The 288,358-nt window shown below is 40.7% G+C and overlaps 2 protein-coding genes across 13 annotated transcripts; both read left to right on the top strand.

Annotated features, from left to right (window-relative positions):
• Nucleotides 1-8,683: 8,683 nt before the first annotated feature.
• On the top strand, nt 8,684-43,119 carry CAV1 (caveolin 1). Of its 3 annotated transcripts, none has more exons than XM_036328909.1 (3): nt 8,684-8,831; nt 10,139-10,303; nt 40,906-43,119. In XM_036328909.1, exons 1-3 carry the CDS (start codon nt 8,802-8,804, stop codon nt 41,245-41,247), a joined length of 537 nt encoding a protein of 178 aa, XP_036184802.1. In that variant the 5' UTR covers nt 8,684-8,801; the 3' UTR covers nt 41,248-43,119. The 3 variants fall into 3 exon arrangements, with proteins under 3 accessions (XP_036184802.1, XP_036184804.1, XP_036184803.1); XM_036328911.1 differs by lacking the exon at nt 40,906-43,119 and adding an exon at nt 24,096-24,655; XM_036328910.1 differs by lacking the exon at nt 8,684-8,831 and adding an exon at nt 9,289-9,468.
• Nucleotides 43,120-141,296: 98,177 nt separating this feature from the next.
• MET (MET proto-oncogene, receptor tyrosine kinase) lies at nt 141,297-285,617 on the top strand. 10 transcript variants are annotated; one of them, XM_036328903.1, is made up of 21 exons: nt 141,297-141,530; nt 184,541-185,754; nt 218,729-218,920; nt 233,970-234,104; nt 234,840-235,013; nt 240,622-240,782; nt 242,231-242,333; nt 242,443-242,579; nt 243,281-243,442; nt 245,100-245,199; nt 251,568-251,786; nt 258,686-258,832; nt 260,755-260,911; nt 261,110-261,250; nt 263,435-263,665; nt 266,119-266,199; nt 268,286-268,467; nt 272,206-272,315; nt 273,494-273,659; nt 277,749-277,794; nt 283,229-283,366. In XM_036328903.1, the coding sequence occupies exons 2-20, from the start codon at nt 184,552-184,554 to the stop codon at nt 277,770-277,772; spliced, it is 3,825 nt and encodes a 1,274-aa protein (XP_036184796.1). In that variant the 5' UTR covers nt 141,297-141,530; nt 184,541-184,551; the 3' UTR covers nt 277,773-277,794; nt 283,229-283,366. The 10 variants fall into 10 exon arrangements, with proteins under 10 accessions (XP_036184796.1, XP_036184794.1, XP_036184795.1 ...); XM_036328898.1 differs by lacking the exon at nt 277,749-277,794 and adding an exon at nt 283,474-285,617 and having other exon boundaries at nt 141,298-141,530; nt 283,229-283,365; XM_036328899.1 differs by lacking the exons at nt 141,297-141,530; nt 277,749-277,794 and adding exons at nt 184,187-184,206; nt 283,474-285,617 and having other exon boundaries at nt 283,229-283,365.
• Nucleotides 285,618-288,358: the final 2,741 nt, after the last annotated feature.

Here is a 288,358-nt window from a genome sequence, read left to right as displayed (position 1 = left end):
CATAGACCCCTGGGTCTCCTCTGAGGGGGAGGTGATGTTCAGATTTCAGGGAAAGTGACTGGGTGTGTTTCCCCATCCCAGAGCTACTCCTCTGAGAGTGTTCCAGAATATATCCCTGCCCTCAGCTTGGCTGAGATCCCGGTATGCAGTCTAGTGGGATCAGCTGGATACTGGGAGATTCTATCAGCTCTCCAGCCAAGTTCTCTGGATAGAGGGGTGGACAGCACCACCCCCAGTCCAGTCACTGACGCTCCCTGAGACTGTTTAAACCTGTAGGCTTGGCCTCTGCTGCTGTCTCCTTTGTAAAGGTCATGTTGCATGGTGTGGCAGGTGGGGCTCCGGAGGATGGGTCAGGCTATATCACCTAGAGTGGATTTTTTTTCCTTTTCCTGAGATATGGCTTCTGGGAAGGGCCAGTGCCTCAGGAAAAATGGCCATTTGGTTTGCAGGGTGCGACTAAATGCAGTTCTCCTGGCCACCTCTTTTCCATGTCTCCCCCAAATGCTTCCTACCCCAGCTTCTCCTTAGGCATCTTCAGTCCATACCGCTCTCCCACCACTGGAGCCTTGGGTGAGTAGCTGCAAACAAAAATCCTGTGCTCTGGATTTAAAAACAAACAACAACAACAACAGAAAAAACAAACAAACAAAAAAACACTACAGTGGGGCCTTGACTTACGAGTGTCCCGACTAGCAAGTGTTTTGAGATACCAGCTGTCTCTTGGCTGATTTTTTGCACTGAGTTGATAGAGTAATTTGAGTTAACGAGCTCCTTAACGAGCTCGGTCTCCGAACGAATTAAACTCGTAAGTCAAGGCCCCACTGTATCTTTATCTCTGACAACCTCCCGTCTCCTCAGAGGCCAGAAGCCCTGCTGTCTTTCATGGCCGGATGTTACGTAGGCCCCCTTTCTCAGCTGTGTTGCTCTAGGAGGTGGAGCCCAGCCTGGGTTCCAGGCCACAATCTTCTCAGGGAAAAGACCCTCTGGTAGCAGAGAGATCCCTCTTCATGCTCAGCCTGCTCCATGTGGAAGGTGTGTGAGCAGCCCCTCTCAAGACCTCACCCTTCCTACCAGTCTCCAGGTGTTTTCTGTCCTTCCTTGATAACAGGTCTCCTCAGCTGGAATGCAGTTGGTAATTCCATGTGAATGTTCCCCAATTTAGTTTTTTGTTGTTGTTGTTTGTTATTTTATTTTTTTATTTTTAAAATACTTATTGTTGAGAGTATTAGAGATATCGCTCATTTTTCACCCCATTGTCCCCCTCCAGCCAGTTCCCACCCCACCCCAGGCTTTTGTAACCCTATTGTCTGTGTCCATAGTTAATGTATATATGCATATAAGATCTTTGTTTAATCTCTTCCCACCCCTTCACCTCTTTCCCTCTGAGAATCATCAGTCTGTTCCATTTCCATTCCGCTGATTCTATTTTTTTTAATGTATTTTTATTGATTTCAGAGAGGAAGGGAGAGGGAGAGAGAGATAGAAACATCAATGATGAGTGAGAATCATTGATTGGCTGCCTCCTGCATGTCCCGCACTGAGGATTGAGCCCGCAACCTGGGCATGTGCCCTTGACTGGAATCGAACCCAGGATCCTTCAGTCTGCATGCTGATGCACCATCCACTGAGCCAAACCAGCCAGGACTCTGATTCGATTTTATTCACCAGTTTATTCTGTTCGTTAGATTTCTTATTCATTTATTTTGATTTTTAGATTCAATTGTTGATAGATGTGTACTTATTGTCATTTTATTATTCTTATTCTCCTTCTTCTTCTCCTTCCTCCTCTTCTTCTCCTTCCTCCTCCTCTTCTCCTTCTTCTTCTTCTTCTTCTTCTTCTTCTTCTTCTTCTTCTTCTTCTTCTTCTTCTTCTTCTTCTTCTTCTCCTCCTCCTTCTCCTTCTCCTTCTCCTTCTCCTTCTCCTTCTCCTTCTCCTTCTTCTTCTTCTTCTTTTCTGCTTCTTCCTCTTCATAAAGAATACCCTTCAACATTTCATGTAATACTCGTTTAGTGGTGATGAACTTCTTTAGTTTTTTATTGTCTATGAAGCTCTTTATCTGACCTTCAATTTTAAGTGATAGCTTTGCTGGGTAGAGTAATCTTGGTTTTAGGTCCTTGCTATTCATCACTTTGAATATTTCTTGCCACTCCCTTCTGGCTTGCAAATTTGCTGTTGAGAAATCAGCTGAAAGTTGTATGGGCACTCCCTTGTAGGTCTAACTGCTTTTCTCTTGCTGCTTTTAAGATTCTCTCGTTGTCTTTAGCCCTTGGCATTTTACTTATGATGTGTCTTGGTGTGGGTCTCTTTGGATTCCTCTTGTTTGGAACTCTCTGTGCTTCCTGGACTTGTAAATCTATTTCTTTCACTAGGTAGGGGAATTTTTCTGTCATTATTTATTCAAATAGGTTTTCAATATCTTGCGCACTCTCTTCTCCTTCTGGCACCCCCATAATTCGAATGTTGGTACACTTGAAGTTGTCCCAGAGGCTCCTTACACTATCTTCATATTTTTGGATTCTTTTGTCTTTTTGCTCTTCGGATTGGGTGTTTTTTGCTTTCTCATATTTCAAGTCATTTATTTGATTCTCAGAATCCTCTCTACTGTTGAATGCCTGTAAATTATTATTTATTTCAGTTGGTGTATGTTTAATTTCTGACTGGTCCTGCTCAAGGGAGAAGAAATTGGGAAAATAAGCAAAGTAATTTTTGACATACCTGTGTCCCTAGCACAGGCTGAGATAAGTTGGAAGAATCTAAGAACAGAGATATTTGTGCCTCCTCCTGATGGGTAGAGCCCATGGAGGTAGCCACCTCCTGGAGTTTCTTGGCACCATGGCCCGGTGTTTGTTCTGTTCTCTACACTGCATTCACATGAGAGGCTCCATGATGCTGTGCCCTGCCTACCCACTCAGATTCATCAGACTTGCATAGAGTCCAAGAGAAGGACAGAAGTAGCAAAAGTTTCTCCAGCTCTAAGGGTCCTATGGAATAAGTAGCAGTGTTGTGAATGAACCAATGACCAAGGACAGAATTCTGTACCTATCAGCAGATCCAAGATATACAATCAAAAAAGAGTCTATCCTGCACAGACCAATTCTGAGATTCCTTGGCAATTTGGAGTCTCTGGCATGTAGAGATGCAACCTCAACAAAATGGAAGAAACTAGGAATTGCCTGAGAGGAAGGTTCTGCCACCTGAAGGAATGCAAGGTTGCGAAAGAAATTAAATTCAGTTACAGAAAAAGAGAAAGTTGCATCCCACAAGGAACATCAATAGTATCTATGATGTTTTCCACCTTAAAAATAATCTGAAACAAATAAAGCAAATTTATTATTTGATCAGGCTTGATGGCAGGTGTTCTTTACACTATTTGCTCTCTTAGATGGTGAACTATATTACAATAAAAATACTTTAAGGTAAAATATATATATTCTAATACTGAATCTGTGAACTGAAATTTGTACCCTTAATTCTTATCTGTTATGAACTAGGCAGTATCTTTAGTGCTTTAAAGCATCCCTCTTGGGTAGATGTAAATTATATTTTTCACTTTACAAATTTATAAAGTAGAGCTAACTTTAAAAAAAACTAGTATGAAAAGACTACTTTCTTAGCCACCTTGATCAGAAAGATTTTTAAAATATAGAAATTGTTGTTTATTTTTTTAGGAAAATACTTTTTTAAAAAATCATTTCAAATACTCAAAATGGAAAGGCTCAAACCAAGGAAGATTTCAGTGGGGCATTCAAGCCAAGACAGGAATAGGAAGGGATCAGGTGATCAAGCAAGTCTTAATCTAGAAAGCAGTATCTTTTCATGTATAAAGTGGAAAATACGGAAGAATTATGGGAAGTATGGGAAGGAAGATGGAATGGAAGTGAATAGGGGTGACTAACGGAAGGTATGTGAGGTGATGATGGTGGTAATTAGGGTAAATATTCAGCTGAACACACAGATTGTAAAAATATTGACATTTGTGTACTTTCATGCAAACAGTCACTCTCTGACATACTCCCCACCTCCTCCTCTCTCACCCTTCCCCAAAGGGCCCCCACCCTCCCAATGAGCCAGCAACGAGCCAGTAAGACTTTAAGGCTCAGCTCCAGAGCTGGGGCCCAAGTCTGGAATGACTGTGGGTGTCTCTGCCAGACTGGTCATTAGCTTTTTATATTATACACTAGAGGCCCGGTGCATGAAATTCATGCACGGGGGTTGGGAGGGGTATCCCTCACCCTGCACCCTCTCCAATCTGGGACATCCCTCTCGCAATCCAGGACTGCTGGCTCCCAACTGCTCGCCTGCCTGCCTACCTGATTGCCGCTAACTGCTTCTGCCTACCAGCCTGATCACCCCCTAACTGGTCCCCTGCTGGCTCTATCACCCCTAACTGCCCTCCCCTGCAGGCCTGGTCACCCCCAACTGCCCTCCCCTGCTGGACCGGTCACTCCTAACTTCCCTCCTTTGCCAGCCCGGTCACCCCTAACTGCCCTCTCCTGCTGGCCTGGTTGCCCACAACTGCCCTCCCCTGCAAGCCTGATCGCCCCCAACTGCCCTCCCCTGCAGGGCTGGTTGCTCTCAACTGCCCTCCCTTTCAGGCCTGGTCCCTCCCAACTGCCCTCCTCTGCTGGCCATCTTGTGTCCACATGGGGGTGGCCATCTTTGACCACATGGGGGCAGCCATCTTGTGTGTTGGAGTGACGGTCAATTTGCATATTACTCTTTTATTAGATAGAATAGTAATAACCTTATTGATAATCCAAACTCTACTCACTTTTCTGAACTCGTTAACAAAGGCACATTTGGGCAGCCTCAGACTTTTGAGTGCCAGGAAGTGTTGGAAGAATACCTACTTCTTAAAACCTGGATACCATTCTAAGTGACCAAACATTAGGTTCCTAATCCTAAAGTGGGAATTAGATGGAGCCACCTAAAAGTATGAAGAGGACCTAGATGGTAGGAACTGGAAAAGCAAGCTGTGCCATGTGCCTTGAGAAGATGAGAACACAAAAGGCAAACAACTTCACAATCTCACTAGACTACATACGAATCCGAATTCCATGTCCTGTAAATTGTTAACAGGTGCTAGTATTTATCAGCTTTAAAATGTTCCATTACCCCCAGTTAACGTAAAAACATTCAAACCTGTAAAGAATTTTTGTGAGTTTATTTGAGCCAAGTTGTCGACAATTGCCAGGAAGCAGAATCTCAACAGATTGGGATAATGCTGTGGAGAATGGCAGTTCTTCACCTTGTTTTATACATTACAATCAAAAAAGGAGACATAAGTGGGTTACAGGAAATCCATTGGTAATAGATTAGGGAGGCCAGAGAAAGCAAGGGGGGGACTTCTGGGATTGGATAAAATGTAAAATGATAGACACATACTTCTTTTATGTAGGTGGGTGCAGAATCGTTAACAGTAAACAATTAACATGACAACAATAACAATGACGGCATTTATGATCTCCTTCCTGGCGCCCAGGCGCATTTGGTTATGCCCTGAGGGGTCCTGAAAAAGGTAAATTACAAGTTACCCTGACATTTCATAGGTGTGTTATCTTAGATGCAAAAAGATGATAGACTCAGTTAACGTAAAGATTGACCTTGTCAGGGAAGATACTAGCCTAGGACATGATACCCACTATAAACTGCTTTTAGTTAAAGTTTTAATTTCAGACCATCCTTTGTGGTTACCTTAGGCCTTTGAGTTTGCAAGACTTCCCTGAACTTGTCAGGTTAGCATGTGGGGCCCCTTTTGTTGTCCACATCCCACAAAACTCTTTAAGACTCTTATATAATAAAGAGGTAATGTTCAAATTAACCTTCACGCCCTCACAAGATAGCTAAGACCAGGCTGGCAGGGGGGTTAGTGAGGAACAACCAAACGACTGAACAGCAGACTGTGTGGGGTGACCAGGCTGGCGGGGGGAGGGAGCAGTTGGGGGCAACCAGGTCAGCAAGGGGGGCAGTAAGAGGCGACCAGGCCAATAGGGGGAGCAGTTGGGGGCGATTAGGCTGGCAGGGGAGGCAGTGAGGGGCAACTAGGCCGGGAGGGGGGGGGGGGCAGTTAGGGGCGACCAGGCTGACAGGGGGGACAGTAAGGGGTGACCAGGCTGGCAGGGCGTGGCAGTTGGGTGCGACCAGGCCAGCAGTGGGGGCAGTTAGGGGTGATCAGGCTGGTATGCAGAGGCAGTGAGGGGTGATCAGGCTGGCAGGGGAAGGGGCAATTAGGGGCGACCAGGCCAGCAGGGGGAGCAGTTAGGGGTGACCAGGCCAGCGGCAGGGGGGCAGTAAGGGGTGACCAGGCAGACAGGCAGGTGAGTGATTAGGAGACAGCGGTCCAGGATTGTGAGAGGGATATCCAACTGCCAGTTTAGGCCTGGATCGGACCTAAACTGGCAGTTGGACATCCCCCAAGGGGTCCTGGATTGGAAAGGGTGCAGGCTGGGCTCAGGGGACACCCCCCTCCCCCGTACCAGGCCTCTAGTAAATAATATTTATGTATTTAAACTCCAGTTTTCTCATCTCTAAGATGGCTGGTTTGCACAATCTGTGTCCCTTTATATTTTTAGTAACATATAATACATGGGCTAACTTCTGAGACTGCTTCTTTAAAAACAATAGAGGGCAAATGATTGCCATTCACCCATGTTTTAGTAAATGATTTGGAGAAAGTTATTAACTTGCCTCCAAGCCTAACATTATCTATCTGGGAATCAAAGAAAAAATATTTTGTTTTGTTTTCACATCATCTATTCATTTCAATTCTAGTACTATGCTAACAATGTTCTTCTTCATCTTTTTTTATTTCTCATAAAGTTGGAGCCTATTCTCAAACTCAACTATTATAACCACAAAAGGATCTGTTTCTCTTTTGTGCCAGCTTCTTGTTGAGGCAGGTTAATGAAGGTTTGTGGTTTTCCCTCTCATTAGGAATTCATTTTGGCATTGACAACGCTTCACTGATCATTACGATTCTGTGTGCTGCTGCTGATTCTGCTTAGATGTAGACTTCCCCGTCAGGCTGCTTTCCCTCCTTTTAGTACTAGTTAAGCATTCACCCACAGGCCTCCCCAGAAAGTCTATCTCTTGCTGGAATGCAGGACATGCTCTCTCCCTGTTCCTGTTGATGTTTTCCACAGTCAAGATTACTCATCACAGCTGAAGACTGAATAACAATAGATGGGACCGGTTTCCACATTTTTCCATAGAAGTTAACCCCAACTGCTTTGCAGCTAACATTTATGAAGGAAGACATAGATGAAGAGACTGGGCGCTACACAGGACACGGAACCTGACAAGACCCTTTTCTAGCATAGCATTATTGTTAACACACAATTTATTCAAAGAATTTAGAAATGAAATTTGGTAGAAATAGCATTTTAAGAAAAAAACAACTTTTGGAAGATCTTTAGTATTCTAATGATGATTAGCTGGCACAATTAAAGTCATGCCAATATTTGTGACATTCCCCCCACCACATGGTTTAAAACTCTTGTTTTTAAAAGTTGTATTGCCTTTTGCTATCAACAATAGGCAGTCTTTTGTAGTTCTACTTTACAGATAATCAACTAGGTAATCAACTCAAAGAGTTCCATCCTCTATTTTCCCTTTTCTCCTCTTTTTGTGCCCTCCCCATAGTCCCTTTTCTAGACTGTCAGCTCTTTTAATGTAACATGTGCCCTTTCGGGTGTATTTCCAACTATTTTTTATTTCAAGTCATAATTTGACTTTTGATTGCATGTGGAAACTTAGGTTTAAAAAAATCCTTTCCATTCTTGGATAGTAAATTTCCTAAAGTAAAAATAACTGATCATTGTTTAATTCATCTTGTGCTACTTTATAATAAGGTAAAGAGAGAAGCCCCAAATTCAGGAACAGATAACATATTTTAATTACTAAAACTTTCAAATATTTTATACCTATGGCATAACCAGTTGGCATAAATTCCCTTTAGAAAAGATTCGTAGTAAATTTATAGCAAAGGTTAATATTTCATTTCTTATTTCACATTATTTGGAAGCCATTCCAGAAGCGATTGGGAAACATTCAATTATTCTGCATGCGTTTATCCACGTTTCCATCCACAGCAACTACTAGTAGATGTAGACCAGTGACACTAAAGCACACCACACACGCACCGCCCAGATTCCTGCCTTGTGTTTAGATGTGAACGGCACCTAAAGGTTCCGAGCCATTTTTTTTTTTTAAATCCCTTCCTCTGTGAAACAAGGAGATGGTAGTGTCTTAGACCACGATGGAACATGGACGACGAGAAGAAATGGCTTAGAAAGGGCAGAATCCTTTTAAAGCTCTGGCTTCCTTACTGGGCATCTATCTTGCAGGCGTGTGGGTAGTCTCCACTCTCCACGCCTGCTGCGATGATGCACCGAGCAAACATTCGCTCTCCTCGGGACGCCTCTCAGTGGTTCCCAGCTGGGAAGATGTTGCCCCGGGTTTAAAATATCTGCCCCAGCAGCCCAGCGTGGGTGCAGCGCTTCCTCACTGCTCTGTGCTCCCTGCGGGCGCTCCCCGCCCTCCGCATCGGGAACTTTGGGGATGTGCCTAGACCCGGCGCAGCGCAGGTCCTGACCAACCCTGAGCAGAACAAACCCTTGGCGGGCGGCCAGGAGGCTCCCTTCCAGCCACCGCCCGCCGCCCCCTCCGCCCCCCCCCCCCCGCCCTCCGCCAGCTCCATCCTCCCCCCTCACCCCCTCACAATACAAGATCTTTCTTCCTCTGTTCCCTTAAATCACAGCCCGGGGAAATCTCAAGAGCCTTCATCCAGCTACGGGCCAGCATGTCTGGGGGCAAATACGTGGACTCCGAGGTAGGCTTGGGGGTGCGCGCCCGCCGGGCGCGGGGGTGCCTGCCTGTGCTATCTCCCTCTCCAAGCGTCCGGCGGCTCCTCCGGCCCCAGCCCTCTCTCTACTTTGGAGAACTCTCGCGCCGAGCGGCTGCGGAATGGGCCTGGGCGGGGAGGTGAAGAGGGGGCAGGAATATTTCAAGTTTTCCTCCTGGGAAGGACCGGGGGCCCTGAGCTAGAGGCGCCCGGAGAAGGTGGTCGGGGTTGAGGTTGGGTCTCCCTGACGGAGGACGAGTTTCTCCACGGGTCCCGGTGCCACCTGATGGCGGGACCCCCCTGGCCGGCTGGGAGGCGGGAGCTGGAGCGCGGGGTGGGAGCCCGCTCACCCGCCGTCCCGTCCGGGGGACAGTCCCGGCGACTCCCCGCCGGGCGCCTGGCCCTCCGGGCGGTGCGCGCCGTGTTTGCCCTTTGCAAAGCTCTCAGGCCGCCTCAAGGGCTCCTCCTGCACCTCGGCGCCAGGCAGGGGTGTTTGAAGAGGGACGCACCTCCCTCCCCGCACCTACCACCACCCCTTCCACCACCCTCCAGCCTGGGTGTGGAGCCTTCGTTCCCCCAAACGTAGCGGCCGTGGCGCCAAGGGTGGGTCGGAGCCGTGGTGCAGGTGAGAGATACCAGGGAGGTTAGGGGGCTGACACCGCTCCGCCCTGAGGTTGGAGGGTGCGGAGCTGGGGGGAGGGGGGTTAGGGGGAGAAGCAAAGGGCAGAAGGAAGGTGGAGGGCGCGGGCAGGTGCCCAGGAAACGCTGCCGGGAAGCCACGAAATGGGGGCATTCCACGAGTCCGGGGGTTCAAGTTGAATCTCAAGGATGCAACTGGAATTGTGGAGAGAGGGGGAATAGGCAGGGGCCGGGGACGAGAAAGCTGAACAGGTGAAGCGCTCGGGGTATGAAAGAGGGGGGCTGCAGGGGAGTCAGGGGTCGGTCCCATCGCCGCCCGGGTCTAGGCGGGGTCCCTGGAGCCAGGCGCGCCAGGGCGGGGGCCGGGCGGTGCGCGGAGGGGGTTGCCCTGACCCCTGGCGGCGGGCGCGGGAGGCTGGCGCTCCCTGCCGGGTGAGGAGGGGTGTGGTGTCTTCTCCCCGGTCCTCTTAAAAAGCTGGCGGCGCCGAGGAGTTGCCTGCGTGCGCCGCCGCTGCGGGAGCGGTTTGTTCGATTTTGAGCCTGGAGGTTTGCCCCGCCGCCAGGCTGACTTCTGATCGCTTGTTTTTCTTTGGGAAAATTTCTTCCAACTGCTGGTGCCCTTCTCTCTCTCTCTCGTGGCCGCCCGCCCTCTGCAGGGACATCTCTACACTGTTCCCACCCGGGAACAGGGCAACATCTACAAGCCCCACAACAAGGACATGGCAGACGAAATGAACGAGAGGCAAGTGTACGACGCTCATACCAAGGAGATCGACCTGGTTAACCGTGACCCCAAGCATCTCAACGACCACGTGGTCAAGGTAAGGGGAGGTCTGTCCCGGACGGGATGCTGTCAGGGCCCGGACAGCTCTCTTCTGGCCAGCAGCCTGTGCATCCTTTTCTGCCTTTACCGCGCGCGCACACACCCCGTTTTCTGGGCTTGGTCTCCCCTCCCCCAGCCTGCTGTTTAGTTCAGGTGGAATTTAGCTGACTTGGGCTTTGTAGGCGGTCATATAACTGCACTCTTCTGGCAAATGAAGCTCCTGATCGCAGCGACAGACCCCACTGCTTGAAAGGGTGAAATGGTTGCGCAACAGGTCACCCCCTCCATTCCCAGGTTGAAAGTCTAGTGAAGGGTGGTGCCCGCTGCACAAGTAATTGACATTGACGTAGTCAGGTCATTTCTGAGGTCAGGTGCCAAAGGTGAAAGCTGGACCACGGGGGGGGGGGGGGGGGGGGGCATGTTCTCCTCAACAAAAATCAAGTAACTGAAGTGATTTTCTTAAACACAATCAAGTGGGTAGAAGTGCTTTCATCTAAAGATTATGCAAATATAATCATAGATACTCATATAGATCCATATATGAAGAGTGTTTTAACTGGAAAAAAACATGGCACTTGTGCACAACTGAACAAAACTACAAAATCACAAATAATGCACAGCTCTGGGTTTCTCCCTTAGAAACCTCTAGTTAGATGTGGAAAGTTGCTTCTTAGTGACTACCTGGGTCAGCTTTCGCTGAGCTAAAAGGACATTCCCGTTGCAATTCCCTTTTATACTTTTAGGATGTACTTGGTGAGATTAAACATAGGTTAACTGAACAGGTTATTGGCCAAACTTAGATCTGACTTGGGGATCAGTTTTTTATTTCATGATGTTATTTAACTTTGACCCTTTCAGAGGAATTTATTGTCTGCACCCATCTGGATTGTGAAATCATGGGCGTGAGCCATCCTTGGCAGAGGGTTTTCTTTGAGGGACCAGGAGGGCCAAGAAAAGTCCTGGCCTGGGAGATAGGGTGTGAAGACCCAGTTCTGTACCATCCCAGAGCAGCCAGTGGGGTGAATGAACCACTTCGCCCACTGGGCCTCCCATCCATGGATGGAAGAAGCTATAGTTGAGACTATTCACATTCATGAATAATAGATTTCAAAAAGGGGAACAATTTAAGCTGTAACTAGAAGGAAAATGTAACTGTCAGAATGGACTCTCTTGGCTTGCTGGTGGAGGGAAAGAGGAAATTTGGAGCCTTCGCAGGTTTTTCTACTAGCCAGGTCATGGGATATTTAAAGGTAGCAGCAATAACCAGAGTAGCTTATAAACTGAAAATGGGAATTGCTATAAACTGTTTACTAAAAACATTACCTTAAAAGGGGTAAGGGCATTTTTTGCTTTTTCCCCTTCTCCTGTAGCTTTGGGCGAGAAGGAGAGATGCCAGGAAAAGAGGCAGAAGTCAGGAAGGGCTGGCTGCGCTGGAGCCTCCCTGTTGTTCCACCACAGTGTGAGTGGGGTTCCTGGAGCGAGCAAACCTCCCTGATGAGTCAGAGAGGCCAGGAGTGTGGATGTGGCTCTCCACACATAGCATGACTAAGCTGAGAAAGAAGAGCCCGCTGGGAAAAGAGACTTCAATGCGGATGGAAAAAGGGCATAACAGGCCTAGAGGAAATAGCAGTTTACAAAGTAGCATTTCAGAGAGCAAGTGTGGGGATCCTCATATTAGAGAAATTAAAAGGGAGGGCTAGGGCAAGCTCCTGCTGGCTTCGAGAAAGCAAACCCCACCCACTTGCTCATAGAACTGTGAGCAAAGCAAGACAGACAGAAAAGATCTGCCTTGAGAAGAATTGGGGAGGCCCACTTACTCAGATGCCCCACTTAGAGAGGACTTCAGGATGCCCTGCAGAGAGGGAGGGAGACCCAAGAGTGCCCCGTGCCAGAAGGCGGAGGAAGGGGGCTTTCGCCTTACAGAGCCTCCTAGTCCTTTTCTTTGAGTACATGCATAAACACAACGACAGAAACAGGGGTGATCCTCCTTATGTTACCATGACAATAAATAATGAATTTCCCTAAATTTTATTTTGATGGCACAGATTTCTTAAGATAATAAAGACATCCAAAGCCTCACTGTTAATGCATGGTAGCTTAAAACTTCACATGATAATAAACAGCAGTCAACTGAATCTGTGATTAAAGGTACCAAATCAGGTAAGGAAAGGTCTGTTCTGAAGGCAGGCAGCTCTGTAAAAGCAGCTCTGTCCAATTCTGCAGCCGCTTAGCCACTTGAAATTTAAGCGTAAGTAATTTACATAAAATAAAATTTAAAACTCAGTTCCTCCGTCACTCCAGCCACGAAGAGTTCCCAGCACATGAGACTAGGGGCTACCACAGGAGACAGCATAGTAGATGTAGAGCATTTGGACAGCACCAGACGTGAGTGTTCCCTGCATTTTACAAAAGGTTCCTATGCCAAATTTAGAATAATAACTCTGGATGTAGAAGAAATTAAACCCTGATGTACAGTGAGAAGAACAGCATAGTATTATCTACAGCAAGCATGTCAAACTCACGGCCCGCGGGCCACATGTGGTCCACAAGGGATATTTTTGTGGCCCGGCCAATATAATGGTATATAAGAAACGTTTTAATAAAAATTTAATAATTTAATTTTTATGATAGCCTGTTATAGGATATTGTACAACGTTCACTAATGACTGATTACTATAATCGAGTTGCATTCATTTCCCTTACCCACCTTACCCACAGGCGCACCATTTTAGCAGCCGATTGCCACGTCATTAGTCTTGTACTGACGTGTTTGGTGTGCGCAATAGGAAGTATTTCGCTTTCAGAGAACAAGAAAAATAGGTTTATTTGCATCACGCTTATTAATCTGTGCAGTTATTCAGTGTCTGGTAAGTTAATGTTCAAGAAAAAATATTAGTTTTTATTAAAATGTTCTATTATTTTATGTTAACGATTACTCATTCATTTCAGCCCTTTGTATTCAGCATGTCTCCATAGAAATAAACCTACGTTTCTATGAAAATTGAAGCTTTTGGGTTTTTTTGCCACCACATAAACTTAAACCTTGTTTATTTGGCCTGTGTTGCCTTTGAGTTTGACATGCTTGCTCTACAGTATCCTCTACATCCCACAAAACAGCTATGTAGGGAGGGGAAGAAAACTCAGAATTGGCTGTGTCATGAATTTATATTTCAAAAAGGTGTTTTACCACCTATTCCACTGGCTTTAATGGCATAAAGTAGTCTATACCATTTAGTTCCACTGAATTTGTTTCTTATATTACTAAAGGTTTGCTGCTCTATATTATGAGATATCTGTATTGATATTTATCTAAAAGGAGTGGGCTATGAATGCCTCTTAAAATTTCCTCTAATTAAAGTGATCACAACTTCAGACCCTTCTCCCTCCAAGATTTCTATGTCTTCTTCTTAAGTTCCCATTTTCATCTATATGTTTATTATTATGTACATATTTGGAATTTCTAGATAAATAAAATGGCTTCAAATTTATAATTCTGATATCACATTAGCCATCAATTAATTCACTTATTCAAGTCTTCTATGCTGAACTAAACACATACTACAAAGGGTAATCCCTAAAATAATATCTAGAAATTGCAAAGATTAGAATTATGCGACAAGATACATACAGATGAAAAGTTTAAAAAAAAATACACACGTACAATATCACATCAGTAAGTCACTGCCACATGGTAACTAAGGGGTTCTTTTTTGGTTGGACTGCCAGGAAACATATAACTAGATTTTAAGCTTTATTGACCCATGTTATTTATTCTCTCCCACATAAGGATTTTAATTTTCACTTTCATTTCCAATGGGCATGCTGTTTTATGCAGTTGCTATAGTGAGCTCTCTCATCATCATTTTGGAAATAGACCAAATATATATTACAATAAATCAAAAATAAGTGATAGTGACTATTGTATAATAAGGTTTTTAAAAAGTACATGATATCAATTATCTTGATTTTGGTAATCATCCTACAATGTAGATGTATTTCAAATGATCATATTGTATACTTTAAATATATACAATTATATTTGTTGATCATTCCTCAATAAAGTTTAAGGGAATGGTATTAAGTGTTAGGGAGGCCCTACTTTGGAGAGGGCATTAGGGAGAGAGAAGAGGGATGCACTAGAGAAAGGTTAATGAAGAAGAGCATGAAGGAGATGCAGTCTGAGTTGGGTCACACAGGACAGATGGAATGCAAATATCTGAGAGAAGCACAGGGGGACATTCTAAATGAGCAAAGCATGGGAGTGAGAATGTCTCTCCGAGGTCATGAGCCTGCAATGCCTCCTAGCCCATTTTTTATTGGAAGAGACTTTAGTGACAGAGTGGCCGGTCATAAGATGAAAAAATTCATCATGGCCAGGTGGCGGAGTCCTGAACCCAGTACACATGATAAGTGTCGACTCTATCGGGTCAGCAGTGCAGTCAGGAGCACTTCAAGCACAAGGATGAATGCTGAAGGGAGGCATTTTGGAAGATGCCTGGTTAGGGCACAGGATGTAATAAAACATAGCTGGTCTGGATGAGCAGAGGACAGTTACACTATAATTGCACTAAATGGGGAGGGCAGTATGTGATAGCATTGGGAATAAAATCATATAAGCACAAAATGACGGAATTTTAGGATTAGAAGGGATTGGAATGGTTATAAGAGACTAACTTCCACTTCCTCTTTTTTAACATTAGCAGGAATTAGGGCTAAAGAAGTTTAAAATGTTACCCATGTTTTCACTTGGCTACTGTCTGAAAAGATATTTTGAAATGTATCACAAGGGAAGGAAAGACAAGATTATGTGATTCCCCTGGACGATTGTCATGAGGAGAGAAATTAGTTGAGATAATTCTGATGTTAGTTCTGAGACAAATCGAGACATCTGAGAGGAGATCCTTGCTGGGAAATACAAATATGCGTTTGTAATTTTCTTTTCCAAAGCTTGATTCTCAAATAGACATGAAATTTTTTTAGTAGTCAGCAAAAGGCATGCACATGGTAATCCCTGTGTTGGTTTCAAAATAACAGCCTCTGTGATTCCTTTCAACTTGAAATCATTCTAAGGTGATTGATGATTAATATCAGTATAATAGTAATTTTTAAGTTTATTCGATATAGCTATAATCAAAGTATAAGGTTTAAAACAGCGGTTCTCAACCTGTGGGTCACGACCCCTTTGCGGGTCTAACGACCCTTTCACAGGGGTCGCCTAAGACCATCGGAAAACACATATATAATTACTTATTGTTTTTGTGATTAATCACTATGCTTTAATTATGTTCAATTTGTAACAATGAAAATACATCCTGCATATCAGATATTTACATTACGATTCATAACAGTAGCAAAATTACAGTTATGAAGTAGCAACGAAAATAATTTTATGGTTGGGGGTCACCACAACATGAGGAACTGTATTAAAGGGTCGCGGCATTAGGAAGGTTGAGAACCACTGGTTTAAAAGATCAGATTATCTCAAAGAACTCAGCACGTTGGTAATATTATCTTCTGTTGGGACTATTGTTTGTGTGTTTGTTTTGGGAGATGGTGATTAATATTCTGTCACACATGAGATTTTGCATGGAATTCAGAGTCCCCAGCTTATAAAAGAGCATTATAATCATCTTATGTGGAAAACTATCCTCACATCACTGAGCAAAGAACTATACTAAAATGGGGGATATTATTCATTCATAAGAATTTGAAACACTTTCAAGTTCAGCCAACAGTGATATACATTTTAAATGCTTATGGAAAGTCTTTTTTATGTTCTCTACCTCCTAGTTGTGGTAAAAAAAAAAAAAAAAAAAAAAAAATTGAAGAGTTAGCTTCATTTTGGTTCTAGAATAGAATGTCATATTATTTAAGACAAGCTACACCAAATACCCTTGAACTGTAAAAAAGTTTGTAATGTGGGTAATTCTCCCAATTAATAACAGTGTTGGCTACATTTTAAAGGGGCTTAGCCCTGGCCAGTGTTGCTTAGTGATTAGAACTTGGGCCCTGAGTTGGATTCATAGTCAAGGACGTGTACTTGGGTTGCAGGTTCCATCCCCCACCTCAGTAGGGGCGGGAGTAGGAGGCAACCAATCAATGTGTCTCTCTCACTCTCCCTCCCTCCCTTCCACTCTCTCTCTAAAAATCAATGGGAAAAAAATGTCCTCAGGTGAGGATTAACATAAATAAGTAAATGCATACATACATACATACATACATATATGCATAAATGGGCTTAAAGTACGAACAGCTGCAATAGTAAGCAGCATTAGAAGTCCAGTATGCAGCCTGCCCACTCAAGTCCATAGAAACAACAGACACTTGCATATTTCAAGCGAAACTGCTTTTGAGTTTGCCCTAGTTTCAACATAAGTTCTCTGTGATGAAATGGTCAGAGAACTGGTCCCCAGGAGACCTGGGCTGTGTGCACCTGGGGGGTTCAGGGCCTTTTCATGACTCAGCTGGCTGGGCTTGCAGTGGGGAAAGGGCAGGGCTGCTATTTTCATACAAAGATGGTTTATGCCAAGAAACGCACTCTTCCAATTTCTGGACCTTGTGGTGTGTGTGTGTGTGTGTGTGTGTGTATGTATATATATATATATATATATATATATATATATATTATCTTCATTAATGTCCATAGAGCTCCTAAAGAATAAATTTGCATGCTGTATTTCTTTTTAAAGAAGTTCCTAAAAAATAAGCCTTCGGTCCCTAGAAATATTCTAACACATAGGTACTCAAAGGCACCCTGACAGAGTGGAAAGAGTATTGTGCCAGAATAAGAAAAGATATTTTTGCAACTTTTTTTTTCTTTCTAAAACTTGAGTGTGATAATATGCAGGCACAAAATTCTTTTTCTCTAACACAGCAGTTCTCAACCTGTGGGTCGCAGCCCCTTTGGCGGTAGAACAACCCTTTCACAGGGGTCGCCTAAGACCATCCTGCATATCAGATATTTATATTACGATTTATAACAGTAGCAACATTACAGTTATGAAGTAGCAACGGAAATAATTTTATGGCTGGGTCACAACATGAGGAACTGTATTTAAAGGGCCAGAAGGTTGAGAACCACTGCTCTAACAGTCAGGAAAATGCATGCATTTATTAATCGGATCAGTTGGTTTCAATATAAGGGCCTAATGCGTTTGTGGCCTCTTTCAGCTAGAAAGCTTAGAGCAGGGGTCCTCAAACTTTTTAAACAGGGGGCCAGTTCACTGTCCCTCAGACCACTGGAGGGCCGGACTATAGTTTAAAAAAAAACTATGAGCAAATTCCTATGCACATTGCACATATCTTATTTTGAAGTAAAAAAACAAAACGGGAACAAATACAATATCTGTATTTGCAAGTGGCCCGCGGGCCGTAGTTTGAGGACCCCTGGTTTAAAGTCCCAGTAGTGTGTACTGCACACCATGGAAGGACTACAGTAAGGGGTAAGATAGATAGGAGCACCATCCAGAGTTTATGGCTATCTTCTTGCCTCCCTTCATGCAGTTTCCTTTGAAAACTTTTGCTGAAATTCCTTTACCAAATTTTGCTGTCTGTTAAAACCTTATAACTTTCAGGGTTTAGTTCAAAAATACCTCACCTCTCATGCCTCCAGTTGTTCCTGAGCCAGTAAACAAGGCTTGGGCAAAATAAGAGGCATATTTTTTATACAAGCTGCCCCTGTTTGAGCCCTATAAAAAGTGCAATTAAATTATGGACCATATTCCAGTTCTCTAAAACTCTCTCTTCCCACATTGGTGCTCAATTTCTAATCTTCTTATTGAAAATTTGACATTTGCAGCCTTTTCAAAACCTCCTAGCATCTTTACAAATCCAAATTTGGCTGAGCAGCTGACTCACCAAAATAATTTTTAAAAATACTGATGCCTGGGCCCATTACAGATCTACTGAATTAGCACGTCTAGAGATGGGGCCTAAGAGTCTTTGTTTTTCAAAGCTCACCAATGATTACATTTGTGAGGTCAGGTTTAGAAGTAATTGTACCCAAGGTTGGCTTAAAGATATACACCTTAGATGGTTTCACCCAAAGATAACAGATGAGTCACCCTGTATAGTAGCTCCAGATGTTCTTCCTGCCAGGAAAATACTTGGGAGTCAGGCCATTTAAACCGGAGAGTTTTGAAACACCATAGCAGCGGTTCTCAACCTGGGGGTCGAGACTCCTTTGGGGGTCGAACTACCCTTTCACAGGGGTCACCTAAGACCATCAGAAAACACATAGATAATTACATATTTTTGTGATTAATCACTATGCTTTAATTATGTTCAATTTGTAACAATGAAATTGGGGGTCACCACAACATGAGGAACTGTATTAAAGGGCCATGGCATTAGGAAGGTTGAGAACCACTGCCATAGAGGGTTCCCAAACCAAGCATGCTCAATGGTCCTCCATCCCTTGAGGCCACTTGGGCTTCCAGCCAACTGCAAGCCCAGAGCCGCATGGTGACATAGGAGGGGCGTGTTCATGTGTCCTAGGTTGTCCCGCATAAACCAGTTACTACTGGCCAGCCCTGAGTAACTAACTATTAGTAGTGTCCCCATTCATGCCTAGAAGTGCCCAAGTTTGGAAGAAAAACGATATGGTCACAAATGGGTTGGCAATGACCTGCCACTGACTCCTATACCTGGAATCACTGGAAGCCCCTACATACACTATTTTTTAGCTGAATGAGCAAAATTTCCACACTCCAGACATGTTTTCTCTCCTCTCCACTCTCCAGTGTTACCTCTCTCCTGCCCTTCATCACAGCCCTCACGCTGCGCTAAAATGCGGAGGAGGAGCCCTTAACCGCCAATCTAACCTCACCCTTTAGCTTCTTTCCTGGCAACCCAAGTTTAATAAAACTGACATCCTTTCATCATATATTTTGTCAACTACTCAATCAAAGATTAAAATGTCTAAAATAGTTTAAACTCTTTTTCAATGAGTTCAGGAAACAACAAAAAAAAATGGCATGCTTTCATATGAACCATTGTTTAGGGTGGAGGAAATGTTTTTTAATTTTGTCTTAAAGGAAATCTGCATGACCCATGTACTGTGCAAATACCCAGGGAATTAACTGGTAGAACAGATTGACACCTGCACAAAATACATACTTCCTGCCTCTCACGGGAACATGTTGATGGTTCAGATATAAAACACATCTTGTTTTCTTTATCGAAACTTGCGAAGATGTCTCTTATTGGTCACTGTGTCAAAGCAGAGGAAGTGCATATTCCTAAAAACACAACTGAGCTGCCCCTTCGCCACTGTGAGCTGTTTAGGTCGTTAAGAGACAGGCATTTTGATGATGTATCTATGTGCTTAATCTCAGAGTAGGAATTTAACAGTCACATTTTAAAAAGATGCATTCAGTGTATAAACCTTTCCTGAGCCCAGCAATGACATTACGATACAAATGGACATCGATAGATTCTATATAAAAAGGTAAATTGTGTCTGGAGATTGCACTGGGCCATCTCACGTATGTTGCGGGTGTCAAACACAATTACATTTTCTCATTTACAATGATGAACTGGAAAATATGCTGACTTCTGGACCCAAGCCATGAAACAAGGAGATTGAGGGGAAAGGAAGCAAAGATAAAGAAAAATCCACAAGGCCCTTCTCCCTGTCCTGCCACCGGCTCTGTGCGGGATGGGACATTTCACATGCGAGGATATGATCAGGCGCAGGCGCAGGCACTGACTGAGTATTAACTCACTGCTCCTTCCCCCAAGGGGTTTAGAGTTTATCTGGGAAACACACATGTAAACACATCCAAGTGAGGTCGTGTGACTAAGGGGCAGGCCAGAATTGGGCAGAAAGCAGAGGATTTTCAGCAGTCTCCAAAGTCGAAACACATGTTCACCAGGCACTGGAGGCAGTAAACGGGTCCCTGTTTGATCCAAAAGAGGGAACAGCAGGAGAAAAAGACCCAGAGACCTGAGGACACTTGGCATGTTCTGGGCACCAGTGGCAAGTCAGCGTGGCCAGAGCAAAGGGACACTAGCAGGAGGCAGGTCAACAGGGCCTTTGTGCGCCACCAAGGCATTTGTCCCCTTGCAGGCCACAGCAACTCAGTTCCTTTTAGACCAGGAGGGACCTGGTGAGCGACAGCCGATGCTAATTACAAAGCCTAACTCCAGGGCAGCGGGGCAAACCACGCGGTGCTAAATGTGCAGGTGGAAGTGAGACAGGAGAGGGCTGCTCCCGCCAGCTCTCCCGAAGGCCAGCTCGGTGGCACAGTTACTGACTCCTCCACTGGTTCTTTGAGGAGGCTGCTACTGTTATTACCCACCATCCTCTTCATTTTGCAGGTAAGGAAGCTCAGGCTTAGCCATTTGCTCAGGGTTACACAGGTAGGAGGTGGCAGGGTCAAACTCTGAGTCAGGGTTGGAATCCAGACGATGCGCCCTCCAGGCTCAGGGCCTTAAGCATGTGCTATGGTGCCGCTCTTTAAAACTGGCCGTGATCCAAGCAGGCAGTGATGGAGAAAAATGACGGTTTTCTTGCAGTGGGTGGGCAGCATTTAGCCAGGGGAATTCCAGAAGCCATCTGTTTGGGGAGTGACAGGCCTGCACTTCCAAGGCCAGACTCTGGATCCTGGCAGGTGGGCTGGGAAGGAGTAAAAGACCAATGTAAAGACGAAGGTAAAACACCAAACCTCAAGAAATGCAGATGCGGGGTGAATTCCCAACAAGGCAAGGAAGGTCGATTCCCAAAGACCGGAAGTGGGGTACAGAGTGTGGTCTGAGGGATTAGAAGTGGAGCCCATGCTCAGAACCAGACAAGCTACCGAGCTACAATCCTAGCTTGTGTTGACTTGTCTGAGTCTTTTATTTTACTTTTATTTCAGTCCTCGCCGAGGATATGTTTTTTAAATTGATTTTGAAAGAGAGAGAGAGAGAGAGAGAGAGAGAGAGAGAGAGAGAGAGAGAGAGAGAGAGAGAGAGAAACACATCGATGTTAAGAGAGAAACTTCACTTGGTTGCTTCCCATACGTGCTCGGAATGGGATGGAACCTGCAGCCTACGCATGTGCCCTTATGGGAATCGAACCACAACCTTTTTTGGTGTAAGGGAAGTTGCTCCAACCAACTGAGCCACCTGGCAGAGGCTGGATCACCTGAGTCTTTTAAAGCACCCCGATTGCCTAGGGTGGCCAGCACCTGGGGCACTGATCCTATGTGAGTGTGGGTAGGTGCCAGAGAATGAAGCAGGTCCTGACGGGCACTGGAAGAACAGCTTCTCAGTTTGCCTGCTGGGTTTCTACAGGAACCTGTGCCATTATAGCAATATGTTGTGAAAACAGGGAACAATTGAGAAAAACCTTAGTTTTATGCTAGTGGGAGAAATGTGTATGTAATTCTGAAAGTAGTTTCTCCCTAGTTGTTACATATTTGTTCTCAAAAACAAATGCCAGACGTAAGGGAGAGACTTAATAGTGCATTTTACACTAAAGTGAATCTTTCAGAACAGTTAAAATGTCCTGTCAATCATGGCTCACTATTTTCCTTTTTATTATTATTATTTTATTGATTTCAGAGAGGAAGGGAGAGAGAAGAGAGATAGAAACATCAACGATGAGAGAGAATCATTGACCGGCTGCCTCCTGCACGCCCCCTGCTGGGGATCAAACCCGCAGCCCAGGCATGTGCCTTTGAGAGGAACTGAACCCAGGACCCTTCAGTCCACAGGCCAATGCTCTACCCATTGAGCCAAACCAGCTAGGGCTGCCTTTTCTATATTATTAGCAGTAATAATAAAAGCTGGAAATGGCATACCAAAATATGTCAAGAAAATGGAATTGCATTCACTGGATTTCATCACCAGTTATTTTGCTTAGGTCAACTGATCTCTCTTCCTTGCTTGTCCCTGAGCACCAGGGTTTGTAGTAGGGAGAGAAATTGTTCACTCAACTATTTTGGGTAAGTGCCTCTACCTACTCTAGTTATAAAGGTAGGAATGAGAGTCATTCCCAGATCATGGGCTTCCCAGAAAGGCCATTCAACAAATACAGGTGTCCCCAAAAATGCCTCTCCTGCCTCCATGGCAGCACTAAGGATGTCCGACTGACAGCTTAGGCCCGGGGAGCAGTCCTAAGCTGTCAGTTGGACATCCCCCTAGGGCTCCAGGACTGTGAGAGGGCACAGGCTGGGCTGAGGGACCCTCCAAATGCGTGAATTTTGTGCACTGGGCCTCTAGTGAAAAATAAAAAAATACGAGAAGAGGGTTGTCATTTCTGTAGGAGCTTTTGATGTGGAAAACCAAGATGCTTCGTGAGCATAATGGATATGGAAAGCCCTTGTAATAATTCCACAGCTTCCAAGACACCAAGATCTCCAAAGTGAAAATCACTATTTTAAATTCATCCTTAAATGAATCCACCACACTTCATACCCCTGGGGCAATAGAGAACCCACACTAAGTGTATTGATTGTTCCTGACCATTAAACATCTAAAGAAGTTAATGATATTTTAAAGGAAGTCTTAATGAATGGGATCAAAAGGACAATGTGATCAAAAGAAGTGTCATATACAAGATTCTCTACTTTACTAGTATTTGCTGTTGGTTCGACATTAAAAATGGATTCCTGATTTGATCTTATGAGGGACATAGAGATGCTGGAAAGAGCAAAAGGAAGGAGATAAGGGATGGAGAGAAACCCCCAGCTGGGGCTGGGGCAGGACTTTTTTGTCTGAATGATTTGTTAGAAGAGTTGGAAGGGAGCATGGAATGACAACTGCTTATGGTTATTGCCAGGTTATTATGGGACAAGAAAAATACTGCTCAGACACAATCACCATTCAGACAAGGGAAAAGGGAGGAAGGGGCGTACCCTTGTTTAAAGTGTTAATTTACATGGGAAAAGGGATTCCAGGTAAGGACTGGGTCACAGGAGGTTATTTTGTAATAGTTGTGTATTAAAATCCTTTCCTTGTCTGTGTAACTTCTCAAATCTTACCTCTACAATTACAATTTGGTGTATAACAACACTGACACACGGCCTCATCATTAAACCTAGGCACAGGTATGAACACTTCCCCCTCTTTCCTCGAGATACCTGGTGTGTTTGGGGCCAAGGGGGGTTTATGTGGCAACGCAGCTGTGGCTGAGAATGCAAGTGGTAAACATCTGAAAGCAGAACACTGCACTGCAGGCGCCGAAAGGTCAGCATGAAACGCTGTCTTTATGGCCAGCGTGCCCGTCCACTCCTACACGCTGCACATGCAGAGTTTGCAGCTTGCATAAACCCCTATTGTGATTTAAACTCATGAGAGAGTGCGCTTTCTGCCGAGGTGGCTGTTTTGTGACTTTAGACCAGCGGGCCTTTACTCTGGCTGCAGGTCATCGGGGCAATGTTTATGTGTAATGCTGTAGATGCTCTCTCCCTAGAAATTCCGATGGCATTGACCTATGGTGGGGCCCATGCCTATGTATTCTCTCTTTTTTTTTTTTTTTTTTTGTTTTGAAAGCTTCCCAGATGAGGCTAATGTACAGCCAGAATGGAGTCTGTTTCAGACTCTCGGAATAAAGAAAACCATGTGCCATGATAAAACTTTCAGGACCATAAAGGCCACAGTGAGGAAATTATTACTTCTCATTTCGGACCTTAAAAAGGTCTGGCTAGCATTTTTATTGGACTATTGTATTTGTCATTCAAATTCCCATAACAACAACAAAAAGATACTTTCTGGAACTCTGTTGTATGTGAGGTAAACCTCATGTCCCTTGTATAATCTAGTCCTGTTGTTTTTCCCTTTTCTCATCCTTTCTGTTCCCAAAGAGGAAGATCGGATGGCTAGAGTGTCAGCATGCCATCTCTGTGCCCCTTTCCTACCTCAGTCCATGGCTCAGGCATCCTAAGAAGGGAGCTCACAGCATGCACTGGTTGTTTTTCCTAATGGTGCGTCAACGCTCCTGTGCTGCCAGTGGCGACGCGAAGTTTCCCTGGACCTGGGCACAAGCAAGTGTCCTTCGTGTCTCCAGTGCCTGGCACAGAGAAGAGACCCCAAGTCACTGAGAAGTGCTTTCCTGATGCCAGTCCCTCATCAGAGCAGATGGGTGAACTACGCCTCCGAGGAAGTTTCCGGGGCCCTGACACCGAAGGTTACGTGGGCCTTGGAAGAGTCACTGGGCCCTCCAGACAGCAGGCTCCTCATCTAGAGCCATGACGAAGCTGAGCCTAAAGATCTCTAGGTCACTTTCATTTCTAAAATCTTTGGTTCTGATTGACTAGTATTCAGAAAAGAATGGAAGGCTGTAAAAGACCTTCTTCTTAGACTTTACCACTTGCCATTCTCAAACTTCATATTGGGCTTAATTAAATCGTCTTTGAAATACTGAGCTACCAATGCATGCTGACTGCAGATATCACACAGACAAGCGTTTGGTACTGAAGAAGGTCAAGAGCTGGGGTTCTCGTCCTCTTCTCATCTGGGCTCAGAACTCTGAGGTCTTCCCTTTTATTGTCCTTAACTCCAAGTTGGCTGCTTGTGTTCCAAGATGCGTCAGAAAGTCAGTATCGAAGTTGGTTACAAACTGTCAGTAAATTTTCTGTAACCAGACATTCTTAGTTTATTTAACAGAGAAGTGCATCATTACTTGCAACTTTAGTTAGAGCGATGGTCTTAAAAAGGTCTGGCTAGCCAGAAAATGCTCAGACTTTATAAATGCTGACAGTTGTCAAATTCACCTAGTTCATGGGGCCACCCATTTCTGAAGTCCTTTTTTTATTTTTTTAAATCCTCACCGGAGGATGTGTTTATTGATTTTTATTATTTTTATTTTTAAATATATTTTATTGATTTTTTTACAGAGAGGAAGGGAGAGAGATAGAGAGTTAGAAACATCGATGAGAGAGAAACATCGACCAGCCGCCTCCTGCACATCTCCTACAGGGGATGTGCCCGCAACCCAGGTACATGCCCTTGACCGGAATCGAACCTGGGACCTTTCAGTCCGCAGGCTGATGCTCTGTCCACTGAGCCAAACTGGTTTCAGCTGTTTATTGATTTTTAGAGAGAAAGGAGGGGAGAGAGATTGACAGAGAAACAGAGAGAGAGAGAAAGAGAGGGAGAGAAACATTGATGTAAGAGGGAAACACCAATTGGTTGCCTCCCATACGTGCCCGGGTCGAACCCGAAACCTAGGTATGTTCCTTGACCTGGAATCAAACCTGCAACCCTTTCTGGGACGATGCTCCAACCATTGACCCACACCAGCTGGGCTGAAGTTCTTTTAAAGGCCATCTGTGAGCAATAGGATCAAATGACTAAGCACTACAGGGCAGAAACACTATTACTTTGAGCAGATTTTCCTATTACCCGGCTGTGAAGAGTTTGCTTTTCTCTGACTTATATAGAGTTTAGCGTTGAGGATCCTGTATGATTTTAATCCCATCACTTGGCACCCCAGCTGTATGATTCTGTAAACATAAAGTTGTTTGAGTTCCAGACCACCTAAACATTCTTAGGGAACTCATCAGCTCCCTAAGCAAAGCTATGTCAAAATCTATAGGTTTGAATCCAAATTTCATGATAAGCAAAAACCGAATTGATTTGTCGTCCATTTTATCAGTCATCTTTTGTCCACTCTTTTACCAAAATTACTGTGACTGGGTTAAAATAAGTGAATGCAATCAATGCATGCAATTACTAACCCTTCAGCTACATATTAACATTCAGAGCTTTCTTTTCTAAAGGAGATTTATCAGGCTTCTGCTCTTGGTAATAGAACAGGGAAATATAACTTAGCAAAAGGTAACATTCACTAATTCATTCATTTGGTCAACAAATACTAACTTAGTACCTACTACATTCCAAGGAGCTTACAGTCTAATAGCAGGAAACACACCCACACACACACACCCCCACACACATCACATTAATATGTGTGTCATAGGCTGGATGAAAAAAAAAAGTTCAGGTGAGAAAAGGGGTGGGGACCAGAAAGAAGTCTTTGAAAAAACATTTAGGTTAAGACATTACAAACAACTCAGACAAGTGAAACATGATGGAAGGAGTGATCCTTGTAAAACCAACAGCAAGTGGGGAGGGCCTGAAGTAAGAAAGTTCTTGGGGCCATTGTCCCGGGAGACATTATTCAAGATTCCAGTCTAAATTTAAGAGGCCAGTGACGTGGGCAGGTGCAAGAAAGTGACTTCCTCTATGACCTTAAAAGTAAGGGAGTGCAGCAGGGAAGGCATTGCCCCTCTCCCCTCTGGTCGTGATTCCTGGGTGAGCCGCAGCAGCCAGAGGCTGTCGCCATGTGATTGGCACTGTCCCCTTTCCGGTGACATGTAGCCAGTCCATCAACCTTGTCCTGGCTCTGTTTTTTCATTTCACTATTTCATCCTCTAAAAATAGGTGCTTCATAAATACTAAATGAATGAATGAATTTACAAGGCCACGTACTAAAAACAAAAAATTTCTGCAATAAACAAGCAAGCATTCTAGGCTATAAATATTTCTACACTTCAGGTCCTGTCTCATTGCATCATATTCTCATTTTCTAGAGCAGTTTTCCAATCTGGGATAATTACCTCCCATTCCCTCTTAGGGAACATTTGGCAAAATCGGGAGAAAATTTAGGTGTTTCTACTGGCTTCTAGTGAGTAGAGGACAGGAATGCTACAGCACACAGGACAGCACCCCAACCCTCACCCTGATGACAAAAGGCCAGTGGAGCTCAGAGGAAGAAACTTGCGGCAGAGGTTGTGGGCTGTGATTGTCTTTGCTTAGACCTTACAAGAACCTTGGTGTAGATCCTTTTCCTCACTTGCAAAGCAGTGTTCAAACCTGCAGAGATTTATATCACTCACTTTCTATCTGTTTAATAAACAAACTCAAAGCACTGAAGGGAACAATATTCCAGTAGTGACGTAAGACAAAAGCTACTAGTAACTCTGCTTTGACTTAACTGAATGGTAGGAAACCACCTCTGCCCTCAGGAAGTGAACTGTAGAAACTGAAAAGAAATGAAAAGTGTTAAAGAGCTCCGGTTCAAACAAATGTCTGTGCAGACCAATTGGTAGCCTGAAGATGGGGGAGACATGTCATTTCTTGTGTCTTTTGATAGACTGGAAAGAGCTTTTATTATCTTTAGTGCGGCAATCATTCATATTTGTCCCATGACACACCCAGAAGTTTAAAGAATAACAAACTCTCAAGTATAAACACAGAATTTTGTGAGCTCGTGAGGCCTCCAGATGAATCCTTATAATTGTATGTTTGGATAAAATAAGATTTCTGTGCATTAAACAATGTGGCTGCCTAGGGCTTCAGGGAAAGGGGGGCTGACTGGGAGTGACTGATAATGTGTATAGAGTTTCTTTTGGGGGTGTTGAAGTTCTAAAATTAGGTTGTGGCAATGGTTACACAACTGTGAATATATTTAAAAACACTTTAAATGGATGAAAAAAAATACAGGACTTTTCCATTTGGAAAGATAATTCTCAAAACTTTGAAGGACTGTAGTTATTTCTCCTCAGGGATAGCAACATAAATGCTCCCCAAAGTATCCCTCCTCCCTGTTCAAATTCAATGCTGCTATCACTGGCTTTTGTGTGGCCTATTTTTGCACTGTTCACAGTTCCATGTCAATTGTTTGGTGACACTCAACCTCAACAAGTGCCACCGAATTGATACCAGAAGACTGAAGATTAAAAAGGGGATCAAAAGGTATGCAGCCTGCTTTGTACTGAGCCATCTGCTTCTATTTTCTTTTTTAAGAATAATTTTTTTGATTTTTAGAGAGAGAGGATGGGAGGAGAGAGAAACATCGATGTGAGAGCATAACATCGATCAGCTGCCTCCTCCACGCCCCCTCCTGGGGATCCAGCCCACAACCCAGGCATGATCCCTGGCTGGGAATTGAACCAGCAGCCTCTCTGTGCACAGGATGACGCCCAACCAACTGAGCCACGCCAGCCAGGGCACCATCCACTTTTTGTGATAATAAAAATGTGAGACTGTGTGGACAGGAGAGATGGTTCCGGGCTCTTGACGAAGGCCCATGGCCAGCTGATCTGAAGTACTCCAAATGTGGCTTTAGGTTCCCGCCTAGGATCCCCATAGAAAAGGTGGGCAGCCTATTCAAGGAGCAGAAACCCTCATACCATTGTGCCATGGAGGATGGTTTTTAGCTGTTTCAAAGGGATGCGCACGTATTCATTACCCAGGATTACCTTCAAAAGGAGCACATACTGGGTCACTTAAAACAACAGAAATGTACAGGCTCCCTATTCTAGAGGCTAAAAGTCAAAAATCAATGCCATGCTCCCTCTGAAAGCTGTCGGGGAATCCTTTCCTCGTCTCTTCCCTGCTCCTGGTGCTTTGCTGGCAATCTTTGATGCCCCTCGGCTTGTAGCAGTATGAATCCAATTACATGGCCTTCTCCCTGTGTCTTCACACTGCCATCTTCCTCTCAGGATGCCAGCCACACTGGATGGGGGGCCCTCCCTACACCCGTGTGACCTCTTCCTAATTCTGGGGCGCTGAGGATTGGGATGAGGCCTGCAGCGTATCTTTTAGAAGGGGACCCATTCAATGCATGACTAGATGTAAACTAGGAGTGTATATCAATTTTAACTTAAATTTTTGAGGTATAATACAAACACTAGGGCAGTGGTTCTCAACCTTCCTATTGCCGTGACCCTTTAATACAGTTCCTCATGTTGTGGTGACCCCCAATTTCATTGTTACAAATTGAACATAATTAAAGCATAGTGATTAATCACAAAAGCAAAATGTAAATATATATGTGTTTTCTGATGGTGTTAGGCGACCCCTGTGAATGGGTCATTAGACCCCCAAAGAAGTCGCAACCCACAGGTTGAGAACCGCTGCCCTAGGGGAATTCCTACTCCTTTCCAGGAACAAATGATGGAGAAACCTAGTAGTTACCTTCAAACAAAAGGAAAGGAAAAAATAAAGCAAAAAGGAATTAATCCAAAGCAAATAGAGCCCCATCTAGTTGGTGCGGGTGCCGCTTTCTGGCATGTCCAGGTGCACGGTCAGCTGGGGCGTCCTCTGCCCCGGGGCACATTTGGTCGCCTTGTGCCTCCTGTTTGTAATACACTCCGGAAGGCTGACCCACATGCGAGAGATGAGCTCATCCTTCTTGCTCACTTAAAGGCAGGATGAAAAGTAAACAGCCACCTCCACGAAACCATTTCAGGAATGCCAAGAGGTTCTCCTTTTCAAAACATCTCCTCTGTCCTCCAAATGCTGTTCCTGAAATCTCTGACATGTTGCCACTTCTGGTCCAGGCACCTCGGCCAAAAGCTTCTGATGTAGCACTACCCACTGTCCCAGGCACTGCCCTCAACATTTTGTATAAGTTATGTAAGACCCAGAACAACCCTATGAAGTAGGTACTCTTATACCTGCACTTTACAGGCGAGAAACTGAGGGAAGAGAGGTTTAGTAGCATCTGTAAGATAACACCGCAGAGCTGGGATTCAAACCCAGCCCGCCTGCTATCAAGCAGGTCAACATACTGCTTTTCAAAAGTAGCAAGTAAGTCCCTGGCTGGTGTGGCTCAGTGGTTGAGCGTCAACCCATTAACCAGGAAGTCATGGTTTGATTCCCAGTCAGGGCACATGCCTGGGTTGCAGGCTCGATCCCAGTGGGGGGCATGCAAAAGGCAGCTAATCAATGATTCTTCTCACCACTGATGCTTCTATTTCTCCCTTCCTCTCTCTGAAATCAATAAAAACATCTTTTTTTAAAAAGTAGGAAGCAACACAGTAACTAACCTAGTATCATGTCCATCAGATTTTCACATCTAGCAGAGAATGAAGCCTGAGGCAACTTTTTGTTTCTCAAAGTGTCCTCCCCAGACCAGCTGAATCAAAAGGGGAGGGACAGGGAGAAGGTACAGATAACTGGACTCTTCCCTTAGAACACAATACAGGACCCCAGGAATCTTCATTGTAACAAACATTCCCCAGAAAATTCTTGAATATATGAATGTTCCAGAACGACTGGCCCTGAAGGAATGGAAGAAGGAAAGGGTACAATATTATGATAAACTTGGAAAAACCAGGGAAGGATGAAAGGCAATGGGGACCCTGGTCAGTGAAGCGAACCAGGAGTCCTGGCCAGAGAGGAGCATCTTTGCGGGGAGGGAGAATAATGATGAACAGGGAGGTTTGACGGTAGAAGAAAGCAAGCTGCATCCTCTTGCTTGGATCACACACCCTTTCCTGGTAGAAACGGTTATTTGCTGAGACAGGGAAGGCATTTTCTATTGGTTTGGATGGGAAGCTTGGGTGCAGGCAAGGGAGAGCACGTGGATTCAGAAACCCCTACGTGAGGTTTGTATGAGCAGGGTTGCAGAAACAGAATAAGGTGCGGCATTAAGAAAGGTGGTGTGGCCCTAACAGGTTTGGCTCAGTGGATAGAGCATCGGCCTGCAGACTGAAGGGTCCCAGGTTCGATTCCGATCAAGGGCATGTACTTGGTTGCAGGCACATTCCCAGTAGGGGATGTGCAGGAGGTAGCTGATCGATGTTTCTCTCTCATCGATGTTTCTAACTCTCTATTCCTCTCCCTTCCTCTTTGTAAAAAATCAATAAAACATATTTAAAAAAAATTTTTTTTTTTTTTTAAAAAAGAAGGGTGGTGTGATGGCAGGAGAACTAAACGAAGAGCTAAGAGCCCTAAGTCCTGTTTGATCCAGTCACTGTCTACAGCCTCTCAGAGCCTCAGTCTCCTAGTCTGTAAACTGGAGGAAATAACACCTGCCTTCCAAGTCCTCACATACAAGATGTGATGTGAACTCCAGAAAGCATCCAGGGCCTATAATATAAATGGTTGCGAGTCTATACCAAGATGGGTACAAGTGCATAGACGCGCCCTAAGTTCTGGTTTAGTCCAGCCCTTTATTAGTTAAGAAAATCTTTCCTTAGTGGGAAAATAAAAGACTATTTTTCATTCTTATTGTGAAAATAACCTAGAACTTCTCAAGCTTGAAGAGAAGCAGATGAGTGGGCACTATAAATGTAAACCATCATTTATTAGGCTTCATGCTAAAGCCTCTGTTATGTCTGGAAAGCAACAAGAGGGAGGCCAGTCCAAAGGGCGAGACTCGATGCTTCCAGCTGGAGACCCAGGCGGGGACTGCAGATCCCTGGGCACCACTCCTCCTGCACCCAAACCTCTGCTCTTGCTCACAGAGGGAGATACATGCCTACATTTCACCCTCTCCTGCTTGAAACCCAGCCCTCCTCCTTCCTCCTCAAGCGACAGCCCTGCGCTCTTGTGCAAGGCCAGTTGCCTAGCACCTGCCACCCCAGGCAGCCCACGACTATGCCAGCGCTGCCACCCAGGGTTCCATGTTTCCTAAGGCTGCCTGTGGGTCCTCTGGGAATCCAGGCAACACGGGCAATAACAACACAATTCAGGCTGCCTGTTTCCAGCCAGGGCTGTGGGCACACTGCAGCCTTTTCCCCAGCGGTGCCAGTTGGGCCCAGTAAACACATGGGTATTTGCCCTTGTCCCCGACAAAACACATGGGCATTAGAGCAAAGTTTCTGTGTTCTGGAAGCATTTAATTGTGCTAGTACACCCCCCACACACACACATTTATTCCATGGACTTCAAAGGCTGCTCCACATGTTGGAAATATGCGTGGAATCAGCGAGGGAGGTTTGAAATGTCTAACCCCTCCTTCTGTGTGACTGGGTTTGGTACACACATACCTCGGGATTGTAGAAGTGCGTATTGGATTTTTTTAAAAACATGCATATTGTCTATATGGGGTTCAGAATGATGAAAATGAATCAGGATTTCTATTGCCAGTTTGTGTTTCTCATAATAAATAGTAGTCATTCATCCTTTTCCAATGATACATCTTCATAGGCTTAAATTAGGAAAAGCTTTTCAAAGGGAATGTCCATTCATTATTCACCAACTTCCAGATGCCACCCAGCACCCGAGGAGCTCCCAGAAAGAAGCAGGAAGCAAACCTGCTTGGAGGCATAGAGGAGGGAGCAGCGTAGACCAAAATAAGAGTTGTTGCTAAATGGAAAGGAGCTTGGCATACTTTTGACTTTTGCATGAAAAAAAAGGAGAAATTTTGTTAAAAATATAGACACCCCCCCCCTCCAGATAATCTGATCTGAATCTGAAATGGGGCTTAAGAATCTGCATTTTAACAGGCTCCGCCCACTCACACCCACAGTTGATCCTTTGCCACACTGTCCCTGCTGAGAGACTGAGAGACGCTGGGAGCCAAGAGCCCTGTGCCAGTGCATTACAGCCAGAAGACCATGTTCATGATGGATTTTCTAGAAGGAGCTGGCTCCTACTCTTTGGTGCATATCTCGGGATACAACCAAGCCACTTCAGGCGTATGAACTAATTGCACGACCAATGGCCTAAAATTTTTCTAATATTCTGTTTGATGTGAATGGTAGAAAGCTGAAAATGATGTGTTTCCTCCTCATATATTTCTGTACTTTGCCCCAGAAACAAATTCCTGGGTATTTAGGCACATTCATTGTATGCATTTTTCTATACGCATGAAAATCGAATCCACTAGTAGAAAAAGAGCAAGAACATAGAAAACAAGAAATGATTCTAAGAATAAAAGTGGTTGCTCTGCTAACTGTATTAGTTTTCTATAGCTGCGTAACAAATTACCCTAAAATGTAATGACTTAAACAAACAAACATTTATCACCTGACAGTGCGTCAGGAACCCAGGTGTCACGCGACTGAGTGGTCAGGCTCAGGGCCTCTCGCAGGCTGCAATCCAGGGGTCAGGGCTGGACACAGCCCATGGCCAGCGGGGAGAGGCTGTTGGACTGAGGGTCTCAGCTTCTCAGTGGTTGGATTTTGGCCAGAGCCCTCCCTCGGTCCCTCCATTCCTCCCACACAGACCTTTCTATAGGACAACTCGCCAGGTGGCAGCTGGCTTCTAACCGAGCAAGGTCCCTAGAGAGCAAGGAGGGACGCAAGATGGGTGCACGGACTTTTATAACCTGACTTTGGAAGTGACATCCCACCAGCCCACACTCAAAGGGGTGCATTACACCGGTCATGAATACCGGGAAGTGGAGGAGGGGAAAACCATTGGGAGCCATCTTAGATGCTGTTATAGAATACATTCATTTGTTTCTTTCATAGTGAATTTGTCATTCTATTTATTTTTTGCTAAAACTAAATGTTAATGTAAAGGAAACATTTTTTCATACAAATGTTTGAAAAACATATTCTGGAAGCATATTCTGGAAGAAAGTCTAGTATAGTGATTTTTAACCGGTGTGCCCCAAGAATTTTTAAAACATGCAATACCTGACTATTTAGTCAGGGACACTGACCTCTTTTCCCTTAGATTGTCTAATTTTAAAAAATGGCAATGATCAATGCTACAATGAGTGTGAATGCATCAAAATTAAACCTAATTATTTTTCTGATTGGCAAAAAAATATATTTTTGGTGTGCCACAGAATTTTAGTAATTAGTTTATGTGTGCCATGAGATGAAAAGGGTTGAAAATCACTGGTCTGGTAGGGTTGAAAAGATTCATTGAGGTTAGACATTGAACTAGGGTTTCTAAATGAGATGTACACTTTCTATGCCAACCAACAGGAACGAGTGCTACTGTACCACGTGGAAATGCTTTCTGTTATAGGTAACTAAAAATCTGAATAGCTAAGGCTTAAAACTAAGTGTGTGTGTGTGTGTGTGTGTGTGTGTGTGTGTGTGTATATATATATATATATATATATATATATATATATATATATATCACATGAGGAAAAACCTAGAGATGAATAGGTACTGGCATTGTTTTTACATCTTGATAATGGCAAAGGTAGCACCTTTTATTCTCTTGGCCTTTTAATCGGGCTTGTCACCACGAAGTCACAAGATGACTTCTGTACATTAAGGCTCTACATCATATTCTAAGCAGGATTAAAGAAGCAAAGGTCCACACTATATGTTTCTGTCTCTTTTCATAAGGAAGATAAAGCTTTGTTTGAAATCCCATCCAACAGACATCCACTTAGATCTTATTGGCCAGAAGTAGGTCACATGCCTACCATAAACCAATCACTCACGAGGGAGACTAACATTACTATAGCAATCTAACCCAACTATGACTTATCTGGGAAATCAGAGAATTATTGCTATCACTTGGATAATGAAGATTCTGGGCAAAGAAGTAGAACTGTGGATGTTGGACAGACAACACCCCAGTCTTTGGTAAACATCTTGTGTGTTGTTATTTATATGTTCCATATAGCCAATACAATCACAATTTCCACTGAAAGTCTAAAAAGGTATCTTCCCATAGAAACAGAATTTGCAAGCATCATTGCTAATGAGATTCTTGATGTACTTAAAGTTTCCTTCTTAAAAATATTCCTTATTCAGAAATAAAGTGTCTAGATTTTTTAGACAAAAAAATGACCCCATGTTTTTATAATATTGTGTTTATATATAAAATATTTTTTAAATATTGCCATCAGATATGTTTAACAAGATGAAATCTTCTGAGATTTACTGTATTAGCCCAGTATTATCAAAACACAACAAGAAAGATTGCTTTTCCTGACGTCTGCTGCTAGGTTTTTGTTAACTTATGTTTCTGAAATTGTAACATCATAAGTCAATGTTGCACAAAGGTATTTAATGTCATTTATAAAAATCTAGTAATATAAACTGTTGACTCCTTATAAAGCATCTATTAAGACACAGGCATATCACTAAAGCCACGTTTATGCCTTTGATCCTGAGCTACATAATGATTCTTGCCAGAAGGACAACTTGTTCCATAGACTTCAGGACAGAAAATCAGTTCTTGGACCAGTAGCTCAACATCATCTGAGGGATCCCATTCTAAGAAACTAAATGGCACATGCACTTTTGTGTTTTTGTTTGTTTGTTTGGGGGTGTTTTGTGTTTTGTTTTAAAGCAAATCTCTAATTCCTGTTCTCCAAATCTAAGCAGGTAAAGTTCAGGTCCAGCAAAAACCTGCCTTCCTGTAAAGTATAAGAGGAGTGAGTCCCTGAGTAAATGGAACTCCGGAGTGATAGTTTTGTGATGAGGAATAAATCACACCAATGATGCATGGGAGCCATGAGCTCCCTGGGGATTGTCAGAGAAAGAGACACTATCATCTATTCAACAATAGACCTGCAGGACCCCTGGAGAACAAGATGGTGTCCAAGTTCAGAGGCAAGCTAGCCTCGCTGCCTTTTGCATTGGCTATGGAATGTAACTGATTGAAGATGCACGGTGGTAGCGAGGCAGGAGTGGAAGAACCCGGGACCGTTCCTTAGCTGAATTCCAATCCTGGGTCTGCCGTCACATGGGAAGGTATCCTTAATCCAGTCACCTGATAGCATTGGCCATCAATGTTTCTATCTCAAATGAGACTTCATTTCTTTAAGGATCCCTTCAGCTTTAAATATCTGTAAATCTATTGCTGCCACTATACTCAGATTGCTGTGGAATGATGAACTGCCTTTACCTGGAATGACTGGTCACTAGCAGAACTTAGTTGGGTTCAGTACATTATCAACATATGTCAAAAGATACAATGAAGATATTTTATTATATAACTAGAGGTCCAGTGCACAAAATTCGTGCCTGGGGGTGGGTCCCTCAGCCCAGCCTGCACCCTCTCCAATCCAGGACCCCTCGGAGGATGTCCGACAACCAGCAGTCAGACATCCTTCTCGAAATTTTGGACCACTGGCTCCTAACTGCTCACCTGCCTGCCTGATTGCCCCTAACCACCTCTGCCTGCCAGCCTGATCACCCCCTAACTGCCTTCTCCTGCCAGCCTGATTGCCCCTAACTGCCCTTCTCTGCTGGCCTGACCGCCTCCTAACTGCTCCCCACTGCTGGCCTGATTGCCCCCTAATTGTTCCCCCTGGCCTGATCTCCCCTAACCACCTCTGCCTAAGCCCCTGCCACAGTGGCTTTGTCTAGAAGGACATCCAGAAGATGTCCAGTTTAATTAGCATATTACCCTTTTATTAGTATAGATTCCCGCCCGTTTTATTTGCCTTGAATAAATGTATGGAAACGTCCCTATTCATGTTGTGAAAGGGAAATTTCTCCTCACTTCACACAAAGGTATCTTTCACATCAGGGTCTCCTAGAAAGCAATGAGAGACTTAGATGAGACCTGGAGATATGAATGGGGTAGGTGGAGAAGGGATGTGGGAGAGAGATGTAAGTTTCTGGGGAATTGTGAGGAGCAGACCTGGGAGTCAGGAAGTTAGAAGTCTAATTTCAGCTTTTCCACTGATTCACTTGGGACCTTGAGAATGTCAGGTCCATTTTAATTGTTCTGTGCCTCAGTTTCCTTACCTGCTAATTAGAGTGAGAGTCCTTGGCTGGGTGCCCAAGATTGTGAGAACATGCTGTGCAGGGCCATGAAAATACAACCAGTCCCAAGAATGGAAAACATCCTAGTTACCAGATGTCCTGACTTAAAATGGAAATGTCAACAAGGCTAATTCCTTTAATAACCAAAATGTGAATGTTTTAAGAAGTATGTCTATCTGGGTGAAAATTAAGCAAATACCTCTAGCATGAGGGCTTGTCACCCCAGGAATGCATAAGTAAAAAGACATCAGGCTTGTGTGACCTTGAGTAATTTTTTAACCTCCCGCTCTTTTGTCACCTGTATAATGGGGATAATGGCATTCATTTCAGAGGGTTGTGGTCAAGATGATTACAATTGCAAGTTAATTCTTCTGAGCCACTGGCGGGGTTTGAATTCACAGCCACTATGTACTTTGCAGCTGGTCGTTTCTCTTATTACAATTGTCGCCCAGACGAGCTTAGTCACCCAGAAGGAATTTTTAATGTTACTATATATTCAGCATTTACTATATAGCAGTGTTCTAACCCCATGCTAAGCACTTTACATAAATGATCTCATGTGCTCCTCACAAAAACCTGTTACTGTGCCTGTTGCAGAAATGGAAGTAGAGAGAAGCTAAACTTTATTTCTGGCTCCTCTGTGTTTTCTTTACCGGCCTTGCTTTCTTTTTTTCAGCTGTTCTTTCTAATTGGCTGTTCATGTTCTCTTAAGCCACCTTCAAGACTAAAGCAACAGCTAACTGAATACATTTATATAACATGTTAATTCTGTCATGTTGCTCTCTACCCTTGGAGATCTGCTCTAAATTCACTTGGGTATTTGAGGATAAATCATGCTCACCGGCAGTTTCTGGAAAGCACGGGAAAAACAGCCACCCTGAAATTTTCTAAGCAACTAAGAGCTTATGAATTTCCATTATGTTCATTGAAAACAGCATTTATACTTACGCTTAGAAAAACAGAGTTATTATCAAGAACTCTTATACAGAGGCATATGCTTGTAGATCGTCACTAATAATCAACTGTGTATACGATGTATATGACCTTGTCATGATGCTGTCCTCAAATGCCCTGCTGCGGAATTCTAAGTTACCAGGAGGGTTAAATTCAGCAAACTTTTTGTTAATGTGCCTTTTAATTGTGAAATACTATAATTGCCTTAGAGAAACTTTTAAAAGTATATATTTTTTTAAATATATTTTATTGATTTTTTTACAGAGAGGAAGGGAGAGAGATAGAGAGTTAGAAACATCGATGAGAGAGAAACATCGATCAGCTGCCTCTTGCACACCTCCTACTGGGGATGTGCCCGCAACCCAGGTACATGCCCTTGACCGGAATCGAACCTGGGACCTTTCAGTCCGCAAGCCGACACTCTATCCACTGAGCCAAAAAGGTTTCGGCTAAAAGTATTTTTTTTAAAGCAATGTGGTATTAGAGGAAGGATTGCTTTTTTCAGACCAGATTCAACACTCAAATCTACTCCTTATTTATTGGCACAATTGAACATTTTGAACCTCCCATTTTTCTATAAAATGGAAATGCTATATTACCAAGTTTCTGTGCGTTAAATGAGAACAGCGTCTGATCATAATAGCCAGTCAGCAAATGTTAGTAATTTCTCTTCCCTTGGAAAAGAATCTCAAGGCAGATGTGCTTCAAGTCTGTCCTGTAAAGAGCAAGGAATCCTCTGCTTCAGTAAAGTCCCGCCCAAACTCCATTGGTAATAGACTCGTTATTTTCAAACAAATGTATTGTACTTTTGTACATTGTACCCTCAAAACATGTATACCCATTTCAGAGGATCCATGGACCACCATTGCCCATTCTTTGATCCAAATTAAGAATGCCTGCTCTGATGTATTAACTCTGACTTCACCAAATCCTCTTACAAAACAAGGTTATCTTTTAAAAATAAAATTCTTTTGGTATCTTGAAGTTCCATGAAGGAAAACTGAAGGCCTTTATTTTTATTATGTTTTTAAATAAAATTTTATTTTAAAATATATTTTTTCTTGATTTCAGAGAAGAAGGGAGAGGGACAGAGAAATAGAAATATCAATGATGAGAGAGAATCATTGATTGGCTGCCTCCTGCATGCCCCACACTGGTGACTGAGCCCACAATCCTGGCATGTGCCCTGACTGGGAATCGAACCGCGACCTCCTGGTTCCTAGGTCGATGCTCAACCACTGAGCCACACCAGCCAGGCCAGGCCTTTATATTTAATAGCTTTGGAAAAATGCCGCATTAGAACAAAACCCCGAAGTAGACAATTAAGTAAATTTGCACAGAAACTTCATTGAAGGATTGATCTGACTTGCCACATATTTTGTACAACCTTTTAAAACACACAAGTTAATGCTTACTGCTGAACCTAGCTCTGAATGAGCAAAGAAAAAATTATAATGATGATAAATCTATAAGTTCATTTACATAATTGTGGACATACCATTTTTACATATTATATCATTAGGACATTGGACAATAGATCAAGGAACAGGATGTTGTAGAAAACATACTTTATAGGTAAGTATCATGCACTTCTTTCAAAAGTGTTGACTTCAAGGTGGTTCCTTGGCACGGAGAGCTCCGTGGAATCACCTACCTAATCCTGAGCTTGGCTGTATTGCTGCTAGTGGTAATCAACTTGTTTGGGGACCTGCTTTAGATTTCTTTACACATCTGCCAACACCAAACAGTTGAGCTGGCTCTGTCCCACTCTTTGGGGAGTAATTTTTCCCCAATGCTTCAGTTGTTGTTTATATAAATCCTTCCAGAAGTATAAAAGCTCTTGAGAATTCATTGCTTATGTGAACATGTGCCGTGGGAGACAATGCTGTTGGGAAACGGGCCACGTTTGCTTTCTGGCCCCACTTTTGTGATATGACAACCTACCTCTCCACATGGGTTTGAAACACCAGATCACGTGGAAACAATGAATGGAGTTGCTACTCGGTAATGGTTGAGTGCCATGTGACTGCGAACTCATTTGATTACTACCTGGTGGCCACCGAAAGGACTACTACAGGATCCATCCGGTGTGGACCACTGATATTTGCATCTGTCCTTAAACTTTACTGTTTCCTTATCTGCCAAATAACGTACATATAGTTCAAAAGTGAAGCTCCCTCTTAACATTTTTAACTGCCTTCCTTTCTTGCTTTCTTTTTTATGTTAATGTCACCTCTGTTCTCCCTAGAAGGCAAATTGCAAGTTCAGAGCTCACTTTAGGCTTTTCTCTCTCCCAGCCTTGAGGTAACCAAGTCCTGTGCATTCTTCCTTTTACATTCCTAAAATTCATTATTTCTTTCTTTTTTCTTTTCTCCATGGCCGCTATTCCAGTTGGGGCCTACCACCTCAAACTTGGGACACAGCAACAATCTCTCTGCCTTGAGTCTCTTTTCCCTTTTGCCCAGCCTCCACACTACTATCAATTCAATCTTGATAAATGACCACTGGTTATGGCTGCAGGCTACATTCTCCCACCTCAACATCTTCAATAGATTTCCCACCCCACACTGTAAGTAAAAAATATTGCATCTAGCCTCAACATGCCTTCCCAGCCGTGGGCACACAGGTTTCTCTGTTTGTGACACTCACTGTACTATCCTTCCTCATTCCTGTGTTCTTGCTCACACTATTTCCAAGGCCCCTGCTTCCTTCCTCTCCAAATCACACCCCATTTTCCAAGCCCAGCTCAAGACCCACCACCCCATGAAGATTTCTTGGGTCCTCACTGTTCACCATGATCTCATGTATCAAAGAAATTCTAACAGTGGAGTGTTGAAAAAGTTAATAATCAATTAACTAACTCCCCCTTGATATTTTGTGTATAGTTGTCTCAGAATAAGGTTAACTTAAATAGTATTGTTTATTGAGTGTCTTGCATATTTATCCATGTTGCTAGGTTTTACTTGAAGGCAGGAATTGTGTAATATCCATTTGGTTTCCCCTAGAGCAGTGGTTCTCAACCTTTCACCTGGTATAGAAACATCTGGAGAACACATTAAAAATCCTCCTGGATTCCACCCCCAGAGGTGCAGTAAGATCTGAGTAGGACCCAAGTATCTGTTTTTCCAAGAAGTTCGAAGTGCTGCTGCTGCTGCTGCAATAGCTGGGTGCTTTCAAGCATCTCACGCTGTACATAAAAACTAATCTGTACTTACGGATACTCAGTAGTGAGGTTTTTCTCTTTTCTCCCATTTCAACTTCACATTCTGTCACTTCTTCTTCCTTTTAGATTGATTTTGAAGATGTGATTGCCGAACCAGAAGGAATACACAGTTTCGACGGCATCTGGAAGGCCAGCTTCACCACCTTCACTGTGACGAAATACTGGTTTTACCGCTTGCTGTCGGCCATCGTGGGCATCCCCCTGGCACTTCTCTGGGGCATTTACTTCGCCATTGTTTCTTTCGTGCACATCTGGGTAGTTGTGCCATACATTAAGAGTTTCCTGATTGAGATTCAGTGCTTCAGCCGTATCTATTCCATCTGCATCCACACCCTCTGTGACCCACTGTTTGAGGCTACTGGCAAAATATTCAGCAATGTCCGCATAAGTGTACAGAAAGAAATATAAATGACATTTCAAGGATAGAAGTATTCCTGATTCTTTTTTTTTTTCCCTTTGAATGTTCTTGGTGCCGATATCAAGTTTTAAGTTGCTAGTACAGCAACAATATATGAGTGAATTTTCTTGGTTCATAACAAAGAAATCACTCTCTTAGTTTTCATAACGATTATGTGTCTCTTCTGAGCTATTTCATCTAATTTTTTTTTTGGTCTAAATTTTTAAACCCACTTAAAATGTTTTCTTTGCATTTTTATTTGCATGTGGGGTCATTATTTTATTGCCTGAGATATGAACGAGAGAAATATGAAGAACCAGTGACCTCAACTGCCTATTCTAAAATGTTGACCATTTTATGGTAAGGGAAGAATTCCGGGCTATGGCCATTTGTTGCACAAATATGTGGCTGGTTTTAAGCAAATTCTTCCCTTACCATCTGCAGTGTTAGTGGACTGCTGTCACTCATTTTAATGATCCAATGGGATCAATGATATTTATCAAATTAGAAAACCTACTCTGCATTCACACAGTCTGACTTACCCTTCTTAAAATGTGATACTCTTTGTCCTGAATATTTGTTACATAGATAATGAGACTTAAGTGCCTTCCTGTTCATCATACTTTCCTTCTCAAATGGGGGTCTCGCTGGTCAGTTTTCATTAAGTCAGCAACCTCTCTGGAGACCAAAATTAGAGAATCCATTACCTAGTTCTCCACACTTGTTTCTGACTCTGAGAACGGAGTCGGATGAAGTTCCCGTCTGCACCTGCTCACACACCGTCTTTATCTATATCGAGTATGGTCCATCTCAGCCAATGAGATGAATTAAGGAGGACCAATGGGGCCGAGTCCTCTCTGGACTGGCAGGCGTGGAAGCCAGCTTTCCTGCCTCTCTTCAGCTGAATGAGGCCAGCATGTCTATTCAGCTTCATTTATTTCCAAGAATAATCACACTTTCCTGACTCCAAACTAATCCATCACCGGGTGTTTTAGTGGCCGAACATTGTGTTCCCTTTTCAGCTGACCGGTGGGCCTCCGGGGAGAGGCTCATAAAATGGAGGCCATTGTGTGAGCCTGTCAGAGTTGTCGCACATGTGACCCCTTCAAAGTAAAGCACTGGCAGCCGCCTGTTATGCTGTGACACGTGGCCCCGCTACCTGCCAGGAGCTTTGGACCTAATCCACGCATCACTCTGCGCAGAGAGAAGATGGGGGAGGAGGCGGTCATACAAGATTGGGATCGTTTTGCTGGAATAAATTCAAATTCTTCTAAACTCAAACTGAGGAATGTTACCTGTAAACCTGAGTCACACAGAAAGCGGCCTGGTACACCCAAAAGCTTTTTATTCCGCCTGCTCATAGTAAGATTCTGCCCTTGGGGAATTGATGTTTAACCTTCAGGTATGCTTTCACTTTTAGTTTCATACACTTGTTGGAATTCTGCTTGATGGGTTTTTTATTTGTTGTTGGGGTTTTTTTGGGTTTATTTTTGCCTCTTCCAGTTTTTCTGACACTTTACTTACCAACTTGTTACCGACTTTGATGCTTTGCATTTAAAACAGACACTGGCATGGACATAGTTCTACTTTTAATCTGTGTACATACTGAAAATGTACTACACCGCATACTTTTTTAAATGTAAAGATATGCTTCTCTCTATGTGAGGAAGATCACTTGGGAAATGGCTTTGTGATTCAACCTGTAAGCTGTGCATCCCAAGGCATGTCTGTTCTACATATATGCTTAGTTTCCTGTGCAAATCAAATGCTGGCCCGAAAGAGTGCTGAAATTTTATATGCTTACTGATATATTTTACACTTTTTTATCCTGCATGGCCTGTAAAGGTTATAAGTCTACACAATAAAAATGTTTAACAGTTCTACAGTCAGCTTTATTATTTCCCCCCCAAAACAAATACATACATGTCAGGGCCTGTGTGCGTGTCTGTGTAGTACATAGTGTGTGTACATGTTTGTAGGGCGTTTGTGGGAGGGTGTAGTCTTCCACTTTTCAGATATTGTAGTCATTTAAGTGGGATCGTTCTCCTAAGGCCATTGCCTGTCATGAGTTACTTTAGAGAAAAGTTATAATTCATAAGAAAGATTTGTTTAGCAGTTTACCCAGTGCTTTATTATATGTCATCTAATTTGAGCCCCTAATAACTTTGTGTGCTGGATATTAATATTCTCGTTTAGTAAATGACGCATTCAGGGAGTATGCCTTGAATTTTGCCCTGTCGTAACTAGAATTTCTTTAAAAGGCATATTTTACAAACAATTTATTTTTTGGCCTGGGGTTAGATTGAGTAAGTTTAAAAACAGAGTTTCTGTATTGGTCAAAGTTCTCCAGAGAAATAGAACCAATCAAAATGTATGTATATAAAATATATATGAATATGTAAGGAATAGTATGTATTTAAAGAGGTTTATTATAAGAAATTGGTTTGCACAATTTATAGAGGTGAAGAAGCCTCAACGTCTGCAGGATGAGTCAACACAAAAAAAACCAACACAAAACAAACAAACAAACAAACAAAAACTCACAATGTTCCAGTTCAAAGTAAGTCAGACAGGAAGAATTTATCTTACTTAGAAAAAGATCAGCCTTTCTGTACTATTCAGTCCTTCAACTGATTGAATGAGGCCCACCCACACTAAGGAGAGAAATCTGCTTTACTCAGTCTACTGATTTAAAAGTTAATCTCACCCAGAAACACCCAGAATAATGTTTGGCCGGATATCTTGGCATCCTAGTCGACGTGCATAATTAATCATCACAGTTTCCAAACACAATTTTGCAAAGGTGATCTAATTTCTCTCACCCTGAAATCCCTTTCATGCGGTCCCCTCTCTTCACTGGGCTATCAAGAAAGCACTAAGTCTGCTTATTTAGTAACCCTGTCTGGCATTTCTGTTAAAAATCCATTTCTAGTCTGCAGCGTGGAGCTTCTGACTCAGACCTTCTCTGATGCAGGTGCTGATATTTAAATGTCTGGCTTATAATTATAATTCATATTTATAAAATTGGGAGTGGAGGGGAGAGGTAGAGAAAGACACTTAACGTAACACAAAAGAGTGAATGGCAATCATGAAAAAAATGTATTAGAATGAAATAATAAAAATCAAAGCCATGAGATATAATTTTGCTTAAGGTTGCAGTGAACAAAAAAATAAATAAATAATACCCAGATTGGTGAGGGTTCAGGGAAGCAAGCGCATTCATCAGTGCTTTGGTGAGTGCAGTTGGTACAAGTCTTCTGGGGAACAATTAAATGTACACATGATGGATCCAACAATGTCACTTAATAAAAACAACAGAGGCATACCAAGGTTCATCATCAGGGGTGCTCATTAGTTGATTGTCAATACTAGAAAATATTGGAAACAACATATTTAGAAATATGGAAACAGTTAAATAAAGGATGGTATATACATTTAATAGGCTACTAAATAGGCTTTTAAATATTTTTATGTAGTAGAACATTTAATGACATAGGAATATGTTTACTTTTTACATTTTTAAAAATTTTATCTTTATTGTTGAAAGTATTATAGATGTCCCTTTTGTTTGTTTATTTCCCATTGATCCTTTCCACCCCACGCCTGTCCCTACCAGGCCTTCACCACTGTATTGTCTGTGCCCATGGGTTTATGTTATAATATTAATTTTAAAAGTAAAGTTAAAAACTGTATGTGAAATATGCTGCTACTTTTTTGTTTAAAAACAAATGGTGGGGGGGGAGGAATCATTATATCATTTCCAAGAGCCCAACAGGCACTTTCCAGGCGGTATGTCATTTATACAAGGTTTCAAACTGGAATTGCTGCCCTAATTTCACAAATGAGATATAGGCTTAGAGATCACCAATTACATACCATAAGCATTGGAGCTCTTATTTAATCCTGTGAGTCTGAGACCAAAGCCCTGACCCTCCCTCTTCTTAATCCTCCTGCTCTGTGTGATTTCTGAGCCCTAAGCTTGCCTCCTCTTCTGAAGGCTTCCTTTTCCTGCTGGCTTGTGGAATCATAATCAGCAAGTAATGTGAGCAGAATTGGAGTAAACTTTAGCAATAGTTACATAATAGTAGTTAAAACGGAATAATCTCTGCATGCCAAGCATTATTCTATATACTTTAATATATTTGTTCATTTCATCTTCCCAATAACCCTAGATAGCATGTATTATCATTATCATCTCAACTGTATGGATAAGACATTTAGGCACAGAGAAGTCAAATAATTTGCCCAAGGTCACACAGTCAGTAATTGACATGGAGACTGGCTCAGAGTCTGGAATCAGAACCACAGCAATCAACAACAGAATTACTGTTAATGCCAACAACCAGAAAGCAAGTTGTGTCTCTACTGAGAACAACTAATGCAAATGAAAACATTTTACATTTAAAATATTTTTAAAAATCAAATTTCTCTCACAGATTACCCCAAATTTTGATGTAAAGATTTAAATATATATAAAATGTGTTTTTGTAATAGTGTACATTCAATCACATTTTGGTTTAATGACTTTTGGGACAATAGGATGACCAAGTGACAACAATGTACAGACTCCAGGACAGACATTTCAATTGTGGAAAGAAACAAACCTTTGAAAGTAATAAGATGGCAGGATGGCAGCTGAGTGGGTGGATATTACACTCACCTCTTCCCAGGACAAAACTAGAATTACAATGGAAACACAGAGCAAGCAAACTAAATAACAAACTGAAGACTAGCTGAAAAGAAGCTTTATAACCAAGGATTCATAAAAGAAAACACATCAAAACTGATAGGACAGGTGGAGATGGGAAAGGGGCTGGCCCTTCTCCCACGGGTCGGGGAGGTGGGGGGGTGGAAGGGCTGGGGACAAGGGGCTGAGATTCTGGAGGGATATCTCAGCTGTGTGTGTGTGTGTGTGTGTCGGGGCGGGGGGGTGCTCCCACCAAGCCAGGCTCCCCAACCCAAAGCACCAGAGATAGAAAAAAGCACCCACATAACACCTGGCTATGAAAATCAGCAGGGAGCCTGTCTGCAGAGAGAGCAGGAATTCTGCTGGAGACACAGGCCCCCTACAGAAGAGCCAGCACACAAAACCTCATTTGAAGCCACTCGCCCTGAGCTCCAGGGAAGGAGGGCAGAGTGGACTACAGTTGCGTGAGGAAAGTTGAAAAAATAAAATTGTTGGATGGTTAGATGGACAGATGAATGGTTTGATGCTAAGACTATACTAGAGACTATGAAGGCATGAAGTGACAAATTTCTGCTTTAGCACTAAGAGAGTCATGAAGAAAGTCACCTAACCCATTCTGAAATAAATCACAGCATTATCAACAACATACATGCCATTTTTTTCCCACTTCACCTTATTTTTCCATGAAGTTTTTCCCCCATCAAAACTTTCTGTAAGGTACCCATTTGAACATTTTTATATGTCAAAACATTAGTTTCCCCAATGAAAACTTTAGCAAAGACTACCATGGATATTGGACATATATTTTTTTTTTATTTGAATGATAGCAAACACATGTTAATGCAGTTATTAAGAGGGAAAATGATTTCCCAGCAGCTGCTGATTTCACCAGTTCCACTATGTGATGAGTCATTCAAACTTCCACAGAGTTAAAAGTTACAAGTGAGGAAGAAGGAGGTTTTTTTATTGTGATGAGAGAGGAGTGGGAAGAATTAGACCTGGCAAAGTGAATAAAATCAACTGAAATGAGAATTTGATGCTATAGAAAGTTAAATAATTTGTATGTCAAATGAAAAAACAAACAAACAAAAAAATCACTGTACACCTTCCTAGTATTTTAACAGAACAGCTGGGAACAAACAAGCTAACATGTGAAAAGTGGCATAGAGGGTGGGGCGTTTGCAACAGGAAGAACGCAGTCATTTTTGTTGTTGTTTTTTAATAAAAAAGGCAGCAGCTGCCAGTCCGAGCTACTCTATGAATGGGTAACAAAGAAACCTCCTGGCCTTCATTTTTACTAATATGATGCCAACTATTAATGAGATGATCACTGTCCCAAGGCATTAGAACCCTTTTTGAAAGTCTGTTTCTTAAATCCTTCATCACATTGCACAACCTCTTAGGAAAGGTCAGATGTAGTTACCTGCCAACTCCAAAACAGGAAGTTCTGTCCACTGCATGGCACTGGGGAGAGCCCTGTGAGATGCACAGCGCAGTGTTCACATTGACGGCTAGAATTTGGGTTGACACTGACTACATTTTCACCATGATTATGTTATTTGCTCCATTGCATTCATGTTGCCCTCAAAATAAAAATAGCTTTAATTTACTAAGCACATACCATATGCCAAGCAGTGTGCTAAGCATCTTACAGATAATACTCCTAACAACAGCCCTATGACTTACATATAATTATCTAAATCAAATGAACACCATTATTCTGTTTTCAGGTCAGAAAATAGAAGCTTAGAGGAGTTAAGTCATTTACCTAAGATTAACTAGCAAGTTTAACAACCATGACTATTAACTCCAAAGCTCTTGTTTACGAAGAAACTCCCTACGCTCTTGAGAGAAATTGAAAATGCGGAACGCCATTTCGAAAGGATTACAATAGCCCTGTGTGTCATCCCGGAGAAAAAAACACCCAGTAAATGGTAAAAAGTCACGTATGCAAATAATTTATTCCTTATCCAAGGTTCTTTTCACAGAGTTGTTCACTTTATTCCTTCAACAAACTTTTATGGAGCAACTATTTGGCATAGTAGAGAAAAGAAAGATACGTAAGACAAAGATGGGTAAGACAAAGGCCTTTGTCTTCAAGAAGCTCCCTGAAGCATCAATGAAGGCAACTCCAGGATAGAGTTAATACTTTTCTATTCTTCTGCTGAGAAAATAGCTTTTAGTAAATAAAAACTATTGACAATAAATGTTATGGTTTAATGCTGCAGCTTTAAAACTATGTCCTATAGAAACTAAAAGTAGCCCTGGCTGGTGTAGCTCAGTTGGCTGGGCATAGTCCCATGCACCTAAAGGATGTTGGTTCAACTCCCAGTCAGGGCACGTGCCTGGGTTGAGGGTTCAATCCCCAGTTAAGGGATGTGCAGGAAGCAACCGGTCAACATCACCAGGATTCTCTCTCTCTCTCTCTCTCTCTCTCTCTCTCTCTCTCTCTCCCCCCCTCTCCCTTCTTCTTTCTGTAAAAGTCAATAAAAAATATTTAAAACAAAAAAAGAAACCCAAAAGTAATAACTAACTCCCCTAAAAAACAGAGATGGGCTAGGGGTAGAGATGAAAAAAATAGCATCTACCACTTTCCTTCAAATAGACAAGCCCCATTTTAATTGCTTTTCATATTAATTTTCAGCATCATATTGTCTTTGACTATATAGTTCCATCATTAAGAAAATTGATTTAAAACCATTGATTGATAAAATAAAAAAAAACATTGATTAAATTGGTGAAATAAATGCACATTTTATACCAACTTAGATCTTAAATAAAATGTCAGTGCTTGTTTTTGTGATTGTCACTCAAATATGTTCCAACAATGTTTTGGAAGATGCATTCTCAACTGAGATAACCAAACAGAAAATATCTATAAAAACCATGAATAAATATCAATTAAAATATATAATAGCTTTGCAAAATCAAGCTTCAGTTCTAACAGTAATGAGTAATAATTTGAGTGGAATGAGTAGGAAAAAATTAGTAATGTCATTTTTATTCCTGTGGAGGGAATAATTTACCAGTGAAGTTTTGGGCATTAGGAAAAATATCCAGATGATGTCAAATATTGCTCAAGACAATTTACAAATAGAATATAAGCCTTCAATACCTACATTGGACTAGAACAATTTCTTTAGATCTTTCACCCTCAATCTTAAACAATAATAAATGTAAATAACAAGTCATCCTATAGCAAATATAAATTTTTTTAGCTTAGAAGCAGGAACCTATAATTAAGTCCTCAGCCAAACTCAGAACCATCTGTGTAACCTTGGATAAGTCTCAAAACGACATGCATTCACTTAAACTGGCTACCATAATGCCTCCTGCCTCATTAGATTGTGGTTCAAGTGAAAATGCCTAAAACAGAGCCACATCTCATGGGAATTATAGGGGGGATAGATGGTGATGGAAGGAGATTTGAATTGTAGGGGGTAAACACACAACAGAATGTGTAGATGGTGGATTATAAAACACCTGAAACCTATGTAATTTTATTAACCAATGTCACCCCAATAAATTCAATAAAAAAGAAAAAATCTATAATAATAAAAGTGTAATATGCTAATTAAACCGGACGTCCTTCCGGACTAACTTCCAGACGAAGCTGGGGCTGCAAGGGAAGCCCGGGTCCCAGGTGCCAGAGGGAAGCTGGTGCCAGCAGCTGGGGGAAGGAAGGCCTACTCTTGCATGAATTTCGTGCATTGGGCCTCTAGTTAATTAATAACACACAATAATCTTAAAAAATAAAGTTACAGACAGCCCCTTACTTCATCACCCTGTCATTCTCTCTAGTGCCTCTGGGTTACTGTCCTGCTCTTCATAACACATTTAAGCCATTCTCTAGTGTGTCTTCATAGACCACATTTCTACTCATGCTCATCCATGTGGACTAAGTCAAAATGCCAGGACATTTGTCCCAGACCCTGAGCACCTACCTAGAGCTCAGGCGACATCTTCTCCTAATTTGTTGTATTGGCCAAGAAATCCTGACTTAGTTTCCACCTAGGATTTCCTGAGATCACTTTGGCTTCTCCTGAGACTGAAACCCTTTTGGGTTCAGAGGATTTGGCTGTGATCTTCCGCCCTGCAGCCCTGCATGGTCCTTCGAAGCCTTCTCTTCCCATCCACAGGGGCCTGAACCCTATTCTCCATGTTCCTGCCACTCACCTCTTCAAACCAAACCTACGCTCTCAGAGCAGATACAACTTACCATCTTACTCCAAGACTCCCCATTGCTTGGAGACCAGCATCTGTGCTGAACCCACCAGATCAACACCAGCCACACTGGAGAGTGGACTTTGGTCACTGGGGCAGAGACTGGCTAGTTTGTAAAAAAAACCAACTCATTTCTCTTCCCCCCTGGACATACAATTAGACTACATTTCCCAGCCTTTCTTGCATGGCCATGTGACTCAGATCTGGCACTGGAATTTGGGCAGAAATTACATGCTTTATTTCCAGGCCTGAGTCATAATTACCTCCCATGTGTTTCTCCGTCTGTTGGCTGGACATCTAGACCAAGGGCATCTATGAAAACCATGTGTTCAAATGGCAAAGCATCCCTCAGCTTGGATCCTCCAAAGACTGTGTAGAGGAAAGTGCCATGCCCCACCCTAATCTCCAAAACTAATGGACACTTAAATGAGGAGAAGCTGAGCAATTAAGGTTTCAGGATGTATCTGTTACAGCCACTGCACTTACATTAACCAATGCGGCCACCCATGGCAAAGGCGAGGCCTGCCTCCAAGCTGACTCCCCGCGTGTCTGCAACCTGTTTCCCACTTGCAGTGGTGGAGGTCCCAGCTTTCTGCACTTTCTCGGGGTGTGTAGATGGGTAAGAGACACCGTCCAGAAAATGTTTCTCAAGGGAAAAGCTTTGACTTTTCCATGTTTTGTAATCAGAATTTTCCATGGTCACAGTGAGTCAGAGGCAAAGCAAAGAGTCCTGTTATCCCTCTGCTGGGGTATCTCTCTTACGCAAAATGGGGTCTAGAACCTGTGCTTAGGGAAGTGGAGAATCAATCACAAGAAAGGTCATGAAACCAGGGTCCGACTTTCCAACATAGACCATTGAGGAGACATCAAGCCCACCAACCTCCAACAAGCAAGGAAGTTTAAAATCAGCTGCACATGCCCTGCTGGTGTTGCTCAGTGGTTGAATGTCAACCCATGAACCAAGAGGTTGCTGCTTTGATTCCTGGTGGGAGCTCATGCCCAAGTGGCAGGCTTGATCCCCAGTAGGGGGCATGCAGGAGGAGGCCAATAGGTGATTCTCTCTCAAATGGATGTTTCTCTCTCTCTCTCTCTCTTTCTTTCTCTCTCTCTCTCTCTCTTTCTTCTTCTTCTTCTTCTTCTTCTTCTTCTTCTTCTTCTTCTTCTTCTTCTTCTTCTTCTTCTTCTTCTTCTTCTTCTTCTCTCTCTAAAATCAATAAAAAAAACATACAAGAAGAAAACCCTTTACATGAGCCGTATAATCCCTTTTTAGTTTAAATATAGTACTGTTCTCTAACCCAGCCAAGTGACTTTATCTCATCAGTATCTTTTTGCCATTAAAAATGCACATCCTCATTGTTCAATCTGTAAACTACATTGTCCAATTCCTTTGTACAAAGAAGCAAATTAAAAAGTACCACCCTATGGTGTCACCGCACTGAGCAGCTAAGTGCTGCCACCCAAATGCATAGCAAATTAGTTTAAAAACTGGAAAAAACATGTCTTAACAGGATGTCTTGAGGTTCCCTACTCTGCGCTTGGTCACCACAGCCAGCTTGTTTGCTCCAGTGGACAGTTCACGCAGCTCCCGCAGGGAATTTAGGAACTGCTTCCTGGGCTCTGCCCTGAGGAGAAAGATTCCTCAGAGTAGTGCAAAAGGCACAAGGCCGGGAAAGGGGAGGAGGCTCATGACATGTAGCAGGCCTCTGTCTGCAGAGAGATGGCTGGGCCTGGGAGGCCTTGCAGGACCTATATATAGCTCACCCTGTGACATCTTTGCACCTCAGCGTCATCTCTCACGCTAGCAAAGTTCTGTGAGACCAAATGTTTTACTCATTGTAGCAAGGCTCTGACTCACTGGTTTAAAAAGAAAAAAATCTTTTTGAGAACAATAAGACCCATGGGGACAAGAGAGTTCCAAAAAATAATAATAATAAAGGAAACAGTTGAGTATTACTGCAGGCTAAATAAAAATATGAAGGTCCTGGAAAACTTTTCCAGAAGGCTTCCACTAAGTTATTTATTTTATTTTTTTTGCTACAGCACAAGTCCAAATTGAACCCAGCACTAGTTTATAATGTCCAATGTGTTCTGAAAAACACAAGCCCATTCTTATAATGAGTGTTTGCAAAACGAAAATGTGAGTGCCGACTACAGACCAGCACTGTCTCACCGCCTTTGAGGGGCTGGCTCAAATTGCAGAGGCACCACATTCAAGTGGCGGCCTGTTTTGGTTTGGTCTTGAAAACACCTTACAGACAAATTGAATATTTGTTAGCCAATCATCTTCTAAATCTGTGAATAACTTAGTACAGGGGTTGGCAAGCTTTTTCTGAGCCAGATAGTTAGTATTTTTAGGCTGTGCAGAACATGTGGTCTTTGTCACAGCTAGTCGACTTTGTCACTCCACACATTGACTGTGTTCCAATAAAACTCAGTTTATTAGAAAAAAGTGGGTGGAGGAGCCACAGTTTGCTGACCGCTGACTCAGTGGCCAGAGCCAGTGTGGATGAGGCCAGGCTCACAGGTGCTACCCAAGGCTTCACCCTGTCCTGTGGCCAGAGATGTCCCCATACCCCAAGTGAGCAGTCTGTTTCACAAACCCGCTCCTGGCCAAGAACACCAAGCAAGAGTCAACGAATCTATCCCTGTGTTTCTATCAGCACCACAGGATTATTAACTCAAACTCTATTGAAGAAACAGAAAGTTACTAGAAATCTAAAAATGTCTCTTTTCATAGGGCAAAAAGCATGATGGAGTTGGGTGAGAAAGAAGAAAAGTCTTTTTTTTTTTTTTTTAAGTCAGGATAACTTTTATAAGACAAGAATTTTGGAAGAGACCAGGACCTGATTTTGATCCAACCCAGTTGTGAAGGGCAGGTACAGAGTTGAGCACAACAAGCCTCATATGTAAGTAAGACATGACATCAGGGGAAGAAGCAGGACAATGGCATTTCTAAACCCGTCTGACCACCTGTCACCAGTACCAGTAGAAGTGAGCAACAGCATGGGGCTATGCTCATGGGGATCACTTGAGCACCTTTTCTCACTCTCCATCCTTGCGCTCAGTCCGACTTCCTCAGCTCTGCCCATCTTCGGAAGGTGGAATTGAGTAGCTATTAGAAAAGTGGGCTTTAGTGCAGTGTTTCTAGCCCCCAGGTAGGACTTCTGATCAAGGTAGCAGAACCGTCAAATGCTGTGCTCACCTCCACCCACGACCACAACATTGTGACTAAATTATAGGACCAGTCCCCTTGAGAACCACCTGAAGACTAGCTGAACAGAACACCTATAACTAAGGATATAAAGAAGCCACAAGACTGGTAGGAAGGGTGAAGATGTGACAGGGTTTGCCCCCACACACGTGTGGCAGTTGAGAATCAACTGGGCAGCACAGGTTCCCACCGAGAAGTAAGGAATACTAGACCCACACTAGGCTCACCAGCCATAGCACCAGTACTGTAAAGAGGAGTCCCCACAACATCTGGGTGTGAAAATCAGTAGAGACTCAGTCCAGGTGAGACAGAGAGCTGCTGTAAATCCAGGTATCCTCCCAAAAGGGCTGAGCAGTCTCACTTGTTCACAAACACTCGCCCTAAGTTCCAGAGAAGGAACAGTATCTCAGAAAGCACCAGGGACATATGGGGACGAACTGAATTGTGTGGCTTCAGGGAGAGGGTTGGAGGGGCAGCCCTCCAGGGGACTAAAGTGCTGGCAGGTGCCAGTGTTCCTCTGTTGAGGCCTACTCCCCGCCCCCCCGCCCCCCGGCCCCACAGCCTGCAAGTGCAGGTGGGCATGAGGTCTGAGTTTCCATTAACCTGGCTAGCACTTATTGCCCCAACCTGGTGATTCCAAGACCCTGCCCCACCAATTCACAAACCTCTTTCAGAGGCTAAATCACACAAGCAGCCAGTCTGGGCCTGCACTGTGAGTTTTCCTAAACTCTCTAAAAGGTCCACAAACCCCAAACAAGGAACCTCTGGTCTTGGCATGTCCTGTACCTCTTGCAAAGTGGCCCCAAGCCAAGCTCACAGCAAAACCACTGCCAGCACAGGCTGCTAATAGCCGCAGATCACTTTATCGCTCCTACCATGTGGCCCCAGGCCGGACAAAGGTAGGGGTTGACCAGCACTGGAACCACTCCCAAGAGGCCCCAGAACCAGCATACCTAGTGGCCTGTTTCAGACCACACCAGAACAGAACCCAATTAGCACCACAAGTAACAGAATTTCTTCCTTTATAAGGCTGAATAATCCTATATAATAAAGAGGTAATATGCAAATTGACCATCATGCCTTCACACAAGATGGCCACTCCCATGTGGTCATAAGATGGCCACACCCATGTCATCACAAGAAGGCTACGCCCATGTGGTCACAAGATGGCCACCACAAGATGGCTGGCAGAGGAGAGTAGTTGTGGGTGACCGGGCCTGCAGGAGAGGGAGGGCAGTTGGGGGCAACCAGGCCTACAGGGGAGGGAGGGCAGTTGGGGGGGACCAAGCCTGCAGGGAAGGGCAGTTAGGGATGACTGGGCCAGCAGGGGAGGGCAGTTGGGGGTGACCGGGCCAGCAGGGGGGCAGTTAGGCGTCAATCAGGCTGGCTGGGGAGTGGTTAGGGAGTGATCAGGCTGGCAGGCAGAAGTGGTTAAGGGCAATCAGGCAGGCAGGCAGGCAGGCAAGTGGTTGGAAGCCAGCAGTCTCAGATTGTGAGAGGGATATCCGACTGCCTGTGGGATTGGGCCTAAACCGGCAATCGGACATCCCCCAAGGGGTCCCAGATTGGAGAGGGTGCAGGCTGGGCTGAGGGGCACCCCCCCCCCAGTGCACAAATTTCATGCACAGGGCCTCTAGTATTCTATAACATGTATCTGTTACCAAATCCAAGGTCAGCTGCCTGCTACCAAGACATGTGAGACAGGTGCTGGTGAGGAGAGAGGTTTATTCATGTTCTGGTGACCTGAGAAGATGGCAGACTTCAATCCTAAAGACCATCTTAACATCAAGGTCAAGCCAGTAATTCTTATAGGGTAGAAGTAAGGGGATGCAGACATGTGGTCTGTCTTCTTGGTGGTCCCAATATAGATGTTTAATGTCAGCATTCTGGAACTAGCCTGCATCAGATGAATTTCTGTAGTTGGATGATTTGTGCCAGCAGGAATCGTGTGATCAGGCAATTTCTTGTTCATATGGGAACTGGAACTCTGAATCCTGCAATGTGCTTGTAAACAAACTTAGTATAAAATTTCCCTTTTATGAGATTTGGTTGTGTTAGTGCATTTTATTCTGGTTCTTGTTTTATAGTTAGTTGGAATAATATAAAGTTTTCATAATTTTATTGCAAGAGCCTAGATGACTCAAGTTAATATAGTCAAACCTTGGTTCTCATCTCGAACAATTTGGTTCTTGACAAAGTTGTTCATGGGAAAAAACGTCTCGGTTGTCAAACAAAAGAATCTGACAACCCTTTCATGCTGATACCAGTGTGATCAGTCACATGTCTCCCAGGCAACAAAAAAAATGAGAGAATGCAAGAGTATGAGTCAGTTTACTTGTTAACATCTCAGGAAATTATGCTGTGAATATTTTCATGCTTTTTTGCTTTTGTTGTTTCTTCTTATTATTAAACTAGAAGCCCAGTGCAAGAACATTCATGCACTCAGGGAGTCCCTTGGGTTGGCCTGCCCCCTCTCACAGTCCTGAAGCCCTCAGGGGATGTCCTACTGACAGCTTAGGCCTGCCCTCTTAGGCCCACTCTCCCCAGGGAGCGGGCCTGAGCCGCAGTCTGGCCTCCCTCTGCGGGAGGCAACTGGGCTTATCAGGGGAAGGCGCCTCCCCCATTACCCCGTCGCTACTGCTGCCTCTGGCCTCCCTCTGTGGGAAGCGACCAGGCTGATCAGGGGAAGGCACCACCCCCATCACTCCACTACTGCTGCCACTGCTAGCTGCCATGGCTGTGAGGCCTGAGCCCAGGGCCTCACAGTCGCTGGGGCTCACAGCTGCCTGAGCCCACAGCTGCCTGAACCCCAGGCCTCGCAGCCACTGGGGCTCACGGCTGCCCGAGCCCCGGGCCTCACAGCCGCCATGTCTCATGGCTGCCTGAGCCCACTATTTCCTAAGCCCCAGGCCTAACAGCCACCGAGTCTCAGGGCTACCTGAGCCTACGGCTGCCTGAGCCCCGGGCCTCGCAGCCACTGTGGCTTTTTCTGGATGGACATCCAGATGGATGTCTAGAAAACATTTGCTCTAATTAGCAGATTACCCTTTTATTAGTATAGATATGTACAGTAAGTCACCATGGGTCCCAAGAAGGTTAGTGTAACAGCAAAGTGAAATAACAACCACAGGCAATTGAGAAAGGTTAAAATAGGGAATCATTTGGGCAAAGGAAACAGATTAATTCAATGTACATTATTTCTAATGGGGAAAAAAATGATTTGGTTTTCGAACAAATCACTTCTTGAACAGCCTTCCAGAACGAATTAAGTTCGAGAACCAAGTTTCCACTGTATTCTTCTAGTTTTTCCTAAAGTTAATATAGTTTGTCCTATGTGGTTTAAAATATCTTTCAGCTATAACATGTTAGGATTCCCTTTAACTCTATATTCTAACCAAGGTTAGTATTGTTAGTCCTATACAAGTTAAAGACAAGTATCACATGATCTCACATCTATGTGGAATCTAATGAACAAAATAAACTGATGAGCAAAACAGATCCAGAGACATTGAAACATGCAACAGACTGACATATTTCAGACAGAGGTGGGGACAAGAAGAGATTAAACCAGTGATGGCGAACCTATGACATGCGTGTCAGAGGTGACACGCGAACTCATTTTTTTGGTTGATTTTTCTTTGTTAAATGGCATTTAAATATATAAAATAAATATCAAAAATATAAATCTTTGTTTTACTATGGTTGCAAAGATTAAAAAAAATTACTATATGTGACACAGCACCAGAGTTAAGTTAGGGTTTTTCAAAATGCTGACACGCCGAGCTCAAAAGGTTCGCCATCACTGGATTAAACAAAGAACTTATATGCATATATGCATAGTCATGAACAAACAATAGTGCAGGGGAGGCTGGAGAGGGGTAGAGAGGGTCAAGTGGTGGGGGATTTGTAACACTTTCAACAGTAAAGTTTTAAAAGAAAGGAAATGAAAATAGTCTCTCAAAGAGCTACCAGCATTCCCATGTTCATTGCAGAATTATTCACAATAGCCATAATATGAAAACAATCTAAATGTCCATCAATGGATGAATGGATAAAGAAAATGTACAAACATAGAACAGAATATTATTCAGCCTCAATAAATGGAAATTCTATCATTTGTGACAACATGGATGAAACTGGGGGACAACATTATGCTAAGTGAAATAAGCCAGATACAGACAGACAAATATTGCATGATTCATTGTAGATGGAATCTAATAAAAACCCCAAACTCAGAAACAGAGAGTAAAATGGTGGTCTCACCAGAGGCTGCAGGAAGTGAGTCATGGGGAGGTGTTGTTTAATGGACACAGAGTTTCCATTTTGCAAGATGAAAAAAATTCAGGAGATGGATGATGGTGATGATTGTACAAGTTTATGAATACATTTAATACCTCTGAACTGTACACTTAAAATGGTTAAGACAGTAAATATTATGTTATATGGATTTTACCACAATAAAAAAGTAGAGAAAAAAAGAAAACAATTAAAAAAAGTCAATAAATAAAAATGCAGTATATGATCATGGTTACATATATACCAGACATTGTTTATTCACTCAAATTTTAAAAGCATTTGGGTCACTTCCACCTTTTGGCCATTGTTAATACTGCTGCTATGAACATGAGTGTACAAATATCTCTTCAAAACCCTGCTTTCAAGTCTTCTGGACAAATATGCAGAGTGGAACTTCTTGATCTCTTCTTAAGCTCTTCTCCTGGCCTCCATGCCTCCTTATGGTGGGCCACGTAGAGTCCATGGCTTTTCTCAGGGTGGCAAGAGCTGGCTACCCTTTCTATGGACAAGTTCTCCCCTGTGTCTCTTACCAGGGTTGTACTTGCTGCCTTGTTGTGTCTTCACACTTTTAGTCTTGGGATAGTCCAATAATTTTCTACACATGATCATTCATTCACTGATCAAATAAATATTTACTCTTAGGTTGAGACATGAGGACTGAGCATGTGCTGGCCTGGTGGAAAGTGGAGGGGAGAAGAGCCTTTGGAACCAAGCTAATGGCATGTGTGAAGACTTAACCTTGAGTCCCCTCCTCTCACTTTCCCTGACTTTTACTACATGCTCTTCTCCATCAGGCCACACACCCCTTGGCTTCCAACAGAACCAGTGACCCCTCCTAGCACCTTCCTGATTCTTCGACCAGGAGTGGTTCTCCTTGACCTTCCTCTGACCCAGGGCAGCCTCACTGCCTCCAGCAGCTCCTCACTTGCTTATTTCACAACAGATCTCGGAATGCACTGACAGCTGGAAGCAATGATTTTTTCCTCTGTGTTCTCTGGTGGACAAGGACAGGTTCTTTCTCTTGCCTGGGTCTTTTGAGATAGAAGCAAACCACCACCCAGGCAAAGGCCCCCTTGGACATTCCAGTCCCTTAGGGGAAAACATTCCTTTTTCTTTCCTTCCCCCTCTCCCCCCGCATATTTCCCCTTCAACAAATCAGATTGGCCGTTTGTATAACAGCCACTTTGCAGTATTGAACATTGATACAGATTCCTACAATCACTCATCAGTTGCTTCTTCAACAGAGAGAGGGAACTTTCTAAGAACAAAGCATCCCCTGGTATGCTGGTGGTCACATTTAAAGGGCAGCATCTCGGCTGCAAATCACATCCTCCAGTCTGCTCCTCTTTAAAACATGAAGAAAACGGACAGGAAATTGGTTCATTGCTTTGATCCATCAGGGCGTGGGGATGTTTTAAGTTAATTATTTCTTTTGTTTTATTGTGCCAAAATCTTTTTCAAGTAACTTGAACCAAAAGGCAAATATATGTTCCATTTATATTGGTTCTTTAAGGATAAAAAATAAGAGCAAAAGTAGCTTAACATTGTGTTTCACATCACTATGTGAAACTTTATCAAAGTTTCCAACATGCAGATTTAAAAAAATGAACTGCAGTTAGGATTTAAGAGGATGTTCTGTGGATCATAGTGTGCATGTGCTGCCATCTACTGGACATTTAGGAAATACAACTAGTTAAGCTGTTTAATAACAAAAGCAGGATTGTGGAAGAAAATTATGATACAAATGTAATTTTTATAATGAAGAAAAGTATCTGGATGGATGCATAGAATAAATCAATGTGATATTCAGTACAGCAATATTCTGCCTGGAAATACTCACTACTAAGGACTTTTCATTTTAATCTGCAGAGTAATGTTTGTTTTCTACTCTAGTGAAGATAGAATCACGGCATTCATGCTAGCAAAAGGATTTTCAAACGGTGGTTCCTTGATATGGTCAGAGAGAAGAGAATATTCATGTCATGCTCCATGTGGTATATTAAAGGTAGATATGTGAAACTCCTTTTTCCAAAATGTTGCAGCATAGGATAATCTATCTAATCACATTCTAAAAATATGTACTATAAATTATGCGCATACTGGTATATACAATTATGTGTTTACAGAAGCTAGCTGGTTTTTAAGGAACTGAACTCAATTACAGTCACAATGCTGCACTTTTCATGAGTAAAGTTCAATCTTCATTGCAGAAGGCAGTTCAGTGTTTTATAGTGCCTTGCAGTCATTACTGAAAACAATAATTACCTTTATATGGTGTTGTACACAATACACTCTATTGAGCTTTGACCTATAGTTACTCAGGAGAGATAAGTGCTATTCTTTGATTGGGTGACAGAAAAACACATGCGATCTGAATTTTTAATGTACAAAGTAACTCGTTCTGATTATTTGACATACATATGGGAGTGACAAGACTTTTGCATAGTACTTTTAAAATAAAGCAGAAATTAGGAGTAGAACAGGCATAGGTGTGGAAAAGATAAAATTCATTACAGGTATTAAAACCAACCTTTATGAGTCACATGTCATTTTTCTACTCATTTTGGCCAGATCCCCCTATGCATATGCACCTTGCTGAGAGAGGCCCTTTCAGCACCAAAATACTAAAAAATTGCTTTCAGTCACCTTACATTTTAGAGAGATGTGCATGTGTGTGAATATATATGTATATGTGTGTGAATATGTCTGTGTATATGTGTGTGAGTGTACATATGTGTGTGTTGTTGTTGGAAGAGTTGTTTATCTGGCAATAGGGGTTAAATAGAAAGTGTCTTCTATGTTGCTAAGGAGTCAAGACAAATTATGTGCTAATAAAAGAGACTAGTGGTTTTAATTTTAACTGCAAGAGAACAAAAGAAAGTATACCAAAAGCCCTAGCTGGCTTGGCTCCGTGGATAGAGTGTCGGCCCGCGGACTGAAGGGCCCTGGGCTCCATTCTGGTCAAGAGCACATGCCCAAGTTGCTCGATCCCCAGTAGGGGGCGTGTAGGAGGCAGCTGATCAATGACTTTTCTCTGATCATTGATGTTTCTATCTCTCTCTCCCCTCTCCCTTCCTCTCCTAAATCAATAAAAATATATTTTTTAAAAAAGAAAATATACCTAATAATAAATAATTTGGAAGGAATAAAATGGAATGAGTTTCTATCCAGAATCCTTGAGTTTTCAGGGTGGACTTTAAGAAAGCTACAATTTAAGTTTAATACAATTGAAAGAACTTGTCTAAGTATTTATTTTTTTAGGCAGCATAATAACAAAAAATAAATGTATTTCAGTATCTTATGAGATTCCTGGCTTTTTCTTTTTTAACAAAACTCTCAAATGTACAAAATTAGCTTACAAAAATAATTGTGAGGGTAGGCTTTGAATAAGTCATTAAAATCCTGTTTTAGTTCCTTGTTATAACTGTAGCATCCGTTTTTGTGTTTATTTTAGCAAAAACAAAATAATAATAGCCATGCTTCTTCAATTAATAACTTTGTTTTTATTCAGTGAACAACATATTCCAAGCTTCAAAATAGAGCTTGCATATACATCTGTTAAGAGACATCTCATAGGGTGCTAAAATTTGAAAAAACCTAAAATAAGTAAGATATTTACATTTTACCAATGATAACTCTCAGACAGACTCGAAGAAGAAAACAAACTTAACAAAAGTCATAGGAGCTAGTCAGGGCCAAGACTGGAGCCCAGCCTCCTTACTGTGAGTCCCATTGTTTAACTTGAATACCAAAGAGTAAGCTGTATCCATCCTGAGACTATGTCGTAACCTGAACAAACCTCACAGGGTATGTAAGAAAATGAAGTGGAATTTTTTAAATGGAGACTCTCTTAATATACTTTGTGAAAATTTAGCAGTACTCAAAACTAACACTAGGTGTCAGATCATTCGATGAGAAAAGTTACACCTGCTGAACACAGTTTTTGTTTAATAAAAAAATTATCTTCCTAAATTCATTGCAAAATATGGAGACTCTCTTAATATACTTTGTGAAAATTTAGCCGTACTCAAAACTAATACCAGGTGTCAGATCATTAGATTTGAAAAGTTACACCTGATGAACACAGTTTTTGTTTGATAAAAAAATTATCTTCTTAAATTCATTGCAAAATTGCATTTCATGGTAAGGGAGTGTTGCTTGTCCCTGTGGATTGGAGCAATATAACCAGGCAGCCCCTACTTCTGATCTATGTTCTAAGAAGAGAATAATATTTACTTTTCATAAGTCTAAATCAACTTTTGTTAATTATTTGGGACTTTTAAAATTGTTTCTTCTATGCATTTTAGAAAAAACCAAAATAGTCCAAACCACTTAACTGTAAAGACACGGAAAGTGGCATTCTACTTCATCTTACGATGTGTGCTTAATATCTGAAAGTGATGTGGCTCCGGTGCAAATATAAAAGCCTTTCCTTTAGCTAACTTAAGTGAAAGACACAAATATCAGGTGAGAAATGGAGGTTGAAACTCAGCCGGCAGAAGACAAGATAGCAGTGTGAACCCAGGGAAGGAGAGTGTTCTTGGCAGTGCATTTCAGAAGGCAGGTTCCAGCATGAGGGGTGGGAAAAGGCTCAAGTCCACGGCCAGCTGAGGGACTGAGAGGGCAGAGTGAACAGGGAAGCTTGGCAAGAGAAGGGAACAGGAAGGAGTGTGGGTAGAGAGATAAGAGCTACACTCCAGCTAGCCATGGTTCGGCCCCTCCCTCTGAAGGTGAGAACCTGATATAAGGGAAACCGGGGGCAAAGTCAAGGAAAGACCTTGAAAGGAAAATGAAGCCATTGTGATTCTGGGGGAAATGGGAAGAGTGAGATGAAATAAGTCAGAGTTCAGAGCATAAGAGAAATTCAGATGAAATTATCCGACATAACATACGCACATATGATACCACTTCTTCTGAGAAGAAAAGGGATCGTGCAATCAGTGATAAAGTCAATTAGACTCAGTAAGTTTTGCAGCAGATCGTGCTGCTCATGCTCCTATTGTCTGACTTGTGGACACCCTGAAGACATCGGAGTCACCTCAAGCATGCCAAGAAAAGGTGCCAGAACTGATGTCCCAGCACCCTGAGAGCCTCAGCGGGACCCCCTAGGACCATTTTCAGACACTGCAGGAAATACGCAATGCCGTACAAAAGAAAAAAGAGCAAGTGGACAAAGTTTGCCTGTGGGTAGCTACCCTTTTATGGCCCCTTTGCTTTTTAGGAGCCCATCCAAAGGTCTGCTGATCATTTAAACCCGCCTTTCAGTAACCCTTACCCTCCACACGTTGCAACATCCCAGCAAATCTTATTCCCTCCCAGTCTCAAGTTTCCAGTCTAGCAAACTAAAAAAGTAACATGCTGATAGGAAGTTTTGGGGTGTTTTCACAACATGTAAACTTATGACTGCACGTGGGGCTGGCCTGCATCACAGGAGAAAATTCACAATTCCATGAAGGACATTTACAAAGCAAGGAAGCTCGCTGTTCCCAGTGTTCTCAGGCTGATCCCTTTGGCATTGCCGTTTAAAAACAGCCTCATAAAACCAAGGGAAATCCTGCTGTTTTATGTCTGTCCTCGTAGGTCTAGTAACGGTTAGAAGAATCCAGTCATAGCGTAAGCAGAAAGGATTTTTTCCCGGAGATTTTTAAATCCTATGGAATTATAGAGTGCCACAGAGATGCCGTTAAGCCCTTTATGGGGAAAGGACATGCACTAGGAAGGGGAGAGGCAAAGAGGGTATAGCTTAGGGCCCCATCCCCCTAACTCAGTCTTCCTTTGTTTTATACACTAGAGTTTACTAGTATATAAACATATATATTTTTTAATGGTTCTACTGATAAATGTTTAACAATCAGCTTTCCAGAGAGCACAGAATGCCCTGATTTGTAGTGCTTTCCACTTTCCGTGGTGGAAATGGCCGGTTTCAAGCTGCCAACACGAAGTCTCTTTATGCCAAGTTGGGAAGAAATGTGCACAGGGAACTCTCACAGACTGGTGTGAACTGGTTCCAGCATACGGTTGCACAGCTCACACGCAGAACCACCACAGTAAAATACAATCCCATTGCACATTACCCACTACCAACCCTCTCGGGCTACATTGCCCAGATCCATGTTGAAATCTCATATGCCCAAATTTGAGGTTTGGGCCTTCTTCCTCATGCTGATTCCAATATTTCACAAGTACCAAATGTTCAACCAGACACAGAAACGTTAGAATCACATGGTCAGGATTTCCAGTTTCAGTGCCAGCTTAGAGGTTATTAATGCAACCATACTTCCTATGCCTAAATCCCTACTATCATTGACCCTTCAGCTTCTGCACAAATACCCTCAGTGACAGAAATGTACTTCCCCTCAGGTCGGCCATTACAGTTATGCAACACCCTTTCTTAAAGTAAACCAAGTGTCTGTGGCCTTGATGCCCTATTCATTTTTCATCGTCAACCGCATGGAGCCCAGCAGAACAAGTTAAAGTACACTCTCGCATTAACAGCCTCTTGGCTGGACACTAAGACGTCTGTGAGTCTTGTCTTTCCAGTCCAAGCACCCTTCCTTTCTTGGCTGTTTGCATGACACGGTGTCGAGCCCTGTCACCACCCTAGCCACTCTCTTCTGAGCTCGCTTCAACTTGCTTGTCTCTCTGTTTCTCCACGTGGCGGGTGCCAGTGACCAGATCAGAGTAAATCAATGACTTGCTTTCTACGTGACTCCCACATTGTCATCTTTCTCACGCAGATGACTCTCGCATATGCCATCATTAAGGCATGGCTGCTGGATTCATGCCCCTCAGAATCAGGTTCTCGAACCTCAGCTACAGATTTTTACCTTTATCACCATCTCCTTCAATGCTGTGCTAGTTGGCTCGCCACTCCTTCCCGTCAGTATTTTTTTGGTTCCTGATTCTTTCAGGAACCAAAAGGATCTATATTTATTTATTTTCCTGAGATGCAAGCAAAGGATAAAATCATATGGTAACATCTGGGACTTCTCTTCCAGGGGATAGCAACTTATTAATCAACATCATTTGGGTATTATTATTCCAATTTCCCTTTGGAGAGTTAAAAATTACAGATTGATTTAGTCCTCTTGGTGGGTTCCTAAATGACCTTCAACTGATCATTATTGCTAGAATGTGAGAGATCTAGAACAACCCACAAAGGGGATTGACCTCAAAGTACATGTGCCTTGTATCATGTACTTTCCTTTAATGTGCCTTGTATCATGTACTTTCCTTTAATGACACTACTGTGGGATACTCTTCTTTCATTCGTAGTGTCATTAAAGGAAAGGACTGGGGAGAGAAAGTGGGTTTCCTGATACCTAAGCTCTGTCTAAGGTTATGTATGTGTGTGTATTGTTCTTGCTTACCCAGATCAATGTGTAAGTTTCATATGCCAAAATTTGAGACTATGACACCAAAAGTATAAGCAATAAAATAAAGAAATAAAATGGACATCATCAAAATTAAAAATTGTGCTTCAAAGGAGACCGTAAAAGAGCAAAGATAGCCCATAAAAATGAGAAAATATTTGCAAATCATATGCCTAATAAGAGACTTGTACATAAAAATATAAAGAACCATGATAGATTATTAATAAAAAGACAACCCAACTTTAAAATTGACAAAGGAGCTGAATAGAGCTTTCTCCAAAGAAAATATACAAGTGGCCAATAAACATACTAAAAAGAATAATTGTTCTAGGATAGCATAGGATGGGGCAACATCATTGACCATCAAGGAAGTAAAAATCAAAAGAATAATGAAATAGCACTTCATACCCACTAGGGTGGCTGTAATAAAAAAGACAGACAATAACAAGTACTGGTAAGGATGTAGTTTCTCCGTAATTGTAAGAGAAACCTTGATAACAGACCCAGATAATGAAATCATCTGTTCACAGTGTGAGGCAGTGTCTTTCATTCCAATGTCATTCTAACACTTTTCATGCCCCACAAGTTGTCATTCGAATGCTTAAAATACTCTTACTTGAGTTCAATACCAAAATAAAAGACAGAGTAACTGCTAGGCTAAGTTAGAAAATTGTGCTGTCTCAAGGAGCCACATTTGGATAGGAGCTAAAACAAAGGCAACAAGTTGGATTCCCATTGCTATCAATTACATACTATATAGCAAATCTGGCCCAATGGTAGGGTAAATATGGAAAGCTCATGGATCACTGCTCCTGAAGTAGAGTTGCTCTCAATTCAGGCAAACCCTAGAGTAGGGGTTGGGACCAGGAAAACTCGTGGAGCCCTTGGATTCAAGGGCTTTGATCATAGGGAGGCCTTCATTCCAAGTCACCCAATAAATACTGTGGCATATGCTGAGCACTTGGGTGCTTCTATGGGATACCTAATTGTTTTCATGTCCCGGATGGTAATAATACTTTGCTATCTAACTGGGGAGAAAAAAAAACACTCAATCTTAACCCTGTGGCCTATTTATTCCTCTGAGGTAGGAGTGCAATGATGAACATAAAAGCAGAGTAGGCCTCATTCCAAAATTTACAGGAGGTAACCTTGTTCTGCATAAAGGAAGGAAGTGAGTAAGGCCCCTTGGGTGTTCACTCTGGGATATTTGGGGAAATTCTGTAGAGGAAACATGGGTGGTCCCACAGAAATGGTTATCAAGGCCAGTGCCAACCAGGAAAGGCAGAGAAGAGGCATCTGAAATTCCCTGAAAGGTAGAACTATAAAATGGACATGAATTTTTGTTGAGTGTGTGATAAAGGAGAGATAAGAGACATACATAGGAAAAGGGACAGAATCATCTCACTCAATTTTCATAACTTTATTTTAATTTTACTAAACTAGTGAAATTATTTTTCAACTGTTTTACTAATGACAAAACTGTCTCAGAAAGTTTAGGAGACTAGCTGAACATTACAACTAGCAAATAAAGGAGTCAGAATTTAAAAATCAGGCGTGTTTGACCCCCAAATCCACGCTTTTCCCCTGTAAGAAAGAAGAGCGAGAGATGAAAAAGGGAGAAGAATGGGAAGGAAACAATGCTAATTTAGCTCCTAATAAAGGCCAAGTACTATGCTGGCCAATTTGCATATATATGTATTTTTATTTATGTAGTCTTTACAACAACAGGAACAGTGCTATCTTTGTTCTATTTTACATTTGTAATTATGGTTTCTTGTGTGTGTTCTAGGGTCCCGTGGCCTGCCACTTTCACCCACCCCAGACTCCATTCTGATATGCTCAAGGTTTCAGCCAGTGTCTAAAGCAGCGGTTCTCAACCTGTAGGTTGAGACCCCTTTGGCGGTCGAACGACCCTTTCACAGGGGTCGCCTAAAACCATCATGCATATCAGATATTTACATTACGATTCATAACAGTAGCAACATGACAGTTATGAAGTAGCAACGAAAACAATTTTATGGTTGGGTCCCAACATGAGGAACTGTATTTAAAGGGCCAGAAGATTGAGAACCACTGAAAAAGGATTCAAAGGCCCAGACCTATGAATCTCTCTGAAGCTACAACTCAAAAGAGTCATCTTAAGGCTGAGAAACCTCGTAATTGACACCAGAAACACATTTACTCTTCAACCAGGGCTCCAGGAGCTGCCTCAGAAATGAGAGGCAACCATAGGGACAGCCGGGAGAACTTCTCTTCCACCACTAGAGGGCATCGCTCTTGTTTCATCCACTGTTGGATTTCTGGCACTCCCAAATGTCCCGCATCCTGGAGCCTTCTCAGGGAAAAACAGAAGATACCTGCCCTCTTCTCTCCTGGTGCAAAGTTCAGTCACAGGGACTCCGAGCAAGAGTAGCCCAGGCACAACCTTGCAGCCCTCTCACGTGGTTCACATAGAAAGCAAAAGCATGTTTTCCTTTGCTTCTCCCAACCAGTAGTTGTGACCAGCCCAGTCCTCTCTTTCTACGATCATCTTTTATTTTATTTTAGGATTTGTATCAACTATTCCTGTCCCTGGACCCTGCTCAAGGCAACCCTGGTCCACTCTGACAGGTTTGCTGACTTGAATCATGGAAAAATTGAAATGAGAGAGCAGTCAAAAATCCTGGCCCCTTCCCTCCCAGGAGTCTTCTGGCTCCTTATGCAAAATTGCAACATTACCTACTCTATTGCCAAATAGTTAATTATTCATCTCACGGAGGGAGAAAGAAGTTTACATTCCATTTTGCCACACTATTCACTGCACAGATGAAGAAACTGAAACTCAGATAAGTTATCAACACAGAAGGAAGAAGAGAAAGACGAAAACATGCTGTGTTCTTTCACGTAGTGGGAGAGCAGAGATTTAACCCATGCCTGACCCCAAGATGCCATGTGCCTCCAAGAAAATGATTGTCTGAGATTCAAAATGTGGAACCTCCTTTCTTGGGGTGCTCCTTGGGAACCTAGCCACCACGCTGTGAAAAGCCCAAGCCACATGGAAAGGCCATTGTGAGCACGACAGTCCACGGTGCCAGCTGAGCCCGGCCCAGGTGCCCAGCATGGACCCTCCCTGTGATTCCAACCCTCAGCCATTCCAGTCAACCTCGGCTGTTTGAGTCTTCCCACCTCAGGTCCCAGACACCAAAGAAAAGAGAAGCCATCTCTGCGTGCACCTGTTTGAATTTCTGACCATGGAATCAGTGAGCACAATAAGAAGGTTGCTGCTCCATCCCTTGAAAGTTGAGGTAACTTATTATGTACCAACAGATAACCTGGGGACATTCAGGAGAGAAGTTTCGGTCATCTTGGGCAAACAGCATCAACATGTTGGAAAGTGCATTGTTACAAAAGTCATCCAAGTGCAAGTTTCTCACATTTTAATTTTTGGCTGAGAGACTTGGTATACACATTATTATGTTATCATTAACTGAGTATTGTCCATGTTGGGCTGGGAAAACCTTTATTGGCAACATTTGGATGTGGAATTTGGAACATTTGGATGTGGAATTCTGTGCCATGGAAAAATAGTTCTTTGGTGAAAAACACTGATCTTCTGGAAAAAGCTTTATCAGTATTTTACTAATGCTTTTTATTTTCTTATGAGACAGAAGCAATCTTTTTCCTTAGGTCTAGGTTACATTGGAAACTTTTAATAAATAAACCCCATTATGCAGATGACACTGCACAAGAGATGAGAAACTGTCCAAATTGTGGAAAATATTAGATAAATCTAATAGTATAAGACAAAGACCCATAAATATGGGATTGACTTTTATATTTTTTGTTTGTTTAAATAGAGTGTCATATATCAAATAAGTGGAGAGAGAGAGAGAGAGAGAGAAGAGGGGATGGAGAGTAAAATGAATTTTTATGGCTATGAAACTAAATAAACAAAATGAACTTCTATTAAATCTCTTGGATCTAAGGAACTAAAACATGATAAAATTGCCCTAGCCCAGTGGTCGGCAAACCACGGCTCATGAGCCACATGCGGCTCTTTGGCTCCTTGAGTGTGGCTCTTCCACAAAATACCATGTGCGGGCGCACACGTACAGTGCGATTGAAACTTCGTGGCCCATGCGCAGAAGTTGGTTTTCGGAAAGGAGATAGACGAAACAAGTACACAAGACGAGTGTGGATGGGAGAGTTGGAAGGGGTCGACCTCAGAGAACATACCTCAATCAGATTGAGGACGTTTTTAGCAAAGGCCAGCTTAGGAGTACCCTAATTAAGTTAATAACAATGTACCTACCTATATAGTTTAAGTTTAAAAAATTTGGCTCTCAAAAGAAATTTTAATCGTTGTACTGTTCATATTTGGCTCTGTTGACTAATGAGTTTGCCAACCACTGACCTAGGCATATGCCATCACCGAGAATCAAACCCACAACCTTTTTGGTGTAAGGGATGATGCTCAATCAACTGAGCATGCAAATGGGCTGCAGTCTTTCTTGAAAAACCTTGAGAAATTCCATGCAAGCTCAGGGGATGCCAGAGACACACAGGGAGAGATGAAGCTGTGGGTTTCAGGGCGAGGGCCATCTCTCTGCATGCCCAACGGGCACCAACTTTTCTTTGATGAGCCTTCCCCCCACACAGCCAAATCTGAATTGGCTTTCACCTGAGGAAATGTATTGGCCCCACCCTGACCACTCTCTGAGACCCTGCACCACCACAAAGGCCCACATGACCCAGGCAATTAGGAGCTGGTCTTGGGGTAGTCTGAGGCTTTTGCCAAGTGGCCTCAGATCAAGCACTGGTGCTGAGTTTGCATCTGTATTAACCCGGAGAATGCTATTCGCCCTTACCTGGTGATTCCCTGAGAACCTGCTTCATATACCTTGTGTACCACCGAAGACTCTTTGAGTGGCTGATTCTAACGAGCAGCCAGCAGGTGGTGGCAAATCTTGGGGACCATGGGCATTTTGCTGACGTGCCTCTGGCCTGGTCCTGGTGGTAGCCAGCTGTGGTACACAGCTTGGACCCTCCCACGTGCACACAGTCACAGCAGAAACAGCCACAAATCATGGACTATTTTGTAGCTTCTAACAGGTAGCTCAGGGCTATTCATAGGCAGGGCCTGACATTGACCTGCACCAGAGTGCCTCCCAAGAGGCCTCAAAAACAACGCAAACAATGGCTTGCTTCCTCCGACCACAGAAGAGCACAACCATATTAGCTCCACAGTAGCAAACCCAAAGAGAGGTCTCGGCAAGCTCCAGCCCTCCTGGGATGAATTCCACTTCGTGGGATCAGCACCTACACAGCAGCTCAGACACTGTGGTTGAAACCAGTCTTCAGAGCCAGCCAGTCTGAGAGTCGACCACACCCATGGACATGCCAACAGTAATTTAAAAATAAAATTAAGAATAAAACACAACTTAAATTTTATAACATTCGCCCTTTCCAATTTATCCATCAGTCGAGAGAACTACTTCTGCTCATGGTGGACAAAGAAGCCGGAAATCATGCACCTTGGCTGATAAGGGAAAATGGTAGCTTTTAAAATTGATGGTCTCGCCAATATCATTTGCTTTTTTTCCCCCTAAAGTTTTTCCCAGTCTACTCCTGCCTCTAGGACATCATTGACATCCTCACATGAATTCTTGTTTGATTTATATTTTATGATTAAAGGTTTCCTTGTCTCCATAACTAGGTCCTTCAGAGCAGAGATCAAGCTTTACACTCCCTCAGGGCACCCCCAGTGGCTTTAGCGCCCTGCCTGTTACTTGGTTATGGCCTCTTGGGCTGGTTGAAGTGCAATGCCTCAATGAAGGAACAACTTTCAGTTTGAGAATTAACACTGATACTTTTGATAGTAGTGACTAGTTTGATTTATACAGCATCTTTCTCCCAATGAATTCTAAACATCTCAGCACATTATTTTATGCATGGGAAATAATTTTTTATCAATTACTTACAAATAGAAGCCAAATAAAGACAAAACATTTCAGTGATTTTCCTCCCATGGACAGAGCACTTAAAGATAATATGAGAAAAAGGCTATAATTGTCATTATTTTCAGTAAGTTCTGTTTTTACGATTCCATCCGTGTGGTTGATAGATAGCTTTTTTTCTTTAATTGGTACTATCATTTTGTCAATTCTTGAGGTGAAGATAAAAAAGGAAACTGGAATGTCTGCCCACATATCCCTGGCTGACAGGATAAAGGAGAGGTTAGAAGGGAAAGTACTATGAAAGTGTATGTGAGGGGGGCATTCAAAGCTATTCATTTCTATTCAAAAGATCAGGGGAGAGGGGATCAAAGCAGCCAGAAGGAGACTGAATTCATCATCTTTTACCCTCCAACTCCATCTATTGTCATGCAGAAAGAAATCAGGCAAAGCACTGAGGCATGAGCTAACGGTCTCCAGGCTGAACTCAGCTAAGGCGTGATATTTAGCACATTAATAACAAAGACCTCTTCTTAGGTTCCTCTTAACACAGTGACCGTTTTAAAGCTTTCCTAACCAGGAAAAAATATTTCCAAGTCTGCTCCAGTTTTCAATACTTTCCATTAGTCTGAAGTTAAGTTTGATAGTCAGAAAATGAGTCTTTCTCTTACTTCGATTTGTAATTTTTCAAGTTTTAGAAGATGGTACAGGGAAGTAGCAACAAAACAGAAGGCTTCAAATTCTTAAGTGTAAATTGCTATCTGTTATTTTCATCCAATCTCAATTTTTAATTAATGAAGTATTAATTATATAGCCAGAAAGATAAAAGGATCAAGTTGGTAAAAATTACTAGTGCAGAACCTAATAATAGCATGATAGCCCTGGCCAGTTTGGCTCAGTGGATAGAGCATAGGCCTGTGGACTGAAGGGTCCCAGGTTTGATTCTGGCAAGGGCACGTACCTTGGTTGCAGACTCCCCAGCCTTGGTCGGCATGTGTGCAGGAGGCAACTAATTGACGTGTTTCTCTCCATCTCCATCTCTCCCTCTCCCTAAAAATCAACGGAAAAATATCCTAGGATGCAGATTAACAAAATAACAGTTATAATAATAATGGCATGATGGTCTTATGTAGACACAAAAACAAAAAATCCAGCTCTCATTGTTTTAAACTCTCTTCTTTGAATTTATTACTGAGACCATTAACTTCCAAACTCAGAATCAAAAGACAATGAGACAATAAAGGTAAAATTTAAGGCAGCTGAAAGCAAACTTGGCTTCTCATTTAATGTTGCCATTAAGTTACTATCATCACAGACTCATTTTCACCACAGTCCAAGTTACTAGCTTGTACTAATAGACTCAGATAGGCAGTGCAGGAAAATTCTTGTTCTACAGAGCTCCAGACATGGAGATTACAGCAATTTGATGCATCACACACAGAAAGAGCAGCCACAAAACCCATCATGAGCAGCATTCTGCATGTGATGTCTAAGAAGTGCTATCTATACAATGTGAGTTTCTGTGATTGCTTAGAACATGACCAAAACGAGGCCCATATGAAATCAGCTCTTAAAAGTGGCATTTCCAATTTTTATCTAGGAAGCAGCATTTATACCTCAGCTTCAGGTGTGGGAGGGTCACTGAGGCCTTGGACAAGTCACTGTACCTCTGGAGCTTCAGTGCTTTCGTGTGCAAAAGGAAAATGAAGGTGATGATAATAATAAGCAAGAGAGAGAGAGAATAAAAATATCCAACACTTATATAGCAGTTACTATCTTACAGGCACTGTGCTGAGCAATTCATTAATACTCAGAACCGCCCTATGAGATAGGTCCTAGTATCAACTTCCCTACCCTTAGTGGCCTCAGGTCTCGAGCCATCCTAACTTCACCTCTCACAAATACATGAAGTTGATCTCAAATGGTGCTGGCAAAGAAATAGGCCTTAAAAACCTAGGAAATAAAATAGTGTTACAGGATAGGAGAGGGGCTCATCTCCCCCAGGTGCTCATGGAAGTGAGGTTTGGGAGGGTACTGCTGGAATAAGCATTTCCAGAGGCCCCCACAGGAGGATGAAATATTGTAGAAAGCTTTAATTCCATGGAATCACACCCCTGGGTTTCCAGTCATAGAAGAAGTGTGGCGGGGGCTTCAGTAGAGCTAAAATCAGAGCCAGTGTCCAGAGTTCCCTTTCCATGTTGGAGCCGGGTCCAGGCCAGCATAGGCGAGGTTAGCTTGTCTCCCGCCGCAGTCCATTAGCCCACTGTGTGGTAGTCCGCACAGCCATGGGCCATGCAGGCAAACACAAGAGGGACAAAAGCCAAGAGTCACACAAACAACAACAGAGTGCATTCCCTGCTTCGGGAATTATGTATTCCCAAATCTTCTTGCTCTGGCAGTGGCCACACTCATTCTGGCCAATGAACTCTGTCCCCAGGTTTGATTGGCAGGCACCTTCCTTAGTCACCCCAATTTTATTGAATATGCACCTACGGTATCTTTCCTTTGTGGGAAACCTGGGGAATGCAAAGTTCCTGGTGATACTGCTCAAATGACATGCTTATAACATCTGGCCTTTCCCCTTTGCTCCTTTTCTATCATTAATAATTACAACAGTATCAATTGCACTGGGGTCCTACAAGCAGGAGATAGAGGGGTGGGCAAAAGTATGTTTACAGTTGTCCATCTGGAAAAATATATAATACAAGAATAAATAATAATGCAAGAATAAACTCTCACATACTCATAACTGTATACCTACTTTTGCCCACCCTGTATGTCTGTGAAATAATAAGGAACACATCACTTGGTCTTGTCCTGGTTTCCAGAACAGAGCTCTTACAACCCTTGAAATTTCCCGAGTGACAAGAGTGTCTTTTGCTATTCATAGCCAGCCCTTGAGTTGATAATGAGGTGACTCACAGTGGGGCTCTTAGCTTCAGGATGAGAGCTGCTCACCAGAAAGTGTCTGGGGAAGAAACTGGGGGCTGGAGATGGAGTTCAATCACCAATGGCCAATGATTTAATCAATCATGTTTACACAGTGAAACTTTAATACAAACTCTTAAACAATGAAGAAAATTTCCTGTTTGGTGAACACATTCAGGTACTGAGAGGGTAATATGCCTGGAGAGGTTATAGAAGCTCCGTGACACCCACCCCTATACCTTGCCCTATGCATCTCTTCCTTTTGACCATTCCTGCCTTGTATCTTTGAGAATAAAACTGTAATTGTAAGTACAGCACTTTCCTGCGTTCCATGAGTAGTTCTAGCAAATTACTGAACCTAAGAAGGAATTGTGGGAATCGCTGAGTTTGTAGTTGGCCAAGCAGAATTCTGGATAGCCCGAGGGTCCCATCTGCAGTCTGAAGGGAGGACAGTCTTGTAAGACTGAGCCCTTAATTTGTGGGGTCTGTGCTAACTCCCAGTAGTTAGTATCAAAATTAAAATAAACTGTAGGACATCCAGTCGTCAGAGAATTGGAGAATTGGTTGTTGTTGGAAAAAAAATCAAAGAATATCCCCAATGGCTAATAATTGGTTAAATCAAACTCGGGGACAGAGACAAATAACTCTAAAATGGAGTGGTGTAATTGGTTCAGTGCCTTATGAGGTAACCTGTATTTCTAGCCATTAGAAAAAAAGACAGGCAGAAAACTCTTCCCTGTGGCATAATATAGGAATTCCCTTAATATGGCTTGTGAGGTCATCTGACCTTACTTTGAATGAGAAAATATATCATTTATTATAAAAATCATACCTGAAATTTTTCATGAGGAATCTGCATCTTTTTTAAAAGTTTATTTAAAGACTTTCCTCAGGAGAAAATAGATACATATAAATTGGAGAAGGGTTATAAAGAATTTTATGTAATGAGAAAAATGTATTATATAAACATGTATTTTTACAATGTTCTGTTGCCCTGGCTGGTGTTGCTAAATGGTTAGAGCATAGGCCCACACACCCAAGGGTCCCTCTCACTCCCCTCTCCCTCCATTTCACTCTCTCTAAAAACCGATGGAAAAATATCCTTGAGTGAGGATAAACAAACAAAACAAGTGTTCTGTCTACCAACTTTTTTTTTCTCCCCCGCTCCTCCCCCCTCTCTGTCTACCAACTTATTGTCTTTTAGCCCACTGCAATATTTAACACTGTGAACGTCTAGTAAAAGATAAAGAATACTTGGCCTTAAGTCACTACTTCTGCAGTCTAAAATACTTCAGCCAATGTGGGAAATTGATGATGGAGAGGAGAGAAGAAGAAAGAGACAGAGAAGAGGTGGGAGGGAGGCAGGAAAGGAACAAGAGCGGAAAGTCAGCCCTGTACACTGACCCACATAGTAGAAAGCTTCCCATTGATTTGTAGTCATTCTTTTGTCAGGTATTAATGTGATCTAATGAAACATCAACCTCTATTTTGATCTGTTGCTGCTGCGGCACCCTCAATTTATTAGGTACATGCTTGCATTTCAAAACACAACAATGCTTTGAAGGATGATTGGCCTCCTGTGATCAAAGCAAATTTCATTAGCTGAATAGCTTGACTTATAGCTGGCCTATAATAGAGAATTGGGAAAAAAAAATAATGTCTGTATAAAAATACCTGCCACGGGCCTTTCAATCACATTTATTTTTCTTCAAAAGACAAAAGGAAGGCAGGGTGGCTAAATAATTTCTTATCTAATTGAAAAAACCTGGTGCCTGGAAACCATTCAGAAAATTTTATATAAACCAAAATTTTTAAACACCTTTGAAATGCTACCATATAAATTGCAAAGTCTTACTTAACAGAACTGAAAATGGTTTAGAAAAACAGGTAAACTACATAGTTCGTTTGAAGCTCATTTGAATAAAGGGGTATAAATATTATTTAAAACCAGCAATTCTTGGTGATTTAGTAATTGATCATTGAAATTATAAATTTTTTGAGAATCTTGTTTTTTTGGAATCCTTTTTCCTTGGCTGCATTTTGGCCATTTTACTGTTTTCAGTCTCAACCACTGGATTTGGGGAAGGAATGCAAGAGAAGTTCTAGCTCAAATGATCTTCCTACTTGGCTCAATTACTTGGTTTACTTGATGGGAAAGTCTAAACCATGGACTAACATGCGTTTCCAGATTTCCTGTCTTTATTTTATATTATTTTATTGTTCATCTGTTACTGTGTTACGGGTAAAAAAGGTTGGGTATTAATTTTACAATGGAAAGTCTTAGACATTTTCCCATTTAGGCAAAATGAGAGAAAGTCACTTTCAAATAATCAAATAACCAGCCAGGATAAGCTAAAAAGGTACTAATTCTTGTGGATATTATCTTGAGGCCATTTCTTTTGGCCTTGATTATACCGACTCCATGCTGGAGTGTGTGTAGGAATTGCACTTGTCATATTCCAAACATGAACTCAGACAGGGGTTTAAAGATTTGAGGAAAGCTCATAAAAAGGAGCAAATTCATCAATACAAATGCCATTTCACCTAAAATATTATAGTACTTGCATTTTTCTGTAATTTTTGTCTAAGTTATGTATATTTGCTTTATTTTACTTATGTAAATACAATATCCACTGTAAAACATTTTGGGTCATTTAATATTTAATGACTTTTGCTCTATGTACTATAAATTATTGAAAATTAAGAAAGTCAAATAACATTTGCATTCAAGACATTTAATGTAATTGTATAAAAAGAAAATTTGAGAATTTATTACTGGGTAAATTCATTTAAAGATTTCCCACTGCCTCAAGAATTAAATAACTCAAGTTTTAGAACATCAAGAACTCTGAGACCAAAGAAGCTATGACTGTGGACTGCAGCACCGGCTCCTGCCTGAGTTTCCAGCCTGCACTTCCCCATAGCCTGCCCTACTGATTCGGGATTTGCCCAGCCAGTTCCCACAGCTGTATTAGGTCAATTCCTTGTGACAAACCTTTTTTTTTTTTTTTTTTTGGTAGCTGTATTTATTATTTATTTATTAATTTTTAATCCTCACCCCAGGATATTTTTCCATTGATTTTTAGAGAGAATGAAAGAGAGAGGGAAAACCAGAGAGAAACATCGATGTGAGAGAAATACATCAATTGGTTGCCTCCTGCGGGAGCCCAGACCAGGGCCGGGGCCGGGGAGGAGCCTTCAACTGAGGTACATGCACTTGACCGGAATCGGAATCAAACCCAGGACCCTTTGGTCTGCAGGCCAATGCTCTATCTACTGAGCCAAATTGGCTAGGGCAGGGTTGATAAACCTTTTAATAGATATAGATGATATAGATTAGATAGAGATAGAGATAGAGATAGAGATAGAGATAGAGATAGAGATAGAGATAGAGATAGAGATAGAGATAGAGATAGAGATAGATATATATCTCCTACTGGTTTTGTTTCTCTGCTTGAAGCTTGACTGATACAATCCCCAATAGTTTTGCCATCTGCCCCACTTCTTCCTCCTCCAACCCACCCTCTCCACATGCTTTTCCTCTATTAAGAAAACTTTCTAACATCCCACCCTCCAATATTCCTTGGCACCACAAAGGAAGACATAGCATAGAGGGAAAAATCCATTGCTAACGAGCAACTTTAAACCACAAAGGATTTTAGACTCTTCTATTTTACTTCTTCCTTCCCATTATTTCATTATAATTTTTTTCTTTTTAAAATTGTTTAAAATTTATCTTTACTGTTGAAAGTATTACAGATGCCCCCTTTGTTTTGTTTTGTTTTGTTTTGTTTTGTTTTGTTTTGTTTTGTTTTGTTTTGTTTCATTGAACCCCTTCACCCTGAACCTGCACCTCCCAGGCCTTCACCACTCTATTGTCTATGTCCATGGGATATGTGCATATGCATATCAATTCCCTGGTTAATCACTTTCTACTCGCCCACCCACCCCCACCTCCCCTCTGAAATTCGTCAGTATGTTCCATGCTTCTATGTCTCTGGATCTATTTTGTTCATCAGTTTATTTTGTTCATTGGGTTCCACATCTGAGTGAGATCATGTGATACTTGTCGTTCTCTTTCTGGCTTATTTCGCTTAGCATAATACCCTCCAGGCCCATCCATGCTGTTGCAAATGGTAAAAGCTCTTTCTCTTTTACAGCTGTAGAGTGTTCCATTGTGTAAATCTACCACAGCTTTTTTTATCCACTCATCTGCTGATGGGCACTTGGGCTATTTCCAAATCTTAGCTATTGTAACTTGTGCTGCTATGAACACAGGGGAGCATACATTTCTTTCTGATTGGTGTTTCTGGTTTCTTAGGATATGTTCCTAGAAGTGGGATCATTATAAAAAGTTTTAAACTACAGAAAGTGAAAAAATTTATACTAAATATCTGTACAACCTAGGCTCTACCATTAATATTGTTTATTGCTCCTTCCTCTATCTGTCCATCCATGTATCTCTCTACTTATCCATCAATCCATCTTATTTTTGATGCATTTCAAAGTTGAAGATATCAATACTCTTCTCCCTAAGTGCTTCAAGCATGTACATTGTCAATTAGAAGTGAATATTTCTTTATAGCTTTAAAAGGAAGTTTTCATACAATGAAATGCCCCAATCTAAGCATACCATTCAATGAGGTCTTTTTGTTCTTATTTTTGTGGTTTTTGTTGTTTTTACAGACTTTTTCTTAAGAGAAGTTTTAGTTTCACAGCAAAATGGAGAAGATACAGAGATTTCCTTGCATTCACACATGTATAGCCTCCCTCATTACCAACCTTCCCCGCCATAGTTTTGTTACAACTGATGGGTTTGTTCAAATGTATATTGACATGTACCCACCATTATGGTATCACACAGTATTTTCACTGCCCTAAAAAATCATCTGTGTTCTGCATATTCATCCCTCCCCGCTCCCCAACCCCTTACAACCACTGATCTTTTTACTGTCTCCATAGTTTTGTCTTCTCTTACATTGGTTTTAAACAAATGCATCCAAAGGTATGACCCAAACTTTATCAATAGGACATTTACATTACCCTAGAGTTCCCCTATGTTTCTTCCCAGTCGGTCTTTTGCTCACCTCACTGGAAGCAACAACTGGTATGATTTCTTGTCCTTCATAGATTAGTTTCTCTTGTTCGAGAAATTCATAAATACGGAATTAGAGATTATGCACTCTTTTGTTCTGGCTTCTTTCATTCAACATGTTTTTGAGATTCTTTCATGTTTTGTGTATCAATTGTTCTATTTTGCATTTATTTGTATGAATATACCAAATATGTTTATACATTCCCCTATTGATAGATATCTGGGGTTTTGGCTATTATAAATAAAGCGGCTATAAACATTCTTGTATTAAAAATAAATAGAAATCCAAGACTATATTTTAAGTTCCATTCCTCACATGAACAAATATATATTGTGTATTAGAGGGAAGTAAGTGCATATTCTCTCTAACATTTGGTATCTGCCTTTTTTCCAATACTTTTTACTATCAGAACAATATTATTCTAATTCTATAAATTCAGTCCTGGAAATTTAAAGCCTCAACATCACATGGATTTATAGCTGTCCCTCTCTCTTTTTTAAAAAAAGTATGTATGTATGTATTTATTTATTTACAATATACAAAATAAATCAGTCCTATGCGGTCTCCACTTTCTGTCCTCAGGTATCTCACCTCCAAGTTTTCCATTGATTATTCAAGGAAGTTTTTCTGTATTTTAGTTGTAATACCAGTTTGTGCCTGGGAGCATGTCTGTGCAGCATCCACTTAATCTGCCAATATTTTTAATCTGTCTTATAGCTCTCTTTGACATCCCTTTCCCATAACGTCACATTAGAACTGCAGCTCTAACAGCTTGGGTCTGTGGCCTCTTTCTCACACATCCCTCACCCCCATTCCCCATGCTTTTCTCCCAGTCTTAGGGTGGGGAGGAAAGACAGAGGAAGCAGAAGTCTCCTTACTTGATGGCTCCAGACCAAATTTTACAATTTCCTGTTCTCCTAGGACAAGGATAGAGAAAGAGGTTGGAGGGAAATGGAGACAGGTGAAAGGATGGGGAGCTGGAGAGGGCTTGGCACAGCAGATTCAGCTGAAACCATTCATCAAGCCCTGAGAGAATGCGCCTGACTTGTACAACAGCATGCTCTCTGCTCTTAGGATGTGGACTACCCAGAATCTTCTGTTTCCAGCTTTGGGCCTTCATCACAGTTTTTAAATAAGTCCCACTGAGCACCTAATACCACCCTGTTACAGAGATGCAGCAGCAGTTAAAGGAAAAGATGATTTATCTCCAGAACATTTGAGTTTAAGTTGCTAGTGAGCCATCCAGGCAGGATTTCCTAGCAAGCAATTGGTAATAGTGTTCTGGACCTCAGGAGCAAGATGGGGGCTAGAGATGAGAACTTAGAAATTAGCCCCAATGCTAAAGTCATTAAAGGTAGGTATTGCTATTATTATCCATTTTATCAATAATAAAAAAAAACCTGAAGCTCAGTTTGGTATACATAACTTACCCAAGATCTCATAGCTAACCAGAGGCAGGTCTCTCTGCCTCTGAAATCTTATGACTACAAAATCAATGCTCCTTTAACCACATGACAACATTGTATAAGACATAGCATAATAAAAGAAGAAAATGGGCACCTATGGCAATCCGTATTTCCTTTGGAAATACTGGAAATAAGATTGCAAATGACAGTAATATAAGTGGAATTAATTATTCTTTATATGATCTGTTTCTAAAAACTTTGTGGATAGAAGAGTTCTCATATTTGTTAAGATATGACTGTACCCCAAAGAAAAACTAAAATAGGGAATAATGAGGGCATGGGGACAGGTGCAGGTGTGAGGTGGGCATGCAGTGGGGCATGGTGTGATGGGAATCAGCTAATGAAACAGAGATGAAAGAGAAGCATAGAGACAAATAGTGGCAGTGCTCGTCCAAGCTTGCAAGCACTACCCATGGGGAGAAGGAACACTGGCCCACAAACTCATCATTTTCAAATCCAGACCAAAAGATACACCACCATTGTGGAGATCAATGACAGAGCCTGCTCTTTGTTGTCCTGCCCCAGGCTCAGTGTGAAACCTGCCGAGGGGAACCTGGCTTCCTCACACTTTGCCTTAAAGAGAGAACATGCTGACCAGAAGACAGGAGTATCCATTTCTGAGGTTGCTTATTATCTCACTGCACTTTAATCTGACCAAGTTTATAGGCGTCAGTTTCTGGGACAAGGTTTGATAAGTCAATTTGGCGGCTGGTGACAGATTTCTAATCCCACATGCCACTGAGCAATGGTTATTCCACCACAGTAAGGAGTTGGTAAGGCTCTGTGGCAAGCCAGTGCCTTCCATCCCACTTCCCACCTCCACTCTGAACTTCTGGGCCAAGCAAGGAAGCATTGCTGACGCCCAAAACGAGCTTATAAAGGAAGAATAAGGAGAGAGCCAAGAGTATCACAGCACAGGAGGAAGAATGTGGCGGTTAAATGAGCAGAGGGTGTGTGTCCACTGCATCAACTACTACCGAGGCAGTAGGACCTGGGCAAAGGGAAGAGGTTTGAACTATTTTCTATATGTAACATTGTGATGACTAAAAGATATCTATATAATAAAAGCCTACGTGACTGTTACAGCAGAACAACCAGAATGACTGGTCGCTATGATGCACACTGACCACCAGGAGCTGCCCCCGGGTGGTCAGTGTTCTCCCACAGGGGGAGCACCACTTAGACAGAAGCCAGGCTCACGGCTGGTGAGTGCAGCAGTGGTGTCAGGAGCCTCTTCTGCATCCGCAGCAGTGCTAAGGAGCAGGAGCCAAGCAGTAAGGAGCGAGGGGTCCCGGGCTGTGAGAGGGATGTCCGACTGCCAGCTTAGGCCTGCCCTAAGCAGGCAGGTGGACATCCCTGAGGGTTCCCAGACTGCAAGAGGGTGCAGGCCGGGCTGAGGGACCCCCACCCCAGTGCACAAATTTCATGCACCGGGCCTCTAGTACTACACATAAAAAGCTAATGGACAGTCCTGGCCAAGTAATTCAGTTAGTGTGTCATCCCTATACACCAAGGCTGCAGGTTCCATGTCTGGTCAGCAAACATATAAGAAGCAACCAATGTAATGAATGCATAAATAGGTGGAGGAAATTAATGTTTCTCTCAAATAAATAAATAAGCCAATGGATAGCAATGGATGAATGAGGATATTAAATGTGGATTATTTAAATATAGTAGATACTTTAGAAAAATATTATTTATAACCTTTGAAATAAAGAGTAAAAAATTAAGTGTGTTATGTTTGTATAAGTATAGGTTATTAATCCATTGAATTATATACTATCTGGGCTTGCGCATGTAAAACATCAGTGCCAAACCAGCTCTACAAAATGAAGAGAAACTAGATGCTCCCCTGAATGTGTGCCTGTGTAGAGACATTTCATGTTAAGATACGATTTTCCTGATAAAACTGTGCACATTGGTCACAAATGTGAATGACTAAGGGGAAAGTACTTTTTATTTCCTAATAACGGGCTTTAGAGTCACAAAGCACAGCTTTCCCCTAAATAACTGTGTTGTGTGTTTTTAAATCCTGCCCTTCTCCTTTGCAATTTCCAATTTTTCATAGTAATAGCATCTCAGATGCAAATGAAAACATAAGCAGGAAGACCCTTGATAAATGAAGATGTGTCTGATGGGACAGATGTCATCTAAGCCTTCCATTTCCAGTGCCCGAGTTCATGTCAAATTATATGTAAAATACGGATGGGAGAGTGAAATGTCCAGCCCTGGTTTCCTTTCCCTGGTGCTTGTGATTCTCCCAGATAATCCTTAGAGCAGAGACAGGAATATGAAAGAGGATTACCTAACAGTGCCAATTAAATAAGAACATTGTCTAAGGCCATACTTCATATGTGGCTTAGACTACCAGATTTTACATGTGGCTCAGACCCTCAGATTGCCCAGGTGAATCCTTTGCTGCCAATTAGAAACAAATAAACCCGAAAAGGCTGTGCTCCTTCCCCCAGCTGAGGCTGCAGGTGCACAGGCTGCTCGCTAATGGCAACCAGGAGTAGAAAGCAAGTCCTTTGGGCCCACTGTTTCCTTTGCACCCACACAGAATGCCCACACAGAATTGTTTTTAGGAGTCTCCTTTATTATCCCAGGGTAGACTATGGGAAAAAATGTATATTTAAGTGTCCTGGCCTGATAGCTAAGTTGGTTGGAGCATCATCTATATGCCAAAAGGTTTTGGGTTTGATTCCCAGTCAGAACAGATACTTAGGTTTCGGTTCAATCCCCAGTCAGGGCATGTGTGGAGGCAACCAATCAATGCCTCTCTCTCTCTCCCTTTCCTTCTCACTCTAAAAATCAACAAACATATCCTCAGATTAGAGTTTTTAAAATGCATTTAAATGATAAAGGTAGTGCCAAAAATTTAAGCTTATTAAACAATCATGGAGAACTCAATTCTGGACCCAATACTTACACAATTCATTTAAAGGGAATGAATGTGATATCATGTTCCCTGGTGTCTGAGACCTACCTACACAATAGACAGGTCAAATGGTTGGCAACCTCAGTAGCACTCTTTGATTTTATTTGAATGCTGTACTCTCAATATTGATTCTGAAATTTATCTTGACTTTCTTTTATTGGCACAGCCTTCCCAAGGAGCTGGTTGTCTAGGTGATGAATACTGCACAGCATAATAAAACAAAGTACTTTTGGTGACTTTGCTTTGTAAGTTTAACCTTTTCCCTGGTGGGAATAAGGGCAGGAGCACCTTCCTTGTCAACAGTCAGAACAATGCTTGGTATTAATTCACCCATGTGCTTGTTCATCCTTGATGAGCTGCAGCTAGTCCACACAATGAAAATGCTTTTAGTAAACTAGATTTAAGAACAGAATGCAACATCCTCTCTTACAAATTGGTATATAATGTGTGTAAGCCATTTCCTTACAATTATTTTCCTAACTTACCAAATTCACATGCTAAGATTTCCTGGAAGTAGAGAGGCAGTTAAATGATTATGCCTTTTTCAGTTTCAGCACAAGTTTCAGTCTTGCCCCAACATGAGACCTGACATACCAGTTCCCCAATTATCAGCAATTCCATCCAGTTAGCATAAAGGGTTCTCTCAGTTATAGCTCAGTGATTCCGTGACAAGCAGCAGCTTGAGGCGGGAATGCCTAGCAATGCCATGGCTAATCCTTTTATATTTTTAGGGAAAATAATGAAGCTGAAGAGAAACGAAAGCTATCTACAAAAGAATGAAAGTGATACCAGGATGAAAGTGGCTCATGAGGCTAGCTCAGTGGTTTTTCAAATTTTGAAAATGGGATTTGAAGGCCTAGGAACAAACAAAAAGGAATTGTTTTTAGTGCTTGTGCTATTATTCATTTATAAGAATGTACACACATACCACACACATACATGCATGCATACACACACACATTCACACACATTCACACATTCATACCTATATACACACCAGAGAACTTAGTAAATTGGTGTGCTGTGCCCAAGAAAGGAAAAGGTAGGAGCAGCAGGAGCAGGTTCATTGGCAGAGTCACACAACAAAAGGCAGCGCGTATGTGCTTGGCTCAGGTCTGTGCAATTAGCATTGCTATGTAGAGCAAATTCCTTGTACCAGCACTTTAAAAGTAAATAACAACTGCATTGAAACTGTTTAATCAGAATGCAAAATTGAACCACGGCAGGTTCCAAAGCTGATTAACTAGCTCACTTTTTTTTCTCCCCTCCTGCTAATTGCAAAGTACATTTACTGGTTCCTGGCATTGATTTGCTGGATTCTAATTCAGGGTATGAGTTTAAAATATTAATCCACAAACTTCTCATTTTCTTTATTGGTCAATACAAATTGTTCTCTACAAATTCTTCATCTTAATGCTTCCACTTTGATTTTTTTTCTGATTCTTCCATCTATTTCATATATTTGTCCCCATCCCTCCCACCGCAGACCACATTTTTATTCTTTCTTCTGCTAAATGTCCTTAAACAAGAGCAACATCAGTCAGAAAAATGAGAATCTGAGTAACAGAGATTAATAGATGCCACTTAGAGTCTAGGGGCTCAGTACAATGGGTGTTGTGTCCTGAAGAATGGAGGTGTGCTAGAAACCTAGAGAGACTGGTACCCACGGGTGGGTGTGGGTTGATTCCTTCCTTTCTATGAATGTTTCCAAATACTTATTTAGTAATACTGAATCTGAAATCAATCAACATGTCTTCATTTGGAGTTTGTGGCTAATCTAATCTTACAAAGATACCAAGTTGCCAGTTTGTTGGGGAGAATAATATTTATGCTATAAAGAAGGTGGTTGACCCCCGGCAAGCATATAATGCCTGATGCTGCAATCTATTCTTTACAAATAGGAAATAAACTAAAGTCCACACTGAAGGATGACTCACAGTGATTCTTCCAGCAGATAATGCATTAAAACCTTTGCATCCCACAGACCCTTTTGAGAACAGTTAGTGTTCCTCAAAGGAACTATCATTTTCATTGCAATTCTGAATCTGAAAAGTGTAAAATTCACCTTTGTCAAAGAAAAGGCAAAATTATTAAGGAAGTTATTCTTTCTTATTCCTTAAACAAATATTTTGCACATGGAGAATGTGAATCAGCTAAAATAAAAATTCCTTAGAAAAATTAAGCAGCCCTTTGAAATATATGTTTGAATATGGTAATACAGATATTTTTAAATTCTACCATTTTATTTATGACTAGAGGCCTGGATTCATACACCAGTAGGGTCCCTCAGCCTGGCCTGTGGAGACCAGGCCAAAACCAGCAGTTCAACATCCCCCAAGGGCTTCAGGATTGCAAGAGGGCACAGGCCAGGCTGGGGGACCCCACTGGTGCACAAATCCATGCACCGGGCACCTGTATGCATACAAGATCTTTGGTTAATCTCTTTCCACCATCTCTCCCCTGAGATTCATCAGTGTGTTTCATGTTTCCATGCCTGTGGTTTCTGCTCCTGCATTGAGCGTCTGCCCCCTGGTAGTCAGTGTGCATCATAGCTACCAGCTGGTCTGCCAGTTGGTAGTCAGCTGGTCGGCCGATCACTTAGGCTTTTATATATATAGATAAGTTATCTAATTATTTATATCACTTACAATTCAGAAGAATAAATTCAAGGTGTTTGAGAAATACAGAGGTCAGGGAACAATATTTTTTTAAGACTCACCTGTATGCAAGGTGCTTTACATATATCATTTTACCCTGTAGGGTCCATAGTATTATCTGACAGGTAAAAAACTGAGACTTAGAGAGAGCAAGTTGTTCAGACCACACAGATAGTAAGTTGTAAATTCATCATTCGAACCCAGAAATATGGGCCCTGGACAGCCATCATAACCTTTCCACACACTATATCATTACCTAACTGTATCTTTTGTCCTATTCTCTTTTTATCCAAAAGCAAATTTTGTAAAGCACAATCTAGGAAACTATTCAGGAATACACCACTTAATTTAGTAAATGTATTGTTATGTATAACTCAAATTAATGTTTTTGAACTCAATGTGATTTCTCCACTATAAATCATTTGGCAAACCATTTTAATAATATTTTTAAATTATTAAATCCTCTTTAACTTAAGGTAAATGTCCTAATTTGGACTTCAGTGTAACAAATTCTTCAGGGCACATACATATAAATTACACCAGTGACCAGCCGTAAGTAGGTTTTATTATTCAAGGTGTTTTTTCAACAGCGGTGATGGATTTGCATTGAGTCATTCTTTCTCCTTTCGGTTGCTGGTTCCCTTGGGATTATGTGTATGCATTGCATTTGGTAGAAAGTCTGTTTAAGATTGAGAGCTCAAACATAGTGCAAAGAGAACTGGCCCACAAGGGAATAAAACTCATGACCTTGGCCTCATTAGTATCATGGTCAAATCAACTGAGTTAACCAGCTGTATTTTCTTAAGTCCAAGCACATATCTATTTGGCAAATATGGGAGTTTTAACTTCTTAAAAGTCCTTTGAGGACCATTAAGTGTACTTTAGCATTCTTTCATTCAACAGATACTAATTGAATACTTAAATTGAGCAAGTCTTGTCCTTCGCAATTTGAGAGCTATCAAGAAGTGCAAGATGTGGCTCCTGGTAGCCAGGAATCACAGATTGGTTGATTGAGGGAAGAAGACACACACAAGTAGAGTCTTATGTAACAGTTAAGAGACTGGTTCTGGAGACAGAGAAACTTGTCCTTGAAACTTGGCTCTGCCACTAACAGGCCGTAGGACATCTGCCACATAACAGGTTCTCTAAGTCTCCACTTCCCTACATGTAAAACAGAAAGAATACTAGGGAAGGCAGTCCTGAAAACTAGATGAGAGCCCATCCTTAAAGCCTTCAGCATGGCTCCTAGCATACACTGAGCTCACAGTAGGTTGTAGCTACTAAGTTGAGACTGGAAGGTTGGAGCCTACATTTTGTAATTTTCTCAGATTGCTCATTTTTCCAGAATTAAAGCTCTTTCCAACTCAAACTACACGTATTTTTATTCCCCGTTTCTACTAATGGTGTAAACACTCATCAAGCTAACTCTATAAACTCTAGCATCTTGTTTACTTCTTCCACTACTAGATTCCAACACTTCAACATGACTTCTTGTCACTTCTTTTGCAGAATCCCTTTTGTTGCCCTCTGAGCCATCTCCTCAGCTACTCCCCAGGTAAAGATCTTGCTTCCTGAGCTGGCCTAATTCCCTGCCTATCTCAGTAGTCCCCTGCTTTGTTATATTTCTTTCCAGTGTATCACTCATACAATAGATCCATGCACATCTCCCACCAATCTTACTAAGCACAGCGCTGGTCAAGTCCTGACTTCACTTTCATTGGCTTTCCATTGCCTGCAGAGTACTCATTAAATGGTCAGCAGCCATATCAAAATTCCCCTCTTTGTGCCTCCATTTCCAGTAGAACCCTTAATATTTGCCATGAGACATATCACATAGAGATCAAATTTCATCATTTTCCTGCCTGTCCTGTACCTTTCCTGTGTCTCGGTATCTTCCCTGGTTCCATTCTCTACCTCCTGAAACTCTACTTAATCTGCAAACACCAACTTAGATGCATCCTCCTTCAAATCAAGCCTTTTATGATGCTCTCAGCATGAAACAAGCTCTCCCTCCCTTGTATTCCAATTACACTTCATTTATAATTTCATACAGTGTCATGCAGTACTGAAGTACACCTTGTTTTAGAGTCATTGTAAATGCCTTCCCTCCATTTCTAAAGTAAACTCCCTGACAATAGTCTTAGCATCTTATATCTCTCTCCATCTTACAAAATTCCAGAGCAAAGATTGTTTTAACCTGCATGGTCCAATCTCCTTACTCTTTTATCCACTTGTAACACTTCCACTGTATCTGATAAGGTTCTACACAGGATTTCCTAGCTACTAAATCCTAGTGACATATTTCAGTTTTTATTTAGCTTGGCTTCTCTGCAGCAGTTAGCATTAGTACTCACCATTCCTTTCTTTCTTTAAGTCTCTCTCCTGTTGACTTCCATAATACTACCCCCTCCTAATTTTACCTCATTCCTAATATAACCTACATTCTTCTCAGTTTCCTTCATAGGGATCTCTCCCTCACCTATTTTTAAAATTCTTGTGTTTCATTTATCAGTCATGGCCCCTTTTCAGTTTACATGAACTCTTAGTGACTCACAAAATTGGGTCTGAGCCTCCCCCCCCCCTGCCCCCAATCTCCTTCCTTATTAAAAAGCATCAACACAAAATCAATCACTCAAGCCCAAAACTTGTAAGTCTTTATGCCAGGTACCAATGTCTTGCCTCCGAGCTCCAAATCCACCCTCCGTGGTCTTGCTTGAGATACTGAAGCTGGGCTCAGTGAACATGTCTCCCCTGCCAGCTGGCCCAAAGGCAAGATTTGCTGGTGGAGGGAACTGGAGGCCATCGCAGAAGAAAGGGGCTTCTCTTCCTGGGTCTGGTCTTCTTTTCTCTCCTCTCGCCCCTGTGCCCTGCCGCTTATCCAGCGTGAAGGACGTGCAGTGGGGCTCAATCCCAGGCCGTCTCAGCAGCCTCCCGTGGACAGCTTCCCAGCAAGTTCCACAGCTTCCACAACCCGCTCCCCAGCAAACAGCTGTGAAGTGGCCCCCAGAAATTTAACCACACCCTTCCAGAGTCCCCAAAAATGTCACCAGCACCCAGAGACCAGTATTATGGCATGTTTTATCAGCACCCTAGCAGGTGGTTTTCTGTGGGTTTTTTTTCATTTTTTATTTTTTTTATTTCTTTATTGATTAAGTTATTACATATGTGTCCTTATCTCCACATTACCCCCCACCCCACCCCTCACTCATGCCCTCACCCCCCTGTTTTCGGTGTCCATTGCTTAGGCCTAAATGCGTGCATATAAGTCCTTTGGTTGATCTCTCCCCCTTACTCCCACCCTCCCCTACCTTCCCTCTGAGGTTGGATGGTCTGATTGATGCTTCTCTGTCTCTGGATCTGTTTTTGTTCATCAGTTTCTGTTGTTCATTGCAGACAGTTTTCTGCTTGCTAGCCTCAGGGTGCAGCACCTCAGCAGACTTCTTCACCATCCAGTGGGCTTTAGAGATGCCTTTGCCATGGAGACCTGAATCTCAGCAGGAAGTGAGAGTTTCTCCAAATTCCTTTCTTTCCTGGCCGCTCTGCCTTGTCCCCAAAGGCAGTGGCAGCTCCTTATAGCTGCTATTCCTGTATTTTTTTTTTTTTTTGCAGTTCTCGCTATCTCTTACTAGTTAATCCCCTGTTGCTAGTTAATAATTCTTTATATTAAACTTTGACTGTTTAAATCATTGTCTGGTTTCTATCTCCTGAGGGAAGCCTGATCAATACCCCTCTCCATCTCACTTTTATCCCCTGAGCATCTCTCAGATCTGTTTCTCTCCAATTCCAGAGTCCCTCCCTGAGTTTAAACCCCTGTCATTCTCAGTTTGGCTTTCATATAAGCCTCCTAAGCAATTGCCTTCTTCGATCCACCAACTCAAGTGTGGATGAAATGCCAAATTATTTGTCCTAAAACTTAATTAAATCTAACTCTGAGCAGAAAATTTTATCTTATCCAGTTTATTCTAATCTCCCCATTCTTTCCCTCCAGGATTGTGGAAGGATCCCAAGAATCTTATGTGGATTAAAACGTGATCCCCCGAGAGCTCGTGGCAAAGCTAGTTCTCCTGGCACAGGAATCTTTACTGAAGCTGGTAGAACTATTACCATGCGTTCAGCCTTCTAAGACCACCCCACCCCAGTCTCCATCCAAACTGTACCAGCCTCCTGGGACTCTATAAGGAAATGGGGCACAGGTCTACATGGCTCCTGAAGACCTCCCCCTTTTCCAGGTTAGAAGACCTCTTGCCTCTCTCCTCCTCCCTCAAAAAGGTGAGGTTTCCTCCCAGTAAGACTTATTTTTCTGACAACTCTGTTTTAGACACTAAGTGCTGGGGTTCTTGTTCCGGCATCAAGAAGGGTTCAGCAGTCTGGAGAAAGGCTGTGTGTGTAACTTAGTAAAGAGTCCAGAGACAAAGCATAATTTTGAAAGGCATTTGGGGGTCAAAGGAGCTTAGCTAAAAGGAACTAAGAACTCCTCGTCTCAGGGCCCCATGCTTTTTATTAACACAATTTGTCCTGAGGTGAGGCAGAGATATACACTTCAAAGGGTCAGGGTTTCCTATACAGAGTCCATTGGCAGAATGGGGAAATGCCTCCAGCTGTTCAGATGTTTGGCCAGTAGGAGGCAATAACATGTAGATTAAGATGGCCTGAGCTGTCTGGCAGCCAAGCAATCATTGCTTTTCAGGTTTGGGGAAAATGCCCTTGCCACTCCAGATTATTCAGTCCTGCTGAATATGCTGGAATTGGTTCCTGGCAACTAAGACCCAAAACTCCCTGAGGTCAAGAAACACAAAATTGCAACTACCTTCTAGAAAAAGAAAAGGAGAGAGAAATATATGAAGAACGATACAGAAATTAGTATCTCAAACAGGGTCAAAATCGTTTCGTTTAGAAAATAATTTTCTTTTTTGTTTGTTTTGTCTTAAATCTTTATTGTTGAAAGTATTACATCTGTCCCCTTTCCCCCCATTGACCCTTTCTAGTGCACCCCCGCCTCCCTCCCCAGGCCTTTACCACCCTGCTGTCTGTGTCCATGGGTTATGCATATATACATACAAGTTCTTTGGTTGATCTCTTCCCACCTACCCGCCCTCCCCCGCCTTCCCTCTGAGATTCTGCAGTCTATTTCATGCGTCTATGTCTCTGGATCTATTTTGTTCATTAGAGTCCACATATGAGTGAGATAATGTGATACTTGTCTTACTCTGATTGGCTTATTCACTTAGCATAATACTCTCCAGGTCCCTCCATGCTGTTTCAAAGGGTAAGAGATCCTTCCTTTTTATTGCAGCATAGTATCCTATGGTGTAAATGTACCACAGCTTTTTTATCCACTAGTCTACTGATGGGCACTTGGACTGTCTTCAGATATTAGCTTTTATAAATTGTGCTGCTATGAACATATGGGTGCATACATTCTTTCCGAATGGTGTTTCAGATTTTGTAAGATATATTCCTAGAAGTGGGATCACTGGGTCAGATGTCAGGTCCATATTTAATTTTTTGAGGAAATGCCATACGGTTTTTCATAATGGCTGCACCAGTCTGCATTCCCACCTGCAGTGTACTGGATTTCCTTTTCTCCACATCTTCCCTAGCATTTGTCACTTGTTGATTTGTTGACCATAGCCATTCTGACAGGTGTGAGATAATGCTTCATTGTTGTTTTAATTTGCATCTCTCTAATAATCAGTGACTTTGAACACTTTTTCATATGTCTCTTGGCCTTCTGTATGTCCACTTTGGAGAAGTGTCTATTTAGGGCCTTTGCCCATTTTTTAATTGAATTGTCTTCCTTTTGTTAAGTCGTATGAGTTCCTTATATATTTTGGACATTAATCCTTTTATCACATGTATCATTGTCAAATATGTTCTCCCATACAGTGGGCTTCCTTTCCCTTTTGTTGATGGTTTCTTTTGCAGGGATAGGCATTTCCCCTAGTAATTCCCTGGGGAGTGCAAAGTTGCCCAAATGACATGCCTTTTGCAGGGATAAGCATTTCCCCTGGTAATTCCCTGGTGAAGCTGCCCAAATGACATGCCTAAGTCTGGTCTCCCCTTTGTCCCTTTCCTGTTACTAATAACTAGTTAATTACAATGGTATCAATTTGTCTGCCTCGGGACATTTATCCCCAAAATACTCATCATTTTCTCTCCACTGACTCAACTTCCCACTGCTCTTCTTCCTCCCATGCCTTCTATAGGCACCCCTGGAACTCCTTTCAATGGTTAATAAAATTCACCAGTCTCCTCACTAAACATTGCTTCCACCTTCCAGCCTGCCAGAGAGAACAGCACTTTTCTATAGCCTCTCAAGCAGAGTTGGAAGGTAGGGTCCTTGGAAATCTTCCTGCTCCTTGGAGGTTCTTGGCATTTTGGTACTTCTCCTGGTTGCTATCATCTACCAACCTCCAGTCACTTCCCCCTTTTCACCAAAGTCTTTGGCATCCTATATCCATCCACACTCAGAATCATAATTCTGAGAAAAATCAATGGCCATATGAGCTAGCCAACCAACACATGAATCTGGTCATCAGCCAGAGCGGGTCCATCTTTTAAATTACAAATGTGGTGGCATGCTAACCTGCACCTCCCCAATCATAGCACTTAGACTATAAGTTGCCTAAAGGCAGGGATTTTTGTCTGACTTATTTACAACTGTATCCCTAACCCCTAACACAGTGCATGACACAGAGTAAATTGCAAATAAGTACTTGTTAAATGAATAAGCCTATGCTTGCCTCAGTGGGCAAATTGGCTTCTCAGAGGCAACAGAAGTTGAGAAATTCATAAAATCCATGGGAATTGAGCTAATTTGCATTCAGCAACGTGGCAAAGTGGGTGTCAAGTCAGCTAGGCCCTAGCTGATCGGCAAACTCATTAGTCAACAGAGCTAAATATCAACAGCACTTCTTCAAAATAGACTCGCCCAGGCCGAAAACCAACTTCTGCGCATGGGCCACGAAGTTTCAATCGCACTGTATGTGCGCCCACACGTGGTATTTTGTAGAAGAGCCACACTCAAGGGGCCAAAAAGCCACATATGGCTCACGAGCTGCAGTTTGCAGATCATGGATAGGGTAATGAGAATTTTATCTCAAAGGGGGTTTCCAATAACACTTTCCAGATAGTGTTTATGGCCATTTGCTATTTTTTTATCTTCATGTAAACTGTTCTGATTGGTAAAGAAATCACTTTCTAATAGGCTATGACAAAACTGATCCTGTTAGAAATTATCTTGCTGAAGGCTACCCTGGCTGCATACAGTGGGGCCTTGACTTACGAGTGTCCCGACTAACGAGTTTTTTGAGATACCAGCTGTCTCTCCGATTTTTTGCATTGGGTTGACAGAGTAATTTGAGTTAACGAGCTCCTTAACGAGCTTGGTCTCGGAATGAATTAAAATCATAAGTCAAGGCCCCACTGTACTAGGTATACCCTGGACTCAAACTCAACTACACCTCACATGTAAAATATGAAAAAAAGTTAACTATTTACCACAATAAATGAATTTAGCAAGTATTATTTGGGTTTGATCTGCTGATTTGTTTTGATTCCACAAAGAAGAAAAAGAAAGATAATAATCATGAGGTCACAAATTCTTTATACTCCTTGAAACTAATTAATTTGACCTTATAACTTAATTAGTGGAATCATTTTGTTGGTGGTGGTAGGAATGGAACCAGGTGTTAGACTGGTGGGGTCAGACTCGACCTGGGTTCAGCAACTTTGGTACTTGTGTTCTGGCTAGGAAAGAATTCAGAGCCAAGCCTCAAACTATGAAAACATTTAGAAAAATCACAGAGGTAGAAGAAGTAACTCATAGAAGAAATGGGCTTAGAAAACAGGATATAGAGGCAAAGAAAGGGCCCTTGGTTCGTAGAAGTGGGGAAGGTAAATGTGACACAGCAGGGGGATGGAGAAGGGGAGGAGAAAGGCCTCGGGGTGCTCCCAGGAAGGAGTGGGCTCTGGGTCCTCCATTCTAAGGGTTTGAAGGGTGGAGATTTTAGGGGAGGTCGCAGGGGAAGATCTTAATAGAATATTCAGCAATTTCCCAGGTGTGTCCTTTCAGGGTCTAAGTCTCCACTGATTGATTGGCAGGCACCAGGGCAGGGGGCCATTATCCGATGCAGCTGGTCCTGTGGGCAGCCATAGCATCACTTGTTCGGTTTTGCTGCTTTTCTGGGCATGGAGCTGAAATACAACTGAGGCCTAGACGGTATCTCTAAGGAGGAAAGGTCAGGGGGTCCAAACCATATGACCAGCAATATGCTAGGGGAGGAAAGGTCACCCTGGGGACTGTCTGCTGCTAGGCACCGGGGGCTTTCCACCCTGGCGACTATCTGTAGCTGGCCCATTGTCCTTGCTCTGCTCATGTCTGGCTAACTGCCTACTACGGTTTCATTAATTAGGATACATCTTTAATTGTGTGTTTTTAAATTCTGATTACAGTCTAGGCAGGCATTGATGAAAGGTCATTTGAACTTATAATTACAGCAATAAACTGAGATGCAGGGTTCCTGGGATTACGGTGCTGGTTTCACAATAGCAGACAAATATTAGGGAATAGTTTCTCTCATGCAGAAAAAACCTGAGCCTCCTTCTGGAACGTTCAATGCAGCTTCAGGAACACCACAGAGATGCTTTAAATTTAATACTTATTCAAGCAGTATAAATCCAAGCAGTATAAATACACAGAAATACTTCAACTACCTGCTGGGACCAAGAAATAGGTACTCTAATCAAGTGGCTTTTTGAAAATAATCCTTTTTTATTGTAGAACAGATCCAGGCAAGAATATCTCTACAAAGTATGTGTAAAGCAGTGATTACAACAAGCATTTCAAATGTTTAGAGTGATATTAGTTCATTCCCCAGTTAGGTGTCCTGAGAAATACAGAATTTTACCAACTACAGCTCTTTAGTTTTATAGCAAGACTTTTAAATTTCAACATAAAGATAATCTCAATGAAATTTTGTGAAAATACATAGGGATTTTAAGCCAAATAAAATCAAATTCTAACAACAACTATCATTTATTGAGCACTTATCAGGTGCCTGGCTCTGTACTCAGCGCTTTACATGCATAATCTTTCCCTAACGTAGAAAGCTTCAGAAGTCCATGAAAAAGGATAGGCATCTAAAAGCAAATTTGATTACAAAATATAAGCATGGAGTGCTGGCTTTGAAAAATAGTGGGCATATAACGTATTATTAAGATAATACACAGTCCTGCCTCGCTCAGTTGGTTGAGCATCGTCCCAAGCACGGAGAGGTCACTGGTTCTATTCCCAGTCAGGGCACATGCCCGGGTTGTGAGCTTGGTCCCCAGTAAGGGGGCGTGCACGAGGCAGCCAATCCATGTTTCTCTCTCCCACAGATGTTCCTCTCTCCCTTCCTCTCTCTCTAAAATCAATAGAAACATTTTTTTAAAAAAAAGACACAATGGTAAAGATGTAAATGTAGGAGTTAAATCCATTCTGTCTTTTAGATAAAAGCAATAGTCTGTACGTCGACAGCACAGAACTCCTGAGGAGCTCTTGGGAAATGTCAGGGCAGGCTCATCAACCTCATCCCCAGACTCTCCTCTAGCAGATTCCTCTGCATCTTTGGCAAATTTTACAGCCTGCTTTTGAGCACTAGATAAAGCTGGAGTTACTGAAATATTATTACTGTTATCAAATACTAAGAAAGGTAAATAATAAAATGCAAAAGTAAAATCTAAATCACAAAGGATTTTTTTGAAGATTCCAGCAGAAAAATTAACGCCACTTAAAAAAAATGCTTATTAGCAAAAGGCTCAAGAGCCAAGTAAGTGGAAGCTGCACTCACCTCCTCCCTTGATCACCTCAACATTACAACTCAATCATAGAATAAGGAACCTGGAGAAGCAACCGCAGCCTCACTGAACAGAAGTCATATAACCAAGGATCCACAGAAGAAGCCAGTGGAGACTGGGAGAGGGGCAGAGACACAAAACAGGCTGGCCCACTCCCACGGGCAGAGCTGGGAAGCTGAGGGGTCTCTCAGCTGCAGAAGTCCCCCAGAGTAGCGAGGGGTCTCAGCCCCAGGCCGGGTTCCCCGGCCCAGGGCACAGTGCAGGGAGAGGAGCCCACAGAGTATCAGTGGGGACTCCATCTGCCCAGGTGAGGTGGTAGGCTGCTAGAAACCCGGGCATCTTCTTAAAGGGACAGTGTACAAAGTCACTCCCAGGCACTGGGCTCTGGCCGAGGGATGACAGTTCCGGGATTGTCAGAGTCATAGAAGGGGAGACTGAGTCCTGTGACTTTGGAAAGAGGGCTGGAGGGAGAGCCTCCAATGCCCCTGTGTTGAGTCCTCCAACTAAACGGCCCACAGGGACCAACTTTCCATGGTGAGCCCTCCCCCTAAAGCAGCGGTTCTCAACCTGTGGGTCGCGACCCCTTTGGCGATCGAACGACCCTTCAACAGGAGTCGCTTAAGACCATCCTGCATATCAGATATTTACATTATGGTTCATAACAGTAGCAACATTACAGTTATGAAGTAGCAACGAAAATAATTTTATGGTTGGGTCACAACATGAGGAATTGTATTTAAAGGGCCAGAAGGTTGAGAACCACTGCCCTAAAGCACTAGCTTAGTGAGCTATACTGGCTCTCCCCCAACAACTCCCTGATGTCTCACCCCAACCAAACTGAACACAGCCGGAGGCTCTGTCAGTGGCAATCAACCTGGGCCTGTGGGGCAGTCTGTCTTTAAAAACTCTCAAAGAATTCCAGTCAAGCTCAGGAGGGTGGATGGGACTCGGGGAGCCACACAGGAAGAAACTGGGTTGTGTGTCCTCAGAATGAAAGCCCTCTTTCTCATGGCCCACAGGCACTGTCCCTCTACATTGCCCAATCTTCCTTCATCTGCGCCGGCCTGCTGAACCCTACTAGCTCCACCCTGACAACTCCATGAGGCCCCGCCCTGTTGAAAAGGCCACAGGCAGGGGCGGGGAGGGGGGGGCACCTGGCCTTGGTGCACACTGAGACTTCTGATGAGTGGCCTTGGACCCAGCACTGGTGCCACGACTAAAACTGTATAAACCTGCCGAACACCCTCACCCCACCCGTGACTCCCTGAGAACCTGCCTCACACAACACACATACAGCCAGAGGCTCTCTCCGTGGCAGCCCACCCGGCAGCCAAAAGGCAGAAGTGGGTCTTGGGGTGCCTTGGGTTTTTTGTTGACCTTCCCCAGGCCAGGTACTGGTGGCAGCTGGCCTCTGTTCACAGCTTGGACCCTCCCACATGTGCCCAGGCCCAGAAGAGGCAGCTACCAAGCACGGCTCCTAACAGATAGTCCAGGGTTGGTCACAGGCAGCATCTGACATTGACGTGCACAGAGTCCCTCCCAAGAAACCCAACAATGGACGTTCCCTGGGGGCTGGCTTCAGACCACAACAGGGCACGACGCCATGAGCTCCACAAGTGCACACCCAAAAGGAGGTCTCAGCAGCACTCACACCTGCCAGTTCCAAATGAGGCCAGAAGATTGAAAGCAAGCATTGCAGAAAGTGAAAATTTTAAAAAATTACTTAAATTCCTATTTACATAAAAAGGGCCAGGTTTGACTGGTACCTTTAGTTTCACTAAATTAAAGAAAGAGAGTTAATGTTATATCTTAAGGGAAGTCTCTGTTATATGATGTCATAGTCAGCTATGGCCACATTAATTTTGAATTAAAAAAAAAATCATCTTAAACCTCAAAGGCTTACAAAAAAAGAATTTACCCTCACCTTCTAGGAGTCAATCAGGAAAGCAGCATTTGGTCCCATGTAACCAAAAAAAAAAAAAAAAGAAAGAAAAGAAAGAAATCCTACTACAATGGTTTAAACAGATTTTTCCCTCATAACAAAAACATTGAAGTAGGGGTAATGTTGCTGCCTATGTCAGTAAGTATCTAGAAATCCTTTATCTTTTTGCTCTCCTATCCTTAGGTCTCTTCCTCTCACCTCTCTTCTCTCCTCTTTTCTTTTGTTTTCTTTTGTTTTCTTTTCTTTTCTTTTCTTTTCTTTTCTTTTCTTTTCTTTTCTTTTCTTTTCTTTTCTTTTCTCTTCTCTTCTTTCTCTTTCTTTTCTTCTCTTCTTCTTCTTCTTCTTCTTCTTCGTCTTTCTTCTTCTTCTTCTTCTTCCTCCTCCCCTCCTCCTCTCCTCCTCTCCCTCCTTCGCCTGCTTCTCTCCCTCTCGCTCTCCCCTCACTCTCCCTCTCCCTCTCCCTCTCCCCCGCCCTCTCCCCTTCCCCTACCCGCTCCCTCTCCCCCTCCCGCTCCCTCCTTCCCCTCCCTCCCTCTCCCTCTCCCTCCTCCCTCTCCCTCGCCCTCGCCCTCTCTCCTCCCCGCTCTCCCTCTCCCCTCCCTCTCCCTCTCCCTCTCCTCTCCCTCTCCCTCTCCCTCTCCCTCTCTCCTCGCCTCTCTCCCTCTCCTCTCTCCCCGCTCCCTCTCCCTCTCTCCCTCTCCCTCTCCCTCTCCCTCCCTCGCCCTCTCTCTCTCTCCTCCTCCCTCCCTCGCCTCCTCTCCCTCTCCATCTCACTATCCTCTACCCCTCCTATTCCCTCTCCCTCCCCTCTCCCTCTCCCTCTCCCCTCCCCTCCCTCTCTCTCTCCCTCGCCCTCTCCCTCTCCCCCTTCCCTCTCCCTCTCCTCCTCCCTCTCCTCTCCCTCTCCCACCCCTCTCTCCCTCCCTCTCCCTCTCCCTCTCCTCTCTCCCCTCCCTCTCCCTCTCCATTCTCCCCTCTCCCCCTCCTCCTCTCTCTCCCTCTCCCTCTCTCCCTCTCCCTCTCCCTCTCCCTCTCCCTCTCCCTCTCCCTCTCCCTCTCCCTCTCCCTCTCCCTCTCCCTCTCCCTCTCCCTCTCCCTCTCCTTCTCCCTCCCTCCCTCTCCCTCTCCCTCTCCCTCCCTCCCTCTCTCCAACAGTATGACCATATTCCAGACAGTGTTGAAGGTGAAGAAGTAAAAAATCCCTTCTCAGTATTGTTTTCTTCCGTCCCTATGAAAGAAGTTAGGGTCCTGAAAGGGACACCAGAAGAATAGCAACCTGAGAGCAGGGCATTCTGGGAAGAAATGTGCTATGCTCAATCCATTCTCCTAAAGTTCAAAATTATTAAAATAGGCTGTAACAGACCTATATGGCTTTAACCAAGTCCCAAATACAGGGAAAGGAAATCTATCCCTAAAATAAATTAACGTTGGAGGCAGAGTAAGGCCTGGCCCGATGAGCTGGCCAGTGCTGAATCAAGGAGCCCAATGGGAATGATGGTTCTGGGTATGTGATGGAACTAAAGCCATTCTGCCCAGCTCTGCCCTCCTGGATCAGGCCTGTGCCACAAAGCAGCGGCTCTGAAAATGAATCTAAGGGGCTCAGGGATGGAGGAAAAGCAGAGGAAGCAGAGGAAGTGGGGGTTTTCCCTAAGCATCTTGAAGAATCACAGTACCCCAGGGAAGACAAGAACCAGTACCAGTGGCAATAAAGACAAGAGGTACAGCTGCAGTCTGTCACCATGAACCGGACTTGTGACTGTGGGTCTCATCTCCTTTTCTGAGCATCAACTGTGACAAGAGCTGTCTGGCCTGGCTTTCCAGTGACTTAAAAGCCTGATTTGTGTGTGTGTGGGGGGGGGGGGAGGAGGGGGGGACATGGACTACCTTTCATCACAGTAGGGATGCCTGGAAATAACCCAAACACAATATGAAGACAGGGTACTTCTAGCAGTTATTTCAAGAAGATATTGTCTCTCTAAGCAAGATAATAACTCAAGGTATAACTAACCACTTTATCTTCCTACAGAGAGGGTAGGGACTCTACAATAGGAGGAAAAGAAGAAACTTTAATGGCTGTTATTCTCTTTCTCCCCTGATGAAGAGAAACCATAAGTCATCATATCTTCTTATTTATATAAAAATAAACCCCTATTTTGTCTCTAGGGAGCATGAGTTAACAATATCTTAATTATTGTGATTACAGGTAACCTTGTTCTATAGTTCTCAAAATCTTGTTCTATAGTTCTCATCATCTTAATGATGAAGAATATCTTTAATGGGGTGAAACAGTAGGGTTTAGTTTATGGAGGATGATTTTTTGTTAATTAATTTCAGCAATCCTTCTCCATCTCAATTTTACATTTTCCAGAGGAAATAATCATTAAAACTTCCTGCTAATTATCTTCTTCAATAAATGTAAGAAGTTGCCAGCCTGAAACAACTCAATCAACCCTATATACAGTGATGCTGTTAGGGAGGGAGGGGGAGAGAGAGAGAGAAAGAGAGAGAGAGAAGGAGAGAGAGAGAGAGAGAGAGAGAGAGAGAGAGAGAGAGAGAGAGAGAGAAGAATTAAAATGAAAAAATGGAACAGGAGGGAAGAAAGGAATACACTCCACAGCCTGCCTCTAATACTCTGAAAACAAGAAAGAGGAAGGCAGTGTAGCAGAAGTACAATATCTAGATTCAAATTTCAGACTTTACTGTTTATTAGCTGTATGATATTGGATATTATTTGAGTCCTCTAAACCTCGGTCTCTTTATCTGTAAGATCAAAATAACATTTCCTACTTCTTATGGTTATAATGATGATTAGAAGTCCTAATGGATATAAAGCACTTTTCCAGTGTTTGGCAATAGTATTCAGAAAACATTACCAAATGATATTATCTATACTAATAATCTATACTAATAAAAGGGTAATATGCTAATTAGGCTGGACGTCTTCTGGACAACCTTCTGGATGTCCTTCCTGATAAAGCTGGCACTGGGAGAAGCTGCCTGCCCGTGGTCTCTGGTGCCCGAGCCTGCAGCTGGCCCAGGCGAAGCCTGCCTAGGTCCCAGGTTCCTGTGGCCGGCCGGAGGAGGGAAGCCTGGGTCCCGGGTGTGGGGCCGAGGCAGAGGCAGTTAGGGGTGATCAGGCAGGCAGAGGTGGTTAGGGGTGATCAGGCAGGCAGGCAGAGGGGTTAGGGGTGATCAGGCAGGCAGGCTGGTGAGCAGTTAGGAGCCAGCAGTCCCTAACTGTAAGAGGCATGTCTGACTGCCGGTTTAGGCCCAATCCCACTATGGGACATCTCCCAAGGGGTCCCGGATTAGAGGAGGTGCAGGCCAGGCTGAGGGACACCCCCACCCCCACCCCCATGCATGAATTTTGTGCACCAGGCCTCTAGTAGTAAATAAATCAAACAGTACATCTCTACTCATTACCTAATGAATTTCATTACATCTGGCAAAATCTATAAAATGGGTGCTTCCTTAAAGGGATTTACTTTCTTTTATAATCATTAACAGGTGATTATTCCACCTATGGCTTAAACCAGTGATATTCCATCAGTGTGCCACAAGAGGCACAGGGGTGTGCCATAAGAATTTTTAAAACATGCAATACCTGTTTAGTCAGTGGAACTGCTCTCTTTTCCCTTAGATTGTCAAATAAAAAATAACAACAGCCAACACAATAGCTATTTGGTATAAATGAATCAAAATTATGCCTATTTTTTGTCAGATAGCCTATATTTATATATATGCTGCAGAATTTTAGTAATTAGTTTATGTGTGCTATGAGATGAATAAGGTTGAAAATCACTGGCTTAAGCAAAACTTATTGTCCTGTTTCTTCATACGGTCCTCGTTTACCTGGTCCTCTCTTACCACCTCCCCACTCCCACGTCTCCTAGGCCAGAGCTGGCTCTGCCATGAAGGAGGCAGTGACTCTCTGCCGGCTCCTCTCTAGCCCTCAGGCTCAGCATAGCCACTGTCATGGGCTCTTCCAAGATACAGAATCCAGTCAGCCACAGGTCAGTCGGCTAAGCAGAGTCCTAGGCTGAGTTGCTGTGTCATGCCCCTCCCTGTTGGCCATTCATTAGTCACAGGACTATGATGTGTGCTCTTACAGAAGAAAATTACTACTAACTTATAATTACTACTTTATTTTTTCAATTACAGTTTACATTCAATATTATTTTGTATTAGTTTCAGGTGTACAGCACAGTGGTTAGATAATCACATACTTTACAAAATTATTCCCCCGATACTTCAAGTACCCACCTGGCACTATATATCGTTATTACAATATTATTGACTATATTCCCTACTGTACATCCAATGACTATTTTGTAATTACCAATTTGTACTTCTTACTACCTTCACCTTTTTATTCAGCCTCCCAACCATCCTCCCTTTTGGCAATCATCAGCCTATTTTCTATATCTATGAGTCTGTTTCTATTTTCTTTATTTTTTTCTTTAGATTCCACATATAAGTGAAATCATATGGTATTTATCTTTCTTTTTCTGATTTATTTCACTTAGCATAATACCCTCTAGGTCCGTGATCAGCAAACTGCGGCTTGTGAGCCACATGCGACTCTTTGGCCCCTTGAGTGTGGCTCTTCCTAAGCCTTAGGAGTACCCTAATTAAGTTAATAACAATGTACCTACCTATATAGTTTAAGTTTAAAAACTTTGGCTCTCAAAAGAAATTTCAATTGTTGTACTGTTGATATTTGGCTCTGTTGACTAATGACTTTGCCAACCACTGCTCTATGTCCATCCATGTTGTCACAAATGTTAAGATTCCATTCTTTTTTATGGCTGAGTAATATTCCATTGTATATATGTACCACTTCTTTACCCACTTGTCTATTAATGAACCTTTTGGTTACTTCCATAACTTGGGTGTTATAAATAATGCTGAGTGAACATACGGGTACATATATCTTTTTTAATTAGTATTTTGGGTTTCTTTGAATATAACCCAGAAGTGGAATTGCTGAGTCCTAAAGAAGTTCCATTTTTAATTTTTTTAGAACCTCCATCTTGTTTTCCACAGTGGCTGCACCAATCTGCATTCAGGAATGGAATACTTAAACCAGGCTCATCAGCAAGCCTCTTCCTTCTCCTCCAGCCATTGCAGAGTCTCATACTTAAAAATGTATCTTCAGACAAAGAACAATTGCCCCAAACTTTGAAGAAATTTGCTACCTGTGTGAAGATCCAAAATAGACTATGAGCCTATTGATAGTCATTTCTCTTAAAATGGTTAATATGTTAGAGCTAATCAGAATATAGTTCTTCCATTTCAGAGAAGAGGAAACTGGGACCCAGAGAGGTTGATGGCTTGTCTGAGGTCACACAGCCAGGTCATGATGCAGCTGGGAGCGACTTGATTCCTAGTCCTGTATTTTTCCATTGGATCCTACTTCCCCACTCCTGTTTGACACAGGGGTGAAGAGAGAGTGTTGGATTATGTCATACATGTACTTTTAGATTATACAATCTAAGCAACTACAATATTATAGGAACTGTTCACAAAAAGAGGGAATGCCCTCCTTCATTAAAATCTGCATATGCTGAAACAGGCAATTGTTTACATTTAACCTCAACTCTAGAAATTGAATTTATGTGTCTAGGAACACATTTGAAATTATGATAGGAGCAATGCCCACCAATTTTATCTGTAAAATTTACTTTTAGCATCCTGAATAGGACCATAGAAAAATCTAAGATGTTGTTAATTCTTACCTACCTGGGGTGTGTGTGTGTGTGTGTGTGTGTGTGTGTGTGTGTGAGTGTGTGTGTGTGTGTGTGTGTGTGTGTGTGTGTGTGTGTGTGTTATCCTGACAGTGTATGACAGGTCAAAATTTTTAATTGATGAAATTTCCTGCAAACAGGAAAGGGCTGGCCTGTTGTGACTTTGCCCTAATGACTGCCCCTTCCTTTCCCTGTGCCGTTGGTCAATTGCAACTCCAGCTGGGATGAAATCCAGTGCCCTGGGCTCTGCAGTTTATCTTGTTTAGGTAAACTGATAATCTGTCCTGAGCACAGATTATCAGGACACTGAACATATCTAGACTCTGGGTAAATATAAGAGTTATAATATGAAAGAAGAATATATCATATCGAATATAGTCAAATCCATTTAAACTCTAACCTATTCAGCACATTCTAAACTACACATCCTAAACCAGTGATGGCAAACCTTTTGAGCTCAGCGTGTCAGCATTTTGAAAAACTCTAACTTAACTCTGGTGCTGTGTCACATATAGAAATTTTTTGATATTTGCAACCATAGTAAAACAAAGACTTACATTTTTGATATTTATTTTATATATTTAAATGCCATTTAACAAAGAAAAATCAACCAAAAAAATGAGTTCGCGTGTCACCTCTGACACGCGTGTCATAGGTTCGTCACCACTGTCCTAAACTATAAAGATGAGTTGACTAATGAATCTTCTAATTCATGATTGAGTAGATGATAGAACACAGAATTACTATGAGACTTGGGGTAGAAAAGCCTTCATTCATTCCCCACATATATGTTAACATTCATTGCAGATAAAGAAACATATAAAAGAAGGCTACAAACAAAGGTTTAAAAAAAAAAGAGTAGGAAAGGGAAAAAGACACAGGCCATTTTATCAGAAACTTGGATGAAGCTGTTGCCTCAGCTGAACACTGAATTTATTCTGGTCTTCCTGACCACACATAATAGTGGCAAAACTAAGCTCCTTATTTTATGTATATCCTCACACACAGATAACACTCTGCTTATCTCCTTTAATAATATTCGTTTCATATACTTTGAACACAAGGAATCATATATGTAAAGGGTTTTTTGAGTTGCCTGGTTATAAGCCAAACTGTCTAATAAGTTGTAATAAACTTACATTATGGACAAATTGAAGATCTGCAATCACTTACCCAAAACCATTGGGGCCAGGATTCAGAATTATTCAGGATATACATGTAATGAATTATATGGAGTCTGTGATCTGTATCATTTCCAGAATCTGGGAAGCACCTTCTAACTATGGCTGAAATGAAATGTCTGAAGAGTCTGGCTTGTTGGTATATGTGAGTCTATAAACAGCCTCTCATCCGCTCACATCAGGTTTTGCCATTAATGAAATTTCTCACAAATATGGAAAACTTTGTTTTCAGAGCACTTGGATTTGGGCACAACGGATAAGGGATTGGTCACACATGCTCTCTCTCTCACACACACACGCACACACACACGCACACACACACAACAAGGAACTACACATGAGAAATATGACATGAAAACTTTGCCTTTTTTTTCTTAATATCTGTTTGACCTGGAGCAAATTTTATCACTCAGCGCTATTTTTTTTTCAGGCACAAATATAAGAGTAAAAGTGGAATTAACCAAAAGATAGATTGTGACTAAATGCTGTAACCACTCTTTGAAGCACTCCCGGCGAATGAGCATGGCCAGGAGGTTAGGAGATCTGAGCACCACCACTACCCTGCCTTTGACTTTTGATGTGACCTCAGGAAAGTCACTTCATTTTCCTGGTCCTCAGATTTCGCTCCTGTAAAAGGAGGTGATTGACAATGATCTCTAATTTCCCTTTCCCAGTTCCAAAATCTGTGCTTCTAAGATTTGTCTTTTTGCTGTCAGCAGGTTTAAATTATATTTCAATATAATAATAATATATTTCACAAATCATCTCTTGGTCCAATATACTAATTTTTACACAACTATATATGTATAATCACCCATGAGTCGTTGAATTACAAGAGTTTTGGGCCAATCACTGCCCTTACCATTTCTACATACATTGTTTTACATACAAGCAACATGAAGTAACTGAAAATTATAGTAAAACCAGAACACTCCAACACCCTTCAGCTGGACTCTGCAAACTTTTTGCATTATTTTTCATGCCTGGATGTCCTTAAAATAATCACAGAAAGTGCCACAAGATTATTTCTTAACTCTGGAAATATTTGTGAGTAATATTGCCAAAGTATTAGTCAGACATGCTCATTGAAAACTCCAGATGGCAGTATCAGAGTTACCTTGCTTTGCTAATTTTTCTCTTTGAAATCTTGCCCTCCTAAGAAAACACATTGAAAAGAAATCTCTTTGAAACATTATCTTCGGCATGGAAATTAACTTCTCAAGGGTTTTAAAAAGCAAACTCATACTTATGACTCTGTGCCATGTGTTTTTTTGTAGAAACTGTTTTAACTTATACAAAATAAATTTTGGAATAGCTCAATGGTAGGAAACAGTAAGCTGCGTTTTTATAAAAAATATTACCAGTTTTGAATCTCACTAAATTTCTGGCACTCAGAGAAACAATTACTGTATTACCCAATGTCCTCCTGGAGCCAATCCAAGTTCAAAGTTTCCAATGACCTTGAATGGGACTTTGTACTCATGTCAGCTGCATGGTTATAAGCATAAAATAAGAATCTAGGTCAGTGTTGTTAGTGCTAACAGCATAACACTTAAAATTATTGTAATGTGTATTTTTCCATGACTTAAATTCTTGCTAGTGTTTATTTCCCCCTTTCTGAAAAATACGTCTCTAATATTGTGTGTTTGTGTGCATATACACACACATTTAAAACTGGTAACTTGTATCATTATAATTACTTAGTTTACTGATGAAAATGTTAGAGTCTAAATATCTTAATATATATTATTTATTTAATAGTTTAGGGCCAGGTCCTCCAAATCCTAGCTTGATTTTCCATTTCATATATATATATATATATATATATATATATATATATTTCCTGTCCTCCTCTTGTTTATTTAGGTTTAAATGGAAGTTGGAAAGAAAGTATAAGATTAGAACATTTTATTGTTTTAACCCTCTTAACTCTCATCCCAAGCTCTGCCCTACACCCTTTTTGTGTTTTGAATAGTGGCCTGAAGTTAATATATTAGTATATTTTAGTATCTACACTAATAAAAGAGAAAAATGGTAATTGGCGTATGGCGCTACCCTTTTCATTGGCTAATCAGGGCTATATGCAAATTAACTGCCAACTAAGATGGCAGTTAACTGCCAACAAAGATGGCGGCTAATTTGCATATGTAGGCACAATGCAGGGAGGTGAAAGGGAAAGCAGGAAGAAGCCCCCTGCCACTGACAGTGATTGGAAACCCAGGGGGGAGCTAAGAGGTGGGGGGCAGGGCAAAGGAGGCCCTGGGGCCGCCTTTGCCCTGCCCCCCAGCCATGATTGGAGAATCAGGCGCCTTTGCCGCCCTGGCCAGTGATAGCAGGAAGTAGGGGTGGAGCCAGCGATGGGAGCTGGGCACGGTCGAAGCTGGCAGTCCCGGTAGCTAGGGGTCCCTTGCCTGGGCCTAAAGCGGAGCCCACGATCGCGGGGCCACTGCAGCTGCAGGTCCCCGCTGCCCGGACCGGATGCCTAGGCCAGAAGCGTTAGGCCTGGGCAGGGGCAGAGCCTGCAACTGCGGGGAGCTGGGGATCCCCTGCCCAGGCCTGACACCTCTGCCAGAGGCCTCAGGCCTGGTCAAGGGGCCGATCCGGTGATTGGTGATCAGAGGGTGATGAGGGTCAACTCCTCTGGCCGAGGCATCAGGCCTGGGCGGGGGGCTGGGGGTCCCCTGCCCAGGCCTGATGCCTGGGCCAGAGGCATCAGGCCTGGGTGGGGGGCGGAGCCGGTGATTGGAGGGATATGATGGTCCCCTTGCCCAGGCCTGAAGCCTGGGTCAGAGGCGTCAGGCTTGGGCGGGGGGTGGAGCAAGCGATTCAGAGGGAGATGGGGGTCCCCTACCCAGGCATGATTCCTGGGCCAGAGGCCTCAGGCCTAAGCAGGGGTCAGAGCCAGTGATCGGGGGGAGATGGGGGTCCCCTGTCCAAGCCTGACACCTCTGGCGGAGGCATCAGGCCTGGGCAAGGGGCCGATCAGGCGATCGGAGGGTGATGGGGGTCTACACCTCTGGCCGAGGCATCAGGCCTGGGCAAGGGGCAGAGCCAGAAATTGGAGGGGGCTGGGGGCAGAACCAGTGATGGGGGGAAATGAGGGTCCCCTGCCCAGGCCTGACGCCTCTGTTAGAGGCGTCAGGCCTGGGCAAGGGGCCGATCCTGCGATTGGAGGGTGATGGGGGTCAACACCTCAGGGCTCCCAGTATGTGAGAGGGGGCAGGCTGGGCTGAGGGACACTCCCCCCCCCCCGACCCAGTGCACGAATTTCGTGCACCGGGCCCCTAGTGTACTTATAATGGTAGAGATATAATTCAGTGCATGGGATACCCAAATACATACATGCTATTGAAATAATCTACTTGTAGTTTTTTTTGTCTTTTTCTATTTAGTTAAGGAATCTGTTCTGTAATATATGTAAGAAATATTTTTATTATTCTTTTTAAATTTTTGCACATTGCAGCTCATTTACTAACAAAGCTTTTCTAAACTTTTTAAAAAAAATAGCCATCACTATTTCTACTCATTGCTCTGTTTCTCAGAGCAATAGTCTCATTTTATTGATTTCTTTTAAAGTTTAGTGGGCAAAGTTTTTGAATAACATCTCTGTCTTTTCTTCTAAGAGTATGATCTTGAAAACATAGACATAATTATGCATACTTGTGATGATTATAAGATATATGAAGAAACATTTTGATAAGGTCAAAACTTTAAATGGGAGGATGAAAAAAAGTTAATCTTTTCCTCATAGCTCCACTCAGCCATTGTCTAAATCACCAACCCCACCTATCTGCCATTGTTTGCTGATTTTGCCTACTGGTCTACCTGCCAATGAGGGTAAAGGAGAATCAGGGAATAGCTGTTCAGAAGGGATGGAAATAAAGCTAAAACATAAAAAAATACTCTTGATACCAACTAAAAAGTAAAGTACAGATTCAAAACCCACCAAAGAACCGGAAATTTTTCAGCATCTGTGTTCCCTATCCAATGATAGCCTTCCACTCCCCTCCAAACTTGAACACTTTCCCAATTTCTTTATATAAATTTTTCTATAAAAAAAAGAACTAAATAAGCAACTGTGAATAAGATATAACCTAGACTATTTGGTTTTATGAGCTAGGCTAATAGATCTAATTATGTTTAACTATGATTGTAAATTTTGGTGGAAGAAACTATTTTACATAGTATACACTCCACAGTACATTCAAAATAATAATAATAATAATAATAATAATAATAATAACAACAACAAACAACAACTACTAACACCTATGGTATACTTCTATGTGCCACACAGTTTCATGTATTCTAAACACTGCACATAGTAAATTAACTTTAGTAGTCACAACAATCCTATTAGCATCCTGTTTTACAACAAGTAAACAGAAACAGTAAAAGGTTAGACAATTTGTCCAAGGCCACTCACCTCATAAGTGGCAGACTCAAGGTCACACACATACAAGAGAAATGTTCACTAACTTGAGAAACTCGAGAGACTTCCTAACAATATGTCATTGTGAAAATGGAAAAAGTAAACAGTGATACATTTCACCAAATGGAAATTGCTTTGTATTCTGTTTGTAATTAGTTCTGTTGTAATTTATTGAAGTTTAGATTAATCAAACAAAAGAAATTTCAACCACACAATAGTTACAAAGCAACCATTTTTTTTTTTTTGCCAAGAATTATCTTGTGGAATAAAATGTTTTTATTATTTTCCTTAAGGTTAGACAATAAACTATTTGAATACTTTAGCAAAAGATGCAAAAAGTATATGTGTGTATTATATATGAAACTGAAGCTGTATTATGTCCTCTAATACTGAAAATATTTATTGGGAATGCACATTAATCTTTAAATGCCCCTTGTCAGCAGTATATTAAATATCAATCTTTTATGACTTTATATTGAGAACTTAAACTACATGTGTTATTTAGCTGTAATCTTACCACCACCTCAGATGTTATGTTTGCAAACTTATACCTCCTGGTTCATTTTATAGGATGCAATTAAGTGGATAGCTGCAAATGGTTGTGACACCATAATATATTTTAGCATGGTAGTTTAATTTAAATCTATTGGTATGTATGTTCAAAAGACTGAAGTCTGAACATTATACTAGACAATTAAAGGAGGTAATATAAAATCAAATTACAAAAAGTACAATGGTCTATATGCCCATTATAAATGCTCTGCCTTACTATTATTTTGAAGAGCTAAAATAACTTGCAGAAAATTTTTGGTATTAATTCTTCCGACAAAGTCAAACAAAATAACTGTACTAAACCTCTGGTTAATATTTTAAGCACAATTTGGAGTTTAAACAATTAAACAGAAACACTGTTATGAAGGTATAATTTTTTTAATTTACATAAGCCTTTTAGAAATATTTTAAAAGAGTTAGGAAAATAATAACATAAATACAAACAGAGGACCAAAATGAATTCCACAAAACACAATAGGTCTATTATAGGCATTACCCTCCTCCCACAAAAAAAAAAAAAAAAAAAAAAAAATTAATTTTGGTGTCAAACAATCTGAGGAAATGTAAAGTTTCTTTATAGGTTTCTTTTATATAATTCATCTTGATAATTTTCACTTGCTAATTGCCTTATAAATCTTTTTTAAAATATGTTTTTATTGATTTTTTTTTTTTTTTTTTTAGAGAGGAAGGGAAAGGGATAAAGTGATAGGAACAGCTCTAACTGGTTTGGCTCAAGGGATAGAGCAGTGATGGCGAATCTTTTGAGCTCAGTGTGTCAGCATTTTGAAAAACCCTAACTTAACTCTGGTGCTATGTCACATATAGAAATCTTTTTTGATATTTTCAACCATAGTAAAACAAAGATTTATATTTTTTATATTTATTTTATATATTTAAATGCCATTTAACAAAGAAAAATCAACCAAAAAAATGAGTGCGTGTGTCACCTCTGACACGCGTGTCATAGGTTCGCCATCACTGGGATAGAGTGTCAGCCTGCAGACTGAAAGGTCCCAGGTTCGATTCCAGTCAAGGGCATGTACCTTGGTTGCGGGCACATCCCCAGTGGGGAGTGTGCAGGAGGCAGCTGATCGAGAATAACTCTCTATCCCTCTCCCTTCCTCTCTGTAAAAAATCAATAAAATATATATTTTTTAAAAGTGATAGAAACATCAATGAGAAACATTTACTAGAGCAGCGGTTCTCAACCTGTGTTTCGTGACCCCTTTGGGGGTCGAACGACCCTTTCACAGGAGTCGCCTAAGACCATCAGAAAACACATATATAATTACATATTGTTTTGTGATTAATCACTATGCTTTAATTATGTTCAATTTGTAACAATGAAAATACATCCTGCATATCAGATATTTACATGACGATTCATAACAGTAGCAAAATTACAGTTATGAAGTAGCAACTAAAATAATTTTATGGTTGGGGGTCACCACAACATGAGGAACTGTATTAAAGAGTTGAGGCATTAGGAAGGTTGAGAACCACTGTACTAGAGAAAAACACCATCAATGGGCTGCTTCCTGCCTGCCCCCTACTGGGGATCGAGCCAGACATGCTCCCTGACTGGGAATTGAACCAGTGACCTCTTGGTTGATTTTCAACCACTGAGCATCACCACCACACACCTTATGAATCTTTAAAAAGGGCATACAGGATTTCCTAAAATGTTTGACTATAAAACCCCTCTTCACAAAACATCTTGGAGAACTCAAGTTACACAGAAATCATTTGGGTATTTTTGATCCACAAAGAACTCTTGCCACAGATATATTTGCTGGTCTCTAATGGAAAGAGATGCTCCTGAATCTGGGCACATTGCTGGGGAGTCAATGATGGGTCACACTGCCTCTACCTCAAGGGAAGTGAGAGTCAAGTGGAGAGTCCAGACTCAGATGAAGAAACTGGCCACAGAAAGGTATGTATAGATAAAAAGTAGAAGTTGTATTTGAACCAAGCAGTCTGCCTACAAATTTCTTTAGTAGTTCTTTCAGTATTGGTCTCTTGGGCTTTAATTCACTTAAAAAATGTCTCTTTGTTAAATAAATAAATAAATAAATAAATAAATAAATAAATAAATAAATCAATCGCTATATAACAACGTTGTCTGCTAATTAATGCTCCTGTTGTAAGATGACCACATCGTAATTCCTAGAACCTGTGAATGACACCTAATATAATATAGCCTTAGGGACTTTGTAAATATCAGTCATTAAGGGTCTGGGATGAAAGATTATCCTGGTAGGTCCTAAAAGTAATCAGATATATCCTCCTAAAAGGAAGGTAGAGCTTTGACTACAGAAGTAGGAGCTGTCACGACAAAAGATTGGCGTGATACAAGGAAGGCTTCATGAGCCAAGGAATTTGGGAGAGCCCCAGAAGCTAGAAAAGTCAAGTACTAGTAAAGGAATTCTCTAGAGTCTCCAGAAAAAAAACAGCTCTATCAGCAGTTTGATTTTAGGACTCATTTTGGACCTCCAAAACTATAAGAGAATTTGTGTTAGTTACTTCAATAATGGGAAAATAATACAATAATCTACCCCAAACTTAAGAACTTGAAAAACAATGATTTATTCTCGTGGACCTGTGGGTCACTCCTCTCCTCCATGCTCTGCTTTTCTTGTCTCTCATACTCCTAGGACCACTGAGGTGGCCCAGGCATGCTCTTCCCATAGTATTGGCATCAGCACAGAAGAAACTCACAACTGAGACCTAGGTTTGAAACAGAAACATTGTCACTTTCAGTTCATTCTCTTGGCCACAGTAAGTCATATGGCTGAGCCTAGGATCGAGCAGTAGACAAACACACTTGGCCTTTTTATACTTCAACATTTAAAAATGCATTTTATTATTTCCAGGCATTTGGTTTTTCAGTGAGAAAACTGCTTCCAGTCTAATTGTATTTCTTTCAGACATTATTCTGTTTCTCTCTGCGTTTAAGATTTTCTGCTTATTTTTCAAGAGTCTAGAGTTGTATCTCACTCAGATGTTGATATATTCTGTTAAACTGAGGTCTCCTTTCTTGTTTCAGGTCTACAAAATTTGCAACCATACTTGTTCCTTATTATCTTAATTTTATGCTTCTAGAATTCCTATAATAGGGCTTCTTATCTATCTTCTATCTCTCCATCATCCTATATAATAAAAGCCTAATATGCTAAGTGTCCAATTGTTTGACCATTCGACCAGTCGCCATGACATGTACTGACTACCGGGGGCAGACACTCCAACAGGTAGGTTAGCTTGCTGAAGGGGTCTGGCCAATCAGGACTGGGTGAGACGGGCTGGACACACCCTGGAGCCCTCCCACAGTCCCTCCCCACCCCAATCATGCACTGGTGGGGTCCCTCGGCCTGTCCTGTGCCCTCTTGCAATCCAGGACCCCTCAGGGGATGTCAGAGAGCCAGTTTCGGCCTGATCCCTGCAGGCCAGGCCAAGGGACCCCACTGGTTTTATATATTTCTTTATCTTCCTGTGCTATTTTCTCATCGATATTTTTCAGACTAGCTCCCAATCCACTAATCATCTCTTGAGCTGGGACTATTTTGCAAGTTAATGTTTGTTGAGTTTTCATTTCACTTACTACATGTGCTTTATAACTACGCGTTTTCATTTTCCACACTACTCTGTTTAATTTTTCATTATAGTTTTTAGTGTTTCTTGTTATCTCTTTAAGCTTTTCAAATGTGCCTATTACTAGTATGTTTCAGGTTGTTCTATAATCTCCAGTTTTTAGTATAAATTCTCATGTTTATTGCAGCTATTGTCTCTCCCCCATGGAGTTCTGTTTTCTAATTTTTTTTTTTTTAAATTTACATGTGCTCTGTTTTGTGGGATGATTCTTTCAGAGCTGTTTGATTCCTGCTTCTTCCAGGGGCCTGGGAGATTCAGGTATTTTAATGCCAATAATAGTATTAATTTCTCAATTTGGAATTCCTGCACCTTAGGAGTGGTGTAAATTCCGGACTCACACCTGTATGTGCCAACTTAAGTTTCCAATTCCTTGAAGAGTTCTTTATCCAAGTCTCCCCAGGCACTTCCCAGAGGACAGAGTTCATGTAGTCCCACTTCATCCAAGGAGCAGCCCTTCAAGGCTCCCATTGCTGGTGGGAACTGTCCCAGTGTCCGTCTCATACAAGTCTGGGACCTCATCTCCTGTCTTTGAACTGGACCTTAGTCCCAACTCTCAGTCTGACTGAGAAGCCTTTGTGAGGCCTATGGCTTTGTCTTCTCCTCCCAGATCTGACATTACCTTCCTTCCTCCTTCCTGGTACCAAGGATTCTTCCTTCCTTCCTTCCTTCCTTCCTTCCTTCCTTCCTTCCTTCCTTCCTTCCTTCCTTCCTTCCTTCCTTCCTTCTCCCCTTCCTTCCTTCCCTCCCTCCCTCCCTCCCTCCCTCCCTCCTTCCTTCCTTCCTTCCTTCCTTCCTTCCTTCCTTCCTTCCTTCCTTCCTTCCTTCCTTCCTTCCTTCCTTTCTCTCTCTCTCTCTCTCTCTCTCTCTCTCTCTCTCTCTCTCTCTCTCTCTCTTTAAGTTTGGTTATTTACTTTTTAAAATGTACATATTTTTCAGTGCTTCTATAACTAGGAAAATACTTTCATCATCATCTCCTTTCACCACGTTGATAAAAAGTTTGTGCATTGATTTTCTACCAGTTTACATCTGGTAATCCTATTGAGTGTCTGAGTCCCCATTCTAAATCCAGCCAGTACCTATGGGTCCTAATGTCTCCTTTAGGACCTCAAGTTGAATCCTCCACTCACAAGCACCACTATATAAAAATCTTCCAGAACCAATCAACAACTGTCCATCTGATCAGATTTCCTGCCTGTTGCAGTCCCACCATATTTGTACTCCAATTTCCAAAGTCAAGCCAGAGGTTACAGTGCTTGGATGCTAAATAGACTACCATCATTCAAGGCCCATCGAAACATCCAGAATACTTCCTCCTAGCCATTTCCCACCATGAACTACACCTTGTTGAGTGAATCACTGACAGCTGATGGATGAGGCCTCAGCAGTTTACCTCTTATACTCACCAAAATCCCATCAAGAATACAGTAAAATCTTATTGTAACAAACACCTAATGAATTAGAGTACATTAAATATTTCCAATCCCAAGCCATTGCTTGAAGTCTATTTTGAGGAGAAGAATAAAGAAGTACATTTTGAGAAATAAAATTTATATCATGGATTTATTCAAATAATGAATTCCCTGTTGTGTGCTGAAGTTACATACACTCATCCCAATTTCTTTTTTTTATTTTTATTTTTATTTTTTTTTTATTGCTTAAAGTATTACAAAGGGTATTACATATGTGTCCATTTTATCCCCCCGCCCTAGACAGTCCCCTAGCCTCCCCTATCCCCCAATGTCTTATGTCCACTGGTTATGCTTCTATGCATGCATACAAGTCCTTTAGTTGATCTCTTACCCCCCTACCTCTTGCCCCGCAACCCTCCCCAGCCTTCCTGCTGCAGTTTGACAATCTGTTTGAGGCAGCTCTGCCTCTGTATCTATTATTGTTCAAAAGTTTATAATGGCCTCTATTATCCATGAATGAGTGAGATCATGTGGTATTTTTCCTTCATTGACTGGCTTATTTCACTTAGCATAATGCTCTCCAGTTCCATCCATGACGTTGCAAATGGTAAGAGTTCCTTCCTTTTTAGAGCAGCATAGTATTCCATCGTGTAGATGTACCACAGTTTTCTAATCCATTCATCTACTGATGGGCACTTAGGCTGTTTCCAGATCTTAGCTATGGTGAATTGTGCTGCTATGAACATAGGGGTGCATATATCCTTTCTGATTGGTGTTTCTGGTTTCTTGGGATATATTCCTAGAAGTGGGATCACAGGGTCAAATGGGAGTTCCATTTTCAGTTTTTTAAGGAAACTCCATACTGTCTTCCATAGTGGCTGCACCAGTCTGCATTCCCACCAGCAGTGCACAAGTGTTCCTTTTTCTCCACATCCTCTCCAGCACTTGTCGTTTGTTGATTTGTTGATGATAGCCAGTCTGACAGGTGTGAGATGGTACCTCATTGTTGTTTTGATTTGCATCTCTCGGATGATTAGTGACTTTGAGCATGTTTTCATATGTCTCTTGGCTTTCTGAATGTCCTCTTTTGAAAGGTGTCTATTTAGGTCCTTTGCCCATTTTTTGATTGGATTGTTTATCTTCCTTTTGTTAAGTTGTATGAGTTCCCTATAAATTTTGGAGATTAGGCCCTTATCTGATATGAGATTGGCAAATATGTTTTCCCACACAGTGGGTTTTCTCGTTGTTTTGTTGATGGTTTCTTTTGCTGTGCAGAAGCTTTTTATTTTGATGTAGTCCCATTTGTTCATTTTCTCTTTAGCTTCAAGTGCCCTAGGAGCTGTATCAGTGAAGAAATTGCTTCGGCATATGTCTGAGATTTTGTTGCCTTTGGATTCTTCTAGAATTTTTATAGTTTCCTGTCGTACATTTAAGTCCTTTATCCATTTTGAGTTTATTTTTGCATACACTCATCCCAATTTCTGACAGTACAATGATTATTGACATTCAGAAAGATCAATATCAGACAATGGAAATTCACAGAGGCCAAAGAAAGATTAATACACTTTTGTATGTCCTGTGGCTATAAGATTGTTGGAAGCTACCCATTGTCTTCACTATCAGAGAAGTGTAAACAATGAGCCTGGAACACTGTTGAACCTTGAGCCCTGGCAAGCGCCAGAGCTATGCACCAATTGTTTAGTTAAGACAATGGTAACTCGGGGACCCTTTCCTCCTCCCCACATGGGAGTCTGTACTTATTCTTTAATAAATCTCCACCTTTACTATAAAAAAAAGACAATGGTAGCTCAAGCAATTTCCTGACTAAATAGTCTCAGAGTAAATCTTTACTAATATTTACTGACCTTTAAGATAGTCTGTCTGTTACCAGAATTGCCTGCCTGACTAAGGGCTATATGTGTATCCAAAACTGAATAAAAGTTTGGCAAGGCCTGGGCACCAGTGGAAGTCCTTCCCCTTGTGTTGGGCTTTCCGTCTGGCCCCCAATATTTCCAAATTATTATTTCTTGTCTCGTCTCTATCATTTGCATGCAGCCCTTCTCCAGATCCTGAACCCTGAACCACACGGGACATGGGTCACACAAGATTATGAATTCATTTTTTATTTTAAAATCATTTTTATTTTTCAATTACAGTTGACATACATTATAACATTACTTTCAGGTGTACACTCCAATGATTAGATATTACATAACTTACTAATAAATGATCATCCCAATAAATCTCATACCTATCTGGAACCACACATACTTATTAGAATATTTTTTTACTATATTCCCAATGCTACTCTATAACAATCAATTTGTACTTCATAATCCCTTCACCTTTTTCACCCATCCTCCAAAGTCCCCTCTCATCTGGCAACCATCAAAATGTTCTCTATGTCTCTGAGTCTGTTTCTGTTCCATCTGTTTATTTTGTTTCTTAGATTCAGTTGTTGATAGATATGTATTTATTGCCATTTACTGTTCAAATTTTTAATCTTTTTATTTTTCTTCTTCTTAAATAAGACCCTTTAATATTTCATATAACACTGGTGGTGATGCACTCCTTTAGCTTTTTCTTGTCTGGGAGGCTCTTCATCTGCCCTTTGACTCTAAATAATAGCTTTGCTGGGTAGAGTAATCTTGGTTATAGGCCCTTGCTATTCATCACTTTGAATATTTTTTGCCACTCCCTTCTGGCCTGCAAAGTTTCTGTTAAGAAATCAGCTGACAGTCGTATGATGATGCTCCCTTGTAGATAACTGTTTTTCTTTTGCTGCCTTTAAGGTTCTCTCTTTGCCTTTAACCTTTTGCATTTTAATTATGATGCATCTTGGTGTGGGCCAATTTAGGTTCATCTTGTTTGGGACCCTCTGCATTCCCTGGACTTGTATGTCTATTTCCTTCACCAGGTTAGGGAAGTTTTCTATCATTATTTTTTCCAATAGGTTTTCAATTTTTTGCTTTCTCTCTCTTCTCCTTCTGACACCTCCATGATACAAATGTTGGTATTCTTAAAGTTGTCCTAGAGGCTCCTTATACTATTCTGATTTTTTTAATATTCTTTTCGTTGTGATTTGGGTTTGTTTTGTTTTGCTTTGCTTCTTTATATTCCAAATTGCTGATTTGATTCTTGGCTTCCTCTACTCTACTGTTGATTCCCGTAAATTATTCTTCATTTCAGTTAATATATTCTTCATTTCTAACTGGTCCTTTTTATGCTGTTGAGGTTCTAACTAAGTTCATTAAGCATCTTTTTTTTTTTTTAAATATCTAATTTATTATTTTAAACAACCTTTTCCCAGAAAATGCAATTCCATTGATGTTTTCCACAGGGCAGGTTGTGAAACATATCCAGTGAGAACAATTATTCATCCTAGTTTGCTTTTCGTGATAGGGAGTGATGCTTGTAATGAATGCAATTTACAGAAATGAATGTGTTTTCACAATTACAGTCCTGTTCTTCTCAACTACAGACTGAAATCCCCAATGATACATACTCATTACAGAAGTAAAATTCAAATTTAAGAGTATAAAATGTGGCCACTTTGCCATTTGTTTATAACATTTTTAGTAACATAAATGCCTCCAACTCTTAAGAGAGTTCTAGCCCTAGCTGGTTTGGCTCAGTGGATAGAACATTGGCGTGTGGACTGAAGGGTTCTGGGTTCAATGCCAGTTAACCTGGGCATATGCGTGGGTTGCAGGCTCGATCCCCAGTAGGGGGCCTACAGGAGGCAGCCGATAAATGATTCTCTCTCATCATTGATATTTCTTTTTTTTTTTTTTAAATTAAATCTTTATTGTTCAGATTATTACTTTTGTTCCTCTTTTTTTCCCCCCCATAACTCCCCTCCTCCCAGTTCCCACCCCACCCTCCGCCCTCACTCCCCACCCACTGTCCTCATCCATAGGTGCACGATTTTTGTCCAGTCTCTTCCCGCATCTCCCACACCCCTTTCCCCCCCCAGGAATAGTCAGTCCATTCCCTTTCTATGTCCCTGATTCTATTATAATCAACAGTTCATTCTGTTCATCAGATTATTTATTCACTTGATTCTTAGATTCACTTGTTGATAGATGCATATTTGTTGTTCATAATTTGTATCTTTACCTTTTTCTTCCTCTTCCTCTTCTCATTAAGCATCTTTATAACCTTTGAACTCTGCACCTACTTCCTAGGTTGCTGGCTTCCATTTTGCTTAGTTCTTTTTCTGGAGTTTTGTTCTGTCCTTTCATTTTGGACGTGTTTCTTTGTCTCTTCATTTTGGCAGCCTCCCTGTGTTTGTTTGTTTTCTTTGTATTAGGTAGAGCCGCTACAGATGCTTGGTTGAATGTCCTAATGTAGTAGGTATTCTATAGGGTCCCATGGCACAGCCTAGCCAACCATCCAAGCTGGGCACTTAAGGTGTGCCCCTGTGTACGTTGTGTACACCCTCCTTTAGTAGTTGAGCCTTTATTGCTGTTGGCACATCAATGAGAGAGATTTACCGCAGGCCAATCAGCTACAAAGACTAACTGTGACCACCACGGACAAACTTCCAACCACTGTGGAGAATCAGCTGTGCAGGGGCCCACCCCATAAGCAGTACTTACTTTAGCAGGGCTCTGATGCCAGCTAGGTCTGCCTGCTGAGTATGTCACTTGTGGAGTTGGTTGGTTGGTGATGCTTTAATGTGGTCTGAAGGTGTCCGCTGGGTGTACTGGCTTTGGGGCCACCCAGAAGGTGAGTTTAAGGTCAGCTGCTGTTTGTGTTCTGCCTGTTACCACACAGCACAAGCTAAAAAGTGATCTGCATATGGCTGTAACTTGAGCTGGGCTTGGAGATGCCCAGGCAAGGCCAAGCTGCCCACCAAGGCCGGATGCTGCTAGTGCCAGTCCTGGGGTCACTTAAGCAAGAGGTACAGGCCAGATGCTGTTTATTTGAGAGATTTTAGGAAAAACTAAAGCATGAGCCACTGGACACAGCTTGGGGGAGGGGGCTGAAATTTGGGTGGGTGGGGCCTCAGGGAATCATCAGAATTGGGCAAAGGGCATGAGCCATGTTGATGGAGTCTCAGTGCCCACCTGCTGGCACTGTGGAGGGAGGGCTCAGCAAAGGAACAATGGTCTCTGCCAGCCCTTCTGTCTGGGATAAAGCTGCCCTCAGCTCTTGCTCTGACGCCAGACAATTCAGGTTTTCCTTGTATGACTTTGGTTCCTTTCAAGCTGCTACCCCACTACTGGAGCTCAGAGAGAGTGAGTCTGATTAAGTCTGTGAGTGGGCCCTTACGAGGAATTTCCTGGGACCAGCACCACCCCATATCCCTCAGTCTATACACCACTGGTTTTTGCAGCCAGAAGTAATGGGGACTTCTCTTCCTGGCCTGGAACAGTGGGCTGGGGGGCCTGGTGTGGGGCAGGGATTCCTCACTCCTCAGGGGGACCTCTGGAACTGAGATAGCCTTCCCAAATTTTACCTGCCACATGTGTTCCATGTCTCATCCCTCCTACCAGTCTTGGTGTAGCTTCTTCTTTAATTCCTGAGTTGTAGGACTTCCATTCAGCCAGAATTTAGGTTCTAAATGATAGTTGTTCTGTAGTTTAGTTGTAATTTTGATGTCGTTGTGGGAGGAGGTGAGTATACCATTTACCTACTATGAATTCAATTTTTAAAGATTTTCAGCAAGAATTGATAATAAAGTTTTTAATTTTAAAGTAAAAATTAAAAGTAATTAAACAAAACAGCATATTACCCAAATATTTTCATCAATTGAGGCATTTCTCTATAACATATCTATTATAGTATAGTATCATTAAAAATATATATTTCTGTTTCCTGAAATTGTGTTATACATTTTAAATTAGATTACAGATTTACTTCACCTTGTGAAAACTTACAGAAAATATTATCTTTTGACATGATTTAAAAAATTTGAAGTTGACTTTTTAAGAATCTTGTGACCTACATTAGAATAGGTACTATTGAAAAATCTTTGGGAATAGTAAAAATGAAAGAAGAAATAATAAGTGTGTCCTAATATTTTTCTTAAATATTATTTTTTTTAAAAAAGAAAACTTACCCACATAATAACTAACACACATGAATAACCTTCCCCTTAGCTCATTTTCCTAGAATTTCTTAGAAATTTTTGCTTACTCATATGTCCTACAAGTCATTTTAGCTGGTTTTTTTTTTTCTGGAAATTTTTTAAAGAAACCCCCTAAATAACTTTCTAATAAAGAAGCCCTTTGTGTATGCTATGCTGTGTTTTCTATTTGATTATTTTTTAAAAACTTATTCCACAAAATTTTTAGCAATGTAGACATAGACAACAGTATGGTGATAGCCAGAGGGAAAGTGAGGTGGGGAGAGGTAGAAGTGGGCAAAGAGAGTATAAATGGGAACAGAAGAGACTTTACTTTGGGCAATGCATGCATGATGTAGTATGAAGATGATATTTTATTGAGTTGCACACTTAAAACCTGTATGCTAAGCAACTATTTCTAGAATACTTTACACTTTTGCTTTTTTAAAATTTTACTTCATGTAATCTTTCAGCAGACAATCTCATGAAGCTTCTATAAACATTAACTGAACTTCACAACTCTGTGAAGAACTGAGTATTAATGCATCCATTTATATGGCAGAAAGCCAGATGAACATTATAATCAAGCAACATGGAGCTTACTTGATGATGGCCATGTAAGGGCATCAAACAGGCAATAATGGAAATTTAATGTTAATCTTAAAATTGGATATTTAGCTATTTCTAGACTAGCAAATAATTATTATTCCATATTCAAAACAAGCAAAGTCATATTACTAAAACAAACATAAAAAGAAAAACTTCATTTTGAAATGCTACTTCAATTTAAATGTGACTGATGTGTAATCTTCTATCTATAAATCTAAGTATAAAAAGAACATTGGAAAGATTCTCATCAGATAGACTTTTAGCACCAACCTTAATGTAAGTTGTTTCTAGATTAAATTTTGAGGAAAAATAAAACACAATAACCAGCTGCTAAAAAGTTATTCAACTCATGTGTTAGGAAAAGATAACATACATCAGATTCCATTGAATGAAAAAATCAAATTATATACAAATGTACATTATATGTATTTTCTGAATCCTAGAGTTATTGTCATGAATAAATAATATAATGATGGTGAAATACATGATTACTGTACATGGGCTATCAAAGAACAACTTTTTGGTATGGCATTAAACATCTTTACAATATTTAAAATCCCAAGAGTTTTCACATTTTTGTCATTCATTGCAGAAATTCATTACACACACTTCACATGTTCAAAGGAATTTTCCAAATACACAAGAAGATACAACCATGGTCCCTGATAGAGACCAAAAACTTATTTCAGTCACTAAATAAAAGTTTCAACATTACACTTATTTCTGGTAATCTTATCCTATGCCTGAAGAAAAAAAAGGAGTTCTAAGCCTCAGTTTAATGGAAGCTAAAATGTAGAAATAAAGGCAAGAGTGTTATTTTCATAGGAATGGGCAAATGTCCAGTGAAAGATTTACTGGTGACAAACAGCATGACTAATGAAATGTAAACCAATGACTTTTAGCTCAGGCTTACATCGATAATCATTCCCAAAAGCTTCTCAAGTAGTTTTTTTTAAAACTCTTTAATAAAGGCGATCTAAAGTTTAGCTATAGGACAATATTCTGAAAATGCTTGGAAGTTGCTGATTTCCCCAATAACAAGAAATTTAAAATAAATCTTGGGGAATTTTTTATTGGGAAATTTATCCAGGCTAGGTTAATAAAGAGGGGGAATTGGGCTTCCATTCTACCTGGATCACCTTTTTTGTTGAACTGACATACTCAAAATATTAGAGTTATAAGACAGCTAACTAAAGAAAGCCATTTCAAAGCTAAGAGTTCAATCTTATGGGTTATTTTGGCTGGTTGTAAGGGTGTGGGAGGGTACTTTTCCAAAGGAATATCATGTTTAACTTTATATTCCTAGTCATCAAAACCTGATATACATGCAAAGTCTTTGCTAATAATAAAGGTGGACTAGAAAAGATGATAGTCATTATTGATAGAATGGGAACTAGCTTTACCCAGGGATATAACTCTTTCTAATAAAGGCCACATACATGTTTTCCTACATATATTTCCTACATGCTTTGTTGGGTTTTTGTTTGTGTTTTAATAAGACTGTAGACTTTTGCTTACATATGTGTTATGTAAAATTCATTTTAACAACAGTTATTTAAAGTCTTCTAAATATAGTAGGAGATATGCAGATGAACAAGACATTATTCCTGTTCTGAAGAGGTTTATAATGTAAAAGGAAGACAGGGAGGTATACTTCCAAGGAGAAGAAAATCTGTATTGTTAGAAAGGTACAAATAATGTGTTATGAACTTTAAAGAAGAAATGGGTTGACTTTCTTGGGAGAATCAGGAAAGCCTGCTTGAGCAAAGAAACTGGCGGAAGGATTCCAGGTAACAGAAACAAAAAACATAGGACACATGAAAGCCTAAAACATATAGAGTAGTATAAAGCAGAACGTAGAAAGCCAGGTAAGTGAATATAATGTTGGAAAGATAGGTCATGGTAAAGGCTGTTCTTTGTTTCAGCTTGCACTGTGTGAAATAAAAGTGTTGAATTGAATTTTAAGAATTTGTTCCATACATTCTTTATTACTAAGAGTACTCATTCAATGCTTGTGATAGTGAGCTATGCCATAAAATTGTACATTAAATGCTCCGAAAATTATATTGTATACTTGAAATGATCATAACGTTATTAAAACCTTATATTCATCAAAATGAGAACCACAATGAGTAGGTAGCATCTGTGATTTTTTTCTCTTTGAATATAATAAACATAGAAGAACTTTAGAATCTATAAGTGGACCTTAAAGGTATGCATCTCTTTTATTTATTTTATTTTATTTTTTAAATCCTCACCCAAGGATATTTTTTATTGATTTTTAGAGAGAGTGGAAGAGAGGGGGAAAGACAGACAAAAATATCGACGTGAGAGAAACACATTGATTGGTTGCCTCCTGCACGAGCCAACCAGGGCCTGGGCCGGGAGGACCCTACAACCCAGGTACGTGCCCCTGACCAGAATCAAACCCGGGAAGGACCCTTTGGTCTACAGGCCGATGCCTTATCCACTGATCCAAACTGGCTAGGGCTATGCATCTCTTTTAACCAATCCTTCTAGAGATGTTGAATGAGCACTAGCATTAACTGCTATATGTTTCACTTCCTCTCAGTGTCACAGGCCTCCTTCTAGTAGAAGTACTAATTAGTACTGAGATAACCCAATGCAAGATCAGCTTTTACAGCCAAATATGATATGGAAGATTACATGTACCCAATTGCTCATTTACATCCAGGAAATAAAAATCCATAGGTTAAGTGACTCAATCAGTTACCCAGTAAGTTACCTAGCAAATTTTCAGAGCTGAAGATGAAACAGATAACATTCAGAGCAAGGGAGAAGATTTACAAAATATAACAAAAAGGTCTTTTTTCTTTCTACTTCTATTGTCAAAGATTACGAAATTAAGAATAATTAGGCTGAGGCCAGTTTGGCTCGGTGGATGGAGCGTCGGCCTGCGGACTGAAGGGTCCCGGGTTCGATTCCGGTCAGGGGCATGTACCTGGGTTGCGGGCATATCCCCAGTGGGAGATGTGCAGGAGGCAGCTGATCGATGTTTCTCTCTCATCGATGTTTCTGGCTCTCTATCTCTCTCCCTTCCTCTCTGTAAAAAATCAATAAAATATATTTAAAAAAAAAAAAAAAGAATAATTAGGACAAATACAAAATGCCTTTCTCACTTACTTTTCTTGTCCACACTGGCCTCTTTGTTTATCTTCAATGATGCCTGCATGGCATCTATTTCATGTATGTGTGTGTGTGTGTATGTGTGTGTGTGTGTGTATACATATGAAAAAATTAGAAAACAATTCCTACAGGTTTAACATCTAAATTTTGGAGACCCAGAAGAGAGATGAGAAAATGAATACAAGGGGTGGGGGTCAGGATTTAAAATAGCATCCAACTTTTCAAGAACCAGAGTGAAGCTAGAAGATAATGAATCTTTGTCTTTCAACCTAGAATTCTGCATTCACCCAAACTATCAATGAAGTAATAAGGGTAAAATAAGAACACATTTAGACTTACAAGATCTCAAAAAAATTCTCATCACCTGCACCCCTTTTAGGAGTCTACGGGAGGAAGTGTTCTGACAACAATAAAGAGTAAACCAATACAGAGAACGACAGAAGACCTGGAAACAGGTGAGAGGTGATGAAAATGGTATTCATCCTGTTTCTGGCCTCTTGAGGCATGTCTCCAATGTGCCTTGCCTCATCTCTCTCCTGACAGAGTGCTGTTTCTTGATTTTCCCCTTTGTCATCCTATTCTCAACCATAACTCAGATAACCTGGCTATGTTCTCGTGGCCACCATGAGTAAATAAGTAGATCTTTCATTTGAGCTGTCCTGGCCTGTAGGACCTTATGCTGCACTCAAGCACGGTGGGTGGGATTCTTTTGGAGTTACTTCAGCCCAGGGACCAAGTCCCAGACTAGCCCCATGGGACTTGACTCAGATGGTCATGAAATACTTTGCAACAACTGTACATTACCGCCCCTCCACCCTATAGCCAAGGGCCATGGGCACGATCAGCAGGTGCTTCCAAAGGAACAGGTGTACTGGGAGTCCTGGGTGACATCTAGACACCACTCTCCTCCTCCAGGCTCTTGAGGTGGGTTTGCTGATACCCTCCAATCACACGCTTTACCTCATTGGTGACAGGTTTAATAGACACATCTAATTCCCATGTTTTTGCCTCCGGTGAGGCACTAAGTAATGGATCCCTTTAAAATATCCAATAGAAGTAGCTAATAAGCATGTTATCTGGACAAAGAAAAACTTGTCACGAGAATTTTGCAAATACTACATGACTCTTCCTTTCTGCAGTATGTGTCATATGTCCTTTGGGGAGGAGACACCATCTCAGTGTGACTTCCTTAAGGATAATACAGTAGGTCCTCGGGTTACGTCGGAGCTCCATTCCTACGGCGCAGCGTAAAGTCGGAACCCACCTACATAAGCACCTATGTCACTCACATGGAGCACATACACAGCAGTAATGAAGTGAAACAGTAAAAAAAAATTTAAAGAAAGATAACAATTCCTGACCTTTACTTGTGGTAAATGAATAATAAAAACCATAAAGCACATAATGTACATACGTCGAAATGACAGAACTTTTTTTTTTATAAATAAACGGGAGAAGACGAATGTAACCACGAAACGATGTCGAGTCCGACGTAACCTGAACACTGTCTATAGACACTGTCACAGTTTGTTAATCCCACCTGTTTTCCAGGAAGAGGAAACAATTATTAATTACATAGCATGGGTCAGGGGTCATCAGGCCCATAAAGCCGGTTGTATATGAAGGCTCTGTGCCCAGACCATGATCGCCAACTCTTACAATGCATACAGAGCAATCTACGGAGGACATAGCATAATAATTGCTTATTGTGCATTTTTAAAACTTTATAAATGCATAGATATCAAGGTTTTTCAGCAAATTGAAAGTGTACTATGTCTTCCGCCTTGCCTGATAACCAAGCTAATGCAAAGCTGGGTTATCCTATATTTGCAGTGAGGCAGTGCCTTCTTTATATGCAACACTCTAGAGATGTAAGATTTCCTACCTCCTTCTGCCCAGTGGCAGCTTTTCTTATTTTATTTGCCTTAATGCTTTCTGATCCATAAAGCAGAAGACAGGGGGGAAAACACAAAATTAATATATCATTAGGTCATGTGGTCAACAACAGAAAAACAGCTAATTGTAGTACAGTGGGAGATGCACTAAACCAGGAGTATGAAGTGTCACTGGAAAACAAGATGAAGCAACCTGTCACCCTGCCCAGGGTGAGAAGCAGGGCAGGACTGGCGAGGGCTGTCAGTCAGGGAAAACCCAACGTTAGTTTTGGATTTTATAAAATGAGTAAGAGTTTGCCATGTGAATATAAGAAGGAGGCTATTCCTACCAAAGGAATAAACTATGCCAATACTATTGTCTTTGTTGGCTGGGCTGCCAAAACTGGCTCTCTTCCTGGAGTAGGAGACACCTATGTTCTCCTTTGCGAGCTTTGAAGAAAGGCAAAAAGCAGAAAATACTCCCCAGGGCACACACTTTTCTGTTTTTTGGTTGTTTTTTTTGTTTATTGTTGAAAGTATTACATATGTTCCCTTTTTCCTCTCATTGACACCCTCTAGCTCCATGGTAGGCAAACTGCAGCGCGCGAGCCACATGCGGCTCTTTGGCCCCTTGAGTGTGGCTCTTCCTAAGCCTTAGGACAGTGATGGTGAACCTATGACATGCATGTCAGAGGTGACACGCGAACTCATTTTTTTTGGTTGATTTTTCTTTGTTAAATGGCATTTAAATATATAAAATAAATATCAAAAATATAAGTCTTTGTTTTACTATGGTTGCAAATATCAAAAAATTTCTATATGTGACATAGCACCAGAGTTAAGTTAGGGTTTTTCAAAATGCTGGCACGCCAAAAGGTTCGCCATCACTGCCTTAGGAGTACCCTAATTAAGTTAATAACAATGTACCTACCTATATAGTTTAAGTTTAAAAAATTTGGCTCTCAAAAGAAATTTCAATCGTTGTACTGTTGATATTTGACTCTGTTGACTAATGAGTTTGCCGACCACTGCTCTAGCTCAAGCCTGATCCCCACCCCAGACCTTCACCACCCTATTATCTGTGTCTATGGGTTATGCACACATGTATACAAGGTCTTTGGTTGATCCCCTCCCACCCACCCTCATCCGCCTTCCCTCCGAGATTCCACACTCTGTTCCATGCTTCCATGACTTTGGATCCACTCAGTTCATCAGTTTGTTTTGTTAATTAGATTCCATATATGAGTAAGATCATGTAATACTTGTCTTTCTCTGACTGACTTATTTCACTCAGCATGATATTCTCCAGGTCTCCATATTGTCTCAAAGAGTAAGAGATTCTTCTTTTTTACTGCTGCATAGTATTCATGGTATAAATGCACCACAGCTTTTTTTATCCATTCATCCATTGATGGGCACTTGGGCTATTTCCTGATTTTTAGCTATTGTAAATTGTGCTGCTAGGAACATAAGGGTGCATACATTCTTTCTGATAGGTGTTCCAGGTTTCTTAGAATATATTCCTAGAAGTGGGATCACTGGGTCAAATGGCAGTTCCATATTTAATTTTTGAGGAAACTCCATACTGTTTTCCACAGTGGCTGCACCAGTATGCATTCCCACTAGCAATGTACTAGGATTCCCTTTTCTCCACATCCTTGCAAGCACTTGTCATTTGTTGATTTGTTGATGGCAGTCATTCTGACAAGTGTGAGGTGATACCTCATTGTTGTTTTTATTTGTATCTCTCTGATGATAAGTGACTTTAAGCATTTTTTCATATGTCTCTTTTCTGTCTATCTGTCCACTTTGGAGAAGTATCTATTTAGGTCCTTTGCCCATTTTTTTTAAATTGGATTGTTTGTGTTCCTTTTGTTAAGTTGTATGAGTTCCTTATACATTTTGGATATTAACCCTTTATCAGATGTATCATTGCCAAATATGTTCTCCCATACAGTGGGCCCCCTTTTCATTTTGCTGATGGTTTCTTTTGCTGTGCAGAAGATTCTTATTTTGATGTAGTCCCATTTATTTTCTCCTTAGTTTCCTTTCCAGTGGTCGGCAAACTGCAGCTCGCGAGCCACATGCGGCTCTTTGGCCCCTTGAATGTGGCTCTTCTACAAAATGCCGACTTCTGTGCATGGACCACGAAGTTTCAATCACACTGTACATGCACGCCTGCACGTGGTATTTTGTGGAAGAGCCACACTCAAGGGGCCAAAGAGCCACATGTGGCTCGCGAGCCGCAGTTTGCCGACCACAGCCCTAGGAGATGTATCTGTAAACATATTGCTAGGATAGATGTCTGAGATTTTGCTGCCTGTGGTTTCTTCTAGGATTTTTATGATTTCCTGACTTATATTTAAGTTTTATTCATTTTGAGTTTATTCTTGTGTGTAAGTTAGGGGTCTAGTTTCATGTTTTTGCAAGTATCTGTCCAATTTTTCCCAAAACGTTTATTGAAGAGACTGTCCTGACTCCATTGTATGCTCTTGCCTCCTTTGCCAAATATTAACTGAGCATGATGGCTTGGTTGATTTCCGGGGTCTCTATTCTGTTCCATTCATCTATATGCCTGTCCTTGTGCTAGAACCAGGCTGTTTTAATTACGGTATCTTTGTAGTATAATTTGATATCTGGTATTGTGATTCCTCCAACTTTGTTCTTCTTTCTCAAGATTGCTGCAGCTATTAGGGGTCTTTTTTGGTTCCATATAAATTTTTGGATTATTTGTTCTAGATCTGTGAAATATGCTGTTGGTAATTTCATAAGGATTGCATTGAATCTATAGATTGCCTAGGGTAGTATAGACATTTTAATGATGTTAATTTTACCAATCCATGAACATGGTATATTCTTCCATTTGTTTATATCTTTCTCTATTTTGTTCAATGCCCTGTAGTTTTCTGAGTACAAGTCTTTTACCTCCTTGGTTAAATTTATTCCTAAGTATCTTAATGAACCCTACCAGACTGCTGAACTGATTTTTCGGTAATTTCCACACAAAGGTAGAATATTGGCGCTAGATGAAAGGTAGATGAAAGGTAGACCTATTTTCTACAATGTCTCCAATTCCATCTTATTCTAACCACTTGTTTGCATGTAACTAACATTTTTCTATATCATGTTGGTTTTTTCTCTTTAGTGCTTAGGAGCCCAGGTATAGGGGAACAGTTAGGTTCAGGGCCTCAGGTCTGGTAGGATTAATTTTTTTGCAGCAGTAAATAGGATTATTTGTTTAGTTTCTCTTTCTGAGCATTCATTATTAGTGTATAAAAAAGCTATCAACTTCTGGGTGTTGATTTTGTATCCTGCTATATTGCCAAATTTGTTTATTGAATCTAGTAGGTTGTGTTTTGGGTTTTTTTGGTGGATTCTTTAGGGTTTTCTACACACAATATCATGTCATCTGAGAATAATGAGAGCTTCACTTCCTCCTTTCCAATTTGGATGCCTTTTATTTCTTCTTCTTGTCTGATTGTTGTGGCTAGGACTTCCAGTATTATGTTGAATAAAAGTGGTGAAAGTGGATATCCCTGTCTTGTTCCTGTTCTTAGGGGAAATGGTTTTAGTTTTTGCCCATTGAGTTTGGTGTTGGCTGTAGGTTTGTCATATATGGCCTTTATCATGTTGAGGTATAATCCCTCTATTTCAACTTTGCTGAGAGTTTGTATCAAAAATGGGTGTTGGATTTTGTTGAATGTTTTTTCTGCATCTATTGATATGATCATGTGATTTTTGTCTTTTAACATTTTTATATGATGTATCACATTTATTGTGAATATTGTACCAGCCTTGCATCACTGGAATAAATTTCACTTTGTCATGGTGTATGATCTTTTTAATATATTGCTAGATCTGATTTGCTAATATTTTGTTGAGAATTTTAGTATCTATGGTCATCAGGGATATTGGCCTGTAATTATCTTTCTTTGTAGTGTCTTTATCTGGTTTTGGAGTTAGGATAATGCTGGCCTCATTAAAAAAAGAGCTTGGAAGTGTGCCTCCTCTTGGATTTTTTGGAATAGTTTGAGGAGTACAGGTGTTAGTTCTTTTTTTAATGTTTGGTAAAACTCCCCTGTGAAGCCATCTGGACATGAGCTTTTGTTTGCTGGGAGTTTTTATTATTATTATTATTATTATTACCGCTTCTATTTTATCAGTTGTTATTGGCCTATTCAGGTTTTTTTATTATTCCTGATTCAGTTTTGGGAGATTGTATTTTTCTAGGAATTTTTCCATTTCATCCACATATCCAGCTTGTTGGGATATAGTTATTCATAGTATTTTCTTACAATCCTTTGCATTTCTATGGTATCAGTGGTTACTTCTCTGCTTTTGTTTCTGATTTTATTTATTTGGGTTCTCTCTCTTTGTTTCATGATGAGTCTGGCTAATGGTTCATCAATCTTGTTTATCCTTTCAAAGAATCGGCTCTTGGTTTCATTGACTTTTTTGTATTTTTTTTAAATCTTTATGTCATTTATTTCTTCTCTAATCTTTACTATTTCCTTCCTTCTACTTTTTCTGGGCTTTTCTTATTGTTCTCTTTCTAATTCTTTAAGTTGTAAAATTAAATAACTTATTGTTAATTTTTCTTGGTTTTTTTTGAGGTAAGCCTGAAGTGCTATGAACTTCCCTCTCAGGGAACACAGTTTTCTAGACCAAGTCTCATTTCCCAATACCAGCAACAAAGTCAATGTATTTTCTTATAATCCTTGGACTTAAACTCCACCATCTCCCCAGGACAGGGGTGCATGGAGAAAAGCAACTCAAAAGCTTATTCTAGAGTTCTAGACAGTACCCTCACTCACTCCTGTCATAACCTTCTCATGAGGGGATCTTTCTTGAGCCAATAGCATCAGGATCCCTGTTCCACAGCTGTTTTTTCAATAAGAGGCTTTATCCCACTTTACCCCAGGAATGCCTCCACCTGCCAGCAGGATGAACTCCTCTTTTCCTGCCATAATCTGCCTTCGTCCTCCCTTCCTGTATGCAAGGCACCTAATACCTTTCATGTCCGGCTCTCTATGGTCCAGACAGTTCTGGAGTACTAGATTATATTAAAATGTTCACATACAAAAAGAAATAATAACAGAACCGTCTAAAAGCTGGCTGAATGGAGATCGTACAACTAGAAAAGTAAAGAAGAAAGCACATTGAGACTGCTGCAAAACTGCCATTCTCAAGCATTTTCTCAATCCATTGATATTTTGTTTCCCAGCAGTTGTTGTCAGTTTGGCTCAAATAACCTCATAAAAATTCTCTACAGGTTTGAACATTTCTTTTTTTTAAAATTTCTTTATTGGTTAAGGCATTACAAATGTGTCCTCATTTCCCATTAACCCCCAACCTCCCCGCCCCACCACCCCACTCATGCTCTGAGAGCATGAAAATTTCTTATGTTGACACAATTTGAATGGAAATTAATTTCAAAAATAAAACAAAAACTTAAACAAACAAAAAGTAATAGTAATAATGTGTCTTTCAACAGCATAAGAACCAAATGTTGACTTTTCTTGAGATTCCTCAGAGCTTTCCTGACAATGTCTCCTATTTGGACGTATTAAGACCATCATTCTGCACTAGTGCTCACTATTGGGAAGTCCAGAAAAAAACAGACTCTCGAAACAATTTCAAGTGATAAACAGTTTTGAGTGGAAAACGTAGTGTTTTCAAGGAGTTCTGTTTGAAAGTACACATCAGTTGTAGCTTTAAACAGATTTAATCAGGAAAGTAGAACCACTCTGAATGTGATGGGAGAAGGAGTTTATGATAGGAATGAATACTCACTCAATTGTGGGAAGAGCTGGGAAGATAAAGATCTACAAAATGTAGTTGACAAAGCAGAAAAGTCACGAAGGAGTCAGAACTTTCAGGAAGCTGTGGAAGCTAACATGTATTGCTACTGGGGTTGGACCATAAGTATATGGAAGGTTGTTGGCCATGGCTGCCACCTCTGTGAATTGTCAGCAAAGCATCCAGTGGAGGCCTGGGGTCACTTGTGGTAGCCAAGACCAGCATCAGGAAGAACGGAAGAGCAAGAACAAATTGAAACCCAGCAGTACCCTGGGGCCAGCGATAACCTTCAGAACATAATTACAGCTGCTTCTCTTCTGCCTCCCAGATCTCACACAGCTTCCCTTTAAGCCAACTTCAGCCTTAAATTGCCTGAAAAAGGGAAGTCTAAAAAACCTAGTTGCCAACATAACCAAGTAGGCAATAGAACAATCGGCACATTGGTATTTTAGTGTAAGTTCCAGACCTGTCACAAGTCATTGTGCAAGGACACATAAATACTCCACCTTAAGCTTAACAAGTCCAACATAAGCTCATCATTGTGCACCAGACTATCATTAAACAACAAAAAGTAAATAAGACAAATCAAAAGTAACCTTTCTGAATGGGGCTCAATTTTTATTACCACCAAGTGGTCTTACCATTTGCAACAGCATGGATGGAACTGGAGAGCATTATGCTAAGTGAAATAAGCCAGTCAATGAAAGAAAAATACCACATGACCTCACTCGTTTATGGATAATAAAGACCATTATAAACTGATGAACAAAAATAGATACAGAGGCAGAGCAGCATCGAACAGACTGTCAAACTACAGCAGGAAGGCCAGGGAAGGTTGGGGGCGGGGGGTGGTGTAAGAGATCAACCAAAGGACTTGTATGCATGCATATAAGCATAACCAATGGACACAAGACACTGGCGGGGGGTGGGGGGGAACGGAGGCCAGGGAAAGGTCAAGGGGGAAAAAAAGGGAGACATATGTACCACTCTTTGTAATATTTTAAGCAATAAAACAAAATTTTTTTTAAAAAAAGAATTCATTTCCTCATCTGCAAATCCCCCCTGAAAATACAGTTGCCTGGTAAACTCCTCCTGATCCTTTCAGATGTGGCTCAAATGTGGCCTCCCTCACAGTGTCTTCCATGTCCCCTCATCTCCTCCCAATCGCCACAGTTAGTCCATGACACTCTCCTAACAGTGGTTAGCACTTGCCATGTTGTACCAGGTATGCTGATTTACATGTGAGTTTGCTATGCTAGATTATGAGGCCCTCAATGTTAAGGATCACATCTCATCCATCTTTGTAGCCCAGACGCTAATACTTCCCTGGCACATGGCATGGGCTCAATAAACATTTGGGTAAGAAATTAATTGATGTATTACAAGACCTCAGGTTATAGGTTATACATATTTAAATATTTTATTCCATACTAGAGGCCTGGTGCATGAAATTCCTGCACTCAGAAGGGGGTGGGGGGGAGGGAGTCCCTCAGCCTGGCCTGCACCCTCTCACAGTCCAGGAGCCCTTAGGGGATGTCTGACTGCCGGGCCTATGAGAGCGGGCCTAAGCCGGCAGTCAGACATCCTTAGCTCTGCAGTGGAGGAGGGAGAGGCTCCCGCCATCGCTGCTGTGCTCGCTAGCCATGAGTCTGGCTTCTGGCTGAGGGGCAATCCCCCTGTGGGAGCGCGCTGACCACCAGGGGGCAGCTCCTGCATTGAGCGTCTGCCCCCTGGAGGTCAGTGCATGTCATAGTGAGTGGTTGAGTGGCCTTAGCATATCATGAATATATTACACTTTGATTGGTTGAACAGATGACGGGACAACTGGACACTTAGCATATTAGGCTTTTATTATATAGGATTTATAACTGTTTCCATACAAATTATGATTCCCATAAAATATAGGTTTCTATTTATGAAAAAACAACAACAGATTAATTTGAGGGTAATCCAATAATTGTAGATAGCCAAATATTGAAATTCATTCAAAATCTTGAAATTATCCTAAATCATATGACCTCATTGATCAGGTTACTAAGATTATTTCTCAATTGCACTGGTGCTGTTTAAACATGCTCTTGACCTGCCATTGGAATACTGAACAACAAAGGAAACATCTGGTTTTTCTTAACTTTGGGGTGACAAATTCATTTGTTAACAGTAGCAATGGGAGAGCCAATAGTACTTGATAACAGCTCTAACATGGGAGCTTGGGCCAAAACAGATGGCCCAGACACTTCAGGAAAAGCTTTAAGAAGATGTCTTTTCTAATTCAGGTTACATACTCTCTGAGAATTCCTTCAACATAAGCACAAAAATTTGTAGGTGATTTTATTGACTCTGACAGTTCTGTCTGGAGGCTAGTTTGCAACTGCCCCTTGGGGCAGTTTGGTTGAATTTTGTTTTTTAAAGTAAGTAAAGGCCGGGTTGTTTATAATGAATTGGTGAACTAGAGATCTGAAGCAGTTTGCACCACTGCTGACTTTCTGAGCATGGCCCTTGACTGGCCACAATTTGTCTGTACTATTTTTTAATATGTTGTTTTTAAATTCTTAATTGGAAAACCAAGGTTAATCCAGAATTATTGCCATTTCTTCTGTGTGTTTTGAACCCACGTGACTAGTAATTATACCTTGACTCCAAGGTTGTTAAACAAATGGTTGAAATCTGGCCAGTACAAAAGTATTGGAACCATCTTTATTAGACTTCAGTATACATCAGAATGTGTAATAGTCACAATGATTCTAATCAAACCTTTCAAACATTCTATCATTTTTTTTCAATGCCACTAAGACCTATATATTACCTCTTAAACTGTTAAATATCACAGCCATTTCTAAACTGCCTAATTTACTTTCGGGATCACCAAATATACTATCCCTAAGTTGATTATTAAATCAATCATTGAAATAGAAAAAAGAATTTTATCATATTTGGACAAGGAATAGTAATAAGAACCACACTCCAGAGTACTTTCTTTCTAATACAACATCCCTTATGTACAATACAACTAGCACCTTGTTTGGTGTATTTGCTTCGAAAGGACTGGTCTCAGTAAAATTTTGGTTGATACTTAATTTTTTAATATCATTTTCATCAGACTTTGGAAATGTCTTTATAGATGAAATAACTGATCCACAGTTAAGTGCCAAAGCACTCATCAAGTTAGTGGTAAAAGTTAGAACTGCAGCAACTACACTAACACATGGCACTAACTACACTAACATACACACACTTACATACATTTTTCTAAAGGGTTAACCATAAATAAATGCTAATCGATGAAAGAAATACATTTATTTATTTTTATTGATTTCAGAGAGGAAGGGAAAGGGATAGAAAGATAGAAACATCAATGATAAGAAAGAATCATTGATTGGCTGCCTCCTGCATGCCCCACACTGGGGATCGAGACTGCAACCCAGGCATATGCTCTTGGTCAGAATCGAACCTGGGACCCTTTATTCTGCAGGCCGGCACTTCATCCACTGAGCTAAACCAGCTAGGGCAAGAAATATATTTATTATTGTTAATGCATTATTTCCCAAGATAGCTAATCCATTTGTATTAGTGCCAAACATTTTGAATTAACAGAGGGAATGGATGTGCTAGTTGGGAAATAATGCTATACTATGTTATATAAAAATGAAAGATTTTTCCCCAAAATGCTTTTGTAATTTACCACAAGGTAAAAGACAGAAAAGGAAAAGAAAAAATGAGAATGGAAAAGAGAAGAAAAAGAAATTAACTGAGCTTCATAAAGGGAACTATTGATAGGATAATTATGAGGGCAGCCTTTCTACAAGTCATTGTCTTTATTTTTTATCTTCTGAGAAGACAGACATTCTCAAAAAGACCCTCGCTTAGGACTCTGGACTCTGTCATCTGGGCTTCTCTTTCTCACATTCCCTAAGTTCCCAAAGGAGAGTGAAGGGGTCCTAAAAACAGAGACACGGGGAAAGAGCATTCCAGTTCCTTTTCACATCAGGAAGGCCTTGGTCGCTCACACCTACAGCCCATCCCCTAGGCCACCCTGACTGCCTGGGACCCTTGCTCCAACCTATGGACAACATAGGTGGTGCTAGCACCATTATTCTTCACTGCAACATCAGTCCCCAAGGGTCAAAACAAGCAGAGGGTGGCCATCCCTTAGAGTGCAGAGAAGAAAGGAAAAATGGGAGGAAGCCTTACGTTGTGCTGCTCTATGTTAAAGGACTGCATCATTCACCGCAGGAGGAGAAACAGTTGATAAATGTTGCAATGGGAAGTACAGTTCTGGAAAGGGACAGACTTAGGCCAGGTGTGTGACCTTGCAGAAGTGACATGATCTCTCTGAGCTGCATTTCCCTGGGTGTAAACTAGAGGATGATACTGTCCTAGAGTTTTGTTGTGAGGACATATGTAGAACCCAAGCACATGACTGTTATATGGCAGACATTTAATAAATGGGAGCTAAATACATTCTACCTTTGCATATTTTATGAGACGCAAAAAGCTGGACATGAAAATGACCCAAATCACTAGCAAAATTGCTACACCCTATTGGAAGTGGTAATTTCTTTTTCATTTTCCTGCCTCCAGTCTCCCAGGCCTTCTGATTAAAATCATGGTATTTGTAGCTTCAGGAGCATAACTGCCTTGTACTTGTCCTCAATATTGGATAAACTTAGTTATATTTTTCGATAACTTAGCATTGCATGTTTTACTTTTAGGGAGCCTAGCCACCAGCAAATGACCAGTACAAATCGACATAAAAGCAGTCCATATTGAAATCGCTCTCCTCTATCTCCTTATAGCTGCATTTCCATTCTTTACGGTGAGGTTTTCCAAAGCAGGTTATCTATTAAACTAACTTTACAGAAAATTGTTACAGAGGCTACTAAGAGGGAAAAAGCATGTTTGGGGTGGGTTTCTTTTCTTTTCTGGTTTTTTTTTCCCCCATGTTAATTTCAGATTCTTTAATATTGTAACGTGGATAACATATCACTAAAAGATAAGAGGATTCTTACATCCCCAAAATGTATTTTTTTTCCGCAGAAATTATTTGAGAAACAATCAAATCATTTTTCTTCTTGTCTTTTTGTGATACATTTTCCATAAGCACAATAATAGGGGCAACAGGATCAGAGAGTTGGAGAGGGCAGAGAGAGGGAATCCAAGAAAAAAAAATATTCTAAGACAGGTGTCACAAATCCTAATGCCTACAGGACAAAGTGACATCAAGATCAGAGGTAGGCCGGGCAGGTGTAGCTCAGTGGCACATGCCCGGGTTGCGGGCTTGATCCCCAGTAAGGGGTGTGCAGGAGGCAGCCAGTCAACGATTCTCTCTCATCATTGATGTTCCTATCATTCTCTCCCTCTCCCTTCCTCTGTCTGGAATTAATTTTTAAAAAAAGATTAAAAAATAAGATCAGAAGTAGGCTGGATGGATTGTAAGAGAAGACGGTAGGACAATGGCAAACTGCATAATGTATGTTCTGTCTGCTGCAGCACAAACTTTAAAAAACATTCTGTGGACCTGTGCATGTCTGTGGGCCCTACCTTCCACGGGCTGCCAGCATAAAGCCTCTAAGAAGATTGCTTTCATTTTTGTTTCAAAAACAGCACCATGCGAATGAACTTAAAGTGTACCTTCTAAGATCCAAATTGCACTGTGTTGAAGGGAAAGCAGGAAGGATGTGGCAGGACACTGTGTTCCTCTCTCCCTTGACCATGGCTACTGTTAGGCCCATCTTCAGGTCAACAGAAGAGATTGTGTTTATGGTTTAGCATGTGGATAAGGATAGCTCATGCCCTTAAGCACTTATATTTTATCAGACACTATTCCATGTGCTTTACTTATAGCTAGCTTCTCATTTCATCCTCAAATTAGTACTATTATTACCCCCTTTTTACAGATAAGACACAGAGATATAAGCCACTGGCCTGTAGTCGTATAGCTCGCAAGCAGGAGAACTGGGGTTAAAATCCAGGCTACCTGGCTTTAAAACCCACACTCTTAACTACTATGCTAAACTCAGTTTGGCAGATGTCTTGCTCCCCATTTGAGAGGTATATCAGTTTTGAATGTTTTTGGCCAAAGGAAACAGTAACACTGGCTAACAGTGTCTAGAACTGTGGTCGGCAAACTGCGGCTAGGCAAACCGCAGCTCGCAAGTTACATGCGGCTCTTTGGCCCCTTGACTGTGGCTCTTCCACAAAATGCCAGCTCTTCCACAAAATACCGACTTCTGCGCATGGGCCACAAAGTTTCAATCACACTGTACGTGCGCGCCCGCACGTGGTATTTTGTGGAAAAGCCACACTCAAGGGGCCAAAGAGCCGCATGTGGCTCGCAAGCCGCGGTTTGCAGACCACGGGTCTAGAACAAGTATTTTCCCATAAAATACTTGATCAGCAGGTGTCCACTGGCATTGGTGCTGTAGCTCAGCAATGTCAGAGCCAACTTCTTTTTTTCATAGTTGCAAGATGGCTCTCTGCTGGGTATGATATATGAAATCAAGAAAGCAGGAAATGGGAAGGTGTGACACCAGCTCATGAGATCCCTTTAATCAGGGAACTAAACTCTTTCACTGAAGTCCCCAACCACCTTCAGCGTCACCTCATTGCCAGAATGACATCCCATGGCCATGTCTGGCTGCAAAGGAGTCTGGGAAAACAAGCATTTCCAGCCCCAAGAGTGGAAGAAGGCAAGGGAATGTTTGATTGGGAACAGGTGTTGCTTAGCCAACCACGGGGGTTTGCTTTGGTTAGGCACATACCAGCAGAACTTCATCATACAGCATGTCACCATGCCATGGGCCCAAGGAAAGTTAAACAGCAACTATTGACGTTGCCACAAAACCAAAACTGAAGTGTAGAGCTCCTATTGCCTTTATGAATTATCTGCTTCTATCCATGTTCAAACTTGTGTAATTACTTGTACTCGTTTTCCTGATCAAACCTATCTAGGCAGCGTTTAAAAACTAATTATTTGATTTACACACACACAGATACTTTTAGTTATGCGGTTCTTGGTTATGTTATTTTTATAAAAATGTTATCTCCTTATGTATGGTTAATAAATCAAAATGGCACTTTTTACTTGTTTTAAAATGTATTGAATTTTTCAATAATTAGAAACTAGTAAAGTTCAGTACTGACAATATATAACATATTACTTGAATTTATACTCTATTTTCCACTTTGCATTGGCTTTCCTGGGTCTTTCCACTACTTTAATTGTAATATTTTTCTTTTATATTGTTATCATGGCACACAAACTCAGAAAACCTGTTAAAGCAACTACATAATGCAATCTACAAACCAAGATAACATACTGCTATGGAAACTAGGAAATAGAAACAGCACTCTAGTAATTGCTTTGGACAAGTATGACTAATTATGTGTGTGTGTGTGTGTGTGTGTGTGTGTGTGTGTGTGAGTTCATTAGTTTAGTCACCATTTTTCTGTAATCGATCTGTCCATGAATAGGCCTAGTACCCTCCAGCCACTAAATTAGCATTATACTCTGAACCATAGTCATAGTTAAATTATGCCATGTGATATCAAGAAATCTCTGGTAGGAGTGTGTTGCTTAGTCAGCCTTGCCAACCTCTTGGCATGGTGTGAGGAACACCTGACTGGGATTTGAGCTGGGTTCTAACCTCTCTGATCTTACCAACAGCTGTGTGACCCTCTCGGCACTCCGTTTCATCATTTGCAAAATGCTTCAACGCAGGGCTGTACTATTAAGTAGGGAACTGTCCGCTTCCATAAAATTGAGGAATAGTGAGGCAACCACGTTTGAGGACTGAAATTACTTTGTGTAGAGTCCCCGGCAAAGTGTCTGGCACATAGTAAGCTCTCAGGAAAACGCTAACTATTCTTACTAGACTTTTCTATTTTCCAACCTGTAGTAAATAATTCCCGAACCTGCATAGTAAATTGTCTCCCAACTGTGAATATTATCTGAGCAAGCCCTTAAGGAGAGTTGGAAAAGAGAATGCTGAGTCCTAACAGGCACTGCTGTTCCTCAGATCCCCTTACCTGTGACTGTTTTGCTTTCTCTTGAAAGTTAATGTCAATTCTTATATCCAGGCATGTGGGATATAAAGTTCTCCTAACACAATCCTCATTACAACTACACAAGCCCTCAAACCCTTTTTTCAAATCATACGATCTCAACATTCAAGAATTACACTTTTGTTCTCTTTTGCTTGTTCATTGATGTTTGCCTAGTTATTTAATCAGCCTGTTTCCTGCTATGAAAAAAAAAAAGAAAAAAAAAAGTTAAGGAAACTGAGGTTTCCACGGGGTTAAACTCCTGTGTTGTTCTTCCTTCCAGAAATCCGAATTATAGCAGGGGATAATCGCTGCATAATGGAATCATTGGACAGTCTGTCCATCCACTCCTACCTCTGTCTCTGACAATGAGCTCCTTGTTTACGTGGTGCCCAAATCTTTCTCTGCCGGAGTCGGTGCCCGGCAGCTACCCAAGACGTGGGAGAGGCAGAGAGAGCCCCGCGCTCTTCCCTCCCGCAGCGCGCGGGCTGTGCGCCCGCGGGGGGCCGGGGTGTGCGCGCCCGGGGACGCTCGCCCCGCGAGCGCCAGAAGGGGGAGACTGGGTGCCGCTTGTGTGCCGCGGCGCTGACTTCCAACGGCCCCAGCTTGGGGAGGAGAGAGCGCACGGGGCGAGGAAACTTCACCTAAAAAGTTTCACCTTGTCGCGGGCGGGGGCAGGGTGGGAGGAAACGCGGCCCCCGCGGGGCCAGGCGCGCGGGAGGCAGGAAGGGCGGGAGCCGATTCCCCCTCGGAGTGGTGCCAGTCAGCACCTCTTCGCTCCCGCCACCGGCGGACGAGGCGGACGGACGGTACGCCAGACAGACGAACACGTGCTGGGGCGGGCAGGAGGCCGAGCTCCTGGGTTGGGTGGGGGGGCAGTGCCTCCCGCCGGGACGCGCCCGGGGCCGCCTCGGGCCGCGCGCGCCGGTTCGCGGCTGAGTCACCAGCCGATCAGCGCGCGGGTGGGAAGGGGCGGGGAGCGCGCCGCCGCCGGCGGGTCGGACGCTCGCGGGATCGGGCCGCAGGTGACCCGGGGCCCTCGCCTAGCGCTTTGTGACCAGATGCGGAGCCCAGCGGAGGGCGCGAGCCGGACGCGGGACGACAGCTGACTCGCTTCGCGGCGGCGCGGGGCGCGCGGGTGGTCCCTGCGCGACTGACTTCGCCGCCGCCGGTTCCTGGGCGCCTCAAGGTAAAACTACCACCGCCTTCAGATCCCGCACCCCACCCCGCGCCCCAGCGCCTCTGTCTCTTTGTTCCCTAAGGGACCTGACTGCTGATCCAGAGGGGTAGGCGAGGGTTCAGGGGCTTCTGGAACAAGGGATGTGGTCAGGGGGGAAGTCGAAACTAGATGGAGGCTTTTCTGTTTCAGGGGTTCGCTGCAGGCGGCCACCTGTATGACTCAGAGGCGCTGGGGTAGGAGAGTGATGTATGTTTATGGCCAAGTTTCAGGGCTGCGATCTGACTCAGCCCTAGACAAGGGATCTGGCCACCATGTCCCAGGGTGATGCTCCTGTCAAGGTTGGAGCCCATAGGTTTCCTTGCTCTTAGCCCTGCTTTAACTGTACTACGTGAGGGTCCTTCCAAGGGACTGATGTTTCTGTGAAGGGCTGAATTCTTCATTTCTGGCAAATACACAGGACTTGTGATCCATCATTTTCAATTGTACCTTAGCTCTTTGCTGGGGCGCTGTGGAGGGCATCTGTCTTATTAGGTAAACAGATTATAACCAGAGGTCGGATCGGCTGGCTAGTACTGGCCTAAGAATTAAAGCACAAATGAAAGTATTTTCACTGACTATTGCCAGTGCAGAATTTACAACAAAGTACGGTTTCCCGTTTCATACCTTTCTATTTCAAAAGAGCCGTTTACAAATTTGGCAGTTGAAGAGGATTCCAGTGGCTCATGCATGAATAGTTGCCCAATTTATTTTACCTTATCACACTTTTGTGTTCAAAGGAGCGCTGGGTAGAATGAAATATTGTCAACTTTCTTAGTCAAAATAATCGGGATACTTTAATTGCCAAATTAAGATGGCCAGGGAATATGATAGGATTGTATAAACTGACACTGGAGAGATTATATACTATCTGGACCCTCTCCTGAATTTTAAGAAGACTGTTCACGTATTGTAGAATTGGGTAGAGGTTTATTCTGTTGTTTCCGTCAGCCAGACACATGCAAATGGATTCAGAGAAACATTATATTCTTTTACAGCTAAACTATTATAGCTGATTAATGACTTTTTTTCTGCATGAAGATGATCTGAAAGTAATGTACATCATGTTTCTCTGTGCTACTGGGACATAAATTGTGCCTTTATGTAAACTGTAAGTGTTGCTTGGGTTATTTACAGGTACAAAGCTTTCCTTTTTAGCTCTAAGTGGATTGGGCTTTGTTTTAACATGTAAACTTCCATAATGGAACAGAAGTGAGGTGGTTTGGTTCCAACCATATACTACAAGTCTGGGTGTATTCTGTGTTCATTCTTTTGGAATTGCTGAATAACACAGGTGAGATTTACATCCCTCATAAGAAATTTTTATAGTACCAAAAATATGTCTGAGTGCATATAAAATATACTGTTGTTTTTAAAATTCTTTTCAGGTTTCACACTTAACAGTGCGTAAGCCTATAGTTATTAACCTAAAAATAGCTTTATTTTAACTGAATGTAATTTATGTATATAGAAGATGGTCTGCTGACTACTATTTTTTCAAAGACTGCTTTGTTCTTAATACATCACAATAGGGATTTACATTAGATGTGCCTTCAGAATTAGTGGATGAAGGATAAAGATTTGTTTATCTGAATGATAAAGATGTACAAGATTAACCACAGCCAGTCATTATGAAAGCGCATAACTGGTATCTTCATGACTTTTAAACCTACAATGAAAAAAATGACACTTTTCTAAGCAGGAAAAATACCCATTTTACAATTCATTTTAAGACCTTCTAAGCATACGTTCCACTATAATCTTAAATTTTATAAATTTGTTTTAATGAAGATTAAACTAAGAAATACATTTCAGAAATCAATTTCCTCAGCTGTTGTTTTTTAAGTCCAAAATAGGATTAGTCTAATTTTTCTTTTACAAATCTATACAGTAACCTCGAATAAACTTGTTCTCAAATATGGTTATGTCAAGATAAAGCGAATAACTCAAAAAGCCTGGCAGCCTGTCAGGACACACAGTGGTGGCTGCACCGATGCCTATGGTGACACACCTGTAATGAGTGCATAGCTCCCTACACATTCAGGGCAGCTCCTGTCCTTCTGCCCCTTTCCTCCTCATCCCTTCTGGTCCCCCCGTCCCCCCCCCCCCCCCCCCCCGCCCGCTTTTGGTCAGAGGTGCTTCCAAGCCCTTGGATGCCCCATTTCCCCATTTTCATGGTTTCTTTATCACTGTCATTAGGTTTAATGCTTCTCACCAGGACATCTATGTTTTCTTTTTCCCAGCATCCCTAATATTTTCCTGGAGCTGCTGTGTTTGTTCATGGCATACCAAATTTCCTCATTGTGCCGCCTTAAGGGGAGAAAATATGCAGAAACTCAAGTGCCAGGAAGTTTACCTCACTGGTGGATGTTGAAACTGTTGTCTTTGATTCTAGCCCTCAGGACATAATTTCTTTATGGGCTTTGCTCAGTGCAAAATAAATAGTCACCTCTCAGTAATAAATGATAGATATACTGACTACTGTCAATTCAGCATCACTTGAGTTAGCGGGCCAAGTTGCTGCCAGACCCACATTTCTAAAAACAGCTAAGAACGGTATGTAGAGCATCATATGTGTTTGTAACATTTTTTAAAAAGGAAGAAATGAGGCCCAGCTGATGTTGCTCAGTGGTTGAGCATTGACCCATGAACCAAGAGGTCACTGGTTCGATTCCTAGTCTGGGCACATGCCTAGGTTGGGGGCTTGATCCCCAGTGGGGGGTGTACAGGAGGCAGCCAGTGAATGATGTTTCTTTCTTACCGATGTTTCCATCTCTCTGTTCCTCTCCCTTCCTCTCTCTCTAAAACTCAATAAAAACATTTTTTTTAAAAGAAGAAATTAAATCTCTGTCCCTATAAGAGTTTACAATCTAGGTATAGAGATAAATAACACATAAAATGGAACCAAGATCCATAATTATTGAGGGGATATCACACGAGAATGACATTGTTAGAAATCATCCCGTTTGCTATTAAATACAGTTTTAGTTTTTAGTCAAAAGATTGGAACTTAAAGACCCCTTAACATTTTCAAGCTGTTTCTGAGCATATCATCTTTCTGATAGCGCAACAACCTTACAAGGTAGACAATATCTTAACTCCCCCATATAATAGGCAACAAAACTGTGCAAGAGCCTCGCTCCCATAGCTGTCTTAATATCACCATACAGCATCCGCCCAGTCATCCATGAAGGTTAACTTTTTGAAGCATTTCCACAGAAGTAGGTTGGGTTCCTTAGGTTAGTGATGAATGATGAATATACATTTCTAGTCTCTAGGGGTTCTCTCACCTTCTCTTCCTCCAGTTTTTTTTTTTTCTTGCTTTCTCTTTTTGTAGTAAAGCATACCAAGAAAAGCTTTGTTCACGTGTGTGGGGCATTCTCCTAGTATCATATTAAGAGTTGTGAATAATTTTATCATCTACCCTTCTATTAGAAAGCCCATTTTCAGATATCTCCTCAGTTGTGTTTAACTCTATATTCTCCTTGGAATTTGTTTCAGTAAAAACATTCGGTAAAATCTGATTACTTTGCTTTTCAAGGACAAAATGAAAAAGTATTTTTATAAGCTGTAAAATGTAATTGAGAGAAAAATCATACATCTGGCCTGTATAGCAGGAGGTGTAAACACAGCACAATTTAAAATAAAAAAAGAAGCAGTTAACTGGCTAAGCACATACCCAGGTATACATATTTCTTCTGTGATTATGTGAATTTCTGCAAGTATGTTATGGAGGATACTCCTGTTGTTTTTGATTTCTGTAATAGCTATAGGTTCCATAGAAGTTATATAAGAGCTTATGAGCCATATAAATGATATAATGGTCCATAGGATTTGAAAATGTATTTCTCCAAATATAACAAAGGATTATTATAAAATATGGCCAGAGCAATTATAAAATGTGGTCAGGGAATCACAGGTTCTAGTGAAAGCTAATTCCTGTACTCCAAGAAAGTGAGTGAGGATTTGGTCATTATGGATAATTTGTTGTGCACCTACTAGGCATAACTTGAGATTCTGGCAATGCAGCAGAGAATAAAAGAGACAAAATTCGCCAAAACCGGTTTGGCTCAGTGGATAGAGCGTCGGCCTGTGGACTGAAAGGTCCCAGGTTCGATTCCGGTCAAGGGCATGTACCTGGGTTGCGGGCACATCCCCAGTGGGGGATGTGCAGGAGGCAGCTGATCGATGTTTCTCTCTCATCGATGTTTCTAACTCTCTATCTCTCTCCCTTCCTCTCTGTAAAAAATCAATAAAATATATAAAAAAAAACACAAGAGACAAAATTCTCCGACCTCATGATGTTCTGTTCTATATTTAGGAAGGCAAACAATAAATAAAACACATTGTATATGAGGTGATGCTAAGAACTATAAGGAAGCATAAAGTGGTGGAGGGGAATAAGGGGAAATCGGGTGGTGATTGAGAAATTCAGTAGTGGGATCAGAGGAGGCCTTACTTCAAAGGCTAGACCCCGAAGGAGATGAAAAACCAACCCAGGTGGAGATCTGGGGCAGGGCTTCTACTCTGCATTCCTCAGGAGTGCCCCATTCTCGTTTTGTTTTGTCTGGCATTACGCAGTCCACGGCCGGCACAGCTGTCCACGGTGCCGCTGGTTCTTCACGGGAAGTACCTGGGCAGTGCCTGCCATAGTTCACTACAGTCTCAAAATGAAGATGAAGTTGTGGCCCACATCCCTTGGTTTATGGGGTCGGGAAGAAGAGAACCCATGGTATTCTCCTCCATTTGCCTGATCAGGGATATTGCTCCACTTGGACAATTTTCCTTCTTGTTTTCCACACTATGAGCTTGGCCCAAAGGGATTTGTTGAGAGCAAAACCCGTATCTTTGTCATGGGTCCCCCTCCGTAGTATACACCTGGAGGCAGTAGGGGGGTACATTTTATAGCATGCAGTTTCTGTCTGCTGTGCACTCCTTTCTTTCCTTTTTCTCTTACCTTCCTTGCCCCTTTCCAGTGGTAAGCCACTGTGTTGGATTCCCAGCATCTTTCCTTCCTTCTTCCTCATACGCTGTCTATATCCTGTATCAAGATTTGCAAACAGCTAACCTAAATGGTAAAGCTAATCCCTTCACTATGGAAGGACAATCTGCTCAGAAAAAGCCCTAAGAGGGCAGCGACTGCTTGGTATCGTCAGCATTGCCATGAGGCCCAGTGTGTGGCATGTGGTGCTGTCTTTCAAATTTTCAGGAGAAGCTAGAAATCTCTCAGTATTTAAATGTTAACTCAGCATGTTTAAAACTGTGCGGCTAGAGAGACAAAATGTCTGTGGGCCAGCTCTGGCTCCTGGTGGTCCTGTTTGCCATCTTGGCCATGACTATACCTGCCAAGTGATCCCCTGTGTGACCTTGAGGTGCTGTGTGACCTTCAGCAGCATACTTGCCCAAAGAGCCCCAGGACCACTTCTGCAAAGTGTTTTATCTTCTGTAGTTCTCAGATTTTTTCCCCCCTCTCTGGAACATTAGTTTAGCAATTTAAAAAGAAAAAGATACTTTAAATTTTATATATTGGCACATACTTATTTTTTCTAAACTCATCAGCCCACCACACTTTCTATCAAGCTATATATATAACTCTAAACTAGAGGGTTACCTAGCGATTTCGTTGTTGAACCAAAGCAATCATTTTCTGAAACCTAAATTCATCGTAACTTTATATGTACATTTCATATTTCATTTCCAAGTTCTCCTTCAGAATAAATCCTCTCTTTGGAATACTGGCACTTTCTTGTTTTGTATTTTATTTTGTTTGGTTTGGTTTAGATCTCCCTGAACTTCGCGAATTGTTATTTCTCTACCATTGAAATTCAAAAGGCACACTGTGTTGGTTTCAAGGGCCCTTAAAAGCCATCAGATGTGTGTTGCAATCTATTTTTCCAAAGGAGTAAAAGCTCACAGGTTGTGCACTAACTTGTTTCCTTTAGTTCTAAGAACTTGAAAGACCCAGGCTAGTGGCCTTCCGGAAGGCCTCTGTGTTAGACCGGAAGATTATGTACTGTATTTCTTCCTACTATTTTAATGCAAATATAATAATATGTCACGAAGGAGTACACATATTAAGATCAGTGGCCTTTTCCTACTGTGAAATGATATTTTATTCTTCAGTAGTTGGAAATCTGAGACAGCACCTAGAACCTCAGGTCCAATTTTAAAGTTGTATGTTAAAACAAAGGAAATAATTGACTTGGAGGAATTAAGAAGTGCTCCAGTTGTTCAGTAAGACCATGAGATGGTTTTGGTTTTTAGTATTTTATTTAATATCAAGAAGAGCATTCAAAGCTGGAGGCCTTTGAAATAATGTAGTTTTCACCAGTCAGAGAAAGAGAAGTGGAGTAATCTGGTTAGCAGAAGGCAGGTTGCCTCCTTTTGAGGCCTGATCATGTGTGAAAGGAAAACCCAGCCAAGTTTTAGGTCCATAAGACAACTCTATCTTTAAAAATCAGTCTGGGCTTTGCTCGAGACTAACGTGTTTAGACCAACATTTTAGTTCTTAAAAAGTAAACCTAGGGGTCTTTTAAAAGAAATTTAATCCATGTGTTTTTTATTCACTAAATCCTAAATCATTATCTATAAACTGTATGTCTCTCTAAGCTCTTTGATGTCTAAGAAATCTTTGAAGCCATGTTAAGGCCCCTTTTGTTCCAGAAAAATAGGAAGTTGGTTTTTACTAAGGGTCGTCGAAAATCTGAAATCTAAAATCCTGCAACCATGACGGAATGGATGTTTGAATGAGTACTAATGCATTTTTCTGATGCAATGTAAAAAATATAAGTATTTTTAAAGACCAGTCTTATTCCGTTATAATCCTTACTAACCCCGAGGACATTATTTTGGCACAACTCCTCTTTCTATTGTAATACAAAATATTACATATATATATTTAAAAAGTCCAAATATTTATTATAAGTTTATACTGGCACACAGAAGGTACTCAGTAAATATGTTGTTGAATGTTAAATGAATGACATTTTCTTCTGCCAGAACCTCCCAGCTAATGTCAATCTTTCTGTTCAATATCAGTATCCATCTGTCATGTCTTAGAATGACATCTATTCTGAGCCAGTGACCTGGTTCGACAAATTTTTTAAATATTCCATCTAACTAAATGTATGACATTTATTGTAATTCATTCTGTACCATGAAGTAACTGCTTTTGCAAAAAAAGTGCTGAAAATAGGAAGGAATTCTAGGCTAATTTGATTAAGTATTCAGTTTTACCATATGCTTTCTGAAAATTGACTCCTCCTAACCCCCATCCCTGCCCCGCCACCACCACCACTTATACAATTCCTGCTATCCTTCTTTTCACCTTGACATGCTTACTGATTGAAAACTATGCACAGAAAGGGGCAGGTTATTTGTATCTATAAGCAAGAGCAGCAAGTTCAAATAGGCTTAGAAAACATGATGCTTTAATCCTAAGTTGTCATAAGGGACATTGAACAATAATAGTGGTGTTGGGGCTTGCTCCAAATTACATGAATGACACATCTTTGAACTCTATTGTGTGGAGAACAACACCTTCTTACTCTAGTTATATTTCCTGTTTGTGAGTCTGTGCTTTCTGGTAACTATACTTCCCATAGGGATTCAGCCCAAATATGTACTTTAAGTACAGTTGAAAAGTACATGACTAGAGTATTAAAGCTATGGAAACAGCAACTCCTTCTGTCTCAAAGAAAGAATGAATTTAGGAGGTGCAGTACTGAAACATGTACACTGAGATCTTTTTATTATATTATGAATTTCTAACAACGTATCACATTTGTTCCCCAGAAAACTTTCCCTGATCAAAAGTGTCTTGTATCTGTGTGACATTGAGGTACCAGAATTTGGCAATTTCTTATATCTTGGTGGGGAAAGAAAGGAAAATTGTGTTATTATGGTTTTGAAATGGAGATTCTCTTAAGTGAACCTGAAGGTTGCCAAATACATATATCATCATTAAAGCTTGTTTTGAAATTTAATTATAGATTGCACTGTATAAGGAGTAACTTATTTATATAGTTTTGGGTTTGTTTTGTTTGATTTTTTAAAATATATATTTTTATTGATTTCAGAGAGGAAGGGAGAGGGAGAGAGGGAAATAGAAACATCAATGATGAAAGATCCCCTACTATGGATCAAGCCTGCAACCCAGGCATGTGCCCTGACTGGGAATTGAACCATGACCTCCTGATTCATAAGTCAACACTCAACCACTGAGCAGCACTGGCTGAGCTATTATGTAGTTTTGACCAGCTTAAGTTTTGCTTCAATGGTTAACCAGAGGACCAATAATAATTATATATTAATGTGTTTGTATACATTTATAACTAAACTAGAGGCCCAGTGCACAAAATTCATGCACTCAGGGGTGGGGGGATCCCTCAGCCTGGTCTGCACCCTCTCGCAGTCTGGGAGCCCTCAGGGGATGTCCGACTGATGGCTTAGGCCTACTCCCCAGGCCTAAGCCATCAGCTGAACATCCTTAGCACTGACGCAGAGGCAGGAGAGGCTCCTGCCACCACCACTGTGCTCGCCAGTTGTGAGCCTGTCTTCTGGCTGAGCAACGCTCCCCCTGTGGGAGTGCACTGACCACCAGGGGGCAGCTTCTGCATTCAACATCTGCCCCCTAGTGGTCCGTGCATGTCATAGCAACAGGTTGTTATGCAGTTCAGTCAATTTCCATATTAGCCTTTTATTATATAGGATTATTCTTAATTCCATTTAAAAGGTCTCACAATTTCACAATTTGATAAATTAGCAGTCAAATGCCTCTATATTTATACTAGTACATTTGGAAATATGTAGTTCAATTTAAGAAAATTTTTGTGATAACTCTCATGTCACAGATACAGAAAATAAATAGTGAAGTAGAAGACCTAGAGGTTTTTATGGGTTAAGGGAGGAGAGAGGTAAGTGGATATGCTGTAAGGTCATGGGCTTGGGTGCATTGGAAATCATGAATAATGTGTCCCATTAGGAATCAGACTGCTGCCTTACAAATAGGAAAAAAGCTGAGTACAGAATCAAGGGAAGCTCACAGGAAAATAGTAGGGCACACAATAAGCAAAGTCTGAACTTCCTCCAACTCTGTCACAGGTAGTTTGATTCTGGGAGAAGCTAGACCATAATCTACCCACTCCTACCCAGTCCTCTTAGTTTACCCTACTCTCAGCTACCAGGAAGATTTAGCAGAAGCAGGAATAACTTTTAGTCTGAATGTCAGAGGTATGTCCTAAGCCCTCTATTAGTTACATACAAACACTCTAAATGAAAGTCTATGTTTCAGAAGAAGTCATTGTATTAAAAGAAAAAGCAAATAAACTTGTAACTGTTTTACATCATTTTCATGACTAAAATTTCCTAGCATATCAGTGCTTATAATGCATCTATTACAAAAGTTATGTCCCTAAAAACTATATCCACAATTACTGTCCATTGGGATATCATCTGTTGTAGAGGTATATTAGCTTTTCTTGTGGATATTATCCTGAGGACATTTCTTTGGGCCTTGAATATACAGAGTTCATGCTGGAGTGTGTGTAGAAATTGCATTTGTCATGTTCCAAACATGAACTCAGACAGTGGTCTAAAGATTTGAGGAAAGCTCATATTAGCACTTCCTGTTTATTGCTGCTCCTCTGAGAGTCTTAGGTGAGCATCTGTCACCTGACTCTGGCCTCACTTTCAGGCAGAATCCCTACTCCTACTGATGGTTATCCTGGCCAAAGTGAGCTCGTGGTCCAACTACTGCCTAGTTAAGACAAAAACAGCAGACAAATAGAATCTTTTAGGGACCTTGTGAGCCTTTGGGCTTAAAATATTACCGTAGCTGGGTTGTTGTGTTTTTTTTTTTTTTAAGGTTTTTAAATTGATTTTAGAAAAAAAGGGAGAGGAAGAGAGAGAGAGAAACATCGATGTGAGAGAGCACCATCGATAGGCTGCCTCCCGCACACACCCCGACTGGGGCCTGAACCCACAACCTCGGCATGTGCCCTGACTAGAATCAGAACAGTGACGCTTTGGTGCACGGAATGATGCTCAACCAACTGAGTCACACCAGCCAGGGCAACCCCTACCTATTTTTTAAATTGAGTGGAAAACAGTGCAATCAATATTTTAAGTTCTACCGAAAACAACTTTGCCCTAACAGAAATGAATGTGCATTTTGGACTTTTCAAAAATTAACTTTCTCTCATGTCTGAATTAAGATATTTCTAAATTCTCTTTCAGCCTCACTAACACATATTCGTGCCGTGAAATCTGTAGATAAGGTCCAATGATTTTAAATATTCTTTGGGTCTTCAAAGAGGTCACACAAAAAAATTGTTGTTTCAATTACCAGATAAATGCAGATAAAACCCCATACAGTTTCATTAACAACAATGAAAGGTGGAAGCCCTTGAATCTTGTGTCATAAGTTGATTAATTACTTTCCAAATGTTACTAAAGATTCTGAGTGAATAACTAAACTGGTATTTAGGATCAAGACTCTCACAATTCCTAAATGGGTTTTAATTTTCAAAGCTAGATTACCAATATATCTGATTCATTTGTTTAGCATCTTTAGACTGTTGGTTCTATTAAAAAGAGAGCAGGGTATCTGTCTCAGTATGTTTTTCTTTTCCCTGAAGTTAATTCCTTGCAGATTTCAATAAAAATGGTTTTAAAATAAAAACAATCAAATGCTGACATTTCCTCTTAATAAAGGCTTATGGATCTGTGGGATTATATAAACAACACAAGGACTTCACTACTGAGGTCATGTTTATGGATCCGTTTCATCCTCACATCTGCCTTGCCGATGGCTTAGACACTCAATGAGAATGGGCATTAGAATGAGTTGTACCTCAATCGAACTTGTGTTCTTGTTTTGGTCCTTTTCCTTTTTCTCTCTTCCCATTACAATAATTGCAAACTTTCGCCATTCTCTCAAGCTCTTGAAGCTCTTTGGCTTCTCTTATTTTCAGTGTAATATCTTTCTTTATGGTTTAGCAGGGGTGGGGAACAACCAAGGGCCGTATAAGGCCCACAAAATCAATTGGTCTGGCCCTGCCATGGCATTAGAGGTGAGTTAATTAAATATTTGACCAAATATAGCAGGCTGATTTTTAAGTTGATAATTTTGTGTGGCCCTCGAATGATGTTATAAATATCCAGATGGCCCGGGGCAGAAAAAAAAGGTTCCCCACCTCTGGTTTAGAAACTAAACAGCCAAAGTGGCTCCATGTCACTCATTATTACCTCTCTGCTTTTGTCTCAAGTGACAAAATGGTCTTTTCAACCCATCGTCTTGATCCCACTCTTTCCCTCACGCTCCATCTATCCCACTTTCCTCCCAAACCCTTCCCATCTTTTAAAATATCTCTCACCTTTGTTCATTCAGCCCTTACTCAACTTCTTCTTATAGAAAGAAAGAACACACAGATGTCCAATATCCTAATAGGATCCTTAATACCCAATTACCTTAAATATTCACTCCTAATTCTGCCTTATCCTTTTGCTTGTTGTTTTTTATATTTATTGGAATTTATTGGGATGACATTGGTTAATAAAACTACATAGGTTTCAGGTATATAATTCTATAGTACATCATCTGCATATTGTACTGTGTGTTTATCAGCCCAAGTCAAGTCTCCTTCCATCATCATTTATTTCCCCTTTACCTTTTTCTACCTTCCCCCACCCTCCCTTCCCTCTGGAAATCACCATACTGTTGTTTGTGTTCATGAGTCTTTTTTTCTTTGCTTAATTCCGTTCACCCTTCTCACCCAGCTCCCAATCACCTCTCTTCTGACAGGTGGTCTGTTCTCTGTATCCATGAGTCTCTCTCCACTTTGTTAGTGTCTTTTGTTCATTTTATTCCACGTTCATAAGTGAAGTTACATGGTACTTGTCTATCTCTGACTGGCTTATTTCACTTAGCATAATAACTCTCCAGGTCCATCCGTGCTGATGCAAAAGGTAAGATTCCTTTTTTTTTTTTTTTTTTTTTTTTTTACAGCTGAGTAGTATTCCATTGTGTATTCCATGTATCACAGCTTTTTTTATCCACTCATCTACTGATGGGCACTTGGGCTTCTTCCAAATCTTGGCTATTATAAATACTGCTGCAATGAACATGGGGGTGCGTATATTTCTTGAATTAGTGTTTAGGGTTTCTTTGGATATATTCCCAGAAGTGGAATCACTGGGTCATAAGGCACTTCCACTTTTAATTTTTTGAGGCAACTCCTTGTGTTTCCCTTGCCCAAGACAGTACCTCACACAAAATATTGCTATGAGAAATTTTCGGCATTTTTCTGCCTATGTTTTCTTCTAGGATTTTTATGGTTACAAGTCTAACATGTAAGTCTTTAATCCATTTTGAGTTTATTCTTGTGTATGGTATAAGAAGGTGATCTACTTTCATTTTTTTGCACATATCTGTCCAGTTTTCCCAACACCATTTATTGAAGAGACTATCTTTATCCCATTGTATGTTTTTGCCTCCTTTGACAAATAATAACTGACTATAAAGGCATGGGTTTATTTCTGGGCTCTCTATTCTGTTCCATTCATCTATATGTCTGTTTTTATGCCCGTATCATGCTGTTTTGATTACTATGCCCTTGTAGTATAGTTTGAGATCAGGCAGCGTGATTCCTCCAACTTTGTTCTTTTATCTCAAGGTTGCTGAGACTATTTGGGGTCTTTTTTAGTCCCATATAAATTTTTGAATATTTGTTCTAGTTCTGTGAAATATGCCAGTGGTATTGTGATAGGAACTAGTTTGAATCTGTAGATTCCTTTGGGTAGTATGGACGTATTAATGATGTTAATTTTTCCTAACCATGAACATAGTATATGCTTCCACATATTTGTATTTTCTTCAGTGTCTTATAATTTTCCAAGGACAGGTCTTTTACATCCTTGGTTAAATTTTTTTCCTAGTTACTTTATTCTTTTTTGAAGCAATTGTAAATAGGACTGTTTTCTTACTTTCCCTTTCTGATAGTTAATTACTAGTATATGAAAATGCAGCTAACTTCTGGATATTTATTTTGTATCCTGCTACTTTACTGAATTCATTAATCAGTTCCAGTAGTTTTTTGGTGGAATCTTTCGGGCTATCTATACACAGTATCATGTCATCTGCAAATAATGACAATTCTTCTTTTCCAATTTGAATGCCTTTTATATCTTCATCTCTAACTTATTGTAGCTTGGACTTCCAGTACTATGTTGAGTCAGAGTGGTGAAAGTGGACATCCCTATCTTGTCCCAGATCTTAAAGGAAAGGCTTGTAGATTTTTCCCATTGAGTGTGATGTTGGCTCTGGGTTTGTCATATATAGCTCTTATTAGTTTGAGGTATGTTTTCTCTATTCTCAGTTTGCTGAGAGTTTTTATCATAAATGGGTGCTGGGTTTTATCAAATGTTTTTTCTGCATATTTTGATATGATCATATGGTTTTTATCCTTCATTTTGTTTATGTGGTATATCACATTTATTGTTTTGTATCTTGTATCAACCTTGCATCCTCAGAATAAGTTCCACTTGACTGTGGCATATGACCTTTTTAATGTATTGGTGGATCCCGTTTGCTAATATTTTAGCATCTGTGTTCATCAGTGATACTGGCCTTTAATTTTCTTTCTTTGTAGTGTCTTTATTGCATTATGGAATTAGGATAATGCTGGCCTTGTAAAATGAACTTGGGAGTCTTTCCTTCTCCTGAATTTTTTTTTTTTTTGAATAGTTTGAGAAGAATAGTTGTTAGTTCTTCTTTGAATGTTTGGTGAAATTCACCTGTGAAGCCAGCCATCTGATCAAGGACTTTTTTTGTTGGGAGTCTTTTGATTACTGCTTCAATTTCACTAGTTATAATCTGTCTATTCAGATTCTCTGATTCTTCCTGATTCAGTTTTGGAAGATTGTATATTTCTAGGAATTTATCCATTTCATACAGATTGTCCAATTTGTTGTTCATAATATTTTCTTAAAATTCTTGCTATTTCTTTAGTGTCTGTTGTTACTTCTTCTCTTTCATTTCTGATTTTATTTATTTGGGTGTTCTCTCTTTTTTTCTTGATGAATTTGATGAAAGATTTCTCAATCTTGTTTATCTGTTCAAAGAACCAGCTCTTGGTCTCATTGATTGTTTGAACTATTTTTAGACTATATTTTGTTTACTTCTGCTCTGATCTTTATTATTTCCTTCCTTCTACTCACTTTGGGCATTTTTAGTTCTTTTTCTAGTACCTTTAATGGTAAAGTTAAATCATTTATTTGAGATTTTCCTTGTTTCTTAAGGTAGGTCTGTAATGCTATGAATTTACCTCTTAGGACTGCTCGCACTGTGTTTTATAGATGTAGGGTTATTGTGTTCTCATTATTATGTGTTTCAAGGTAACTTTTGATTTCATCCTTGATCTCATTGTTAACCTATTAATTGTCTAGTAACATGTTATTTAGTCTCCATGTCTTGTTTTTGTTTATTTTTTCACTGTTTTCTTGTGATTGATTTCTAGTTTCATGCCATTATGGTCCAAAATATGCTTGATATGATTTCTGTCTTCTTAAATTTATTAAGACTTGTTTTTTGTCCTTACATGTGGTCTATCATAGAAAATGTTCTATATGCACTTGAAAAGAAAGTATATTCTGCTGCTTTGGGGTGAAATACTCTGGAGATATCAATAAAATCCATCTAATCTACTGTGTCAGTTAAGGCCATCATTTTTCCTTGTTAATTTTTCTCTGGAAGATCTATCCATTGATGTCAATGGGGTGTTAAAACCCCCTACTACAATTGTATTACTGTCAATCTCTCCCTTCATGTCTGTCAATATTCACTTTACATATTTATGTACCTTTTGTTGGTTACATAAATGTTTATAAGGGTTATATTCTCTTGTTGGATTTTTCCCTTTGACTTTACATAGTGTCCTTCCTTGTCTCTTACTATATTCTCTCTTTTAAAGTCTCTTTTGTCAGATATAAAACATTGCTACCCCAGCTTTTTCTTTCATTTCCATTTGGATGAAATGTCTTTTTCCATCTTTTTACTTTTAATCTGTGTGAATCTTCCATTCTATGGTGAGTATTTTGTAGACAGCATGTATATGGGTCTTGTTTCTTATTCATTCAACTCCCCTATGTCTTTTGATTGGAGTATTTATGCCATTTACATTTAAAGTGATTGTTGATAGGTATGTATTTATTGCCATTATATTCTTTTAGCAATGTTCTTCTGCTTCTTGTTGTTGTTTTTTTGTTAATCCTTACCCAAGGATATTTTTTCCATTGATTTTAGAGAGTGGAAGGAGGGAGGTGTGGAGAGAGGGAGAGAAGGAGGGGGAACTTCAGATATTGTATTCTTTATTTTTTATTGCCTCCCACACCCACCCCAACCAGGGTTCATGATCAAAACTCTAACCTAGGTTAACTCCTTTGACTGGATATTGAACCTGCTACCATTTGGTGTGCAGGCCAGTACCTAACTATTGAGCCACACTGGCTAGGACTTATTCTCATTCTTTTTAATTTTTTTCTTTTTTTCTTTTTGGATGTTTTTTTAACCTTGTCTTCCATATTGCTGATTTAATCCTCTTTTTACTACTTTAAATATATTCTTGACTTCAGATATTGTATTTTTTATTTTTGATTGCCCTTTTTAAGTTTTCTATGTCTGTTCACATGCTGGTGTAGTTCTTACTGAGTTCTTTGAACATCCTTGTAACCATTACTTGGAACTATATATCTGCCTCCATTTTATTGGGCTTTTTTTTCTGGAACAGTCTCTTCTTCTTTTCTTTGGGGACTTTTTCTTTGTCTCTTCATTTTGGCTGCCTCTTTGTATTTTTTCTATGTATTGGATGGGTCTGCTATGACTCCCAGTTTTCGTGGGGTGGCCTTTTGTAGTAAGTTTCCTGTAGAACCGAGTGCCGGTCTCCTTGATCTTCTGAGCTGGCTGCTCTAGTAATGTCTGTTATGTGGGTTATGTGGATCCTCCTATTATAACTGAGTCCTGATTGTTATTTGGCTGGTTTGTGCATGGGATCAATCCTTAGGCTCACTGATTATGAGACTCAACCCCTACCACTGTATACGAGCTGCTGTGTAGGTGCTGACCTCACGAAGCGGAATTCATCTCAGCAGTGTTTGGTGCCACAGCATCCCAGTGGTCGGATGCTGGCCACTGGGTGTGTTGGGGCCTCTTGGGAGGGACCCTGGTGTAGACCACTCTCAGACACTATCTGTGCCTCAGCAACCTGTTTGGAGCTACAAGAAGCCCACAGTTTGTGGCTGCCTCTGCTGGGCTTCAGTGCATGAGAAGGACCAAGCTGTGCATCTAGGCCAGCATTTCTAGTACTAGACCCAGGGGCAGTTCAGCAAAAGTCCCAAGGCACCCCAAGATCTGCCTCTGCCTTCCTTTTCCTGCCAGCTGCCTGTTAGGTTCAGTCACTGAAAAAGCCTCTAGTGGAGTCAGGAAGATGGGGCCAGTGGATCTCCTGTCAGGGGAAGGTGCCAGTCAAGTTTCAATGAAGGTGATAGACGTGGTCCCTGCCCCAGGGCCAAGAGACCCAGTCTATCCCAGATTTTGCCCAGACCTCAGCAAGGTAGAGCCACTAGGGGGTGGGCAGGTGGGGCCTCCGAAGTCCGGAGGTTGGGTCTGCCAGAAGCTGGGAGGGGGTTTGATTGGATCTACCATGAGGGAGAAGTGCTGGTCAGCTTCACAGAAAAGTGGGGAAAATGGCTCCTGCCTCAAAGCCAGACTACTCAATCCAGGCACTGGCACCCCCTCAGTCTTCCCAGAGCTCTACATCCTGGCCAGGGCCGCTACTCCTCAGCAGGGCCTGTGCTTTGCCAGGCGGGGTGAGAGGGAGTTCCAAGGATGGCCCAGTTGCTTTCCCCAGGCTGAGGCAACGTGATAATGTCTAGATAAGGGAAAGCAGCTTTGATGTCTGAGCACATAGAAGTTTCTAATCTCTCAGGAGAGGGCAAGAGAGGCAGCAGAAAAGTGCTCCTGCCCATGAATGATGGCATCTGTGGTGTGAGAAAATGACTCAGCGCAGGGATCCTCATGGCTGTCCTTTCCCCTTTCTCCCCAGAGCCACAAACCTCAGACTCCTCTCATGTGACTCTAGTCTGCTTCGCCCTCCCTCCCCCAGAGCTCAGGATGAGTGGCTGCAAATGAAATTCTGTGCGTTGGCCCTTTGAGAGGGTGCCTGTTTCTCCAGCTGATTCTATCTCTCCCTGGCAGGCAGAAACCCCGCTGCTTTTCACAGACAGATGTTAGGGACCTCTTCCTGGCTCTGGTGCTCTGGGTTAGGGAACCTGGCTTGGCGTTTAGGTCCCACGCTTCTTCAAGGGGAACCCCCACAGCTGAGATATCCCTCCAGAAACTCAGCAGCTGCCCATGGAAGCTGGGCCAGCCCCCCTTTTCACATCTCTGCCCTTCCTACCAGTCTCGATTTGGCTTCTGTAAATCCTTGGTGATAAGACTCCTCTTCAGCTAGCCTTCACTTGGCTATTCAGGATGATTGTTCTTTACTATAATTATAATTCCACTTTGGTCCTGGAAGGAAGTGTGTGTAGCTCTCACCTACTCTGCTGCATCTTGAAATCCTGCCTTATCCTTTTAATAAAGAATTCTTGAAAATAGATGCCTAACTCATTTTCTCTGTTCTCATTCATTCCATAACTCATTTATTCTGTTCCACATTCCCAAGAGAGTACCCTCACAGTAATCACCAATAACCTCCTCATTGCCATATATAGCTGATACTTTTGTTTGTATCCCACTTCAACCCTCTCAAATTTGATACTAACCTGTGCTCTTCCCTTATTGAAATTTCTTCATAACTTTCTGAAATGCCACTCAAACTTTTTACTTTTAGGATATAAAGGTTAGGTTCTGGGTTCAGTCTGAATCCCTCCTTTCTACAAACTGAACATACCCATGGGGGCTCTCACTTACCTCTATGACTTCAAATACACTGTTGGACCAGTGGTTCACAGATTGCTATCTCTGACTCCTCATTACTCTGGACCACCATGCCAATGTTATTAACTACCTTATAGACATTGCCACTTGAATGACCAACAGATACTTCAGAGTTATTAACTGACTTATCATTTTTACTTTAAAACTTTTCTTTGCCTGTTTTCCTTCCCATTTATGACACCCAGCTTACACATCTTTTAGCCATCCTTGTCTCCTCAGTCTCACCTGCAACCAAAATCTGTGTTCAATCATTATCACATAAATTTTATCTCTTTGCTCTCTTTCCAGTCTTGTCCTTCCTTTCTGTCGTACCCATACCTCCAAAGTCATTGTTCGGGATCATTATTTTATGTATTCATTTCATTGTTCATCATTTAACAAGTGCCATATGATGACACTACACTAGGGGCTGAAAACTGAGCTTACTGTGTAGTGGGAGACTCAGATAAGTAAATTACAATACAACATGATGTGTCTAGATAAAGGGAAGGCAGATTTGATGTATGAAGCATTTCTAATCTCTTACTAGAGGGCAAGAGAGGCATCAGAGAAGGCATCCTAAAAGAAGTGTCCCATGAGATATGAGGCATGAAGGACAATAAGAGTTAAGCACATGAAGGTGAGAACAAGAGTTCCATAAAGAGGTGGCCACATGTGCTGAGACTCAGTGGGAGAGCACACGGCTTGCTTCAACAACTAGAAGAAGGGCAGGAAGTGCCCGTTTCGATTTCTAGGGGGGTGATGGCAAGAGGCAAGGCTGGAGGGTTAGGCAGAAGCCAAATTATGCCTGGCTTTTAAGCTGTGCTAAGGAGCTGAATTGTTTTTAAACAGAGAAGTCATGATTATGTCACTTTCTGATTATGTCACAATCTAATTAGGTTGTTATTTTAGAAAGATATCTCTGGTACATCAGGGAGCAGATGATCAGGGGCCAGAATGGCGAGGGAAGACTGGCAGGAGGCTGTTGTAGAGATCCAGGCAGAAGTGGCACTGCCCTGAACTATAGGTGGCAGTGGGGATGGAAGCAGATATATTTAAAACACCTGTAGGAGAGAGTCAAGGATGATGGCCTGGAAATGTGGGAAATGTTAGACACCAAGAAGGATACAGAGTAGGAGAGCAAGTTTCATGGGAGCCGATGAAGGTGCCAGAAGGAATCTGACTGCTTCTTAGTCTGTGTCTCATTCACCCTCTGCTCCCCAGCCTGTTAGCTACGTTACAATGTGTAGTCCTTCTCTCTTCATTCTCTCCACTCCTTTATTTGGTGGTCTCATCCAGGTTCAATGTTTTTCATACCATTGGTATGCAGACAATTTCCTAATTTAAGTCTCTAGCCTAGATGTGTCTCCTTAACTCTAAGACTCAAATATCCAACTGCATACTCAGCAGCTCCACTTGGATTCTTAAAAATTATCTCAAACATGAACTAAACTACTGATAGTTTCACATCCATGCCAGACTTGCTCCATACACCAGCGTCTCCATGTCAATAACTGGCAAAGCCATTCTCCCTATTTAAAAAGCCAAAATCCTTGGAATATTTGTGACTCCTTTTTGTCTCACACACCTCATATCCAAATCCATGTCTTCAAAATATAACCAGAATTCAGCCACCTCTCCTCATTCACCCCTTCCTTCTTGCCCAGGCCATCACTCACCTGGACTACTACAGCAGCCTCCCGACTGACCTCACTTCTTCACCTTTGCCTTATGCCAACTCCCTGCCACACTTGTTCAAGGTGATTCCATTCAATCATAATTGCTCCCCTGCTCAACACCCTGAAGTGGCTCCCCACTTTACTCCAATAAAAAATCCAGGCCTCACAGTGGCCTACAGGCCCTGCATGCTCTGTTTTTGTCCTCTGATGTCATCTTCCAGTTACCAAAGTCCAAGTTTACTGGCCCCTTTGCTATATCTGATTATACACCGAGCATGCTCTCAGTTTGGTCCTTCTTGTCTCTACTCAGAAGTCTCTTTTCACTTCTGAGATGGCTAAGTCCTGTCCTTCCACCCTCTCCTTATAAGACACCTTTCCAGTTTTTCAAATCCACAAACCTCCCCTACATTCTTCCCTCTGACTGTGCCTGATCCCCCAGCCCTGCTCTTTATTTTTGCTTGTAGCACTCATCAACTTCTATTATACTACGCTAGAGGCCCGGTGCACAAAATTTGGGCATGGTTAGGGTCCCTAGGCCTGGCCAGCAATCAGGGACAATCGGGGACTTCTGGCTGAGGCCAGGGCCTTCCTTCATTCCACACCACCCCCTTGTGGTCAGCACACATCATAGTGAGCCATTGAACTCCCGAGGGAACACTTTGCATATTAGCCTTTTATATATACATAGATGATTGACTTAATTGTTGTATGTATAATTTATTGCTTGGATGCACCTGCTAGAAAGTAAGTTCTACAAGAGCAAGAATGTTTGTTTTGTTTATTGATATACCCCCAAACATCTCACACATAGTAGGGCCTAAATAAATGCATGTCAAACTTGGTCTTAAATAGCTATTGGACACACAAAACTGATGCATGAGAGATGGATTTCTGGACTCTGCGGGTAATGAGATCTTCACTCTGTTCTTAATCTTTATCCTTGATTGTCTGCGCAGATGTAATGACCTTCTGTCATGTCTTCTGTCCTCTAGCTCTAATCCATTCTCCACACAGTCACAAAATTGTATAATATATAGACATAAGTATGCCGATTTCCATCTCCTGCTTAAAACCTCCCAGCAACTCACCGCTACAGATAAGGTGCAGACCTCTCAACAGGACATATACAGCTTGCTGTGATGTGGCCCCAGCCCAACCTTCCAGCTTCATCCACCCTCACAGCCCAGCCCACACTGTTTCTGTCCTAGTTACAACTTCCTGAACAGCCTGCACATTCTCCCGGAGGTGCTCTGCCCAGAGTGTCTGGTCCCCTGCCTCAGCTGTAGCTGAGCAACCTCACCTTATCTTGCAAGTCCCCACACAAGGACTATCTCCACTCTGAAACACTCCCTGGCCCTGCCTCTGTCTACCGAAGTTAGCACCTCTTCCCTCTCTGCTCCTCCAGGCATGTGTACCCACCTTTACAGTACCACCTGGAGTGCAGTGAGGCATGAGGTAACAACTATATGGCAACACCTATAGTTGAAAAGTGCTGTGTGTTTTTTTTCCAATCACTTGCTCTCTCTTGTTCTGGTACATTAGGGAACAGATGTACCAGCTTCCTCTCCAACTTGTCTCCCCCCCCCTCTCTCAAACACATATACCCTTTACACACACACACACATACACACACACACAGCTGTCTAAGTTATTTTTTTTCCCTTGAACTGATCAGTGATATAAATGCAATCCTGAGCACAGTTGTTTTTAAGGTGTCCTAACCTTTTGGTTTATTGATTTTTCAAGGATCCAGAGTGTTTACTGAGTTTTAAAAATTGGATTCTGTACTTATGTACTTATTTTTCTACTTTTCTGTTTTTACAAGGATACTTTGCTTGGCATTCTCTGTTCATTTAAATATTTAAAATCTTTGTAGAAAGTTTTGTTTGGTTCTTTATTCTCTGGTTACTATTGATCAAACATATTTATATGTTTTTAATTTTTCTCCAAACACTGTTGGAATTGCATTATGTTCACCTGAGGAATCCACATCTATAAAAAAAAAATAGGACTAGGTTTGGCTATTCTTTCCATTCCAGTATTTTCGTGATTTCTAAGAGTGTGTGTTTTTTCTATTTTGCTTTAAAAAGGAAATGTTGTATACTGACAAAATGCACCTTGAAAAAGGTTCTTAGTTCATTCCATTGCCAGAGAGTCTACTTGCAAACTTTGTTTTCAAAGAAAAGTTCTCAGGTTATGTGAGCCAAGTAAAATCCAGACATTCCCTAGGAACTAAGTGAAAGTAGTGTTACAGGGGAACACCTGCCTCGCGCGACCACTCTGTATTTCAGGGTCAGGGCCTGGCCTGTGGCACCTTCATGTCTCTCCCCTTTATCTTTCCCTGGAAGTTGATTTTCTTTTACATGATAACAACTGCGACAAGAATGGGGGTCTACTCGCCATTAGCATTTCTCTGCAGCCATTTGATTTCTGCTTTAGATAATACCATGAGAGGCTGATCAGTTATACAAACCCAATCCTGAACACAGTTTCCCCATTTGGAATTTACCACGCCTTGTGCTGAAGACATTTTCAAACACAGAGGGAGGGAAATGTCTGATTCATTCATGAGTAATGTACCAGCTTCCTCTCCAACTTGTCTCCCTTTACTGGTTCACATTCGGACAGTTCCAGTCAGGTTTAACCTATTCAAACCCTGTACTTGAATGCAACTGGAAAAGATTGCTAGGCTTATTTTAACTTATATACTTAGAAAGATGTTTCTCAGATGTGATTTGTGGATTCATGTTATTCAGTATTCCTGGACTAATTGACAAATAGGACAAAATAAGCCAAGTATGCATTTTTTGCACAATCTGAACTATAAAATTACATCTATCCATTAGGCTGAAAAATATGTTTAAATAGCTTTATAGTATTTCAAGCATGTTAGCACTGTCTTAATATTGAAAATTTACTCTTCACATTTTTAAGGGCAGTGAAATATTCTTGTCTGACCTAAAAATTATTAATAAGACAAAAGCCTGTCCATCAATCAGGACTCTGACAGTTCAATATATTTTCTGAATAGGACTTTTTACAATATGCACACTGATCAAACCAATGTCCATTTATTCTTCTTTCCCAGAACTTGAATACTTTCAGCCATTCTTAAAGATATCTTAAAGATATTTACTAACAGATTATGATAGATAAGCTTGAGAATATAATGGAATTCTATTGTTTTTTATCTTTACTCTTACCACATCAGAGTTGGACAATGATCTCAATCATATGTTACAACTAGAAAATGCATATTTGGCTTTTTTGTCCTATAATTCAGACATTTTCAACTATTAAAGTGTTTGTTGGACAAAGGGATGCAATATTACATACACATCTAAATAAAAAGCACTATTTAGGTCTCGTTCAAAGAAACAAACATTTATGTGCTCATCAAGAATCAGAGTTTATAGGAACCCTTAAAAGCATTAATTATAAGACATAAAAATTATTTTTTAATTATTTTTAACATGTTTTCTCCAATAGCCACCTACATATGAATTTCAATATGCTTGTTTATTATAAATAAAGTATGCAAATCAATCTAGGAATATTATTGTTTCAGAAATTTCATGGTTAGTGATAAGCTGCCATATACCATACAACTTTTCTCCACAAGCACACAATCTTTTTCTTGATTTTTAGTTTTAATAAAGAGAAAAGAAAAGAATCGTTACTCCCTTTCAAAATCACCTATTAGGAACAGGTTACCCTGGTAATCACTTTGAAAACAGCATGAATTTGATATGCAGCATCAAAACAAAAACAAGTGTATGTAGTTTTGCAACATGCATGTGCTACAAAAATCTTAAAAATACTATTCTGCCCCCAACAGATAAATAGGTTAGGCGGAAATCTTTTCAATTGAAGTTCTGTTAGTGAAAGGGGTGATTGTTCCTTTATTTTTCTACATTTGCTTACAAATTGGATTATCACATAAAATACATTCATGGGACATACTTATTTAAGAAGAGTTATTTGTTATTTATCTGAAATTTAAACTTAACTGGGCATCTTATATCTTTATTTGCTAAACCTCAGTGGGGATATGGGTTTACTCTTCTCTGAAGAGGCAAAGTAATTGGTTACTTATTTGTTCTAAGTCTAGAAAGCCATTACCATGGCTCTTTCCTTGGAGGACAATTTAAAAAGGACTTCAAGAACTTGAAATGGGTTTCAGGAAAACCACAAGATAGCCAAAGGGTGGGAAAATAAGGACTAACAATATTTAATCTGTAGATGAGAGGACTAAGGTGATGAAACAATCACCAAGTATTTTGAGTGGGCTCACCCAGTGGACTGTGCCAGTGCCTCATTTTTTACGAGGGTAGGCAAACACTGGCTAAAACACAACTTAGAATAATAAGTATAGTAGCTACATTTATTGAATGCCAGTGTATGTAACATAATTGAATGTCAATGCCTCTCATAATTTATCTCTTATCTTCATGACCAGCCCACAAAATGTGTACCACTATCCCTGTTTTAAATGAAGAAGTTGATAGAGTTAGAAGTTATGTAAATGGTAGAGCCCAATTCACATCGCATCAAAGCATGTCTGACACCAAAGCCCATACATTCTCTCCTACACCCCACCTCTTCTCCAGAAGGTTTTATGGGCTATGGGGAAGAATAGTGTGAAGCAAACTAGTCTGTACATATTAGAAATAAGATTGACTCATGGGTATTTTGGACCATTTAAATGTAGTCATGTAGTTGGATGGGCTGAAAAGTTCTGAAGATTTCTTCATCCCTCCAACTTACTGTTAGAAATTATTTTCAAGATAATGTCAAAAGATATTTTTGACATGGTCTATTTTTTTTTTGTCTTTCTAAAGTCAGTTTAGGCTTTTTTTATGGTAATACCTCATAGATGTTTTAACATTTGCTTTCTCAACATACCGGTAGAACCATTCACTTTTCAATTTAGGTTACACATTTCAATTTTAAGTATTTACCTTGCTATCTTCAAATCCACGAACGATACATTTTTTTTGAGGGGTGAATCTTTCAGTATCTAGACAAGGACATGGTATTCAAGGGATTCTCACAATATCTGATTAATATTGGGCGAAATAATATGGCTTCATAAGTAGTGAGTATTTATAAATACAGTATTTTAACTTACATCAGTAATATCCTATTGAAATCTTCTTTCCTTCACATTGGTATTTTTGTGGGGTATTTTTATTGTGTTTTACTTGTTTTTATTGTTGAAAGTATTACAGATATACCTTTTTTTCCCCATTGACCCCTTCCACTCCACACCTGCTCCTCCCAAGCTTTCACCACAGTATTTCACCACTGTGTCCATGAGCTATGGATATCTATGTATATACTAGTAAAAGGCTAATATGCTAAGTGTCCATCCAGGTAATGATGTCACATAGCAACGCCCAGCTTCCTCTTTCTAGTGATTAGTCTCCTTGCAGTTTCTTCAGCCCAAGAACACGACTTGCTTTATAGCCAGGTGCAAACATTTTACAGTTTAACCAAATGCCTGTGAAGTGTTTTCCCGTGCCTCATCTTATTTGATCCTCACAGAAGTCCTGGAGTAGGTAGATAGGAGACTCGATAGAATCCTATTTTCTTTCATTAGCCGGAAAATGGAGATTTAGAAAGCTTAGAAACTTGATCCGACTGAAAAGAAGTAAGAAATGGTGGACCTTGAAAATGACTTCAGGTTTTCTCATTGCACAAAATATAGTCAAACACTGCTGTAGTTAAATATTTTACCCTTTGTTCTCCCTGCATGATCTACAATAATAATCTGCTTTGTGTTGATATTTACTGCTGTGCTACTGACAATTACCTGAAAGAGAAGTTGGGGTGCTTCACTGGGCTGGAAACAGTTTAGCTAAATCAGAAAGCAGGTCTAATTAAGCAAGTTTATTCTATATCTATAAAAGGCTAAGTTGACTCACACATGCACGATACATATAAAGCTCTCGCAGGCACCAATCGCACGCATGTATTTTGATCTGTCATTGTTGATCGTGAATTTGGTTGATACTTCTATTATAGAGAAAGGGAAAATAGCCATATTAAAATATTTCTTCTAATTAATTTCCTTTCAATGTGCACGAATTCGTGCACCGGGCCACTAGTATACATATAAGTTCCCCTGTTAATCACTCTCCATCCACCCACCCACCCCACTCCCTTCCTTCTGAGATTCATCAGTCTCAGTCTGTTCCATGCTTCTGTGCCTCAGGATCTATTTTGTTCATTACTTTATTTTATTCATTAGATTCTACATATGAGTTAGGTCATGATACTTACCTTTCTGTGACTGACTTACTTCATTTAGCATAATAATCTCCAGGTCACTCCATGGTGTCTAAAATAGTAAGAGATCCTTCTTTTTTACAGCTGCATAGTGTTCCATGGTTCCATAGTGTTCCAATATATACCACAGCTTTTTTTCCGTCATCTACTGATGGGCACTGGGCTGATTCCAAATCTTAGCTATTGTAAATTGCGCTGCTATGAACATAGGGGTGCATATATTCTTTATGATTGGTGTTTCAGATTTCTTAGGGTATATTCCTAGAAGTTGGATCAAGGGTCAAATGGGAGTTCTATATTTAATTTTTTGAGGAAACTCCATACTGTTTTCTATAATAGCTGCACCAACAATGTATTAGGGTTCGCTTTCCTGTACAACTTCACCATCACTTGTTATTTGTTGATTTGTTGATTGTAGCCATTGTGACAGGTGTGAGGTGATACCTCATTGTTGTTTTAATTCACATCTCTCTGCTGATTATTGACTTTGATCATTTTTTTCATATGTCTCTTGGCCTTCTGTATGTCCTCTTTGGAGAAGTGTCTATTTAGGTCCTTTGCCAATTTTTTAATTGGTTTGACTTCCTTTTGTTAAGTTCTATGAGTTCCTTATGTGTTTTGAAAATTAACTGCTTATCAGATGTATCATTGGCAAATATGTTCACCCATACAGCGGGCTCCTTTTTCATTTTGTTGATGGTTTCTCTGTCTGTGCAAAGCTTTTTCTTTTATGTAGTCCCATTTGTTTATTTTCTCCTTAGTTTCCTTTACCTTCAGAGATGTATCGGTAAATAAATTGCTATAAGAGATAGGTGTGAGATTTTGCTGTCAAATATTAATTGAGCGTAATGGCTTGGGTCAATTTCTGGGTTCTCAGTTCTGTTCTTTTGATCTATATGCCTGTTGTTGTACCAGCACCAGGCTGTTTTGAGTGCAGTGGCTTTGTTGTATGACTTGATATCTGGTATTGTGATTCCTCCAACTCTGCTCTTTTGTCTCAAGATTGCTGTGGCTATTTGGGGTCTTTTTTTGGTCCCATATAAATTTTTGGATTGTTTGTTGTAGATCTGTGAAATATACTATTGGTATTTTAAGGATTGCATTAAATATATAGATTGCTTTGGGTAGTATGGACATTTTAATGATATTGATTCTACTAGTCCAAAATAAGTATGTTCTTCCATTTGTTTATATCTTCCTCTATATCTTTTTTCAATGTCCTGTAGTTTTCCAGGTACAGGTCTTTTACCTCCTTAGTTAAGTATCTTATTTTCGTTTTGTTGCAATGGTAAATGGGATTGTTTTTTTAGTTTCTCTTTCTGAGACTTCATTATTTCTGTATATAAATGCCATTGATTTCTAGGTATTAATTTTGTATGCTGCTACATTGCCAAATTTATTTATCAAATCTAGTAGTTTTTTGGTGGAGTCTTTAGGGTTTTCTATGTACAATATCATGTCATCTACAAATAATGAGAGTTTTTCTTTCTCCTTTCCAATTTGGATGCCTTCTTCTTCTTGTCTGATTGCTGTAGCTAGGACTTCAATTACTATGCTGAATAAGAGTGGTGAAAGTGGATATCTCTGTCTTTTTCCTGTTTTTAGGGAAAATGGTTTTGGTTTTTACCCATTGAGTATGGTGTTTACTGTAGGTGTGTCATATATGGCCTTTATTATGTTGAGGTATGATCTCTCTATTCCCACTTTGCTGCGAGTTTTTATCAAAAATGGGTGTTGGATTTTATAGAATGCTTTTTCTGCATCAATTGATATGATCATGTGACTTTTATCTTTCAATTTTTTTATGTGATGCATGAAGTCTATTGATTTATAAAGATTGTACCATTGCATTCCTGGAATAAATCCCTTTTGGTCATGGTGTATGATCTTTATAATATGTTGCTAGATCCGATTAGCTAATATTTTGTTGAGGATTTTCACATCTATGTTCATAGGGATATTGGTCTGTAATTCTCTTTCTTTATAGTGTCTTTATCTGGAATTATGGTAATCTAACCTCATAAAAAGAGCTTGAAAGTGTCCCTTTCTCTTGGATATTTTGGGAAAGTTTGAGGGGTATAGGTATTTAGTTCTTAGAATGTTTGGTAAAACTCCTCTGTGAAGCTGTCCAGACCAGGGCTTTTATTTGCTGGGAATTTATTATTATTATTATTATTATTATTATTGCTTCAATTTCATCAGTAGTTATAGGCCTATTCAAGTTTTCTTATTCTTCCTGATTATGTTTTAGAAGATTGTATTTTTCTAGGAATATGTCCTTTTTGTCCAGGTTGTCCAGCTTATTGGAATATAGTTGTTCAGACTTTTTTACCATCCTTTGTATTTCAGTGGGATCAGTTTTTACTTTACCTTCTTCATTTCTGATTTTGTTTATTTGAGTCCTCTCTCTTTGTTTCTTGATGAATCTGGCTAATAGTTCATCAATCTTATTTACTTATCAAAGAACCAGCTCTTGGATACACTGATCTTTTGTATTGTTTTGGTTTTTTTAGTTTCTATGTAATTTATTTCTGCTCTGATCTTTATTATTTTCTTCCTTCTGCTTGCTATGAGCTTTTCCTGTTGTTCTCTCTCTAATTCATTGATTTGTATGGTTAGATAATTTATTAGAACTTTATTCTCATTTTTTGAAGTAGGCCTGTAATGCTATGAACTTCCCTCTCAGAACTGCTTTCGCTCTCTCCCATAGACTTTGGGTTGTTGTGGGTTCATTTTCTTTTGTTTCCAGGAAGTTTTTTATTTCTTCCTTGATTTCTTTGGTAACCCATTCATTATTTCAGAACATGCTATTTAGCCTCCATGTGTTTAAATATTTTTTTATTGTAGTTGATTTCTAATTTCATGCCATTGTGATCTAAGAATATGTTTGGTATGATTTTAATCTTCTTGAACTAGTAGAGACTTAGTTTGTGTCCTAATGTATGATCTATCTTTGAGAATGATCTATATGCACTTGAGAAGAATGTATATTCTATAGCTTTATGGTGAAATGTTCTGTAAATGTCAATTAATTTAATCTGATCTAGTGTGTCATTTAGGATCTCTGTTTCCTTATTGACTTTTTTGTCTAGAAAATCTATCCAGTGATGTCAGTGGGTGTTAAAGTCCCCTACTATGATTTTATTGCTGCCCATCTCTCCCTTAAAATGCTCTAGAAGTTATATATATATATTTGGATGCTCCTTTATTGGGTGCATATATGTTTAGCAGAGTTATATACTCTTGTTGTATCAATTCCTTTGATACTATGAAATGGCCTTCATTGTCTCTTGTTATGGCCTTGACTTTGATGTCTGTTTTGTCAAATATGAGTATTGCTACCCCAGCTATTTTTTCATTTCCATTTGCTGGGAAAATTTCCATCCCTTCACTTTCATTCTGTGTTATTCTTTTTTTCTGAAGTGGGTCTCTTGTAGACAGCATATACATGGGTCCTGTTTTCTTATCCATTCAGCTATCCTATGTCTTTTGATTGGAACATATAAGCCATTTACATTTAAGGTTATTATTGATAGGTACTTATTTGTTGCCATTCTTATTTTTTATGCTTATGTTCTCTTTCTCTCTATTTTTTTTCTTATAGCAGTCCCTTTAGCATTTCATGTAGTGCTGGTTTGGTGGCAATAAACTTTTTTAGCCATTTTTTGTCTACAAAGCTCTTTATTTCACCTTCTAGTTTGAATGACAGCCTTATTGGATAAAGTAGTCTTGGGTTCAGTTCCTTGGTTTTCATTACCTTGTATACTTCATGCCACTCCCTTCTGGCCTGAAGTGTTTCTATTGAGAAATCAGCTGACAGTCTAATGGGAGGTCCCTTATAGATAACTGTCTTTCTTTTGCAGACTTTAAGATTCTTTCTTTGTCCTTAATGTTTGCCATTTTAATTATGATGTGCCTAGGTGTGAGTCTTTTGGGGTTCATCTTGATTGGAACTCTCCATGCTTCTTGAACTTGAGCAACTTTTTCCTTTACCAGGTTAGGGAAATTTTCTGCCATTATTTTTTCAAACAGGTTCTCTATTCCTTGCTTCTATTCTTCTCCTTCTGGTACCCCTATGTTGCAAATGTTACATTTCATGTTGTCTCAAATCTCCCTTAGACTCTCCTCCTGCTTTTAACTATTTTTTCAAATTGCTGCTCTGACTGGGTGTGTTTTTTCTACCTTGTCTTTTAATTCATTGATTTGATCAGCTTCTTCTAGCCTACCATTGAATCCTTTCAGGGTGCTCTTAATTTCAGCTATGTCATTCTTCATTTTCTCTTGATTCTTATTCATGTTTTCTTAGTTCTCCTTTGCTCTTTATAATTCTCATTAAGTTGCTTGTCACTCTTACTATGTTGTTTGAGCATCCTTATTACTTTGAACTCTTTATCTGACAAATTGCTTGCCTCCACTTAATTTAATTCCTTTTCTGGCAATTCCTTCTTTTCTTTCATTGGGGGTTGTTTCTTTGTCTCCCCATTTGTGCCAGCCCTTTGTAATTGTTTCTGTGTATTGATCAAAGTGCTATGCCGTCCAGACTTTGCTGGTGGTCTTATGTAGTAGATGTTTCATGGGGCCCAGCTGTCCAGTCTGCTAGATATCCTGAGCTAGGAATGCCCCTCTCTTGAGTAATTTGAGTTCTGTTCTAACTGGGTCTTGAATGTTGTTTTCCCATTTGTGGATGGAATCTCCCCTCAGGCCGACTGACTATAAGGCTCAATGCTGACCACATTGTGTGAGCTGTTGTGAAGGTACTGACAGAACAGTACAAAATACACCACCACAGACACGAAAGAAAAGAAATCAAACAAAAACATACACAAAACCCCTACTACAACAACAACAAAAGCAACACCAGAGAATTAGAAAAGTGAAAAAAGAGCAAGAATGATAGAGGAAAAAAAATACAAGGAGAAAACAAAAGAAGAAAGAAAAAAGGGGAGGAATATGAAGGGGGAGAATCAAAAGAAAGAAAATAAGAGTAAAGAATAGGGGGAGGAAAATAGATTAAAATAAAAGAGGAAGAAAAAATTAAGAGGAAAAATAGAGGACAAAATAGATACACCCAAAATAAGAAAAGGAAAAAAGATGAGAAAGCAGAAGAAAAAGAAGAAAAATGATTGAGTAGGAAAGGGGAAGAGAAAAATTGGATCTATGATTGAAACAATAGAGACCAAAAAAAACCCACACCAAATCAATAAAACAGGTAGATAAAGAAGATATGTTAAAAAGCAAAAAGAAAGGGAAGAGAAAACTAGGAGAAAAAAAGTGAAGTCAGGTTCACCTCAGCTGAGTTTAATGCCTCTGCGGAGCCTCCTTTGGATCCTGCTTTTCTGATGACTGTGGCTGGCTGTTCTGGCTGCCAATTCTGGGCTTCCTGGGAGGTACTTAGGTGCTAATCGCTGTCAGAGATTGTCCTTCTTCGGTTCTCAGCAAGCTGCTTGAAGCTCCAAGCAATCCACAATTTGTGTCTGTCTCCACAGGACTTGGCTGCATGTGAGATGGGACAGCTGCCCTCTATAGCAGGTTTGTTAGTAGCATGGGCCCAGGACTGGGTCAGTAAGCTTCCCTAGGTTCACTGGGCTCCGCCTCTGCCCGCTTCACTTGCCAGGCAGCTGTCAATCTTAATCACTCAAAAGTCTGTTTCTGAAAGGGCTTTAGGCAGAACCAGGGTCTCCCAGCCTGTTCAGATGGCAGGGAATGTGGTGGGTGTGTCTCCCTGTCCCAGAGCTACTCCTCTGTGAGTGGTCCAAAGTCTTACTCTGCCCTCAGCTGGACGGAGATCCTTGTATGCAGTCCAGTGGGATCGGCTGGAAACCTGGAGTTTCTATCAGCTCTCCCCTGTGGGGAAAGCATTAGTCAGGTTCCTGGGACAGTGGGGTGGACGGAACCTCCCCCAATCCAGTCACTGAAGCTCCCTGACCGTTCAAACCCATAGGCTTGGCCTCTGGTTTTGTTTCCTCTGAAAAGGTCAAGATGCAGGGTGTGGCAGGCAGGGCTCATGGGCGTGGGGTGGGCTCTATTACCTAGGGCAGGGGTGGGCAAGCTTTTTGTGAGTGCATGCCAAAACCAGCAAAATCTCTGACTCAAAATTCTTCTGCGTGCCAACCCTAATTTTTTGAGAACATGTTACGCCTACTTGTTGTCTCTTAAGGTGTATGTATGTGAAGAGTCTTGAAGAAATAATAAAATTCATTCGAGCGACAAAAACACAGTATATGATGATGAAAAATACATTTATTTTTTAATGTATACATGTACACTGATAGTGTGACAAAAAACTTTATGACTCCGTTTGATATAATCAGTGGGACTTTTGCTGCTGCATCACTGATGACAGAGATTTTACATCAGGTTATATTTCGTAACCTTCAGAGATATGCACAAGCTACTACTTTCATCCATCAGGCTACTCCTATTACGAGATTTAACAGAATTCATCAGTGAGAACAAAGATTCACAAGCGTATATGGATGAAACCAAAACACTGGTGGGATCTAGGAATGCAGGAAGAGTTAAGGCAGAGGCATAGAAATTGCTCTTCCCCTCTCTCGTCAATCCATGTCTATGGTCTTTAAGATAACTTGTTATGTAAAATTGTTTATTTATCTAAGATGCACCTACACTGAATTTATCTGAAAAATAAAAAAGTCGATATTAAGAAAAAAATTGTAAATGGAAAATTATAAGAGAGGGTTTCACGTGCCAGCAAAAGTTACTGTGTGCCATGTTTGGCACGCGTGCCAGGGGTTGCCCACCCCTGACCTAGGGCTTTTTTTCTTTTCTCTTTTCTTGTGCTATGGCTACTGGAGCAACTAGCTCCTCCCAGGAAAAAATGGCCTTTTCAGTTTGGGGACCTACAACCAAATGCAGGACTGCTGGCTGCTGCTTTTCCACCTCTCCCCGCAATGCTTCCCACCCCAGCCTCTCCTTAGGCACCTCGAATCCACACCTCTGTCCCTGTACCAAACCCTCAGGTGCGTAGCTGCAGATAAAACTTCTGTGCTCTGGGTTTAAAAACAACAATAACAAAAAACAGAAACTGAGGCCTTTTCTCTGATCAGCTCTGGTCTACCTACTCCAGGCTCCGAGGCAGCCAGCAGCCTGCCGCCTTTCAGGGCTGGATGTTACGTGGGCTGCGGTCTCGGCTCTGGTGCTCTGGAGCCCAGCCTGTGCTCTGGGCCTCTGTCCTCTGAGGGAACAGACCCCCCAAGAGCTGAGAGATCCCTCTTCACTCTCCCCTACCACCCCAGGGAGCTGGGTTAACACCTCTCTCGACCTCACCCTTCCTACCGGTCTCCGGGGGTTTTCTGTCCTTCCTTGATATAGCCTCCTCCTCAGCTGGACCTCAGTTGGTAATTCCGGGTGTATGTGCCCCACTTTAGCTTTATTTCCAGTCTGGTCCTGGGAGGAGGTGAAAGAAAAATCTTCCTATTTGGCTGCCATTTTCTTGACTCTACACCTTCGTTATTTGGGGGGGCAGGGGAGGGGGGAGGCATTACTTTTTTTTAAATATGTTTTTATTGATTTCAGAGAGGAATGGAGAGGGAGAGATAGAAACATCAATGATGAGAGATAATCATTGATCGCTGCCTCCTCCATGCCCCACACCGGGGCTCAAGCCCGCAACCCATGCATGTGCCCTGATCGGGAATCGAACCATGACCTCCTGGTTCATGAGTCAATGCTCAACCACTGGGCCACACTGGCCAGGCAAGGGGGGGTCTACTTTTTAAAGTGAATGGTCTATATATATATATATATGCCTAAGCGACCGGCTGACCAGCCAGCTGTCTGGTAACTATGACATGCAATGACCACCAGGGGGCAGACGCTCAATGCACAGGCATGGAAACATGAAACAGACTGATGAATCTCAGAAGGAAGGGGGGAGCAGGGAGGGCAGAAAGAGATTAACCAAAGATCTTATATGCATATTAGAGGTTCAGTGCACGGATTTGTGCACTGGTGGGGTCCCTCGGCCTAGCCTGTGGGGATCGGGCCAAAAGTGGCTCTTTGACATCCCCCGAGGGGTCCCGGATGGCAAGAGGGTGCAGGGCAGGTAGAGGGACCCCACCAGGGCACAAATCTGTGCACTAGGCCTCTAGTATATATAGAAAGAGAGGGCTAAGAAATTGCCTTAGGCCCTGACCAGTTTGCTCAGTGGATAGAGTGTCGGCCTGTGGACTGAAGGGTCCCAGGTTTGATTCCAGTCAAGGGCATGTACCTTGGTTGCGGGCACATCCCCAGTAGGAGGTGTGCAGGTGGCACCTGATTGATGTTTCTCTCTCATCGATGTTTCTAACTCTCTAACCCTCCCCGTTCCTCTCTGTAAAAAATCAATAAAATATTTTAAAAAAGAAAAAGAAAAAGAAATTGCCTTAGGATTTAACTCTGGCTAGTCATCCTGCAGATTTAGCCATGACTTAGCCAGATTTAGCCATAGCCATAGTTTTTATGACTATGATTTCCTTAATATGAGGCCTCAGTAGGTTTCATAATCATAAAACCCTTTTATACTTTTAAAGGCAGGATTGAAGTGTTTTCAAAATTTTATGTCTTGATTTCACTTTGATACGTTATTTCTATCTTGAGATTATGTTAAGTAAATATTGTAGAAGAATTTGAAGTTATACAGCAGAAAAACTATTATACCACCTCAGAAATTTTAACTAATAGATATGTTTCCAAATGCAAAGTGAAATATTTACAGTAATCTTTTAAAGTAAATAAGGAAACCATTTTTTTCTAATTACTTGAATACTTTACATAAAGTTGCTTATGCACTTTTGTTTGAATTCACAAATTTATAGTATCTTTGAGTGGACATTGTTTAGTCAGAACTTTTTTAGGAGCATAGAATAAAAGAATCATGATGAAACTGCTGATGAAAAAAGAAAAATAAAGAAAAGAGGAAAGAAAAATTTTACTGTTTTCTGTTAGCTTAAGGCATGGTGGATACAGATGCTCAAGCAATAACATCACAAGACTTTCTCCATATCTAGGATCTCCTGCTTCTTGGGTCAGTGTCATGCTGAGGCGGGCTCTTTCCACACGGTGGCAAAGATGGTTATAAGACCTTCCAAGTTAACATCATCTTTATTGTGTGTGACCTTTGAAGGAGAGAGGTCCTCTCACAGTATCTGTACTGAATCTCAAAAAAGATTCTGATTGGCTTTGCTTTGGTCATGTGAACAGCTCACCCCTGTTCAAGCTGTGGGTCAAAAGAGCAGAGTTCATTGAAAGGCCAGCCTGGTTTGCAAGCTCATCTTGTGGTGAGGGTTGTAGGCCCCAGTAGATTGTCAAGGGAGAGTTTTCAAAAGAATTGCCAGTAGTAGAAACAGTGGCAGCTAGGCAGGTAAAAACAAATGTTTACTAAAATATGCCTTTTGAATAAAAATATTTTCCAAGAAATTTAATTTCCAAATAATTTAAAACAACTTAAATAAGCATGATACTTTAAAAAAAAATTAGAAATACATTCAGAACTAAATTACATTTTGGATAATATTCTGTTTTCTTTGGATCTCAGTTTTATCATCTGAAAACATGGGAATAATGCTTACCTTCAAAGAGATCATGCAGATTAGAAGAAATGATGTAATTGATAATGTTTTATAAACTATAAGATACCATCTGTGTTTTTATGAAATATGATTTATAAGAAAATCAATTCATAAAGAAAGCAAAATTACCTATATCAGACTTTGGAAAGTCTCTCTCTTACAAAATATAGTATTCATTATACTTGTTGTGGTTTTTCCTAAGGAATCAATACTTGAATACAATACACGTTTATGCTTTGTGGCAAGATTTTGTTGATAATGATGGGAACAACGATGATGACAATAGTAGTGAAGATAGGCTCAGATAGCTACTCAATAAATTCTTAGAAAATTAAATGTACTGCTAGATTTCTAAGGAGTGAAAACGCAAAAGTAAGCTGGTTTGATGAGAAAACCAGAAGCAGATAGATGTCAGACAGAGTTGAGTTGCTGGTCTTAAGTTTAGGCTGAGCTGAAATACTCTTCAATACCAGTAGATTAATGCCCACGGTGCCATTGAGATGATCACTCCTCAGAAACATTTTGCCAGTAAAATTATCTTAACTACCGACTGAAAGAAAATAAAGAAATGATTTATGTATGATTCAGTTTCATCTGCTATGTATGTGCACAACATTTTGAGAGAATAAATTAGTCTGTTTGAATCATCTTTACACTTCCTTTTAGTAAAGAACTCATAGTTGGTTAAATGGCCAGCACTATTTCAGACAGAAAGGGAAAAAAAAACACACACAGTAAAAAGAGACTGCTTTCAATTCTACATTGAAAGCCTTATCCAGGCACATCACAGGAATAAATATATCAAGATAAAAATGTATGAAAAGTGAAAGTATTTCTGGAATCACTACCAATATAAATACTAAAATTGCTCACACAGCTTGATCTGGCAGATTATAGAAATGGAGAAAAGAAAGCAATATATGACAACTAAAATGGCAGTGGTATAAAATGTAACTGTAGAAAACCATCTCAGAGTTGCAAAGTATTAGAGTTGGAAAATACTTTGGAGTTCATAAGTTCAACCCAGGAGTATGCTTGTAAATATTTAATAACTGTCCCTCCAGGGGAGGGAAAAAAAAAGCCCGGATTTGTAGTGCTGGCCTATTTCTATGGTGTAAATACTCTCCCCATTCCCAATTTCAAGCTGCTAAACTGAGGTTACCGAATGTGGGTTGGGAAGAGATGCACACAATAGGCTGTCATGGGCCAGTGCCCAAGGGCTCCAGTAGGACTGGTTAAACACTATCATTTTACAAATAAGAAAGCAACTAAGGCCAAAAGAATTGTTTCATACAAGTATTTTGCTGCACTGCCACTGCTGAAACTCAGGTTCTTCCTCATGCTGCCCCTCAGTACTGTGAATGCACTACGAGGAAAGGACCACGATTGATTGATTGATTGATTGATTGATTGATTGATTGGTAAAGCCCACAGGCCTCCCCTAGCCTCCTTAAGCATTCCCCTTTGGGGCCCCATTGACCTTTTGACATTGAGTTTAAACTGTGGTCTGTTTGCTTCCTCCGCTAGTCTGAGATTTCACTGACACTTTTTTTTTTCATTTTTGTGACTTTAGTACTCTGTACAATATCTAGAACACAGTATATGCTCCAAAGGTGTTTATTGAAGGTATGAACAAACCAAAATAACAGAAAACATTTATTGGCCTACTGTGTGTCAAGCACTGGTCTTACTCATGTAATCCTCAGAGTAATCATCACAACAAGTGAAGTATGTACTGTAATCACATGCATATTTTAAATGAAAAAATAGAGGCTCATAGAAGTTAGTTGCCCAAGGTCATACCAGCACAGTGAATGGGTTCAAACCCTGCAGTCTGTCTCCAGAGCCTGTGCACTTGCCTATTCAGCTGTCACTCAGTTAACTGTCAGTGTCACTGGGGTTTACTAAGTTGAAATAATAAAGGAAATGGGGTAATTAAGTAATCAAGTTTTCTCATTGTCTGAAGATTAAACAGAAACCTGTATTCTAATTAAAAATTATGTTGTGAACACTGGTCCTGAGTCTCCTTTTATTTGGCTTTAATGAAAAAAGGTTAACCTTTTCTTTGATTTCTCAATCTAAAAAGTGGCATCCCCATTTGCTAGCAAGAGAATCTAAAGAAGGTTTAGGAGACTGGGTTACTAACTCCAGGGGTGTTCTGCAAGGCTTTCGCTTTAAATAGAAAAAATATCCTCCTTCCCTACTGGTCTTCTTATGGTTTGTTGTCAAGTGAGATAACAAAAAGCCCATTACTGCCCTGGCTGATGTGGCTCAGTGCTTGGAGCATTGTTCCGTACACTGAAAGGTTGCAGGTTCGATTCCTACTCAGGGCACATACCTAGGTTGGGGGTTCGATCCCCAGGTCAGGGTATTATAGGAAGGTAACCAATTGATTTTTTTGCCTTTTCCTCTCTCTCTCTCTCTCTCTCTCTCTCTCTCTCTCTCTCTCTCTTCCTCTCCCCCCCCACCTCCTTTCCTCTCTCACTCTCTCTCATTTCCTCTTCCTTCTGCTATCTCTAAAGATCAAAATCAATAAGCATTCCCTCTGGTGAGGATTTTTTTTAAAAGCCCATTACTACTTTTGTACATTTTCTTGGATTCTAGTTCATTGAGGTTTAGTACCATGAGTGACTTATGTACCAACTTAAGATATGAATCTTATTTTTTTAATGTAATTTAATATAACACCTCAGATTTTTATCTATATATATAAAAGGCTAATATGCTAAGTGTCCGACCATCCAACCAGTTGCTATGACGCACACTGACCACCAGGGGGAAGACACTCAATGCGGGAGCTGCCGTGACGCACACTGGCCATTTACAGAGAAACAGCACCACGGACCTGGTGCCGACAAAGCAATATTCGGCTTCCCCCAAGTGGGACAGAGGGCCCGCCACCACCCTGAAGCAATAGCCCACCAAATCACAGCCAATGCTGCTGAGAACCCATGGCACAAAATGTGGCCTACAGCCTGGCCCAGCCTGGAAACGGTGGCTGTGGGCGCTGGGTAATGTCATCTTGTAGCAACGCCTGGCTTCCTCTCCCTAGTGACTAGCCTCCTTGGAGTGTCTTCAGCCCAGGAACACCACTTGCTTGACAGCCAGGTGCAAACATTTCACACTGTAACCAAATGTCTGTGAAGTGTTTTCCCATGCCTCATCTCATTTGATCCTCACAGAAGTCCTGGAGTAAGTAGATAGGAGACTCAGTGGAATCCTATTTTCTTTTCATTAGCTTCCCTCTGAGATTCATCAGTCTGTTCCATGTTTCCATGCCTGTGTGTTGAGCATCTGTCTTCTGGTGGTCATTGTGCATCATAGCTACTTGATAGTCGGCCAGTCAGACTGTCACTTAGGCTTTTAGTATAGATAGATAATGATGTGAAGGTATCAAACCCTGGCATTTAAGAGATGGATGAACTGCCTGAAAGCACACAGCTAGAGAGGGTAAGGCCAGAACCAGAGCTCTGATTGTCTAACTTCGGCTTAGCGAGGGAAGCCACTTCAGTGTTAGTGAAGCATTTAAGAGTCTGGACAGATTCCTATCAGCCAGACATGGGATTGAATCTGATTCTAACTGTGTGACTTTTGGCAAGTTTGCTCATCTAGAAGAGGAGAATAATAATACTTCCTACTTCACATGGTGTTTATAAAGAATAATTCAGAGGGTTTAGGCAGAATGCCTGGCATATGATAAGCACTCAACATGTTATTTTTATTATATGATTTCTCTTCCACTTTTTTACCCTGAGGAAGCTTTTTTTTGCCCTTTGGGCCAACTAGTTTTCTAGCCTTCAAAGCCTATATACCTAATTAAGTGCTTTCATTTGGACCCTGAAATCATTGTGTCCTTGACCTTCTGCCTTAGGTTTCTTCCATATCTTCCATAAACACGAAGAGGAAGTCATAATACATTGTATTTTATCTCAAAGGAGCACTCAGAACTACTAAGCAATATTTTCTCTCATTTCTTGCTGATCTCAGTTTGCATGCCCTACTGTAGCTCTTCTAAACCTCCTCCTCCTCCACCCTGAAGTCCCTAAGCCCTCGCTGTATTCATCACTTTCAGCGGATGGTCATATACTGTAATTTATTTGTTAAAGTTTGAGATCATGTGCCCTGAACTCCTTTAGTGTCCCTAAACTTCATCTGATTTCCGATCCTCTCCTCTGTCTCAGATAGAGTGACTTGTCTTACGTCCCAGGGCTCTTGAAAATGCCTCTTTTTGTTTCTGTGGAATGTTGCTCCAACAATTTTTCTCTCCCTCGTTTGCCCTCTGATTTCCCCACCTCTCTAGGCTCAACTACTCTCAGTTCTCCTGACCAGGCCATGTGCTCCCCGCTGCCTCTATATCTTTGCACAAACTGCTCTCCCCCCAGAAATTTCCATTCTCCAGGCTCCTTCAAGCTTCAGCTCTAGCATTACTTCCAGGTTGGCTGCCCTTCCTACACATCCCCATAACCATCTATAAACCCATGCCTCCACCAAGTGACCATGAGCTTCCTATGGAGAGGCCCCGTGTCTGAATTCCCAGCGCTACTACACTGCTTAACCCTTACTAGACACCAATACATGTTAGTGGAAGAAAGGGAGATCGACAAATAAGCATATATCTTTTCTACAATTTAAGAATAAACTCCTCTTTACCCTGGGTTGCCTTCCTCTTGTTATTCCTTTAACAAACATTCTACTTCCTCACCACACATTCCCTTGCAATTTAGTGTCCAAAACCATCATTGAATCTACTGAAAAACTACTCGTGAAGGTCACCAAAGAGCTTACGTGTGGACCACATCCTCCTTGAGCCTCTCACCTGGCCTGGTTTCTGTGACTATGAAATACAGGTTTGCTTGATGCCTCACTAAACTTACCTTTATTAACTCCTTCACTGTTTTTCCCAAGATTTGGTTCATTTGTCTTCTCTTCTTTCACCTTGTCTCTCCATGAACATACTCTTGGGTTTAACCGTCATGTTTATGCAGATAACATGCAAAATTTATTTGTAGTCAAACTAGCATCCCAGTTAGTCCAGCAAGGCCGAGTGCTGAATATTCATTTTTTCTAGTGCAGAGATGGCACTCACGCTTCCATTTGCCACTGTTTCACCCAAGAGGGATATTGTCTCAACCAAGACCAATTGCACCCATTTCCTGGAAAGGGCAGGCTTCTCAGAATCCTTTCCTTATTTAACTCCTCCATTGTTTGACACAAATGCTCTGTCTGCTTGGAATTTTCATTCTTTACTTACTAGTATTCTGGACACCTACTTCCTGACGAGCAATTTAAAACATACTAGTCATCCCTATATTAGAATATTTTCACACATTTCTCAAAATCATATCAAACTCAACATGTTTAGAGCCAATTTATTATATTCCTCTGTCTTCAACCCAACCTCCTCCTTCTGACTGCACTGGTTTCGTAACTTATTTCCCTTTTTCCAAGATGACCACTAATCATCTTTGCCTTCTCCTTTGTACTCCACCAATTTAGGTGTCAGTTGTATTTATTCAAGTATGTCTCTCATTCATCCCTTTCTATTATTTGGTGCCACCATCTTGGCTGGCCCTTGTTACCTGGTTATGGGCTGTTAGAATAGTATGTCATCTGGTCTTCCTGTTGCCAGCTTCTCCCTGTTCAGTCCTCCTAGAGCAGCGGTTCTCAACCCTTTGGCGGTTGAACGATCCTTTCACAGGGGTCGCCTAAGACCATCCTGCATATCAGATATTTACATTACGATTCATAACAGTAGCAACATTACAGTTATGAAGTAGCAACGAAAATAATTTTATGGTTGGGTCACAACATGAGGAACTGTATTTAAAGGGCCAGAAGGTTGAGAACCACTGTCCTAGAGTAAAACCTGGGTTATATGGCTCTGCAGCCCAAAAGCCTTCAAGACTTGCTATTATGTCTTAAATAAAACCCCAATTCCTATAAAATTTAGTAGAGTATAATTATCTTTGATTTTTTTAGTCCAAAATATTTGGATTTTAGTTCTGGCTACTATATTTACCTTTTCTGTGACTTTGAACTTATCGCTTAATTTTTATTCAGCGTGTATTATTTAACATCTACTGTGTTCTAGACTCTGTGCCAGGTACTTGGGATATAGTGATGAGCCAAACGGACCTTGTCCTTTTTCTTCTGAACCTTACAACACTCAGACTTGTCTGTATTTCTCATAATCGTAGGAACCTAAGTACAGGCCATGCCTCTCTCTCTTGATGCTTTTAGCATTTGGTTTGTGCTATGCAGGGTATTATAATGCCATGTATCATAGTTATTTGCATATGTGTGTTATCTCTCAACCACGTAGTAGGTTCACTGAAGAGTAGGGGCCATCTCCCATTTCCCATAGTACAAGCATGAATTCTGTTGATTTTTGTAGACCCAGGGTTAGACTTCGGAATCGTTATAATATCTGGTATGTTTTAGATGCTCCCATTGTCTGTCAGATTTATGCGTTAAAAGGGGGAAATAAATAAGGGCTATTTAGTTTCTATTCATTCTAATGCCTATCCTTCCAGCCTATGACCCGTCTATAATTATTGTAAGTAGAATTTGCAATGTTTATAACTTGTGTACATAAAAATTTTAAAAACTGAATCACAAATCCACTCTGCTTCCTAGTAGAAAATATTATTCATATGCATAAAACAGAATGTTAAAATAATGTTCTTTTTACTAAATAGCTTTTGAGTTGGCAATAAACAATATGCTGTTTTTCCCTGTGAAATAATTCTAGGACTTTAGTCCTGAAGGTTAATTTTATTTTATATATTTTCAGCTTACTGTTTTTAAGTTCCCATGATCTTACATTAACTTAAGCATTTGTCTATCCAAAACAATAGGTCAACTATAGCTGAATTAGAACCATACCTTTCATCTGCACACAAAATCCTATTATAAACAGCATGTGACCATTTGCTTCTAGAATTTATGATTGTTTTGTTCCAAAAGGAAGCTAAATTTAGCCTAGTAATTCTACATGCTCCCAAGGAAACAATGCCTGCTGTGATTTCTAGAATAAATGAATCTGAACCACAATTCCTTTACTTGACTGAAAATTTTGAATATCAACCTAGTCATCAACCACCGATATTAAACCACATTAAACAAATAGCAAAGGGGTAAGAACGAAATTTCTTATGTTTCTGACTTCATTGCTGAATGAGTCTAACTTGGTCGCACTATCATTCTTAATACAGAACATTGCTTGCATCTCATAATGGTGCTCTAAAATTACTCATTCTGGCTTGAGTTCTAAAATTAAACTATGTGGAGTCATGTCCAATGGCACAATGCATCTTTATGCGAAACCAGCTAGAGTTTTTGTTTTCACCCGATGTAAAATTTTCAGTAAGGAAGCTTTGTTTCTAATAGCTTAACTGGTATAGTTCTTTCCATATCTTCTTTGTTTCTAGTGACAACTAAATTGCTCTCTCCTTGTATGTGTTTTGACAGATAAACTCACCATGAAGGCCCCTACTGTGCTTACCCCCGGCATCCTTGTGCTTCTCATTACCTTGGTGCGGAAGAGTGACGGGGAGTGCAAGGAGGCGCTAGTAAAGTCTGAGATGAATGTGAACATGAAGTATCAGCTTCCCAACTTCACTGCGGAAACGCCCATCCAGAATGTGGTTTTACACAAGCATCACATTTACCTCGGTGCCATTAACTACATGTATGTTTTAAATGACAAAGACCTGCAGAAGGTTGCTGAGTACAAGACGGGGCCCATGCTGGAACACCCGGATTGTTTCCCATGTCAGGATTGCAGCCACCGAGCCAATGTCTCTGGTGGCGTTTGGAAAGATAACATCAACATGGCTCTGCTCGTTGACACGTACTATGACGATCAGCTCATTAGCTGTGGCAGCGTTCGCAGGGGGACCTGCCAGCGGCACGTGCTTCCTGCCTACAACACTGCTGACATACAGTCCGAGGTACATTGCATGTACTCCCCACAGACAGATGAAGAGTCCAGCCAGTGTCCTGACTGTGTGGTGAGTGCCCTGGGAACCAAGGTCCTGATTTCTGAAAAGCGCCGGTTCGTCAACTTCTTCGTGGGCAATACCATAAATTCTTCCTACCCTCCAGACTATTCTTTGCATTCGATATCGGTGAGAAGGTTAAAGGAAACTCAAGATGGTTTTAAGTTTCTGACAGACCAGTCCTATATTGATGTTCTACCTGAATTCCGAGATTCTTACCCCATCAAGTATGTCCACGCCTTTGAAAGCAACCATTTTATTTACTTTTTGACAGTCCAACGGGAAACCCTCAGTGCTCAGTCTTGTCACACAAGAATAATCAGGTTCTGTTCGGTAGACTCTGGGTTGCATTCCTACATGGAAATGCCTCTGGAGTGTATTCTCACGGAAAAGAGGAGAAAGCGATCCCCAAGGGAGGAAGTGTTTAATATTCTTCAAGCTGCATATGTCAGTAAGCCTGGGGCCCATCTCGCTAGGCAGATAGGCGCCAACCTGAATGATGACATTCTCTATGGAGTGTTTGCACAAAGCAAGCCAGATTCTGCTGAACCAATGAATCGCTCTGCCGTCTGTGCATTCCCTATCAAGTATGTCAATGAATTCTTCAACAGGATCGTCAACAAAAACAATGTGAGATGTCTTCAGCATTTTTATGGACCCAACCATGAACACTGCTTCAATAGGGTAAGTCACACAGATTCCCCACTTAGAAATGACGAGGTATAAAGCAGAATAGGTATCAGCCTAGAAAAGAACACCAATGGCTTTTTGGTGCTTGGTAAATGGTCTTAATCCAAAATATTTGTATATTCTTTCCAAGAAAATTTAGAAATTAAATCTTCATTTAAAAGTAAAATCACAGTTTGAGAAAAACTCAATGTGGTATTTAAAAGAAAAAATAATATATTTTTACAATTTGGGTTTGCATATTTGCCAATGCTTCAGATTATTAAATTTATTTCTCATATAAGCTTGAGTAGTTCTGGTCAGATTTACACAAAGTTTAACGCAACAGCAATTTCTATAAAACACAATTATTAAGATCTCAGTAGAGTCTTTACAACGTTTAAAAAGGCTTTTAACTTATGAGGCACCATTTCCTCACTAATATGCAAATAAATGGCCTATATTTTTGGCATTACTTAAAGAAATATGTAATTCTAAGATCAAAACAAGCCAGAAATCTCTTCCAAAATGTTGGTAAATAAAACATATTCCAAAGGGCTAATATACTTCTCTAAATAACCTGGGATGCTAGAGAGGAAATTTTCTTGCTCCCCAAATCCTTGCTATGTGTTTTTTTAAAAATACACAAACAAACCCATATATTTCTTTTGAACATTAACTTTCACTAGTGCAAATGTAAGTTTCCTTTATTGTTAGTGTCTGGTTAAACAAGCTTCTGAGATGCCATTCTGACATGTGCTTTTCTGAGAAAAAGTTTAGGGTCAGTGTTGAATCATACTTCTCCCTTCCCCCCAAAAATAGCCTTGAGAATGTTCATGATTAATTTCCATTTCTATTCTTTTTAAAATTTTTTTTATTAGAGTTAACATACCTTATTATATTGATTTCTGGTGTACATCTGTGATTAGACATTACATAACTTACTAAGTGATCATCCCAATAAATCACATACCATACATACCTATTAAAAATATCATTGACTATATTCCCAATGCTGTACTTTATATCCCCATGACTGTTCTGTAACAACCAATTTGTACTTCTTAATCCCTTAACCTTTTTCACCCATACCCCCAAACACCCTCCCATCTGGCAACTGCCAAAATGTCCTCTACATCCATGAGTATGTTTCTGTTCTGCTTGTGTGTTTATTTTGTTTTTTAGTTTCAATTGTTGGAAGATATGTATTTTTTGCCATTTTGTTGTTCATATTTTTATCTTTTTGGTTCTTCTTAAAAAAGTCCCTTTAACATTTCACATAATACTCGTTTGGAGGTGATGAACTCCTTTAGCTTTTTCTTAGCTTGGAAGCTCTTTATCTGACCTTCAATTCTAAATGATAGCTTTTTAGGGTAGAGTAATCTTGGTTGTAGTCCCATGCTTTTCATCACTTTGAATATTTCTTGCCAATTTCTTCTGGCCTGCAAAGTTTCTGTTGAGAAATCAGCTGACAGTATAGGAGCTCCCTTGTGATAACTAACTGCTTTTCTCTTGCTGCTTCTTTCTTTGTCGTTAACCTTTGGCATTTTAATTATGATGTGTCCTGGTCCTGGGTGGGCTTTCTTTGGGTTCCTCTTGTTTGGGACTCTCTGAACTTCCTGGGCTTGTATTGTATGTCTTTTCCTGCACCAACTTAGGGAAGTTTGCTGTCATTATTTTTTCAAATACATGTTCAATCTCTTGCTCTCTCTCCCTTCTTATGATACCTCCATGATGCAAATGTTGGTATTCTTAAAGTTGTCCCAGAGGTTCCTTACACTATCTTCATTTTTTTAATTTATTTATTTTTGCTCTGAGTGGGTGTTTTTTGTTTTTTTTCTTACTATATTCCAAATTGCTAATTTGATTCTCAGTTTCATCTACTGTACTATTGATTCCCTGTAAATTATTCTTCATTTCAGTTAGTGTCACTTTCATTTCTGATAGGTCATTTTTTATGCTGTTGAAGTTCTAAGTTCACTGAGCATCCTTATAACCAGTGTTTTGAACTCTGCATCTAGTAGGTTGCTTACTTCCATTTTGTTTAGTTCTTTTTCTGTAATTTTGTTCCGTTCTTTCATTTGGGACTTGTTTCTTTGTCTATACTCATTTTGGCAGCATCTAAATCTTGTGGAGTGGCCTAATGTAGTAGGTGTTCTATAGGGTCCAGTGACAAGCCTCCTTGATCACCCAAGCAGGGCACTAAATGTGTGCCCTCTGTGTGGGCTATGTACACCCTCCTCTTGTAGCTGAGCTTAGATTGCTGTTGGCATGTCAATTGGAGGTATTTATCCCCAGGGTAATCAACTGCAAGGACTGGCTGGAGCAACCAACAACCACTTTCCAACTGTGGAGAATCAGCTGTGCAGGGGCCCATCACCCAGAGGAGGACTTACTTCAGCGGGCCTCTGGTGCCAATTGAGTCCACCCCGTGAGTGTGTAACTTATGCATGTGGTTGGGTGTTGCTTTAACATGGTCTGAAACTGTTCACTGAATGTGCTGGGTACAGACCAAGATCAGTCACTGCTTGTGTTCTTTCTGGGGCCACCTGGCTTAAGCTACAATGTGATCTGCAGATGGCCGCTAATTTTGCTGGACTTGGAGGTGCCCAGGTGAGGCCAAATGCTGGGAAAAAATGCTGGCTGCTACTAGTGCCAGGCCTGGGGCTACTTAGCTCGAGGTACAGGGCACACTGAGGCCAAATACTGCTTGTTTGAGAGATTTTAGGAAAATCTGAAGCATGAGCCAAGACAGGCCATTCATATGGAAAAGCCATTGGAAACTGCTTGGGTGGGCCCCAAAGTTGGGTAGGCCCCAAAGTTTGGTGGGGCTGGGTCTCAGGGAAACACCAGGGCAGGGCAAACAGTGTGAACCAGGTTGTTGGAATCTCAGATATGGAGCCCGCCTACTAGCCCTGTGGGGGTGAAGGGCTTATCAAAGAAACAATGGCCTCTGCCAGCACTTCTGTCTGGGATAAAGCTGACTCCTCCCCAGCCCTTGTCCTGATAACGGACTCCCCATTTGTCTCTAGTGATTTTTTGAGCTTCTGCCCCAGTGCTGAGGGAGTAAGTCTGAGTAAGTCTGTGCACAGGCCTTTAAAAGGAACTGCCTGGGACTCCAGCAGCCCTTGGTCTTCCTCAGCCTCAATCCCTGCTGGTATTTTACAGCCAGAAGTTATGGGGACTTTTCTTCCTGGCACTAGAACCCTGGGATGGGAGGCCTGGTATGACGCTGCGACCCTGATCTTTTCAGGTGGGACTTCTGCAGTGGACATATCCCTCCTGATTTTTATCTGCCACATGTGATTGTGGGACCAGCCTGTTCTGCTTCTTCACCCCTCCTACCAATCTCCATGTGGCTTCTTCTTTACTTCTCTAGTTGTAGGACTTCCATTCAGCCAGATTTTAGGCAGTTCTGGATGATGATTGTTCTGTATTTTAGTTGTAGTTTTATGTGGTTGTGGGAGGAAATGAAGATCACATTTACCTATGCCATCATCTTGACCAGAAGTCCCTTCTTTTGGATCTTGACATCAGTCGTGGACTTCCTATTTAAATATATAGTGCTCTACCAAGTTCTAGTTTGGCACTTTTTATCGGGTTGGTATTTGATATTTATAAATATAACTAGTTTTGATATATGATTATTTATATTTACATGAACTGGTATTTTCACAGGAAAGATTAGGAAAATTGTTTGTTACTTTGATTCAGATATACCTGGGGATTTATCCTGCTAGTCATCACATCATTTGATGCCCAAGAAAGAGCACCAAATTTGCAGTTCATTATGGCTTTAAGCTTTTTTTGTTTGTACCTAGATTTGAATATATGGACATGTCTATAGCCCAGGGGTGGGCAAACTTTTTGACTCGAGGGCCACAATGGGTTCTTAAACTGGACCGGAGGGCCGGAACAAAAGCATGGATGGAGTGTTTGTGTGAACTAATATAAATTCAAAGTAAACATCATTACGTAAAAGGGCACGGTCTTTTTTTTCAATAGTTTTATTCATTTCAAAGGGGCCAGATACGGCCCGCGGGCCATAGTTTGCCCAGGGCTGCTATAGCCCCTAACATAATAACCACTAATTATTGTAATTGAATGAACAGATAATAAGCTTTCCTTAAGACAGTTTGACTTTAGAAAAGCATATCTCATCCTAACAGTTTTCAGTCTAAGTAATAAAGGTTATCATTGCAAGCAGGAAGAACATTAAACATGTCCTTGGTGAAAAAAAGTAAGCAATTTGCTGAGGTGTACCAAGGGCATATATGAATTCAGAAACATTTGGCTCACTCTTGCTGAAATGTCTGGGATGCTTTCCCAGATAGGAACTTTAAGTAAGTTTTTCATAAAGCTAGAAACTTCTGAGAAAATGAATTCATCTTTCGGTGAACTACGGGCATAACTGTTCTCGTTCCCCTTCCACAGTCTTGTGAATATTCATAATGTGCATACATATATATCCCAACCAAGACTTATTTCTCCATGCAGATGTTTAATATATGTTGCAAACTTTGTAAGAAGTAATGAGATTCTCAGGAGGCTGCCCCTTTCCTTCGCTAGAAAATATGAAAAAAATGAAAGGAAACAAAAAGACTTTCGGAAACCTGGAATTAGGAAATAAAAGTGTAATATGAGTAGCATTCTAGAGGAAACACTTGTCCTGCATCCTATAAATTGCTTCAGAAACACAAGTTTAAAAGTGTCTAGTAGGAACTACTCCAGCGCCTCTCGAGCACATGAGCTATTTTTAAATCGTGTTCTCTTAAAAATTAAAAAGAGACAACTTATGAGGGTATGTTGATATCTTATTATTTATTTTGTTCATGTTAAAAGTATTTATCAATTCTAAAATTCTCAAAACACAGCTGAACTTTATCTTACCCCTTTGGCTTCCATAGTGTTCCAAGGGGAACAAAAAGGCAGGATTATTGAATGGAATTCAGGTCAGTTTTATTGCCATGGAAAAATGGCCAAAATGCACCAGCCACACCTGAAACCATTATCACTCCCATCACAGAAATTCTTGTGGGAAACAAGATAAAACTTGCCAACATAATCTTCTTCTAAGGGAAGCCAACTTTTACATTGGCCAAATTTCATAAAGATAAATACTTTCAAACCTCCTCTATTTACTTGCCTGTTTATCTTCTCTGGTTTTAAAAATCAAAATTATTTCAAGAATGAGACTACTCACATTCTCAGTTTTGTATACGTATTCATTCCACACACAAAAACAACACCTCAGATTGTTCCAGTAATCAGCATATAATCAGCATAGAGTGAGATACCTAGAGCCATTATTCACAGAAAAAAAACAAAATGACTTACAAGATCAAACTAGTTTGGAGAGACTCTAAGCAATAAAATGACTCCATTTTGTCCTGGCAAAGTTACTTGGCAAAACATCAGGTGACCTATCTAACAACTGCTTGGAACTGAGTTTTTATTTTTGGCATAAAGTTTGGTGAATAGACACATATTGTAGTTTTATTATTAACATGACTAATCAATCAGATCTTTATTGAGGGATTGTTGTGTGCTCTGGTGACAATGTTAAGAAAGATTCTGCAAATCACCCTACTCAGGGAGATAGATAACAGAAATCCAATTAGTGCCATTTGTGCCAATCACACCCAAGGACTGATGAAGTCAGAAAAATAAATCTCATTTAGGTGCATCGGCATAAAGCTGAGGAGTATTCTATGGGGACCCTCCGCTACGACCTCACCTAGAATTCTTGCCTTTGGGAAACAGTTCTCCGCCTCTGGAGCATGCCCTCACCTTCGCCCCTTCTTTCCTAGGCACACTGTGTCTGGAGCACATCTCCGCCCTTCCCTACCCCCTCTTCTTTGCTTTTCTCTCCCCTGAGCTCCAAGGGCTTTTTTTTTTTTTTACCTTTGTAACTTATTTCCTGAGCCCATGCAGCCTAGCTGGCTCACCTTTTCTACCTCTGTGACTTTCTAAATAAACGTTGTCTTATAATTGGGGGCGCGGGGGAGAAAGAAAGAAAGATGTGGCAGTAACTCCTCTGAGGCTTCTGCCCAGTCCTCAAGTGTGAGCACAGCCATGCTGAGGTTGTCGGGCCCTCCTTGTGCTTCCCTCCATGTGAAATCGTTTATAGTACCATTGAACCTCAACTTCCTGGTTCATGGGTCAACCTCAACCTCCTTGTTCATAGTTCACTGCTCAATCAATGAGTCACACCAGTGGCCAGTTGGTATTATTTCTTTTAAGTAGATATTTTGTCATTTTGTCCAAATAAAATACACTGTTTACAATTAATTTGAAAATGAAGAAGTCTACTTATTTTAGGTTTGGGACCATTTTGGTTATAAAATCTTCTCATAAACATATTGAAACCTTAAGTTTTATTTTAATTTTTTAAAATATTCCTGATTTTTTGTTATAGTATATGAATTATTTAGTACTTGTCATCTGAATTAATAAATAAAAAAGCATAATGTGTTTAAGACTGTTTTTCAAATATAAAAGGTCTGACTGTAAGAATTATACCATGTAAACATTTCATCTTCTCATGAAAGTGTTAAATATTGTAAGAAAACTGTCCTTTCTCATTCTTATCTTTATTATGATGTATTTATCGTAACATAGAAATTAATGAATGTGGATTGCTATCAACTATAAACACTTCTGTATATCAGCATTTATTGACCACCTACTGTATGCACATCACTACTGGCAAAATTTTAAGACATTGTTAACATTAAAGAATAACTATTTAAAAATTGCCTTCAAATCTGAGTCTTGTAATAGTGTAGATTTAAGTTATTTTTGTTTTACTGGGTTTATTAAAATTTTTAATTTTACCTATGTAAAAGCTCTTTACTGACAGACTTTACATTTTAAAATTATCCATGGCTGTTTTAAATTGTCTATGGTGATTTATAAGGTTGTAGTTAACTCATTTAAGAGACAATTATCTTTCTATATAAGGCATTTTTAAATAGCAAGATAGTGCTTGTCTTCTTTGTTATTCATCGGAGTGCAATTCACAAGCTGCATGGCAAAATGTGTATTATATAAATAAACTGGTTTACTATAAAAATAAGGGGGGGTTATATTACAGGACCAGACAAAGAGAGTGCTAGGGAAGGGTCTCCTAAATGTAGGGGTCCAGGAGGCTATCAGTCCGGGCTTGTTTATTTAAGATCACTCATGTTGCTTTCTCCCTCTGACATTTTGTGAAACACTAGCTATACGAACTCTATATACATCTTCTCATATTGAGGACATCCCTAAAGCCCTCTTTTGAGTCATCTAATAGTTTGCAGAGCACATCATTCTCACCTCTAAGTTATCTGTGCTTCACATATGAGGCTGTTTCTGGAAACTTATCTCAAGCCACAAATATCCCATTCATGCAATATTAGTGTTATTTTATCAGTTGTTCTCTAAGAACATAGTCCTATCTTCATAATGTAACCATTTTCTGTGTCACATTTGAAAGTGATTCGTAAAGGGTTTGTTTATAGTAACTTCCAACACTTAGATTTATGAAATTATACACCCACAAATGTCAAATATCTTAACCTCCTTAGAATTGATTGAAGTTGTTTTAGACTAATGCATAGTCCCTAAACTGCACATTATTATTCAAGATAAAGTAATTGAAAAAATGCCCTGTAATATGGAGACTTGTAAAGCCCCAAATTTGAGTAGAAAAAAAGACTTACAGTCTAGTTGGGACAAATAGTATTAAAAATTTAGTTAATTTTAAGCATATTAACTGGTATCTCCAACAGTATCATATAGAGAATTTGTTAACATGACAATTATTCCAGGAAAAAATAGAATCAGTACACTTTGGCCCAGTCTCCTACAAATGAGAATATTGAATAAAGGAATTTTTTAAATCCCCAAATCAGCAAAGATCCTGTCTCTAAAATTATAGTATACTTACTAAGAGAAGTAGAATAATACGTTTGGAAACATTTTTAACTTAATCAAAGTTGAAATTAAAAAGGATTCTCTCGCCCACAAAGTGCAATCATCATATCACACTGTTTTTTGTGCAATCTCATTATCAAAGTTTTGCTCTATCTGTAAGCCATTTGAAAGAGTAAAGGTAGACTTGCAGCAGATATTTTCGTCAACTTCTTGGTCATCTTCATGACCAGTTATTAATCAGTTAAGTGAAAAACGCATCATTTGGTGCCAGATACACCTGGAGAGCAGTCCTGGCCTACAAGCTGGGTGACTTCTGCCACATTACTTAACTTCTTTTTTTTTTTAAGATATATTTTATTGATTTTTTACAGAGAGGAAGAGAGAGGGGTAGAGAGTTAGAAACATCGATGAGAGAGAAACATTGATCAGCTGCCTCTTGCACACCCCCTACTGGGGATGTGCCCTCAACCAAGGTACATGCCCTTGACCAGAATCGAACCTGGGACCCTCGAGTCCACAGTCTGACGCCCTATCTACTGAGCCAAACCAGTTAGGGCACATTACTTAACTTCTTAGTGCCTCAATCTCTTCATTTGTAACATGCAGATAACAACACATACTTCACCTGGTTTTGTGAAAATCTGGGATAATGTATATAAGGTACCTGGCACAATAAGATGACCATAATTTAGCTCTTTGGAGACAGCATGGCCTAATGCAACAAGACTGAAGTCAAAGAGATCTGGGTTCAAATCTGTACCCCACCGTTTTCTCTTTGGCCATGAGAGCATTAATTAAAATCTCTGAACCTGTTTTCTTCCATGCAGGACTATTGTGTGGACAAGTGCAACAATGTTTGTAAAAGATCTAAACTTAGTTCATTGCACATAATAAATAACAGCTATTATTGTAAGAAATACTTATATGAAGAAAGGCAGATTCCAATTATTGAATTGTGTTTGGAAGAGGCACACTCTGATTTTATTGATCATGAGGGTCTTTCTCTTCTGTACCAACCTGTTATGAGTGACCCACCTCCATAATGTTTAATTTGTGCAAGTCCTTCTTATAACTCAACAGAAAGAAAAAAAAGGAGAGGTGGGAATTGGTGGTGTTTTGGGGATGGAGACAGAGACAGTTGAATCAGAAATGTACTATAGTCGAGCTAGAAGGTATAAAGTCTACTGCTTGCTCCCCAACTTCCACTTCCAAGCACTATAATCTACTCTGCTTATGTAATTTAAGTTATACTGTGCATTAAAGAACTTGCAGATAATGAGTTTTAGAAAAACTTAAACTCACAGGTTGTTTTTATCAAGCTTTCTTGTTTGTAATTATCATTTATACTCAAGTGCAAAAAGTAGCCAACTGCTTCCCAAAATAAAGGAAACTTAAAGTAGTAATTTTCCATCTCCCTCTGAAGGAGTGGCAAAGTTAAAGGGTCACCGCTCAGAACCATCAAAGGAAGACAGCACAGTGATTAGAACAATTTTGTATGAAAACAAAATCAAAACAAGATGCAAACAAGGAACAATAGGAATAGGCAGAAACACACACAGTGATGTTTCTTTATTACTATTATACAAAGATGATAGATGAGTAAAATTGGGTTACATTTAAATTGTAATGGAAGAAAATAATTGCAGCCTTCTATCAGGAAACCACAAGGACCATTATTGATCTGTCATCCTCAGGACATGTCTCATAATATTTAATAAAATAAACAAAGATGTATAACTCTTTATGGGCCCTATATCTATAATCTCCCACACCCAAACATTTGAACAGAGAAGATGGAATCAATGTTGCAAATAACATCCATGTAATTATACTGGTTTTGACATGCCTTATTTAAGCAACCCAGTATCTCCAGAAAATGCAGTTTGTATTAGGGATGAAAAATGTGAAGTTCGATTTCAGGGTTTTTTTTCTTCTTGTGCTCCGAAATGAGAGGATGTTATCCTATATGAAAAATGTTATTGAGGATTCTTTATTCTAGACACTAAATATCTTGGAGATGCCAAATGTAATAGCTTAGCTACCAAAGCAAAACCTTGCAAGGAAGAAAATTCTTGAGGTATAAGGATTCAGTATACTTTTTAAAAAATTCTAAGTAGAAATTCATTCATTGGACTTGATTCCTCTCCTTTTGTGAACTCTTCTTTACTCTCTGCCAGGCTTAGGGAGTCACTGCTCCCTAACCTACTTACTTGAACTTTCCATGCTACCCTCCTATGAAAAGTAGCATATTGCATTATTTTTTTTTAATATATTTTATTGATTTTTCACAGAGAGGAAGGGAGAGAGATAGAGAGTTAGAAACATCGATGAGAGAGAAACATCGATCAGCTGCCTCCTGCACATCTCCTACTGGGGATGTGCCCGCAACCCAGGTACATGCCCTTGACCGGAATCGAACCTGGGACCTTTCAGTCCGCAGGCCGACGCTCTATCCACCGAGCCAAACCGGTTTCGGCATTGCATTATTTTATTAAAAAGAATTTTAAATTATGTTCTTTCTAGAGTTTTGTAACACTCTCTGAGATCACTGGGCACACCCTGGGTATTAGAAAATGCGTTACTGAGTGAACCACTGATGCCTTTGCTTTTTTCTCTTTTCCTCCTAAGCAGTCTTTAAACCATTTCATAGCTTATTCACAGGTCTACCCTAAGAAAGAATGAAAAAGCAAAGGTATGATCTATACTAATAAAAAGGTAATATGCTAATTAGACCAGAAGACCTTCCAGATGTCCTTCTGGACAAAGCCATAGTGGCAGGGTCGAGGCAGAGGCAGTTAGGGGTGATCAGGCCAGGAGGAGGGGGGGGCAGTTGGAGGTGAGCAGGCTGGCAGTGGGGGGCAGTTGGGAGCGAGCAGGCCGGCGTGGGGGGGGAGTTGGGGGGCGAGCAGGCCAGCAGGGGGGGCAGTTGGGGGCAAGTAGGCCGGCAGGCAGAGTAGTTAGGGGCAATCAGGCAGGCAGGCAGGTGAGCGGTTAGGAGCCAGTGGTCCCGGATTGCGAGAGGGTGCACTGGGCCACTAGTGTTTTTATAAGCTAACAGCAAAGAAAAGCAGTTAATTCGGAAACTCACTAAAAATGTAGGTGGGCTTTATCTGTGAATCATATTGACTCATAATGTGATTGATAGTGTTTCCCCTGTATGAGCAATTAAAATTTAACTATGCCATATACATAAAATGAATTCTTCATTCTTCTTAATGTCTTTTAAAGCAGGAGGTATGATCTGTGTTTTATTTAAGTAGTTGGTCTCTACATGAAGATTCATTTGGTAAAATCAGTGTAGCAAACAATGAGTTCATACAAAAAAAAATCTTAGAGTTGGTGTTTGAAATGCTGACATGTTAATAAAACTTTGAAGACACAGATCGAATATGTGATATTTTTATTGCAATGCGACCACATGATTAGACTTCTGAAAGCATGTGGGATCCGGCATTTTTATGAGAATATTAACCTCCTTGAGTAATAATGGATTTTTTAGCTAAGAATACTTCAGAACTCTCTCTTAACAATGGCCACCCTACTCTGCCTCCTTATCTCTTCATTCTAATTTTAAAAAATAAGCATCTATCAGAATTTGGATAGAAAAGCCAACGGAATTTTTGCCGTTGCTTACTCATGGATGGGCACAGATACTGAGTCAGTGGGCACACGGAGTCCAGAATGACTCAGGGCTTAGATATGTGCTGCAAGCCACGTCTCCAGTAGCCAGGGAGGGCTGTCAAGGGCTCATTTATGAGGGAAATAAAACCAATGGTTCAGCTATTCTTGAAGTAAAACTCCCCCTGATTTTTTTTTTTTAATAATAGTGAATGTGATGATTCTAGGATCCCAGCTGGATACATTCCAGTCTGCTAATTATATATTTTTTTTCCAGCTAACATATTCCAGGCAGGTTCCTTTGCATGTGAATTACTTGCTGAGTAGTGTTGACTTCCTATCCTGGGAAGAGGCATAGTACACGTCACCCTAGACCAGTGGTCGGCAAACTCATTAGTCAACAGAGCCGAATATCAACAGTACAACGATTGAAATTTCTTTTGAGAGCCAAATTTTTTAAACTTAAACTATATAGGTAGGTACATTGTTATTAACTTAATTAGGGTACTCCTAAGCTGGCCTTTGCTAAAAACATCCTCAGTCTGATTAAGGTACATTTGCTGAAGTTGACCCCTTCCAACTCTCCCATCCACACTCCTCTTGTATACTTATTTTGTCTATCTCCTTTCGTTCGTCCTCTCTATATGTCCAAACCATCTCAACATACCTTTCTCAATCCTTGACACTACATCTTCTTTCACTCCACAACGTTCCCTAAAATTAACTTAATAAACTTTAAAGTTTTAAGTCAACTTCGCACTGTACGTGCACACCCACACGTGGTATTTTGAGGAAGAGCCACACTCAAGGGTCCAAAGAGCCGCATGTGGCTCGCGAGCCGCGATTTGCTGACCACTGCCCTAGACCTTGGGTAACATGGGAGCAGATGAAGTTTGTCCACCTTCTCTCCTTCAAAAATAGTCTCTAGTGTTTCAGCACGAGGACAGAAAAATGTCTTACAAATGCACGCTATCATAGAATAAAGGCTATTGTAAACATTCTTGATGTTCACATGTAGGGGAAAACAGTTTATGAATAGAATAAATATTTTTGTGAATTCTAACTAAAGTCTGACATTAGTTGTCTTATTTGGGTAAATCACCAAAATGTGTATTAATCAGAGGACAATAAAATGGTAGGGGATATTTCAAATTGTGTTCTAGATAAAAGGGGTAAATTGAGGTCAGTTTTGATTTGTAAAGCTTTCTTTTCTATAACTGAATTTATGAAAATTAAGTTTGCTGAGTTGTCATTTCAAAATACATGTATTATTCATAATTTGCTAGAATTTGTGTCTATGTATCAGAAAAGTGTAAATCTGTATGACATTAAATTTTCTAATGACATTTTAAATTTAAAATCGTATTGACACTTGCCCATAGTCACAGCCAATAGTTCATTGAAGGCCTGGAGTGGGGTGGGAACCAGGTGGAGATGGGCAAAGGGGGAAGAAAGGAGGGTCATCTGTAATAATTTCAACAATGAAGACAAAAAGTAAAATAGTTCAGATTTTTTTAATCCTATTAACACTTTCATCTAGAAACTAGTCTACTAACTAAACTATAGGTGAATTGCTGTTCAGGAAATAGGAATAAATGCAAAGATTAAATTAGTCATTTAGCCAAATGAATCAGTAGTATTTAGTGCTAATGCACTAAGTAGATTACTCACACTAATGCAGTGGCAGTCAATAGCAAAACTGAGTGTCTTTAAGAATTATATTGACAATAAAATGTGCAATATTTTCCATTTATTTTAAGCTAATTATATTATAGTCTTGTTTTTTCATCTTGTTAGTTTAAACCAAATGCTAGAAGCCTAACCATCTTATTTAGTGCATAAAATGACCAAAAATTTATAATCATTGTTTTCAAACAAGAGACAGAGGAAAGGATTTAATCACACAACCAAGATTCAACAAGAAATTCAACAGATATTTATTGAGTGCCTAACCCTGTTGGTATTTGGTGAATGAGATAGGCATGGTTCTTGTCTTTCTGAAGCAAACAGATTAGGGTAGGAGATTACTGTAAGTGATCAGTCACCCCAATAAACAAATACATCATGATGATTTATGAAATGCAGTGTGAGGGGAATACCTGTGAATACAAGTAAGGAAGAATATGTTAATTTGGTAATATAGTCACAATAGGCCACCCTGAAGAGGTGAAAATTAACTTTGCATAAGGCTAAAAGGTAACTTATATGAAGCTCAAAATTTTAAGAAAAAACAACATATTTTTAGAACATGGGCAAGTCCACAGCCAGTATTTAATAAACTAGTAATGCTTGCCTATTTCACAAGCTTTAGGTGTTAACTACATGTTGCTTCATTTATCCAGCTTTATTTCTTTTAACATATTTTATTGATTTTTTACAGAGAGGAAGGGAGAGGGATAAAGAGTTAGAAACATCAATGAGAGAGAAACATGGATGAGCTGCCTCCTGCACACCCTCTACTGGGGATGTGCCCACAACCAGGGTACATGCCCTTGACCCGAATGGAACCTGGGACACTTCAGTCTGCAGGCCGACGCTCTATCCACTGAGCCAAACCGGTCAGGGCTATTCAGCTTTTAAAATAGGTTCTAGTCATGAGTGTATATTACTTTATACTTACACATAATATATCACAAGTAGAACTATGTTGGAGAATTTAACATTTTTAACAGTTCTATTTTACTATAAACAAACTGTCTTTTCTTTGATTTCTAAATGGGTTAAATTACTTTTCATTAAGTGATTTTTAATGTGAAGAAAATAATTCTAGAAGCTGCAGGCATTATTTAGGTAGTGCTTGTTCTCCTGCCTCTCTTATCAGCTTCTTTGAAAATAGATATTTCTTATGTCAGTCCAAGTTATTTTTCTCTTATCCCCCCCTCCCCGCCACCTTCCTTTCTTCTGTGGCTAACACTGGGACCCTATTTGTCAGAAGAACCTGTGTTTCTTGGGAGTGGAAGGGATTATCCTGTTACCTACCAGTAAGTCTATGACAAAGTGAACTATAAGATCCTGAGAACACAAAAAATAAGCTCTTTTGAAATTATCGAAATTATCGAATTCAAGGGAATGTGATGCTGAGGTGGGCCCCAGACATATTCTCTTTCTGCCTCTGTGCACTGTGCTCTGCACAACTGAATCCATTTTAGAGGATTTCCTTCTCATGTGAATCATGTAGCCTAGAGGGTCATGTGGGAGACAAGTGTTCCAGGGACTGGAGGATGTCACGAACACCTACTGAATGTATAGAGGCATTCTCTCTAGTGTGTGCCATGGTTATGTTGTTCTAACGAATCTCTAGCTGCAGACACATTTTGCATTTCTCATTTTAATCATATATATATATATATATATATATATATATATATATTTATTTATTTATTCATATATATTTAATCATGCAAATATTTAAATAAGTGTTAGGTCCTAGAGGGAAGGCAGTTTGTTATGCTTCTTTATACCTAAGCCTATGACCATAGACAATAGTGTTTCTTTTACTTGACAAAAAAAAAAATTTGTCTTCCAAAAGAAATCTGTATATTTACACAGCAAACAGAGACCATCTGAATTGCTAAAGTATTTGAATAAAAGTTCTTGATAAACTCTACAAATGTGTTTTTATGACGGTCATAAAAGGCATTGTTTTTGTCATCTCCACAAGCTACAAAGCTTTAAAAAAAAAAAAGGCTGAGGAATCAAAGGAAATATTTAACTCCTGTATTTGCTTTGTTTACTTTTGTTTGGCCAAGAAAGAAGTGGAGTTTGCCAAGGGAAAAGATGAGGGGATGGGAGGTGTTTAATCTTCAAGGTTTATTCCCGTGCCTGTAAGTCAGAGAGGTCACTGGCTAGCTAGCCCCTTGCTGAAGGCTATAAATACAGACAAAGGTCTGTTTATTTTCCAGTAAGGTGTCCAAAATCTTGGATGTAAGAGATTGTTTATAAGAATACAGTGTGTGTAAGAGTTATACAAAACTTCAAAATATATAATAAGGAGGTGAGGTTATTTTTTCATATATTCACTAATATGAGAAGGTATAAGACTCTGGAGATGTTCTAAAGTGCAATAATAAACATGAATATGAGGTCAAATTATGTGATTCTGGTACTTGAGGAACTGATTTAAATGAATAAAGATGAGGAATTTATAATAGAATAGAATATATCTGATGATTCATTAAATGTAAACTTGTTTGTGGCTACAACATCATGGTAAACAGGACTCCGTAACTGCATTAATAAGAGTAATCAAGAAATATTTTTAATTTAAATATTTCTAGTTACTTTGGGTGTTTCTAGACCTGATATGGAAAGAAACTTATTCTCAACTAAACTCACTCTCATTTCAGAAGAGACATAGAAAGTTCTTGATTTCACATAGAATTGGCAGACAAAGCACAAGATCAGTTCTGTTACTGGCCCAATATTAAGGACATCAGTGTTTGCAGAATGATGAGTGGTGGCTGCCAGCCCCTACTGCCCCTGAGGGCTTCTCCACCTCCCCCTGCTCCTGAGGGGCGATCGGGGCAGCAGCCACCACTTCCACCCACTGATGGCACCGGCCCTGCTCGCACCTGCTGCTGGCGCTGGCTCCAATCATTCCGTGCTGTCAGAAGGTGCGAGCGGGGCTGGCATTGTCAGTGCGTGGGAGTGGCAGTGGAGGAAGCGGGGCTGCAGGCAAACGGGACTGGGGGCCACGGCAGGAGGAGCCGGGTGGGGGCACAGAAAATGGACCGAGACCCACTCCTGATGGCGCTGAGCAATTGGGAACGGTGCAGGGCACCAGCAGCGGGTGCAAGCGCCAGGCAGGACCATGGCGTGCAGGAGCAAAGAATTTTCAGTAACAATCAGAGGCTCACTCCTATAACAGCGACTGGTACCCCGCCTTGGTCTGGTGCTCTGGCTCACCTCCACCATCCCACTGCAGCCAACACCCACCATGTTCCATGTGTTCCCCCTGGTGGTCAGCATACATCATAGAGACCGGTTGTTCAGTTCCACCATTCAGTCAATTTGCATATTAGCCTTTTATTATATAGGATAGTAATTCAGTATTTGTGTGAGCTTTACAGAATTTTCTGAGACCTTGGAACCAGCTATAATGACAAACTCCCAGTACTTTACTTAATACTTTGTATGCTAGAACTAGTTAAGAAACAGACAAATTTTCTGTTTTCTCTGCCAATTTGTAATAAAATCTCTGTTCCAGTGAGTGACCAGGCAGTTATTTTAATAACAATATTAATATAGTTTTATTCTACCTCTTTTGCTACTAGCAAGTCTTTCATTTTATAACTTTCATTCTAAATTCTGGATAAATCACAAGTTAAACTGAACTATTATTTGTTTAATGCTCTGTTTCCTTCTAACTTTACTCTTGTCTATCAACCTCAACCCAGTTCCCCAGTGGCTCAAGAAACCCTCAGTCGGGATTAAGTAATAGTTTACATAACCTCTCTCATTCATTAACCCATGTTGACATTCTGTGTAACAGCCTTATTTCAGACTTTCTTAAGCACCTTATCCAGCTGCGGGTTTGGGTGCAACTAAGAACACCTATTTAATCAAGAAACTTAATGCTTCCAAAGAACCATCCAGCCTACCTCAACCTTCTCATTTAGTCTGCTTCTATTCCTTCTTCAGGATAAAACCTGGTCTTATTAATAGTAAATATGAAGTTTAAAAATCTTCACTTCTCCTCTCCTTCTGCATATACACAAAGCAGAAACAGAAAATTGTATGTTACCATTCCAGACAGGTTTTGTATTATTAGTGTAATGAAAATGATGCCAGTAAGATGAAACTAGATCTCCTTGACTCCATCCTCATCCTCAACCAATCTATTTGTTTCCATACTGCTGCTAGAGTAAGTAATCTTTTCCAAAAACAAATTAATTTGTGTAACTGTATTCTTTAACATACTTTGAGGGCACACCAATGGTTTCAGAGTAAAATCCATACTCTTTACTAGTCCTGTATAATAAAGATGTAATATGCAAATGGTCGTTATGCCATGAAGCATAATGATCAACCACGTAACAACTGGATCACGGATCAGCAGGAGGGTGGGACAGCGAGCTACAAGTGGGCAGCGGAGAGCTACAGGATGGCGCCAGGGCAGCAAGCTATGAGGGGAGAGCGGGTGGTGGAGGGAGCTACAAGAGGGCAGGGCAGCGGGCGGAGAGCTACTGGAGGGTGGCAGCGAGCTACTGGCAAGCTACTGGAGCACAGATTCATGCGCAGGGCTACTAGTAGTATGATATTCAAGGAATTTCTTTCCTTGGCCCTGGCTGTTTCTTGGTCCTCCTCACACCTAGTGGTATGCTAATAAATGTTTAACAGGGGGGAAGAGGAATCATAAGCCCCTGATTTGTAGTGTTCACAAATTTCTATGGTAGAAATACCTCATCAAGCCAATTTCAAGCTACCAAGGTAGAGTCACTAAACAAGAATTAGAAAGAAATGTTCATAGTCGACTCTATAATCTGGTACAAGATAGCTCAAGCACACCTTATCCATCTCTCAACCTATGATTTTTTTCTGTGCCCTTGACTGGGAATCAAACCCTTTGGTGTGTGGGCCAATGCTCTAACCACTTAGCAACACTGGATAGGGCCTATCCTCATTCTTTTTGCTGCTCTGATTGAATGGGGTGTTTTTTGTTGTTTTTTTTTTACCTTTTCTTCCATTCAATCCTCTGCTTCATCCAATCCACTGTTTATTCCTTTCAGTGTATCTTTGATGTCAGATATTGTGTTCTTCATTTCATATGATGCTTTCTATGTCTTTTTCCATGCTGTTGTAGTTCTCACTAAGTTCTTCGAGCATCCTTATAACCATTACTTTGAACTCCATGTCTGATAAATGAGTTGGCTTCATTTCATTTAGCTCTTTTTCTGGGGAGTTCTCATGTTCTTTTATTTGGGGTCTATTTGTCTTCCCATTTTGGCTGCCTCTTTGTATTTGTTCCTATATATTACATAGATCTGCTGTGACTCCCAGTCTTCATGGGATGCCCTTACGTGGTAGGTGTCCTGTGGGACTCGGTGGTGCGGTCTCCTTGGTCTCCTGAGCTGGGTGCTCTAGGAATGTCCCTTGTGTGGGTTATGTGGGCCCTCCTGTTGTAATTTAGTCTTGGTTTCTGTTGGCCTGTTTGTGTCTGGGATCAACCCTCAGGCTGGCTTACTGTGAGGCTCAAATCCAACCACAGTGTGCAAGCTCTTTTGCAGGTGTTGACCAAAAAACAGAAAAAGAAAACAGAAAAGAAAAAGGCGGAATTCGCCGCAGCACAGTTTAGTGCCTGCTGAGATCTCTCTTTGAACCTGATGTTTGTGAAGTTTATTGGGTTCTGTTCTGTTGTTGTCTGAAGCTGGGTACTTGGTTTGTTGGTTCTGCCTTGTAAACCTGTTTGAAGCTACAAGCAATCCACAGTTTGTGGCTGCCTCTGCTGGGCTTGGGTGGGTATGGGAAGGACCAAACTGTACCAGCACCAGGCCCAGGGCAGGTCAGCAAAAATCCTGGGGCACCCCAGGATCCACCTCCACCTGCCTCTGCCTGCCAGCTGCTTGTTAGGCTCATTCATTGAAAGAGCCTCTGATGGAATCAGGAGGATGGGGCTAGTGGATCTCCCTTGAGGGGGAGATGTAAGTCAGGAGTCAGAGATAATGGTGGGTGTGGTCCCCACCCCAGAGCCACACCACTGAGTCTGTCCCAGGTTTTTTCCCTGACCTCCGTAGGGCAGAGCCCCTAGTTGCCAGATGGGTGGGGCCTCCAGAGCCCAGAGGTTGGGTCTGCCAGAAGCCAGGAGGGTGTTTGGAAGTGCCTGGAAAAGGCCAAGCTACAAACCAAGGCCAGCTGCCACTAGTGCCAGGCTAGGAGCCACTTAGCAACAGGTATAGGGCATGCCAGGGCCAGATGCTGTTTGTTTGAGAGATTTTAGGAAAATTGGCAGCATGAGCCAAGATAGGTCATTTGTATGGAAAAGCCACTGAAAGGGTTGAGGTGGGCCCAAAAGTTGGGTGGGGTATGTAGGGTCTCAGGAAGTCAGTAGGGTGGAGCAAACGGTGTTTACCATGTTGATGGAGACTCAGATATGGTGCCTGCCTCCCAGCTCTGTGGTGGTCACTCAGCCAAAGAAAAATGGCCTGTGCCAGCACTTTTGTGTGGGAGAAAGCTGCCCCTTCACCCCTGGCCCTGTTGCCAGACAATTCATTTCCTCCCTATATGTCCAAGTTGCCTTCTGAGCTGCTGCCCAGTGCTGGAGTTCTAAGCAAGTGAGTGTGAGTAAGTCCCTGCCCAGGCCCTTTAAGAGGAATGCCTGGGACTCATGCAGCACTCTGTCTCACCAGCCACAATTTCTGCTGGTTTTCACAGCCAGAGGTTATGGGGACTTCTCTCCCTGGCACTGGAACCCTGGGCTGGGGGACCTGGTATAGGGCTGAGACCTTCACTTCTTGGGGGGACCTCAGCAGATGAGATATCCCTCTCGGTTTTTAACTGCTACACATGGGTATGGGACCAGCCCATATAGCAGTGATGGCGAACCTTTTGAGCTCAGCGTGTCAGCATTTTGAAAAACCCTAACTTAACTCTGATGCCATGTCAGTTATAGAAATTTTTTGATATTTGCAACCATAGTAAAACAAAGACATATTTTTGATATTTATTTTATATATTTAAATGCCATTTAACAAAGAAAAATCAACCAAAAAAATGAGTTCACGTGTCACCTCTGACACACGTGTCATAGGTTCGCCATCACTGCCATATAAGGTCTCTGCCCATTTTACCAGTCTGTTTGTGGCTTCTTTATATCCTTAGTTATAGAACTTCTGGTCAGCTAGATTCAGGCAGTTCTGAATGCGGTTGCTCTGCTGTTTAGTTGTGATTTTGATGTGGTTGTGGGCGGTGCTGAGTACTCCTGAGTTTTTCTACGCTGTCAACTTGACCATTAGCCTCTGCCTATTCTTTACAGTTCCACTCGGGCATTTTCTTCCCCCAGGAAATCTCCTCTAGCTTTTCCCTCATGCCGCATTCTGGGTAACCTGCCTTTCCGGCGCACTTCAGTAGCACCCTCAGATTATTTCTGCCATATCGCCTACCACACTAGTCCTGAAGATACCTCAAGAGGAAATATAGGGTATATAACTTATTTCAGATATAGATATAGATATTGTACACATGTGTATGGACCCATGTATACATATACATGAAGTATATTCTGCTCCAACAGTGGTACTAGTCCCCCTGAAGATATGGACTATAGTTTTTATCTCTACATTCCCGGTACCTCACCCAATAGCTTCAACATTATATATATTTATCAAATGAGCAAGTATGATGACAAATTATGGTTAGTAAAAATAATTGTTAGATAAAATTCATTCATTCTCTTTCAAATCATTCATTCTCTTTCTAAAAACTAATTTATAGAACTGGGGAGCTGCCAAAAGTCAAATTAGCTCTGAAAACATTATGGAAAGTTCCACTACGACCCTTTCTTACACACACACACACACACCTCCTCCAACCACCATTCTGGGATGAAGATGGATCAAAGAACAAAGAGGAGAAGAACGAAAGGAGAAGGAAAGATGATGATAGGGATGGTGAATAAGTAAAATTTCCAGAGCTTTGTAATCAAAATTGGGAAAAACACAATTAAAGCCATTAAGAGAGAAAGGCAGGAACAGCCTGTCTGCTCCTTAAGGCCTTCTTGAGCTTGTCAGCAGAGCTTCCCCCTGAGTGGGGGACACTGTCTGTATGAGGCCCTTTAGGCAACACCTTCTGGTGGACATTGCTCAAGCAGTGGTACCAGTGGGGGTGACCCTCCCCCGCCACATGAAGTTTGCATTTAGAATCCACAGATTTTCCCTGTCGATCAGCAATGTGTGATTTCAAGTTTAAAATAATGACTGGATTAAGGAAAAGACGTAAGAACAAAGGTCTTTTTCAGTGCCGCTCTGACTGTGGCCGCAAGATTAGACTCCATAGCGACACCACTTCATAAGCACTAGGCCCGTGCTTGGTACGGAGAGAAACGTTCCTAAGCTTGGCCTTGATGTAGATGCAGTAAGATTAGAAGAATGTGGCAAGGTCCTCAGGGAAGGTGGCCCACAGATTGAAGTTTCTGGTGAACAGTTATGGTCAGGAACAAGGGAGAACGAGTCTCACTGCCCCCTGGTAGCATGGAAAAGAGGGATGAGAGGTGATGACAGTGGAGGCAGGCTAGAGCACAGTCCCCTGTTTAAACAGTAGTTGGGGCACAGTTGAAAGACTCAGGTTTCATCCATCTTTCACCCTCCTGGCCATTCATCAGCCAAGACATTCATCAGCCTGTTTCTGTTGGGTGTGACACTGTTAGACACATGAACAGACATGGCTCTTATCTCCTACAGGAAGAACTGCTTCTGTGTTATTGGTTAGTGCATAGTAACTGGTGTCCTGTCTTCTGAGTATCTGTTAGACCCCTTTGAGTAAGTACATTAAAATTTATTTTCTGTTAACTAAATAAAGAAAATGAGCCCGTTAAGCATTAAAACTGGCCTTACTTGGAACAACTTTCTTGAGTAATCACTCTGTCATTCCTGGCTTTGATTAAAGTGCAAGAGGCTGTTTTAGATCTGGTTCACCTTAGGAAATGATCATAAAGAAGCAAAAGTTTTAACACTTAGGTTTCCAAAGGCCCTGTCATTGTAGAATTCTGAATTTTTTGAATCCTGAGGATACCTCGAGAGGAAATATATGATATATGACTTATTTCACTCATATACAAATGCATTTGTGTACATGTGTGTATAAATCCATACACACATATACATGAAGTATATTCTCCAAATATTTATCTCTTCCCTCTTCAGTCATTCAACTTCTGTCAAGACCCGGCTCTGCCATGATCCTTCCCGCTGCTGAAGTTCACACTGATCTTATCCTTTTTCTCATTGTATAGCATTTACTACCTGTACCAGTATTTTCAGCACTTATCTGTCAGCTATGTTCTTTGTACTTTGCATTATTAATTAGCTGTTTTGTGTGTCTCTTGGCACCTGTGTACATGGTGCCATCAAGTAACACTGAGGGACCAGGTTGGATTATAGGTAGAAGCATTTGCTAGGATTGGCAAACTGGCTTGTTTTTGTATGTCCAGTAAGTTAAAAATTACTTTTAAATTTTTAAAGGGTTAGAAAATAACACAAACAAACCAATATATATTACAGCGACCCTATGATACTCAAAGCCTCTAATATGTTTGCTATCTAGCTCTTCACAAAAGAAGTGTGCCAACCCCTGCTTTAGAGAATAATGAAAACTAATAGCGGACAGATTATAGGTTCCACCTTCCTAGCTGTAAGTAATTATATTAGGTATGAGTGTTTCCATTTTACAGATAAAGAACCTGAGGCTTGTTAATCTAAATAATTAGAATTTTGGACTTCACCTTTATAGGCATTAGGAGGAGCCACTAGACCAACAACAACAATAATAATAACTATTTAAGCTGCACAGGGGCAGGAACTTAGTCCTTTTTGTTCATTGCTGTATCCTTCCAACACCCAGAACAGTATCTGTCACATGGTATGGTTTTTATTACTTTCCTGTGGATGCCATAACAAATTACCACAAACTTTGTAGCTTAAAACTACAGAAATTTATTCTCACAGTCTGGAGCCTGGAGTTTGCAATCAAGGTGTCGGCCAAGTTCATGCTCCCTTTGAAGGCTCTAGGGAAGAAGTCTTCCTTACTTACAGTTCTGGTGCTCCCCGGAATTCCTTAGGTTGCAGTAGCATAACTCCTATCTCTGCCTCCGTCTTCACTTGGCCATCTCCCCTGTGAGTCTCCGTGTGTCCTCTCTTCTTATAAAGACAACATTCATTGGACTTAGGGCTCACACTCAATCCAGGATGATGTTATCTCAAGATCCTTAATGAATTACCCATCAAAAAGCCTATTTTCAAATAAAAACGTATTTTGAGGTCCCAAGGGAACATCAATTTTGAGGGCGGAAACTATTCAACCTACTGCAGGTCTCAATAAATATTTATTTTATTTTTCAATTATAGTTTACATTCCATATTATTTTGTATTAGTTTCAGGTGTACTCAAATATTTTTAAATGACTAAATGAATGAAGAAAGCGATCCTTTAATATGTTGTTAGCACTGGATTCATTTCATTTAAACTTCAAAACAATTCTATTAGATAGTATGTGCTTTTCCATTTCACAAGGGAAGTGAGGCTTGGAGAGCTAAGTATCTATCCTCGCTAAGTTTGCACAGCCGGTAAGGGCAGGGCCACACTGAGCTCATGTTCTTCCCCGCTAGGCCTGGCTGATTACCTCGACACATGACTAAAAAGGGGTTTGGGACTATTACACTAAATATTTACAGAGGCGGAATTCAGGGAAGAAGGTCTGAAATCAAGGAAATCAGATTGTAAGAGGCCAAGTATCAGATTTCTTTAATTTGATTAAAAATCTGTAAGTATCAATAAGTGGGTATAAACAACAAAAGAAAAAGAGGTGACAGCAATGGCTGAGACCGCTCATTAGGGAGAGGGTGGCTACTGATGCCAAATAGAAATAGAAAGCTAGAAGAGGGAGTCAGCTTGGAAAGAAAAATGAATAATTCGAATGTCATCAATGGCATATTCAAACTTGGCCTGGAGGCATTTGCAGAGACAGGGCTGGTCCCCAGAAGAGAGATGTGTGAAGTGAGGTCATCATCACCCTGAGGCAGCATCCAGCAGCTCATGAATCAGCAGTGTTGAGCCAGCAGCTGGCTGGCCCGGTGGTGCTACGTTTATGGCCATCTGAGGGTGAGCACGCAGCCAGAGAAAGCCCTTTTGTCCTTCATAGAGATGAATCAGCCCTCCTTTAACTGCCCCCAGCTTTGCTCCCCTGCTAGAATTGCAATTGAGGTCTCAGGTTTTTATGAACCACTATGACTTGAAGCTGTGAGGTGGGGTTATGTCCGTCATCAAAGGGAGTTGGTGGCAGCAAAAGGATAGAGGAAGCATCTTTCTTTTAGACTGTGTGCACTGAGTACATCATCAGGCTGAATCCTGTTCACAACACAAGCAATGCAATCCGATTCTGAGGGTTTGAGCACACCACCCTAACAGTCTGGCCAAGAGAGCTGACTCTACATTTTGCAAAAAATCGGGCTTTGATGTTAACATCTTGGACATTTGAGTACAGACTGAGAGAAGTTTAAATGTGTCTGAAAGAATCAACCTGATATTGAAGTTCAAAGCTCTATACTTTCACCTAAGGTCAATTCCAGACCACCCCTTCCCCAGTCCCACTTAATAAAGAGAAAAGAGCACTTGAATGAAATTTGGGGAAATAGGGTAAGTGGAATTTCTGAAATTAAAGCAGTTGAGTTTTTAGTCAACTATAGGAAAGCCCTGGGCAAAGAGGGACCTTCTATTTTGAAATAGGTATCCCCTGAAAACCATTACTTACATGTTCATAGAATCTATACAAAGTATAATTATGAATAAAGTTTAGATTACTTTGCTTCTGTTAATTTATTCATGGGCAAGCAAGGAAGAGAGCTGCTATGAGTGAACTAGCAAAGATTTTACAAGGCATTACATTTCTTTTAAAAATCTATCTGTAAGACATTTAAATCTATAGATGAGCTAAATCTGTCCTATAGATCAATTAAAAGAATCACCATTTTAAACATACCACATTCTTAATTATACTGAATTTAAATGTAATTGCATATTCACTGCATGCATCATAATGTTAATTAGGGGAGACATTTTGAATCAAATAGATTGAGGTATCTAGCACTTCAGTTTCCTTTTTATAAAACAAAACTCAGACCCAGAAAAATAAAATGATTTGCCTGAAGTCATGTGACCCATCAAATCCTAGCTGGGGTGCAGCTAGTCCTGTCCTGCAGGTTTGCTCATTCCTTTCTACCGGGTCCGTAGATCAGCCCTAGAGTGTGGGTTTGTCTCAGAAACACTGTAGGAGCCTATAAGTAAGTAGCCTGATGCAATACAAGGAATATAGGATTTGAAATCAACAACTAGGATTTAAGCTGTGATATTTACTCATAACTCCTTGAACCTCATTTTCTTCATCGGTAGAAACAGGATGTTCACAACAAACCCAACTCAGCCTTCAGAGGTCCAGATTAATAATGTACTTTGAAGATCACAATCCACTATACAGTTGTTATTTAGCACTACAGTAAACCCTCGGTTTTGTGGCTCTCAATTTAATGGAGTTTGGATTTAAGGGAAAAAATTTCCAGTCCTTATGTCATATGTGAAAATTAATACCCTGTTCATTTTAAAATGCTTTTAACCAAGATTTGCTTATAATTAAATTAACAGGTTATTTTTACTATTAATTCACTGTTATTTTTAACAAATGTTAGCAAATAGGCCATATGTTGGGGAAAAAACACTGTAGTAATTTTGCCAACATAAATAAATATTGCATACCTACAACTATAGTGAACATATATAAATCCAAGAGTCGCCCCTCATAATCAATGTTCAGGGAATGATTAGTACGTGATCACACTGCCTCATGCGGTAGTTGTTTCTGTTGCTGCGTGCACTAAGCCATGCCCCAGCCATGTGCATCTGTTTACTCAAGATGACTGGCAAACACATGCATTCAATATAAATTTAAAATTACTGTAATACATATAGAAAATTTTCCTGTGAAATTAAACCTTTCATACATACTTAATTTTAATGACACAAACATGTCTACATAAGTAAAAACAGGTAAACTAACTAATTTGTCAATTTTTAACATACTCATTTGGTAAACTGACTTTATTATATAATGGACTGTCGTCTTTAATAGACACCCCCTTACCTGAATTAGTCTGTTATATCGAGGTTTTACTATATTATTGTGAGCTCCTATGAGCTGTGATAAGTCATGAATGTTTCCAACCTGCTTAGGACATCAAGAAACTGGAGAGAGCTTTTGCCCTAGCCTGGTTTGCTCAGTGGGTAGAGCATCAGCCTGCAGACCAAAAGGTCCCTGGGCATGTACCTTGGTTGCAGGCTCTTCCCTGGCCCGGGCCCTGGTCGTGGCATGTACAGGAAGCAACCAATCTATGTGTTTCTCTCATGTCAATGTTTCTCTCATCTCTTCCACTCTCTCTAAAAGATCAATGGAAAAATATCCTCAGATGAGGATTAACAAAAGAGCAAAAAAAAGAAATTGGAGAGAGTTTTTAATAGGCTCTCTCCATTTCTCACTTCCCATTTATTCATTGTTTTCTTTTAAAATGTATTTTTATTATAATATGCTCATATATATATAGGAGTCATGTGCTGTATATATGTATGTGTGTTGTGTGTATGAAAAATAAAACAAATACTGACTTCTCTGCCACTGGCTTAAAAAGAGAATATTACCAAGGCCTTTGAAGCCCTCTGTGTGTCCCACCCCAATCATATCCTCTCCCTCTAAGAAAAGTGGATAAACAACGATTGTGATTTTTTTGTTGTTGTTCATCTTTCCCTTGCCTTTAGTTGTACTACCCGTGTCTCTGCCTAAACAATGTATTTGTATTGGGTGAATTTTTTTCTTTCTTCTTTTTCCCTCTTGACATATATGTCAGGGATAAATTATTATCTTCCTGCATCCTTATACTACCCACCTCATTCTTTGTCACAGTACCTCCTTCCCACCCATTAAAACACATCACTCCTGTTACTCTAAAGTCCTTGTAAAGAGAGACATTGAAGAGAGCCAAGCTTCAGGTTTACATGAGCAAGGAGTGGGTGTCCATACCTATCAGGGAGTGGGACATCAGCTGCCAGGGCAAATGCAAGAATCCAAGAATGGGAAGGGTCCTGTGTCCTCTGAGACACATTTGGTCATCTGATCCTTCACCTTAATGGGAAAACTAAAAAACCTAAAATGTAAATCAAGGTTAGTTTGGATGTCCTATAAGAAATTTAGACTTTTCCTGCAGGCCTTTGGGAAGCAACTAGGTTTGGGGAAAAAGTGAATGACAAAGCATAACTGCTTCAAGGCAGATGAGATAGGAAACCAAAAGGCCGGAGAGAAAACTCCTAGCCTGGGGCAGGGGTGGAGGTGTGGCTGCAGAGCCAGGAGGGACGCTGCAGACAGAGTCCCGTGGGATTTCACAACTGGTTGGATGTGGGAAATGCTAGAGAGAGAGGAGCTGGTGATGACTGAAATGTCAAAGTTACCTGGATGGAAACATGATAATGAGCCAAAATAGTAAGTTAACAAGAGAGGTAAATTTGAAAGCCAAAATGACTAGGACAGCCCACAATTATTAATTCCAGTCTTTCTCTCAGCAAAGGGATCAGAGGTGGGTGAATCTGCATTTCCTACTTTCAAGAGTTCGCAGGTTTTTTACATGTCACATGATAAACTTGTGTTCAATGATTCTAGCTCTTTGTTCCTCATACATGAAATTAGGGGCTGGAGTACGGTGGTGTCCAAAGCCCTCTCCCCTTTGGTAATTATGCAGTTCTCAGAACTTTGCCCGGAATAGGACATGGTAGCAAAAGAAACGCATGAGCTTGGCAGTCAGAGAGAACTAAACCCTAATGCCAGGTCCAGCGTGAACTGGGCGCTGTGGCCGTGCCCTTGGTTTGCCCTGCGCCTCCTCCTGAAAACTGAGTGTGATAAAAGCTCACAGGGCCGCTGTGAGTCTGGTTGTATGTGGAAATGCCCAACCTCAGTGCCTGGCACAGCGTAGGTGCAGGAAAAAGATAGACTTCCTCCCTCCCTTCCTTCCTTCCTTCTTCCTCCCTTTGTTACCAATAGGAGAGCGTTAGTCTGGCTCCCCAACTGGTGCTTCGGGGAAACCTTCTCTGTGGTGCCCCAAAGCAGCTGTTGTACTAGAGAACTGCTTTCCACCAGCCTTCCTTAGTTTTCTCCCAAAGCTCAAGACCTCCCGGCTTGGAGGGAAGTGTGAGTGGCAAGGAGACCCTTGGCAGCCGGTCTGTCGTTGCTTTTCCAGCTGGACCCAACCCCACTCCAAGAGCACAGCGAAGAGCTCCCTGTGCGTAAAGTGGTAAGAAGAAGCCACACCAGCTTCCCTGTGCAAAGAAGCAGCAAACACATTCAGTCATTATCTGTAAGGGGTGCAGGGAATCAGACCGAGATTTAGTGCTATGTGCACAGCGCTTTATCTTTGCAGTGCTGAGAGCCGAAAACAAGGCTCTCTGGGAGTTAAAGTTCTACTCAGGCTCAAAGACAGCGTGCGGCTCGAGGCCAGGTCCTGCCACCCTGACCCCGGCCGTTGAGTTTATCATGATTCTCAGCAGGAAGAGTCAAGGAGTAGTTCCCTCTCCTACAGTGAACCCTGGAAGGGTACATTTTTCTGGAAGTTCAGACCCCTACCCCTCTCCTACAGATCTCAGTGATGGAGAAAATTAAGAACAAATACAGTTAGGCAGTCCCGGCTTATGAATTTGAATGCCACCTGAACCTGACATGATGTTAGTTTTTTTGGTTCCAAACTGCACAGTTTTTCAGAGTCAAAGAGTTCTGTAAATGCTATTCCAGCATTTTGCAGTGTCTCTATACTTAGGAATGTGTTTTGGGGGGAAATAGAGACATAACTTCATCTTGTCGGTCCTTGAGGAGGTTCCATTTAGAGACCTTCCTATTTCCTGAAGGAGAAGCCTGGAAGCGTACAAAATAAATGATACCTCAACTCTGACTCAGAGTTCTACATTTATGCCTTCCACATGAGGAAACAAGAGGCTGAAGTTCTGATCATATTACTCTTCCTTCATTTAAAAATGATTAGCAAGTCCCTGCAGGTTTTCAGACACTCTGAGAGCCAGCTCACCTCCGTTCTCCTACTCACCCCGTTCAGAAAGGCAGACCACAAAGCAAGCTGGGGAGGCACGCGGGGTATATGTCTGGTCACTTTGCAGATACATTAATTTTTCAGCGAGCTGTTATCAATACAGACTGTGTGCTGGGCACAAAACATAGTAGGGATAAAAAATGAATAAGACAATTTCCGGCCTCTTGTTGATAGAAGGCTGTTACTAGTTTACAGTCAAAGACTCTACTCCATTCACAGCAAGCTGTTTTACATCCCAATGAATTCATAACTCTACCAGCACTGGACTTTGAGGGTTTAAGGTTTCCAGGATGCCACCTCATTAAAGAAAAAAAGGAGTAAGGTCAAGCAAGAGAAGGAACAAAAGAAGCACAGAAGCTGACCCTGAAGAGTAGTCACCTCTATAATGGAATACTTGAAATGGCCTTTAGTTTAAAACTGGTATTTGCTCCTTTAAGCAGGTCCCCTCAATTCTAGCTGTTTCTGCAAAATGGATGATTGATCACCAATGGAAACTTAATTACCAGTTAATCGGTTACTATTGAATTGCTGGTAGATCTCAGTTGTCTGCTACGCCTCAGGGTAATCTATAGTACTTTAGTGAAGAAAAGCTTCTAATTAAATAGCATTCACTAATGTATTAAAATGCATGTCTAGAGCTAAAACATTTCATTAATTATGAGTCAGTAGGTTTAGCATCTCAGAGACTCTGTTTGCTAATTTGTCACTATTTCAAGTGAAGACATAGTTGTTGCTTACATAAAATAGTATTGTGGGTGATTTTTAAACAGTAAAAGAGAGTGGATATAAGAATTTCACATTCCATGTAACAGAAATTTGACCTTAAGGAGTAAGGTGATTTTATATAAGGATAATGAAATTTTTTATTTCAATTTGTTCTTGAACACTAAGTTGGTTTGAAATATAATGACAATTTTCTGATTATTATAAATATAATGGGATAATAATAGAGAATTTCTAATCTTCAAATAATTTTCCAGGATTTATATAGCTATATACAAAGATGTGTAAGAATGAACTTTTTCCCTCTTTTTCTTCCAAGTTAACCTTCATTTTCCTTAATACATCCTCCTGCTCCTAGTTATCTGTCCCAAATTTACCAATTCGAAACTATCTTGTCAGGATAGTTAGGAGTCAGACATTCTATTTATCCTTCATAAACTCTTAACTGCCTATATTCCTTTAAAAAAAAAAAGCTTTAATAATATTGGTTCATATCTCCACGCTCATTCCCCATCTACCCATAATTGATTCAGTTACTTGTTCATTTGATTAATATTCACTGAAGATATACTGTATGAGGTATTTCATCTATTATAAGCAATTACAGTGGTGAACAAAACAGGTCCCTAATCCCAGAGAGCCACCTAGAGAAGTCTCACATCAATCATATAACCAAAATAGAAGAATTTGACCTAGATACTGGGATCAGGGAAGGCCTGCTGAGTAAATGATGACCAGCTGGGAACTGAAGGAGGCATAGCCGTTAGCAGAGTGCATGGAGGTGGAAGGAGGACTTCAGGCAGAGGGACCAGCATGTGCAAAGGCCCTGTAACGGGAGGATACATGGCATATGTGGAAAACTGAAAGATGGTCAGCTTGCTGGAGCACAGAGAGCAAAGGGTAGCACCTGGCAGGGTAAGTGTGCAAAGGTTGGATAGGATTCAGATGAGTCAGGGCCCAAGAGGTCACAAAAATTGTGTCCTTCACCTAAGAGCAATAAGGAGACATTTTTAAGTGTTTTAAACAGAGTTATATGATAAGACTTATGTTGTAAGAAGAAAACCTGGCTGCAATGTAGAGACTGGATCTGGAAAGCGATTGGGTAAGACTGGTGTGGCAGGTCCAGTTAGGAAGTCCAGGAGAGGGTGGGGGGATGAAGGGAGGGCTTAGATGAAGGTTGATGTGGTGGAGATAGAGAAACTGGATGGACCCAGGAGATCTTTAGAAAGGACAGTTGATTGGAATTGGTAATGAACTGTACATGGGGAAGAATCAGGGATGACCCTTTGGTTTCTGACTTGTGCACCTGGAGGAATGGTAGAGCCATTCACTGGGGTGCATTGTATCATTAGAGTAGGCATGGGGAAGACTGTTTTCTACACTAGCCATTTTTGGTTAGGTCTTTGAGCTTGTCTGAGTGCAGATTTCATAGTGCGATTTATGCACAGTCAGCTCAGAGCAGAGGGGTAGTCTGGAGGTACACAGGTGTCAACTAAATAGCAATAGCTGCCGCAGGAGAGGCTGAGAGCCTGGGGGAGAGTATGAGGAGTGAGTGGAAAAGCAGCCCTAAGATGGAGCCTTGAGAAACCCCAACATTGATAGCCAGGCATGGGTTTTCCTACAACGGAGACATAAATGCTGCAGCCTGAAAAGTAGGAGGAAAACCAGGAGACTGAAGTATTTAAGGGAAGGGAGCTCTTACTTGTCACACATTACTGGACAGTATTTTTTAAATCCTTCCGTTTGAAGTTGAACCTGAAGGATATATACCTGGTTGAGTGGTAATTGCCTTTCAGTAAGCTGGTTACTGAGGCATTTGATGTACAGCATTTGCATGTTTTGAGCCTTTCACTCTAATGATGACAAATATGTAAGTGGTGTTTTCTGCATGCTGGGTTCTACTGTAAAGGGCTTCTATAAACTAGCTCATTTCATCTTCACAACAGTTCTCTAAGGTAGGCACATTTCTATAATTCTCTCGGTTTCACAGCTGCGGGAACTGAAATGGAGATGACATGAATTTCACAAACACAGAGAGACTGTAGGGACTACATAAAGTAAACAGGCAGTAGGGACCAGGGTTTGATGCAGGCACTGGGGTCTATGCTGTGCTGCCTCCCATGAATTATCTATCAGCCACCACTTTGCGCCACCTCGCTGCACACAGATGCACAAAGGCACACATTTTAAAGTATAATGTCCCGCCATAGTTGGGCGGCTCGGGACATTATACTTTATACATTATGCATTATACGTTGGCTGGGGCATCGTCCTGTACACCAAAAAGGTTGCAGGTTCAATCCCCAGACGGGGTGCATACAGGAGGCCACCAATTAATATTCTCTCTCTCTCTCTCTCTCTCTCTCTCTCTCTCTCTCTCCTCCCTCTCTCTTTCCCTCCCTCCCCCCCCCCACTTCCCCCCTCATCCTGCCTTCCTCTTCCTAAAATCAAACATATCCTCTGGTGAGAATTAAAAGAAAAAACTTGAATAAAATATAATGTCCAAGTATGACTCCAACATTTATTACTATTCCAGTCGAAGTTCATCTCATTAGACTTGCCTGCTAGAAGCATTACCTTTAGGTCAAGGACTGAGACATTTACAGTTTCATTTTTCTTTAAATATACCAGCTAGGTTTCATCTTTATGCACATAATGAACCATGGTACACACTGTGATAGTAAAGTGTGCCCCCAGTTCAGAGTACGTGCACATACAACAGGCCTCACGGTCCTGGAGACATTCAGGTCACTGGAAATATTTCTGCCTATCTGGGCCTATTTGCACAGTTCTCCTCACCATTCCCCTCCAGGCTCTGAAAAGACGTACTGAAAAGTTTCTTAATAGCTCACTCTCATCTGGACTCACGTTAATTCTATGATCATATTTTATTCCAGACACTTTTGAGAAATTCATCAGGCTGTGAAGTGCACAGTGATGAGTATCGAACGGAGTTTACTACAGCTTTGCAGCGCGTCGACTTATTCATGGGCCAATTCAACCAAGTCCTCTTAACATCCATATCCACCTTCATTAAAGGGGAGCTCACCATCGCTAACCTGGGGACCTCAGAAGGCCGCTTCATGCAGGTAAATGCTTTCTGAGGGGGGCTGCGTCTGCTTTATCTGGTATTATACCATTAATTTGGTTTTTGCAATAAGGTATTGCAAACATTCTAAAATGAATATCATACTGGAAACTAAAGACACCGACTGACAGCAAAACAATGAAGGCTGGTCCACTTTTTATGAAGTGTATTGGCCTATTTTTGTTAAATTCGCGAAGCTTCCGGTTTAAGTGTGGTTGCTTTTCATTTCTTGGCCCAGAAGGTTTGGTGGTTGTTTTTTTTCTTTTCCATTCATGATTTCTATCACATGATTGGAAAATAAAACGAAACAATTACAGTGCTTCCAGGCGATGTTTTCCTCTTTCAAGGGAAGCTAAGGATCAAAGGAGCGCTATTGTGTGTACCGTGTGTCTCCATGAGAAGAAACATTCACATCATTGAGAAATATTGGCAGCAGTTAGGAGGGGAGTTGTCATCAAAATCCCATTGTAACTTCAACTCTCCTGATTTCTGCAAAATGATGGGGGTCAGACACAAAGAAGTTTAGATACTGAGGGAGAAAAATCTGTGGGTTTTTGTTTTTTTTAAGAAATGCTTTAATGGATAGCAACAGTATTTCCATACAATAAAAGTTCACATTTCAGAAGTTATGTTTCCTAGATACAAGAATCATAGTGCCTTGCAGAAATTAAAATGCTTTTGTGTGTGCTGTTTTACTGCTTTAATAGTTACTGCATAATGATTTCAACATGAGTTCCTTATTAGATTCTTAATTAATGCAGAATAACAATGGCATCTATGGAAATGCTGACTCTCTATTTCTCTTAAAGAAAGATGCTTTTTTCATAATTATCTGGTATAATTAAGATCCTACTCAGACCATGATGTCTAGTAAACCAATTGAAGATGATGATGTTTTCCTATGGCTTGCTCCTCTGTACATCCTCTGTCTATATTCTATTACAAAACGTTTTTAAAAATTACCACTGTCTTTATTGCAGTCTGGATATTGGCCACTGCCATATTTTAATTTGTGTTTTTCTTGTACTAGTGGGCACGATGGAATTTTTCAAAGTTATAAAACTTGTAAATAAAGCCTTCCTAGCTCAAAGCGAATCATATAGATCCTGTTCTCTAAATAGTCCCACACTTAGAATCCCCTCCTCCCATTGCTTCGAAGTTAAGTACAGTGGGGCCTTGACTTACGAATTTAATTCGTTCCGAGACCAAGCTCGTTAAGGAGCTCGTTAACTCAAATTACTCTATCAACTCAATGCAAAAAATCAGTGGAGAGACAGCTGGTATCTCAAAAAACTCGTTACTCGGGACACTCGTAAGTCAAGGCCCCACTGTACACTGTTTCATCCCCCTCCTCCCTCTCTCCCAGCCTAGAGTTTTTATTTACCCACCGCAGTCCATTTAATTCTCTCCCTAATGCCTCAAAATCTGAAGGAGGGATGCCCAGTCCTGTCCCACACAAGCAAGCGCTCTAAGGTATTTGAAAGATGGTCTTACCTGTGATCCTTGTAAAATGTGTGGTATTATGTTGTGCTTGTTTTTCTTTTTTTTTTTTTTGGTTAACATTGATTTTATTCTATGGAATTCCAAAAAATTTGAAGGAGGATGAAAGAAGCTAACATCTATTGAATTCCTAATGTGTTCCCTATGTTCGTTTGCTTTCCTTTATCTTTCTTTCTGCTTTTCTTTTTTCCTAGATTGTCTATGACTCCCCAATCCAGTTTCGTATTCACAAACTTTCCACAGACACTTTTAGGTCTGACACTTTTTTTACCTCAAAAGCCTCCTGGACTATTTCCGGATTCTAAAGATCTAATAAAGTCCCATTTTTCGATAGGTTGCTTTAACAACTGGGGAAATTGTGCTGTGACAGATTCCACCACCCAAGTGATGTGCCATGCACCGTCAGACTCATTATAACAGAAATGCTGTGCCAAATATGTTATTCTGACCTCCCAGCATTTTCATAAGAGAAGCCCATTATCTATACATCCAACACATTAGAAATAAAAATAAGCAAACAAGTAGAAACTAATGTATATAAAGTACTGATATCACTGATTTTAAAAACACACACACACAAGACAGGTGGCTCTTAATTCATCAAATATGTATCAGGAGCTTACTAACTTTGCTTTCCTAGGCAAATAAGCAAAGCAAAGAAAGCAGTGACACAGAACCTGCCTTTATGGAGCTAACATTTTGGTAGGGAAGATACAAACATGTACCTGATACCAAGACTAGAAAGACATAAGACAAAGGACGACTGACATCCACAGAGGATCTGTTTCTCTAACACTTGCCTAAGAGATTTTCACTCCATTAAACTTTTATTTAAATAAAACCTAAAACACTGGAAGGATCAAACAGTCAATATCATTGAAATCCAGTTTGTTTACAGCAAATAATGTTAGGGGAGGAGTCAGTAGTGCCGCAACGACAAGGGGACCTTCCAGCGTCATCTAGCTGCTGGCCAAGTTCTGTAAATGTTTTGACTGCACTAATGTGCTAAATCTGTGGCCAGGCCTCACTTTCTGCAACTCAGGTTTTAGTAATACTGTGGAGTCTCTGTTACAAAATGGAATGGACGTAATCTTTTTTTTCCAAAAACAGCTGCCATCCATAAAAAGGAACAGAAAAATGATTTTACTTCCTTCCTACCCTGAAGCCTAAAGGCAAAGTTGCTTTACAAATGTTTTCTTCCAAGAGTTTGCAGCTGTTTCTGCCTCTCCTATTGTGCTTATGTTCAGCCCTGGCTGGGAACCCAAGCGACAGCCCCAGCTGTCGGGTGCAAAGTGAATCAGGTATTTCACAGTGGTTATTTAATTAGAAAGAATTATATTGTTTAGCTAACAATATTATGTGTATGGCAGAGAAGACATTTTTTACATGTTTCTAACATTTAAGCATGCGTATCTTATCTCGTACAGGTGCAACTATGTCTAAATGTACTGATGTGTACATCTATTTGAGTCTCTCTCTCTGTCGAGCCATGTCAGTATAGATTTCAAAAACAGTTTTTATTTGTGTGATCACTCTCTTGGGATGCTATGAAGTAAAATAATGTGATAAGCAATATTCAAGATAGCATAAATAAACAATGAGTCCGTGGCTGCCCACAGAATTTGGAGGGGGAAGGGACTTAGAGAAGAACAAGGCTCAGGAACATGAGCGCAGCGTGCAGAGCTACGTGGGAGAGGGGAGAGCGATACTCATGAAGATCACAGGACTAATCACAGGGATTGCCCATGTCTCCCCTTCTGAGCTCCTCGTCTAATCTACATCCAAAAACAATGCTTGTTTGATTTGTTTTTTGCAGCACTTGTATAAGGCCTTTAATCTCTAGATGCAAGGCATTGCTATTAAAATATTTGTGCATGACTGTCAGGCCAGGGAGAGTGAGTGGCTCAGGAATGGCTTGGGGGCGGGGAGTCCCTTTCATGACTTGGTTCAAGCTCAGCTCCACCAACAGGGCAGCTACCTTTTCTGCATACAGCGGCCGTGCCTGGGCCCTGTCACAGTTGTCCTTGGGCCCTTTGGCTTTCTCCGTGTGCTTCTCCAATCCCCTTTTTCCTCTCCCCAGTTTTTTAATGCTGTTACCACTCACTACCCCTTTTCTCTTGTGCCTCTTAACCGGACTAGTTGGGTCTTTAGCAGAAAACTGAAAGGTAGGGCTCACCTAAAAAGACATCCTTAGCCTGTGATCATGACTTATGACCGTTACTTAAATGATTGCATTAGTAATCAGTGAACTTGAGAATAATTCCTCATTTCCAGTAAGGAGAATCAATCCAGTTATTGACCTCCTGTTTCAAATTCCTTCAGTTCCTGTGCCACCATCAAGGCATGTCTATGCTTAGTGTTGGAAGCCTGTGGTATATATTATGTTTGGGATTATGGCTATTTTAAAGTATGTAGACACAGATCATCAACTCATCAATGCTGTAAAAAAGCATCCGGCAAGAGACACAGCCAAATAAAGCTTGAGCTTAAATGACATTTCTCGAAGGATTGCTGACTTTTGCATCTCCTTTATAAAATGCTCGGATAAAAATATCATTTGTCTTTTTTTAATGGCACATTATTGATTTTTTATATCCCTAAAGACTGTTAGGTTTAATATATTTCTTTAAAAGAAAATATACTCATGAGTTCTAAAATTTCTTTTGTGAAAGAAAGTTATGAATAATAGTTTCAGAATATGTCCATAACTAAAAAGTAAGCCCAGTTCATGTATAATCTCCTTAAATGAATTAATATATATTCTTATAGTGCATTTATCTTTTAAAAACATAGTAAGTATTTGAAACCAAGGGAAAACGCTGAAGTTTGTTTGTTTTGGGTAGCATGGAATAACTGGGGTTCCTTGTTTGAGTGCTTAGAATAGAGAGACATTTTAAGACATGAAATATATCTACCAATAAGGTTTCGAACTTTTATCACTTCTTAAATTCAGAAACAAATATACTCTATGTATTGAGTGGATAATTCTACAATCATTGTATTTGGAATATTGATTTGAAAGTATTTTAACATGGTTACAAATTTACTAGCTTATTTTGTTTTTAGATTTTTTTGTTTGTTTTTTTACAAAGGGCTTAGTCTGGTTTTGATTCATTTCGATTTCTTGACTCACTTCAAAAAGTTGAAATGCTCACACGTCAGTATTTTAATAGTAAGGAAAATTGTTTTGCTTTTTATGTATACCTTTCCTTTGTAGTATCAAGTTAATATAGGAGCACTTGAGCCCAAAAAGTGTTCCGAAAAGAATAAAGCTCCATTCAATTCAACTTTTGCCACCTGGTACTTTGTCTAACACTTCTAATTTTGAGCTGTCAGTACCAATCAGCATTTTCTACTTCTTATTTCACTTTTTCTATTAAGTTAATCTATTCTTCATAACTAATTTTTTCTAAACAAATACCAATTTCTCTCATATACTGAAAAAAATAGTAAACCTAAAGCAGGTGTCTTGGTCAGTTCAGGCTGCTGTAATAAATTACCATAGACGAGGTGGCTTTAACAGCAAAAATTTATTTGTCACAGTTCTGGAATCTGGAAAGCCCACGAGTAAAGTACCCGCAGATTTGGTATCTGGTGAAGGCCTATTTCCTGGCTCTTAGATAGCCAACTTTTTGCTGAGGGCAAGAGAACTCTCTGAGGTCCCTTGACCAGTATAAGGTCACTAATGTTATCCATGCCCTAGTCACCTCCCAAAGGCCTCACCTCCTAATACCATCATATGTGGGTTAGGATTTCAACATCTGAACTTTGGAGGGACACAAACAGTCCACTGCAACAGGCCAGAAGCACGAAGCATGAGAAGCCAGGCCTTGAAAATCCAGATTAAACACAGGTACTAAAGTTATGGGCCTTGGTTTTAAAGAGCATTTTATGAATTTGACCCCAAAGGCAAGTGAAGTAAAGGCAAAAATAAATGAATGGGACTATATCAAACTAAAATGCTTCTGTACAGCAAAAGAAACCAACAACAAAACAAAAAAGGCACCAACCAAATGGGAAATGTTATTTGTAAACAACAGCTCAGACAGGGGTTAATATCCAAAATATATAAACAACTCATACAACTCATTACCAAATATACAACCCAGTTAAAAAACGGATAGAGGACCTGAACAGTCACCTCTCCCAAGAAGACGTACAAATGGCCATCAGGTATATGAAAAGATGTTCACGTTCACTAGCTTTTAGGGAAATGCAAATCAAAACTACAGTGAGATACCTCCTCACTTTTGTTAGATTGGCTATTTATTATTAACAAGACAGGTCATAACAAGTGCTGGAGAGGTTGTGGAGGAAAAGGAACCCTTATTCACTGCTGTTGGGAATGTAAACTGGTACAGCCACTATGGAAAATAATATGTTGTTTCCTCAAAAAACTAAAAATGGAATTACCGCATGACCCAGCCATCCCTCTTCTGGGCGTCTACCCGAAAAATTCTAAAGCATTTATTCGCAAAGATATATGCACCCCTGTGTTCATTGCGGCATTATTCACGGTGGCTAATACATGGAGAAAACCAAAGTGTTCTTCGATAGAGACTGGATAAAGAAGATATGCTATGTATATACTATGGAACACTATTCAGCTATAAGAAAGGATGAAATACTGCCATTTGCGACAACATGAGTGGACCTTGAGAATATTATGCTAAGCAAAATAAGACCTTCATAAAAAGCTAAGAGTCATATGATTTCACTCATATCCAGGATATAAAACTGAAACTCAGAGACACAGACAGACAACTGTATGGTGGTTAGCAGAGGAAAGAGGGAGTGGGGAGGGTTCAGGGTAAAGAGGGCCAAATATTTGGTGACAGAAGATGATTTGACTGAGTGGTGGGCTCACAATGCAATATACAGATCATGTGTCATACTAATGTACATTTACAACCTCTATGACCCTATTAAGCAATGTCACCCCAATAAATTTAATAAGTGTAAAAAAAATCAGGTTCATGTGAGTGATTATTTTGATGATTCTCCTCTTTAGCCAGTAAGACTGTATCCAATGAGGGGCTCTACTCTGAGCTAATAAGCACTACTTTGGAAAGAAATTGAAGAGTTATTATGTGTAGTTGCATTTAAACAACAGTCTGAAATGAAACTCTAAACAGCCTGCAATCTACCCAGCCTAAGTAATGCTCAATAATTACTAAAACAAGACAGAAAACAGAACTTACACTTTACAAAATTATAGTAAATCCACGTCTGAATGTTAAATATTGCTCCAAAAACAATGAAAGAAAAACAGAAGTCTCAAAAAAGACGACAGATGATCAAAGGCATCCATCACTGAGTATCTTAAGAGAGTAGATTGAGCCCTAGCTGGTTTAGCTCAGTGGATAGAGTGTTAGTCCTTGGACTGGAGGGCCTGGGGTTCCATTCTGGTCAAGGGCATGTACCTGGGTTTCAGGCTCAATCCCTAGTCTTGGTTGGGGCATGTGCGGGAGGCAACCCATTGATGTGTCTCTTTCACATCGATGTTTCTCAGTCTCTCCCTCTCCATTTCACTCTCTCTAAAAATCAGTGGAAAAATATCCTTGGGTGAGGAGAGGGGGGGGGGGGGGGGGAGAGAGCGCCTGGACTGACAGAATCAGGACACTATTATCTAGAAAGTAAAAATAAGAAAATACAGGATATTGAGGTGCAAAACTTGCAGAAACAAGAATGATGAGTGTGAACTTGTTCGTCAAATCTGAGTGTTTAGAATTACAGTATGTGCTTTCAAATCTTGAGAGATGTCGTGTGTAATCTTGAGAGATGTTGTGTGTTGTTTTACTGAGAAGCTGGCCAGGCTACCAAGGTCTCACAGTCCCCTTACTGACGGCCTTCACTATATGGACCACAGGGTAGGAGGGGGAGTTGGAGCATGGGATGGGGGTCCACATTCCCATTTACCACACAGTGGTCTTTTATTTTCTTTTGGATTAACAGTCTTTCTTAAAAAAAACATTTCTTAATTAATTAATTAAATTATTTTGTCAATAATGGCTCTCTTGGTTCATCATGTCCTAATGGAGATTGGCAGTATGGGTCCAAAAGAAGCTCATTACCTACCCTTTACAGAGCTTGTTTTTCCCCATCAAATTACTTTGTTCAGGCTTATTAATTTTGGGACCGTGCCGCAAAGGTTTTTTTTTTTACCTGTACATATACTAGTATTCCTTCCCCATGTCCTGTCCCAGGTAGTATGAGGCCACAGCCACAACAATTAAGTAAATTCAGATTCCTCCCTACTCCAAATGTATTAGTCTTATATTTTCATGAGCATTAAAGAAAAAGGTTTTGAGACCTAAACACTAAAGATTAGTTGTCAGCACAGTAGAAACTCAAAAGATAATTTCCAGTCTTCTATTTCATACTAACTGTCCTAAGATTGCCAGTGATTTCTCATAAGGATTAAATTTAGATGCTACATTTAGTTTTGTCCCTAGAAACATCTCTCTGCCAACCAAAGGGAACTCCGAATTTTGCAAACATTGCTTCAGGGGTATTTTGAGAGTGAAAGTGCTTACTCAATTATTTAGAATTTGGGCAATGAGAGAAAGTGTGGAATTATAGAAAAGCATTCTTTGTGCTCTAGATAGCACTGCAGAGAAAGGGCTAATGATCAACCACAAAGGCATTTGCCTCTGTGATATGGCCTCTGCTCAGAGTTCCGAACAGTCACCTCACCTTTCCACCCACTCTTCCTGTCTTCTCGGGTTCATCCCTTTTTCTGTGTGAAACCACACTCATCCTAGCTGATGATCAAAAGTAGAGCTGGCCAGCTGTGCTGGTCAAGTTTCCCCTGTGCCATCTTTTTAGATGTGGACTCTTTCTCCTTAGGCACACTTACTTGTGCAGCCAGTGTTACTGAAACAGGAGTATTTAGCAAGGCAAATAGATTGTGAAATTTGTTTTAATGCTTGGACTCACGAGTGGCTTTTAGGAGCTCAGAGTTGAAGCCTTTTATTGGTGTTTACTCTGGTGCTCCAAGAGTGGATCGGCTAAGTGTTTAAGGAGAGGTCAAGCACACGGATTTAAGCATTACATAGAGCTCCTTGTAAACCTGACTCTTACTTTCCAGCTAAAAGTCTCTGTCGTATTTTCTTTCATGGTTGTTGTTGTATTTTCTTTATGGAAAGTAATTGTATCTACCCTGTAGGATTATTGTGAGGAGTAAAAAATATATATCCATTTAAAGCACTCAGCACAATGCCTGGCTGTCACCTATTAGGAGAGTACCACATATATGGTGCTCTCCAGACAAAAAGTCTTAACTGAATCAATCTACTCAAGTTCCAGAGGTGCAAAGAGCTTTTTTAGGAAAAGAGAGAGAAAGGTTAATCCTTTCTGAGAAATGAATATTTGGATGGGCCTCGGATATTTGATAAAGTCAAAGATGATGGCCTAGTAATTAAGAAGAGGTTGCTTATTATAAACATGGGAAATGATATTTAAGAGAGCAATAAGATATTAGAAAAATGGGTACAAGGAGGTGGTCATTATTGAGCAGGTCTGAATAAAATGGAAGATACAAGAGTCAGACACAGAATGCAAATACTCAGAGAAAGACTCATGGGGATGGATAATTTTCGGTTAAGTGCAAAGCACAGAATGAGGCAGAGAACAGAGTCAGGGTATTAAGAGAAACTGATGTTTTGTTTTGGTTTTGACTTGTTGTGGGAGAGTGTTTTGTTTGTTTTTAATCTTTTCAGTTTGAAGTAATTGGCAACAAGAAATTGTGAAAAAAAAGGGGGTAAGGGCTAGGAAAAATAAGAGGTGGTGAGTTAAGATTGGAAAATTGGATAATTGAAATCTGTATAATTTGAGATAGAAGATTTCGAAGCCTAGTGCCCAGATTGTCTGTTTGTCACCAGCTCCCAGAGGGAGGTAGGATTGGTAATTAAACTACTTTTTACTTTAACTGCAAAAGTCACAAATACCTATTTGGCATTAAATTTATTAATAAAAATAGTTTCCATCCTTTCTGAATCCAATGAAACAACCTTTGATCCGTCATTTAACTTCTGTGCAAATATCACCACCCTGCTTAATGGAGATGTTTTGAAAGTGTTGAACGTTATGGGTGGAACTTATGTTAGGGGGGAAATGTCATGATGTTTAACTTTTATGGCTCTGTGAGAGCTTGGTTAGTTTCACTATCTACAGTCCACCCGCTAGGAGCAAATTGGGTACTTTGGGAATCTTACCACATTTTTTCAGGCTACTTGCCTCCTTCATTGTGTTTAAGAAAATAATTTACTACTAGTTCCCCAGAACATTTATATGTTGTATGTGTTTGTTAGGTACTAAGCAGTTAATTTACTCCTGCAATTTTCATTCCAGTTTTAAAGATGAGAAAGCAGAGGTAAAAGGAGTAGTCATTTAACTAATCCTAGTCTCAAAAATGCCCATAGTTGTTCACACTTTCAGTGTAACCTAAAAGGGTATTTGAGATGTTGGGAAATGTCACAGTCAGTTTTTTATTTCTTTTCTTTACTTTTTGTTTGTTTGTTTGTTTGTTTAAAGTATTACATATGTCTCCTTTTTCCCTCACAGTCATTTTTAAGCTCAGAGCTGTGCTCAGCCTCCTGCACCCTCATATAAGAATGAAAGTCTCTCTGAGCACCTCTAAACTCTCCTAAAGTCTGAGTGTTTATCTCAGATAGTCATCCTGATTTACCCCTGGACTTCATTATTACTGGGTTGTAGCAACAGGGGAGAAGAACATTATATAGCTGAGAAACATTCCAAATTAGAAATACCTGAAAGCAGAAATGACACCAGTTTTGAAAACTTAATTTCCAAGGCATTGTTAAAACCATCAGGCCTTATTATAAAACCAGGCTGAGAAGTAAAACTTTATTTATAATCCAAGTAATAACATATGGGGGAACAAGCCTATATAATAAAAGCCTAATATGCTAAGTGTCTGACTGTTCATTCGACCATTCGACCAGTCACTATGATGCGCACTGACCACCAGGGAGCAGACATTCAACACAGGAGCATCTGTGAGGTGCACAAACGGCACCATGGACCTGGCACCCACAAAGCAACACTCGGCTTCCCCCAAGTGGGACACCCCAGAGCAACAGCCCACCAAATCGCAGCCAACACTGCCTAGAACTCATAGCGCAAAATGTGGCCCACAGCCCAGCCCAGCCTGGAAACAGTGGCTGTGGGTGCCGGGTAATGACATCACTTAGCAATGCCCAGCTTCCTCTCCCTAGCAACTAGCCTCCTTGCAGTTTCTTCAGCCCAGGAACACAACTTGCTTTAAACATTTTACACTTTAACCAAATGTCTGTGAAGCATTTTCCTGTGCCTCATCTCATTTGATCCTCACAGAAGTCCTGGAGTAGGTAGATAGGAGACTCAGTGGAATCCTATTTTCTTTTCATTAACCAGAAAATGGAGATTTAGAAAGCTTAGAAACTTGACCTGACTGAAATGGTGGACCTTGAAAATGACTTTGGGTTTTCTCATTGCACAGAATATAGTCAAACACTGCTGCAGATAATATTTTACCCTTTGTTCTCCCTGTGTGATCTACAATAATAATCTGCTTCATGTTGATATTTACTGCTGTGTTACTGACAGTTACCTGAAAGAGAAGTTGGAGTGCTTCACTGGGCTGGAAAAAGTTTAGCTAAATCAGAAAGCAGGTCTAATTAAGCAAGTTTATTCTATATATATAAAAGGCTAGATTGACTCACGCATGCACAATACATATAAACTCTCGCTGGCACCAACCACACGCATGTATTTCGATCTGTCATTATCGATCGTGAATTTGGTTGACACTTCTATTATAGAGAAAGGGTGAATAGCAATATTAAAATATTTCTTCTAATTAATTTCCTTCCAATGTACACGAATTTGTGCACTGGGCCACTAGTCCTATATAATAAAAGCCTAATATGCTAAGTGTCCAACCGTTCGTTCTACTGTTCAACAAGTCGCTATGATGCACACTGACCACCAGGGGGCAGATGCTCTGACCAGTAGGTTAGCTTGCTGCTGGGGTCTGGCCGAACGGGACTGAGCGAGACCAGCCGGACATGCCCTGGAGCCCTCCCGCAGTTCCTCCCCGGCCCCAATCGTGCACTGGTGGGGTCCCTCAGCCTGGCCTGCACCCTTTCACAATCTGGGACCCCTCAGGGGATGTCAGAGAGCCGGTTTCAGCCCAATCCCCATAGGCCAGGCTGAGGGACCCCACTGGTGCACAAATCCATGCACTAGGCTTGTAGTGGTTTATAAAAACAACGGCATTTCAAAGTACAGTGGAGCATTGACTTACGAGTTTAATTCTTTCCAAGACCGAGCTTGTTAAGGAGCTCGTTAACTCAAATTACTCTATCAACTCAATGCAAAAAATCGGCCGAGAGACAGCTGGTATCTCAAAAAACTCGTTAGTTGGGACACTTGTAAGTCAAGGCCCCACTGTAGCTAAGGGCCTATTTTGACCTCATAAGGTCTATAAATATGGCTTAAATGTAGCAAAGCTGGAACTAGAGCCAAGTCTCCAGAATCCCCATCCAGTATGCTTCCCATTACGTCAAGGGAAGCTGCCTGGTCAGGAGGATCAGAAGGATAGATTAAAAAATAATCCAGGAGGAAGAACCAAGATGACAGTGTAGGTAAACGCCAGTACTCGCCACCTCCCACAACTACATTAAAATTGCAACTAAAATACAGAACAGCCATCATTCAGAACCACCTGAAAGGGGGTTGAATAGAAGTCCTACAACTAGAGAAGTAAAGAAGAAAGCACACTGAAACTGGCAGGAGGGGTGGAGGCACAGAACGGGCTGGTCTGACACCCATGTGCCATATTTTTAATTGGGAGGGATATCACAGCTTCAGATACCAACTGCCCTGTGAGGAGCAAGGTTTCCAGAGCTGGGAAGAGACATCCCCGTAACTTGGGGCTATAAAAACCAGCAGAGATTGTGGATGAGTAACACGGAGTCTGCTGGAGACCCAGGTATTCCTCTTAAAGGGCCTGTGCACAAACTTACTCAGCCTCAATCCCTCTGAACCACAGCTGGGAGGCTTTGGGGGACCCAAGGATATAAGGGAAGAAACTGGATTGGCTGGCATCTGAGGCAGGAACTTGGGGGCAGCTTTCTCCAGATCAGGGTGCTCACAGGGGTCATTGTTCCTATACTGGGACTTCTCCCGTGGCAGAGATGACTGGCAGCCATATCTGAGTCTCCACCAGCATAGCCCATGCTGTTCGCTCAGCCCTGGAGATTCCTTGAAACTCCGCCCCAGTGCAACCCCACCCAGGCTGTTTGCAGCTGCTTTCCCATATGAATGGTCTGTCCTGGTGCAGGCTTCAGACTTTGCTAAAATCTTTCAAACAAGCATCAGCTGGTGTCATTGTACCCCAAAACTATCAATAAAAGGCCCAAGACTCACCTGCCTTGCTTCACAGCTGGGCCTCACCTGGGCACTTCCTAGCCCAATACAAGTAGCAGCCATCCGCAGATCTCTCTATAGCTCCTTCCAAGTGGCTGCAAGTAGTGGCTAACTTTGCACCTTCCAGGAGGCCCCAGAGCCAGTGTACCTGGTGCACATACCAGATTACAACTCTACACATCCTCAAGCAACACATTCAAGGGGCAGACTCAATGAGCACCAAAGCCCCACTGAAGCAAGTCCTGCTCCATAGAGGTGTCTCCTGCACAGCAGGTCTTCCATTTTAGATTCAGCTAGTCTTCACAGCCAATTAGCCTGAAGGTCAATCCTCCCAGTGATGGCAACAGCAATCAAGGCTCAACTACAAGACTGTGCACACAGCCCATACAGGGGCACACCTAGCGTGCCCAGCTTAGGTCACTGGAGAGGCTGGGTTCTACAGGACACATACTATACAAGGTCACTCTACCAATTCCAAGAGACATAACACTCTACCTAATACATATAAACAAATATAGGGAAGCAACTAAAATGCAGAGAAAAAGAAACATGGTACAAATGAAAGAAATGGAAACAAGCAAACAACTGGATAGAGAGTTCAAGACAATGGTTATAAGATTACTCAAGGGTATTAATGGGAGCTTCAAGGGACTTAGTGAGACTTTCAAGGATCTTAGTGAGAATGTCAAAGACATGAAAAAGGACCAGTCAGAAATTAAGCATACACTAACTGAAATAAAGAATAATTCACAGGGAGTCAAGAGTATATTAGAGGATTCTGAGAATCAAATCAATGATTTGGAATATGAGGAAGCAAAAAACACCCAATCACAGTAGCAAAAAGAAAAAAGAACCCAAAAATATGAAGATAGTGTAAGGAGTCTCTGGGACAACTTCAAGTGTACCAATATTCACATTATAGGGGTGCTAGAAGAAGAAGAGAGAGAGCAAGATGTTGAAAACCTATTTGAAGAAATAGTGACAGAAAACTTCCCCTACCTGGTGAAAAAAATAGAGTTACAAGTCCAGGAAAGCACAGAGTCCCAAGCAAGAGGAACCTAAAGAGACTCACACCAAGACACATCATAATTGAAATGCCAAGGGTTAAAGACAAAGAGAGAATCTTAAAAGCAGCAAGAGAAAAACAGTTAGTTACCTACAAGGATGTGCCCATACGATTCTCAGCTGATTTCTCAACAGAAACTTTGCAGGCTAGAAGGGAGTTTAAGAAATATTCAAAGTGATGAATAGCAAGGACCTACAACCAAGATTACTCTACCCAGACAAGCTATCATTTAGAATTGAAGAACTTCACAAACAAAAAAAACAAAAACAAAAAAAACCTACTAAAACTAAAGGAGTTTATCACCACCAAATCAGTATTATATGAAATATTGAAGGGTATTCTTTAAGAAGAGGAAGATGTACATAAAAAATATGAACCATAAAATGGCAATATATACATATCAACAATTGAATCTAAAAATCAAAATAAATGAACAAGAAGTCTAATGGTGAATAAAATAGAATCAGAGGCATGGAAACATGGAACAGACTGATGAATCTCTGAGGGAAGGGGGGAGTGGGAGATAGGGGTGGGAGGAGATTAACCAAAGATCTTACTAGTATATGACAATACAGACAATAGGGTGGTGAAGGCCTGGGGCAGGGCAGGAACCAGGTAGAGGGAGGCAATGGGAGGAAAAAAGGTAGACATCTGTAATATTCTCAACAACAGAGATTTTAAAAAATAATAAAATAAAATAATCCAGAAACCCCATAGCATAAGTGAGGTCTTCTGTTCAGGGGAGAGTTTGGGCTCCTCCAGTCCCCAGTGCAGTCATGAGGATTTGTCTGCATGTGCTGGCAGATTAGGAGACCTCCTTCCCTAGAAACCATTAAAAGGTCATAGGAAAACTGTCTTGGGGGTTCAGATGAATTGTCTTCAAGGCAGAAAATTAGATGTCAGATTGATTTACAATGAGATAAACCACTGGCCCTTTAGTTTGAACACCCACAAGCTCTCCAAATCTATTATTACCGTTACCATCCACATTTCCCACTTATATGTAAATTGAGCTTCTTGGAATAAAGGTGTTTTCTGTTTCATTTCTCAGGTTGTAGTTTCTCGATCGGGATCGTCAACACCTCATGTGAATTTTCGCCTGGATACCCACCCCGTGTCTCCAGAAATGATTGTGGAGCACCCATTAGACCAAAACGGCTACACGTTGGTGGTCACGGGGAAGAGGGTAAGTGCCGTCCTTCCTGAGTGGGTATGTATTGCCAGTGCCAGGAGGGCCTTTCTGACTTCTCTCTTTGTCTTGGACTCACCTCTCGAGTATTTCAGAGATCTTGTAAAGTCAAGTTAAATTTTTATTTTAGGGAAGACAGCAGCTCAGGGAGATCCTCTTCATAATATATACTTTTCCTTTTCTCCTGTATTTCTCAATGAGAAAAACAAGCCGACTGAATCAGTATTACAGTCCTAAGGTAAGAACTCTAGTACAGGCAGATGGATCCTAAAATGAATATTGGAATTTGATGCCAAACAGTAACCCATTTTTCTCTGAGAGAAGGAGGTGCATCTTGATGCCGGAATGATATGTAAACGTACTTAGAATTTCCTGGGGGCTCAAGTGTGCTTTCCAGATGCTTCATTATACTCTTGTTACTTTAACATTGTCTCACACAAAGCAAAATGTCTCTAATAATTAGAACCTTTAGCATTGCATGTCAGTGCTGGTGTGTGTTCACTGGATATCAGGGTAACTTCTATCACATACATGCCCGCAGGAGAGGGAAGAAAGGAATTTGATTTCTTTTACTCTAGCCACATAATCATTATTACATGATTTGCACACATAGGTATTACCTCTCGTAGGCTCTGTAAAATTATATTTACATGTGTATTTTTGGTATATTTAGTTTTCGTTTAACAAACAAACGAACTTTCTGGAAGCTCTTTCTATCACTTTTCTTTGCAGATCACCAAGATCCCACTGAATGGCTTGGGCTGTGAGCATTTCCAGTCCTGCAGCCAGTGCCTCTCTGCCCCTCCCTTCGTGCAGTGTGGCTGGTGCCACGACAAATGTGCGCGTTTGGAGGAATGCGCCAACGGAACATGGACTCAAGAGCTCTGTCATCCTACAATCTATGAGGTAGGAATCTCTGGCAGCTATCAGTATGCTTTTTGATAAACACACATCCCACTAATGAAAAAAAATTCTAAAACTCAGTTGACTCACTGAGCTATGAGACATCAGCCAAAGCACCATCTGCCCCACGTTTTTTCTTTAGGGTGTCATTTGGGCACATCCCCAGAGTCCTGTACCTGAAGCGCTTGCTTCACACCCACTGCGTAGGTTTCTCCTCGGGCAGTTGCTCTCCCTTAGTACAATGTAAATAAGCTCCCCATTTCCTCACACTGGGGCCTGTTCTCTCCCGACTCCCCCATTCTCTGAGTCCTCACCACCTACGTTATCTGCCAGGTGCCTAGACATGAGCCTCTACCACACACAGAGATCTGCTCATGGCATAACCCACAACCCTACACTGAGCCGTGCAAGCTAGAGATCACAGCCATTCTGGGGCAGACAGGACAGGTTTCTTCCTGCCTGACTCCAGAGATGGTGGCCTTGTCTCATCACAGGAGAGATTAGAGGTTACTTCCCAGGACAAGAAGATAGTAAACTCCCATGGGTGGCTGTGCACCTTCTCTCCAAGGTCCTGGAAGAGCCATAAGTGTGCAGCTGCTGACTATAGTACAATCTACACTGTGTCAGCCATTTCCTTCTTTAATTTACTCCAAAAATATTTGAATGCATACTACATACTACACAGCAGGCACGATTTTAGCCACTGGGGAGATAGAGTCTCAAACGAGATCAAAGTGCCTCCTACTAGAGAATTTAGCTTCTAGCGGTGGACCTCAGCCGTGGCATTGTAGCCACCATCTCTCTCTGCTGCCTTCGTTTCTTAAGTACATATTTGGTACTTTGAAAATCTCCCTGGCACTTTTAAAAAATGTCTTGATCCAAACACGTTTTGCTTGAAAATACTTCCCTGGTGAGGACTCAGTGTGTACTTTCTCTGCTGCGTGAAGAACAGTTGGACTTTAGTAAGTGGTCCTTGTGGAAGATTCAAGTTAAAGGCTTCGGTTGCCTGGTTCAAGCCCAAGTAAACAAAGCGTACAAGTCAGAACAGGAACTGCCCCCAAGTGCATGGCTGTTTTCATTTAGTTATGGTTTGGGACACGATTTGTATGGGGTGACTAAGTTTTAAACCAAATTATTTCCTGTTGGGTGTGACACAGTTATTAACTTAGCTTGACCAGCCAGAGAATAAACTAGAAGATAGTGAAAAAACTATCTATACTGTAGTGTTTATGTATGCTTTTTTGTTGTTCTTTAATATACTTTTAAAACTACGTGTAATTTTATACTTTTTTTTAAACACACAGCCTTGGCAATTTGAGACACTAGAAAACTGAGCTCAGCTATTCCATGAAAGAGATATGAGCAGTGTGGGGTGTGTGTGTGTGTGTGTGTGTGTGTGTGTGTGTGTGTGTATGTGTGTGAGCACACAGTTAAATCATAACAATTTTATTTCAAAAATAGCCATGCTGCTGTTTTAAAAAAAGAGCAGGTTGAAAACCTGTACACGTGAAACACTTAATTTTGCCCAATGTGCTTCCTTTTATTCATCATGAAAGCCATATTAAAATGGTTAAAAACAGAGCAAACATTTTAGAATTTTCTGGAACCAGAAAAATCTCTCCTAGTGTGTGAGGCTACCTCCTCTCTCACCTTTCCTTTCCCAACACTCTAGTTGGCAATTCTGCCTCATGCATGAGTCAGTGAGGCTTCAGCTGTATGGTTAGAAGGAAAGGAGTGCAGCTGAGCCCATAAATCCCTTTCGGTTCATAGCTGTTAGGAAGATTTCATGCTGCCCTAGAGCGTGACATTCAACATTCTGACTGCAACCAAAATAAGACAGATTATTCATCTTTTTCTTATCTGTCTTAAATTCTAGAGGCACAAAACCCAGCTAACGTATAGGATTTCACTTTCCAATAAATGTAAATTAACTTGCTTTTCAAGGTACATGATGTTCAATGGCTGAAATTCTTGGCAGTTCCACATGTGACAGTTTTCAGACTTGAAAGCCCATGATTTTGTTTCTGACCTATTGTCTGATCTTGTACTTAAAGAGCAGCGTGAAGTGCTTTAGAAAAGGAAGAGCACTTTCCAATATATTCTGAATTTATCAGGATAAAATTGTCATAGCTTGTAGGATTGAATTCAATCCCAGTGAGACAATAAAACGGTTTATTAATTGATCAGAAGACTCAGATAAGAAGCAACAGCAATATCTTACGGGGGCAGGGGTCATGCAGTCAATACACTGCCACCAATATAGTTGTGACTTTTTTCCTATTGAAGAGACGAAGTATAACTTCCCAAAGGTTGTTGTTGTTTTTGTTTTCCTATATACCCCTCACCTGGTTTCCCTTATTGTTCATAGCTTACATTACTGATACATGGCAATTTTTAATTTTCCAAGGGTTTTTTATTATTGTTTCTAGCTTTCTCGTGTATTACCTTGGTGGGTTTTGAAAACATGATCATTGGAATCATTTTCACCTGTGAAAGGAGGCTAGCTCCTTTGTAGCTGTTTTTCCCCTGTGCAGGCAGGTGGGAGCCCCGGCCCCTGTGGCTTTATGCTGGACGCTCATTTCCTTCCCACAGAGATTCTGTGCCCTTCAGGAGAACTCAGAGTTTGCCAACCCATTGTTGATTCTGTCCAGGGGTGTGTAGCCCAATACTGCTTCCTTCCTTTCCCCTGGAAGAGTGAACATTACACCAGGAGCTAGGGAAAAGCCTCAGACGCCCCCGCTAGTATTTCAGCCTGGAGAGAGAAGCTAAGCAGAGCTGGTCTTTCAAAGCCTGATGGTCTAGCCAAGTTTTTATAACATCCAGGTCTGCCGCACCATTTGAACACCTCTCAGTGGTTTTCTCCAATCATCACCCAACTCCTTTGCCTTATATAGAAAGTCATGATGTATGGAGAGTGACAGACTTCAGTTTTTACATAGAAAGGGGGGATCCCGCAGGGTGGCCGGGCCTTGGCAGCTGTTTTTCATGGGGACGCCTCATTAAGAGGGAGCAGCAGCTGTGTGGCCGCCTCAGGCTGAAGAAAGTCCCGGAGGGTTAGGTGCCGTAGTCTCTCCCGCTAGATTTCTAACATAATAATGGACAGATCGCTTTTTCCTAGCAGTTCTCATTTGGCCAGACGTGGACAAGTAAGTTTTCAAGAGAGGCACAACTGTGTCATGGGCTTAATGGGTAAAATAGCTACCATAACAGCATTAAGCTAAAACTTTAAAGGGCGTTAGTAAACAAGGTAAGTTAAGAATTTGGTTTGCAATTATTATGTGGGAAGGATAGGAACCTTTGCAAATTTGATTTTGCTACAAGCCCTTGTAAGTTGTGAAGAGTCACTTTCAGATTTTCACTAACTGGCCTTAAACAAATACCGGTCTGAGTTGTCTCTATAGTGGTGCTGTTTTCCCACTATTGTACTTTACAGCACAATTTACAATATGACCCCCCGAAAGAGCATTTCCTTTCTCGATTGTCACAAAACTGCTGAGGAGAAGCTTATTTTTAACTTGGAAATTTGTTTTGTTTTTAATAGTTTTAGTCTAAGAACCATTATCTTATAGACTTCCTAAGAGCCTAATGCTATCTTATATTACAGTTGCCAAAGGTTTTTTTGGTGTGTGTGTGTGTGTGTTATAGGAATCAAAAATTTCTCTTAGTCATTTATTGGGGTGACATTGCTTAATAAGATCACATAGGTTTCAAGTATACATTTCTATGATACATGATGTGTATATTGCATTGTTTGCCCGCATCCAAAGTCAAATCATTTTTCCTCACCATATATTTGGCCCACTTTACCCTTTAATAACCTCCCCACCCCTTCTCTCTGGTAACCACTATACTGTTGTCTGTGTCTATGAGTTTCAGTTTTATATCCCTCATATGAGTAAAAGCATATGGTTCTTAGCTTTGACTGACTTACTTCACTTAGCATAATATTCTCAAGGTGTATCCATGTCACAAATGGCAGTATTTCATCTTTTTCTTATGACTGAGTAGCATTCACTCATATATGTACCACATCTTCTTTATCCAGTCCTTTATCAAAGAACACTTGGATTGTCTCCATGTCTTGGCCACTGCAGTGAACATAGGGGTGCAAAATCTTTGGAAATAAATATTTTAGAGTTTTTCAGGTGCATACACAGAAGAGGGATTGCTGGGTCATGTGGTAAATGTACTTATTAATAAATTTAACTTTACTTTTCACACACCTGAAAGAATAAAATGAACCTATTATTTATTTAACATTGAACAATGGGGCAGGAATAGTCCTAGCAATGAGATGTAAAGTAATGCCAAGAGAGATCATTAGGAACATTACTACAATACAGATCGCATTTGGGGCTCTCTCCAGTTCTGTTTTCATCTCTTTCTAATACAAATAATATATTGAATGTGTTAAATATTACATCATTTTTAAAGGCTGAGTGTATCAACTAACCAACTGGTGTAAATAGAAAAGTTGCAAACCAATAATAAATGTGAATTAACTAGTAAAAGAAATAGATTCACTTATTCATACATTGCTACCTGGCACGCAGTAGATGATATATAAATAAATGGCAGATATGTATTGAATACCACCTATGTATTTGATATTATGAAAACTGCTGAATGCAACTGAAAACATGAATATCAAAAGAGATATTTTTACTGTGTGCCTTTCTTCCCTGGGTGGGGAATATCATAGCAACCAGAGTGTAGCACATAGACCAGGCATATGTTGGAGCTTGGCTTCTAGGGCTCATGAAGGCGTTTTGAGCAGTTTCATAGAGGCCCCTGAAGGAGTAATAATCAGAGTTCTAAGCATAAAAGACTGGGTCCAAAGTATGTCTTCTTTAGCCTCAAGGTTTCCTAGAAGACGAATTCATTTCAGAGTAGCCCAAGAAGCCTTTCATTCCCACCCAGGCTGAGTCTGCTCTCTGTCCCTGCTCTGGATTGGCTGAAAACAACTTGTTTTTTTTGTTTTGGGGGGTTTCTTTAATCCTCACCTGAGGATATGTTTCCATTCATTTGAGAGAGAGAAAGAGAAAGAGAGAGAGAGAGAGAGAGAGAGAGAGAGAGAGATATCAATGTGAGGGAGAAACATCGACCGGCTGCCTCCTAGGTATATGCCCTGATAGGGAGTCAAAACCACCACCTTTTTGCTGCATGGGATGAAGCTCCAACCAACTGAGGCACACCAACCAGAGCAGCATGTCAGATAGTTTTAATGTTCAGATACTCTGAAGTTTGTCATCATTTTTTAAAATATATTTTTATTGATTTCAGAGAGGAAGGGAGAGGGAGAGAGAGACAGAAACATGAATGATGAGAGAGAATCACCGATCAGCCACCTCCTGCATCTCCCCCAAAGGGGACCCAGCCCACAACCCCAGCATGTGTCCGGGAATTGAACCGTGACGTCCTGGTTCATAGGTCGACACTCAACCACTGAGCCATGCCAGCCAGGCTGACCATTATTTCTTTAATTAAAATTAAATGTTTTAGGTAGTGGAAAAATGCAAGAATTTCAGACTATTTGAGCCAACGTATTTTGTTTTCCGTGCATATGAAAGATAATATACTGGGGTTTTTAAGTTCTCTGTTGTCCTTGTAGGTTTTCCCAACTAGTGCCCCTCTGGAAGGAGGGACAACGCTGACCATCTGTGGCTGGGACTTTGGATTCAGGAAGAATAGTAAATTTGATGTAAAGAAAACCAGAATTCTCCTTGGAAATGAGAGCTGTACCTTGACCCTAAGTGAGAGTACAACAAATATGTAAGGATCTTAAAATACTTTGCTGGGGTGTGGTTGGAAAACAGGTTTTGTTTTTGAATGAATGCCTGTAAAAAATGTCCCTAAAAATTTATCTCTTAGGAGTCTTGGTCTATCACATCCCTTTTGGATTTGTTTGTTGTTGTTGTTGTTGTTTTATCTATTTTCTACCAGAATTAATGAGGGAGAAAGTTGACATTATCTAGATGGAAAAAAGAAGAATCCAGCATTTGGGAGTTTTCAGCTGGTTTTGTAACAACTCTTCAGAAATTGTCTGAGTAGATTTGAAAGCACTGGTTGGTTGGAGTCACTCCATCTTTAAAGTTTTCAAATATAGTATCCAATGGCTCTTTCTATAAAAATCAGTAAATAGCTCAATATGTGCCCTCTCTTCTAAATTTACTTTGTAACATCAGTAGTAGGATAGCTGAACCACATTTTTGAGACTCTTTCTGACAAGTTTAAATTTACCTTCAGCTGACATTTATTGGCATTGTAATGTAAGGAGTGTATCTCATTTAGCCACTTCCAAATCCTGTGAGATAGCAGTATCATTCCTATTTTATAAAGGTGACTCCTGAAACTGAGACAGGTCATTCAAATGGTGCTAGGTGATTTATAAGCCTTCAAGCTCAGCGTTCCTGATCCAGGACCTGTGCTTGTTTGGCTCTTTTCTACACATACCTTCTGTGAGATCTGAATCCCATAATGTAGGAGAATTCAGAATTTTTAGTTATTGTATAGCAACAACCAAAAATTTACAGTCTTATGGTTGAACCTCGTCTATCAAGTGGTTATTTTATACCTAATAGAATTCCTTTCAGGATTACAGAAAGGTCCAAATCTATTCATTTTACTGAGACTGAAATATCCACTAATGTCATAGTTATTAAGGTTAATGACCTAACAAATTAATTCTGGAAATTTACCTTGTAAATTCTTATTCATTGCATTATAAATTAGGGCCTGTAAAAGTGAAACAATTCATTCTCTTCTTTAAAACTTATTTAATAAAACAAATTATATTTATAATCTTTCAGGACTATGAGATTATTCAAAAATAATCCTATGGGAAACCTTTCACGATTTTATTACTTTTTAAGTAACTTTAATAAACACACGTAATCACAGAACTGTACCTGTTGGCATTCTTCAATGAAGAGATTTGGCTTATTTATCATTAGCCATTGTTATGCTATTGAAATACTATTTGTTAAGTATGCCAAACATTTTGCCTATAATTTTATAGGATGAGACTTAGATTTTTATGAACAAATTGGTGAATTCTGCATTGATGAGGTTTAACAAATGTGTGAGCTGATGACTCTGCTTGCTAATCAGGATAGTCAGCTCACACATTTATGTCCCTTCACATAAAACAGCCAAGCCAGAAAATTCCTCCTTTGGACATGCAACATATTAAACTCTTTGGGGTGTTTTTTTTTCCCCAGGTTAAAATGCACAGTTGGTCCTGCAATGAATGAGCATTTCAATATGTCCATAACTATTTCAAATGGTCGAGGGACAGTGCAATACAGTACATTTTCTTACGTGGTAAGTCTATGACTTTTCTCAAGAAGTAGGATATTTCATTGTTACTTAATCTGTTTAGAGTTATAAAATTAACAAGTTTTGTTTCTTTTTTGTTCTTATCTCTCATCAGGATCCTATAATAACAAGTATTTCCCCAAGTTATGGTCCTAAAACTGGTGGCACTTTACTTACTTTAACTGGAAAATACCTTAACAGTGGGAATTCTAGACACGTTTCAATTGGTGGAAAAACCTGTACTTTAAAAAGGTGTTGTAAATCTGTTTTTTGTTGCATTGGTCATGTAAGATTAATATCTACATCTAACAATTCAAGAAAAAAATTATTCTTTTTTATGGGAAAAATCCAAGGTACTTATCATTCACTCTCCTACTGATAAAACTCCTTCCTTCCCAACTCCATCTATTCCCTTTTGCTCATTTTTCTACCTTTCCCTTATTGTTTAATTCTACTTTTAAGTTTTATCTTTCCATTCATCTTCTCTCCTGTTTTATCTTAGTATCCTAGCTATGCTATGAGTTGTGAGATTCTAATAATTGACAATAAAATAAAATAAACATTTCCATCAAGATTTACAGTTAGACTAACTCACTTTGGGGGATGAGAAACGTGGGGGAAATTGGGTTTGTAAAGAAATTATATTTTTGCTTCTTAAGGTTGAAATAGCACAGTTTAATCAAATACCAAAAGGATACCTTAGTAATTACTTAAAATCCTAAAATTTTGACGTTTAGGCTTGCTCAAACAAGACTAAATTTGGAATCTAGTCAAATATAAACAGCCTACATTAGAAATATATTTTATCTAGACCACATCAGGAAATTCCTATTTAGGAGTCATTGAGTGTGATGTCCTTTTGCTTTATGGATATAATTTTCAAATATGTGTATCTTTAATAGCTAAAGTTCATTTTCTTCATTTTGTGTGTGTGTGTCTTTATTTTTATACAGTGTGTCAGATAGCATTCTCGAATGTTATACCCCAGCCCAAAACTCTCCAACTGAGTTTCCTGTTAAACTGAAAATTGACTTGGCCAACAAAGTGATTGACAGCTTCAGTTACCAGGAAGACCCCATTGTCTATGAAATCCGTCCAACCAAGTCTTTTATTAGGTAAGAAAAATTTCCGATGGGTATAAAACTAAGGAACATAAGCCTAGCCGGTATTGCTCAGTGGTTGAATGTCAGCCCATGAACCAGGAGGTCACAGTTCCATTCCTGGTTGTGGGCTTGATTCCCAGTAGGGGACGTGCAGGAGGCAGTCAATCGGTGATTCTCTCTCATCGTTGATGTTTCTATCTCTCCCTCCCTCCCTCTCTCTGAAGTCAATAAAAACATATTTTTTAAAAAAGAAAAGAAGTAACATCAGAATGATTTGGCTGTTGAGTAGCCAAGAGGAATTGTGGTTTTATCTTTTCATTTCTTTTGAAGGCTGCCTTTCCAATTTAGGAGTGAAAACGACATTCTTGTCCTGAATACAGTTTGACTTTATTAATGCTAGTTCATGCCAAGAAACATTTTATCCTATTCTGTTACTTTTTGAATAGATTTCAGTAAAACAGTTTAACGTAGCATCATTTATGTACTTATATTATGTACATGTCAATTCTACACTAACCTTAGTGCTCAAAAGTAGAATCACCTCTATTTCCCCCATTCTTCAGTGTATTTTCTCCTGCCTGCTTTGCATACAGCTTTTCCCTATACTAGAGTCCCTTTGGGGTTTTTTTCATGTTTTTTTTATTAATAAATCTTTATTGTTCAGATTATTACAGATGTTCCTCTTTTTCCCCCCATAGCTCCCCTCCACCTGGTTCCCACCCCACCCCACCCCTTGCCCTTACCCCCTGCCACTGTCCTCATCCATAGGTGTAAGATTTTTGTCCAATCTCTTCCCGCACCCCCCACACCACCTTCCCCCCAAGAATTGTCAGTCCACTCCCTTTCTATGCCCCTGCTTCTATTATATTCACCAGTTTATTCTGACTTAATTTTTAGGTTCACTTGTTTTTTGTTTGTTTGTTGTGTGTGTGTGTGTGTGTGTGTGTGTGTGTGTGTGTGTGTGTGTGTGTTTTACAGTAGGGAAAGCTGGGACTGGGTGGGACCACTGTCCTCTGATGGAGAGACAGGGACCCAGAGTCGATACAGCGAGTTTATTTCATACAGCAAAAACCAGGAAGTTTTACTAAAGCCCCTAGGTTCACTTGTTGATAGGTATTTATTTGTTATCACTTTGTTGTTTATAAATTTTATCTTTACCTTTTTCTTCTTCTTCCTCTTCTTAAAGAATATCCTTCAGCATTTCATATAATCCTGATTTGGTGGTGATGAACTCCTTTAGCTTTTTCTTGTCTGTGAAGCTCTTTATCTGACCTTCAATTCTACATGATAGCTTTGCTGAGTAGAGTATCAATATCTCATTCGACCCACTTCAGTCTGCCTTGTTTCCATTAATTCTATCAGTATAGTAACAATAGTTAAGTTCACGAGTCTTTGTTTTTTTGTAGTTTATTTTCAGAGAGAAAAAATTCTTTTGCATATTTGGTGAATAAAAAGACAAATGCATTTTCTTCATTTTATGAAATGTGAATTTTGAAAGTATTTTCAAGTTAAACAAGTTGTTTCCAAAAAACCATTACCACTGAACTTCCATTGGACTTGGGCTTTGGGAGCAACTTACAATCACTACATGTGATTTAACAGAACTCTTTTAAAATACTCGGTAGGGAAAACCTCTCAATGTTGCTGTTTGTCTGTTTTCTTTTGCCAGTGGTGGGAGCACAATCACAGGTGTTGGGAAAAACCTGAATTCAGTCAGTGTCCTGAGAATGGTAATCAGTGTGCGTGAAGCAGGAAGGAACTTCACGGTGGTAAGTCCTTTGAGTGATGGCTGTGCTTCAAGTTCTGCGTCTGGCCTCTACCCCTGGCTTCCACGGTTCATAGGACATTTCAGTTTGCCTTTCATGTTTGCTAGTTACCTTCCTTGCAGTGTGGGCCAAATAGCATTTTTTACTCAACAACTCAAATCATATAGTCTTAGGCTAGCATTGTAAAAAAAAATACACACACACAATGTCTAGGTACAAGGGATGATTACTAACTGGAGGCAGTGTTTTTAAAGACAGTCGGTACAAATACAAACCCCGTCATTTCCTGTCTTAGTGAGTTAGGGGGGCTATGGGTGCTACAAAAAAATACCATGGACTGGGTGGCCGACACAGCAAACATTTATTTCACGGTCCTGGAGCCTGGGAAGCGTAAGATCAAGGCACTAGCACATGTGCGTGTCCGGTGAGGACATTCTTCCTCATTTGCAGAAGGCCATCTTCTCATTGTAACCTCACATGAGAGGTAGAGAGAAAGAGTAAGGAAGCTCTCTTGTCTTTTCTGACAAGGGCACAAATGAGAACTTCACCCTCATGACTTCATTACCTCCCAAAGGCCCTTCCATTACTGCCACACTGGGGATTAGGGCTCCAACATATGAATTCAGAGACACAAATATTCAGTTCATTGCATGTTCCTACCCCCCTTTCTTGTAATGCACCATAGGACATCAACCCTTTTGCTCTAATAAAACCCATGGGTCAAGTCTTCAGTCTTGCGGGATCATCCGTTTCTTTCTAAGCGGCAGGCACACATGTTTTCTTACATTCACTCTTGCCATTCTTCTTGTCCCTTTGTTAGAACATTATCAAGTAATGAGGAAGATCATTAGAACACATATGTCCTAGAGCATGTATGTTCTGTGTTATTTCTCCACCTTTCCTTCTTTTATTTGTAAAGCCAATCAAAATTTAACCAAATGCCTCCTTAAAAGTGATGGACCTATTTTGTTCTAACAATTTATATAGGTCACATTAAAATGGTGATTTTAGTTTAGACCTTAAGGAAGTTGGAGTTAATTACAGAGATTTCACATTTTCGTTGTTTTTCTCTCATGTAAAATATCATAATCTAGTTGGGCTGGTGCACTCACTTAGCATGAAAATTCTCAGTGCCCCCTCTCAAGCAGGGTCTTGATTGGGCAGGTGATAGATTGAATTACAGCACTTTCTTTTAGATTACCCATCCAATATTTCTTGAAAACTAAGGCCACAATGTTCTTTAATTACAAAAACCAATTTGGGACTAAAAATGTCAAGCCAGATCACCAAACAATAAGGTCACCTCAAATGAGATTTTTCTTGACCTTCTCAATCAGCCACATTGCATCACCTCTAGAGAGTATTATTAGATTCTTATCAGATTCCTGAGAGATTATACTCCAGGGAGTCACCGTATGAAGTAGAGAGCTTTGAAACCAGTCCTCACACATGGCCACCAAGAATACCACTGCTATTAATTTAAGGGACACCAATTCTTCACAACCAAATATAACATTATTACCCACATAAGAATAACAGTAACCTTCTTTGGTGTTGGCATGTGACTTTTTAAAGTAGAAATCTGAGAAATTATTAGTTTATCTAATTTACACCAAGCCTGTTATTAAAATATGGCTACATTTTCTTCCTTCTCTCTCACCAGCTTTATAACAACAGGTAGAGCCCCTCTTAGCTTTCTTCATTCATTTGTAACCAAATATTTATTAAAAACCTCCTATGTGTATGACATAAGAGTGGCATGTCCCAATAGTGGTAGAAGATAAAAATTCTATTTACATATCTGGAATACTAACTGGAGGCAGTTGTTTTATCTACAAACATATTCCTAGTACAATAGAACTGTGCATTAGAATTGGACAAGAATGAAAAATTCAGTGAGTCTGTTTGACTATTGTTTGGGAAAACTACTTCATAAAGAGATGTATTCCTTCCATGTTCCCTCTGCTTATAGAATTTGAAGCTGACCATGATTAATTGAACTCATTCATTATTGAGCAATTAAAACTTTTGGTCAGGTCTGATCTATAATAACAAAAGCATAATATGCAAATCATCCAAACAACCGAAGAGCAGATGACTGTCCTGACGATCTTCCGGATGAAGCAGGGCCTGTGAGGGTCGGGGCAGCTGTGGCAGTGAGGTCCAAGCCCCTAGCATGAATTTCGTGCATCAGGCCTCTAGTTTAGACATATTGATCCAGCCACAATAATGTTAAGCCCAATAAACTCAAATGTTTAAAAATAAAAATACTAATCACCTAATCACCAAAATGTATATTAATTTGTTTATATACATTATGCCTTAAAAGCTAGTAGTTTATTGTATAGTTTTCAAATTTCTTGTTGTTATATAGAAAATTATTGTGATAGCAGTAAAATTGTTCATTTTTATTTTCTGGATGATAGGAATAAATTGCTTTCAGCATTATACTCTGAATTTAAGATAACATTAAATGATTTTATTTATATTTATTGGTTTTCTGTATCTACATACAGCATACACTTTAAATGTAGGATAATTTTTAAAATTACTTTAAAAAGAAAGTATCACCCAATTTTGTTTGTGCTTTTTAAAAAAATACATTTTTATTGATTTCAGAGAAAAGAAGGGATTGGGAGAGATAGAAACATCAATGATGAGAGAGAATCATCCATAGGCTGCCTCCAGGGCATGTGCCCTGACCAGGAATTGAATAGTGACCTGGTTCATGGGTTAACACTCAACCACTGAGCAACACTGGCCAAGCTTGTTTGTGCTTTTTATCTATATCCTGAGTTCGTTTTCTGTTTCAGGCATAAGTAAGTGGTTTATCTCCAATTCTACTTATCAAAGAAAAATCTAAGGGGTGTTGTTGCTTGTTTGTCTTTTCCTTGGAGGGAAAAATCTCAACCATTTAACCTTTTTTTTAATATTTATTGATTGATTTTAAAGAGAGAGAGAGAAAGAGTGAAACATTGATTTGTTGTTTCACTTATTTATGCATTCACCATTTGCTTCCTGTGTTTGCCCTGACTGAGGACTGAACCTGCACCCCTGGCATATCTGGGTGGCGCTCTAACCAACTGAGCCACTTGGCCAGGGCTGCAACCATTTAACCTTAAATGTGTCACTTTGTGTTACTGATTTAGTCTAAGCACAATCAAGAGGAAACCACATTTTCCAGTTCTCCATAAATCAGAATTCCAAAGGGGAAGATTTGAAATGAGAGATGAAAGGGCATGGAACAATAATAGCAAAGCCTTTGTACAATAGAGAGCATAGGAAAAGATTTACCAACATAGACTGTAGAGTGCGCAAGAAGCAGTACATGAAGCATGGAAGTTAAGACAGTGAATTTTGGAGCCAGTGGCCTACGATTTATGTTCCTTACTCTGCCACGCAACGCTGCGTGACCTGGTCTAGTGATGTAAGCTTAAAAAGCTGTTTCTTCACCCATAAAATGAGGGTGATCAGAGCACCTACCTCATAAGATTATTGTGAGAATTGTGGGATACCTACCTTGAAAGTATTTTGCACAGAACCTGGCATTCAGTAATTGATATCTTAAAACACACACTGGTAAAATGGTCTAACTACATAGCTAATTATAATGCAAACCGTATGATGCTTAGCAGTTGACAAAGCACTTTACCATGTAGTATCACACATTGTTAATGACATTTTAATCTTACTTCCTAAATGAGGAAAATGAGTTTCCAAGCAAGGATTTTGCCCTGATTCTCACAACTTGATTTAGAGCTGTGAGATAATGGCACAAAGTTCGACTCCCACTGTGTCGTGGCTGCTTCATAAACAAGAAAATGGTCCTTCCAGGAGGCTGTTCTTTTCTTCTAAAAAATAAAAAATAAGTGATGGAGGGTGAGCCAGCTTCAGATAGATCAACATCGTTTATTCTGAGCAAGTAACGCTCTGTGTTTCTTTGAAGACTGCATTGTTTAGATAACTTTACATCTATTTTGTTTCCAAAAACGTGTTCTTCAACATTACAAAGGTAAATGCTGGTGTATGTGTGTGTGTGTCTTTTTTTTCAAAAATTACATCTTTCTTTTTTTAACTATTGTTTAATTTTTCAGTTACAGTTGACATACATTATTATATTAGTTTCAGGTGTACTGCCCCAGTGATTAGACATTGCATGAATTGCTAAGTGATCATCCGACAAATCTCACACCCATCTGACACCATACATACTTATTAGAGTACTATAGGCCCAATGCACGAAATTCGTGCAAGGGGCTTGGCCCTCGCAGCCCCAGCTTCATCCAGAAAGTCGTTCGGAAGGTTGTCTGGAAGGATGTCCAGAAGGTCGTTCAGCTGTCCAGTGTAATTATCATATTACGCTTTTATTATTATAGATTATTGATTGTCTTCCCTATGCTGTGCCTTACATCCTCCCCATTTCTATTCTGTAACAATCAATTTGTACTTCTTCATCCCTTCACCTTTTCCACCCATCCCCCTAACCCAGTGATGGCGAACCTTTTGAGCTCAGCATGTCAGCATTTTGAAAAACCCTAACTTTGGTGCCGTGTCACATATATAAGTTTTTTGATATTTGCAACCATAGTAAAACAAAGATTTATATTTTTGATATTTATTTTATATATTTAAATGCCATTTAACAAAGAAAAACCAACCAAAAAGATGAGTTTGCGTGTCACCTCTGACACACGTGTCATAGGTTCGCCATCACTGCCCTAACCCCTCTTCCATCTGGCAACCATCAAAATGTTCTCTGTATCTATGAGTCTGTTTCTGTTGTGTGTGTTCATTTATTTTGTTTTTAGATTCAATTATTAATAGATATGTATGTGTTGTTCTTTTTTTTCTTTTTTTAAAGAAGACTCTTTAATATTTTATATAATACTGGTTTGGTAGTGATAAACTTCTTTAGCTTTTTCTTTTCTGGGAAGTTCTATATTTTTCCTTTGAATCTAAATGATAGCTTTGCTGGGTAGAGTAATCTTGGTAGGTCCTTACTTTTCATCACTTTGCATATTTCTTGCCAATTCCTTCTGGCCTGCAAAGTTTCTGTTGAGAAAACAGCTGACAGTCTTATGGGAGCTCCCTTGTAGGGTACTAACTTCTTTTCTCTTGCTGCTTTTAAGATTCTCTCTTTATCTTTAACCTTTGGCATTTTAATTATGATGTATCTTGGTGTGGGCCTTTTGGGTTTCTCGTGTTTGGGATTCTCTGCACTTCGTGGGCTTGTATATCTGTTTCCCTAATCAGACAGGAAAGTTTACTATCATTATTTTTTCAAATAGGTTTTCAATATTTTGCTCTCTCTCTCTTCTTTTGGCACCCCCATGATGCGAATATTGGTAACTCTCAAAATGTCCCAGAGAGTCCTTACACTATCCTCATTTATTTTTTTTTCTTTTTGCTGTTCTGATTGGTTGGGGGTTTTTGCTTCCTTATTTTCCAGATCTCTGATTTGATTCTTGGCTTCATCTACTCTACTGTTGATTCCCTGTAAATTACTCTTCAGTTCAGTTAGTGTATCCTTCATTTCTGACTAGCCCTTTTTTATACTGTCAAGGTTCTCACTAAGTTCACTGAGCATCCCTATAACCAGTGTTTTGAACTCTGCATCTAGTAGATTGCTTGTCTCCATTTTGTTTAGGTTTTTTTTTTCCTGACTTTTAGTTCCGTTCTTTCATTTGGGACATGTTTCTTTGTCTCCTGATTTTGGCGGCCTCCTATATTTGTTTCTGTGTATTAGGTAGAGCTGCCACATCTCCCAGGCTTGGTAGAGTGGCCTGATGTAGTAGGTGTTCCGTAGGGTCCAGTGGCACATCTTCCCCCATCACTTAAGCTGAGCACTCAAGGTGTACCCCCTCTCCCCCACATTAGCACCCTCCTCTTGTAGTTGAGCCTTGATTGCTGTTGGCGTGTCAATGGGAGGGATTTTCCCCCAGGCTTCAGCCACTTACCTCCAACCATGGTGGAAGATGAACTGTTCAGGGGCCTACCCCACAGAGCAGGACTAACTTCAGTGGGGCTCTGGTGTCAGTTGAGTCCACCCCTTGAGTGTGTCACTTGTGGAGGCGGTTGGGTGGTGAGACTTCAACCTGGACTGAAGCTGTCCACTAAGTGCATTGGCTCTGGGGCCCCCTCGGAGGTGCAAACCCCAAGGTCACCTGCCACCTCTATTCTGCCAGGAGCCACCCAGCATGAACTACAAAGCTATCTGCAGATGGCTACTACTTGTGCTGGGTTTGGAGGTGCCCCGGTGAGTCCAAATATTATATCTTTAAGTTGATTGCTGAAACAGTGAAATGTGAAAGTTGCTATTGATGTTGTCAAGCCATATTCTGCTTATAGTGGGTAATTGTGTCTTACTATAGGCATGTCACCATCGCTCTAATTCAGAGATAATCTGCTGTACAACGCCTTCACTACAACAGCTGAATCTGCAACTCCCCCTGAAAACTAAAGCCTTTTTCATGTTAGATGGGATTCATTCCAAATACTTCGATCTCATTTATGTACATAATCCTATCTTTAAGCATTTTGAAAAGCCAGTGATGATCTCAATAGGCAATGGAAATATACTGGAAATTAAGGTAAGAATGCTTAAAATATCCTCTTAAATCATCAAGTAGCACTTAATTGACTTTGTAGCTGTGTGAATAGAATTATTGTATTTGGTTGATCAGTATCTTATCTAAGCTCTGAAAAATACACGTTTTTTGGCTTAGGACTAAAAGGTAAGTATAATCATGAACTGCTTTGTAATGAAGCATTTAACAACTTTTTTGTGTTATATTAAAAAGTAGCAAATGTGGGACACAAATCCATTAAATAGCCTGCTGTGGTGCATTATCTTGCCAGTGTCCTGTATGTATTTTCCTGGGCACCGAAATGAGCTCATTCATTATAAAATAAAAGGTAAGCGCCATGAGAGTAAATGCATCAGTTATAGTTCTGTACTTCCTTGAAATGCTTGCAATTTTGTGTCTGGGATTAGTCATCTCTAATGTGAATTATAAATGGCGCTGGGTTTCCTCTACCTTAGGAATATATTAGCCTCTAACCATAATGTAATTGGAGAATAACAGATTATCTTTTCTACTCCAGCCTGTGGCAAACAAAGAACAGTGAAGCCCAGAGAGGTTAAGTGATTTGACAAGTGATGAAATAGTGACTAGAATACGGCACTCTCCTGTTGCTTCAATCATTTTTACTTCAAATAGGAATAAAACAGGCAAAATGATCAAGATTTTAAGTATCTACATAGCCTTTCACTGGAAACAGCAAACTATTTATCCTTCAACATGTTGTTGTTGTTTTTGTTTGTTTGTTTTTAAATACATTTTATTGATTTTTACAGAGAGGAAGGGAGAGGAATAGAGAGTTAGAAACATCGATGGGAGAGAAACATACATCAGCTGCCTCCTGCACACCTCCTACTGGGGCTAGGCCCACAACCAAGGTACATGCCCTTGACCGGAATCGAACCTGGGACCCTTCAGTCTGCAGGCCTACACTTATCCACTGAGCCAAACCGGTTATGGCAACATGTTGTTTTTAATATGCTTTTTAATATATATATTTTAATATGTTTTTATTGATTTCAGAGAGAGGAAGAGAGAGGGGAATTGAGCCCCCAACCTGGGCAGGACCAGGAATCAAACTAGTGACCTGGTGCATGGGAACATGCTCAACCAACTGAGCCACAGTGGCCAGGCTCAACATGTTTTTAGACAATCATAATGTTTTCCCTAAAAGATATCCTGGATGCAAATATGAATAAACACAAAGTAAGAGAATAGGATAGTCCTTGTTTAAGTATAATATAAGTTCTCTTAAATCATCATACATTACTACTGAAATTTTTCTTCTTTTTTGACATGATTTTCTCTCCAGCTAAACCCATGCATATGTTCATACTCGTACAAGTTTACTAACCTCGCAGTTGTGTTTTGCACAATAATTAAGCCCAGAATGAAATTAAACAGAGGCCTGCTTCAGTGAGCAACATGTTTATCACAGTGAAGCTCTTTCATCTGCTTCATTAATTAGTTTTATAAAGGGAGAAAAAGCTTTTATCTTTCACTTTTTCTCAATCAAACTAATCTAGTGTGGCTTTTTGCTTTTCAACAATTACAGCGTTTTCCATTTGAAAGATTCCATTTGGTTTTTCTTGACGAAAACAAGTTTATTTGCAAATATTTTTATGCCCAGATAAACTCTATTTTTCCATTCCTGTGTCTATGATGGAAGGATTAGAGATAAATGGTTCTTTATCTATTCGTCCAAGCACAGTCTTATATGGAGAAAACTTCTTTTTCTGTAAATTAAGTACCCATTTTTCAATGTCTTACAAAATTGTTGGACCAAGAAAAATATGATTTGACATCCTCCTCAGCCTTTTAAAGCTATTCCCAACATGGCCCAAAGAGTCTGTGGAAACAGGCACAAAACACTTTCTTCTTTTGCTTATATACAGAATGTCTCTTTTCTCTAACAAGTGTAGACACCTGTCATGTCACAAAGTGGCAACCTGGGGGGAAGGGGCCAGTTTAGGTGTCATGATTGAGTCTTTTCCCATACTTCATTTTCCTTACGTACAAGAGGAAATCTAAAGTATAAGAGAATATTTGTGTGACAGCAATTTAACCCTTTGTCAATCTCTACAGTTGATCACATTAAAACCTCTGCCTCTCTTGGGACAGAAACAAAGGAAAGCAAAGCATTAGAAAAGAAAAGGCCTCTTCTGGACCAGCAGTGGACCGTTTGTATCAAAAGAAAGGACAAATAAGCACATTTTACTTAATGGGCTCATTCAATTACCATTCAAAACATTAGTGTGGAGTATGTATCCCATCAGTGAAAGCACTATGGGGAGAACCATGTGTATAGAGTGGGATTTCCTCCTTTTTATTGCCAGGAAGAGTTCATGCTCCTCCAGCAGCCGTGCATATAAGAATTCCTTGGCTACAAAGAAAGCGATTGTGATCGTTTCCAGCCCTAGTTATAAGAATTGCCTCCGTCAGCAGTTGGCCCAGTGACTACGCCATGGTGAAGAGGGTCGGCCAAGTTTGGATCAGAGAATGTAATAGAGACCAAGGGTCAGTCACCCCTCAGGACAAATGAGAAACCCCATCGACGTGGGAGGTTTGTGAGCAAGGCCTCAGCCAGCCAGCACCAGTGCTGGACAATGGTCATCACAGGCAGACATCTCTTTGGGAGTCCACGTCAGGGCACAACGTTTATGTCAGAAGCAGCTCACTTTTGTGTGTCACTGTAATTAATATGCAGTACTTTGACATACATTATTTCATCTGAGATTCATGTGCACCTGTGCGTCTTGGGACGTCAGTGATGATTTTCCCCATTTTCAGATAAGTAAACAGAGGTTTTAAAAGATGAAGTGATTTGTCTTGAGTCAACTAGGGCTCATAACTCAAGTTTCTTGATTCCAGAATTGGTTTTCTTTCCACTAAGTAACAATGCTTCTCATATTAACTTTTATTTCGTGTATACCAAAGTATCTTTTATAACAGACTTTTGTCATATGGTTATACAGAAATCTGTACAATTCTCTAAGTGAAGTACCTCTGAACTCTTTACAAATAATTAAAAATCAAATTTTGTATCATTTTGTGTATGAGCATATTTTATGGGACTAGAGAAGTACAGTATTTAATGCTGGAACAAGGACTGCCTGACACTGCCCTGGGGGGTTGTCTTGTTTGGGAGCGTATTGTATGTATGGTTATAGGGATGCTTCAGAAGTCCAGTCTGAAGTCAGCTGAAATACGAAAAGGGAGGCAGGAACACCAGCCAAGGCAGGGAGCAGGAACTTGACCTCTGACATTGTGAGCACAAGAACAAAGATGGGGGAGTCAGGAAGAAGCCTGTGTCAGTGTTTTGGCATCAGAAGCATCTAGAAGGGGGCATATTTCTGAGCTGACACAGTCTATCAGCTGCCCAGAGCCAGCCAACAATTGTCTTCTTCCCCCTTCTGATGATTTTACCTGCAACTATAGGCCCAATCCCAGCCACAACCACTATGAGGCCAGTTCTAGCTCCAGACAGGATGGTGGTGAAGAGTTCTTTTCTTAGATGTCATTTGTCCCCATAGCAAGATCTGTTCTTGCCGATGGTACTCAGAAACTACTATTTCCATGTACTGTACATGTTAATATGCACAAAAATCGTGCACTGAGGGGAGGGGTTCCACAGCCCAGCCTGCACCCTCTCGCAGTCTGGGACCCCTTGGGGGATGTCCGCCTGCCGGCTTAGGCCCAATCCCCCCTGGAAATCGGGCCTAAGCCAGCAGTCAGACAACCCTCTCACAGTCCAGGGCTCTCTCAAAGTCCGGGGCCCCTTGCTCCTTACCACCCGCCTGCAGCCGAGGCGGGAGAGGCTCCCGCCACCACCAGTGCACTTGCCAGCCGTGAGCCTGGCTTCTGGCTAAGTGGTGCTTCCCCTGTGGGAGTGCACTGGCTACCAGGGGGCAGCTCCTGTGTGAGGCCAGAGTGGGACACAAGAGGTTGGCCAGTCAGGGAGGGACCGCAGGAGGGCTCCAGGGTATGTCCAGCCATCTCACTCAGTCTTGATCAGCCAGACCCCAGCAGCAAGCTAACCTACTGGTTGGAGCGTCTTCCCCCTGGTGGTCAGTGCACATCACAGCAACTGGTCGACCAGTCGACTGTCTGCCCCCTGGTGGTCAGCGCACGTCATAGCGAGCGGTTGAGCTGCCTTAGCATATCATTAGCATATTACACTTTGATTGGTTGAACGGCCAACCAGACAACCAGACACTTAGCATATTGGGCTTTTATTATATAGGATGTGTCATGGAAACAGCACCTGTGAAGAAACCTGTTTAATTTTGGTTCACCAAGCTTATTTCAAATGACCTGGGAACTTTTTTCCCATATGCCTGTGAACATTATGCAGACTCAGTATTGAAGTTTCCTATAAGGGTTCTTTGGCCTGATTCCTAAGCTGAGGGACTCATATCCTCTAGATAAAGTATAAATCTCGCCTTCCAGCCACTACCACCAACTCACTAGTTTCTTCTGCCCATCTCCCTGGACTGTTGCCTGGCTGAGCCCTGCTGCCACCCTGCCCCTCACTGCCTTAGCTAGCTTACTTTCCCAGACTCAGTCTTGTGGCCACCATGATGTATGAGAACTTATAAGACCCCTTCTGTTATAATGCTATTTTTCAAATCCTACCCAGTCCCACTCCCATCCGCTCTATTCTGTAAACAGTTTAGACATGGGTCCCGGGCCTGAATCCTAGATGGAAACGTGTCACACCTGACCAGAGTTGGAGAGAAAAGGGAACAGGAACATCCTGTATTACATATTGGGAGTAATTAGTTTCACTTCAGAAAGGCATTCATTTTAACATCACAGTGAGAGGAAGACACTCTTATCTTTATATTCTCACTGAAAAGAATGTGCCTGACACACAGTAGATGGTAAGGAGATACTGCACCGAATGGAATTTTATTTGCTTCATGACTAAGTCCTTTCTTGAACCTTATTTCTCAAAGTGTAAAGCAGGAATGACAATAACAGTTACCTCAGGAAGATGTCCTTACAAGATAAAATGAGATCATTATACTTCTAAATTGCTGTGTGTGTGCAGGGGATTAAAGACCAGAGAGTGTCTTCTATATTGCTTTATTTAAAACTCATATACTGCCATTTCAGTGACTGAAAAACTGAACCAGTTTTGTGTGCTCTTCTATTTAATAATACTTAATATTAAACAATGAAAAAGTAAATGATAAAGCTTCTAAAAATATACCTTTTTCCCACGGCTCCATAAAGCTATGTTTATTTTAAACCATAAAAAGTAGCCTATAGCTATTCCTATTTTTTCTGACGCAGGCCCCTCTGTTATAGGGTAGTGGGCTGCCAATATCACTCTGGTGATATCTTGGGTTGTAGACTTTCAAGGTAATTACTGAACATACAAAGCTAATAGTAATTTCTTATGTAAGCCACTGCTTATCATGTATTCCGTGGCAGGCACAGATGAAAAGGAGTCAGTTGTGTGGCTGTGTGATCTGTTTTTGTTTTAGAGAAGCCTTTATGCAACATCCAAGGAGGTCCTGAGCCTAAAGGGAGTGTTGGAAATGTAAATGCAGTGTGTTCCTCCCTTCCCCCAGCTGTTGGTATTCTCTAAGCAAGCAAGACACATTTTAGTCATTCTCTCATAAATCAAGTCCTCCAGCTCTTTCATCTTTGTTCTTCATCATTCCCTGAGTCCTCCAATGTGCCTTGGCCCTCCTCAGCCTAACCAACAAGTTGTCATTTGAAGCCCCTAAGTGACTTATTAGATTTATGTGCTTCTATGTTGAATTGCCCCTCGTGGCTGGCCTGGTTCAATGGAGTATGTAGTGCCCCTAGAAATAGTATAAAGGTAGAGTTTGTTTGTCTCTCTTTTTTCTTAAACTCCAGATTCATGTTAGAAAGAAGTATTTTCTTGCAAACTTCTTTTCCCAAAGTAATATCTGACTTACCAGTCTATGAAGATCCACATGAGACAGTGTAGCAGTTTGCTGGGTATTAAAGGTCATGAAAAGCAGAGCAGCATTTGCTGCAGCTATTACTGGCTGCTCTTTGTTCCTAAGAAAAGAAGTAATGTGTTTTGAAATATTTTTCTTCCAAGAATGGCCTTTTAATAAATAACTGTACTCATTAATAGTTGAGGAGCGATCACCCCTCTGTTTTCACTTCTTTCCCGTGCTAATGGTTGGTTTCTTCAACAAAACATTAATATCTTATAAATGCCTGATGGTAACTTCAGTTAGCTAAATATGTCAAACTGAGTAATTTTTTTAAATCCTCATGTAAATATATAATTAATTGTTCAAAGTAATGTAGCCATGCTCTCAAATCATAAGGAGGGTCACATGACATCTTACAGGAATTCCTTTAAAAATAAATTCACTTCTGTATCGGATTTAACTGTGCGAGAAGGATGAAAAGAAACTGCCCAACTCAAGGACGACAGGAATAAATTAACAGATGAGTTAAATCAGAGTCCCTCGATGCACCAGTATTTTATAAAATGCTCCTTGTGATTCTAAAAGTGAAGCCAGAGTTGATTTTCCCTGCATTAGGCAGCACAACAGCTAAGTCTCTGCCTTGCTTCCTTTTTATCCAGCCATCAATACCCCCTGAAAGCATGAATGGGGTGATTATGGCGCAGAGGTCATTAGATGTAAGGATGTGAACCAAAATTCTCTTTCCTTTTCCCTAACATCCAATTCGATGGAAAGCTACATGCTGTGATTCCTAAACAATTAGTGCCCTGAAAAGATCATGCTTTCTTTCAGCCACCCAAGTTCCCATGAGACGAGTATCATAAACTGAGTTTCATGTGCCTTGGCAAACAGCATGGCCTGTGTTTGCAGTATATTTATGTTCCTTCACAATTGTTAGTATTTCCTGCAAAACTGTGAAGTGTTAACAGCCTCTTTTCTTTCTTGCAGGGCAATGACATTGACCCCGAAGCAGTTAGGGGTGAAGTGTTAAAAGTTGGAAATAAGAGCTGTGAGACTATCTACTTAAATTCTGAAGCTGTTTTATGTACGGTCCCCAATGACCTGCTGAAATTGAACAGCGAGCTAAATATAGAGGTGGGATTCCTGCATTCCTCTCATGATGTAAATAAGGATGCTGGTGTAATTATGTCACTCGCAAGCTTAAAATAAATCATTAAACTCATCTGTGTGTTAGCTTTGGCTCATCAGCTCAGCCTTGATTCTTGGTTGTTATTTTAGAAATAGTAAGGTTTTGTTGCACTGTCTTCTTCCCAAGCTAGAGGGGGTAGATTTCAGAAGTCCTTCCCAGCCACACTACCTCTGCGTCATGCCATACTCTTGCCAAACTCTGGTCTAGGGATGAATAAGGACATATCTAAGATTTCCCCTGCCCCTACCTCTGACCACCCTAGGCGGCCAGATCCAACATACTATTGCCTTCCACGGTGATAGCAAACGCATGGGCCTCATAAGCAAAAGAATATGTATGTATGCACTGGACAAAATAAAATAGAAATTAAACTATTTTTACAGTAACTTCTTCATGTAAACAGCTAAATTAATAACCTGGAATCAGAGTGAATGATTTTTTTTGTATTTTTTTTTTCTTGAAGAGCTTTATTGAGATTAACTCGCATACCATACAGTTCACACATTTAAACTGGTTTGGGGTATATTACATTATTAATATTTTAAACTTGTAGTAAAATATATATATAACAATGTTTGCCATTTTAATCATTTTTAGTGCACAGTTTAGTGGCATCAATTACATTCATAACATTGTCCATGTAACCACACCACTAGCTAATTCTAAAACGTCTTTTATCACCCCAAACATAACCCTGGAACCAGTAAGCAGTATGTCACATCCCCTCCTCTTCCCCAGCCCATGGTAACCTCTAACCTACTTTCTGTCTTTACAAATTTGCCTGTTCTAGATATTTCATACAAGTGAAATCATACGCCATTTGTCCTTTTGTGTCTGGCTTATTTTAAATATATTTTTATTGATTTCAGAGAGGAAGGTAGGAGCGAGAGAAACAGAAACATCAATGATGAGAGAGAATCATTGATTGGCTGCCTCCTGCATACCCCCTACTGGGGATCAAGGCCTAACCCGGGCATATGCCCTTGACCAGAGCCTGGGACCCTTCAGTCTGCAGGTCAATGCTCTATCCACTGACCCAAACCGGCTAGGGCTCTGGCTTATTTTATTAGCATGTTTTCAAAGTTCATCCATGTTATAGCATGTGCCAGAACTTCATTACTTTTTAAGGCTGAATATTCCATTGTATAGATATACCACATTTTCTTTATCCAAGAATGAGTGCTTTGTAAAGGGTTCCTAAAATCTTCTAAAAAGTTATGAAATGGAAAACTACAAAAAAAATTAGAAAGTTAAGGCTGAATTATGAGATCAGAGTTTAGAATTTAGAAGGACCATAAATCCTGAAAATTATACGATGTTAGAGCTGGAAGGGACCTCAAATATTTCCTCTATGTATCAAAACTGATATTGAGATATTTTAAGGCTTTATTGTCCCATAATATAATGATTATTTACTTCTTATGGTAAGTGTCCTTTGCCCTCTTCCCCACCCTGTAGGACAGAATTAATATCCTATTGTCTCTGTTTTTCACTATTTATTTATACATATGTGGGATACATCATATTGTATTATAATCATCTGTTTATGTGCTTATCTCCCTTTTATACCTCAGTTCCTCGAGATCAAAGATTGTTTGTATTTATTTTTTATCCCTAATACCTAGTTACGAGTACAAACAGCTAAATATCATATAAGTCATTCAGAGATCATTAGCCCCTCCCTATTAAAACACTGAAGCAGAATTAAGGAATGTCTTATTACTCTGAAGGCAATCATGCCACTTAGGGAACAGCAGTAACCAGGTGGTGTCTGGGGCCCACAGAGACTGCGCTTCCACCTGTGCAGTATATTTTATAGCTATCTAAAATAGCCAGCTAAATTCTGGCTCTCCTTTCTCGTTTTCAGTGGAAGCAAGCAGTTTCTTCAACTGTCCTTGGAAAAGTGATCGTTCAACCAGATCAGAATTTCACAGGATTGATTGTTGGTGGCGTCACAATATCAACAATACTCATACTATTACTTGGGCTTTTCCTGTGGCTGAAAAGGAGGAAGCACAGTAAAGGTACATTTTTTTAATGGTTTATTTTAAGGAATTACTTTAAGAATGCAATCGTTACAGTTTAAAGTTGTAAGTTCATGTGTGCTGTTGTATCTGCAATCCATAAAACCTATGAATTCTTGTCCGTCAGTCAGTCGAGGTCTGCTGTGACCCCTGGTAGCCAAGTCTTAAAGGAGCTCTTTCTCTTCTCTCCATTTTAAGGTCCGGGCAGTGATTCAGTTCGCTATGATGCAAGAGTACACACTCCTCATTTGGACAGGCTTGTAAGTGCCCGAAGTGTGAGCCCGACTACAGAAATGGTTTCCCATGAATCTGTAGACTACCGAGCTACTTTTCCGGAAGGTATGTTCCAGTTTATTGTTCTGAGAAATACCTCAACATACACCTCAGCGGCTTTGTGGCATTGTTGTTTATTTTGAGGTTTGCCCTTATATTTTTATAAAAATATAAAAGAAGTATTTCTTTCTCTTTTTTTGGCCAAGAAATTATTTAATTTGACATAGAATTACTGGGCTCTTATTTTTAAAGGTACTCATGTATACATTATGTTAGATTTTCAGTCTTTAAGCTCTCTTCTCACAAAAAGGTTAATTTTTATATTTCAAGTACAGTTCACATTCAATATTATATCAGTTTTAGGTGCAGAGCATAGTGGTCAGATAATTCTATACCTTCTGAAGGGATCCTCCCAATAAGTCTAATACTCACCTGACACCATATCGTTATTACAGTATCACTGACTATATTCCCTATGACTGTATTTTGCGTCCCCATGACTGTTTTCGTAACTTCCAACTTGTACTTCTTAATCTGCAAGGTTAATTTTAAAATCATTTGAGTAAAGGTAAGGTGTTTGTCATCTCAGTGCAACATTAAGAAATTGTGAAGTGCTCTTTAACAACCCAGGAAAAGATAAAATATAAAGTTTATATTTATTTATTTTTATTTAAATATAATTTGGCACTGCTATATTTTTTGACCTCAAAATGTTGATCCTCAAACGTTTAAATTACAACGTTAGTACTCCTCTGAAGGATTCTCAGTGAACTGTTAGTACACAGCCTTTTCCCCACAACACTCCAGGACTGCAATGTATTCTTTAGTCTTATCCAATAAAAACCTTCATGCATGCGATTTAAACAGGCGGGGCTTAGCATCATCGGCTTTGCAAAACACTAAGCCTAATATTGGTTAGGCTAACCAGCACATTTCACAATGTTTTGTTTAAAATCTCCTGGTAAAAAGCAAAATGTCTGTATTGTATCTGCTCCATTATCTTTAGAAGTTACAGGACATGAGTCAAAGACAAGGATTTCCCTGGTTGAATATTTACCACTGGACAAATAAAATGAGTCACAGACAGTTGTGGATACAGGAAAACTTAGAAGTTGTTCCTCCAAACAAGTACAACAGCAAATAAGGCAGTTAACATTTTAACTTTAAACCTTACTCTCTCTTATATTTTGAAGTTTATATTAGTTCTATAGAGATATACATGAATATTGCCTCTGTCCACCTGATTCCATTTGCCTTTTTAAAGAATCCATGCGCTGCCCTGGCCAGTGTGGCTCAGTTGGTTGGGCATCATCCCATGTACCTGGTGGTTGCTGGTTCAATTCCCAGTCAGGGCACATGCAGGAGGCAGTCATTCCATGGTACACTCTCACACTGATGTTTCTCTCTCTCCCTCTTCTCCCTTCCTTTCTCTCTAAATATAAATTTTAAAATCTTTTTTTTATAAATGCATGGCCTTAACAACATGGACAAATCAAATCCAGTTTATAGTTTTGAAATTTAGACCTATTACTGTCTTACCAGTGACCCAGTGCATAGATTCATGCACTTTGAAAGGAAATTAATTAGAAGAAAGATTCGTGCAGTAATTATGTTACTGCAAAAAATTACATGTCAAAACAGTATATGTAATATAGTATTATAAAATTAAAATACAAAATATTTTAATATGTATCACGCATGCACAAGTCAACGTTTATTTTTAAATTGCCAATGTGCATCATATGTATCGGCCGGTCGGTCAGACGGACAGATGGATGGACGGTTGGTCACTTAGCCTTCTATATATAGATAGTATTATAAAATTAAAACACAAAATATTTTAATATGTATTGCGTATGCACGAGTCGACATTTATATATAATAAAAAGCCTTGTTTGAGGTTTACTTTTCATATACTATATTTTTAAACATGGGAAGCTTCACAAGTAGTCTGCCTTGAGAAATGTCTAAGGAAATGAGAATAAACAAGATGTCAAAGTTAATGCTTAATCTATGTAAAGAAAATTTATTAAAAACTTTATTTGTATGCCAGTATCTTTTCCCAGCCTACCATTTTTATTAAACTAGTTCCTTTGTAAAGATTCTTCCTAGCCTCACTCAATGATAAAAGCATCATTTCTTTAATTTTAAAATTCAGAATTCATTATTAATTCCGTTTGCTGTCCCTGTTAAAGTCCCCACAAGTGAGGTTCTGCTATTGTTTTCTAATAATCCTTCTTTATCTGGCAGATCACTATCCTAACTCATCTCAGAACGGATCATGCAGACAAGTGCAATATCCTCTGATGGACCTGTCCCCCATCCTCACTGGTGGAGACTCTGATATGTCCAGTCCATTACTGCAAGATGCTGTCCACATTGACCTCAGTGCTCTAAACCCAGACCTGGTCCAGGCAGTCCAGCACGTAGTGATCGGGCCCAGCAACCTGATTGTGCATTTCAATGAAGTCATAGGAAGGGGTAAGTATTTCCACTCAGCTTTTTGTTGGACACGGTTTTCCAGTAAGCATTTTATCTTCTGCCTTTGCAGATTAGGAATTTAGACAATGGGGAAAGCAACTGACAGAGCGGTGATAACAAGTGCACTTGATTTCTGTCCTGCAGAAAAACAGATCTGCAAATAATATCCGTGGGGACTGGCCCCTGTTTCTGGAGGCCTTTTAATAAAATCTCCCAAACCTACTAGAAAATAAATCATATTCATTCCTCACCTTTTTCACAATTAAACTATAATTTCTTAAAAGATGCCATTTACTTCCTTCTAAAACATCATTCTTTTACGTTCCAATATTTTTCACTCGTCTCCCTCCAGTCTTCCTTTGCTCTGAGAACAGGGACTATATGAAGTCCTTGTTTGTAAGAGTTACACTGCTGGACAGCATGAGAAGATGGGGAACGTATAGCATTCTCCTGACCTGAAACATTATATGTCATATCTACAATGCACTCCAACTTCTTTATACAAAAAGGAATATTTGTAGTAAGCCAGACAGAGCAGTAATAACAGCTAGCACACAGTCTTGAAGGAAATATTTATCAGGGAGAGGAACCACGCAGAAGCCAGGAAATGAACTCCACTCTTCCCTTTTTTCTTAAAAGCTTTTACCTTTGGTACTGAATGGTCTCTGGTCCCCTTTCTTCAGTATGTGCTGCAGGAGGTAGCACAGACAGGGGCACAAGCTGCCAGGACCACTTGCCTCGTAGGAGCACGGGGCCTTCCCATCCTCCTGTGATGGCACCCACACATTCCTCTGTCACACACTCCAGATTTTTTCCTGCTCCCCCTTCCTAATAATAGCTTCGCTGTTAATAAACATGTTTCACATCAGAGTAATTTAGAGTACTTGTCACCAGCCTATAAATTCCAGTAATTGCGCCAGTTTGAGCATGTAGCCTCACTAATTATGTTCTGATTCTATGCGTTATGAAATTAGATTTTTTTTATTTTTATCATGAAAGGTACTAAATGGCAATTATTGCTTTTATGTAGTAATAATCATTAATGATTCTATAAATATTAACTATTATTGATATGTACTTCCTTGGTAGAATGTGAGCCCTTGAGATCATAGGTTTTATTTTTTTTTTTTCATCTTTGCACCATAAGAGGGTAGACCAATGCCTGACACTCACATATGAGGCATTCAGGGAGTCTTGTCTGGCTACATAAATTAATTAATGGATGACTTACACAGCTATCAGCCATTTGGCACCTCTGCGGAAAATTACTGCCACTGGATGAAAGGCTACTGTTGGGAAGGTGATGTGGCTGAAGCCAGAGAGAACTGGATGAAGTGACTCAGAGTGAATTTGCTTCACTTGAGTAATTTCCTTTCAGTTTCAGCCAACCTGGGTTACATATTAATGGGTGACTAATGGGGGAAATCCTTATTCTATAATGCTTATTTCTAATGATAACATTTTTACTTCATTTCAGTTTATTGGAATATAGGGAGCTTCTTTTATTTTATTTCTTCATGTAGGCAAAACTTTATTTTCATATTTAAAAGATATTTGATCATTAAAAATAATTTTACAAATTATTTTTAAATAATACACAGTTTTTCTTGTATTATTAATTATTGTATTACTAGAGGCCCAGTGCACGAATTCGTGCACGGGTGGGGACCCTCTGGGCGGCCTGCAGGGATCGGGCCAAAACCCGCAATCTAATGCTGCCTGCAGCTCCTACCTGCTGCTCCCACTCATCCCGGCCCCACTGTGCCTGCTGCGGGCTCACGTCCAATCAGTCCCAATTGGGAGAGGCTTGTGCTGCTGCAGCAGCACTCAGCAGCCATGAGCCCTGCATCTGGTACCCTCCCAAGGGGAGTGGCCTGCGGGATCAGGCTGAAACCAGCTTTCCAACATCCCCTGAGGGGTCCCAGATTGCAAGAGGGTGCGGACCAGGCTGAGGGACCCCACCGGTGCAGGATTGGGCCAGGGAGGGGCTGCGGGAGGGCTCCAGGGCATGTCCAGCCCATCTTGCTCAGTCTCAATTGGCTGGACCCCAGTAGCAAGCTAACCTACTGGCCAGAGCGTCTGCCTTCTGGTGGTCAGTGCACGTCATAGCGAGCGGTTGAGCAGCCGTAGCATATCATTAGCATATTACGCTTTGATTGGTTGTTTGGTTGTTCTGCCGTTCAGTCTATTTGCGTATAACCTTTTATTATGTAGGATTTTCCATACAAACAACTCTAAGCCTACTTTTGTCCCACCCTGCATTCACACACACACACAGACACACACACACACACACACAGACACACACACACACAGTTAATCAAAAGTAGACAAAATAATGTACTTTTTGGTCATGTACGAAAAAAGGAAATGAAGATCACGAAGGGCCTAGTAAGTAATTATTACATAATTAAAAGTAATGCAGCACTAACCAAATACCCTCTTTCATGTAGGTCATTTTGGGTGTGTATATCATGGGACTTTGTTGGACAATGATGACAAGAAAATTCATTGTGCTGTGAAATCCTTGAATAGTAAGTCACATTTTATTTTTTATTTCAGAGTGGGGGAGAGAAAGAGAAACATCGATGATGAGAGAGAATCATTAATCAGCTGCCTCCTGCACACTCTCTACTGCAACCCAGGCATGTGCCCTCACCAGGAATCGAACTGTGACCTCCTGGTTTATAGTCAATGCTCAGCCACTGAGCGACATGGGCTGGGCGGTTACTTTTTATTTAACATACACTTTTATGATTTGCAAACTAATAGTTTATAATGAAATGTTGATTTTCACTTTCCCTTGTGGAAAAATCAGCTACTTCTGGAATTATGGATCTATTGCTAAAAATTTGCTCTAAATTCCTATTGAGATATCTCCTCAGAAATTATCTGAGGGCCCTCCTAAGTGAGAGTGCAGGAGAAATGAGTCTGGGATGAGCTGAGTTTCACTTAACTATGTTTGACTTATAATACGCGTTTTGTAAGTGACATTCATGGAAACTATTGAAAGCATGTTGGCACATACAATAATAATGACTCATTTTACCCGGAGGCATTACTATAATTATTTGTTTAACCACAACCTCTACTAAAAAGATTTCTAAAAAAAAATGAAATAAGACAAACAGGCAAAAAATATGTTGGCAGAAAATTGAAAAGTTGTAAATGTGGTACTATCTCACTTATCTGCATTTTTGGGGAATGAGATATTCCACATAAACAAACTTCCTAAACAAGTGAAACTTACCCTCCTTTTAATGCTAGAATGTTTTTTAGAATGTTAGTAGTTATTGGGAAACTCTTTTTTAAACGGAATGCAGACTCTGTTTGAAAAATAGGCACTGCTTTCAAGCATAAACTAAGACTTTACCGATGACCATAATTACAGCATAAATTACTGTCTTGTACAACCCAGTGTTCTCCTCATACTAGCATTTCCCTGGCCCCACCTTTACAGACAGGTCTCACATGTCAAGTCCATGTGCTTGCCTTTTTTGAATTTCCAAATTTGTGCTTACAATTTGCTGCATCCTGAAAAATGTTAACCAGCTATATCACAAATTTATATTGGCATAATAAGCTTAAATGCACACATGAAAGGTTTTTCTGCAAGATACATGATTGTCAGAACTATGTCAGCCTTTTTGACATGTAAATCTTCATTCTAAGTAGTGTTCTAGATGGTTAATTTTGTTGAAAGTCTGATCACAAGGTCATTAAAGGGACAGTTTATATAAAACCTAACTACACCCTGGTTGGATTATGTATGATTTTCAATACATTTGCCTCACAGGAGAACACTACTGTCCATTTACAAAGAACAATCCTATCACCAAGGAATCTTTCTCTGTTCTGGAGTGATCTCTTAGCCTTCCTGGTTCCAGAATGCATTGTGTTTGTAAAAATATATATATATATATATCATCACTGAGACTGATATTAGTCAGATTAGTAAATTAAAGCTTGTTCATTCTTCATTAATGCTGACTCGTGTCAAGCCCTCAGGCCCTCTATCTGGAAATGGTTAGAAACTATTAGAACCAAAAAGAAAATGTCTGCTTATATATATGACAACCATTGATCTTCAAATCCACCCAGTCCAGGGGTTGGAACACTATGGACAGCCGCCTGTTTTCCAAAATAAAGTTTATTGAGACTTAGACACTTTTTCCCTGTGGCTGCTTTTGCACTGCGATGGCCAGAGCTCAGCATTTGAAACCGTATGACCCACAGAGCCAAACAAGGTTTACTATCTGGCTCGACAAAAACGTTGCCAACCCCGGCCCTTCACAGTCACTACAGAATGGACTGGCCAACTTTCCTCTCCTTTTCGGTATCAGACAAACTGACTGCTAGCTAGACGCGATCTTACAAACATGCCTAAAGGTGATGACTTGAAAGCATAGTGCAGGGTGACATCACTCACACAGATGGATTGTAAAAAACACTCTGAGGATGAGGCAGCGGGACAAGGTGGAAACCTGTGGTTTTATTTATTTTTATTTATTTATTTTTAATCCTGCGGTTTTAAAGATGCCATTGCTCTCCCTATCTGAGCATGACAAAGTCCTCATTGTTCCGTAATGAAATCAATGTCTCCACCACTGGATTTCTCAGGAATCACTGACATAGGAGAAGTTTCCCAGTTTCTGACTGAGGGGATCATCATGAAAGATTTTAGTCACCCCAACGTGCTCTCGCTCCTGGGAATCTGCCTTCGAAGTGAGGGGTCACCGCTGGTGGTCCTGCCGTACATGAAACACGGAGATCTCCGAAACTTCATTAGAAATGAGACTCATGTGAGTATATTAGCTAGCTCCCTGACCTGTAAACTAGCTGTAGGCCAGCCAGTCTTCCAAAATGTGCCTGTGTTGAACCTTTTCAAAAGCGCTTTAGCCAAAGATGTGCATGTAAAATGTTAGCACCATTCAAATGTACGAAAGCTGGTTTAGTTCACTTGTACCTGAACATTCTCTATCCTGGTGGGAAGACAGTGACACCTAGAAGGGTTTCCCCAGGGGCAATGAGTCTTAACTTCCCTGCAAACAGCCTTGCTCCACCATCCCCCGATAGGGACATTTAGTCATCTTTGAGGGCCTACTGTGAGCCAGAAACAGCACAACACAGGAGACATTGAGGCGTAATTAGCCACAAGCCACATGGAGCGTTAGCTCTGGAAGGAAAAACATCGTAAGAATTAATTACAAATGAGTCCCTTGCTATTCTTCAAAATTGCCAGTCACCCTCCTACCTCAGGACCTTTGCACTTGCTGTTTCCTCTCCCTGCGCCACTCTTCCCCAAAATATCCACATATCTCAACTTCAGCCTTTCGCCCTGAAATCATCTTCAAAATGAGGCTCTCCTGACCTTTCTAAAATTGTAACTGACCCACCCCACCCTCCTGCCTTCAATCTGTCTCCTCCCCGTTGCTTTATTTTTCTCCATTACGCTTACCATCTTCTTACGCACTAGGCCTGAGAGGTCCAGTCCTATGATCATGAGCCACATGTGAAATATGGCCAGTCCCAATTGAGCTGTGCTGTAGGTGTAGAATACCCAGGTTTTGAACATTTAGTATAAAAAAGGTAAAATATTAATAATTTTTATGTTAATTACATGTTGAAATGATATTTTGGATATGTTGGGTTGAAAAATGTATTATGAAAATTAATTTCACCTGTTTCTTTTTACTTTTTTAATGTGACTTTTAGAAATGTTTAGATTATGTTTGACTTGCATTACACTTCTGCTGTATAGTGCTAGGCTAGACAATAAATCAATAAATAGTAGCTAATCCCATTGACCCCTTCTAGCCTGCCCCCACCCCCACCCCAGATCTTCACCACCCTATCATGCATATATGCATATATGCATATAAGAAAAAATAAATAGTAGCTAAATATATATATGTATACATATACATATGTGTGTGTGTGTACACACATCCCATTAAAATGCGAACTCATGAGGGTAGAGATTTGTGTGTATGTTCTCTGCTGTAACTCTAACACCTAAAAAGGTGTTTGACCCATTGATTCTCAGTGAATACTTGTTGAATGAATGAGCTCAGAGTTACAATAAAGGTTGTTAGGCTCCTACAAATGAGAATTTTCTTAGTGACTATTTTTGTTGTTGTTAATCCTCACCTAAGGACATTTTTTCAATTTTTTTTTTCAGAGAGAATGGGAGGGAGGGAGGGAAGGGGGGAGGGAGGAGAGAGAGAGAGAGAAAGAGAGAGAGAGAGATCTACGTAAGAGAGACACATCGACTACTTGCCTCCCACACATACCCCGACTGAAGGCAGTGAGTGAACCCAGGTACATACGTGAACTTGACCAGGAATTGAACCCGCAACCCTTTGGTGCGCAGGCCAGCACTCTCACACATGGGCCAGGGCTCTTAGTGACATTTATGATAGAACCTAAAGGATGAGCAAGTAATGACCAGACCAGAACCAGAGAGGAAGCAGAAGGAGTTTCCAGAACTGAAAACATAGATGGCGTCCGGCTACTCAGCCCCTGTGCCCAGGGTCCTTTGGGAGTTAATGGAGTAGTTTTACTCTTAATCAAAAAAACAAAACAAAACAAACAAAAAAAAAAAAACAACTTCATAAACATGAGGTCTGTTGCTCAGAGGAAATAAGGTCTAGAATGGATGATGAAGTAATATTTTGTGTTCAACAAAAAGAATAAAATGCTCCCTGGCAATGAATGTTTGCAGATAGGGTGACTTTACCTTACAAAGCACAAAGCTGCCCTGACAGATCCCACTTTTGCACTTCAGTTCTTGTCATTCTCCTGGTAAGTTCATCTGGTTGGATATGCTACCTTCTCTCGGGTATTTTGCCCCCGGGGTTAAAGCATGCTAGAGACTTATTAGACTGCACTATGGCCTTTTACAACCTGAGGAGTCCATACTAATGACAACCACTAGTGTAGGTGTGTCTTAAAGAGAAACGCAAGGAGCTGGCCGCTCTACCTGCTGTGGCCCTCCTTGGAAGGTCCCCATTGTCTGCCTCTTTGGTTCACAAAACGCCACAGCAGCTGCTAAAGAAGACATTCCCTGTTCCCAATGGCCAGGCTCCAGCCACAGTGGCATCTGTGTGATTTCAGATACAGTTCTTACAGCTACGAAAGACATTCCCACTGTCCTCACAGTGTTGTGGAGGGAGTTCCTGGAATGAGGTTCCTGTTCTCTGCGTGGGTCCAGGCCCCTGGCGCTGTGAGCTGTGCTTCAGCACGTGTGGGAGGGGTTCTGGCGGGAGTGATTTTGCTACAGTGTGGGCTTTGGAGCCTAAAAGATTTAGTTTAAAATCCTAATTCCACCACTTACCATCTGAGTGGTTAGGGTGATTTATTTCTCTCTGAACTTCCTGTATTAACCATGCATTTCCTTTTTTTTTTTTTTAATTTCAGAGAGGAAAGGAGAGGGAGAGAGGGATGGAGACATCAGTGATGAGAGAGAATCATTGATTGGCTGCTTCCTGCACACCCCCTACTGGGGATTGAGCCCACAACCCAGGCATGTGCCCTTGACCAGTATTGAACCCAGGACCCTTCAGTTCGCAGGCCTACACTCTATCCACTGAGCCAAACCAGCTAGGGCTAATCATGTATTTCTGAGGCTCTAGCTCAGGGGTGGGCAAACTTTTTGACTCGAGGGCCACAATGGGTTCTTAAACTGGACCGGAGGGCCGGAACAAAAGCATGGATGGAGTGTTTGTGTGAACTAATATAAATTCAAAGTAAACATCATTACATAAAAGGGTACGGCCTTTTTTTTCAATAGTTTTATTCATTTCAAACGGCCGGCCCGCAGGCCGTAGTTTGCCCACGGCTGCTAGCTTCTGGGGCCTCACTGAGCCTGCAGAAACTGCCCCTCCCAGGACTAGCAAATTCCCAGAGATGGTGAACAACTCACCTTCTCAGAGGTGAGCCAATCCAGAGCCCAAACCCCAACCACCTCCTTGACAGGGCTCTCACACTCTAGGTCACTGTCTCCCTGCCCTACTCATTGAAGGGCCAGGTACCAGACAGCTAGGGACAGCACCTATGCCCTGAGCCCGCCTGCTGAAATTATCCCAGCTACCCAAGTCCTAGCCTGCTTACCCTGCCTTGCCCATTTCTTCCCACAGAAACCACAATGAAGCCTCACCTGACTCCTGGCCAAGCCTAGTGCTTCCCTGTGTGGGCTTGCGTCAGGGCATGCCCCCGCCTCCTGGGGCTTATCACAAACTGTCTTTTCAGTGGCAATTGTCTCCCACCCGTGGGCTTCACCATACCTGAATAATTATAAAACCCACATTTTAAAACACCTCCAGTTCTGCATCTGTATGAGGATTAGCCCAAATTTATAAACCATCTAGCCTGGTGCGTTGCAAACAGTAGATGCTTGATAAACGGTTGCTATTATCAATCAACAGGGCGTAAGCTATCATTTGAAACAAGATCGTTCTTATAAACATTTTGGAATTCTGAGATCCTCGCTAGAACAGTAGATGCTTCGATTATGAGTTCCCAATTCTCTTTGATTGCAGAACCCAACTGTAAAAGATCTTATTGGCTTTGGTCTTCAAGTAGCCAAAGGCATGAAATATCTCGCAAGCAAAAAGTTTGTCCACAGAGACTTGGCTGCAAGGAACTGTATGTAAGTATAAGAATCTCTGTGCCCACAGTCCAAATTAAGTGAAAAGGAGGACTCTGTTTCCCCTGATTTTCACACAAAAGTCCTTTATTTCCGTTACAGTTTTAAATCCACATGTAAGCACTGGAGACGTAGGAGGGCCTTTCAGCCTCTGTCAAATGGAGAATGTAAAAAGGATTCTCCAGAGGGGGCCTTAACAGCTGCTCTGTGCTTTCCCCCTTTTTTTCCTTCCCAAAAGTAGGCCTCAGTGTTGTGGTTTCACACTGCATTAGTGTTGGGAGGTAGAATTTGATCTTCAGCCTTTTACAGTGAAAAGAAGAGGGCTGATAACACCAATACCAACATATTGTCACTTCCCAAGAGTGGATTTGAAGTCAGCCTGCAGAAGCCCTACCAAAAATGGTATTTGGGAATGAATTCAAAGAACTTTATTTGTGTCTGGCTGCCTGGGCTATCTAATATGGCAGTCAACAGTTTGTAATCCATTCAGCGCTTTCCCTTGCATAGCGCTGACTCATGACTTACAGTGCATGTGAAGGAGAGAGCTGTGCCCTTCATTTCCTACCTTGGTTTTGGTCACTGTGACAACATAAAAGCCCACTGAAACTAAGGGACACACAGCCTCAGGGAGCGGAAATTGATTTTGTTGAAACTTGCTGTTTTTCTCAGATGCTTTACTATGTGTCCTGTTTCTCTATTACCTCGGTGGTGGGATATATAAGTTTTATCTACTATCCTAGCCCCATTTGAGAATGAAAAAGTAAGATAACAGTGCCTGGTCACGTCTCCCCTATAAAACTAATCGGTAATAAGTTGACAAATGATTATTGGCGATTACTTTGGTTACTCAGTTGGCATACTTGATTTAGCAACCGAGGATATCGGGAGGGGGGCCCAATTTTACTACTTCAGATCTACGAAAGCAAAATGAAGTTTCTTATGTAACATCACTCATGATCTCTTTCCTAGGCTTGTTGAGTTTGTCATGTAAACGTCAAGCACTTTTACTCAAGAATTCCATTGTAATGTAGTGTTAGTCGGTTGAGGCTGGAAGAAGCCTCCCAGCAGAAGTTAAGGATTTGTGGATTTCCAACACAGAAGCCACTTGTTCTGTAGATATTCAGCGTCACAGTAGATGATTCTGTTTCAGCCACCAGTAATAATATTTGTCCTCTCTGTAGGCTAGATGAAAAATTCACTGTCAAGGTTGCTGATTTTGGTCTTGCCAGAGACATGTACGATAAAGAATACTACAGTGTACACAACAAAACAGGTGCAAAACTGCCCGTGAAGTGGATGGCTTTAGAAAGTCTTCAGACTCAGAAGTTTACCACCAAGTCAGATGTGGTAACGTATTATTGATCCCCCCTGACCTTCTCCTCTTTTACTTTCATACCCAAATTTTTTCAGTAGTTTTACGGCTACTTAATTTTTTTTAAAGAAAAGAAACTTTTAGCATCACTAATTTCAATTTTTTTTCCTAAGCAAAAGTGCTCGATTATCTAATGCACTCATAGTGTTACAAGTGGAAATGGGGTATCCACCGGTGGAAATGGGGGATCACCTTCCCCACTGGGTGCTCGGGGTCGGGTCCTTACCTTATCTTGAGAAAAAGAATTTTCTGAGACTCACATGGGAGAATGAGTGCTTTTTATTTGTGTGGAATTATATCCCTCAGTTTCCAACGTCCCATTTCCCTTAATCAGTCCTGGAAAAGGTGCAGCTGGGGATTCAGCAGAGCTGGAAGCAAAGCCTCAGTCCAGAGTTTCCATTCCATTGGTGAAGCTGGTCCGGTTTAACATCAGGCTAGTTGCATTCCTTTAGTTCATTGTGTGTGGTGTCCTAGGCCATGGGCCATGTGGGCAAATGCAGGAGCATGGAGTCAGGTGCAACAACACACCAAGGGGCAAGAGAGAGAACTCCTTTGTTTAGGACCGTAAGTTTATCAAATCTGCACCCCCTCCTGCTTGCAATGGTCACACCTACCCTGGCTAGTGCCCTGTTCCCAGGTGTGACTGACAAACAAGCACCTTCCCTATGTCACCCAGACTTTACTGGGCATGTGTCTATTTGACGTTCCCTTGTTCCTTTCCGCTTAATTAATAACCAGGGTCATTGCAACAGTATCAATAGTATGTTTTTATAATTCATTTATTCAAAAACATTTGTCTGGCAGATGCTAGATCCTTAGGAAGCCCAGAGCTGGACCAAGTGTGAACCCTGTTCTCCCGAAGCTTTAGCTCAGCAGAGAAGACAAGGCGTGTCCGTCAAAAACTCACACAAAGTAGACTGGGATTAACCCGGCCACTCATAGCTCACAACTTCATGGCAGCAAGAATTCCACCTTGAGAGATCTAGAAACTATAACTTAGGCAGGTGTAGCAATGAAGTCATTATTCCTTCACCTAGCTAGAAACATGCTCTCCTTTATTTGCCACGGTCATCCTCCTCTCACAAAGCCAGCTTCGAAAGGCAGGCACCTGAATACTGACACTCACCTGGAGAGCCACATGCCCTTCCACCTGGAGGAAAGGACAGTGCTTGAAATTGTTACAGAAGAGAAAGAGTTCATCCACCTGGTGCTAGCAGAGCCAAGCACTAGATCCTTAGAACTGCAGTGTAGAAATACTTGGCTATTTTATTATGGACTAGAGGCCTAGTGCACGAAATTCATACATGGGTGGGGTCCCTAGGCCTTGCCAGCAATCAGGGCCTATCAGGGCCATTTTTCCCAGTCCCAATCAGGGCCAGGCCAGCTGAAGCCTGCCGGATGGGGCCTGTTGGACGAGGGGAGGGACCGTGGGAGGTTTGCTGGCCTGGGGGGAGGGACCGGGAGAGGTTGGCTGGCCGTGGGAGTGCATTGATCACCAGGGGGCATCTCCTGCATTGGGTGTCTGCCCCCTGGTTGTCAGTGCGCGTCATAGTGACTGGTCAACCGGTTGTTTCAGTTTGGTTGTAATGGTCGCTTAGGCCTAGATAGATAGATAGATAGATAGATAGATAGATAGATAGATAGATAGATAGTACCATCCAGGAGAACAGGAAGCAAATGTTCAAAAGCCAAAACTCACTGATAGCATGTAGGTTACAGATTATATAGGGCAAATCTCAAGATACTGTGAGTTAGGGGGTTCGGGGTCATGCTGGAAGCTAATTGGTTGGAGGTAAGGTAATGGTAAAAAATCATTTCTTCAGGTCTTAAAGACAGTTCTGAAGTCTGCTCCTATGTCCCTCTGTCTGGTTTCTTGGGGAAGTAGCCAGGGAGTGGTTCCACCTTAGAGCCTAGGAACTGAAACATAATATAGGTGAAAATGTTATCTTTAGCCTGCCAGAAGTCCAGACCTTGTGATCATTAATCAGGTCTAGGTTATTGTCTTCTGCTGCCTCAGGGGTTGCTCATTATCCAGGGAAAGGCTAGGTCTCTGAAGGGTATAGAAAGAGAAAGAAATATGATTTCTAGAGCTAGGATTTAAAGCTAAATTTAATCAAAGGGCCCTCGGTTTCAATTCCTCCCCCACCCCCATTTTATTTTTTTAATCATTTCTCAATCTTGAGGAAGAAGGGGGAAAGACCTCTCTGACTGCTTCCTGCTGAAAGGGGGCAGAGTTCAGGATTAGAAGAATGAAACTGTTTTACATTCAATTGAAAATATTTTTTAGCTTCCGGATTACCATGAATAGTCTGCATGACCATAATGTTTGCTTTTTTCCCTGCTTTGTAGGTTGAAAACATCTCATAATATCTTATCTGGGGCAGAACAGTATAGAAAAACTTTGTCATTTTTTATAGTTTGATATAGAACCAAACACTAATTCTGTATTAGCTTAGTGTGGCTTCTTAAATTAACTTACTCTATTAAATCTACTTTAATCTTATTCAGCTTAATCATACATAAAATTTTCTTTCTCAGGGTTCCTTTTCCACAAAACTTCTACAACTTTCCTAGTCCCTCTTAGTTTCTCTCTTCTTCCTCAGTTTGAAACAACCAACCTTTTTTTAGGACAAGCCACTTTCTACTAGTGCCCCAAAAATGTGTTTCCATGCCTACTGCCTTTCTTCATAAAAACTCACATCATTTCCTTCCATATTAATTAAAAATGCATAACCCTTAGAACCTCAATTCTAAGGTAAAATGTAAGTAATTAGCATTTTTTAGATTGGCAAATTTATTAATCTACTTCATAACCTTTATAAACATAGGTTCTTTTACTGGCAAAGCACAAAATGTTTTTATTAACAGATCTAAATGTATCATTTAGTTTCTCTTTAATAAGAGGTCAATAGTAGGTAAACTTAGACTTGTTTAGCAATTACTGTTTCAGTATTTTATGTTATTTGGAAATTTCTAGATATTCAATAATTTTTATCATTTAACTTAATAAAACTCTAAAGCTTCAAGTTACAAAGAGATTTAGAAAACTAAGTGCACATACAATACAACGTGTGGCAAAAGGTGGTTTAGAGTTGTTTTTATGGAAAATAATACAATAATTAATAAATAATAATAATACAAGAATAAACTCTTTGTTTCGTGTACTCACAACTGTAAGCCTACTTTTGCTCCCACCCTGTATAATTATTCCTAAAGAGTTACAGAAAAGAAACTTCTTATACCATTACACTTAATTTACTTGCTCCTAACAATTAAGTTTAGATTACTTATGAAAATTTTATTATACCAAGTTTTGGGGGGTTTTGTTTGGTTTTTTTTGCTGACAAATTTTGCAACATAGATAACATGAACTTATTTGACTGATAAACCCAGGTGGAATAAAAGTATTACTTAATACTGATGATTTTGGCCCAGCAGGCGTGACTCAGTGGTTGAGCATCGACCTGGAACCAGGAGGACACAAAGTGGAGTTATGAGAATAAATTGAGAAAAACATCTTCATACTAGATCATAGAGGCCCTTGGAAAGCAAGCTAGGGAGTCTAGACCATACAGTTAGGTGGCTACCAGCAGCACCATAACCAGGATGTAGAACAGGTGCCGCTTTGTGGTCAGCTCCTCCTACCTGGGAACCACTGGTCTGTCTTCTGTGTCTAGTTTTACCTTTCCTAGAAAGTCATTAAGTCGTCTTTAAGTCTGTCTTCTTTCACGTCGCATAATTCGCTTAAGGGCCATGCATGTTGTCAGTAGTATCAATGTATCAGTAGTTCATTTTTTTTTATTGTAAAAAAACACAACAAAAAATCGATTATCTTTAAGTGTGCAGTACAATAATGTGAATTACATGCACATTGTTATGCAACAGATCTCTTCATCTTGTAAAACTGAAATTCTATATCCTCTGAACAACTTCCCATTTTCCCCTCCCCTCACCCTCTTTCTGTTTCTAAGAGTTTGACTACTGTAGGTCCCTCATGTAAGTAGAATCATGTATTATTCATCTTGTTGTGGCTGCCTTATTTCACTTAGTATAATGTCCTCCAGGTTCATCCAGGTTGTAGCACGTGACAGGATGTCCTTCTTTTCAAGGGTAAATAATATTCCATTGTATGAATGTACCACATTTGCTTTGTCCATCTGTCAATGGACCTTCAGGTTTCTTCCTTTTCTTGGCTATTGGAATAATGCTGCTTTGAACATGGGTGTGCAAGTATCTCTTCAAGGTCCTTTTTCAGTTCTTTTTGGTTATATACCCAGAAATGAGATTACTTGGCCGTATGGTAGTTCTATCTTATAGTTTTAAGGGCCTTTCATACTGTTTTTCGTAGACTGATTCACTCCTTTTTATTTCTGAGCGGTATTGCATTGTACAAATGTACCACATTTTGTTTACACATTTATCATCTGAAGGACATTTGGGTTTGTTCCAGTTTTAGGCAGTTACTTACATGTAATTATAACTGCCTTAACATTTGCTTAAAGGTTTTTGTGTGAACATAATTTTTATTTCTTTTGGGTAAATATCTAGAAGTAGGATTACTGGGTTTTAAGATAAGTGTTATATTTAACTTTATGAGAAACTGCCACCTGTTTTTCCACTCAGGCTGTATCATTTTATATTCTTACCAGTAATATATAAGTTTCAGCTCAGCATTCATACCACCACTTGCCATTGTCAGTTTTGGGGGTTTTAGCTATGCAAATAGATTATAGTGGTGTCTCATTTTCTTTTTCATCTCATTTGCCTATGGCTAATGATGTTGAGCATCTTTTCAGGTACTTGACATTCTTATACCTCCGTTAGTGAAGTGCCTACTCAAAACTTTTGCCCATTTTTTTTAAGTTTTAGAATTTATTTTCTGGTGTGTTTTTTTTAATTGGGTTATTTTTTATTAGTGAACTAGGAGCCCAGTGCACGAATTCATGCACCTTGAAAGGAACTGTGGGCCACAAGGCTGAGTAGGCAGAGGGGTGGATCTCAGCCCATCTTCTGCGCCCCCGCCCAGCTCCTTCTGCTACAGCCCCAGTCCCCTGTCTGCCAGCAGCCCCACTCCCACTGCCACTGCTCCCACACACTGATGGTGCCAGCCCCTCTTGCACCCTCTGATGGTGTGGAGTGATTGGGGCCGGTGCCAGCAGTGGGTACGAGCAGGGCTGGCACCGTCAGTGGGTGCGATCGCCCCTCAGGAGCAGGGGGAGGTGGAGAAGCCCTCAGGGGCAATCAGGGCTGGCAGCCACCGCTCACACCTGCTGATGGTGCCAAGCAATTGGGACTGGCGCTGGGCACCGGCAGCTGGTGTGAGCACCAGGTGGGACCACAGTGCGCGGGAGCAAAGAATTTTCAGTAACCACCAGAGGCTCACCCCAATGACAGCCTGCCTTGGTCTGGAGCCCTCCACTCACCTGCTCCACCAGCCCACCACGGCCGACACCTGCCAGGTTCAGCACACGCCCCCTGGTGGCCAGCACACAACATAACAACCAGTTGTTTGGTTCTTCTGGTTGTTCCGCCGTTCCGTCTATTTGCATATAAGCTTTTATTATATAGGATTATTGAGATTTTTTTCTAGCATGTATCTTTTCATAATTGTACTATCTTTCAAAGAGTAGAAGTTTAAATTTTATTGAAAAGGTACCAATTTACCCATTTTTTAATCAGTTGTGGTTTTTCACAAATTGAGTTGTATCTCAATTGACCTAATCTTGAACGCACAAATTTGTCTGTCCCCACTTACTTACCTCATGAGTGACCCTTTCTATAATTTTTTGCAGCTTATAACAATCCCTCACATCTAATAACTGCTTTGATCTTTACTGTTTTGATGAAGTTGGGCAGAGATTCTTCAGATGAGCTCACTTCTGGTGCTCAGATGTTCAGAGTGGCTTGACTGTTTACACAGTAAGCGTGAATGATAGAGTTTTCCTGTCTTAAAACTGAAACTGACTTGTTCCCATCACTCCTGATGCACACTCATTTACACTTGTCTCTCCCCTTTCTCTCTGTCTCCCCTCCCCCCATCTTCTCTCTTGGTCAACATCATGCTCCTTCACTGCTCCTCCCCTCATCATCCTGTCAGTCCAAAGCTATCAAGGGGGAGGGCTTTTCCCGGCAACTGCTATTCTCTCTCCTCTCATGTCCCATGAGTCCTCCAACTCTCCTCTGAATCCAAATTATTGCTCAGAAATTTACCAACTCTGCCCCCTTTTTTGTGAATTTGCTTTCAGACAACCCTATAAACTAGGCCAGTGGTCGGCAAACTGCGGCTCGCGAGCCACATGCGGCTCTTTGGCCCCTTGAGAGTGGCTCTTCCACAGAATACCACCTGCGGGCGCGCACGTACAGTGCGATTGAAACTTCATGGCCTATGGGCAGAAGTCGATATTTTGTGGAAGAGCCACATTCAAGGGGCCAAAGAGCCACATGTGGCTCGTGAGCCGCAGTTTGCCAACCACTGGCCTAGGCTATTGGTTAGGAGACCTTGTCATAGACAAGTAATCAGCCTCTCAGAACTTTGGTTTCCTCATCCTTAAAGCACCTTTAGCCCTGGTCGGTGTGGCTCAGTTGTTTGAGCATCATCCCATGCATCAAGAGACCTGGATTCCAGTCAGGGCACATGCTTGGGTTGCGGGCTCGATCCCCAGTAGGGGGCATTGCAGGAGACAGCCAATCAATGTTTCACTTTCACATTGATGTTTCTCTCTCCCTCTCCCTTCCTCTGTCTCTAAATATCAATAATAAAAACTTTCTTTTTTTAAAAAAAAGCATCTATAAAATCAATTACATTGCAGGTTTATAAGAGGGTTATTACAAGGATAACATAATCATTTTTTTAAATATGTTTTATTGATTTTTTAAAAAGAGGAAGGGAGATGGATAGAGAAGTAGAAACATTGATGAGAGAGAAACATCAATCAGCTGCCTCCTACACACTCCCTACTGGGGATGTGTCTGCAACCAAGGTACAGGCCCTTGACTGGAATCGAACCTAGGACCCTTCAGTCCGCAGGCCAACGCTCCATCCACTGAGCCAAACCAGTTAGGGCAAGATAATCATTTTTTTAAAGGGCATGATGCCCATGCCCAGCTCATTATATGACACACATCATCTCCCACCATCCTAATTTAGAAGTTCAGTCTCATAGGCTTCCGTGTTGCAGTATGCAGTAGTATCCCTCACCTCTTCTTGTTCAGAAAACTGGTCTCCACCTTATGAATCAGCTTCTCCTATTTGTCTAAAGCATAGTGTTTACAAGATGCAATCTCCTGGAGCTCAACTCCAGTCATGTCCCATCAACTTCACTTTCCCCATTCAAAACCCCACAGCATGGTCCCCTTTCAGCCTAATCTGTCCATCCTCCCTTCACCTAGTCCACTCACCAAGCAGTGACTATTACATTTATAGTTCAATAAAAACACGTGTGCTCTCACCCCTTGGCCCACTCCTTCTACAGCAGGGGTGGGCAAACTTTTTGACTCGAGGGCCACAATGGGTTCTTAAACTGGACCGGAGGGCCGGAACAAAAGCATGGATGGAGTGTTTGTGTGAACTAATATAAATTCAAAGTAAACATCATTACATAAAAGGGTACGGTCTTTTTTTTTTTTTTTTTTAGTTTTATTTATTTCAAACGGGCCGGATTCGGCCCGTGGCCCGTAGTTTGCCCACCGCTGTTCTACAGGGTACACTCTCTCTGCCCTCCTGTTACAATTACCTATAAAACAAATTCTCCCTTGCTTTCAACACCCACTTTATTATCACTCTCTTCCTGGAGCCTCTCTCAGTTCCCCACTATTATCTAACTTTTCACAACATTTATGCCTCTTTTCTATTATTGCTCCATTGTTATATTTTATTGTTCTACATGATAGTTAATTGCATAATATTCTTAACCCTGTTTAATCAGCCTTGAGGCTTATCCAGCAACTTGGGGAGTAACCAACTTGTGCATCTCATGAGTCAGTAGATACTTGTTAAGTTGATTTAAATTTTAATGCAAATTTTGGAACCTGAAGGTTAACACAATTAAGTTGTCAGAAGGAACTTAGAAGATTTGCAGGCTTTGAAACCTTTGATTTTGCAGAAGACAGCAAAGTTACCTAGCTCCCACCTGGGAAGGAGTTTGTTTGCTCTGTTTGGATTAAGGCTGTCAGTGGCCTTCAAGGTTCTTGCTCTTGGGCAAAAGGAAAGAGCCATTAATGGAGATTTGTATCAGCAAGTCAAGTATCTACCTGGTTTCTTTCTTTTGGCCACAGTGTTCAAAGACATGCTTTATTCTCGTTCTTGCTGAATATTATGAGCTACACTTGCTTCTTGGCGGCCTGTTCTCCTGCTCCACCTGTCCTGTCTGTATTCTCCTTCTCCAAGCTTCTTATTTCTCGAGCCTCATTTCTCTCCACACGTGCCTCTTGGTCTGTGAGTGTCCAGGAAGTGTTGCTAAGCAACGACTGATTCCCTGGGTCTCCCGCCCAGAGGTGACCTGCACATGCTGACTTACTCTCATTGTGTCACTCTCACCTTGGCACATGTCCAGGAGGAGGTAAATGTATGGCCTGATGTACTATTCCAAGTTTAGTGCTTTAAGTCAAGAAATTGCATATTTGGTCAAGTTCGGTAGACCAACCAAGATCCAAGAGCCAAGAACTTTTAGATGTTCATCCCAACATGAATTAAGTCTTGTTGGAGAATTTTAGCAAGTCACTTAACCTCTCCATGTCCCTGCCATCTTCCTGTAAAGTATTGATAGAGCTTTTTTATTAATCTACTCTTTTAACGTTTCAAGTTACAGCAATATTCTCTACTTTCATTGGGGAACACTATGTCCATGTGAATTCTACTTATGTGAATATCAACAATGGTTCTCCATACCCCTCTCTGTTGTCATCTCAAGATAAAAGTTGATGGCGAGGGAGACACATGATGGATGAATATGCAATCAGCCCCCTTCTGATAAACATCATAGAGATGTTTATTGAGATTAGTTTTCAATAGCCTTATTGGCTTGCAGTTTTATTACTTGTGATTTTTAATATGGATTTTTACTTAGATCTTCTCTTTTAACATTAACTTTTAGGTATGGTTACATTCTTGACTATTTACGTTCACTTGAAAGTCCCACAAATTTAAATTTTGGAAGGCTTACTTTTCTCCTTTTACTAATAATCTGGAAGTGTACTGAAGCCATTGAAAAGAGAAGGATAAAAACCTGTTAAAGCTTTGCCTTTACAAGAGTGAACTTAGAAAGCCTACTTTACTTAAGTACAGATGAAATCTTAATCCCCATGTGGACTTCAGATACTCTTTTTGAAAACTTTATATTTACTTGTAACTAAACTTTATCCAATTCTGGTTTAAACAAGTCATAAAATGTATAGCTTACTAATTGCCTTTAAGGAAATGTTTGCCCCAAACAGCACATGTATTGAGTACACTAAACCAAGTTTCGTTATCAAGACCTACTGATTGCCTTTCATATTTGTGTAGTCATACTTCTCACCTGGATTCTCTCTTCCATTATCTGACTAGTGGTCCTTTGGTGTGCTCCTCTGGGAACTGATGACAAGAGGGGCACCACCCTATCCTGACGTCAACACCTTTGATATAACAGTTTACTTGTTGCAAGGCAGAAGGCTCTTACAACCCGAATACTGCCCAGATCCCCTGTGAGTAAGAATTTCAAAAGAATCTTCTGTAGCTCTTATAAGCTTTACTTTTACAGAAATGCTTGTCTCCAACGTATCTCTCACAGCACTTCTTTCTTTCTGACACAGGTATGAAGTGATGCTAAAATGCTGGCATCCCAAAGCTGAAATGCGCCCAACCTTTTCTGAACTGGTCTCCAAGATATCAGTGATATTCTCTACTTTCATTGGGGAACACTATGTCCACGTGAATTCTACTTATGTGAATATCAACAATGGTTCCCCATACCCCTCTCTATTGTCATCTCAAGATAACGTTGATGGCGAGGGAGACACATGATGGATGAATACACCATCAGCCCCCTTCTGATAAACATCATAGAACTGTTCAAGCAACGGTCCACACCACGACCAATACTTTTTCACTGCCTGGGCATTGAAAGGCCACCAGATATTTTTTGCTTTTGCCAAAATTGCGCTACTATAGGACCTTATATTGTTCTTTTAAATGACTGGATTCTGAGGAATTGGTCATCTGACAAAGCATCAGAGCCAGAAGCTTGGTCCCATAGGCCAATGACCAAGGGCAACCCTGCAGCTTTGATGACGCTCCTGTCGCATTCAGGCCAAAACCTGAATTCTAGGTTGAAGTTTTAAAAATCAGGATCCAACCTGATTTCATGCAGGGAATTGAGGCAGTCAGTTTGGAGGCCTTCTAGATCACCGAAAATTCAGAAGTGGTAATGCCCAGGGAGCCGGGGACCAGACCACTCATTTAGAATTTCAAAGAGATCTCATGTGTTACATAGACACTAACATATGTTATCACTGATGTTGGGCAAACATTCCCTTCTACATGTTTGCATACACATTCCTTTTATTGAAGAGATGTCCATAGGCAATGCAGGATACAAAATGTGTTTAATAGGGACAATTATGTATTGTATATACATAGATGATGGTATTAAGAAGGTTTTCATAAAATAGTTTGGTAATAATGAAATGTTTGTTATTTAAAAATCAGCTGCTTAAAAAAATCAACTGCTTGAAAATGATACTGTTCTGATCTAATGAATGTGGACATTTAGATGTTTTTGTCTGCATTTTTTTTTAATGCCAACTGAAAATAAAGCAAGTACTTTGTGATGATAAGTGTTTTTAAAGGTAACTTAGCATGTTTTTAAAGCAAAATACATCTGTCTAAAAAGGTTTGTTGGTTCCAATCTGCCTCATATCTACGGCAAAGAAATGACCAATGGACTGGAAATATTAGCCTCGTTTTCAAGTGGCAGCTTCTATCCCACAAACACATAGAGACAATAAAACTTCGGGGGAGTCCAGTTTTTGCATTAGGACATGTTCTGTGTTAAGCAAAAAGTATTTTAGGAAAAAAAAAAAAGGTCAGTTGAAAGTTCTGGCTATTTCACCTGGATAAATACCGGTTACTCTGGGTAGGACTCTCGTGCTGTTTTGTTTTGTGAGATTTTGTGCTTACTACTGTATAGTGCATATGGCACAGGATACTCTAACTGGTCTTCTCTGTGTAAACATTTTAAATATTCTATTTTTATAAAAATGTTTATTTTTAATGATGTAAGAAAACTTTCGTTAGGCCACAAACATACTGCACTGTGAACATTTCAGAAAAGGCATGCCAGACTTGGATTAATAATAATGGCATGGTTTTAAATGGCTGTAAACAATGATAACGAAATGTGCTGATTGCCAGTACACCCCACCCTCATTACATCACACAGCAAGCTATGAAAAGGGTGTTACACTGAACCCAGTAGTAGAGTTGAGCTGTTGTTGCAAGGGAGTGATTACAATCAAAAGCTCTTTGACGATGGAACTTACCAGAAGACACAAGGAATCGTACTGCAGAGATATTTCAATCCAAATATTCCTATTTTAAAAGTGTCAAGAGTAATACTAGTTCACAGAGTATTGTCAATCTACTTTGTGGAAAGAAATATCTCTACCAATGTCAAGAAAATGAGGTCATCAAGAACACGCAGAACTTGTGGAAACAACCCATCACCAAGTCTACACACCTTATATGCTTGAGAAAGCTGTAATGTGAAAATCGTGTTTGCTATTTACAAATGTGTCCTTAGGTTAATGTGTCTGGACAGATTGTGGGAGTGATTCTAAGAATTAGATTACTTGTCATTGCCTATACCTGCAGTTGAGCTGATGGTACTTTGTATGTTAGTAGTTATTGTTCTGATAACTCATACAATTGAAAATAAAGCGGTGTATCATCTTGTAAACTGAGATGTGCTTATTGCTATTCATGCTTGATTACCTACATTTACATAATGGCAGGAAGCCTACAATTGATTTCACCTGGCTGCATCAGGCTCCTCCATATGGAGCCTTAATCAAGTTAATGCATGGGCAGCTGAAAAGCATTCACATCTCTGAATCTCTGGAAGTCTCTGTCTTTTTAAGGGGGCTTTGCCCTGAGTTGCCAAATTACCTACGTTTCTCTGACAAATTTTGAACTGCTAGAGCATGTTGCTCCTACTTTCGCATGATGCTCTTCTCCAGCAACGTGCATTTTTGGACCACAAGATGTGACAGTGGAGCTGCAACCCCGTAGTTGGCCCAGAGATACCTACTTGGGAGTTGGAGGGGAGAGGCCTTCTTACCCACTACACGCAGGATCCCACTGTTCCAGAGCCCCCAGTTACTAGAAAACTACCTTCAGGTTATCACCGTGAGTATTCTTGTAATGGTAAGGGTGATATTTCATTCCTCTAAGAATCATGTAGCACTTTGGAGCAACCTGATTAAAAAAAAATTGTAAGACCCAAGTTTAAACCGGTGCCTATAAAATACAGTGGAGACTGATTCTTTACTGAGAGAGAAGTCAATCCTTATACACAGCCACCTCCCTCCCAGAAAGAGATGCATTTTCATAGGAAGGTCAATCTGACTCCACAGCCCTGAAGGACAATAATCTGTCATCTTTATTTATACCCCTAGTATCTGGCATTTAATAGATTCTCAAATAATTGCGAAACTGAAACAGGATTTTCTTATCCTCCATCACTTTAACCCACCACAGATACAGTTATTACCTATGTAGCTCCCAGGATATTTGGTGAACACTGACATGGCGGGGGTGGGGGGGGAGGGCACCCTTCTAGGGAGAGAGGGGTAAAAAGATAACTCTTAGCAAGGTTTATTTGATGCTCTAAATTATTAATTACCACAGGATTTTTTTACCTCACAATGTAGGCCTCAATTATATGTTTGCTGTCTGACCTACACAATAGCTTGCACTCTTAAAGAAATATGGGGAAGCGATATAAAGCTTGTCAAGCACATCAAATGATTGAATGTTTGAATGCTGACATTTATTACTGATCTACCTGATTTAGTTCAGGAACTAACTCAGTACTATATAAAAGAAATTGATTAGGATTTCATTTAATTCAACTGATGTTTATTGAGCATCTACATATGTTAGACACTGTGGTGGGCAATGGGATTTAAGAATAAACCGTCCCTCCCACCCCAAGGAATGTAATGAAGAGACAAAATTATGCAACTAGTGAATATTAGAATTATACACTTCCTTAATCGGTAAACTACCTTGAAGAGGCATCACAGTTTATAACTGGAAGTTTGTACCTTTGACCCTTTCACCTTTCCTTCTACACCCCCATCCCCTGTCACTAGCTACCACCAATCTGATCTATGTATCTACAGGCTTGGTTTGAGGTTTATTTGTTTATATTTTGTGGTGTGTATTTGTTTTTTTAATCTGCATACCAAAGTGAAGCCTCTTACACAGATCAAGCTCTGATTTACCTTGGGAAAAATATTGACCCTCTCTCAACCTAAGTCTCTGTATATGTTAAGTAGGTTAAACCTACTTCCTTCAAAAAGTCATTTGAGGGCTAAGAAACAGTGTGTAAAGGCACACCATAGTTGCTCAATAGTTGGGATATTACTATTTTCTTCAGTCTTAGACAATAAAAGCCCATGTAAAGGTAGCCAGCCGGTGATTGATTAAAAAGGGAAATTAAGTCTGAAAGGGACCTTATACTAGTAGATGTTTAAATCCAAATTCTTACCCCAGCCCTCACCTCATACTTGCTTTATACAAGAGACAGAGCTGTGAACCCGCCTCATCCTTGAGTACTGATATGCAGTACAGGAGGACAATGGTGACCCGGCAATGGCAAGGCTGTGCCACACCCTTCTCAGCGCAGGAGACCTGAAGAAGACCGCCATCCATTCTTCTTTTTTCAAACTCCCTGCTACTTCTTTATTCACCTTTCCAATGACTAGTTTCTTTTTTTTCTTATTTAGCCTTCAGACCTAAAATATACAACAGACCTGGGGAATTAACAAATTAACAAATTCTTTCTGAATTAATGGAAAGTTTCATGAAGGCAAAATGATAGGAGACAACAATCCTCTCTATTCATGTCTAGCGATTATTACTGTTCCTTGTTTTGCTCAAATGGATGGTTAATAATTACTCAGATTCAGGAAAAAAGTAGACTAAGTGCAGTATTGTTTGGGTTATATGGTGTGTGGAAGGAATACTTCATTAGTATTGTAATCCATCTGGATGACTAGACATGCCCATGATTCATTCTTGTGGTGCTTGAGACAGTTTCAGAAGATAGGTACCGGTATGCTGACATATTCCCCAAAAGGAGAAATGCTCATTGCTTTCAACGCCATAAAATGTTTTTCCTTTTCATACTTAACATTTTCCTTCAGGACTATTTTAATTCCCTATCTATCAAAAATTGGAAATAGCTTCGGTCATAAACCAGTGAAATATTTCAGTAGGTGAATTGGAGGTAATAAAACAGAGGCTTGCCCAAGCTGTCCTTTGTTGTAAATTACACCAGGGATCTAGATTACGTCAGCCAAAGGTATTGATCACAATGCTGAGAGGTTTATAACCACTATTGACTTACCATGTGACCCCGGAGCAGATATCTAGGAAAATTGCAAAAGCATGTCGATGGCAATGAAAAACCCA

The sequence above is a fragment of the Myotis myotis genome, unplaced genomic scaffold (assembly GCF_014108235.1).
Source record: "Myotis myotis isolate mMyoMyo1 unplaced genomic scaffold, mMyoMyo1.p scaffold_m19_p_11, whole genome shotgun sequence".
Taxonomy (NCBI): domain Eukaryota; kingdom Metazoa; phylum Chordata; class Mammalia; order Chiroptera; family Vespertilionidae; genus Myotis; species Myotis myotis.
This window is presented reverse-complemented; position numbering and strand designations above follow the sequence as displayed.

Coding starts and splice junctions, on each gene's coding strand:
- CAV1 (XM_036328909.1), top strand. CDS start 8,802: ATGTCTGGGGGCAAATACGTGGACTCCGAG. Junction 8,832..10,138: donor GCAAATACGTGGACTCCGAG/GTAGGCTTGGGG, acceptor CGCCCTCTGCAG/GGACATCTCTACACTGTTCC. Junction 10,304..40,905: donor TCAACGACCACGTGGTCAAG/GTAAGGGGAGGT, acceptor TCTTCCTTTTAG/ATTGATTTTGAAGATGTGAT.
- MET (XM_036328898.1), top strand. CDS start 184,552: ATGAAGGCCCCTACTGTGCTTACCCCCGGCATCCTTGTGCTTCTCATT. Junction 235,014..240,621: donor GTCATCCTACAATCTATGAG/GTAGGAATCTCT, acceptor TTGTCCTTGTAG/GTTTTCCCAACTAGTGCCCC. Junction 266,200..268,285: donor TGCTGTGAAATCCTTGAATA/GTAAGTCACATT, acceptor TGGATTTCTCAG/GAATCACTGACATAGGAGAA.